The 223,336-nt window shown below is 38.9% G+C and overlaps 11 protein-coding genes and 1 long non-coding RNA gene across 29 annotated transcripts in view; 2 read left to right on the forward strand and 10 right to left on the reverse strand.

The window, feature by feature from the left end:
- Positions 1–23,685: 23,685 nt before the first annotated feature.
- ttc34 (tetratricopeptide repeat domain 34) lies at positions 23,686–32,059 on the reverse strand. The gene is made up of 8 exons (XM_026920375.3): positions 31,839–32,059; positions 28,094–29,891; positions 27,278–27,500; positions 26,997–27,189; positions 26,483–26,649; positions 25,928–26,201; positions 25,592–25,806; positions 23,686–25,267 (listed from the first exon to the last, which is right to left on the reverse strand). The coding sequence occupies exons 2-8, from the start codon at positions 29,842–29,844 to the stop codon at positions 24,731–24,733; spliced, it is 3,360 nt and encodes a 1,119-aa protein (XP_026776176.3). The 5' UTR covers positions 29,845–29,891; positions 31,839–32,059; the 3' UTR covers positions 23,686–24,730.
- A 1,211-nt stretch (positions 32,060–33,270) lies between these two features.
- Positions 33,271–41,346, reverse strand: si:ch211-112c15.8 (tumor necrosis factor receptor superfamily member 1A). Its single transcript, XM_026920288.3, has 10 exons — positions 41,133–41,346; positions 40,052–40,160; positions 38,329–38,454; positions 38,102–38,236; positions 37,363–37,450; positions 36,762–36,805; positions 36,394–36,594; positions 36,203–36,240; positions 35,984–36,101; positions 33,271–34,335 (listed from the first exon to the last, which is right to left on the reverse strand). Exons 1-10 carry the CDS (start codon positions 41,148–41,150, stop codon positions 34,031–34,033), a joined length of 1,182 nt encoding a protein of 393 aa, XP_026776089.1. The 5' UTR covers positions 41,151–41,346; the 3' UTR covers positions 33,271–34,030.
- A 1,529-nt stretch (positions 41,347–42,875) lies between these two features.
- znf362b (zinc finger protein 362b) lies at positions 42,876–58,170 on the forward strand. 4 transcript variants are annotated; one of them, XM_034311760.2, is made up of 9 exons: positions 42,876–43,713; positions 45,549–45,613; positions 46,302–46,452; positions 46,644–46,748; positions 50,013–50,331; positions 50,692–50,916; positions 51,427–51,505; positions 51,901–52,059; positions 54,564–58,170. In XM_034311760.2, the coding sequence occupies exons 2-9, from the start codon at positions 45,551–45,553 to the stop codon at positions 54,678–54,680; spliced, it is 1,218 nt and encodes a 405-aa protein (XP_034167651.1). In that variant the 5' UTR covers positions 42,876–43,713; positions 45,549–45,550; the 3' UTR covers positions 54,681–58,170. The 4 variants fall into 4 exon arrangements, with proteins under 4 accessions (XP_034167651.1, XP_026777065.1, XP_026777066.1 ...); XM_026921264.3 differs by having other exon boundaries at positions 42,877–43,713; positions 46,305–46,452; XM_026921265.3 differs by having other exon boundaries at positions 42,879–43,713; positions 46,179–46,452.
- Positions 58,171–58,301: 131 nt separating this feature from the next.
- On the reverse strand, positions 58,302–79,346 carry ccdc30 (coiled-coil domain containing 30). Of its 5 annotated transcripts, none has more exons than XM_026921322.3 (28): positions 78,652–79,346; positions 76,925–77,107; positions 74,874–74,994; positions 73,441–73,631; positions 73,183–73,272; positions 72,957–73,040; positions 71,883–72,036; positions 71,710–71,781; positions 71,514–71,629; positions 71,248–71,322; positions 71,026–71,099; positions 70,267–70,459; positions 70,067–70,159; positions 69,444–69,569; positions 68,370–68,507; positions 68,055–68,233; positions 67,541–67,751; positions 67,179–67,301; positions 66,853–67,023; positions 66,099–66,308; positions 64,570–64,727; positions 64,235–64,400; positions 63,895–64,016; positions 62,539–62,680; positions 62,313–62,449; positions 62,108–62,225; positions 61,925–61,983; positions 58,302–61,534 (listed from the first exon to the last, which is right to left on the reverse strand). In XM_026921322.3, the coding sequence occupies exons 1-28, from the start codon at positions 78,664–78,666 to the stop codon at positions 61,324–61,326; spliced, it is 3,732 nt and encodes a 1,243-aa protein (XP_026777123.3). In that variant the 5' UTR covers positions 78,667–79,346; the 3' UTR covers positions 58,302–61,323. The 5 variants fall into 5 exon arrangements, with proteins under 5 accessions (XP_026777123.3, XP_053096752.1, XP_026777122.3 ...); XM_053240777.1 differs by having other exon boundaries at positions 63,895–64,013; positions 70,267–70,462; XM_026921321.3 differs by having other exon boundaries at positions 70,267–70,462.
- A 1,701-nt stretch (positions 79,347–81,047) lies between these two features.
- On the reverse strand, positions 81,048–90,568 carry usp21 (ubiquitin specific peptidase 21). Of its 6 annotated transcripts, none has more exons than XM_026920979.3 (12): positions 89,906–90,568; positions 89,412–89,560; positions 87,683–87,736; positions 87,465–87,582; positions 86,566–86,680; positions 85,232–85,506; positions 84,285–84,388; positions 84,113–84,199; positions 83,946–84,024; positions 83,730–83,837; positions 82,311–82,425; positions 81,048–81,424 (listed from the first exon to the last, which is right to left on the reverse strand). In XM_026920979.3, the coding sequence occupies exons 2-12, from the start codon at positions 89,544–89,546 to the stop codon at positions 81,334–81,336; spliced, it is 1,281 nt and encodes a 426-aa protein (XP_026776780.3). In that variant the 5' UTR covers positions 89,547–89,560; positions 89,906–90,568; the 3' UTR covers positions 81,048–81,333. The 6 variants fall into 6 exon arrangements, 5 of the variants coding, with proteins under 5 accessions (XP_026776780.3, XP_053096671.1, XP_026776779.3 ...); XM_053240696.1 differs by having other exon boundaries at positions 84,285–84,376; positions 85,232–85,296; positions 85,384–85,506; positions 89,412–90,568; XM_026920978.3 differs by having other exon boundaries at positions 85,232–85,296; positions 85,384–85,506; positions 89,412–90,568.
- A 152-nt stretch (positions 90,569–90,720) lies between these two features.
- arhgef3l (Rho guanine nucleotide exchange factor (GEF) 3, like) lies at positions 90,721–100,601 on the reverse strand. The gene is made up of 13 exons (XM_026920976.3): positions 99,888–100,601; positions 99,485–99,542; positions 99,316–99,378; positions 98,429–98,470; positions 98,219–98,326; positions 97,669–97,833; positions 95,687–95,749; positions 95,501–95,597; positions 94,362–94,438; positions 93,958–94,215; positions 93,051–93,221; positions 92,676–92,868; positions 90,721–91,579 (listed from the first exon to the last, which is right to left on the reverse strand). The coding sequence occupies exons 1-13, from the start codon at positions 99,941–99,943 to the stop codon at positions 91,341–91,343; spliced, it is 1,590 nt and encodes a 529-aa protein (XP_026776777.2). The 5' UTR covers positions 99,944–100,601; the 3' UTR covers positions 90,721–91,340.
- Positions 100,602–100,739: 138 nt separating this feature from the next.
- Positions 100,740–116,415, reverse strand: uba1 (ubiquitin-like modifier activating enzyme 1). Of its 3 annotated transcripts, none has more exons than XM_026920773.3 (26): positions 116,179–116,415; positions 111,436–111,552; positions 110,467–110,525; positions 110,173–110,341; positions 109,808–109,942; positions 108,327–108,433; positions 107,733–107,823; positions 107,348–107,480; positions 107,130–107,227; positions 106,882–107,028; positions 105,947–106,123; positions 105,682–105,789; positions 105,469–105,549; positions 105,171–105,323; positions 104,510–104,675; positions 104,136–104,332; positions 103,968–104,032; positions 103,620–103,815; positions 103,374–103,448; positions 103,090–103,279; positions 102,865–102,953; positions 102,687–102,779; positions 102,406–102,597; positions 102,209–102,310; positions 102,014–102,114; positions 100,740–101,870 (listed from the first exon to the last, which is right to left on the reverse strand). In XM_026920773.3, the coding sequence occupies exons 2-26, from the start codon at positions 111,550–111,552 to the stop codon at positions 101,735–101,737; spliced, it is 3,177 nt and encodes a 1,058-aa protein (XP_026776574.3). In that variant the 5' UTR covers positions 116,179–116,415; the 3' UTR covers positions 100,740–101,734. The 3 variants fall into 3 exon arrangements, with proteins under 3 accessions (XP_026776574.3, XP_026776573.3, XP_034167744.2); XM_026920772.3 differs by lacking the exon at positions 116,179–116,415 and adding an exon at positions 113,605–113,881; XM_034311853.2 differs by lacking the exon at positions 116,179–116,415 and adding an exon at positions 113,722–113,879.
- Positions 116,416–118,032: 1,617 nt separating this feature from the next.
- camkvl (CaM kinase-like vesicle-associated, like) lies at positions 118,033–150,172 on the reverse strand. Its single transcript, XM_026920074.3, has 11 exons — positions 149,858–150,172; positions 128,683–128,789; positions 126,812–126,943; positions 126,321–126,395; positions 125,829–125,967; positions 124,934–125,054; positions 124,760–124,835; positions 124,437–124,573; positions 124,276–124,354; positions 124,091–124,178; positions 118,033–120,511 (listed from the first exon to the last, which is right to left on the reverse strand). Exons 2-11 carry the CDS (start codon positions 128,775–128,777, stop codon positions 119,168–119,170), a joined length of 2,286 nt encoding a protein of 761 aa, XP_026775875.1. The 5' UTR covers positions 128,778–128,789; positions 149,858–150,172; the 3' UTR covers positions 118,033–119,167.
- An 18,311-nt stretch (positions 150,173–168,483) lies between these two features.
- Positions 168,484–181,603, reverse strand: adnpb (activity-dependent neuroprotector homeobox b). Of its 2 annotated transcripts, none has more exons than XM_026920842.3 (4): positions 181,465–181,603; positions 177,594–177,710; positions 172,514–172,606; positions 168,484–172,398 (listed from the first exon to the last, which is right to left on the reverse strand). In XM_026920842.3, exons 1-4 carry the CDS (start codon positions 181,582–181,584, stop codon positions 169,546–169,548), a joined length of 3,183 nt encoding a protein of 1,060 aa, XP_026776643.2. In that variant the 5' UTR covers positions 181,585–181,603; the 3' UTR covers positions 168,484–169,545. The 2 variants fall into 2 exon arrangements, with proteins under 2 accessions (XP_026776643.2, XP_026776644.1); XM_026920843.3 differs by lacking the exon at positions 181,465–181,603 and adding an exon at positions 180,898–181,404.
- An 844-nt stretch (positions 181,604–182,447) lies between these two features.
- Positions 182,448–188,851, reverse strand: dpm1 (dolichyl-phosphate mannosyltransferase subunit 1, catalytic). The gene is made up of 9 exons (XM_026920247.3): positions 188,672–188,851; positions 188,181–188,280; positions 188,035–188,068; positions 185,676–185,752; positions 185,505–185,530; positions 185,286–185,381; positions 184,633–184,701; positions 184,366–184,480; positions 182,448–183,143 (listed from the first exon to the last, which is right to left on the reverse strand). The coding sequence occupies exons 1-9, from the start codon at positions 188,800–188,802 to the stop codon at positions 183,039–183,041; spliced, it is 753 nt and encodes a 250-aa protein (XP_026776048.1). The 5' UTR covers positions 188,803–188,851; the 3' UTR covers positions 182,448–183,038.
- Positions 188,852–190,194: 1,343 nt separating this feature from the next.
- The window catches only part of LOC113530527 (solute carrier family 35 member C2), a 50,652-nt gene continuing 17,510 nt past the window's right edge, over positions 190,195–223,336 (reverse strand). The window contains exons 10-50 of one of the 3 annotated variants that reach the window (XM_053240990.1): positions 222,930–223,040; positions 220,553–220,657; positions 218,429–218,572; positions 215,295–215,450; positions 214,134–214,301; positions 211,953–212,120; positions 211,343–211,462; positions 210,585–210,749; positions 210,254–210,409; positions 209,550–209,719; positions 207,924–208,053; positions 207,668–207,813; positions 206,128–206,257; positions 205,860–205,999; positions 204,237–204,363; positions 203,973–204,112; positions 203,676–203,808; positions 202,995–203,137; positions 202,601–202,730; positions 202,356–202,472; positions 201,710–201,856; positions 201,560–201,616; positions 201,342–201,380; positions 201,088–201,226; positions 200,850–200,992; positions 197,789–197,898; positions 197,487–197,645; positions 197,263–197,340; positions 196,719–196,805; positions 196,575–196,628; positions 196,361–196,456; positions 196,212–196,265; positions 196,067–196,120; positions 195,116–195,169; positions 194,929–195,000; positions 193,739–193,774; positions 193,563–193,629; positions 193,194–193,382; positions 193,001–193,078; positions 191,178–191,336; positions 190,195–191,071 (exon numbers count right to left, since the gene is read on the reverse strand). In XM_053240990.1, the coding sequence (XP_053096965.1) occupies positions 191,043–191,071; positions 191,178–191,336; positions 193,001–193,078; positions 193,194–193,382; positions 193,563–193,629; positions 193,739–193,774; positions 194,929–195,000; positions 195,116–195,169; positions 196,067–196,120; positions 196,212–196,265; positions 196,361–196,456; positions 196,575–196,628; positions 196,719–196,805; positions 197,263–197,340; positions 197,487–197,645; positions 197,789–197,898; positions 200,850–200,992; positions 201,088–201,226; positions 201,342–201,380; positions 201,560–201,616; positions 201,710–201,856; positions 202,356–202,472; positions 202,601–202,730; positions 202,995–203,137; positions 203,676–203,808; positions 203,973–204,112; positions 204,237–204,363; positions 205,860–205,999; positions 206,128–206,257; positions 207,668–207,813; positions 207,924–208,053; positions 209,550–209,719; positions 210,254–210,409; positions 210,585–210,749; positions 211,343–211,462; positions 211,953–212,120; positions 214,134–214,301; positions 215,295–215,450; positions 218,429–218,572; positions 220,553–220,657; positions 222,930–223,040 (4,700 nt within the window). In that variant the 3' untranslated portion in view covers positions 190,195–191,042. Of the gene's footprint in view, positions 191,072–191,177; positions 191,337–193,000; positions 193,079–193,193; positions 193,383–193,562; positions 193,630–193,738; positions 193,775–194,928; positions 195,001–195,115; positions 195,170–196,066; positions 196,121–196,211; positions 196,266–196,360; positions 196,457–196,574; positions 196,629–196,718; positions 196,806–197,262; positions 197,341–197,486; positions 197,646–197,788; positions 197,899–200,849; positions 200,993–201,087; positions 201,227–201,341; positions 201,381–201,559; positions 201,617–201,709; positions 201,857–202,355; positions 202,473–202,600; positions 202,731–202,994; positions 203,138–203,675; positions 203,809–203,972; positions 204,113–204,236; positions 204,364–205,859; positions 206,000–206,127; positions 206,258–207,667; positions 207,814–207,923; positions 208,054–209,549; positions 209,720–210,253; positions 210,410–210,584; positions 210,750–211,342; positions 211,463–211,952; positions 212,121–214,133; positions 214,302–215,294; positions 215,451–218,428; positions 218,573–220,552; positions 220,658–222,929; positions 223,050–223,336 lie in introns of all 3 variants that reach the window. The other 2 variants (XM_026920643.3, XM_034311721.2) reach the window with 2 other exon arrangements.
- On the forward strand, positions 202,377–203,146 carry LOC128320750 (uncharacterized). Its single transcript, XR_008304333.1, has 3 exons — positions 202,377–202,512; positions 202,652–202,796; positions 203,024–203,146. It is a non-coding gene; the product is annotated as an uncharacterized LOC128320750 (long non-coding RNA).

The raw sequence follows: 223,336 nt of genomic DNA on the forward strand, positions 1-223,336 counted from the left end.
ACAGAGGGAGTTCAAGTACATCTTGAACAAGTCCATGAGCCATTTCTGGAAAATCTGTAATGTCTGAAAAGAATGCAAAATGGAAAGTTGAAATTAATCCAATGGCAAAGACTTCAGGATGCTGTTTATTTGTATGATTTCAAGGCATTTGTGCTTAATCTACTAAAAACAATCAGCGCTACCACTTTGCAAAACCGTTCCTTAATTAATATTTAACTAAGGATTTACAAACTTAGCAGTAAATAATTATATTCAATTCAATTCATTTTTGTATAGCACTTTTAACAATGGACATTGTCACAAAGCAGCTTTACTGAAATATACAAATATAAAAAGAAATAACCATAGTAGTTCTTCAATAATTGCTAATCACGATAATAAACTATGTTGACTAAAGTGTAATGATTTTAGTAACTAATATGTAATTACTATGCAGACAAAACCATAATGACTTGTTACTAAATCATTACACTTTAGTTAACATAGTATGTACTTATTATTGGCTTGTTTATGTCCTTGCTGGTTTTACTTCATGCTTCCGAAAGCTTCTGCTCATACCCAGTTCAAGGTAATCACAATAGGCCATTACATTTAGCTAGTTTTAGCTCTGCAGAATGAATTGCAATAATGAAAAAACCCTTGCACAGTCAAATGGAGAGCACGTTAGTGTAATTCAAGGCGCAGACGTGGAGCGTAGCAGTCTATTGACGCAGGGACATTTAGAATGCTACACAATGTTAGCTAGCTCTATTAGCTAACGTTAGCTAGCTGTTTATCTTGAACAGTGGCTCTTATGCTGAAGAAAAAGCATCTACAGTTTGGCTAGATTCATTATGTAGGAGATTAGATGCCTTTATAAGTTTTTAGAAGTTTTTTCTACAATGACTGATTATGTCACTGACTTGGTCCAATGAAACCAATATATATTTGGGCATCGGGCAACAATCAGAGCTCTTATGTTAATATATAATCAGTGCATCCCAAAATTATAGTATCTAATACCCCAGTGTTCTCTTATCTCCTAAAGAAGTTAAGCAACACAGGATATAGTAAATGTTTTCACTGAAGAAATGCTGAATGCTTCATATTTGGTTTGCATCGCACTTCAACACACTTCGTGCAGTTATATGTGTTAAAAACATCTATCCTCAGAGTTGAAAACTTGTCTCAGAAGACACAAATGCTTAGTTTTGTTACACATGCTTCCCCTGTCTCACTAAAATATTTATGCTCTGGGATTCTGTTACGCCTCTCACATGATGTAAACATAGCAAGCACACCCATGGACGATGACACACGCAAGCAAGTTGTTGTTGTACTTGAGCGCGTTGCCACAGGCTGGAAAACAGACTGAGCACTTTCATCCTCTAGAGAAGAGTTACCAACATTTTGCTTCACTCTCTAACATTTTGCTCACTGTAGAATGGCCAAATGTATGGAAAATACTCCTAGCACCTCAGATTAACACGATACAATAGTGCTCTGTGGTCTCCTTTATAAACTGGAACACAGTAAGCACTAAATGAGATACAGCCGTAGTAAAGGATTCACACAGCATCTCAGCAGGTTTCACTACTGCCTCAGAACAGAATGTATCACATGTGCCAGCCAAAAGACCGAAATATATTCCAGTAGGGGAACCAGTCCACTTTTTCTGTGGTGTGTGTGTGCGTGCATGCGTGTGTGTGTTTAACACAAAAAGCAGTTCACATCTGAGAACAGTCTATGATCCTACAACTTAAAAAGAAAGTGATTACTGTATAACTAAGGTCTTTTGAGTAAATCTTTTGCAGCTTCTGATGCTCCATAAAATGCAGTACCGGTACTAAATTTGCGCTGCATCATGCTGGAACAGGATCTGGCACCTCTCAAATTTGAAGTGCCTGCATTCTGGGACATTTTGGGACCTCTTCAGATTTAATTTTTTTTATTTTTTATTTTTTTGCTTTTAATAAAAATAAAGTTAAATAAAGTAATAAAAATAAAATAAATTCAATGAACAGTCATTCATTGTATCACCTCGCTTTCAAAAATACATGCGGTTCACTACTATAACCAATTGGTGTACTTGCATTATCAGTCATATATGCTCACACAACATGGATATGGGAAAAAAAAAGCTGACTATATGTTGTTTCTTAAATAAGTAAGCAAAAGTTGATGGGCAAAACAAGATGCTAAAAAAGCAAGGACGGTGTCGTTTTTTTTCACAAAGTTCAATCCTGTGCTGTATGTAGATTTTTGGATTTCAATAGCTCATCAAAACTGCAATACAGTATTCGTGTTGCTATATTCATGTTATGTTGTTTAAAGGGCATCATAGTGTTCTGCACAAAATGATTGTTGTGACCTTGAGCTCATATTGCGAAGTTTAACACATAGGAAATGTGAAGTCGACTCCTCCATTCCTCCAATCCCTTGTTGTACCGCAGTCATCATACATCATACGTCATCATACATCATACGTATGATGGCATTCAACACAACTGTATTATGTGAAGTGTTTGGAGCACTGTTGCATCTATATGTTCATGGGAGCTTTTCCCTCCCTGGCTACTTGCTGGATCACCTCTCTCTGTGTTTTTGTGTACCTCAAGTACAGGGTGGGTTTTCTAACTGTATTAAATATTTTAAAAAATATGATACTGTCATTTGAGAATTCAGCCAAACAGTGTGTGAATTGCATTGGCCTAGAACACTGTGTGACAGAACTTGAAGAGCACATAAAAAAGCTGAAAGAGAAGCACAGGTCCGTGTACAACATATTGTTGATGGGAAGTTTAAACAATAATAGTAGCGAAAAGCATGGTTTGGAACCCATTTTCCACACACCTCCAAAAATTATGATAACTATGATCCTAAATCCCCCCTCCTAACCATTAGGAGCAGTGAAGATAACCTGGATACCTTCTCGTGTGCAAGGACTCGCTAGTGGTGCAACAGAAAAGTGTTTGCCTTATCATTGGGAGATTGCGAGTTTGAATCCCAACGATGGTACAGCCATCTGTGGCCAGGAGTCAATAGAGCAAAAATGGCTGTGTATTACTGCCTCTCCTCTGTCCATAAGAGTGACACAAACTGATTACAGCATCAGTGAGCTCATGTATGCAGAACACATAGCACTTGCCTCTGAATGTGTTAAGTTGCCCTGTGTTAAGTTTGCAGAGAATGTGTCTTAGAGTACACACGTGTCAGAGCATTTGATAAAAATCAGGTTGTAAAATAGCAATCATTTCCCTTTCTTCTTGCCTCGTACACATGTCAGTCCTCATGTGTCCCTTGGAGCTATCTGGTAAAAGCATGTGACTACATCTCCCTCTTGGTTAATGCTTCATTAAAGCCAGACCCCTATGTTTCCTCTATGTCTCTGCTCAATCTTCCCCACAACTTCTATGCAAACAAATCAAGATGACCATTGGTGTGGATATTTTCTCTTAACAATGTCTTATCCTTGAGTCTGCATTGTTCAACCTCTTAAATAATAAAAATGTTAAAAAAAATGTAATATAGGTTGATAAGAGCTTGCAGATGTGCAGGTCAGGTTCTATATAAAGGTCAGTGGGTCACTCAAAATGGCTCTGGCTACAAAATGGCACGAAGACTGCAAGTAGTTTTTTGTCCCACAATTATTATGTAAAACATTGGTCAGTTACACCAGGCCAGATTCCTAAAGTCTCTTGAGGCTCCTCATTCAGGGCAGGACATGAAAGTCAGCATTGCAGTCCACCCTGACATTTAATTACCATGCACACCTGCAGAAGAAACCTGTGTCATCAGCTTATATAAAGCAGTCAGATAGAGATGACATACTGACCTCTTGTAGAGTCCATCTTCAAATTACTTTTCCTGACACACGGTAAATAGTTTAAACACAGCAACACAGAAGTTCAGAAAGTCCTGGCATTTTTTTCTTATCGCAAAAAAATGCCATAAATATGCACAAGGCCCAGTGGGTATTTAGTTACCGTTATCTAGCTAGTCAGTAAACGTTACCACAATTACTTTTAATCAACTGTCTGTGCCATTCCCAGTTAGGGTGGAAGACCAAGAATTCATGAATCACTTCATATAATTTATTACAATAATACTTTAATTAACACAACAAAACATGAAATTTGAGGATAAAGACATGTATATTTTTCATTGTTACATTGTAAAAGCAGAAAGATAAGAACTACAACCTCTTCATGAGCTTAAGTGAAGTTATGTTAGTGATTACATGCTTTGACATGGAAACATCCATGAACACTCCTTTTTTAGATTCACAGTTGTTATCAACATTCACTGTCTTGGTTACTAATCCTCACATGCTATTTTTAATTTTTATTATCATAAATAATTTATTTTATTTATTGATTTTTTTTTATCCTCCTCTAATCTCTTACAGTTAGATCACAGAGAGATAGCCTCGTGTCTCAGACAGCAGGTGAAAAGCAGGGTGACTTGCCAGAGCTGCTGACTGGGTGAGTGATGGATATCTTAGGCAGAGAGAAGAACAGATATGTAGGTCCTTGCGTGCATGGGTGTCAGTACAGATGTGCTGCCTACAACTAAGGAAAATCTTATTTCTCATAAAACAGGGGAAGCATCATGAAAAGATTAGATACATTTTTGTTTAAAAAGTGTTGAAAATTGTGGAGTATATTTGGAATTACATCATATTGATTTGTGTGATATAACGATATTATATTATGTTGCCACGATATCCAGTGATGTTTATCACAGATTATATTATACTACCAACTGCTACACATTTTGCATAGGAGCTCCACGAAGTATGCTAGTGTTAGAGAGTAAAGTAATGTTTAGGTGCACTGCATTATGGTTATTTTAGTTTGGGCTGGGGGTTGAGGCAGTGAGCATGTGTGAGTCTCAGAGGAAGATTGTTGTCTCTGTTGTCACTGTTTTTTTAGTCTGCTAGCCAGCATATTTTTTATATTTATTTGTCCAAAAAAATGGAAATCACCCCAGAGTGGCAGAAAGTTTAGTGCACTCCAGCTTTGGAGCTCTCTGAAAATGGAGGCTCCCCTGTCAATGGTCTGGATGCAGAAATCTGATATCTGACATCTGAATCTGGAATGGTTTTTTTGAATTTTCCAGTATTAGCAGACACCTTCTGGAAGCCAACAGAGAAAATGATGGCCATGTGGACATTAGACAAACATTTTGGACTATATCATATTGTGCTTTTATGATTTTTTAACTGTTTACTGCGCTTCACTGCAGAATCACTTAAAAATCCACCATCCCACTGTTTTTAGCTCCTGTTCTTGCCAAAAGTATTTGGACGCCTGACCATCACACCCATATTTGGTTCTTTCCCGCAAAGTTGGAAGCACATAATTGCATAGGGTGTTTTTGTATGCTGTAGCATTACAACTTGCCTTCACTGCAACTAAGGAGCCCAAACCTGTTCCAGCATGGCACTCCTGTGCACAAAGCAAGGCCTATGAAGACATGGTTTGCCAAGGTTGGAGTGGAAGAACTCGAGTGGCTTGCACAAAGCCCTGATCTCAACCCCACTGAACCCCTTTCGGATAAATTGAAACTAAGACTACACCCCAGGCCTTTCTGCCCGACATCAGTGCCTGAGCTCACTAATACTCGTGTGACTGAATGGGCAAATCCCCACAGCAATGCTCAAAAATATTCCCAGAAGTGTAGAGGTTATTATAACAGCAAAAGGGGACTAAATCTGGAATGGGCTGTTCAAAAAGCACATATGAGTGTTAAGATCAGGTGTCCACAAACTTTTGGCCATATAGTGTATTTGTTTTTGTGAAGAATCAGTACATAATGAGAAGTTTAGTTCTTTAGCATTTTAGAACTTTACAGTAAACCCTCAAACCCATGAAATCAGAGATGGATTGCCTCACATGGCAACAAGGAGTAGTCTTAGCAGGTGAGATGTGACAAACAGCTTAATTATTTCCTAAATTGTCTTCCTCACTTTCTCACTGATTTCTCAAGAAGCATGTAGACAGCAAGAGAGCTTAGAAAAGACTAATACCTCAAAAGCAAACCACATCACACTGTTTTTAATCCAGCTGCTGACTTGGCCATAAATGGGAAAATATCTGATCAAAGGGTAACATTCAGACCTGTGAATTGGCATGAAAGTAGAACATGTTGGAGACAATAAAGAAGGAATAATCTTAGAAAAACACTAAAACTCTCTGTGAAATAAGATAGATCAGACTGAATTCAATAAATGACCAATGATGCTAACTCTCTGAAGCATATCTCTACATATTGATAATCTACTACAGATGTCCTCTTTAGTCCCATCACTGGAATTCTGCCTGGAGGATGATATGAGAGCTTCTGTCTTGCAGGATGAACTTTAAACCCAACAGCCTTGAATTCTCTTCATGCTCCCATGCTTTCCATGTTTTCTTTAAAGGAAACACTAACCTATTTCTTTTTGACAAGACCTTGCTGCCTGTTGCCACCAGCTGACGTAAACAAGGCAGAGACTAAAACTTTTTCACAAACCACTAAACTGGTCACACATGTACAGAGTCCTCCTTTAATCTAATGGTTGTGGGTTTGGAAGAAAAGAAGAAGACGAAGTTGGCATTCACAAACCTTTTCCTTTGCTTGGCTATATTCTAATAAGCATGTCATTACATATAGTTATGTCATCATATTTCCTCTTATTATCCCTCTGTCAGCACCTCGTCCTGCTCTTTAGTGGTGTAAATCTTTGAAGTGGGAGCTGCTGAGAGAGATAAATGGGTTAGATGGAAGTTGTTCAAGAAGCCTGGTCATCATGTTCAAGTGTGAAGGAAGTGTGGCTGCTGTAATGTGGTGAGTGTTAGCATTGCTCCTGACATCACACTCAATATTAATACAACACAAGCTTTCAGAGCCCCTACAGGGATATACAACATGAATCTATTTAACCTGTTTAACCTGTTACACGGCAGCCCCAGACTTCCTCTGGAAATTTAATCCCTTTCCAATTAGTTTCACTGTAGCTTCTTAATTAAAATGCTTTAAGATGAATTAAAAAAAACAGGCAAAGTGATTGAGGGGTTTTCAACACTTCCTTATTATTAGGTTAAAGGAAAAGAGTCTGTCTGCAGACCACAGGGTGGTTGATGTGTCTTTGAGTGGTACTGTTATCCATATATGACCTCGTAGACACATCCTTCAAAAGTTTCTTGATTGCACTCAAGGTTTTCTGAAATATCATATGAAGTTAGCAGTCACAACTACCCCATCTTTTGGGAACTCCAACTCCAAGAATCTTCAGCTCAGAGCCACGGCCACTTCCCCCAGTTTCATCCAGTCACCCCTGTTCAAGCTGTCATGCCAAGACATGGTTTGCCAAGGTTGGAGTGGAAGAACTCCAGTGGCTTGCACAAAGCCCTGACCTCAACCCCACTGAACCCCTTTCGGATAAATTGAAACAAAGACTACACCCCAGGCCTTTTTGCCTGACATCAGTGCCTGAGCTCACTAATACTCTTGTGACTGAATGGGCAAATCCCCACAGCAATGCTCCAAAATATTCCCAGAAGTGTAGAGGTTATTATAACAGCAAAAGGGGACTAAATCTGGAATGGGATGTTCAAAAAGCACATATGAGTGTTAAGATCAGGTGTCCACAAACTTTTGGCCATATAGTGTATTTGTTTTTGTGAAGAATCAGTACATAATGAGAAGTTTAGTTCTTTAGCATTTTAGAACTTTACAGTAAACCCTCAAACCCATGAAATCAGAGATAGATTGCCTCACATGGCAACAAGGAGTAGTCTTAGCAGGTGAGATGTGACAAACAGCTTAATTATTTCCTAAATTGTCTTTTCACTTTCTCATGTTCATCTAACCTATCTGTATTCCTCATTAGGTCCTGTACAAAATCATCATAATCTGTCAACATCTTTGACCATAAGTTTAATATTATGTTTTTGGATTACCCTACTCATTTTGGACTGTTTGCATTTCGGTGAATAAATGCACAGTAAATACTTGTTTATTTCAACTGTCTCAATTGTGCAATCATTTCTACTAAATGCCAAAGTTTTATCTTAACCATCTAACCAGATATATATAGAGTGAAATACATGCCCACAATCCCATCTATGGTCTTAAATGGATGCCCACTCAGAGCTGTTATCATTTTCATATATGTATTCTATGACTATGCCTTGTCTCAGACATCCTGTTAGGTTAGCTCATTTTAACCAGCTGACTAGTATTACACAAGAGAAAATTATAAAATTTATGAATATGACCTAAAATTGTCTGAGAAATTCCCTCCCCAGATAGCACACATACATCAGTTCGACATGCAATTTATGTCTAAATGACTTCGCATGCAGCTCATTTGCTAATTATGAAGAGAATGTCTTTTTTAAATCAGCATTTTAAGCCACCTTTGAGTATAGTGTGTAATTTAAACCTGGCATTGTCATTAGAAAAGACATCCTCTTGGTGATTATTTATTTAATATCAGCACAGGATAAGCTAAGCAGATTCTGATGCAGATTCAGAAGTTCCCTTCATGCAGTTTTTCTCCTGTTATTAATCAGCATAACTGAGGTGTTAGGGTGTCATTTAGCCAGGAACACACGCCTGCCTACATTCAGCAATTGAATATACTATTAATATATTAGTATGTTCCGACTTGTCTAAAGCTATAAAAAGTGGAAAATTAAGAGCATGCATTGACAGTGAACAAGACCTTGTGCCAACATCTATACTAGCTAGGATAACAAAATGTAAGAATAAGCATTCACGTGTGTGTGCCGATCTAGGAAAACACATCAAATATAACTGCACCTTATTTCTACCAAACAGCCAAAAATGACGAAAAATCTGCTTTAGACCAAAAATGGGTTTCTCTACCTATAAAATTCTTTCTAATATTCTACTTTTAAAAAACAGACATATTCACCAAAACAAAGTTTATATATGTTTTTTTTTTTTTAATTTACTTTGTAACCTTGCCTTGGTTTTCTGCAAAGATCATGTTAAATAAGGAGCCAGTTTAATAAGCATGGCTGTAAAAATGACCAGTTAATTGCTAGCTTTGTAGCTAAGTATGCTTTGTTGCATCAGACTGTTGGTTATGTGCCATAGCAAAACAGAGATAAGCTTAAAACATTCCCTCTGTAAACAGTCGAAATACAAATGCTTAAATTATCTGTGATGCAGCTGAAACTGTGGTTAGCTAAAAAAAAAAAACTCACAGAATTAATCATCCATATAGTCAGTGATTCTTTCAGGACTGATGCAAGAGTGGACATTTATCAGATGAGTCAAAAGTGACTATGAATGCCATCACTGATATTTAGCTCAGGTGGTACAGAGACTGATGTAGTTGATGCTTAAGAACATAGTGATTATTTGTCTTCCATTGTAAATTAAGATAAGGTTGCAAGTTCAGGTAGGTAGACAATGCTATTGCTTGCTAGAGTCTGTGGTCCCAGGATAATATTAAATCAGGTTAAAATGATTCCAACTGAGATAATATAGAAATCACAGAGTAATTGAGGACAGTTTGTCTAGTTTATAATGTAAATATACTTTATTTTAATAATCTATAAAGGTAATTTGCCCTTTTTTATAAAATAAAATGAAGGATATTATCATTAAACATGAAATCATTGCTCAACGGGCCTTCTGAATAGCCTTTTATTTTGTATAGGCTGGTATAAAGGTCATAAAGTATTCATTATCATACATTAAATTACATGAAACAATTAAAACAATTAATGGCAGTTTCCTTTTATTTAAGACAGTGTGTTGGTGTCTTTCAGTGAAGTCTGAATGCAATCTTTAAATGTTTGAAATGTAGGGGACCAGACTTTAAAATGCTTTGACTTTACTTGTGATTGAGATATGTGAAAAAGATAAAACATATTTCAGTTTAAAAATGAACATGTCTTCATAATGTCTTATAGTAAAAAGAAAATGATCCATGTTGAAAATACATATATGCATGCAATGACCTTTCTACATATATGGGCTCATATACATGCCTACAATCCCAATCCCATATGATGCTAAATGGACGTCCATTCAGAGGTGATTTTCTCATATGTACTCAGTGACTTGCCTTCTGGCTTACTTACTGACTTACTTAAATCACTGACAGATGTGTCCTCTGGGAAGAGTAAACACTGCTAATTAAAAAGATGATCTGCTGCTCCTCACTATTCAACTGCAGAACAGTTTATCAAACAGCCTGCGGCGAATACAATATTCTCAACCCACAACACAACCCTGTTAAGGAATGTGAGAATCAGGAATGCACATAAACCATCACATCATTCTCACAGCTCAGAATAACGTTTGATCTAACTAATTGTCTGTCGACAATAATATCCAGTATATAAATTACTTTCACTATTGTACACTTGCTAACAACATGAACCCTCCAAGCTGCTACATGCAGTATATCACTGGGCTACAGTGAAGCACACAGCCCAGACCACATTATACATGTTTGATACTAGTGTAATAAGTAATATTCATGAAAGTAAACTCTTTATGAAGAAGTGTATGTTTTTGACATCTGAACCTATGCTTGTCTCTACAGACCCAGAGGCAAAAGGAAAGGAATTTACAAATTACTGCTATGCTTTTTTTCCCCCACTCATCCTCATCAAAACAGTCATTTGTCTTTCGTTGTGTTTACATGGTGAAGGAACATCAGCCTAGAAAAGTCATGGAGTTGATGGTCTCTCATTAAGTTGTGCCATATTGTGTGCCAGTAAATATTGTGCATGATTTGTGTGCCATATTGTGTGCCATAAATATTGTGCATGTTTTTAAACAGTGCTTAACTGAACTCATTTTAGGTAGACTTACGTAAGTGACTAAAAATAAAATTTGGGCTCTTAAGCATTCAAATATTTTTTAAATATAATGAAAACATAAACATACAAATATATATGAATAATATTCAAACAGTGACATGAGGGCTCTGACAGCCATAATGGAAATACTTTAAACCTAATGTTTTTCATGATGGGTGGGAGAAAAAAAAAGTAGCATGGTAGCAGAGCTTATTGTGCTTCTTCGCTGAGTTGGTTTATTGATGGATTCTGGCTGATATTTAAGTGTGGATCTTCTGTATGGATATGAGCTCCTACACATTTCAACAATGGGGAATCAGTCAAGTGAGAAAAAAATGCTTCAACGGATCTGCTGCACAGAAATCACTTCATTTTACAGTGAAGTCAGTTTGTGTTTTTTGTAGTAAAAGCACACAAGCATGATCAGCTTTCATAAAAGTGTAGAAAATGCTGGTATGATTCCCAGGCTGGAACGTATGACCTTCTCTACAGCATATTAACAAGGAGCAGCATTCACTTCAGCTCAAATATGATATTAATAGCCTCCTTTTATTTTATACGTTTTTATTTTCATTTTCCAAATACTTCCTGACCCGACTGTATCTATATATATATATATATATATATATATATAGATACAGTCGGGTCAGGAAGTATTTGGAAAATGACAAATACACAATGGATTTGAAATAAAACAATCAAGATGTGATAGAAGTGTAGACTTTCAGCTTTATTTTAAGAGGTTCCACAAGCAAGAACCTCTTTATTTTAAGAGGTTCGCATTTACCATTTAGGAATTACAGCCATTTTCAACAAAGTACCTCCATTTTCAGGGGCTCATAGGTATTTGGACAAAGTGGCATAATTGTAAATATAACCATAATTTTAATACTTGGATGAAAATCCTTTGCAGTCAATGACTGCTTGAGGTCTGGAGCCCATGTTCTCAAAACTCAAATTCTGAGTTTCCTCCCTGGAGATGCTTTGCCAGGCCTTCACTGCAGCCATCTTCAGTTGCTGCTTGTTTGTGGGTCTTTCTGCCTTCAGTCTTGTCTTCAGTAAGTGAAAAGCATGCTCTATTGGGTTGAGATCAGGCGACTTCTGTCAGCAGTCACATCATCCTTTGCCTTCAAAAAGTCTTGAGTTGCTTTCACCATATGTTTAGGGTCATTATTCACCTGCACTGTGAAGCGGCATCCTCAGTTTTGTAGCATTTGGCTGAATGTGAGCAGAGAGTATAGCTCTATACACCTCAGAATTCATCTTGCTACTTCTGTCAGCTGGCACATCATCAATAAACACCAGTGAGCCCGTTCCATTGGCAGCCATACATGCCCATGCCATAACACTGCCTCCACCATGTTAGACACATGATGTGTTATACTTTGGATCATGAGCTGTACCTTTCTTTCACCATACTTTTCTCTTCCCATCATTCTGGTACAAGTTAATCTTGGTTTCATCAGTCCAAAGAATCTTATTCCAGAACACGGGTGGCTTTTTTTTTTTTTAGATGTTTTCTGGCAAAGTCTAATCTGGCTTTCCTGTTCTTGAATGTTACCAGTGGTTTGCACCTTGTTGTAAACCCTTTGTATTTACATTCATGAAGGCATCTCTTGACTGTAGATTTTGACAATGATACGCTTACCTTCTCCAGAGTATTCTTGACTGTTGATGTTGTGAAGGGGTTTTGCTTCACCAAGGAATGGATTCTGCGATCCACCACTTTAGTTGTCTTCCGTGGTCTTCAAGGCCTTTTGATGTTGTTGAGCTCACCAATGTTTTCTTTCTCTTTAAGAATGTACCCAACTGTTGATTTGGCCACACTTAAGGTTTTTGCTATCTCTCTTATAGATTTATGTTGTTTTTTTATCCTAATGATGGCCTCCTTCACTTGCATTGAGATCTCCTTGAACTTCATATTGGTTGCTCCAGTCAAACAGCTGCCAAATACCAACTCCAGACCTCCAGACCTGATATCAACTCCAGACCTTTTATCTGCTTCATTTGTCTTGAAGTAACGAGGGAATGGACCGCACCTGGTCAATTAACTTCTTGTCAGTCAATTGTCCAAATACCTTTGAGCCCCTGAAAATGGAAGTACTTTGCTTAAAATGGCTGTAATTCCTAAATGGTAAATGCCATATTTTTGTGGAACCTCTTAAAAATAAAGCTGAAAGTCTACACTTCGATCACATCTTGATTGTTTTATTTAAAATCCATTGTGGTGGTGTAAAAAGGCAAAATCACAAAAACTCCATCATTGTCCAAATACCTGACTGTATATATAAAGATTCAGTGCTTATTGGTAACAGTAAAGGGTAAAATATATTGGTAAATGATTAGCCTACAATTTCTAGATGCTTTAACATGTATATACATTTAAGTTTAACTTTAGAGGCTCTTATTCAAATACACTGCAGCAAAAGTGCTAAAAAAGTACACATAATTTGTGATTGAACACATAACCGAAAATAGCTTATCTTTGGCAGACTGAGTGCAAGTAAAAGTTGGGGTAAATAATTAGTGCATAAACAATCCAGTAGATATAAAGCTATTAGAAATAAATATTCATCTTAAGGCCGACATGAGAAACAAACATTTTTCCCATGTTGCTCATTTATTACACATTGCCTGCATTTGAGCAGCCAAAATCCCTGTAGCTGAACAACTGCTGCAGCTGTTGTGTCTGTTAGAGTCTGGTTTGGCTTTTTTTTTTTTTTTTTTTTTTTTTAGTGCACTTACATTTGTTGTAATTCATTCAAGAATTATTAAGCTTAGAGAAAATAAAGTTTAATGCACTGTAACTGTAAGCCCATCATCCAACCAAAAGAAATCAGCCATAAAACATAAGCATACCTAATCTGGGACAAAAGTAGCAACCAAATTTAGCAAGATATGGAAAAAGTAGTACCTCGATCTTTTCTTTTGTCATAACACACGCACACACTATGACAAATACACATTTACACATTTGCACACTCAGGCTCACAACCAGACATTTTTGTAGGGATTAGATAAGGGTAATGGGATTAAGGAAACAAAGTGTAACATTTTGTCTGTCTACAGGACCATAAATCATATTCAGCATGCCACAAGTAACTGAGCAGGGTCACTGACTGCATTTAATATCCTCCAGTTCATTCACCTACTGTTCAATCATGACTAACCTTCAGAGGAATCTCAACATACTCGCCACACTGTGACCTGCAATGCTTTGAGACTTTTTGGCTCATATCGTCAGTAAACATGAAAAAATGTGGTGCCAATTACCTTCAGAACAAGCCTTTCATGAGGGGAGATTACTAATAAATAACCTCTTTCAAATTCTAAAAATAAATATAAAATCTATTTTTAGATATACACTGGGGTCCAAAAGTCTGAGACCACTAGTGAAAATGCTTCTATTTTGCATTCTTTTCTAATTTAATACAACAATTTTCAACAAGTTATATTATTGACAACTTGAGTGAAAAGTAGAATCCTTAAAATATTTATATGAATTTCTTAGTATTTGATATGCTTTTTTGCTTTAATGACAGTGTGCACTCAAGCTGGCATGGACTCCTCAAGTTTGTGCAAAACCTTATGATACATTTTAGATCAAATCCATCAGAGTGTCATCTGAACACATGCTTCAGTAGAAGAGATTAGGCATGAGGAAAATCTGAACTTTTGTACAAAGCAGGTAACATGCTCAATATCACACATTTGCTTACATTTAAAATAGAGACCTACAAATAGTGCAGAATCTTGAATATTAAATATTCAAGATATTGAACATTTACTTTATTTGTTTTAAATATTTCAAAATTGTAAAAGCTTCTGTTTATTTTTAATTTTAAATAATTTTTTAAAAATCCCAGATTTTCAGCATGGTCTCAGCCCCACTGTACTTTTAGCCAGTGATGGCTGGTGATGATATTAGTTGGGAGGGTTAAAATTTAATATCTATCATAGCTTAATAACAAAATTATTAGGTTTGAGTAATGCATTATATCACATGGTCTCACCAATGGCATAATAAAAATGATGTGGAGCAAACTATTACATACACTCTTAAAGGCAGATAGGCAGCTGCATTCATACATTTTTAAAGCATTTCAAGTCCATAATGTCCTACTATGTACATTTCCTGTTTCCTGAATATCAAACATGATAAACACAGGTGCCCTAAGCAACATCTTACTCAGGAGCCCCCAGCCACATCAATCAAATTATTTTATATGCAAGAATGAACATAATTAACATTTCATTATTTTGGATGAGGGAAAACATTTTAGTATACAATAAAATAAAGCTGAACAAGACCTATATCAGCAAGGAATTAAATCTCTAAATAAAATAAATAAGTAAAACTTTAAATACAATATGTATTGAAAATTCAGGTAAATAAAAATAGCCCTCACAAATAAATTGTTAATCACCTAAAGTTAATCAACTTAATACATATAAATAATAAATAAAATTATATAGCTAATAAATACAATAATAAAAACTAGATTACAATGCTCTTTAAATTTCTGCTTCCTTGACTATTTTGAAGTCCACAAAAATAGTTACCTAATTTAGTAACATAAACTGCAGTTACTGTTCTTCACACCACAAGAGGGCCCTCTGTGACTGCCTAATACATAACCTTTCAGCCCAGGGGTGTCCAATCTTATCCACAAAGGGCTGGTGTGCGTGCAGGTTTTCATCCCAATCAAGCAGGAGCCACACCTGATTCCACCTGTTTAATCAGCTGATCTTGGCTTTCCATAGACTCAGGTGTGGCATCTGTTTGGTTAGAATGAAAATCACACACACCCACACCGACCCTTTCCAGATAAGATCTGACACCCCTGTTTCAGCCAAATGATAGTTTTTTGTATATCTATTTAAAACTCATGGAGCCCCCTAGTGGTCTGGGGCCCTAAGTGACTGAGTCTACCGCTTATAACAAGAAACTGCCCTGGTTAAATATAAAAGCTGTAAACCATTCATTCATACCCACAAACGCTAAACTCATGGATCTATCATCCTTTTGTGTAATTTGTAGTATCATTGAACATGTGCTTTGTCTAATTTTAGCTTCTCCTCCAAATGCATTTTGGGGAAAAAGCATATCCACTCTTTTCGTTTTCGCTACACATTACGACAATATTTCAGATTTCTCAATCACTGCTGATGACATGTGAAGGTTTTATCAGCCCAAATCGAAATCAAATCTAGGGGGTCTTTCACTCTGTGTATCTGTGACATGACTTTCTGTCTGGGCTAGAATGAATTCAGCCCCAGCCTCACTTCTTCCCAGCCCTAGCCAAGCTATATATTTTTTTTATTTGCCATGCAAGGCAAAGCAGTATCATGCAGTGGCACTGTCTATTGTACAGCAATACAATGTGGCATATATGACACTGAAAAGTTGTTAGAGGTGACAAGCAAGTGTTAAATTCTCTCTATTTCAGCTAACTTAGCCATGGATAAAACTTTACAGAGTGCTGCTTTTTTATTATCTCTACTGCTAGCCACTTCACAAGCAAATACATTTTAATAAGCATTGGCAAAAAGAAGAAAGAGCTTTGTGCAGTGATTCATCCTAGAATGTACTCTAATCATATTCATGAGAGGAAAGTAGACAGCTGAATAGAACCAGAGACACAACCACAACATCTGAGAGACTACAAGTGCTTATAATGCATGGTAACAAACATCATCTGCTGCCACACGTGCCAAACTAACAGATCTGCTAAAATGTTGATTATGTTTTGCTCATATTTATGTTCTACTGGCTGTATATTCAGTTGCGCATTCTCAATCTTTGAAGAATCTCCTTAATTTTTCATACTTTTGTAACAGCCATGGCAGGATGTGACTGCAGATATTTGGCTCTGAGGCCTGTCTGTTCTGCCAACGCTCTGTAATACAGACCTTTATTGTTGTCCAGCCTGAACTCACTGCTGTCTAGGTGGCTGATAATATTGTGTGTGTAAAGATTAAATCAAAGCATTCCTTATTGGCTAATGATGCACATCTAAGGAGTGTTCTGTCCCTTATTTTTGTTACGTAGAGATAGAACAAGATCATTTCATGCATGCATTGAGTAAAATATCAAGAAATATGCTTAATAATCTTTTTAACTTATCATAATAAGAAATAAGTGAAAGTGAAGTGAAGTGGCCAAGTATGGTGACCCATACTAGGAATTTGTGCTCTGCATTTAACCCATCCAAGTGCACACACACAGTAGTGAACACACACACACACACACACACACACCGTGAACACACACCCGGAGCAGTGGGCAGCCTTTTTTTGCTGCAGCACCCGGGGAGCAGTTGGGGGTTCGGTGCCTTGCTCAAGGGTCTCACCTCAGTCGTGGTATTGAGGGTGGGAGAGAGCGCTGGTCATTCACTCCCCCCACCCACAATCCCTGCTGGACCTGAGACTCAAACTCACAACCTTCAGGTTCGCCTTCGGGTTGCAAGTTCGACTCTCTATCCATTAGGCCACGACTGCTCCTGATAATAAATATTAGATAAATTCCCTAGGGGCATGGTGGCTTAGTGGTTAGCACTGTAGCACTGTTGCCTCACACCATGAAAAGTAGTTTCTATTCATGATAAATTTAAATTATATGTTTACGATATAAAAGATTAACATAAAAACATAACTGCTCTCTCTCTCTCTCTCTCTCTCTCTCTCTCTCTATATATATATATATATATATATATATATATATATATATATATATATATATATATATATATATTTCCACATTGGCAGGTAATTAAATTTCAAAATGTAATGATGAACAAAAAAAGACATATAATATACATTATAATATAATATATATAGTAGCTGTATAATAAAATGTCTTCCAACAGATTCATTCAATTGTTAATTGCATTTATTCATACAAATGCTATCATTGGTCTCTCTGATAATATAACCAAATATAAACACACATTCATCTAAATGCCAGTGGTATTATTTCAGCGTATATACACTATAAAAAGGCCAAGAGCCAAAGCACTTAAAGTAAATCCCAAACCAGCAATCTAAGTAAAATATAAAAACACACATTTCACATCAGAGCTGAACATAACTCATTTTTAACAGCTTCAAAAGCAGTGTTTTTGAGACCATATAGCTGTCCAGAAAGTCCTGACAAACCTTCAGAGATCTGAGATCAGAAGAGTATCACATCATAAAGCAGCCTGGCTCTGTACCAACAGCCCACTCCCACACTCACATAATGCTTTGACTCACAGGGCAATTTAGAATAGCTGATGACTACAACTGCATATTTTTGGAGAGTATGAGGAAACCAGAGAACCCAGAGGAAACCCACACAAACACAGGTAGAAAATGCAAAATCTGACACAGACAGTAACTAGAGTTCATCGGGACTCTGGAGCTGTGAGGTGGCAATTCTACCCACTGTATCCGTGGTGATAGTTCAACACTAAAAAATAAGAGACAAGTCATGCTCATTTATTTGTTAAATGCTAAACTGTAGTTTTAAGAAAAAGGGCCCTAACATTGTTCAAATAAATTAGAACATTTGGAGGCCAATCTTTAACCATGAAATCTAAGGTTTCACGAATGGAGGTGAATAGTGCAAAATAATGCATTACTTTTTTTGTAAATATTGTGCAGCTTTAAGTGTGCAGGACTTACATCTAACCTCAAAGCTCTTTTGTTGTCTGCCATCCCTTATTCCCCTGCAAAGAGACCAAAAGGAAGAGTTAAGCACATGTATGCACATCAAAGCCTTCTCAACACACTTAAAAATACATGCATTACTTTGTGTGAAGGACTTCATATAGCCATAAGAAAGCAACACTGATACTATTAGATTCTATTAATTCACTAACAGAGCATTCAGCACAAACTGGCACATTCTATTATTTAACTAACGATGATTATGACCTAGTGTTTGGATAGTGGAGACAGAAACGTTGCAATAAGTTAGGTTAATATGGTTCTTTGACGTAGTGAGGTCCACAGTATAAAGTGAACTGGAGAAATCTTAAAATCAATGGTAGTAATGAGATGGAAACCATCTGTAAGTGTCAAAAACTAAGCAAACTGGTCCATTAGCTCAGACAATTTTCTGTTCTATTAATGTAACCTTAATATGGTATATAGCTACGTCTAAAATTTAATAATAAGGCAATCTGGAAAAGACTAAATTGCTTTCAAAACAGTAGTGACTTATTTTTTTACCATTTTGTTCCATTCATACTTGATTGATGTAGTAGACGGATTTAAGATCATAAAACGGTTAATAAAATCTCATTACCAAGTGTTTACAGTTTAAACTATAGGTTCATATTCTAGTCTGAAGCATTCCAAGATCACAAGATACGTGACATGGGAGCAATCAAATAGCTTAGATGACTGATGCATTTGATCAAGGGTCCTGGCAGACTGGATTCTGGCACAGTTTGTCTTTTTCCTTCTTAAAAACACCCAATTCATCTCACCAGTTAATTGCCAGGTTTACTAGGTTTATGGGAGCAAGGAAATCACCAAACTGTGGTAAAGTCTTTGATATAGTTTATAGCTGTAGTTTAGATATGGGACTCCTGGAATAGTGAATGTGTACAGTACATTTAGCACAGCCTATTTAGTCACATATATCCTGAATTCTGATGCAGGAAATGTCATGTTAACCATCCACCTAACCATCACTCACAAACCAAATAAACAGATTTATGAATACTTTGCCCTTTCTCACAAACCTAAATTTGTAGACACAATTCTCCCCTTTAAAATTCTAAGCTTACATTTAATTTTGCATCTTCATCAAATTGCCTTCTTTAGGGCTTGTCATTAACAATCTAAGATTCCATTAGTCCCTCTCATTAACAGTCTTCATCAGTGACAGAGGAGCATTTCCCAAAAGCATACTTCCCCTTTCCAGTCTTAACATTAAAAATGTGCTTTCTCAAAATTTATTTTACAATGCATAGTTTTACTTTTGCAAAATTCACCAGGGGCCTACTATCATATGTCTTATGCAAGAAAGAAACACATTTGTTAACAAAAGTTCACCTCTTTGAGCTATAGCAGAGCTCAGAAAAAAAAAAAGCCTGAGTTTCTTCATGGAGAGCTGTCACTATGGTGATGAGCACAAACACCAAACTACAATTCAGCACACAAGGTGAAAGTGCACACCTTAAAGGAAATACTTGAATTTCTGTGTCCTGAAAACTGGGTCTAGGAAAGATTAACAGAACCCCCTCTACTCAAATCGCCATTACAACATACATCACTATGCTGCAGATGCAAGACACAAATAGTATGAGTGTGTTATATCAACCTTAATTATCGCCTCTCAGGTCAGTGGACTCTTATGGCTGATTTGACGGGGGCTCCTATATCTAAATGTGAGTTTGTCCTTCATATTGTTTATTTTATTTATTTTAAATACTACAGTTCAAAAAATAAATTGAGACTAAATACATATAAGATTTTCTCTAGTTGTCTATTATAGTACTTCATTCAATGCAAGTACAGTGACTTGCCTTTAGTAATTACCCCCTTTTCCACATTTTGTAGTGTGACAGCCTAGAACTGGAATGGATTTAATCTGGGTTATATATGTCATGAACCACAAAATAACCCATAACATTGAAGTAGGGGGGAAATGTAGGAGTGAAACAGTAAATGTGTACAGGTTACATACATTACGTACAGGTGATATTGCCACCTCACAGCTTCGGCATCCCAGGTTTGATCCTCAGCTCAGGTTACTGTCTGTGTGAAGTTTCGCATGTTCTCCCGGTGTCTGTGTCCAGGTTTCTGAGGGTTGATAGCATCACCCTGTTGCTGTGAAATCCCTAAATTATTTCTTGAGAAACCATCAGAAGTCACATAGTTAGTTGAATGGAGTTCACCTGCATTCAATTAAAGTCTCACCATATAAATTCACACATTCCTAGAAGGCCCCAGAGTTTGTTAGAGAACATACCTAAACAAACAGCATCCTAAAGACCAAAGCCCTATCAAAACAAGTCTGAGACAAAATTCTGGAAAATTCCAAGTAAAATCAGGGCTTAGTTATGGAAAAAAAAAAAAAAATCAAAAACTTTGAGCATTCTGTAGAGCGCAGTTGAATTCCAGGGACTGGGAAACTGGTCAGAGTTGGAGGGCACAATGGATAGAACCAAATACAGGGCAATCCTAGAAGAAAACCTGCTCCAGTCTGCAAGAGACCTGAGATTGCAGTGGAGGTTCACCTTCCAGCAGGACAATAACCCTAAGTATACTTCCAAAGCTACAATGAAGTAGTTGAAAACCAAGAATCTGAATGTGTTAGAATGGCCCTGACGGCAATCTTATTAGCATCTGTGGCAAGATCAGAAAATGGTCTTACCAGTGGTCTCTATCCAATCTGACTGAGCTTGAGCAATTTTGCCAATAAGAATAGGCAGAATATCAAGATCTAGATGTGCAAAGCTGATAGAGACATGTCAAGTAGTAGAGCCTTTCCATACTTTTGAAAGTTGGGCATATCTATACTACAATTACATGCTCATTATCACATGGTCTGTTAAATTTGTCACCAAATTATGTGAATTTGTTTTCCTAATTAATTACACAACAGCAACAACAAAAAAAACACACTGTTCTGACCCTCTAAACATGATGATTATAAATACTAATGGGGTCTGATTTAGATTTATCAAATGGTATTTTACTTCTGAGAAAAAGTTATGGGAATAACGGTATCATTAACTACAAGAAATATTGTTCTGCTATTGTACAAATATTGTAAACATGGCACATGAGAATACAGGGTGATTTTAAAAGATTGTCAAAGGGAAGGTTGAATCTGACATTAAGGCATGAGGCATAATACAGTAGTGTATTATTATAAATATTACTGTAAAAAAAATCATTGTGATTAAATTTTATGCAGGCCCACCTCTAGGTTATCAAACAGTCAATGGTTCTGAACAATTTAATGGCAAAGTAGGAATGTAGTATGATCCCAAAGGTGTATCATAAAGTGATGGTGCATCAAAAAATACCTAATTTTCCGAATGAAGCCTGCCAGTAAGACATGGTTAGCTTGAGGTTTCCTTGTAGGTTCTAATTTAGTACATAAAAGCTTAATACAGTTAATAAGGGAAGCCACTACCAGCAACTGTGCTATTGTGGAAACTGCATGTGTAAACTATCAAGATGACACGTGTCTCCAACCTACAGAGTTTTTTAGTAACTCCAAAATTGACTTGCTTGTGTATGACACACTTTTATCTATGAGGGTGAGTCAAAAGAAGATCTTTTTTTGCATTGTTTATTGCAAATAGACGTCATAAAAGTGTCGGTCTTTTTCTACATAATCTCACTCTTTTGTTAATGCGAGTGTTCCTGTGCTTCATGAGTGTCCAGATACCTCTAGGGAAAAAAATTCAATTCAGTTTAATATTTGATTTTCATTTGTCTCACCCTCATATTACAAATGACAAAAGCACAAAAAACAGCAGTAGCTGCCATTTTAAAGCCAAATTTTAGAAGCCAAATACATTATGGATGATTGACTACATTTAAGAGGAAACTGTGTGCTTTATATTTTTTCCTGAAAGGATGAACAGGAAGTTTGATGATGAGATTTTGTGTAATACACATAGAGGATGTGTTGGCTTAAATCCAGCTCATCTGTCTACACACACAGGTCAAGCAGCACCCTCTAGTGTGAGTGGGAGTTAAACATAGCCAAAATATCAACTTTTGATACAAGCTAAACAAGCTTTTAGACCACATTCCTATTAATATAAAATGTATATAATCAAAACTGGTGCATATATAACTGAATAAAGTAAGTATACTATTAAAAAATGCAAATATGTGAGGACATCATTGACAGGGTAACGTAGGCTCATCTGTGGGATCACAGTGATGGTCTAGCCTTCTTCAACCAGGATACAGGTAAAAGTTGATGTTTTGAAGAAGTCATGCAGCTGAAAGCAAAATGAATAAGAGCAAGCAACATATTCCACAGTGTAAACACATTTGTTAAACACAGGGTTACGTTCTTATTCCTATGGATAATATTTTTCTCAATTCAGTCTCACTGTGAATCGGTGTTCACTCTCGCTCTCAGATTAGAATCTGTGTGTTGTTTATAGTGAATCATCAAATGAATGCACTCTCACCAGCTGTACCACAAGAAGATACACACATTTCTGTACCTCTGACATCGTGTGAGCAGAAAAAGGGACTTTTGGTCTTTATAAGATGTACCTGGGTATTTTTGGAATGGTGTTTTGTGTGTGTGTGTGTGACTTAGCCAACTTGATTATGGGAGAAGGACTAAAGACATTAACAATGAGTTACATTATTCTGCATTTAAAGATTAAGACAGTCTGTACAGTTTTGACTGTTTTGTGTAAGTGTGTGAAATGTATCGTATGGTGTTGTATCCTGCTTTTGGTAGCAACACTGCTGAGGAATCAGCAAATTTACAGATGGAAAATATATTAAATGCCTGTTAGTACAAACTGAGAGAAACCACCTACTTGCTGTTAATGAGGTAGTGGAGCTTGCATTGAAACTACAATAAACTGCCATATTTTCCATGTGCTGAATGGCAGTCAGTGTGACAAAAGCCATTTGGATGGAACTCCTTACGCTCTTTGTAGGCTCTTTGCTCTTCTTTCACTACTCACCTGACCTTCTAAGATACAGAACAATGTTAATAGTGAGGCTGTATGTACAGGCTTAAATAAAACTCGAACATTACTAGTATTCATTACTAGTATTTACCTTAACAGTATTTAGTAGACAGCAGATGCCCTTATCCAGAAGGACCTAAAGAAATGCTTTGTAGTCTCTATTAACAAAAAGCACATCCACATGCTAATTTAGTTTATGGTTTAGGGTCTATAAATACCACCAAGCAAAAACTCTGCTAGGGGGAAGTAAGTACAGCAAGTAATGAAAACACAGTCAAGGGATTTTTTTATTATTAAATAAGAGTTAATTTAAGGGCTTGGTGAAGAGGCAGTAGGTCTTCAGTCTTCCTGACTCAGCCAGTGACTCATCTGTTCAGACAGAGAGGGAAAGTTCATTCCACCACCTGGGTGACAGGACCGAAAGTCTTGATGCATGTCTTCCGTTTACCCTGAGGGATAACAGGTCCAGTGGAGTCATGCTAGAGGTTTTAAGCTAGTGTGGTGCAGAACAGGGTGTGATAAGTACAAGATTTCTATCTACTGTCACAGTATAAACTGCACCAATCCAGTTTATCTAGATTAAACAGGCTTCCGCAACTTTGCGAGTGAAAAAATTTCAAGAAATATGTGAGCCCTGAACAATAAATGAAAGAGCACGCATAGAGAGAATGAGCATTAAACCTACAGCCACCAACATACCTAAACAATAATTGCTAATTAATTAATCCAGCTCTGTGCTCCATTGGAAACCAACTCCAACATATTTCCAGAAGCCATTTTTATTTTCATTCTGTTACATTCATATCCGTTGTTCAGGTGTCCCATAAAAATTTCTGTTTCCAATTTTTGAAACCCCACAAATAATTTTCAAGTCAAATCATTTAACCCAAAACTGACTGAACCTAAAGGATGATTTTATATATAGTGACATGAGCTAAAAGTAAAGAACAATATGAAACAGATTTTGGTTCAACATATTTCTGAATAGAAAGCTACAATTACATTAACACATTACACTGGAATCCCTTTTTCATGTAAACATTAATGGGCACAAGATAGATTAGAGCTCTGTTATTATGTGCTAACATTCATGTATGATTAACAATTTATTCACACAAAACAGCATAAAAACAAGTGATCAAAAGGAAAAAAGAATAGAAAAATGTTTGTGACTTAGAAACCCATATAACTTGTACCTGAACATTTCTGTTACCTAATCATAAACCCAATGTATTTAGATTTTTTTTAGTGTACGATACATGTTCCAGAGACTTCTCGTTTAATTCTGGCTTTGAGACGGCGCAGCTCAGCATGGCTGCTGTCTACCCTCAGGCCACTCTCTGTGAGGCGCCAGGCCTTGTCCAACTGCTGCTCTCCATAATTCTGCAGTGCAAAGCGTAGAAAGAGCTCAGCAAGGCGATGCCTTCCTGGTCCAGCCTCCACACACAGTAGTGCCTGCTCTGTGTGTAGCTCCAAAGCCTGACAAAAGTCATTTAGAGCCACCTCGTCCCGGGAGCATGACAGGAGACTCCGGCCCCGTCTGCACAGATCCTCCGCCTTAACTTTGGCCTCCTCACTGCTGTCCTGGCTGTGGGAAAGGATGACCCTATCCAGATCTGACACTGCCTTTTCATTGAGACCCAGCTGTGCTAGGCATGCTGCCCGCTGACGCAGGTGCTGGAGCTTTGTACCATCTAGCGCTTGCACAGCCACAGTCAGCAGAGCCACTGCACGCTCCCACTGGCCACTCTCTGAGACTCTGCTCGCCTCCTGCGACGCTGCCTGACAAGTGGAAACACAGGAGTATGCGTAACTTGACCATCATGATAACATGCCCTGTTCATGGAATAGATGTGAGCTTTTGATGTTATCGCTAAACAGGTTTATTATACAGTTTAATAAATGCGTTAGACCTGGGAAAACACCAGTCTTTACTGGACTTAGTTGGGCACCCCTGAAATAGGATATAAAGGCTTTAAACAGAGAATACACTAAAGATTTCTGATATACGTACGAAAGTGGCTGCATGCCTCATATAAAGCAAGATATTGTATAATTCTTATGTAGTGTTTGTTTGTTATATTAGATTATAGATTATTATATTACCTGTGACAGGCGTGTCTTTTGCTGGGGCTGAATGAGAGTCAGGAGGAAGTCTAGCACTGAGGGATCTTTCTCAGACACCACACTCAAACACTTCACTGCTGATCTGTAGTTCTTTTTCCAGCTCTCCACCACTCCCCACCTGGCCTGGGCTGCTGCGTCACGAGGCTCCTGACCAAAGACCTGCAGGAGGTGCGTACCTGCTGCCTTCAAGTCCCCTGAGACATTAGCAAATACACAGACAAAAGCTTTGAGCCAGCTTTGAACTTTGTCTGAACTCTGAACATACACAGATGTTGCTTTATGGAAAAGGTGTTATAAGTAAGCTGCAAACTTCACCTCGGGCAAGCAGGCTATCTATGTAGAGGAGGTGCCACCTTGGATCTCTGTAGTCAGTTTTCATCAGCACTCCACTAATCAGAAAGGCTTCTTTAAGACAATCCTGCTGGCAGGGTATTGAGTTTGTAGATAGAATGGTGGAAAGTCTGGCACGACAGTGCTGTTGTAGCCATTCGCAGATTAGCTTCCGTGCCTTGTCTTTTAAGGACTGAATACTCAGAGTTACCTCTTCTGCATCAACCTGAAGAGCTGCCAGGATATCTTGTGTGGCTTCCTTGGAAGAATTCAAAAGAGAGTGCCAATTTAAATTCATTACAACAGAATCTTTTATTAGTGTTGCTATATATAGTGACTATACAAAAAGAATCATGATCTACCAGTATATGTAGAATTAAACATGAAAGCATGTTAAAGCGATTCTTACAGACAAGTACAGGGGGCAGCATTACCAATGGCAAATAATCCTGCTGCAGGTTTTTTCTTCATGATAAGAGCCACAATCATAAAGCACAAAACATAAATCAAGACAAACAGGGCTCAGTAATAACACCACACCTTCTGCTGGTTCAACATTAGATAAGTGAACCCTCTCCCACACAGAGCTTGCACATGATTTCTGTGCTCCTTAAGGATAGCAGTGAAGTCAAAAATGGCAGTCTTCCTTTGGCCCAGTAAAATGTAACATCTAGCTCTCTCCAATAAGGAGTCCGTTGCTTCACCACCTAAAAGATCAGGGTAGTCAATATGAAACCATCTCTGGGTTTAAGCATTAAGTCTGCTAAAAGACTGACATGTTTACAATGGAAAATTCATGAACTAAAGTGGATTCAGTTGCCTGGGTTTCATTTCAGAAGAGTTTCTTTCTACTGAAGCAATGTTATAGGAACTGCTTTACGTCAGACAGATTTTCTATCAGTAGAGTCACTTCCTCTATATACCACAGAACAGTATTCCCCAGTAAGCAAATAACTTCTTCCACTGACATGGTCAAAACAGAAAAGTACTGTATATGCACTGCTGCTAGAAGCTTATTTTTACCTTGATTATTGTACACTCATTTCATACTTACCTGAAGCCATAATGGCAATAGAGAGATAGGCCACAGCCTCCCTGATGGCACTTTCCTCTTGCTGGCTATGCAGAATGCGTTTTGACGCATTGTGACAGTGTTTCTCTAGGAGTGCTCTGTCCTTTAGAGCTGCCACAGAGAGCAGAGAGCTTAAGCAGCTAGTGTCCCCACAATGGATAAGCTTCTTCAGTAACTGTAAGTCCACAGAGACAATCGTTACATGCTTTTCAAGGCAATTTTTTAAAGGCAATCAAACCTATCATAAAGGATCAAGGGGGCACCTGGTTGGCATCATACAGGAAGCCCCGGTGCAGCTGGAGCAGAGCGAGTCGGGCAAGGACAGGTGAGCGGGAAGATGTGCGCTCCATGCAGAGGAGAATACGATATGCCTCCTCAACACGGTTCAGCTGGTACAGGGCATCTGCCGCAAGGATCTGGGGCGAGTCTTCATCCTGCTGCAACTCCATCAAGAGAACGGCAAGCGCATGTACACCTACTGCCATTCTGAATGCAATAATATAAATATACAGATAAAATACCACTCAAAAGTAAACGTAATGATTATAACTGTAAATGGTACATACAAATTATGTCTACGTATATATTTTAAAAAAAATCTATATTTAGTAGCATATGACACATGTGGTGAAGTCATTAAGTTTACTGACAAGAAGTGTCATGGAGGCCACTAATATTCTAAAATATACCATAGTTTTGCCATGCATTTAACAATTTGTTCATGTATTTCATATTTTCTATGTATTTCATAGTTTTAAGATATTCACTACTATTTTAACATGCACAAGTTAATTAAAAAATAAGTGAATAAAAATAAGGAGTCTGTCACAATACTATTTTACACAATCACGTCATAATTCTGTGTGTACAATTGAACATTTTTAAGCAAACAATTTTTTTGTTTGATTACCCTTTCTATCTACGTATGTGCATGCGTTAAAAAATTTTTTAATTAAAATTAAATTAAAACTATCATGTTGGTTAATGACAATGATCTGATTTTATTAAGGTTTACTATATATACTGTGCATATACATATATTAGGAATCGGTTTCTCGGAATCGGTTGCGTAACTGTACCCTTCTTTGTTGATAGTGTAGCCCTCTGCTGTCATCATGGACTGATGGTCTTTCATCTGTTTGGCAGCTGGCAGCTGGTTGTTGATTTGATGCTCCTTGACTGCATTAGCACCTGAAATATTTCTCTGCCCTGCAAACTCTTCCAGCATTTCCCTTCCTTGCTCAAGCAACACAGTGCACAGCAGGCCACGGTAGTTCCACGGCACCAGGCACCTGATGGTCAGTGCCGTGTCCTGATGCTGGAGTCGACTCGCTGTTATGTAGTCCAGTGCAGTGAGGTAATGTGAGCCAGCCATCATGCGCAACAGGCCCCTCCCGCACAGAGCACGCACACAACTCGGAGGATGAGGAGCACTATGCTCAATCACAGCCTGGAAATCCTCCAGAGCTCCTTGGTGGTCCTCAGAGAGGAGCCGGGAAAAGCCACGCAGTACCTGTATTGTGTTCTGGTAGTTCAAAGGGGTGGCTGCGGCAAGCTGGCTGCTGATGGACAGTGCTTCTTTGAACTCTCCATGCAAGAGCAGACAGTCTGCAAGTCGGACCCGCAGCTCCCGAGCGCCTCCGTCAGGCTCCAGATGGCACAGAGCTCGAAGCTGGGCAATGACAGGGTCTAGTAGCTCCACCCCTGCGCAGGAACGCAGGTCAGATCTCTGGAGAACTGTCTCCTTAAAGTTAGACAGGCCTCTCTCAGCCTGATGCCGCAATTCAAAACGCACCACTGCTGCAATGCCATTTTCAGAGAACATCGTCTGGAACTGGTGTCTGGCCGTCGCAGGGTGGACAGCAAAACCTTCAGCAAGGTCTCGGCAAGCTTCACTCACTCGTCCACTTGCTGAAAAACAGGCAGCTGCTCTGGCCACGAGTAAACTAGCTCTCCTCTCTGGTGTCGCTCCCATTACAGCCAGATCCAGGTTTGATTTTGTATCTGTCTGGATTTCTGCCAGTTGCAGAGCCAGGGACAAAGCCTCAGCACTTTCATCAAATATGCCCAAGGAAAACAACACAGCTCCCTGAAGTTCTCTCACTAGTGTGTTCTCAGGTGAAATAGCAACTAAAAAGTCAACTGATTCAGAGAGGGGGAGATCTTCAGTCTTTTTTTCATAATTGAGACTGTCTTCCAATTTGCACTCAGCATGAAGAATGGGGAATTTTGGGGACATTTGCTCAAAGAAAGCTTTGACTATTCGAGGCAAATGCTCCGCATGCCGACCTTTGACCAGTCTCACTGTCTCTGATCTATTTGCAAGGAAAGCCTGCAGATACAGCAGAGGGCCTTTGGGGTTATGGGGATCTGAAATCAAGCAGGCAAGAGCTCTAGTTAACTCCACAATTACCCGTGTAGGACCCTCTGGACGAGGCGTCCTTTTTTCCTCCAGAAGAGATGAACATCGGGCGAAGATCTCATCAGAGCCATGGGCAGCCCCTAGCAGGACTGACTCCATTTTAAAAACTGAGGCAGAAACATTATTGGGACACAAGGTTGACAGGAATACTGCGCCCAGTCCTTTGCTAATTCCCTCCATAGGCTTCTGTGTCATTTCATGTCCATCAAGCCAAGCTTCCAGACTTGAAATAATCTGTTCTACACAGGCCCTGTCCAAGCTGCGCATATGGGCCATAGTGGATCCTGCATTGCACCCAAATGCTTGTGTATACAGAGCTGCAGCTCTCTTAACATCTCCAGCTGTGTAGATTTTGTCTGCCTGTCTGCACAGCTCCACTGCTCCCAAACCCAGATGGAGGGCATCCATCTTTCTTCTGTAATGCCCTCTGTTTTAATATTCACATGACATTTTCTCTGTCAAAAAAAAACTTTTAAATTATTCATGTTTGCTTTATTTGTGCACTTACACTCTGGAGGACCCCTTAAAGGTTCTGTGTCAAAACCTACAACAGTACTTCCCTATCAGGACAGGTTTCAAGTAGAACCCTTTTTGGAACCAGTTAACCTTTAAAGAACCCTTGAAGAATTATTTTTTCTAAGAACTCCGTATTATTTCATTTAAATAAAATTATTCTTTCTATTAATTAATGACATCATATACACTGAGTAGCCACTTTATAAGGTACACCTACCATTTAATGAATGTAGCCCAGTTGACAGTAATGTGGTAATGGAATGTTAGTAAGTGTAGTTATGAGTTTATCGGGTGGCGCAGTGTTGCTGAGGTTTTAACACATCTGTCACTGCTGGGTTGAGAATAGTCCACCAACCAAGAATATCAAGCCAACATGAGTGCCATAGTGCTGTGATCAGAGAGTGAGCACTGATAAAGACCTGGAGGATCACTGATTCATCTTCAGTAACTGGAAACCTATCCCAGGAACACTGGTGATGAGGCAGGAATAAACACTGGATGGTACACCAGTCCATCACCAGGGCCTTGAATTGTGAATAGAAACAGACTGGAGACAGTCAGTAAATACAGAGGACGAAAGTTCATCTATATAGTAGGTGTATCTAATAAAATAGCCAGTGAATGTAAAAGCTAAAACCTGATACTTCTTCCTCTTTGAGCTTCTGCACTGACTCACTCATGCATACCCTAAAGACTGCACTTCCCCAAATCTGTTTATGCCAAAGACTCACCCTTTGTTCAGTGGATAATTTCATCTGGATACTGTAGATTTGTACCTAAGAACTGCTGAATCATAAAGAATATGATGCTCATACTGAACATTCTTTCAACACACTTAGTACTGTTTGATTACATAGTATACTGTTGTAGAAGACTAACAATTTATAATCCTACTATCTGATGTCAGCCACAAGAGGATGGGTTCTCTTTTGAGTCTGGTCCCTTCTGAGGGCTCAAGGACTAGTGAAGTAGTCTTAAGATTGATTGTCTGTATTGACTTGGACTTGTTTCAGACTTATTGGCATTAGTACTTGGACATATCTTGGTCTTGGTCAATGGTCTTGATGAATACAGTCTTGGTCTCAACCAGGAGTGCACACAGTTTGACAAATAGTTGTTCTTTCTTCTCGGAAATAGCCTAACCATTGGCGCAATGCACAAACGAAGCCACTTAGTAGAAGTAAAAGCCTGGCTTTGAAAATAATGTACTGGTTTTTTGCTCTTCTCGCTCTTGACTTGCACTTGAACCCCTTACGACTTGGTCTTGACTCTGTCTCAGCTAGTCCTGGTCTTGGCAGTGGCAGGCTTGACTACAGCCCTACCTCTAAAGGTTTCTACCTCGTGTCGTCTCAGTGAGTTTTTCTTTGCCACTGTCTCCTCTGGCTTGTTCGTTAGGGATCTACATCAACATCCGGATCTCTGTAAAGCTGCTTTGTGACAATTTCTATTGTTAAAAGTTTTATACAAAATAAAATTGAACTGATGAAATTAAAATGATTGAAGGTGTAATTTTCTCTCCTTTATAAAAGTGTTATTCACAGAGAAAGATCACTGAAATAACTGGAATTACCAAACGGCTTTCTATTCCACATGTAGTGCATTAGTTACACAGAGTGTAGTCTCATCCTTGTTGTAGTGCACACACACAGGGCACAGAGGGCAATTTGGGATTCAGCCATTAATTTGGGATTCAGCTATTTGTTAGTCAGGCTGTTAAAAAAAAAAACACCTCTTTAACATACTCTGAAACACAATATGCGGTTCCCATGGTTGAAACCTGATAGGAATCCAAAACAAAGTTAAAACTTTGTGAGCCACCGCAAATACAACAGAGGCAAATGTGCTAGGTTTCTGACAGATGAATATCTCTCTAGTCTGATGCTCACCTGTCCACAGGAGCTTCCATTCAGTTAGAAAATGGGGCAACTTTACTCAGCTGCCCAGTCTGTCCTGGTGACTAGAACAAGCATAACACGGTCTTAAGATTGCTGGAAGCCACTTAATATACTTAAATGCTAGTTTGTGTTTACGCTTACTAAACTGCACGTTTTTATTTTAAGTCTAGTGACTTTAGCTCTGAATTTAGCTACTTACAAATATCCACACGCTCGTGCGTCTCCTAGTTGCTATGGAAACGACAAGCGACCTTAATGTAGTGTTGCCAGGGTTGCGGTTTTTACCCTACTTTCGGCAAACAACGCATATACTCATCTATCCATCTATCCCAGTCTAGATTCACTAGAGACCGATCTATTATAATAACATGGTGAATTTGTGGTTTAATACGGATCCCTTTGTGATTTGTGTCAGTCTACTCATTCACTCTGTATTAACGTTATTGTACGTGTAAATATATTTTATACCATTATAGAACGGGACATATGGGGAAAGAACTTTTATTTTAAATTATTTTAAAAATTAAGCTTGCAATACTTCTCTATTTCAAAATGTTACTTTGTAAATATCTAATAGTCATTAAAGAGGACGCTATTCATGCGGAGCTGGCAACCCGCAACAGCTGCCTTCCGCTTTCATTAAGTGAATTATAAATTGACTAGACGGGTGTTTTTATGTTTTGTTTTTTTGTTTTTTTTTGTTTTTTTATGGGGATATTAGTATATTAGTCTGCCATTAGGGAAAATCCTCAGTAAAATGTTACATTTCGAATAGGTGGAATCCATTCAAATATCTGATAAAAAAAAAATGGTGGCAAAATGCAGTGAAAATGGAAAAAAAAAATGAAAGAAAGAAAAAGAAAACGAAGAGTGGAAACGTTGTACTGAAATGCGTCACTGAGCCTGACAGCGTGACTCCTGGACGGACGTCAGATCAGAAGGCGAATGGAAAAGTGTTCCGCTTCGCGCATGCGCTTTAGCAGCGCTAATGAGAACTGTAGGCTGTGAAGGGAAGATGCCTACAAAGTGCACGTTAATGTACATGATAGTAATCTTCAGAAAAACAGAGGGGAATTCCTTTCATGCTGTGAGTAACCACATTGCCCAGTAGCCACTATAGTCCTGCGTGACTGGACTTTTGCAGCTGGGGAGTTCTTCTCGGTGGCATCTCACAAAGCCATGACTTATTTCACACAAGAAATAGTTTAGACAACATAGTCAACAAAGTCACTTATGTTGCTAGTAATAACTGTGCCACACTTGTTTAAATTAATCACATATCATATCCAATAGCTTTAATTTTTCTAAACAAATCTGAATTAGCTTTTTTCATGAGAACAGGTATTACTGGTAATATTTCCACAAACACTTGCCTGTTTATGGTGCCATCACACACACACACACACACACACAAACACATGCATTTAAGCTACATTATATTTATTCTACACAAATTAAAGAACACTTGCATGTAGAAGGTTAGACACAAAAATGCCAAAGGTAACATGACCCCAAATGAATACCATATTAAATGCACATAAAGTGCCAGCGTGACTTTGAGAAATGTCACATACTGTACCTCACCCTCAGCCCACCATTTGTGGCAGCGGATGTATAATACTTAAACTCTTAATGGTTTTTAAAACCTACGGTTCTGATTGAAGTGGGTTTTTTTTAAAAAATAAAAATACAGTACTGAAAAGAAAGAACACCAGATGGTATATGGCTAACAGTAACATTATATATCTTAAACCACTGACATTTAATCTCCTGTACTTAGGTGAACCTTTATGGCTTCACACAGACTAGCTTAAATTTGTCCTCATGGAGCGTTGCCCCAATACTTGTGGCAAGTATAATATACAATAAGTATTTACTGTTACAGTTTATCTGTTGTCTCTTTATATGCTTTTTATGTATGCTGATGTATCAAATAATAGAAATCAAGAATACATTATTTCGAAAGTCTAAGCAGCACAACGTTGCTTCTTATTCATTTCATTTCTATGATACATTATAAAAACCCATGTTTGAACAATGGTTCTTGTAGGTTATATAAGTGCAATGTACACAAATAAATTGTTCCAACTGTGTCACACATTCAGATTCGGAGTATTTGAGAACACTAAAGCATAGGGCCTGCTGAGAGGTAAAAGTATTCACAGACTCATCTAGACCAAGGACTAGGACTGCAACTGCTGCAGCTTCTCCTGCAGATCCTCTGCACACCCTGACAGGTCCATATATTGTAGTGTAGAGTAGATGTTCTCCAGGCAAGCGCCATTCATCTGGCTCCAGAGACGCAGCATCTGATACTGCAGCTCCAGATAGGAGCCTCTTGCCTCCAGCTCCACTCTCTCCATTTGATCGTCAGATAAGGAAAGCAACCTTAAGAACTCCTTCCAGCGCCGCACAGGAACCTGTCTGATGATGGTGTAGAGCACCGGGGCGGGCCACATCTCCTGCTCCGGCTCATGCCTGGTCAACTCTGGTGAAAGAGGATGAACAGTTGTTGAAGTATAGTGATGTATTGAATGCTTGTGCTCGTGACAGGCCAGAAAGACCTATAACATGATTATTTGTCAAGACGCCAACTGGTAGCTCTAATCTGTTACAGAAAAAAAAATCCATATTTACTGCAGTAAGATGACTAATTTTAATTTTTATTACCTCAGTGAAGCAACAGAATTTAAAGGAATGATTAATTATTATATATACCTTCTCAAAAAAGAAATGTAGAACTCATGTTGAAAAATTCAATAACAAATTAAACAAATTAAATGCAGGCACAGCTACATTTCAGCCAGAAATTCAACAAACCCTGATCATGTCAATCAGAAAATAGTTTGCAACTGGCTTTGTATTTTGGTATCTCAATACTGTGTCTAGAAGAATGTAACTATCATCAAGTCTTTTTAACCAAACAATTTCTTCTTCGAATAAAACATATTATACCTGTAAGATGTCATAACGCAATCCATAACAAGATGCAGTAAGATTACTAATTCTCTGGCAGGGTAAAAGTTCTGTTCTTACAAGTCTTTATCTGTGTATGAGAAAAGATCTCAAGAGTTTCTGCAGAAATTTAATTTAGTGCTGATAATTTGCCGGTGCAGGGAGGCCACAGGAAGCGTTTGAGACATAAAGCACACTTATGCTGCACTCTCCTATCTGATTGAGCAACTTCAGTGTAGTCCTCGTATCACTCAGTTTCATCACTGAGCCTTCAGCTTAGCTGACACGGTCACAAACACCCACTTGATTGGCAGAAGGATAAGGCTCATAGGAGTTAGGAAAGGCTGGGTTTCTCATACACTGTCTCGATTTGACATGGTTTGATAAAGAGCTTTCAGAATAATCAGTTTTGAGATTGAGAGTAAATAGTATTTCTGTTCACTACATAGTAAATAACAAGTATCAGTCAAGTCTAAATAAAGATGCTTTCAATTCAATTCAATATACCAAAACTGACCTAGAGCATCAGTGGGATACCAAAAAGCACTAAAACGAGCCTATCCTAAAGACGAGATATCTGTTATAGAAAATGTATGGTATATTATGGGAACATACAACACCTAGAGAATGCTAATTATATATACAGTGATACGCAAATGTCTTGTACTAACGTTTGTTCTAACAAGAGTCTAGCAAATGAACTACATGTAAAGAATTTCTGTAATGCTCTCAAATGCTTCCAAAAATAATGAATAATGAAAAGAAAGTCACTATAAAGAAAGATAGACAGTAAAAACTAAATCAAATCAATATTCGGTTTGACAACCATTTACTTAATTAGTTCACTTAATTACACTCCCACGTAGTTTTATAAGGAAATCAGCTGGAAGGTTGTTTCAAAAATCTTTGAATATTTGCCCCAGTTGTTCTGCAGACTTGTTATTATGCCAGCTTTTGTAAGGTCTTCATCTTAAAAAGTGGTCTATTACTCACAGTACAGAAAGTAAACTTATTTAGTAACTTCCCTTTTTTAAATCTGAAATGCCCTCTTTTTTACTGGCATGAATATATAAATATAAATAAGTAAATTCAGTGTCCTCTAAATTAGTAAATGAATATACTATTCATTTGTATTATTAAAGGATAAAATATACATAAAACATAAAATATAGTTACTATGCCTTTTAAATCCCCATTTATAATAAGGGGAGCTTTGATTTGTCCAGTCCAGTCCGAGTCCAGATGCCTTTGTTTGTCTCTGGTCCCTGGATCTTTCACTGCGCTTCCAGGGATCATGTTCTTTAAAAACAAAGAAATAATTTTTTTGTTTGTTTGTTTGTATTAATTTCAAGCACACTGAAACAGTCACTTGTACATCATTCATGGAAGGTAATACAAACCAATGGCAAATGAATATTCAGCTGGTCCTCAAGCTGATCTGTTGAAAAAATGGAAACATGAACACGTTTACTTGCTTTGTCAAAAAATTATAACAACATGTGTAAGACACTAGGCATGCACAAACATTATGCATGTGATCATGTGTTCCCAATGCTAATATCCAAAACATCAGAGAAAACAGATAATTTACCAGGTAAATTCGGCAAGTTTAGTAGAACTCCATTATCACCAGCGTTTCTTTCATTCACGTTCTTTATATGAGCCCAGCAGAAAAGTTGTCTACTCCTACAGGCTTCACAAATGAAGCGGAAAAGAACAAAAAGTCCGAGCAGTACCAGTATGGACAGGGTGATCACAAGTACCAAAATCCATGTTGTGGTAGGTGCTGGCACTAAAACAAGACAACACATTATCTATAACATAATACCTTGATGTGTGCAAATACATTAAATATTGTCGAACAGTAGAGTCAAAAGAGCACATGAATATATACAAGTATATGTGGAATTGGTGAAAAGTGTTTGTCAGACAGTGTACATGTGTGTTATTTTTAATTACCTCGGTTACAAAAGGATTTACAGGACTTATCCGAGCAATTGTGACTGTGATAATAATAAAAGGAAAAAAATAAGCATAAATAAACAACTTTTAACATGAGTATGCAGAAAGAGAAAGCCAGTTAACTGACTTCAAAAGTAGCACCAGAAATGTGTGAATTACAGTTAACTGTAAACAGTCCTGGCTCTCTAATAAGTACATCTGAAGAGTAGGTGTAATGACGTGGCAACTGAGCATATTTCAGATACACATACTGTTTGTGACATTTCTTCAGGAGATTAGCAGATCTCTGTAAAATGGCAGGAAATTCTGACAAAGATGTTCACTCCTGTATACAGGAAATCCACAACCCACTAACCTAAATTCTACCACATTTCACTTTGAAGAATCAAACAGAATCTGAAACTTTTTTCAATAGCTTTCTTGATTTTTTTCGTGTAGTGGTTGTTGGGTATCAGTCCTACGTAAGTATTAGTTGATTAGTAAAAATCACATTTAATCAGCAAAAGCTTAGACAATAGTCACCATGGTTCCTAAAATCATAAAGCTGCCAAAAACCAGACGCAAGAAAACCATTCTACAGGAAAGAGACATCTCTTACTTGGCACATGATTGGCATTTCCCTTTTTGATCCAAGAATTGGCCATGCCCACAAGTCCCCACTTCACAATTACCTTTACATTCAGGGCCTGAAGAACAGTGAGACATGAACAGCTTAAACTTCATTATCATATTATTTTAATATATCATAACATTATGATTACCTTACACTCGTAGTTACAGGATTCTGAAGCATTCTGTGTTTAAATGACCTCATTTCAAATGCTCTAAAACTTGAAATTTGAACCAAGGAGCAGGTATAAGTTTTAATAAATGTTTTTTTTAAATACATTGTTAGTAAATTGAGAAATGTCTTAGGCACACCACACGTGTATGTTTTACAGTTAATACTAGCACTGTTTATGCATGTTTTATCTATAGGCTCAACAGGTTTACACTCCAAATTCCCCTGCCTTTAGTAAAGCCTTTAGTAAATTTATCATGCCATTTGGATCTGACTATGACCACAAAGATGTAGGTTTCCTTATTTAATTACTGTTCTGTATTATTATGTTTGGTCTGTAGCAATGATAGTGATTAAACTGTAATAAATCATAAACTCCAGGTGCTGAAAAACATTTGACTAGCAGTATAAGGTACATATGTTGGACATATACAGCTTGCAAACACTCAGTTATGCTTAAAATCAGCAATTTTATATTTGATATTGATATTTAAAAAAAAAAAAATAGAGGTACATGCAATGACGCATGGTTGATTCGATGCTAGAATTTACTTACATGTGCTACAGTTTTTGCATCTCGTACAGTTTTCACATTTCGTGTGAGATGAAACCACATGAATCCGGTAAAGCCCATCTTTGCAGACGCACTCCCGGTTCTTTTGATTTGTACACTCACTCTTAGCAATCTCATCTGTAATCCAAGAGACCTCTTTCAAGCCTCACATTACACAACGATATTTGATTTTTGAGACTGAATTTAAAATGATAATCAGTTTTACTCACCAGTACGACAGACATTGCAAGGAAGGCAATCACGCAGAGTGTTGTTAAGTGCTGTGTATTTCTCTTTTCCACATTTCTCACAGAGAAACGTATTTGAAATTGGGCAGTTTCCTTTTTTGTAATAGCCTGAAAAGTCAGAATTGTATCAGAAGTGGAACATATCTACATGTACTCTACAATGCCTTTACCTAGTAATACTAGTACAAATGTCAAAAGGAGTTTGAAGTGCATTATTCTTACATATACCACAGAACTGTTGAATTCTCTATTCTGATTGGTCAGAAGGTGTTGGTTAATTTAGTACAGCTCTATAGTATAGACAGTATATAGACAGTAGTGCTGGCTGTAATTCAAGTCACATGTTTACATTAATTAATTTATTTAATACAATACTTACATTAATTTGACCCTTCTAGTATGTTATCATTTTTATAGTAACAACATATACAGGGACTTGTATGGCAGATGTTTCTCATAATCTAAGTACAATCTAAGCCTAATAATAAGCAGACGTTTAAAAATGTGCTGTTATTCAACAGTCAAAAGCACATAATTGCTGATATGATAAAGCCTTCCATAAGGAGATGTTTAATTAACATTGATGGAAGGAATTTCAGCACTTTGGAAGGTGTCAGCGCATTGAGCGCATTGCATTCTCCGGTTTCTTGGTAACATGAAAAGCTGCATTTTTTGTCTTATTAACTTCGAGAGAGAGAGAGAGAGAGAGAGAGCAAAAGAAACGCTGGTGAAGGGACAGCTATTTATGGGTGGAACAGTATCTGACTTCTTTCATGGATGTTCCACAACATTAAATGTACCTATAAATGGTTAAAAGTACAACATTTCATTCACTCATAGATTTGGTATGGATTGGTAACAGTAACTTGAGCCACATCACACCACTACATCATTAATTATTTTCCTATAACAAAGTGAGAAACTTTAAAATCAATGCTTACACTATATGGCCAAAAGTTTGTGGACATATGAACATCACACCCATACATGCTTTTTGAACATCCCACCTCCACTCTTCTGGGAAGGCCTTCCACTAGATTTTGGAGCATGGCTCTGGGGATTTACCCATTCAGCTCAAGAGAATTAGTGAGGTTGCACACTGATGTCGGGTGAGACGGTCAGGGGTGCATTCAGCGTCCCAAAGGTGTTCAGTGGGGTTGAGGTCATGGCTCTGTGCAGGCCACTTGACTTCTTCCACTACAACTTTGGCAAACCATGTCTTCAAGGACCTCGCTTTGTGCGCAGAGGCATTGTCATGCTGGAACAGGTTTGGGCCTCTTAGTTCCAGTGAAGGGAAATTGTAATGCTACAACATACAAAGACATCCTATAGAACTATCGGCTTCCAACAGTTTGGAGAAGACCACATATGGGTGTGATGGTCAGATATCCTGTGTGTTATGTCCTATTAGACATATAGTGTATGAATAGACACAATACAAATGCTAAACATGAAGAAACTGACTCAGCAAAGCAAGATAAAGCAAGCTGACACTTTGGTAAAGGCCTCCACCGCAGTTCCAGCTGAAACCTTTCATTAGCGTTATGAGACTGATATTAATGTCACTGATGACATTAATAAAACTAATGACATTTAAAACATTTGGCACAAAAAGTGCGCAACTTGGAAGCCAAAGAAAATGTTCAAAACAACACAATTTTGTTTACTTTTCTTTTTTCAAGTCAAAAGGAGAACCGTTGTTTACCTGCCAAACACTGAGTTGTGGTAAGCATCTGATTATCAGGCAAAGGCTCTGAACATTTATCTGAACAGTCTCCACTGTGGCACAGAGAGGCGGCAATCAGAGCAAATATCTGGAGTACAGAGAAATATCACATATAGCAATGATCCACTTAACGCTGATTACCATGACCAATATTTACTTCTTTACAGTTTTACCATTTGTTACAGTACAAATTAATGATCTGCATAATTTTGTATATCTTTAAGCTGTATCATGGCTTCACGATTAAAGGAAGTCATAAACAGATGAACAAATCACAACAACATGAAAATAGAATATTCATACTTGTAATTATACTTAATTATAAAATCACAGATGTGTAGAGCCTTCTTTTTGCCTGAGTAAAATTTACAAATAGTCTCCCAATATGATACGTATTCAAATTGTAAACAAATGCAACTGTAACGAATCATCTAGAATGCTTATATTATGTGGGATTTTAATATTTAAGGTGCATCACTGGATCACTGACAGTGTGTTTAGTTTATCTCAGCTTCTGAACACATTTACACTGCTATGACAGATGGATAGGTATCATTTTAGGTTTCTGCTGATAAATGTCTGGAGCCAATTTCTGAAGATGTAAAGCCCTAGAAATTATAGTTCTAGCCCTGATCTGGAACTAGAGTAAACTCAGAGAGATGATACAACTGGAATGGGGTTAGGTGTCCCTGCTTTAAGCATTAGACAAACCATTTTTGTTTTTCATTGACCAGTGTTGCTCAGTAAATTTCAGAGAAGAGACACTCCAGTGAAAACAAATGGTGGCCTGTGGTTTAGCTCTCTTATCATGTGCTTTCGTATGTAAAGTGCAACAGACCTATGGTTACTGTAGAATTAAGTATGTAATTGACGAATGCAATAACTATCAGCTTGCAGTTACGTTACATGATACAAAACTAATTCAAATACAAGTTTAATAGTAAACACTTTAATAGTATTTAATATGCTTTATGTCTTTTAAGAGTGTTTATCAATATGCAGGTAGTAGGCAACTGTAAGTAACTAATAAATTCAGTTTCAGAAGTATGTAGTTACTCACCATAAACACTGGCGACATGGTCACGGGCAAATGAGTTTTAAAATATCCATGAACAGAAACCTCAACTTCAGCATACACATTTGACCAAATAAAATGTACAGAAATAAATTAAATTACCAAAAGGTATGCAAATAATTGAATTCTGCAACATTGTAGCCTCAGACATACATTTCTACTGCTGATTTCACTAAACTCCTCTTCCATAAAAAGACTACTACTAACAGGAAGTTTAGTCTTGAGGACCTGAAACTTTATGTGGTGGTGAAGTAAAAAAAAATTCTCAGAAATATGACACAGGAAAATACGTCAAACCAACAACCCCTCCAGAGTGCTGAACAGGTGTCCTAGTATACTTTAGTAGGCAGGGATGGTAAATTTTTGTCACAGAGGAACATCCTCTTCTTTGTCATCTTTAGGTCAGTCTGCTATAGTTCTGTATGTAGTAAGTAAAAGTTATGGAGCTTCATTTATGCAGGTTGTTCTATAGGTGCTTTTGTGTAACATGACTAATAATGACACCTAGTGGAGACGAAAAGGCTCATGGCTTCCAAAAGAGGTTTTAGGCTCTTTATAATATAAAAAGTAATAATATACTGCCATGATGCTAGGGTTAAAGATGATAAGGAAATCTTAATTACATCACTATATATATATATATATATATATATATACATATAAGAGACCTGTGGGATCCTGGACCCCTCTTTGAGAACTAACCAATATGTATTTATATATATATATATATATATATATATATATATATATATACACACAACTAACCAATATATATATATATATATGTATATACATACATTTTTTTTTTCAGGTGGTACTCCCTAGAAATATGCCACAAGACTTTTAGAGACGACTTCTTCTGAAAGAGGTGCAAGTAAGAGAAAACCTCTGCATCCTTCTGAAACTGATGTCGGCTAAGAGAATTTAAAGTCAGTTTTTAAAAAAATGCTTCAGCAGGATTCCTGACCAAATAAATAAGTAACAATTTACATTATGGTTCCCTTAACTCTTTATAGTCTCAGATTTTTAGTTAGTCATTTGTGTATTCAGGTATATTATCCAGTAACTACAGTGAAATTGATAAGAAAGGTTAGGAGTGTGAGGAATGATAGCCTGGACCCAGTGATTAGTAAGCATTAAAACACCATTAGTAATGCAATTGAATATATTTATCTCTTTGTCTGTTTGGTTAGTTGTTTAGTTCAGTAGTTCTCAAAGAGGGGTCCAGGATCCCACAGGTCTCTTACGCATAGCCAGAAGGTCCATGATATTTTTGTTTTGTTTTGATTTGTTTTTACACTGATTATTATCAAAGTTGTTATATTTAGTAAGTTTTTATATTTTATAGTTATTCATCTATATCAATATTATATATATTTAATATCAATATTATATTATATTTAATAAAAACATCAACTCAAGTAATATCAAACTGGTTATCACCATTTAGTAACATGATATAATTCATGCTCATTCATGTGAACTTATTTTTTTAAGTATGGATAGAATTACATTTGTCAATGCAGGGAGAATTTAACATTTAATCATTAACTATACCTAATCTAATTGATCAGAATCTAATCTGATAGTTCAGGCTGTAATTCAAATGAAAGGTTTATAATAATGCCCTCGTTCTAATATATCACCATTTCTACAGGACCTGTAAGGCGGACACTCCACATAATAAATGTTGCTATTTTATCAAAGAAAAATGTGTAATCATTAATATTTTCCACCATGGAAGAATCTTCAGGACAGAGGACTCTGCACTTTTCTGGAGCAGAAAAGAAAGAGAAAAACTTCAAGAAAGAGAAAAACATTGGGGAGATACCTGTTTATGGCTGCTGTATCACAGAAGTGATAACAGGAACTAATGGAATAAAACACTTTGCCACATGCTGTTTCAGGAAAATAATCAATTTCAGAGTAGTAATATATCACACCACCCCAAATGTTTTCTGATAACAGCATGCCCTGTCATCGTTTATTCTTTACCTAATAACAAAGTAACATGTTATTTTGCTGAACAAAGTTAATGCTGAAGTGGATGGTTTGTCAAAGGCAACAAATGAAATAAATGTTAATTAGTTGCCTTCATCTTTGTAAAGCAATAGCAATAACTGTCCATGCTATCTGAAGTCTTTGCAGGCAGATATACTTAAATCTGTGATATTGGGTGTACAGTAATAACAGTACTGCTACTCTTCCCCCTTTGTAGCAGATCATCAGTAAACCCTCACATGCTTTAAGCTTCCCTGTGTTATATTCCATTTCTTATATTCCTCCATGCATAGTGATCTGATTAGTTTATTTATCATTGCAGAGGAATTGGAGCACTGGATTTGGAGCACTGATGTGAATCTCAGCAATGGCAGTGCTCAGAGTTAGCACGCGCTGTGCTGTGTGTTACACACTCTGGGAGTGTTAGCGGCTCTGTGGGAAGCACCAGAAGTGAACACTGGGCGACCCGGAAGCGCTGCAGCGTGGAGGCGCACAGAAAGAACACCGAGGTCTTTTAGCTTTTATTAAGCTTCTCCTGCGAGGGAAACCGCAGTCCGAGCACAAGGTTTGTGTGCAACATTTTTACTCCTCCTTTCCTATCCCTGATGGACAGTTTCATTGTCACGAAAGCCTTCCCAGCGGAGATGGATTGTCTTTTATCTGGGCATAGGCATGCTAAATTGGCCCCCAAATGTCATTATGCGAACGCGCTGCGTCTGCAGCTGGAGAAGGTTTGTGTGCACATTGCACTATGCAGCGGTATAAAGCAGTCGTTAAGGCGCGGGGTCAGATTGCAGCTGCGAGCACGGCGCAGTGTTTGTGAGCCATTTTCTGCACGGCATGATTGTTGTAGGAAGTGTCATTTTTTTTTTTTTTTTTCAAAGGGGCCGGGCAATTCAAAGGTGCAAATCTGTGTAAACAAATACACACATTAGCACTTGGTATGTTTTCCCCGTTAAACAGAGCCCCAGTGTAAAATGTGAAGGGTGTGTGAAATATGGCGTCGTTCCATATGAAAATAAGACAGGCTGCCATTTTTTTTTCTTTTGTCTGATTTTTTGGTAAAAGTGTGAGGAGGCAGCGAGGAGGCCGCCATCAGAGCCGACTTGGTCATTAATGTCTATTCCCAAACACTCCTGAACAAAGTTCTGCAACTTTTCTTTGACATTCACATCAAAATTTACAGCTCCTAAGATTTTATTATTAGTCTGTTCTGTGAGTGAGCATCTGTTAGTGAGAGTTCTTGGGAATTATACTTTTTTTTTTTCCCCAATAAATAGTCAATACTGAGTTGGGCTGCACAATATGTCATTTGTCAGTCATTTAATGTGGTTTTAGCCTTTGCAATTCTGCACAAGACTACAATATGAAGATGATTATATTTCAGTTTAATGTTTCTATGAGGTCTGTTTGCATTTATATATTTCCTCAACTCTACTGGTCAAACACCACAAAATCTTTATTCATGTCACATCAAATGCTGACCATTGTGTTTTGATTTATTACAAGCAATAGAAGCAATATCACAGGTGTATCATGGGATTTTGTCCATATTGTCCAGCACTAGTTTGGAATTAAATTAAACAAATAATTTGCTTATATTCTTCTTTATTTTCATGCACCACCTATACAACTGGGTTTAGCAAACCAACTATTAAAATCTTAACCTCTGATTTAAATCAGAACATCTGATTAAAACCTTAATGCATGATCAGAACTTTGACTTCTGAATAAAAACTTGACCTGGGATTAATTTCAGCGTCACTCTTGAGATGGATCATTACCAATCTTTTTTTCTTACCTTATAAGTAAAAACTAACTATGGTACAAAACATCTAAGAACTCAATTTCAACAGCTTTATCTAGTTTTTTTGAATCTGATGCAAGATTAAACTTAATTTCTAACTAATGTTTAAGCACTCATTTTCAACCAATTCAGCAAGTTTAGGTTGGAATCTGATGCAAGATTAAAATTAATTTCTGACTAATATTTAAGAACTCATTTTCAACAAGTTTTTCAAGTTTATTTTGGAATCTGATGCCAGATTAAAATTAATTTCTAACTAATATTTAAACCTGAGTTTGAAGTAATTGAGAAACAGAAATAAAGTTAATCTAGGTTTACTGATGAACTCAAACCAGGATTAAATGATGGCTTGAATGCAACCCTGATTACTTTTAAACAACATCTAAACTTTGCTGTAACATCATCATTAATAGAGAAACTTAGATGTTAAAGATTAAAGACGAATTTTTGTTGGTGCAAACAAATTTATTCATTTTTGTGGGGTAAAATCCTAGTTAGGACACATTTGTCTTCATGATTAGCTTTCTTTTGTCCTCATTGTGCACTATGATATTTAGCTTGTTTTAAAATGCTGTACTTTGCTTCCCTTAAAGGCATGGCAGAGCCTCGATTCAATAACCCTTATTTCTGGCCACCACCTCCCTCTATGCCTGCTCAGGTGAGACGATACCTTTGGAATGTATAATTTCAACTCACACTTGCAGTGTGCATATAAAGTCAAATTTTCACCATTCTTTTTGTCATTGGTCAATTTCTTCAAAGATCACAAAACAAATGCTAATAGAGATTTAATAATTTACTTGCATATGATGATAAATCAACTGTGTCTTTCATATTAGTCAGTTACAATCCTGTGAACTCACCTGTGTGTGACTAATACACTACCTATTATATATTAATTAATCTCTGGTGACAAAGTCAAGTTAGTGTAAGAAGAATTTCTGTAGTATAACAAATGTCTGATGGGTATATTATGTACTGTTTACTTGAGACTTTGTTTGGAGTCTTATGTGTTATAGTCTGCCATCTGCTTTTTTATCAGCTGTTACTATTTTGGATCGTCCTACAGTCAACCATAATATTACAAAACATGTGCCAGTTCTATTATAACTTGCATACATATGCAACGCTAATAAAGACCTTCTACTATATGACCATAGATCTCAGTAGTGTTTTTTTTTTTTTCTTTTTTTTTTTTTTTCCCTTTCAAATAATGTCCCCAGTTTGAGCATAACCAATGATTCTTACAGCTGGATAACCTGGTACTAATCGACAAGATCAAAGAGCAGCTGATGGCAGAAAAGATCAGACCTGCGCATTTGCCACCCACCACTGTTCCCTCTCAGCAGACGCTGCTGGTGGCCTCACCGCCCTCCGACGCCGCGCAGCACATGATGCCAATCCCCAAACTGCAGCAAGTGCCGAGCCTGCAGGTGCACAACTCCACCCAACCTGACATCGCCCTGCACGCCCGCCCAGCCTCCAGTACTGTTCCAGGTACTGAACATGACATATGACACTTTAAGGACATCAATGTAGAGTGGGTTTGCGGATTTAGGCGATGTTTTTTTTGTAGTTTGTGGGTGCTATGTAATACAGTTTGGTGCAGTATGTAATATTTTGCATGTATCTAAATGTGGATATGTTACCAGAAGTGATAATGGATGATTTTCTTTCTGGTGATCAAGAGGTTACCATGGATGACAAGTCAGCTCTGAAGGCTAAAGGATTATGGGAAGATTGGCACATGCGCCAAGCTGTGGATCAGGCTGTTAGAGCAAACCATCGTTCAGGTATAGACCATCCTTTTAATTTATAAAGATATATTTGTTTACTTCAGTTCTCTTTCATTATTTTCTCCACCTATGGGAGGCACATCTGTACCTGACCTCTATAGAAGCTTCCAATAGCATAGAGTCTGGCTTGCCTGACAGGAGTGCGTATCCAATGTTGAGGAAGGGCCTATCCTGATTGCAGACATGTAAAACCTGACCATGTTCACCCTTCTCAGTAAACATTTGTTTCTCACAACCTCATTACTCTCTTGCTGTTCTAACGCATTTCCAACATGGCTTTCACACTGTCCATAGGAGACCACACCAGCCTCCACTATGTGTGTCATCATAGAAATTAGAAATTCTAGCAGCTTTGCTTAGCCTGCTAGCCTCTTGCTCACTTGACTAGTAACTACAGTCTGTCTCTGCAGCATGGCACTGTCTAAGGTCTTTGCACCTGAGGTCATTGAGACTCAGCAATCTGGTGAGTCAGTTTGGCTTCTTGCAGTTCTCTTATCACAGAGAGGGATTTATGTCACTTTTGCTTCGCTTATATGGAGCTAAAACATGCTGAGGAAGCTACCACCCAACTGGAAGCCATTGCCAAATGCTCCCCAAAGTGACGGCAGTATGATGGCAAACTCCTGGGCCCTCGCCACAGGCTTAGGAAACAGCTCCCGCCTGTCATCCTTGCATGTGCCAAGCATATGAATCATCACTAGGGAGTCCTGAAGCACAGTCTTTCTGTTCTGGAGGTCAGAGACATGTCTACCCATGGCACGGGGAACCCCCGGGTAATGAAGCCTCCTTAACCCCTTGCAAGGAAGCCTGCTTGATTCACTAAAGCCTGCCCTGCCCAAGAAAATGGGAGAAAATTCTCTGCCTTAATCATCCAGCCCACACGCAGAGCTTTATCTCTTGCAGTGAGAGCTGTAAATTCAGCCTGCAAAGCTGACCTTACAGATGATATGGGAAGACAACTGGAAAGAGAAGGCCAGTCCGTGAGCAATCCATGGGTTCCGCTGTGCACGAACATACCCTCTGGGTCGATCTGTGGTCTGACAGTGAGAAAAAGCACAATACAGGTGCACCTGTGGATCCAGTCCAGGCTCTCACTGGCCCCACAGTAACCCTCATGCAGTAAAGATGTGAAGACAAGAAGAAGGAGAAGGCATTTACATTCTGCCTACCCAGGAAGGCACCATATGTGGTCCCTAGCCAAGTGTATCAAGTTTCTGGCAGGCCCAAACCCCTACCCAGCAGCCTGGCCACTTGGCCAACTACACCCCCTCTTACCCCAAGAGAAAGAGGCCTGCCTGCTGTTTATGTGGACTCAGGGGGAGTTAGTTCAGGTTCTCGAGTGGTCATCCCCTTAGATATGTTTGTTTTTTCCTTCTGGCCTGCCAAAAAAGAGGAAAGTCTCAGTCTGTGGGGAGAGGCCCTCCCCACCCACGGAAACCCATTAGTTGTTCACTGGGGTTACAGCAGCCTTCCCCATGCTGCCCAAAAAAAAAGTCTCTGTCCAGGTGCTGGGTACCCTCATGCTGAAGTGAGACATTTATGGCATTTGGCAGATGCCCATATCCAGAGTGGCTTACAATTATCTCATTTATACAACTGAGCAGTTGAAGGTTAAGGGCCTTACTCAAGGGCCCAGCAGTGGCAGCTTGGCAGTGCTGGGATTTGAACTCTCAACTTTCCAATCAGAAGTCCAACGTCTTAACCACTGAGCTACCACTTCCCTCGATGAGATGTACACAAGCAGTGTTTGCACACTTATTGGCACAACATCACTGTAATAAAGGCTATGGCCTAAAATTGTTTCAGTGTAATAAATCATCTCCTGCAGGCAAATCACCCATAGTATCACCATCCGCTTCACCGTTAGATGTCAGTCACTTGTTTTCTATGAGCTTGTCACTTGTTGTCTATTTCTATGACCACTACGCCTACATACATTACTCCCACCAACCTCCAGCTCTGGCTGGACAACTTTTAGACAACAATATGAGCTCCCAAATGGGTGATCAAAACAATAACCAGGGGCTGCAAAATTCAGTTTCCCATGAAATCTTCTTATTTCAAAGGAATCTGTAGAGGTCAGGCATTTGGGTTTCACCATGAAGATGCAAAGGCCCCATCCACTATATGGCTGGAAGTGGCAGGTGTTTGAAAGATAATGTCTCGCCAGATAAGACATGCCAGCTAGTGTCTTATCAGTACACGGTCTGACAGTATCTTTTCTACACGATCTTATGTTCAATAGTACATTCTTCTGCACCATTAAGGTCTACCTGCCAGCCACTTCTGCATGCCACTTCTATAATGCTGCATTGTGTCAGCTTCAGGGCGTATAAAGGGGGTCCACTGCTCTTTGCCAGTCATTTGGCAGCTTATTTTGGACCTGTCCTTGGTGCTGGAAGCATTTGAGCCTATAGAGGGTATTAATTTAAGGCTGTCTTAAAAGACAGCTGTCTTGTGGGGTAGCCCTGCTCCTGACATTGGCCTCAGCAAACTGCATCAGTGATATATACATGCCCACAGTTCATCCCTCCTGCACTAAATTCTCCCTTAACCTCATGTAATCCAGCTATAATCCTGAGACCTAAGATGAATTAAATGACCAGGAGTAAATGGGGTGTAAAAGTTTTGGAAGGCAAACACACATCAACTCCTCTCCTACTTTCGGTTCATAGTGAATTAGGTGCAGTGATACTGGCCTATACACAGTTGAGTATACTCTTTCCATCTGAGATTGATCTTTAAGGCTTTACATTTCTCTGAGAAAGAGGCAATACTTAATCCTCCTCCTGTCCATATAATGTTATGTTACTATTCTTGATCTTCTGTTTAAAGTTACTTAAATAATAAATTGTTTTACTTGTTGGTTCCCCAAAAAGTATCAGACAACATAAAGGCAAGAAATCCACATTCTGTGAATATGAACATGAAACGCCCCAACCCTACACACTTTAACATGTGACCATAAAGTTTGTATTTCCAAACCTTCTAACAGTGACATGTTTTTCAATAGTTACATACAGTATATACATAGATAGATAGGTAATTTAAAAACAGGTGAGTGGCTATACTGGCTTTAGGGAAACCGCTGATGCCTTCTGGAAAACCTAGCCAAGTTAAGAACCATCAAACCATATAAGAATTATGATTCTGAACATGGAAGTATTTCTGATACTGTTAGCTATTACTTCTATTAATAGCTAAAAGCAGACAGCCATGTTTAAATACCAAATCCCTAAATATGTTCCACTTCAAATACAGGTCTGGCACCTACTTCTCGTGCAGACAGTCACAGCACTTCACAGGCCATGACATCCACCACCACGTCCAGCAGTCAGAGCCGACTAGGAGCAGCATCCTCTCTGAATGTCATCTCAGGCCTGGCCAGTGCCCCTGGCATGGATCAGGTGAAGAACGTGGGCTTGGCGGGTATGCTGGGGCCTCAGCCCAAACCCCTACGTGGACGCAAGAAGATCAAAGCAGAGAACAACACAGGCCCCCTGCTGGTTGTGCCCTACCCCATTCTGGCATCGGGCCCTGACCAGTCAGTCACCATCGCCAAAGAGGGGAAAACTTACAGGTCTGAACATTAATGGGGTGTTTGATCTCTACTGGGTATCAGTACGTTTTAGTAATACATGTGACCAACTTGTGTTGCTTAGTGACAAAATGTCTAGTACTAATAGATATTTTAGATTACATGCTTTACTGAGAAACCAGATTGCCAATATAACATTTATTTACCTAGTCAATAGGTGTTATAATTTTTTTTAATATAATATAGTTTTTATATAATATAGTGGTTGTTTTCTTATTATAAACATGACAGTATAGTTTGTTTCCCACTACTGTGTGTAGCATGTAATGAATCACCATAATGACTGTGTTTCCCTGTAAATGTAGCACTTGCTTGACTTTTGTCTGTGTCTATTCTGTGCAGGTGTAAAGTATGTCCACTCACCTTCTTCAACAAGTCTGAGATGCAGATCCATTCCAAGTCCCACACGGAGGCCAAACCACATAAGTGTCCTCACTGTTCCAAGTCTTTTGCCAATGCTTCGTATCTAGCGCAGCACCTGCGGATTCATTTAGGGATCAAACCTTACCACTGTTCCTACTGCGAGAACTCTTTCCGCCAGCTCTCTCACCTGCAACAGCATACCAGGTCAGTAATTTTGATAAAACACCTCCACTGAGCCCCAAATAATGAGCAGTATATAAGGGTACTGCATCGTTAGTGTTTGGCCTGTCACAACATTAAGTACAGAATTCAAAGGAAAGGTTTTTTCTTCTGGGGTTGCACAAAAGTGTTGAAGTGAAATAGCGTCAAGGTACCAAAGTGCTTTAAAAACATTCTTAATACTAATTATACTGGTGATGAAGCTCCTATATGACTTCTCACATGGAGCACTATGGGCTTAATAAGCTCCCTGGACAAACAATAGTCACAATTTTTACCTGATACTTGGTTGTGCCTTTCCTCTGCTTAATAATAACACAAATTCTGTCGGGTAAGGATTCCACCCATGTCTTGAGATTTTTTATACTTCATAAAATCTGTATTCTTGTGCACATATTAAACTACATTTGTTCTTAAACAAATATAGAGATGCTGTGCATTTATTTCCAAATGGGTTGGTATCAAGATGACTAATTTTTTTTGGTTATTATATAGGATTCATACTGGGGACAGACCTTATAAATGTGGCCATCCCGGATGTGAAAAAGCGTTCACACAGCTGTCGAATTTACAGGTGAGTATAACAGAAAAAATATCTGAGTGTGACTCCAATTAGTTAAAGATTAGTAAGAAAGAGGGACTGACTGCAGACTAATTTCGACCTGGAATATTAAGCATGGGAATGAAATACGAGAAATTGACTTTTTGATAGATATAGAAGCTTTGATATGCCTAAAGGAAATGGAAAGGTCCAATGAGGATTTTTTTTTTTCTGAACCACACAGTAGTTGTCCCTTTATTATGGATATTATGGATACTTAATTAAAGAGACAGGTGCTTTTAACTTCTGAATATTTTCCCCAATATTCCCAATGCTGTAGAGCCAGAAGAACATGCTAGCATGAATTCTTGCTTTGCTGTTATATGTTTTCTTTTAAATGCCAGTCATATGTTCCTTTTATTGCTTAGTCCCATCAGAGGCAACACAACAAAGACAAGCCGTACAAGTGCCCGAACTGCTACCGTGCCTACACAGACTCAGCCTCTCTACAGATCCACCTGTCAGCCCATGCCGTGAAAAACGCTAAAGCCTACTGCTGCAGTATGTGTGGCCGTGCATACACATCAGTGAGTAACCATCTGCATACCTCTGCAAGCAGTCATATGGGGTAAAAACCTTACATGAAGTGTCAAAGCATTAGAATATCCTAAGCAGTGTTACTGTGCAGTGCAGTGTTACATGCACTATATTATACACCGCAGCACTGAGTTGTTTAGAATATTAAAGAAATAATTGTCTGATTGGAGTAAAGCATCCTAGAAGGCGAGTAAGATCTGTCTGTAGATTACAGACCACAGAAGGCATGTTTTTGATCTCGTATATAAAAATGCAGGTGTCATTATGTATTTATCTGAAAATAATAGAAGATTCTCTGATTGGTCATACCTATAAAACGGGCATGTTTTATTTGATTCCATATATGGAAGGCTTCAAAAATTATAAGGAAGTCATTGTCTTTCTTATATACACGTTATATTTTATTATCCAGGTAAGTGACATAAGCTAATTCTGAGTGAATGTTTTCAACATATTCATAAATGTACCTAATCTTTACTGTTAATTGTCTGAGAGGATTTTGATCATTTTCATAAATCTTCATATTCGTCCTTTATGATAGCCAGCTAGCTTACATAAGCTAAGATGACCTGGCGTCTGAGAGACCTTTAAGTTATAATCATCAAATCTTCACTACTAACAAGTCATCTAGCTAATGTGAGCTAACTTGACAGGACTTGAGAGAATTTCTGTCATGAACAGTTTAATTAGCTCTAAAGTGTTTTATTTGGACAATGTAAAACCAGAATGGTAGTGGGAAGACAAAACCCCTGGGAATATTTTTAACATTTTACTCAGATGTAAAAAACATAGTAAGTTAATAAGGTGAGAGGTGCGGCGACTGCTCAGCACTGCCTACACAAAGGTCTCCTCAAAGGTTGATGCACAGCCTGTGGTCAAACAGTCACATCAACATGAACTTTTCTTTACCTAAGTGCTCCTCCAGGTTGCAAGAATATGATGTCATCAGTGTAAACCACTACATACAAGTGGGTGGATCCTCATTTGTTTCTCAGAATGGTTTCAGAGCTGACTGCCTCCACCTCTGTTTAATGCAGCATTCTGTACAAAGCAGAACACTTGATTGACCAGCGAGTGGAAAACAGCTAGAATGTTGGCCAAGCCATGAGGCATCACAAGGTATTCTTAGTGCCCCAAGGCTGTGGAGAAGGCAGTCTTCCACAAGTTGAGTATTCAGAAAACTCTGGCTCCATGAAACTGTTCCAGTGCTGCTGTCAAAAAAGGGAAGGGATTATGAACCTTCTTGGTGACCTGGTTCAGTCCTCTGTAATCAATGCATGGCCAGAGTCCTCCATCCTTTGTCTCAATGAAAAAGAGTGAAAAAGAGTGAAAATGAATCCCTCCCCAAAGGTCTCTGGCAGCAGGTTCATAGCAAAACCCCAGGGAAAGTGTGGAGGGAGTTTGGTGGCACCTTGCTAAAAACCTCTGCCGGCTGGTATATAATGGATGGTATATTGTGGGCACACAGTCTATCCCCAGTGATGAACAAAGAGTGTCTGAATGATTTGTTCCTATCTGAACTTTCTGTGAGAGATTTTGCAGTAGAAACTCCATAACCTGAGGGTCAGCCAGCCAGTGCCCAGATTGGAGCAGGGTGGAGCATGAGTTCATGGATTTTATTTGCTCCAACCAAATGTTCAGCAATAAAACCGCCCATGGCCCCAGGGTTGCTCATGTCTGCAACATATACAGTAACTCACCCCAGCTCAGCCGAATGTCAGTATTACTGAGTGAATTATAATATGTGTGAAGATGTTACTCACCAATCAAAAGACAACCTGGTCTCATGAGAGTGCATGTGTTCAGCATGCCTGCAGTAGAGACATGCTCTTCAAGGAATATCCAGGAGCTGTGCACCTCCATAGCTTCCATAGTTCTGGGAGGTAGACCATGAAGAGGGGGCCAACCTCTTTCATTCCACCAACTTTCATATTGAGAATTTCCAACAGTAGTCAGGTTTCCATTGCCGTTTTGATAATGTAAGCAATGGCAACTGCATGTATTGGTGGTATTTTCCATATATCAACAAAACATTTTTCTGTTTACCTTTAGCAGATTTGTCTTTTTGTTAGCAGATTTGAAGTATTTGTCGAAGAAATGTTGTGAAATACTAGTAGAAATGTTCTTAACGGAGGATGGAGAAACTTTTACTGACAAAGTAGAACTTATGTAATGACAGGCTGCTGCAGGAAGTGATGTCCTTAGTAAGCCAAAAAAAGCAGCTATTAAATGGAAACTTTGTGAAACTCGGAAAATGTCAAGTGGGCCAATTATATAGAATCTTCTTGTACACAACTCAACAGACCCTGCTCTCAGAGGCAGGTAAACAAAATTCAAGGTTAATACAAATACAAATGATGTGCTTGTGTTTAAGAACAGCAGTGCATTACTATTCAGTTATGCTGTTAAAGCTCATTCAGCAGCTGTAGCATGTTTTGATCTAAACAGACAACTTACATTTTCCTGTTCTGTCTCTCTCTCTCTTTTTTTTTAGGAGACCTACCTTATGAAGCACATGTCCAAACACACAGTGGTGGAGCATCTGGTTAGCCACCACTCTCCACAGAGAACAGAATCTCCCAGTATCCCCATACGCGTCTCTCTCATCTGAGCTTTGCTTTGCTCTTCTCTTTACCTCCTCATCTTATTCTGTGTGCCAGACTGCTCTTCTGTTTAGAAAAAAAAAGAAGACAGAAAGGAATAGACAGTACTGCAGTCCTGAAAAGGACACTGTGTCTGCCATACTCTTTGCTTTATTTAGCTGTTTAGTGAAAATTAGTATAGCGGCTCGACTGGCTGCCATCTCAACACCAGGTGTCTGCTGCTGATTCGCCTCGGACACCAGTCTAACTGACATGCATTCCAAAAACAGAACAACAGAGCATTTTTCATTAGTTTGTTCTCATATTATGTTACTGAGGGTGTATTAGGAGGCATCCAAAGATAAGCTTTAAGCACTTTCCAGTCTTTGGGGTTCAGCTTAAATGTTTGAATTTTCAGACAGGACGTAAGGCCTTGTTTTGGGGCTAACAGTCTTTTAGTGTCATGGCTGTTTTGTTGGTCAGTTTCTGTCTCTTTTTGCATAAGGCACCATCAGGTTTTACAGGGTTGTGTGTTTAGTGTTAGTGTGGATATGATAATGCCTCCACTTTATACTCTTTTAACCATCGATAAACAGATATCAGATGTTGGGATAAAAACAAGAAGTAACATATTAATCATTTTTTTGATAAAATAGTGTGATGTGTGTGAACTTGGCAAGGATGATTTGACCTAGAAATGGGATTAATGTGTGAGAGCACGATGTCAGTGTGTTCAGAGAACACCAGTGCCGCACTTGGTGATCAGTTTTTAGCTTGCTTTATTACATACACACTTTACATAACCATTTTACCCACACTTCATAAACTAAATTGTAGTAGGTGTGCACCAAGGTTATGTGGTAAGAGTTCCTTTTATTTTTATACTCTCTTAAAGGCATTTTTCTATGGAGGCTCTATAGAAAATGTGCAAAGAGCATCAGTATGACCAGATGCTCTCTAAAATAATCTCTTATATGAATTACATCACAGATGTACCATGTATCCTTTTTTTTGTTGTGCAATGTCATGGAAATCAGTTAGATTTCCTGTCTTGTCCTTTAGGCCAATTCTAATGTTGTGAGGAAAATCTATCATTTTTAGCACTTCATCATACGACATTACACTGTCCATTAAATGGGTTGATGTACTGACATGGTGCGGTGCAAGTCAGGGGTGTATACTCATGACCTCTGCCAAGCCTTTTCTTCATCCCTGTAAAAATGAGTAATGTAGAAGCACCTTGACAAATGATTGAGAAGCTGCAACAAGTCATGGGTCTTTTAAATGATGGTCATCATTGGGGATTTCAGGACAACAAAGCAGCAGCCCAGCGCTGAACTTTCTAGTACTGATCACTAAACTTTATTAAAAAAATGCCAGTGATGCAAAGATCCAACTGTAAAAGCTTAATTTTGTCTAGTTTCAAAAGATCAGCTATTGTGGCTCATAGTGAGGGTGTATTGTAATGTGCTCAGAAAAAAAAATTAAGTAATTTAGCTGTCAATGTACTCTAAATCAGCAAGAGTAAAGAAAAAAATGCTTCTTTAAAAAGTAGCAACAGTATTAAAAGGGAGTCGCAGAAACAATATGAAGTATGCATAAGAATGTAGTTGTAAATTTAAAAAGTCTTTGCCAAACATTGCATTCCGTTAGATCATTTTGGTTGAGATATGCAAGTGTTTATTTATCCTGTACCAGCTAGTAAAAACTCTGGGCAAACATTACTGCCTACAATATAGACTATTAGGTGTATATGATTACAATTAAATCTGCTGTAAAAGAGATTACATTTACATACAACATATACCCACAATCCTAGTATGACCAGTGTATTTCTCAATTTTATTTATGAACATAGCACAGTTTCCCTGAATATTAAATAAATGAAATAGACATTTGCTTTACAGCTAGCTTTATAGAGGAGAGGTAAGTTAAAGCTCATCCTGGCTTTAATTAAGTATAAATACTGTCTGATTAGTTTAAAGTACAAATGTTTAGTATTCAGTATTACTTTTTCCAAGAAACTCCCCGGAACGTGGCCCAGACAGGTCAATTGCAAATGAAGGTGATTTTAAAAAATAATAATAATTGTGAAGTACATCAATTTGTTTGTATACATCCTAAATTAATGAGTCAGTTCAGTAAAATAAAATGACCAATACATTTTTAGTGTCACATTGTTAGTTCCGTAAAGTAAAGTTGTAATATTCGGACTTCTCAAAGTCTTCTCAAAGTGATTTGCCTTGTCAAACACTGCAGTGATTTCACTCACAGGCATTTTGTTTTTTTAATCATCAGTCATAATATACCAGTCATTTGTTAAGCTCATACTGTTTAATTCGAGAACATTAAAGCAACTGCCAGAAAGTTTTTATCAGTGTGTTAATGTTTAATGTTCTCATTTCGTTCTTTATTATTGGTGTTATTGTTTTTGTTACTGTTTCAAATGTGTATAGGTTTCACAAGTTGTTGCTTCCAATGTTCCAATAGGCCAAAATTACACTGGTCTAAATAAGAATTTGTTCAGTTTACTGATTCAGCAAATTGTCAATTAAAAAAAAAAACTTGTAAGTAGCCCAAATGTTGCTTTCTGATTTCTCTGAGGTTGCATTAAGTAAAGTTGAAAAACTCAGCAGAGGAGTAATGTTGTGTTATGTATGTTATCTCTGTAATTCTAATAGAGAGAGCAAAGGGTATACAACTTTTCCTCTTATGAAGAGGCTCAAGTGTTGGTTTGATCCCATGTCATTGTGTCTGTAGCCTAAAAAGAATGTTCTCATTGTGTGTAAAACCTCAATAGAAAGCTGTACAATGGAACTCAAGCATGTTTACATATCAAAGCCCCAGTCAGTATGTTCTGGCCATTTTGGTTTTCTCATTTCTCATAGCAGACTGGCAGAAACTGATTGCGATGTTAATTTTTTTTTGCACACTAGTCCTCTTTTATTTAGCTCTGAAACAATACATCCTAACTGGGGCTTTAACAGACTCCAGATTACTTTAGCCAGTTGTCCATTTGCCGGAATCTCTTTATATCAATGAGATGTGTACATTTATTATAAAGTATACCATGTATTCATCATTAATAGTGCAAATTACAAGCTTTAGCTAGTGTACTTTGTTTTTTTATCTGTATTTCCAGTTATTGATGATTATCTCTGTAAGTACTGATTGTTTTTAATATCCATTCTTTTTATCATTTATTTGTACCTTGAATATTCACCTTGATGGTTGTATTTCTTCCCCCCCCACCCCCCATGTTGACGTTTTCAGTATTCAGTCTGTTAAGCCTTTTTTATGTTTCCGCATGGACTTCTCTGACAGTAATTGTTATTAACTGTTAACAAATATATGACATTGTTATATATGTCTGGAAATTATTACATTTCATTTGTCTTGCATTGTGGTCTCCAAGATTTAATTCAATATGCACAGACAATACAGCGAGATTTAATTTAGGAAATATCAATGTCAAGAACACTTTGTATCTATCTTGTTTAATAAACTCAGACTGTTATATATGTGTTCACATAACTTCTTAAACTTTTGTTTAATTAGATTGGTCATTCAGGTAGCGAAAATGACCATAAGAAAGAAAATGAGGTTCATTGTTTTTGTTTTTATAAGTATAAAAGAAATAACGGTAATACTTGACATTCACTTAACTGACATTATTTAATGCATTAGATGACATGAACAAACCATGTACTTCAGCATTAATAAACCATATGCAACATTAACAAAGTAATGAACACATAAATTGCTTAGTAATAAATGAATGAAATAATGAATAATAAATATTCAGAACCTGCATAAACCATTTTTTAAAGCTCATCTTTTAGTAAAATTAAGGCCACGATCGGCAATGTAAACCAATCCCTTAATAAACTGACAGTATTCAGAACTGAATCTGAAATGCAAGTTCCACAATATACACCTGAAGACAGAGTTCATTATCAACATTTTTCAGAACATGCTGTAATAAAATGTTTGCCAATTTATGTGGAACTATTTTTAAACATGAACTGAATAAACACTCATTGTAGGAGTATCACCGTAACATTTAAACAAACGTCAATTAATACATTATCTTTATTACTTTCTTAACATTAATTTGATTTATCACTTTACATGTGGAAGTTCATGGTCTGTTACTGTTAACTAATGCAGTACACAATGCAAGTTAAGGAACCCTTAACATAAAGTGTTACAAAAATCATTAAATAATAATACAAAAAACCTTATCAAATAATAGCATGCAAAGTTATGATTATTCTTTGAAATTTGGTCAGAGCACTCATCTTTTAAAGTAACTTTTGGAATAGAGAAGACAGCAGCTACAGTAACAAATATTGTTTTATATCACTTATTCATTACTTTCAACAAATTACATCTTCAAATTTCAAGCATAATTCCTAAGTAATATAGCACAATCAATCAATCAAGTGGTGCTTGATAAAGAGTGAGTTGGGGAATATTTGCATGTGAAGCATAAGTATATGTATAAAGGTGACATTTGTACTAGTGTTCAACTGATGCAAACTCTCTATATGGTTGGAGCAAAATTAAAAAAACAAAAAAACAAATTTTGGTACTTGTTTATGGTCTGTTAACATCTACTTTGCTTGAATTGGTGGTTTATACTGTTTATTTATAGTTTATATATTTTAACTGAATATGCTGTTCTATCCTCTGAAAAACCAAAGAACTGTACAACAATGAAAATGTAATCACTGTTTAATAAGAAAATACACATTTGTGTGCTCAGTTGTTCAACAGTAGAATATAATAAATGCCATGAGGATTCATTATTGTCAAAACATGCAGGATAGTGATTTTTTTTTCAGCAGATGATTATAATGTAGTAAATAATAATACATCACACAATAAAATAAAAAATCAATACCCATGTACCTTATTCTGTACATATCAAACAACACTGTAAGGCTCTTCATATAAGACTGGAAATGATAACATAATAAGCAACGTACTTTAACTACTGTAGTGCAATATTTCAGCCATGAGCACAGGCTTTGAAGTAATTATTAAAGTACTGTATTGTCTAATACACTACTCAATTTAGCTTACAGTACCCTCAGTTCTAAAGTGTATTAAATAAAAGTGAGACCTGACTTTAAATACAATAAAATCTGATTAGTAGTAGAAGTCATTCTCCTTTTAGAGGCATGAAATTCCATGTGTCGTGGTCTGTATCATGAACCAGACCAAGGCTAGGGAGCGCACATGTACAATATTTTTGGTCTAAGAAATATGGGAATATGAGAGCAGGTTAAGTACAAGACCATCAACTGAATATCAGCCATGATCAGATGGCAGGTTAATGGAGAATAGGAGAATATTAATATAATTACATATAACCCTCTGGAGGAAATCATAAAGTATTAACTATGATTTATTTTATAGATATAGGTCCCAGTTATCCCATGTTCCTAAAATGTTGAGTGCTGACACATACACTGATCTAAACTTGCAAATGTGCTTTAGCCATCACTGCTGCTTTAGACCCTGCTGCCAATCATTTTGTACCAGATTTCACCTGGATCCCAAACACACAGAAGTGGAAAAAAGTGTTTTTCTAATTGTAAACATTCACAACGTACCACTTGACATTAAAAGTGCTTTAGCTAATCCTCTTCTTTTAAATCTCTATCGTATCATGTCTCCTTTATGGATTACCAAATTAAAAACATATATAAAACACAATGCATGTAACAGCTGCACCGCAAAAAAGGTTTCTTACCATTCTCCCCCCAGCTTTTATAAGGCTGTAATTTGTGCTTTGGCCTTAATATCAGATGAAGTATATTGCTTTTGAATGTTTCAAAAACACTGAACATTTTGTTACTCATTACACATTGATCCAGCTTGCCAAATCCTCTACCCTGCGTAGTCAATAAGCAGTTACCTGGGGTTACTGCAAATAACAAACCACTTGGGTTCTGGAGAATCACAATCTGTTTCCTTTGACATTTCCCAGCACTGACAATAGGAGGGTCAGGTGAGTGGCTGTTTAATTTTGATCACAAGGCTCAGCTTTATGGCTATCTGGAATACACAAGAGCCCTGAAGTACTGGATTGGGGACCTCTAAAGGATACGAGTGGCAAAGGCAATAAACTCAGCTGAGGGGTAATGACCCTGAGTAAAATTAAGGGAGAATGTTATACATTACAGTAATAATAAAAAAAAAAACTTTAAAAAATGATAATGATTGCTTCAGTCACAGTGACATAGTTTACTAAAACAAGTACCTTTTTTGGATAATCTGGCTACCAGTTAGCCATGATTTCATATATAAGCACTGTACAGAATCAGCCCTCCTATTTGGATGTAAGGAAGCATTTTTGAAGAAAAAGTGAATCACCTACAAAACTGATGTGAAAAGGCAGGACTTCCTCTTCCTGTCCTCACAGTCAGATTCACTCTCTTCGGTTCCACAGTGAAATCTTATCACATTACTAACAAAATCAAAACATATCAGAGCATGGCAGCCAACACTGAACTGATCTGTAATGAGCTTTGTCTTGTTACTTGTCTCAAGTTAATGTCTTGTCAATCTTTGATCAGGCAACTTCTGACCCAGTGACAATTACTACAGACTGGCTATAAATCTGGAGATAGTTGGCAATCTTGGTAATAAGGAGCGGTTTCCTCAGGCATCTTCGCTGGAGACGCTGTGGTTCTCCTCCTGATGCTGGGTGACATTGGGAGCCATGGAGGAGCTCACATTCAGGTAGCCAATCTCTGATGGTTGAGAGGTGGGCAAAGAGAGAGAAGACTCCAGGCTTTTGACGTGCTCGCCCACTTTAACCCGGCAGATGGCATCCAATAATCCCCACGAGTCACGGAGCCCCAGCTTCGGACTTCATCAAAAGTTTATCAACACAAGATGGTACAATTTGTAATAACAAAGACTGAGATTGAAGGTGGTTCCTACTTAAATATGAAAAGGTAGATGCTTCACTGGTTTTAACCAGACGATGATATCGGAGGGTGCACTTTCCTAGTGAAGTTAACTTATTTTGGAGTGTAGACCAAGATTTTTTTCAAAAATGGTAGCGTACTGTAGAGCATTTAGATGTAAAACTCAGACACCACAAGTAAATCCCATTAAAGATCTGCAATGCCTTACAATGAAATTTCAGCCCTCAAAATGGAGCATTCATTTCACACTATCTAGAAATAGCAGCTAATGCGGCATCTACCATTTTCCTATATCTGTAATTTTCTACAAGAAAAAAAAAAAAACATACCTCGATGTCTGCAAGAGGCCATCAGGAACAATACCAGAGGGAAAGAATTTCTTTACCTCCTATTATTGAAATATAAATATGAATATATTTTTATACATGCAAAAATATACTAATTTAACTTGAACAATGTTTTTCAACCATTTTAATGACATTTATAAACAGCCACCATTCATTTGTCATTACCTCAGCATTACACACTGATTGAAGATTTCTCAGTGCTCGTTCTAAAACTCCGATCTGGTTGGCCAGCTTCAGGGTTTTATCCTGAAGCTGCTTATTCTCCAACTCCAAGAATTTCAACCTATGAGAGAAAGATGAAGAGATCTTTAACATGGATCCTTAGAAGTTTACCTTAGTGTACTGTGCAGTATAAAAGACCCATTCATACCTCTGCTGCGTGTCCGTAGCTGTTCTAATTCCGTTGTTGCCCATCTCCTCAGCCTCAGTTATCCTCCTCAGCAAGTCTCGCCTCTCCAGCAGAAGCTGCTCATTCTCCTCAGTCACAGTCCTAATCCAGTCCTTTTCCTTTCCATAATGTTACAAAATCTGTCAGGATCCTGTGCTTGTATTTCGCTTATTGAGATTTCAGATTATGAGAATAAAATGCATCTCACTTTCTCAGACAGACTCATTGCAAGTGCGAGATCATTCTCTAGCTTCTGGATCTTCATGTCTCGCTGGGTGGTTGCCTTCATGAACAACTGCTTCGCTCTGCGTAGCTTGGTTTTATGTACAGAATGTTTTTCGTTGTATCGCCTAAAAAAGAGCAGATAATTCAAAACATTTAACATTGCAGCAATGTTAGGTACCCCTGAAATAAAAAACATTATCGCTAAATGAAAACAAAATAAAAATTCACAGTTATATTTAATCAGTGCTGAAAATTTCCTTAATGACAAAAAAAGACAAAAATGTCAGAAATGATTTATTCATAGGTAAAAAGGCTTATACTAACAAATTAATACAGAGATGTGCAGTTTACTGCTTGCTAGGGCACCACAGTGGATGTGCACAGTGCTAGATAAATTCTGGATCTGTGCACCTGACCTGATCTGTGTATGTATGCTTAATGGTTGCAAAAATATGCTGTCATACTCTTAATTTATTTAGTAACTTTAGCAACTACTACTACTTTTTCGACTACACTGACATTATTTGCTTACTGTAGTACAATAGCAGAGTGAAGTACAATTGATAGCAATAATAACTAGCTAGAACTGTAAATGTTGAACAAATCTATAACTATGGTATATCCTGACAGGTTAGCTACTGTTAAATAAAGTGCTGAGAATATAACAACGCAAAGTGAGACTCCGATACTCTTCCAAACTAGCTTACCAGCTAGTTACTTGTAATGGCAGGAGGATATGGGGTGGTTTTATCAAACGTACACTATTTGGCCAAAAGTTTGCTGACACTTGACCATCACGCTCATATGTGGTTCTTCCCCAAACTGTTGCCACAATGCTGGAAGCACATAATTGTACAGGATGTCTTTGCATGTTGTAGCATTACAATTTCCCTTCACTTGAACTAAGAGGCCCAAACCTCTTCCAGCATGAGAATGCTCCTGTGCACAAAGAGAGGTCCATGAAAACATGGTTTGCCAAGGTTGGAGTGGAAGGTTGGAGAGGAAGAACTTGAGTGGTCTGCACAGAGTCCTGACTTCAACCTCACTGAACCCCATTAGAATGAACTGGAACGGTGACTGCACCCCACACCTTCTCGCCTGACATCAGTGCCTGACCTCACTAATGCTCATGTGGCTGAAGTGGCAAATCCCCATAGCCATGCTCCAAAATCTAGTAGAAAGCCTTCCCAGAAGAATGGAGGTTGTTAAAACAGTAAAAGGGGACTAAATCTGGAATAGGATGTTCAAAAAGCAAATATGGATGTGAGGGTCATGTGTCCACAAACCTTTAGCCATACAGTGTATAGGTATACATGAAGCTTGTTTATGAAGTTCCTACCTGATGTTGGTATCAAGCTGCTGAAGGATATTCTGTAGCTCCTCCTGCAGTCTTTCAGACTCCTGCTGGGAGGACATGAGCTGCTCTTCCAGTTTATGGCAACTCTTCTGACTGAGGCTCTGCTGCAGGATATAACAGACAACAGCATGAACAAATGGAACTAAAATAACTCGCATCACAGATCACACCAGGCAGGGATTTACAGCAGCCAGCTTCAACAAGCTGTCAGCCTGTTAGGTCTGCCTTATTAATTCTCTTCTCTGCAACACCACAGTGGTGGCCCTGAGCCTCGAAAAGCCTAAAATAACAATCAAGCTTCTAAAGAAAAGAATAACCAAACCTGCTCCTTGGCAGAGCTCAGCTCACTCTCCAGCACCTCCAGCCTTGTCTCCATCTGCTGGGAGCGGTGGGAGAGCTCAGAGTTAGCGCGACTGAGGGTGGCCTCTTTCGTACGCAGAGAGCGCACCTGCTGTTGCAGCTCTTCTTCCCTCTGCTCCGCTAACTTCCTATCAACAAAACAACAGGGATAACTCATAAGCATGCTGCGAAGCACACCGACTCCAGTGTCTTGGCACTTATTCACATATCAAATTGGGTTTTTACACTCTAGCCCTTCATGCACGTGAAGGTGGCTTGTGGAGCTCTGTGTTATGTTGTGTCAGGTGATGAGCTCACCTCTGCAGCTTTTCTTCCTGCAATTTAGCTCGGAGGGAAGACAAGTTATCAGACATGTCTCTGGTATCTCTCTCCAACTTGCTGGTCTCTCCAGCTCTGGCCTCCTCCAGACGCAACTGATGCAGAGCGTTTTTCAGTTGCTGCTGAAGCTCCAACACCTTCAAACAAGCATAGCATGTAGTACATATTTATGCAGTAAGTAGCTTCTTAAGCTTCAATAACATTTTACCAAATATAAATGTACAGCACACCACCACTACAAAAACCCCCTTTTTAAAGTAAGACCTAAATTCTGGTAGACCTGTGGCTCAGTTACAATTATATTTTAAGCAGAATACAAATTATCACAAACACTCCACATATGCAAATTGAATGCTGAATAAAGTTTTTCAACTTTTGCAATCATTAGGGCTTAATTATCGAGCTGGATATGAACGGATTTATTCAAAAATCATTCGTATGAGGATTTACTCAAAAAATTTAGCATTCATGAAAATCCTGTAACGACAGAAAAAATGTTCGTTTCTTACTCATGCTCCTGAGTGTGTGTGCATTTACACATAAGAAGGCTAGATGTGCTTAGTGTCCATGATCACCAGGGTAACAGTAGCTATATAACCATTTTCTTTTCATCTCACTTAATTCACATCTAATTAATCTTTTCCGTACTTTGGCTCCAAATTTTGGCCTTTCTCAGCTGTGCCGTGCATGCGCCTGGTAATTGACAGGTGATTGTCATTCATCAGCATATGCACAGGAGTATAAAGAAAATCAGCATTTCCAAAACGTTTGCAAATCCAGCAGAAATTTTTAGTTTGGTTTGTTTTAGTTTAGGTTTAGTTTGCCTTATGCAAACATTTAAACACAACAAAATACTGATAAATGAGGCCCAATGTTTGAAATTAAAGCACCCATAACATGTATTTTATACCATTAAAAATATTCCATGCTGAATTATCACTTTATATTTTTCGTTAATTCGCAGAAATTACTAAATGATGCTTATGAATACACACATTTACTTGTCCACCCGCTACTCAAACAGCTGGCCAGATAGTAAGTCACCTAGTAACCTATTTGTTACAGGTGGACATGATAGGGATTTTGGTTGGTTTGAATTGTCTTGTTGTCATCCATTTATTTAATTTAAGCAAATGCCAAATATGATTTTTTTTTAAAAAATAATTTGCATATTGGATGTGATAACTTCTATTTTGGGATATCACAAATTTAGCTCAAATGTAACAGCTCCTGACTCAGATTCTTGCTTGCAGCAGTACTGAAACAGTACTGAAAAGAAGCACTAAAAAATCTCTGTTGAGAATGATCAGCCATTTAAGCAGTTAATCATTTAAATTCACTTTTTTTAGTTCAGGGATACTTTAGCTGCGAATGATTGTAGCCAACTATAGTGCAAATCTGCTAACGAGATGTTTGCAACATGACCTTGGATGGGAGATGTTTGCCTACCTTCCTGATTGTGCTCACTGGCTTTGTCTGGACCCCTATAATTAGGCCTCAGCACTAACCTTCTTGTCAGCAGCAATAACCCGCGCTCTCTCAGCATTGAGCTCCTCCCGGAGGCTACTGCTGCTCTGTCTGTTCTGGCTGTTCCTGGCGAGCTCCAGGTCCAGCTCCCTGGCTCTCTGCTGCAGCTGCTCCAGCTCTGCCGCCTGTGCTGCTGCACTGGCCTCCAGCTGTGCCAATTTGGCCTGAGCCTGCTTCAGCTCTGCACACAGCTAAACACCACAGACCTGTCAGCATTCAGCTTAGCACAACACCACAGCAGAAACGCAGAATTCTCTAACTGCCATGATAACTTATTCAAATCATGCGCAGGTTTAAGGTTTATATTGCATTGTATTTTGTCCACAAACATATGTCAAGGAAAATTTATGAGCACGCACATGCACACCCACAACTAGCCACAATAACCACACATCCCTTGCACCAGCATGGACCAGTCATCATGTTCATCTACTACACAGTGAAAACACAGATTAGCTTGCTCTAATCTATATGTGAAACAAATCAGAGATGGAAAGCTGTCTAAGAAATGTTGGTTTGGCCTGAATTTATAAGACATTTATTAGAATATTAACAACATTAGCTATTTTTCACAGCACTTCTTGATTGTTTAGTGTAAAGGGCCTTTTGTGCATTTGTTCACTGGTTCTGTTCTCTCATTGTGCCAAAATTCTGTAACTCTTTCAAGTAAATATTTCACACATATATTATTATATAAGCAATCCTATAAAGACAATCAATTTCTTTTGGAACTACCTTGATCTTCTCTTGGTCTAAAAGTGCATTATGTCTCTTAAGGTCAAGATTTTTCTCCCTCTCGTAACGCAGCTCTCGTTCAGCTGAAGTAAAGAGGTGCTGGGTCCGCTGCAGGTCGTGCTTTAGCTGCTTGTTCTCCTCACCCTTCTGCTGCAGGACAGAGTCCTGAGCCTAGGAACACACTCAGAACTAGAATCAAAACAGAACTAAAATACAAGTACAACACTGCCCTAAGTAGCACTCTAAGACAGTTTAGCGCAGTCCTATCCACAACACAGGAGGGTGTTTCTAGTGCCAGTGCAATGCGATTGTGGCTGTGTGTTGACCTTGACCCGGGCCTGGGCTTCACTGATCTGAGCCTGCAGCGCCAGCTGGTGCTGACTAGCCAGAAGTCTCTCCTGCTCCAGGGTGGTGTGCAGCTTACTCATCTCTGACTTCGCACATGCCACCTAAGGGAAGCAAAACATAAGCACTGGGATAAGGTTATCACAGTAACTGACCAACAGTCATCCTTTCTATGCAAGCTTCTCAAATAAACCACTAAATTCCATATATCCTTCCACAAATTAAGATAACCATTGTTATATATAATTAAATGTCATAAATCTACCAGTAATGCCTTCTGTAATGGTCATACTGTGTTAAAATAACTCCATCCTCAGCTCAGTGAGTGAATTAAGAGTCTTGCCTGGCTGAGCTCGTCATCCTTTCCTGTAGAAGATTTGGGATTAGGGTCACGTGCTCTCTCCTGCCTGACAGCATGGAGTTGTTCGTTCTTGAGCTGCAGTTCTAGACCGAGCCGCTCCGCCTGGCCCTCGGCTTGCAGCCTCTCCTGGGCTCTGGTACTCAGCTCGGCCTGCAGCTCCATCACCTGCTTGCGCTTCTCCACCATCTCATTCCTAACACACAACGCAATAGATGCACCTATGTAGTACTCTCTCTTTTATTGTACAGATTTTATGTAAAAAATATAGATCTCATATTTTAAACATGGTCGCTTCAATGGAAGTGAGCTGTGACTTGGACACTAAGTTTAGCTACATAATTCTAATTTATTCCACACACACACTAGACAAAATAGTTATAATAATATATAAATCAAGCACCAAATGCACATTTAAATCCTTAACTATAAATTGGTGTATATGATGCACTTTATGTTCCTTGTAAGTTAACAGTTTGTATCTTATAAAGCTCCTTACCTCAGTGTGCTGTGTTCTTTCTCCAGTTTACACAGTTCTGATCGCAGCTGTTCAACTAGAGCATTAAGCTGTGTCACCTGCTCCCTGCTCTCTCTCAGGTCCTCCTGCACTCTGCTGCCCTCTATGTGCTGTGCCAGGTCGTCCTGCAGCCGTGACCGAGCACGCTCCAACTGGGCCACCTAAAACATGATGTGCAATTAAAAAGCCACATGTCAGGTACAACTGATTTTGGACATTCCAGATTATCTGTATATGGTTTTCTGTAAACAGTTTGATATTTAATGGCTAGTCAGTTATAAGTCATACTGACATCACCTTTTCTTCCAAAATTCCCTTTTCTCCTTTTATCTGTGTGAGGCTCATGTTAAGGGATTTCCCTTGCTGACACTCAGCCTGTAAGCTCTGCACCTCTATGCGTAATTTCTTCAGTTCCTCGTGCTCTCTCTGCAGTGCCTGAGAACAAGCAGTCCATAATCTAAATATAAATCAGTGTCCACTTTAAAATAATACGCCAGCATTTTTTCTAAATTCTACTGTACCTGTAATGTATGTGTGAGTCTCTCAGACAAATTTGATATGCTCCATTGTAAAATAATGACAGAAGTTAATTGTTTATTCAAAACTTGAATAGGTCGGGCAGTCAATATGCAAAACATGCATAAGTCTTTTCTGAATAAGTTTTGAATTAACATTATATAATCATGCTGTAAGTGCTTATATCACACTATTCCTGAATGCTTGAATCTGAGTTGTGCAAAGGTGTCGATTTATCATTTTTGTATTTTCTTAGTATCATGACCAGCTGCATTTTGTCTTATCAACTTCAGGAGAGAGAAGAAAAAAGATTGGTAAGGAAACATTATATCTTTTATAACATAAGTGATTATTCTGGAATTTTTGCAGACATTCCACAACATTAAACATAACTATAAATGGATAAAATTTATGTTGTTGATGTTCTTTAATTAAGAAAAAACAAATCTTAATTATTGGTGAATTGCTGTGGTATAAGAGGAATAAAACAAATCAGCACCTACTTTTATTGGAAACTAATCAACCTCACCCCACCGTTGATTATTTTCCTACAACAGCACATACCGAAGTTTTTTTTATATTTACATATTGATGAAATTCAGCAAATGTCATTATAAGTGAGTTTTGAGTAATGGGGTTTTCCATTTCTTTTCTCAATACAGGGAAACGTGTTACAGTTATTGTCCTTGGTAACTGCACTTACTCTACAGATATACATTATGTCAAAAAAAAAGCTAGAGTATTATTTTACTTATATACTGTATAGGCACTTTAACAATGATGGCTGTATTTAAACAATTCCACTACAACGTAAATGTTCTTGGCTTATAATGAAGGCCTGTTTGAGTGCATTACCTGCTTCTCTTTTTTCAGAGACGACTGGGCCACTGCTAAGTCCACTTCTAACTGTTTCCTCCAGTCCTTCTCCTCAGCAAGCCGACTCTCAAGAAACGTCAGTCTCTCTTGAATACCACCTTGTAGCTTTGGAAAATTCAAACATATTACATAATAATTAAAACACATACAAGGTTTCAATTCATGCCAAGTGCACACTAGACATTTTAAGCCTCGATTATCCTGTCACTAAGAAAGGTTATGGATATCAGATATGCAAATGCAACTCTGAGTTTATTGTGGACCCAATAAATAAACTCACTAGGTACAACATACAAATATTAAAAGAGGGGTTGGGGGTGGGGCTTAGCTATGGAAAGAGTGTAAAAGTTTAGTGTGCAAATACAAAAACTCTCCATATTGTTTATTCTCCATATTTTTCATTCTCTTCTTTCTTGCTCTTGACCAAATAACATCAACCCCAATCACAAAGTCATGTGATAATCATGTTATAACCATTCATGCCTTCCTGACACTATTGAGTTTTGGTATTAATAGGTGTAGTGCAACCATAAATCAATTATGAAGTCATGTAATGTCCATTAGGTATAATAAGCACAAATACTAAAACTGAGTGCAGCTACCTCGGAGATAGTCTCTTTAGTCTGATCACTCTTCTCCACAGGTCTCTTCTCATGGGCATTCTTTGCATTTAACTCTGCCTCTATGTTTTTAATCTGCAACGACAAACTTCATTTTCACTTTCTCTGAAAATCAAACTAAAAATAAACTTGACTAAATTAGTTAAGGAGTAAGGTGTTCTCACAGCACTGTGATTGCTGACCTTTCTCTGCAAGCTGTCCACTTCACACTCGTGGCACTCTCGCTCCTCTTTCGCTTTGTTCTGTGCCTCCCCTAGCAGTGCCTCCAGCTCCTCGTTCCTCTCCACCAGCTCCTCATGCTCCTGCTGCTGCTTTAGCAGCCTCCTCTCCAGCTCCCGAAGACGGCAGTCCTTATCCTCAGATTCTCTTCGACACCTGCTTTCACATACAGACAAATACATGATCTAAGTCGTGTACAGTCAAAAATGATCATAAAATAAGAGTGTGCAAATTCCACAGACAATTTCCTTATTCATCAATTTTATCTTTGGCCTATCTGTAAAATCAAACTCATGTCTGGTTGGAGTGTGTAAATTTGGCTTAAGCAAATGTCTCATCAATCAATAGAAACTGTTAAAGGTTCCGTTTATGAAAGCTATAATAAGTATGCTATAATTAGTGTTTCCAGAGCTATAATAATCACATAAATTTTGACCCACATTACTGCCATGCAATGGATCATGATAGTTTTATAGTATTCTAGGCCCCTGCCTATATTTTCTAGCCTGGAAATTAGCTCTGCTCCTAGCCAGGACATAGCTCTGCACTTTTCCTTAAGAGGTAATGAAGTATACATACTTCGACAGACAGGGTCGGAGCAGTTTGTGAGGAAGCAAAAGGATTACTACTGTCTTCTACTGAATTGCAATTCACTACACAGGCAAATAGCTCAAATAATTACAAACTGCCCATTTAATTAATTAAAATATGATTATTATTACCTTTTATGAAGTTGATCCTTTTCATCATTTAATGATGTACCTGACCGTTCTGAATGATCCACATTTTCATCAACCTAGCACACACATTATGTGGTTAGTAGATTAGAGCAATATCACTAGCTTTGTTCAAATATTAAATAACCAAATTTGTCAAGCATTGCATTAGGTAAAAGTTAAAACTGTGGCTTTTGTTATTATTAGTAAAAACCCACTTCACTGTACCTGTACAGTTTGAGTAGATCCATGATCCATTGCAGGTTTGCCTCCATAATTAGGATGTATCTTAAAATTCTCAATCTGTGGAGACAAGACATTACAGTAGTAAGACCATTGCTCTGTGTTGTACTTAGGCAGAATTTACGAAACCCATTAGTGTAGCTCTACTGTCTATTGTATTCTAAACAAATGGTTACCGTTTGGACAGAAAGGTTTCTAAGCAACCTTTGAAAGGCAGCACTCACATTTCAACTAAGAAAAATATAACCCACCATTTTCAAAAGAGTCTTCCTCTCAGAGTCCAAGGAACGTACTCTGTCCCTCAGTGCCCGAATCTCTGTGTCAAGTCTCTCATTGTGCTCCTTTGCCTTGTGCAACTCCACCATATCTGCCAAAGATTCATTTTTTTAGAATCAACAATACTTGTTTAGAGCATCAAAAGTATCAGAACTTTTAGACAGTTCTTACCACACTGCTTTAATTGTTCTACTTCCTGTTTTAGCCGTGCCACTTCTTCTCCAGTTGTCTGCAGGTCAGGGCCTAACATGAATACATTGAATCATTTACAATGACTAATATTAATTAACCGTATGAACTAACAATAAGCACTGGTAAGTGAAACTTCTTTGTGATGCACTTACCACAAGCATCCTGGGCTTTCCGAGCCAGATCTAGCTCATCAGTTAGGTGGCGAATCTCCTGATGAGCCATAGTGAGTCTGCAGGACGCCTCTTCCAGATCCCTCTCTAGCTTCTTCCTTTCTGTGTGCTCCTGCTCCAGTTCTGCACTGTGGGCCTAAAGGAAAAAAAAAAAGACTTTTACAGCTCACTGGCTAAAGATCTTTCAGTCTTTAGGATGTGGTTGGTAGGAGTCAGGCAAGCTTCCATGCTTGTGCTCACCATGCATCTGCCACATTGAGGAGCTTGAGTGAAGCTGAATGGGGAACATGCTTTAGTGTGAGCAGAGCCGAAAACAGCCACTGCTGGCTCACCCACCAGCTATATCTGGTTACATGCAGCCTAATTTTATGTTAATAATCTACCTAATTGCTCAAATGGAACAAAAACCATCATGTGCACACCTCATTTGATGCCAATCTGACTAAAATTATTATCCAACAAAACAAGTGGAATCCATACAATAACCCATTAAATAGAGGAATAATCACCACGGTAATCTTTGAATCTGACAGCTTTTACAATCTGAATCATCTGTGTCTTGTGAGCATAAGCAAGATGAGTGAACAACTTGGCTAACATGCTCAGCTAATATTAGCTATTTGATATATTCTCACAGGATTCACAAGCTTTTATTTGACATGGTGATGTTGACTCTAATGCCGCATCTCGCATGCACGTAAATTTGGTTTTACATGTAACATGCATGTAAACTCAGATTTTCAACAAACTGCAGAGCTTAGGTACATGTAAGCACATTCTAAAGCTGTAATTGGGCTGGCCACAAGGATTTCAGCATATAAACTCAGCCAATGAAAACCATTAAAGAGACAACAAACTCTTTAAAACCAAGTTCTAGTGGTTAGACTTGGGAAGACATGCCAGAAGCTGCATACATTCAGTAATTCATTTTTTTTTTTTTTTGTGGTGGGGGGGTGGGTGTTAACTGTGCAAGATATGCATAGCTGAGAGAATACACATTCCTGCTCATAATGACAGCTCAAGGAAAGAGCAAATACGGCAGTCATGGGAACATACAAGAGGGAGGCTCTGTGCCATTTTTGTTGCCTTGTGCACACCAAAGAGCTTCCTCCATGGGCTTTGAGCTGTAGATTCTTTTCCCTTGGAAATAAAATTAAGGATGTACAGTCACAAGGTTCGCACATTTCTCATACCTACTGACAAAGAGCTTAATTTCTGTTCATGAATGAAAGTTTCAAACAGAAAATAGCCAAGCATGGAAAATGCACTTAGATGTCCTCACCTTGCTCATACTCTCTTTAGTGAGCCGCATCATTTCCTTTTGCTGCCTGAGCTCCTCCTCCAGTGTGTGCCGGATGTGGTCCAGTTCCTCCTAGTCCCCATACAAGACAGCGGCCAAATTATTAACTCAGCTAGAGTTCATTACAAACACACTAATGGTTGAATTCAAAACCCCTTCACCCTCCTCTGATGGGCGTTATCTATGATAAAACTTTAGGTCAAAGTGTGTGATGCTCTCTGTTTAGTCCTGGTCTGGTACCTGCAGGTGGACCTCTCTAAGGTTCCCTGTCAGGGTCTGAGTATCGAGCTTCCTCTCTGCAGCCTCCAACCTCTCCAGCAAGGTGACTCTTTCTACCAGCAGGTAAGCCACCTGCTCACTGGAACTGCTGTTACTGATTTCAGCGAGACCTTCCTGCTCCAGCATCTCCATCACCTCTTTATATTGGCACTCTAGAAAACATCCAGAAGGATTTATTCTCAGAAAGCTTGAGTGATCTAATAAAAGAAAGACTGAAACAGCCATGCCATGTTTACTTTTTCTAAGAAATATAGGGAGAGAACAACTTGGGAGTCTAGGAGACTATTCAACTCAATTCAATTTTATTTGTATGGAGCTTTTAACAATAGATATAGACACAAACAGCTTTACAAAAATATGAAGCTGTAGATCCCTGAAGAGAAAGCTAGAGACGACAGTGGTGTGGTGAAGAAAAACTCCCTTAGATGACATGACAAAGAAAATTTGAGAGGAACCAAAACAAAAAAAAGGAACCCATCCCCTTCTGGGTGACACCAGATAGTGGGATTCTAAATAATTATATAAAGGCAAACAGTACTAAGTGTGTTGAAAGGATGTTCAGTATGAGCATATTGTGAACAGAAGTCCTGCAATGAGTACATGACAGTCGTTATAATTACAACAGATACAAGTCTATAGACTTGGCTTGACTAATGTCCACAAAGCACTGGACGATTTAGCACCAAAAAATGGGAACTGTGCTTTTACCATTGGCCATCAGTCCAGTACCAGAGGTTTTCAGCTGTATGGCCTGGTGGTACCTGCTCAAAACTAGTACCAAACAGAAAATAATGCTATTCTCCTATTTTATTTCTCAACCTGCACAATCTTAGCTTTATCATAAATTTTTATTACTATTTCAAAACAATGCAAGCCCAAAAATGTTCTTTAAAGCAGCATGAATGAATAGAAATACTTTTTTTTTTTTCAAATGGAATACTCTGACATTTTAGTGCATGATTAAAATCTTTAAAATCATGTAAAATTTCTGTTTAGTCATATTTTAATTTTAGAACAGTGCAAATTTTCCTCTCATTATCACTCAGGAAATAATAGTTTAAAAAAAAAATTCATCAGCTTTTTTGACAGTACTTTTGTGGAGTTAGTACAAGCTGGTTAACCAAACAACCACTCAGACAAAGAAACAATGTTAAACCAAGAAAAACTGCTATGTTGGACTTAACGATGCCATTGCTGTGCGCTAAAATGAGGGCCACTCAAGCTGGTGTAAAATGAACTAGAACCCCAAATCTGTTGGGAATAATGGGAATTATTAAGTAACCAAGTTTATCAAGTAATCAAGTCCAACCAACTTTACTTACTACTAGCAGTCATTCATTTGGACTTACTTGGATAACTGTAAACCTTCATATACAGCATCTGAGAAGACTTGCCTTGCTGGTGCTTTATCTGCTCAAGCTCAGCGCGGAGCTGTTCATTGTCCCGCTCATATTCAGCTGTCAGACACTCACGCTCCTCTAACATGTTTCGAATATGCTCCACATAATTCTCCACCTGTATCACACAAACACCCAAGTTAACGTCTCTTAACCTTGTCGGTGGTCTCTTTATTCTCTGCACTGTACAAAGAAGAAAACTGTGAAAACAAAACTGTATTTCTTACAGACACCACTAGGGCAAATATTCGTATATATTTAACTCAAATAATTAAAACTTTCGGTATTAACGCTTCAGATCCCACTGTAGACCCACTTAACATTTTTTTTTTTTTTTTTTTACTTAAAGTGAAACCATACTAAAAACCTTATGCACTTGCCAGATAAACCATAAGGGAAGAGGCAAAATGGCTGACAGCAGCACTCATAAATTAGTAATGTGTTGCTTTTTCTTACTAATATTTACATCTCTAATTTAAGATGACAAAAAAGTCTTAAGGCAATCTGAATAAATTTCAGTACTTCTCTGTTACCTAGCATTGCTGAAAGGCTGAAACTGAATGTCAGTAATGTTTCAGGAATATGTTGTTCATGAAGAAGAAGCAGTCTTTTTTTGTCACATATACATTACAGTACAGTGAAATTCTTTTCTTTGCATAATCCAGTTTGGTAGGAGGCTGAGGTCAGAGCACAGCCATGATACAGTCATGGAGGAGAGGATTAAGGGCCTTGCTCAAGGGGCTTGAACCTCCAACCTTCTGATCAGTAACCCAGAGCCTTAGCCACTGAGTCGCCACTGCCCAAATGAGTCAGCTTTTAGATGAACATTGAAGGCCATTTTTTGGAACGTGGTAGACACTGCTGTTACTCTTGTTGTGTAATTTAATCAAAATGCTTCCATGGAAACCTCTTTTCCACATGTTGAGCTATGAATGGTGAGGACTCTCGGCTGTATGAAAGAAGCAGCATGACAGGGAAGGTCAAGCAGATGAAAATATACTATATGTAGTAAGTGTATTAATGCGGGATCGCTTAGCAGATAAATGGAAATTAATCTTCATAATGACACACAGACACAGCAGACACAATAGTGTTAATGCAGGGATGCGCATCTGTAGTGCTTTGCTGATTTTACAATCATTTATATAGACGTTATAAAATACAATCCAAATACAGCAGAAAGCCAAATAATGTGACTCACTGAGTAGAGACAGAATTCCCATCACTACTCTGGAGCAGTAGGAAGCCTGGCCCTGTTTACCAAGAGCCTTATTTAACATTTCTTTCCAATTTTTTTGTCGTTCATTTATTATTCATACCTCAAAACTACCAACATATTGCAAGGTGTAAGAGTAATAAGAGTTTAACTAACAAATATTCTTTGATAAGTCAATGAAAAAAATGTGAATTAAAAACTCAATTGGTCATTAGAATGTAATTTGATAATCATCTATAATTTAAGTAAGCATTTTGGTCTGTTTATCTTTCGGTTACTTTTACAGTCTGCTGAAAACAAGGTCATTGTTTGAACAAGATGACTAAGTAGACTATATGTTTTAAGCCCTTTATTTAGATGGAATGATGTGATGTCCCACAGAAGAGCATTTAATATGATTTGTATTTTACTGTTGTTACTGTTTTCTTTTATTAAATCTTTAAAATTAATTGTCTTGGGCTTACAGAACATTCGGCTATCATTTGTCAGAACATTAGAAACCCAAAATAACTGATAGTAGCACTAGACAGCATGTGAGAAAGACTGTAAAAGTAGCAGATCATGATCATCTCACTTTGTTGAGAGCCAAGTCCATATATTCAATTCAATTCAATTTTATTTGTATAGCGCTTTTAACAATGAACATTGTCTCAAAGCTTTACAGAACATAAGAAACAAAAAACATGCAAACAGAAATAAAAACATGCAAACAGTCCTAGATGTTAGACAAAATTATTATAGTCAGGATAAAATGTTGATGAAGGAGGGGATCATTAACTGATCATTAGCTATGCTTTACAGAGGCTCCTGAGCCTGCCATCTGGACACTCACCTCTTTCATCTCGCTGGCCTGCTGTTCGCGGAGAGCCTGTAGCTCCTGTGTGGCTGAGGCTAGGCTGCCCTCGCTGCTCTGGAGAAGACGCCACAAGTGGCGCTGACGCTCATCCGCCGAGGCCTGAGGTGGGACGCCATCCTTCTCCAAGCGCATGAAGAGCTCCTTCAGCTCGGTTTTATCCTTGATGAGAAATACAAAAATGTTTGTTCACACACCAACAAGCCACTATTCACAAGAAGTGCAGGAGTACATGAGACCTGGGTTATTTGACACACCAAGTTCAAAAAATCCACACGCTGTTTGGTGCGAAGCAACTAAGCCGTAATATGATGTGATACCTAAGTGCAGAGCTCGGAGATCTAATACATCCTCTTGGGAATAGTGCTGCAAGCTTCTGGTGTCAAGTTATACAAAACTTCAGGTGCAAGTTTAAGCAAGACGCATCAGTCAGCATATCATGCATTCATGGCATAATATTTTGTGTTCTGATCCAGTGTTGAAATCTGATTCAATATGGATCCAGTGTTTCAGGCCACTGTACACCAATATGCTGAGTTTAAATTCCCCATGAAACATGACAGCATGTTGAAGTGCATGGCTGTCAACAGCAATCAAGCCACGCCACACCCCCACCAAATCTAAACAAATCTGACAGCAGCTTAGCAAACAAGCTAAATACAGACAAAAGTGAAATGTTAGTGAGAGCCCTTTTCAACTGTGGAGGATTTTACTGTGGCGCAGATGGTGATGGAAGGCCAGAGTCATCACAGAGACATGTTCTCTATCAATCTGAGGTAGCAAGACATTCTGCCATTGAACACTATGCCGAAAAGTGCCTGTCACATAAACATGACCCTGTACAGCTTCCATCCACTTCAAAATGAATAAACACAAACCATTTTCCGTCAACCAAACGATGATGTTTTTGTGCCAAAAACAAACAGATGAACCATGTTTGCTGCTGTTGTATTGGCTATGCCCACTGCTTCTGGTTGATTTTCCCTCTTTTCTCAGCTTCAGAATGGCTTGTTTTTCTCCCATAGACAGCTCTCTGGTCTTCATGTTGGTTTATCCTTTTTTAACAATAAAGCAGTCTTCATAGGTGAAACTCAGAGCTCAAATCATTTCACATTCAGAGCTAATAACTGTTTAAATAATCAATCTAACAGGGCACACCTGAACAACAAAAAACACCTTAGTCACATGTTCCAATATCACTTGAAAAATGGCTGGGTTCAAACAAAAGGTGCCATGTTGTAAGTTGTTTAACACGTCTAGATATAAATATCAGGAAATGAAAGCTTTCAGCTGACAGCTTTATCGTCTTTTATTAAACATTTGATCCCAAACCCAAATGTCTTCAGTGTATAGCATAACCAAAACAATTGGTTTTGCTGTTCTAACTTTCGGAGAAGCCTGCATGTGCTAGAAAGCATTTAACTGGACAAACACAAGCCTAGTACAGGATGAGTCATCAAAAAATTTTAACTGTTCAACTATAAACTTAAGACTAGAATATCTCCTAAACTTTTTGGGGAGTTTTCCCCTAGATATACTTTTCCACTATACCATTTTTTTTGGTCCAGAATAAAGCTCTGAAACACCCACCCAATCATGAATTAACTGAAACATACATACATGAGGAAGTCATTTCCTTATAAGGTCATTACATGTTAAGTATCAAAGCTCTGCTGGAAGTGTAGAAATAAACCTGACGCACAAACCTGTTTCTGTTCCATGGCCAGCTGAAGTCCAACAGCAGTCCACTCATCACTTGTAAATCAGCTCACAGCACTCAGAGTACACTCCAGCATGTCGTTTCCAACATTTAATAACCAAACCAAACTGATCATATATTCTCCTAATCATCATTCCACAGACACAGTTATAGAAAGTGCTATTAATGCTGCACACACGCCACACAGTGACTGACCAGTGCACCGATAAACCTGTTGCTCATCTTACTCACAGGGTTTGTAGACATTAATAGAACAAACTCCGAGACGTCTAAACAAAGTTGCTAACCCTTAACGCCTAATTAGCCACAGACGCAGACAGAAACCACACACACGTCCCTACTCGTGCAAACACCGTTTCTGTTTGGCCTTTCTCTGGTCACTGCTAGCTGTATTTAGCTACATAGCTAGCTAACCAACTAGTTCCAGCTGACCACTTCTAACAACCGAGCGCAGCGCGTTAGCTAGCTCGGAAAAAGTTACCCTTGGCTTTTTAACTATTTAGCACAGCCTACAAACAGTAATAGTAAAATCCTGAAGAAAAAAAAAAAACTTCAACTTGGTAATATTCGGTTATCCGGCAAGCTATGATTGTCAACATTGCAGAAGGCTCGTGGTGGCCTGCTACATATCTTTGTGAGGAGCTTGGGCCAAGCACCTTGGTAACGGAACATACCATAATCTCGGATAGAATAGGGGAGGGGAGTGATGTAGTATGGCTTTTCAAAATAAAATAAAACAGTACTGTCCAGCAGATGGCGATATAGCCACTACCTTTCAATCCTCTGAACTGACAGTGCTGGCGAGACGAAGCTTGTGGAAGCGTTGATGCTTTACAGCCACCTACACTATAAGGCCAAAAGTTTGTGGACACCTGACCATCACACCCATATGTGCTTATTGAACATCCCATTCCAGATTCAGTTCCCCTTTGCTCTTATAATAACCTCCACTCTCCTGGGAAGGCTTTCCACTAGATTTTGCAGTGTGGCTGTGGGGATTTGCTCATTCAGCCACAAGAGCATTAGTGAGATCACTGTTGGATGAGGAGGTTCATCCTGAAGGGGTGCAGTGGGGTTGAGGTCAGGGGTCTTTGCAGGACACTCAAGTTCTTCCGCTCCAACCTCGGCAAAGTATGTCTTCATGGACCTCGCTTGCACAGTAGCATTGTCATACTGGACAGGGGTGGATTTAGTGATTTGGGGGGCCCTAGGCAAAATATAGGAATGGGGCCCTATTCTATTGCACACATTGTCCTCGATATTCCATTACAGCTGGAGGCAGGGTTGGGGGGAGGGGGCTTGCATTGACGCTGCTGAAATAACAGCGGTATGAAACATTTCAGTGTTTTAACATAAATATTTAAATTTTCAGCATATGCTACTTAGTATTAATAATCAAAAATATATATAATTTGCATTTCAGGGGGCCCTTGGGTTGCCTACCTTTGCCTAGTGCTAAGTCTGCCCCTGATGCTGGAAAAAGTTTCAGCCCCTTAGTTCCAGTGAAGGGAAATTGCATACAAAGACATCCTATACAACTGCTTTCTTCTAACTTTCGGCAACAGTTTGGGGAAAGCACAAATATGGGTGTGATGGTCAGGTGTCCACATACTTTTGACCAAATATTGCATGTTGACCATGTGACACTTTTTTAGAAGACAGCACTTACAGCTATAAAATTTAGAGCAGTGAAATAAAAGAGGAATAAATGGCATATAAATATCAGTTAAAGGAATTCTTGAAAGTGTAAATTTAAATAATATATGTGGGCAAAGATAACTTTCTGTATGTTGACAGAGATTGTAATGCTAGTTACAGGTAGTTGCACCTATGTTCTCTTGCTTATATAGATCATTAATGTAACCATGCTTGTAAGATTCGAATCTATAAAAGAGTAGTGTGCTTCACCTGCAGAGTGACAGTATTTCATTAAATTCTTGAAGTAATCCATAAAAGAGGATTCAAGTCCCCGTCAATGACAACAGCACAGGCATTGATACTCACTTGAAAGTACCCTACCTTCTAACACTCGATCAGGTACCCAGAATAACATCACTAGTTTTATCCATTCACACCTTGTGTCCATTATGGGCATCATACAGACAGTTGCTAGTTTATTAGGTCTCATTGTTCCATTGTCAGCAACTCTAAACTGTTCAAACTGTTCAAAAGGACCAACATAGGACAAACTATATTATCATATTATCATAACCTATACCCTATAACCTATATTATTATTATTGGTGTATTAGACATGGACATATTAGTGACACAGAAGTGTATGTGGTGCAGATAAAGGTAACACTGATTTTAAAAAAGTTATATATATATCTATTACTTTAACAAAATAGAGGTATACAGTTTTACGGATTCATTGTCTGTGCACATTTTCTGTGTTGCAGCAAATGTTTTTAATTTAAAAAAAACAACAATGCCTGTGGCCTAGCAGAAAATGTTTAAACAAACCTGTTTAAATCACCAAAAAATAATCCAAGTACTTTGAATATAACAAAGAGTTTTGCTGGCAGTTCAATGAGAGAGCAATGAGCAGGCTTCACTGAATCCACGTTTCCTCTAACATGTTTCTCCTGAATGGTCTGTGAACACTGCCACATAAACTTCTTTCCCTTGGGAGTGGAATTGCCTACTAATGTCCGGTAAAAGAGATTCATTTCCTGGAGGCCGTGCTGTTTTTAAGTTTGTAGAAGAGAAGATACGCCTGGCAGGATTGAAGCTGGTCCTCAGATATTTGGGTAACACTGTGAAAATAGACAGCATAAAATAGATTAACAAGACTTAAGACAAGAGTCCAAAGTCACAGATTTATATTAATATGATCTTTCTAACATGTTATAATTTCTACAGTAACAATTAATTCACAGCGAACTGTATGGTGATTGTTTCACAATAAACTAAGCTTAAGAAAAAAACAAATGAAAGTGTTAAAATGTCTAATTGTTGATATGATGATGTTGATATGATGATTTTTTTTTTTATAAGGAGACATTTATTTAACATTTATGGAAGAGTTTTCAGGACATAGTACTACATTGTACTTTCTGGTTTCTTGGTAACATGATATGCTGCAGGTTTTTTGTCTTATTAACTTTAAGAGAGAGAAAAGGGAGAGGCCGTGAAAGAACCACTGTTTATAGCTGCTGTATCGTAAGTGAACTAACTTGTTTCACAGGTGTTCTACAACATTAAATGTAACTGTAAATGGTTAAAATTATGACATGTCATTCGCTGATAAATTAAACATTGTAATTTTGGCTAATCTTGAGGAAAAAAACATTTTGGGATGCACAGTGTTATCATAAAACCAGAGCAAAATCTACACAATGCTGAAGTTAGTCACCTATAACTCCAGAAGTGTAAATACTGTATACAGTATATTTGTTTCTCTTTATTGCTATATGGTTGCACCAAACAGCTGGCTAATCAGTTTTTTTAGATATGAATTAATTACCTGATATTACGTTTTTAGATATGAATTAATTACCTGATATCAGCATTGTTGATCAGACACACGTAATATCACGGATCAAATGTTTCCTATGTGAGATGCAATATCACCACGAAAAATGTTGCGCAATGAAATGACATTATTAGTCTGACTGAGTGTTGTGGAAAAAGTGTTCTCACCACGAGTCATTATAGCAGCACCAGCCTCCTCCTTCCTGGCAGACAGCTGTGTAGTGACCCATGTTCACAGTGCCAGTGTGGTTGCATAGAGCATATAGGTCATACAGCACTGGGCCTGAATTCACATGAACATGAATCTGTTACACTGCCATTCAACAAAACATAAATGTAATTATGGTAAATAGCTGAGTAAAGCCTACTGTGTTGTGTGTTTCTGAAAACTAATTATTTAAAGTTATGTTTATTTGAGTAAATCTGGCCAGTCAAAAACAATTATATAGTAATGTCTCTTGTTCAGTAATCAGGCACGGGGGCCTGAGCTCAGGTTACTGTCTCTGTGGAGTTTCTGTGCACTTCGACCATCAGAATGGGGAAAAATGTGATCTCAGTGAGCTTGACTAGGGCATGGCTGTAGGTAACTGAAATAACCACAATTTACAACCATGAAGAGCAAAAAAGCATTTCAGGACACACAAAATGTCAAACCCTGAGGTAAATGGGGTCCAACAGCAGAAGACCAGGTTGGTTTCCACTCCAGTCAACCAAGAACAGGAATCTGAGGGCAGAGGTCATGTCACCTAGTCTGGCGAATCTTGATTTCTGCCGCAACATGCAGGTGGTAGGGTCAGAATTTGGCATCAACAATTCAGGCTACTGGTGGTGGTGTAACGGTGTGGGGAATGTTTCCTTGGCACATTAGGCCCCTTAATACCAATCAAGCACCATTTGAATACCACAGCTTCTCAGAGTACTGTTGTTGACCATGTGCATTCCTTTATAGCCACAATTTACCCATCTTATAATGACTCTTTCTAGTATGATAATGCACCATGTCACAAAGTGCGTGGTGCATTACATCATCTCAAACTGGTTTCATGAACATGACAATGAGTTCAGTGTACTTCAGTGGCGTCACCAGATCTGAATGTGGTAGATTTGCGGCATGAGCATCCAGCTGACAAATCCACTGCAGTTTTGCGATGCAAACGTGAAGAGAATCTCAAATGAATGTTTCTAATAAAATTGATTTTGGGGTGGGAGGTTGGATCTATAAAATATTAGTATGTAGTATGGTGTTCCCCAAAAAAAAAAAAAAAAAAGTGACCAGTGACTGTATGTATAGATGAGTGCAAAATTTGCATCCCCTTAGGGAGAATTTTAATTTATAACAGTAAGACTGTTAGTGCATGTAACAGAAAAGGTCAAAGGGTGCATGCATGTTAAGACAGTGAAAATCTAAAACATCAGCACAGACTTTTGCAACTCCCTTTCTTAATATGACAGAAATGTTCTCTAATAACTGATATGCCCATGCTTTGCCTCACACCTGTTTTGTGTCCTCTGAACAGCTTTTGGTTCCTATAAATGATTAATGATGAATTAATAGATTTAATGTTGCTCCTCTACATGCATTCTCACCACAGTCACTCGCTCCATATGGTCCCAAGTCAAGATCAGTAAGAGGGAACGACACTGGTACTGTGTTTTTCCGGGTTGAATACCTTGTTGCTGTAAAGCGCTTTAAGTCTAAGGCAGGCAGTTAAGTGAAATTCTATGGAGAACCTTTAGCCTTGCTATATTCATCGCTATCATTAATGCCATTATTATATCCAGGAAATAAAGTGAAAAGGATACGTATCACCAGGATTTTAGGGAATCTCTGGATGGTTAGAGTTTTTGTGGTCTCTGTGTGACGATTACACTTCTCACACATCTAAAGCACACAAAACAAATTAAAGTAAGTAAGCACACATGGAGTGTTATCCATGCAGACACACTTGAAGCTCATGCTTTGTACGTACAGGTGAATTTTCTTTGCTGAGTTTTTCCTCATGTGAGAACAGATCCAAACATTCCCGAAGGGTCACACCTGCTCTGGAGTCACATGTCTAAAACAGCACAGGGTGGAAAGAAAGGTGAAAATCAGGTCTACACATGTCCCAGACAAGGCCTAAAAGAGGGCGTGTGAGTTACCTTTGGGATAGGCAGCGACAAATCACAGAACACATCGAAGGTGTTGGAGTAGTGTGAGCAGACAGAGCAGTGCAGCGAGCTGCGCAGCTGTCCTGAGAACAAATCTGTGACAAGTGAGAAAACAGAGACGAAACAGTACAAGACTCATGATCAGTATAAATAAAGGTGCGAGCTGTAATTTTGAAAAGTGTTTCTAGACTGACAATAATCATATCTTTTTGAAAATACTTTAGAAAAAATGTGATTTGTTGCAGAATTGCCATGTAGCTGATCTTGCTATTTTCTTCATTTTATGCTTCGGTTCTGTTTTTCCAGCCCTTAAAATACAGCTCAAAGAGAGCTCACGCACTTTCCTTAAAAGCCACTATTTCTACTTTTTAATATTTTAGCAGAAGTATCTAAAAATTCCAAATTGTTCATATAAAGTTACTGTATTCCATGAAAACATTTTTAATTAAGTTCAGAAATCTTAATTCGCATTGATGTGCTTTATACAAAAGCTTTTTGTTAGGCCCTTCAAACACAGTCACATAGTTTGAATGGTTCCAAGTCCCTATCAGCAGAAGAGAAGCACTGCCTCAATATAGCAAACGGCTTTAAGTCTAATTCTGCTGATACCAGGTGTTTTTGGGATAACTGTGAACGAACATTCATTTGAAATCTGGTACCTGAATAACTTGATTCCTCTCCTAAGAAAACATGCATTGTTACACAAACAGAGTGTACTGATATTGCCGACCCCACCTTCTCTGTGGGGCAGAGCTCATTTCAGGGCTAGGAACATATAAACAGAAGCCTGGAAGCAAGAAACTAATTGCAAATCACAGTTCTTCTAAGGTATCTTTAATGTTATATGATTATTACAGGTCTAGAAATACTTTCACACATTGCAAAATGCACCTTTAAATAAAAAAAGGAAAATGCGTTATCCTGCCAGTCACGCTTACCTACAATTATACTGTCATCCTTGTCCACATGTCTCTTCCACATAGCAGCTGCTTCTTCTGAAATCCTAGTTTGAATAGTTAGTGTAGGAATTGAATGTCTATAAGGCTGAATAGCTGCTGCTTCTTTTAGCTCAGACCTCTTGTTTGTGTACCTGAATCGGGTGTAGCTGGGCTCAGGACTGGTAGAGGTGGCAGCGTGATGTGAGGATCGGCGGTTGATTTCTGTATGTAACCGGTCCAAAAGGAATCGCAAGAACTCCTGAGCATCCTGCTGACTGTCAGAGTGAGAACGTGAGGAGGCATTTTCATGATCTACATCCTGCAAAACGTATAACTGTACTATATAAAATACAGTACCATCTATTTGACTTTATACCGCAGCACTACAGAATGCTTGATTCTGATAGGTCAGAAGGTGTTGATTAATTTTCCATAACAGCATGGCTTGGACAGTAGTCCTAGCTGCAAGGGTTTTTTTTAATGCACTCATTCTAATTCAATTCAACTTTCTTTGTATAGTGCTTTTAACAATGGATATTGGCTCAAAGCAGCTTTACAGAAACATCTAAATTCAGGATACAAATTTTACATTTATGAATTTATCCCTAATGAGCAAGCTAGAGGTGACGGTGGCAAGAAAAAACTCCCTGAGATGATATGAGGAAGAAATCTTGAGAGGAACCAGACTCAAAAGGGAACCCATCCTCATCTGGGTGACACCAGATAGTACGATTATAAATAACTCCCTTCTAAACTGTGTTTATATGGTCAAAAGGTGCAAATGTGTAACCACTAAAGCTCATGATAGGTTATCATGTCTATAGTAACAATTTACACAGGGACTTGTATGGTGGACGCTCCACATGAATGGGTTTAAAATGTGTAGCTGTTGATATGGTGAAGTTTTTTTTTTTTGTGAGGAGACATTTATGTAGCATTGTTGGAATGCCTCTCCAGTGTTAGTGCTTTGTAATGGTTGGAAGTAAAGCTGGAAGTTTTCTGACGTGAGAAAGTCTTCAGGACGGAGAGTTTTGCGGTTTCTCAGTAACATGAAAGCTGTAACTTCAAGAGAGTGAGAAAAGAGAGGCTGGTGAAGGAATGACTATTTATTGCTCTTCTAATGTAAAACAGGAAGTAACTTGCTTTGTGATCGTTCCAACATTCAAACATTGTTATAAACGGATAAAAAGTATATAAAAAGTGCCAGGCTTTATTCCTTACTTACTACCACATTATAGATATTGTAGTAATGCTACTGCAACATTCGTAATCAATACTGTGAATGCAACCATTTGAAAACACCAAGTACTGCAATAAATTACTGTTGTGCCAACCTGTATCCAGTGAAGTAAGGCATAGCCTCTTTAAAAACACAGTAGAACCGCTCAGGATTTACTGGCCTTTTCCCTTCATCTGTGCACCACAGTCCTTCCAAAACTTTGGTGAATTCTGGAAAAGAATTGATGGATAGAAATATAATGCAAATGGCCATTACATGAAGAAGAGATGAGACAGCTTTATACCAGACACAGCATGCGTGATGGAACTTCATTACGTATGCAGTGGGATTTCAGAAAACTGAAATACTTTAACTTTAACATTACACTACTATATAGTATTTCACCTTTAATAATGTCTTGCAATATTTCAACAGGTATGCTCCTGGAAATAAAGTTACCTGGGAGCATACCTCTTGAAATATCCATCCATTTTCCATACTGCTTATCCTACACAGGGTTACAGGGAGCCTGGAGCCTATCCCAGGGAACGCAGGGCACAAGGCGGGGGACACCCTGGACAGGGTGTCAACCCATCGCAGCGCACAATCACACACACACACACACACTAGGGACAGTTTGGAAATGTCAACGCATGTCTTTGGACTGGAGGAGGAAACCGGAGTATCTGGAGGAAATCCCTAAAGCACGCTGACATCATGCAAACTCTGCATACACAGAGCAGAGGTGGGATTTGAACCTCCAACCCTGGAGGTGTGAGGCAAACATGCTAATCGCTAAGCCACCATGCCCACCACCTCTTAAAATATTGCAAAACATTTTACTGAAGACTACTGGTAATTTTCCTAACAAAACAAGCAATTTAATACTTGTACTACTTTTGCAATGTATGAATTTTTGTCACATTTTTGTCAAACTGTCACATACTAGTGTGTGAAGTACTTAAATTTGATCAAATTTAAACAGTGAATTAGCATAGGGAACAATGCTCCCACCATTCATCAGCTCTGGCTCTTGACTGGAGCACATGTCCTGGAGGTAGGTTTTAGTCAGACAGTAGTCTCTAAGACCCTGGGTGTGGGAGAGACACTGTACAATGGCATTCAGGAAACACTGTGAGAGAAAGAGAGCAGGAATGAAACTTCAGTACCATAATGAGGAAAAATACTACATTATGAAAGCACTAAGAAACATTTTGTGTACTATAACATACTGTGTTCCCAGCATTATGCAGTCCAACTCGTCCACTGCCCAGCGTTAGCTCTCTCTGTAGGAGGAAAATTGCAAATTAAAACATCTCAAATTATCCTTCGTGTAGGTATAGACTAACAAATCAAAATGGTACATAAGTAATTTCATTCTACCTCATTATAAACCCTCTCAAAATATCCTGCCAGGCTAAACCTCTCCAGAGAGTGTACTGTTTCCATTTCTACATCTCTAATCCTATTATCACGTACAGGGAGTACACACTCATGGAGGTTACAGAGGCTTACTACAAAGGCATCTATCTAGTTGAGGCAGTTAGGAGTATGCAGCACCTCTGTGTGTCTATATACATGTGCACGTGGCTTTTTTTGTCATAACACAATAATAATGAGTTTAATCTGAACATGCAGCAATGACAAGCTGAGACATTTGCAGCTTAAATGCTCCAATTAGACCTACACTATGGACCAGGGATACACTCAGGTCCTGGAGAGTCCAGAAAATTTTAACACACCAACTAAACCTGCGAGTTAAATAATAAATAAGTAAGGAATAAATAAATAAGTAAGGAATAAAACATGACCAGGTATTCTGTTACTCCCCAGAAGTTGATTATTTTCCAATAACAGGATGTCCTGAAATGTTTAACTAAAAAAAATAATAATAATTTGCTGAAGATTACAATTTTTAATTTATTAATGAATGACATCATACTTTTAACTGTTTATAATTACATATAATATTGCGGAACAACCACTGTTATCACTTACAGTGGGGTCCAAAAGTCTGAGACCACATTGAAAATCTGGGATTTTTTTTTATTTAAAACTAAAAATAAACAAAGTTTTAGAATTTTGAACATTCTAAAACAAAAAAAGGAAATGAGTCATGAGTCCCTTCTGTTGAAGCAGGTGTTCAGAAGACATGCCGAGGGATTTGATGGAACATGGATCATCAGGTTTTACACAAACTTGTGGAGTCTTTCAGCTCGAGTGCACGCTGTCATTAAAGCAAAAAGAGGATGTACCTAATACTAAGACAATTTCATGCAAATATTCTTAAGGTTCTACTTTTAAGGTGCTACTTTTGTTGCTGATATCATTTGTAATGAAAAGCTGTGTGTTAAATTGAAAAAGAATGCCAAAAAGAAGCACTTTCACTAGTGGTCTCACACTTTTGGACCCCACTGTAGTTTATAGCAGCTACACTCAGGCATTTCCTCACCAGCGTCATTTTTCTCTCTCTTGAAGTTAATAAGATGAAAAAGGGGCAGTTTGTTATATTAGTGAGAATCCAGAAAGCACAAAATCCTGTCCTGAAGACTCTGGTGTAAAACCTCCTGACAGTTACAAAGCCTTCTTCCATAAATGTTAAGTGTCACCATAGCAACGATTATATAATTTTCTTTCTTAAATAACAACACATTTTTTAAATCTGTTTAGTATTAGGCCTTTATTATGTGAATGATCTTCTGAATGATTACATGAAAAACTACTAAACACACTAAAACAGACGCATTAACATGAACTTGTGATTTGAGTTACAGCCTACTTGAATTACAATCACTGTTCGAGCTGCTGTTACAGAAAAGTCTCTGACCAATCACATTTAACACACCTTATACCACCTTATAGCACTGTGTTATAAGGTGTGTTACAGTAGGGAAATCACTAAATTACGGCCCTGTATAAGTCCAGAACAGACTATTCCCTTTAAAACACTAAACATCTCACCTCTTTGTCAGCCACCAGCAACAAGCCCATGAGGGAGGTGTAGAGCACCGACTGTGAGATGTCTAGATTTTCATTTTGGCTCACCAGTGAGCGACACAGGGCCTGGCATGAGGTGTCCATCCGAGTTCTAAGCATTGAGCCGTTACAGTCTACACTTACACCATGCAATGTGCAAAAGACAAATTTGAGAATGTGATCAGCAGTGGAGCAATAGCTGGTATCAATTAAAAAAAAAAAAAAATTTAAAAAAACACATTGCATAAAGACACCAGTGATAAATAAAATGAAGTAATTTGACAGGAACAAACTGCATTGCGACATCAAGGGGTGCATGTGATTTTTTTTTTTAATACATCACACGCCAATTAGTCTAGACTACTATTTAGTTCTTCCTAGTTTATGGAAAATTTCATTATATGAACTCAAATTAACTGCTTACATTCTAAGATACTTTAACTGGTCAACTGTTTTAAGGGTACAGAACATATACTTACACAGATAATACTTCTAACGGATGTTCTCCAGTCCTGGATGGAATAAAACTTTTCAAATGTATTCCAACTACATGGTGGTTGTCTTTACCTGGGTTTGTTAAGTCTATCAGCTATGTTCCACTCTCACTATAGCTGCTGATCACCAGCCACCATTCAGACCAGTGAACCTTTAATCACCGCTAATCTTCCATGTCTCTTTGTAGAAGCGTCTATATTTAGCCAATCTCCTTTTAGGAGCTGGGACACTTTAAACCCACAGTCGACACAGGTCTGTGCTAACAACTAAGTGCAAAAGTTTGCATCACCCGTGATTTCTGGTTTTACAATTTACACATAGAAAATGTGGCTGAAAATTTCCACCATGACCATCTTATCTCCAAATCTGATGTGAAGAAGTGTAGATCATCTGAGTCAGAACAAGAAGAGTAACAACCAAACAAATCAGAGGATATGATACTGATATGATACAGATTTCAAAAATACAAACGTGGAAAGAGGCAGTTATGAAGGTACGGTTTGGGCATACACATCGGAAACATAACCTTCTTCATTACTAATACTTTACCATACACTCTTTGGCCATTTTTGTTATTTGCAGTTATAAATGAACATTTTTGGAACCTAACACACTAAATGCTTTGCTGCTATAAATTACATTTCTTTGTCTTCTTCCTTTTGTCTTAATAGTATACTAACAGTATCTAAATTACAATGAAATTTACAATCAACAAAAGTTTAAAAAAAAAAAAAAAAAAGGTAAATGCAAAATGTATCAGGGTGTATGAGCTTGTTATTGCACTTCAAGCTAATACATGTCCATAGACAATCGAATAACATTTATTTATGGCACAGAAATCCAAAATTCATAAGTGAATAGCTCCATCTCTGCCACCCTGTCATAGTCAAACCCTGTCATACTTGATAATCAACTTCACATGAACACTGTCAGTTTAACAGAGGAAAAAAGTTTGTAATAAAAATGTCTTTTTTAAACATTTCTGCAATGGCATTCACATTCAACATCAGACACTATCACATTGCTGACAAGCAGTAACTAAATGCATAATGCACTGTATATCATTATCATACTATTCAAATTACTGTTTGTGAGCCTTAATTATAAATCTACAAGCTACATAGGAAACAGGAATGATCTCATGGACTCATTGCCTAATAGAAAATTACTTGCTCAATCAGAAAGCAGATGTGAGTGGACCACTTTACACATTCTTCAGTCTGTCTAACCATACAGGGTTAGGCTCAGAGGAACCGTAATACACAGCTTTGTGCCTTAAACATGGCAGCCATTCATATAAATACCTTTCACTCTGATAATAAGAAAGTTTGTAAACTTTATCAGTTCCTTGCATAGAAGGTGTGACGGTATGAACCGGGAACATTAACTTTGTCCTTGTAACGTGATGTCACCTCTGACCTATGTGTCCATCATCTCCACATCAGAATTGAGGCTCAGTTCAGCGATGTGGTCGAGCGGGGGCTCAGGGCTTAGGTGGGCCTTGGATTGGCTAGCCTGAGCATTTCTGTCTCGTGACTGGATGATGGCTTGGCGCAAGCAGGAAATCCACTGCTGCTTGTTGAAGGAGTCGTTGGCCTGCAGGCTGTGCGACTGAGCCTTCGTGCGCCCCCTGCTGCTCACACGGAAGCAGTTCTTCACTGCGGGTGACGGTGAGAGAGAAAGATATTATTAGTGAGGAAGAGTAGCAGCTGAACAAGTCCATTAAACTGATGATGCATAGTTAACAATAGCTGTTTATGTCCTACACTGATATGCAAATACAAGTTATATACCAGTCACACACAAAGTTCAACTTTATATAAATATGTTATTTACAATAACAGTGGATATGAAGTATATTTAACCATGTAAGGAATAAAACACAATAATCAACATAATGCGGTTACTACCCTTTATCAAAGTTGATTTTTTTTTTTTCCAATAACAGCACAAAATATGATATTTTTATTCATTTTACTTCATATCACAGCAATCTGGCAAGACTAACAGTTTTTTATATTTATTAAAAACGACCCATCATACTTTTTAGCCCTTTATAGTCACGTTTAACCATGTGACTTTCTGTTATCACTTTCGTCATAGCAGCTCTAAGCAGTCATTCCCACACCAGCCTCTTTTTTCTCTTGAAGTTAATGACAAGAAAGTGCAGTCTGTCGTGTCACTGAGAAACCACAAAACCCCCACTAGTGAAGGCGGAAAACTTCTGACTGTTACAAAGCACTGACACCGGTGAGTCTTTCATAAATAAAATGTGTAATAAACATCTCCTCACAAAAAAACTTCACAATATAAACAATGGCACACATTTTTTCAAATCTGCTTGTGTGCCACGTCCACCAAACACAAGTCCCATGTAACGATAACGTACTAGAACGAGCACATTATGTGATTTGCCTTGCAGTCAGCACTTCTATACGAGGCATGCTGTTATAGAAATTAATTAATACTCTCTGAATAATTAGATTTAAAAATTCAACAGTGCTGAGGTATAAAAGTTAATATATCATGATGTCCACCACCTTCTCAAAAAGAAACTGTGTAAATATCGTTATATGTTTAGAACCTCTGCATGTGAAAGCTAAATATAAGATCCTTCACCAGTAAAAGCGGACGTCACACTGTGTCACTTACACACCATTTCGGCATCATTACTGTCCTGGAGAGTCCCACTCCAACTATTTGCACAGCTGCTTTCTGAGATTCTTGCATTATGTGAAGAAATTTACATCTTACCTTTGTCATTGCCAGTGAAGGCACCACGGAAGGATCCAGAACTGCTGGCCTCTCCATCAGGCAGGTCCTCCAGCAGGATTTGGGCAGCAGGTAAGGGTTGACGGTAAACCTGGAACTGCACCATGCCGTCCTTGTCCTGCACGACTGGGCGAGTCAAAACCAGCACCAGCTCGAACAAGAACACATGCAGCTTCTGCAGAGGATGGTGATGATAGAAAGTAGAGATGGTGATGATACAAGGTAAAAAAAATAAAACAAAAAACAAAAAAAACAAGAAAACCAATATTAGTATTCATAGCAGGAATACCGTACGATAAAAGGAATGACTGAATGAATTGAAGTGGTGAATAGAAAGTATGAGAAGACTGTATTCACCTGTCCTTTGGTGCTCTTGAGTTCACCATGACAGTAGAGAAAGCGTGAGGCATGAATCTCTGGAACTCTTTGCCCCTCCTCTGGGTAGCACAGACCTCGTTTGTAAAACTGACACTCAGCCTCGCCTGTCTTACGGTTCACCTCAGTAATGATGCTCTGGATTAGCTCCATCTATACACATAGACAAATAGAGGACGTTTACATTTTGTGTGCAGAAACGGAGCTAATCTGGGCATTAAGAGACTTCAGTGACACCCTAAATATAAAACAAGAGCCATATCACTGTGTATTCATTAGGGGTGTAATATAATGTCACTATCTGTATTTATATTTATTTCATGCTCCAAATTTCCTGCATCTCTATTCATATTTAAAACCAATATGAGCATGGCCTAAAGCATGCCCATTTTTTAAAATAAATACATTTAAATACATTTAGATTAAATATGAACCATATGATTATGCCCTAGAAAGGAGGTATTTCTGGCTCTGACAGGTCCTCAACCTCAGCTACATCACTCGAGTTCATAATTGGTTTCAACTACAGATGTTTTTTCATCCCTCTCTCACCCATTTTTGTTTCATGTCTACTCACAATATTTTCAAATGAATTTAGTTGGTTCCCATTAATATAAACAAACTAGTAGCCAAATTCAAACCACCACAACTCAGACCAGGCAGATACTAAGGCTGAATGAATGAATGCTGTAAATGAATGTGTCCTGCGAGCTTCATATCTGACCGCTCGAAAGTTAAAACCCATTTTGCTGCATCCCGTAGTGCTTCTCCTATTTGTATCTGCATTTGTTCCTCTTTAACCCTCTTTGCAACACATTATCTATTAATTCCGAATCATTTATTTGTATTCCCTAGTAGTCACAGTAGGTTTGGTTTATGAGGAACTCACGGCCTGAGGCAGTGTGTCCTCATCAGGGTGATCATGCGGCGTACTCTTCTGGATCTCCTTCAGAAGTAGTGGGTACTTCACCAGACGACTGCGTGGCAGATCCAGGAAGTTCCACAAGTCCAGTTTCCTGCTGAAGGATGACTCTTGGCACAAGCGGAGGAACTCCTCAACACGCCGTACCTGCTTTTTCTGGTCTAGCAGGGCTTTGGCACCCACTTGGTTACAGCAGTATGTGATATAGGCATCCAGGCAAGGGAACTAAAAAGAGAGGAATATTGTAGTCAGAGCTGTCTGCAAACATCCACAAAAATGTCCTAGCAATCTGTAAAAGTATACATCACCTTCCTTTGCAAGGTCTGTTCCTTCATAAAAGTATGACTTTCCATTTCCTTGATAACACTTACCCAGTCCAGCAGTGTCGGCCCAACCTCCCCCACTGTCTTCTCCGACCCTCGCAGCCCTTCCAGACGAGCCAAAAAATCTGCATGAACAAAAACATCAATAAACTATGACAAAATAAAAAACACCAAGAAATACAATTTATAACTATAAGACATAGTTGTTAGATTTCACAGATATTCCTTCATCATCAGTACCGAAAAGTAGTCAATCAGGTGAATATTCAAATATTAATAGTGGGAAAAAAAATTACATTCTATAAAATGAAAGAGTTGGGTTTCTCTTTATTAATGAGATATGTAAGGAATAAAACATGATGGGGTGTGCTCTTATAGGAAAATCATCAGTGTGGGGTGATGCCACCCTGAAGTCAATTATTTTCCAAAAACAGCAAGCCCTGTCATGTTTTATTCCTCTCATACCACAGCAATCTGCCAACAACTGCAACTTTTTCTTAATGGAAAAAAAAGTTATCATTTTTATTTGTTTAAAGTTAGCAAATTAATAAGGCAAAAAAGCTTGTCATGTTATTGAGAAACCATAAAGGTCACAGGAAGAACAGCAGAGATAAATGCTAAATAAACTTCACATCACAGAAAACTTCACCATATAAATGAGCAGTTACATGTTTTTTAATCCATTTTATGTTGAGCATCAGCTATACAAGTCCATATGTAAGTTGGTACTATTAGAACAAGTGCGTTACTATTTTTAAAAAGTAATCAAACACCTTCTGACCAATCAGAATTAAGCATTCAACAGATGCTTGATATAAAATTATTAAAGTACAACTAATGCTTTGTATGCCAATCCATTGCCTTTATAACTGCCACCAGTCACTTCCGTATCCGCTAGACAGTACTCATATGTCAAGAATAAGGTCCACTCCCCTGGACATTACTCTCGACAGCTCTGTAACTTTATCAGATTGATAAAATGTTTCATTGACAATAGCTATTATAACTTTTCCAGATATTACACACTGCCTTCTTCAAATCAAGCCTGTAGACCGAGAACTTTTGTGTTGATTTTGCTTGTTGTAGATAATTTGCAAAATAAAGGTGCATTTCACTTTTTTCCATTCAAAACCTATGGGGGCTGCAAATTTTTTGCCATCATCCGTAACACCCGTGTACCAACACACCTTCATGGAGAGGAATCAGAGAGTCGAGAGTCCCAAATATCTGACCCAGTTCACTTTCTGTCATGATGTCCAGTTTCAGCATTGGCTCATAGTAAACCTAGAACCACAGAGGAGGACAAAACATTAACCACAGAGCACAAGCAGGACACTAACATATGCAACATATGGCTATGGTATTTAACAAACCTTTTTGACCAAATTGAGGTCTTCTATCAACTGCTTCTCTCCTTGGGTCATTTCATAAATCACCTGTGTGACACAAAATAAAACAAGTCATTAGCTAGCCCACGGGACAAGTCAAAGTGCTTGCACAAAAATGTCAAGTAATGTAATTTAACTAAAACGAATGACAAGCTAATTATGTACATACAGTAAAATAAGAGGGTTTAGTCACTGTTTCCTCATCATCATTTCATATTCCTAATTATGGACTGAATGTCTAGCATCCAAGCTAAACCTTAACATGCCTAGTAAAAATAGTTCATTTGTGTACATGTGTAGTGCAGCAGGTGGCAGAAAAAGAGAGTCAGAAAAAGAGTGATGTGCATGCAGCATTAAGGTGCTTTGTGCCACTGTGAAAGATATGAACCAGTTGGAGCACATTTTAGAGCAAGTTTTATTTTCAAAAGTCAACAGGGAGTAGAGTTTTTCTTCTCTGGTTGTTGGACAAGCAAAGTACAAAAAAAAAACAAAAAAAAAACAAAAAAAAACATACATATATATATATATATATATATATATATATATATATATATATACATACACACACACACACACACACACACTTCCACTTTAATAGGAACACCTGTACACCTGCACATTTATGCAGTTATCCAATCAGCCAATCATGTGGCAGCAGCAGCACAATGCATAAAATCATGCAGATACAGGTCAAGAGCTTCAGTTAATGTTCAGAATGGGGAAAAAGTGAGATCTCTGTGACTTTGATTGTGACATGGTTTTGGGTGCCAGATGGGCTGGTTTGAGTATTTCTGAAACTGAAACTGCTGATCTCCTTGGAATTTCACACATAACAGTCTCTAGAGTTTACACAGAATGGTGCAAAAAACAAAAAACATTTTGTGAGTGGAGGATCTGCAGGCTGAAACACCTTGTTGATGTGAGAGATCAGAGGAGAACGACCAGACTGGTTTGAGCTGACAGGAAGTTTGTAGTAACTCAAATAACACTCTTTGCAACTGTGGTGAGCAGAAAAGCATCTCAGAATGCACAACACATCAAACCTTGAGGTGGATGGGCTACAACAGCAGAAGACCACATCAGGTTCCATTCCTGTCAGCCAAGAACATGGCCATCATTGGCACATTTTTTTGCATTGTGCTGCCACATGATTGCCTGATTAGATAATTGTGTGTGTGTGTGTGTGTGTGTGCGTGCGTGTGCGTGTGTGTGGTCCACCACAGAGTTAGCGATCTGTCCACCACACTGATCAAAGAATCAGTTCCCGGAGAGTTGAACAGTTTTCAAGGACGTCAAATTCAACTCAATAGTTCATGTTCAGGTTTAGTAGGTGTTTTAGAGAAAGAAACCTTGTTACCATAATTTTAAATTAGACAATTGGTAATAATACTGTTATATAATAATAACAATAATACTTTGATACTGTTGCCTAACTCTTTAAAGCAACCAAATGCATAATCATTGCATAATACAGTTTTGTGCAGCAGCATTAAAGGCCATTTAAACAGTCTGACTGTTCACACAAACCAATGACAAGTGCTGTGTTCGCAGAGGTGGAGCTGCTGTCTGACAAAATCTGAAAAAGAGAACAAGGCCTCTGAGCCAGCTCAGTTACTTCCTGTTTCATAACACACATCCCTCAGTGCCACAGCCTTAATGTTGCCCTGGCAGTTCAGCAGCCCTTCAGAGATTTGGCAATATGTTGAAACTAGTGCTGAGTGTTGAGTAGGAAGAGTTGTACTTGTTTACAGAAAGGAAAAGGAACTTATCTGACCTCCGGATGGGAAATAAACACCCCTTATTTATTAGTTCTTTTCCTCTACAACAAACCAATAGTTAGAAGCAAACTAGTGGTATACTGTATACCACTAACTAGTATGAAGCATTGATTATTTGTGCAGTGCTGAACACACTACAGATATTGGCCCTGGTTATATTCTAATCCCCTGACAGCTGTCCTGCCATACCTCCTGTCTCTTAATCTCTTTGGCACTAAGATCCTGGCTCAGGCTGTCCACAGTGTCACTCCACAGCTGGCTGCTGCGTCGCCGTGGGAAAGAAGAAGCCTTCTGACGAGTCCGAATCGGCATCGGTGGCATCGGCCGCGCTTCTGTACGGAAGCTGATGGACCGCTGGTGGTACATACAGACAAGAATTTATTCAAAAAAGAATGTGTTCTAAATATTCTATAATATACGTTGCCTACCATTTGTCTTTGTAACTGCCTCTTTTCTTCGGAACACACTTTTGGACCCTCCCAATTGTATTTTATAATTATTTTAATTATAAATTCTCGTCTTCAAAACTGACTGATCATGTCAAAACTTCTTTTAAAAGTATTTTTCTGTTGATTTTGTATTCCTGCAGGATATACCCACAATTTACCCAAACACACTGCCATTTTTTTTATAAAGATTAAATGTAAAATAGAAATATATTTTGCTTTTTTTTACATTATAATTAAGTTCAATAAAATTTACAGTATTCTTATAAAGCAAAATTACATTTGTGGCTCACCTGGATGGACTGTCCCAACCGTTTCAGTGCAGGGGTCTTCATTGGCGTTATAATGCCTGTAACTCCACTACTTCTGTCCACTGGTTTGACCCTCTTGTTACACGGTCCCTACCATTCAAGCAAGATCAAAATTAGTACTTCACAGTTGAGGTTCTGTTCAATCCTTATACATATTTAACACATCATCTACCCTACATAGCATAACTGTACCTCGGAGTCGTGTGGGGGATCAGTGGGAAAGTCATCTTCATCCTGAAAGAATCAAAGAGTCAAAATTTGGTTCAAAATGGGCAAATCATAAGATGAGAATACGCAAGAGGTTAAGAATGATCAGAGTGAAATCTACCACTCTACAATGATTCTCAAAGATGATTGTAGTCGTCTTTACATACACAGTATCTACTTAAAATAAACACCCACCACTGCTCACTGTGAACAGTGCAGATGTTCTGGTAATTATGGAAAGAAAGAAGAAAACATGAGGTTGTGCGATGGGGTTTGTGTGGTGAAGAGATGGTGAGAGCATGTAAAGCTGCAAGAGATAAGAGAAACATAGCAGAGAGCTGAGCTGTGAACATGGAGAGGCCTCTTTTCCGGTGTGATACAGGAAACTGAATTGTAAAATGACATTTTCCTACTGACAAATGAGTGACAGCAGCTTAATTCATTGCCGCTATTACTCTCAAAAACGTTTCGTGTTTTAACGTGTATCTGATGATTTGAGGTTGGAGTAATTAGTATATTAGGAGGAGCAAAAAAAACCACTGTGCTGAGAATCACACAGTCACCTGGTCTCAGAAGCAAGGTCTGTGGCCTAAACTTCCGTTGCAAAGCAGAAAACGAGAGATAAAAATGAAGAGAATTTGTAACTGACGGAAACTGAGAGCGTCTATTATGTTCATCTGAGGAGGATTTGAAATTAAAATGAACTAAAAAGAAATATTCAGCGGAAATTGAGACCCATGTACTAAAAATGCAGATTTAAAACTGTAAGCTGCAATACATTTGCAATGTATTTCACAAGTTAGGAGTTAAAGCTGACCATGTCTCTTCATTTCAGCAGATATACTGAAACTCTAGGCTATAAAAAAACTCACATAGTCTTCTGAGGCTCGGGCTGAAAATTCAGCATCACTGCTTGGGTCCTGTTTCCTTTTTTTCTGCTCAGAAAGTAACAGACAACATATTGATTTGCCTCAAAGGCACACAGTTAGGCCTAACCTCCATAGTTTGCGGTAAGGTTGGTGTAGCAGAAAAGCAACTTACCCCTGCAAATTCAGAAAGGTTGGCACATGTCAGGAGTCTTTCTCTTGATACAGGAGACCTTAAAATATTGCCAAAGGATTTTTACACATGAGATAAACATGGCTAAACAAGTTAGTCCTTCCAAACATTAGATATCAACATGGCTAAACAAGTTAGTCCTTCCAAAATCATGTTAATATAAAACCTGACATAATGGCAAAAGACTGCTTATATATTAGAGAAGCGTGAGTTCCGGGAGTTACACTAAAAACAAAGACGTGAATTAGGAAGCTATAAACTAATAAGTTAAATCAATGGAAGTATACAGCCAATTAAAAAAAAACAAATTCAAGTAAAATGAATTTTAAAAAAATTTATATTAACAAGCCCACAAAAAATGACCCCAAAAATAATGAAGTTTTACCAGGAAGGTGACAAATTGGTCTCCGTCTCTTCAAGCTCCATCTTTGTATCTTTCATAACATCTTTAGATATTAGCACTCCAGCAAATCCAAACACGATCAAAATGCAATTTCTACAGTCCTCTGGGTCTGTCAAACACCTGTCCCACCTCTTCGGGGAAAGTAAGAGAGCAGAATTTTTTGTGTGCGCTACCAACTCTACACCTCCTCTCTTCCTCTTACATGTCTGAAACCCACATCCTGTACATAAAGAAGTTCGTGCTTCCTGTTAGCACACAACAGATTTAGACCTTGGCCAAATAACTGCCTTTCTAGCACATTAACAAATGATGAGTAGTAAACATATGCGGAAGTTAAATATAGTGATTCATTTTGTAGAAATGAGGTGACAGAATTACCACTGCAGATTTATTAGAGTTTTATGTACATGATGTTACATGAAAAAGACATCACTGAGTTTTAGATTTACTAAAGACATTTACTTTTTTTTGGTGGCATTGTGCTGCTTTCGTGGTACACTGATAAAAGTTTTTCCCCTAACCTTTGTCTTTTTTCCTGTTTAAAATTTTAAATGGGTTTCAGTAGAGTCTAAAACAGGAAGAGGTGTAGCTCATTTGTTGCATGTTGAATTTGCACACACTTGGCCAACATAACCAGATCCAGCCATTAAATAAATTTTCAAAAGTTATAACCCTTCTTTTCCCAAACGCTGTTGTATATTGACCAAACAGACTTGGACATTTCTAAAAACAATTGCATCTTAATTCTCTGGCATGTTAGATGTCATTATACACCCACTTTGATCTGCATTTCTCTTCACTGTACTGCAAGAATAAACGAGGCCAAGACAGAGAATCTTTTACAACTTTATTCACTATCAGAATTAGACTAAGTGCTCCCATTACAGAATAAAATCACATTTTACTGTAATGTTTCCTGGAGGTTAACAAAGTAGAAAGAATAGAGTTTGTCCTACAAGGTGTGCGCCATGACAACCCAAAAAAAGATCCTCAAGTTATGTGCAGGTTCTTATCCCTGACCCAAAGAGAAGCCAGAGAAGCAAATAAGACACACCGACTGGACCCATGGAGGAGAAAGGGGTTAGAGTGAGGGGACCAACATGCCTTGAGACATTAACCAGAATTAGCACCCGGTCAAGTAACACCACCCACACCTTCCCTTATCAGCTTGCGTTTAAGGTGCCATTATGTATTGTCCATGTCAAGGCTATGAAGTGTATCAAATGATGTCAGCAAGTGAGGAAAAAGATTAAAGCACTTACATTTAAATGTCATCACTTCCAGTTTGCATTTTCTTTTTGGCATCATTCAATTGTATACCATTTGCATGAAAGTGTTTAAAAACAAAGCCAGATGTTGCCCATCATGAATGAAAAGAGTGAGAAGAGCAGAGTGGGAAAAGGAACAAAACACCTGTTAAAACAGAGCCATCATTTTTTTTTTTTTTTTTTTTTTTTTTTAACACTGGGAGAGTGCTGATGAGCATATTTAATCTACTCGTATGCTGAAGCTTTACAACCAGTTTTAAATAACAGTTACAGTCAAAGCGCTCATTCGCAAAGGTGCACATTCACATCCATCTCCCCCAAATCCCACTCACCCATGCCAACAGGCCTAGGAAACATTTAAAAATGCAGGTGTATGACCCCAGGGGTCAAGCTTGGGTTTTAAAACACTGAGTTCTGAAGTCAATAACTAGTCCATATTTGTGATCATGTTTTAATTTTTTAATTTTGGGCCCCATTGTTTCAAGCACCATCTGATTTTTTAATCCACTTTCCAAATCCACTAGTACCCCCCCCCTCCCTCCCTCCACCTTGGACGTCCTCTCAGCGAATGGTGTATCTGACGTAGGGCACCTCCACATCCTCATCAGTCACATCATTGCAGCAGAGTTCAAACACTAGTGCTTTAACATGCTTCCCCAGCTTCTTCTTCGACACCTTCGTTACTATCTCGGTCATGCTAAAAAGTGAAGACAAGGACAAGTGAGATGACAATTCTTAACATTCAATTACAGATCACTAATTCAATTAAAAGAATCATTCTGTCTAGGCATTTTGATCTGAATAAGCTTTCGGTTGTGTGTGAGTGTGCAAAGTACTCACGGCAGCTCCAGTCTTTCTTTGAGCTTGGCAGCAGGCATGAAGAAAGAGTAGAGCATAGACACACCCTGAGAGAGCATTGTGATCTCCAGCTTGTGTTCATTCTGAGGAGAGCAGAAAAACAGAGGAAATGTTCCGAATTCAACAATTATGAGAAATTACTACAAACAGGACAAAAGGTTAAGGAGTCATTAATACCTTGAAGTAGTCTAGGAACTGTTTGAGTGTCATTTCCTCTCCGCTTGGCTGAATACCTTTCACTTCAAAGCGGTCCCATAGCGTCCAGTCAATATCATAGTACTGTAAATGAGATCATAAACAAGGACCATTTGAATGAGCAGCTGGATAGTGTGCAGCTCATTAACCCACTCATCAAGGTAATTCCAGGAACATACCTTGTGCTTGGGAGCAGCAATGGGTTCGGAGAAGGCAAAGAAAGGCAGGGCAAGGTTCATGAAGCCGTTCTTATATGACTCAAGCTTCTTGTGACCCTGAACGACCTTGAGCAGCTCCAGACACACCAAGCCGACTACTGCAGCTGTTGTCGTGGCGATGGCAGGAATGATCTTACCAGCAATGAGCTTGCTCTATGAGATACAGAGGGAAAAAAAAATAATCACACAAATATGCTATGGCCGTCACCATCTGTTTCCAGGCAAGGGCAGCTACTACTCACCTTGTGTCTGTCTGCTGGAGGAATGTCATAATTCTCTGCTCTCAGATTGGATGCTGCTACTATGAAGTCCATGTGGAAGTTTGTATCATCATCCTGTATGAATATATATAAAAAACCTACTTTAAAATCAAGCTCATACCCCAAAAACTTTTCCATATACAGGAAATGAGTGCTGTACCTTTTCAAAGTCTATGGAACAGAGTTTGAACTGGGATGCTGCCTCTGCAGAAGGCAGGAGGGTTTTCAGCTCCTCAAGCCTTGAGTCATCTATAAAAGTACACGGTTATGTTATCAGAACAAGGATTAAAGAGACACTAACTTTTGTTAAATTAATCTTGGTTTAGGCAAAAGGATATGTTCCAGCTTTCATAATTATTCGACTGAGTTATTTTGAAGTCCTTACCCACTGAGGCGTTGGCGCTCTGCAGCTCTTGATCAGATACATGGATTTTAACGCCGGATTTAGGGGTAAACTCTGGTACTTTGACATTCTGCAACAGCTTGGCCACAGCTTCGCGGTCAGTGGAGCCTTGCAGGCCATACGTCTGGGCAAACAAGTTGGCTGCGGCAATGACATAGTCCATGTGCAAATCCTAAAACAAATATAATAAACATGGTGGCATTTAGAGAACATACTACACATACACTGCTTGGGTTCTCTTAAGCTTGTCAGGGAGGACAACTCACATTACTGGTGCTAAATTCTAGAGGATGAGGACATCTTTTGGGTCCTGACCAGAAAGGTGCTCCAGAGCTTGTGAGCTGAGAAACAGAAAAAAAAAGTTACATTAAACGTGTACAAAAATGATAATAGGGCTGATTAGGGGTGATTTAATAGTAGTGCAACACTACATTGTTCAGAGAATGTCTGATATAAAACTTGGTTTAAATATTAATTAAAGAAACAAAAGAACACAACTGAACACTTCTCACCTGGTCAGGAGGGAAGTTGTGCAGTAACTGGCGGATGTTGTTACTGTATTGGCACTGCCAGTGGTTGCGTGCCCAAGCTACACAATCCTCCCAGCCCCGGGGACAGTCAGTCACCAGACTCTTATACACAGCCTCCAGGACTTCCACAGGCTGGGCACCAGGCAGCTTCAATGTGCGTTCCATAAACTTTGGGTCTCTGTGGATGGGTCAGATAATAAAACAAAACCGAGAACTCATCTTTTTAATACTTGGGGGAACTGATTCTAAAACTTCAGTACAGGGGTCAACTCAAACCACAGCAATGTTGAAAGATTAAAATGATACCAAAGACAATCATTAATGACTTACGTTAAATACTGCATGGCATTCTCAGAAGGCTGTTTGAAAAGACCCTCAAACTCATCACGAGCCCACTGAGAAAGGAAGACAGAGGAAGCATTAAACCAGACTGACCAAAGTGACCATACAAACTGAGTGCCAACATGCACAGGCATCTATTCAGCACAACGGTCTCACCTGGAGTGTGTGTTCAATAGCATTAGGGAAGTTCTTCAGCGTGCAGATGGGGATGGATTTCTCTGGGGGATCCTGACTAGAGCTGTAAGACTCTGTGAGGAAGGGGATCACTACCTGTACATTCCCTTTAGTGCCCAGAGTCCCAGACTCTAGCAAAGGTTTACGGTAGTACACACACCTGCGGTCCATATACATACCTGTAGAAGATGCACAAAAAGAGATTCACTAACTAATCAGTGAGTGGTGCTAGTCTCCGACTTCATACATTCAAGACTGAATAACAACCAATTAATTTAATCAATACCATCATCTTGGAAGTATTAATATTTGCTTAATTTATTCTATATCAGCAACGCCTTAGGATTTATACTCACGCGCATCCACGTTGTCTAAGGCATTGGCCACTCCATTCAGGCTCTCGAAGAAATCATCGTCATAGATTTTTTCTGTGTCGGGCCCAACGCGGTTCTGATGGCCTGTGATACGGATAGATGGATTCATCTGCTTCACGGCAGCAGCAGCAGTCTCACTCTTCATCTTCTGCTCGTCAGAAGAATATGACACATAATAGGCAATTATCACTTCCTGTCATCAGTATTGCTTCAGTTACTAAAACACACTGCAAATGTTCCAAGTCCTAGAACTACCCTCAGGTTTAATGTCAAACATGTTATTATATACACATGTTCCTGAAGACTGGAATGGAAACAATTGGACCCCCTCATTCTCTGTTCAGTGCCAGTTAGATTTTGTGTGTAGAAGGGGCAAGTTCAAACACAGAATATACTGCACAGGGCAGAGGGTTTTAACTACAATTCTGAAGTATTTTAGTGTGTGATAGACAAACACTAATGTGCCCTTTTTAAGACAACCAAATAAAACTGAATTAAGCATTACTTATATTGTTACAATAAGTTGTAATTTTACAATACATTGAGAAAGTAGACAGGAGCATAGTTTGCACTGCCATAACAATTATATTAAAAAAAAAAAAAAAAAAAAAAAAAACCACTGTGCGCTTATATTAGCTCTCACCGTGACATCCCACGGCCTGAAAAGGAACTGACGATTGAGGTTTGATTTCTCAATTGTGTCCATGTCAGTAACAATGACTTCACCCTCCCCACTGGCCAGACCCATCATAGCAAAGTTCTTTAGTAGTTCACAGCCAATTGCTCCTGCTCCCACCTGAAATAAAACAGCAAAATAAAGCTATTATTATTACCATCAGAAGGAAGAACAGGCTGCTTGTATTATGAAACAATGATTTTTCTAAAACAGCTATAGGGGAAAAAAAATGTCTGATTAAGAGTATGCTAAAAATAGAACTCACCAAAAAGTAGCGCTGTTTGGCTAACAGTTCTTGCAGCTTGGCCCCAAAAACAGCAATTTGTCCATCATATCGACAGCCTCTCTGAAGAAAATGACAAGCAGGTAGAAATTTTATAGCACACACTATCATGTAATATACATATAATATGTGTGCGACCTTTCAACACCAAGAGCAACACTTATTGCTATACTTATTGTTATTCTTCATACTCACAGGTGCACATTCCTCCTCTGTGAGAAGTTCCTCCTCAGCTTCAGATAAACATTCCAGTGCATCATAATACAGCCACTGCATGATGGGCATAAATTTGCCTGTGCATGCCTGAAGTATAGAGACTGAAGCTGTCATAATTTCCCAAAGAACTCACAATTCATATGTAAGATTTTTACATCATTAATAAGACAAAATTCCTGGGCAACAGTGACAGGTCTGCAATGGCACAGAAGCGGATGAAGAGAATAACGGGAAGCTTTAATACCTTCATAACCTCCTGGGCAGCAAGCCCACCGATAAAGGCATTGACTGGAGCCAAGTCTCCAGCTGCAACACAGGAGAGCTTTTTCAGCAGTGCCTGGTCCAGCTCCTCCTGCTTGGCAGAGCCAGACTGAGCTGCATTCACCTCCCCAGCAAGTGAAACCAGCTCATCTGCATCTGACTGCAGAGGACAGAAAACACATCTGCTGAGTCAGCGCACCTCAAACAGGAATCAGCAGGAATCACACCAGTATACTGCGATCATTATAACAGAGGATGTACAGGTCAAAAAAGCAAGCTGCAAGAAAAGCCTTTTGCAAATGAGTTTTAAATAGACCACAATTATACATTTCCATTCCAATAGGCACAAATTGACCAAACAGTGCAAAGGCTACAACAGTTTCATAAGGTTCCAAAACGCTGCTGATGTCAAACAAGGACATAAGATAGCATATAATTTCCATCACAAATTAAGCAACACACATCATTTAAATGATTACTATTTACAAAAGTGAATACTGCTCATTTATCTACTCATTTCTGGGAGAAAAAAAAAATGGAATGTCACAACCATACCACAGTGTTCCAATGAGACATCCATTTTTCTAGCAATTAAAAGGAAATAAATAGCTACATTCCTAAAGAAAACACACTGATAGCAGTTAATTTCTATGAATGTTTTTGTTCTGTGCATAAACGAAGGATGACTTTGGATTGCAAAAGACTCTTGTAAAACCCTTCAAATGTATAATTTTTATGCTATGCATGATAAACCTGACATGTAGTCATGTAATCACTTGGTTGTTAAGCTGGTAGAAACATTGGATGTTCTTAAAAACTACTGCTGTTGCTTCCTCCCTGAACATGCAACAACAATGCCAATGTCGGCAGAAAAAAAAACGTATGAAAGAAAGAAAGAAAGAAAGACAGCAGACGGACCTGGTTCCAGGGTTTGGGAGAACGGCCGTGTTTCTTCTCAAAGGCATGCAGAGCCTGGAAGCCCACATGCAGCTGACCGGGACGATCAAACTTAGCAAAGTCAGTGAGCAGAAACTCGGGCTCCGATATCGATGACGAAAATGGTTTCTGCAGTCAGACAGGTAACGTGAGAAATGTGACTCGGAATCCTTCACTAACATTTACAGCATTTGTGTTTTAGTTGGCTGAAAACACAGAATTAGACTTACAAAAGCCACTTTCTTGGGCATCTTGACCTGTGTCACAATACCTCCTCTCACATAGTCAGAGAAAGATGTGGTGTCACAAATACTGAAAGTGTAGGGGCCTGGGGAGAGACAATGCCATTTTTATATGCCGTGCATTTAAGTTGGATCACATTATTCAAACTACTCAACTTTGAGGAACTTTTAAAAATTAGATTTGCTTGCAGTGAATACACACTCACCAAGGACTTTAATTTCAACTGGCTGGCAACCATTAAGTTCTGTCATACCCTGCACCTCTGTGAAGGTGACGTAGTCACCACTCTCAAAACCATGTCTCGCTTCATCCAGACAGGTCACCACACCAGCACTGTCCTGTTAATACACAACCCACACTTATTTTTAATTCCACACCAGTAGACACATTGTCATCCAAAATAAATACATCAAGAACACAACATAGACTAGCAATACATAATATCTGGAAATAAACAGTTATAGCGGGCATGTTGTGACAATACACAATGTCATGGTCGCTGCTAATCAAGTATCAGCAAAACTTGAATTGATTTTGTATTGTTTGTATTCACAAAGTAGTGCAAGACAGAACAGGCTGACAGTGTTTACCTTTGTGATCATAGAGATCATGGCACTTAGAGGCTGCTCTCCATTGGTGTCATATACAGTCATTTCATCTCCAAAATCACAGAAAAGTTGCCTGTCCATAAACAAACATCATATCAATCTGAACATCATGTCAGACAAGAACTACAACTACTCATGAATGAAACACTATAGAGGTGTGCATATGCCTGCTGAATATATAGAATATATAATTATAAAATTATACAAAATAATAATAATTTTGGCCAGTGACAAAAGACCTGCCCTTCATTTCATAAATAATATGAAAAAAACTATGTAACATCAAATGCCAATAAAAAGACTAGGAACATATTAAGATGTGCATAAAGCACGGGGGGGGGCTTTCTTTATGATAGATCATCGCTTTTGGGATCATTCTTTAAAGTGCAGCAATGTATGTTCACAGTGATCTGGCTTTCACGATCATAAGCTGGACACTCTCCTAGAATTCTTTTTGCAAATGTGTTGAGCTCAAATATGAAGGGCTAATATGACAAATCCACCACGACAGATCAGTTTTATGCACGGGATTAGACGAATGTTTGCTAGTTTTCTTCCCCCAAAATATCTTCTTACCCAAACAGTCCACGTGTGTCAGCAATGATCAGTTTGATGCCTTTGCTGTGGCAGAAGTCACCAATGTGCTTTTGTTCATCAAGTGCAGAGTTGGTCAGCACCACCACCTGTATCAACAGACATGTGTGACTATCCAAAGGAAACAACTCTAATGTTCATGTGAATAAGGTGAGAAGACAAAGGGAAAGAAGGATGTTTGACATCTGTGCAAATACATTTATTGGATGATCACTGCATGTGCGTGCACAGACAACAAAGTATTCAGGTGACGCAAGTTTTTAGTCATGTCATCATTTTCTTAAAAAATTATTTACTTAAATTAAAAAAAACCCTACTGAACCAGTACTACTACTGAAGCCTCTGGGAAATGTGGAGGCACAGTTTCTGTTTTCCATGATATAGTGTGGCACTTTTCATTTGGTCCAATTATCATAAAGAAAAAAGTAATTTAAACATTTTTCCTTTTTTTAATGAAAACAAGAAACAAACCAACTGATTACACTTTCAACATACAGGTTGTTCACTTAGATCATAAGAAATCAGTAGAGGTCAGACCAAATGCAGGAAATTCATGTTCCATGGGGGGGAAAATAAATAAATAAATAAATAAAAATAAATAATAATAATTAAAAAAACAGTGATATAAAACAAGAGGGCGAGCCATGCTCTCTTCGATCTGGAATAAATAACTAAATACCTAACTGGCAGTCGCACTGTCTGTGTGCTTTTCCTCTTTGACCCATGATCTTCATTTCTGACCGCCACATGAGAATAAAACTATCCTGTGAGATCTCAGTCTCTGTGCATGTGTCTAGTACCATACAAGAAACAGCATAGTGCACAGATGGTAGCGAGAGAGCAGTCAGATGACAATGCATTTAACATGCATTAAGTGTTAAAAATGTGGGAGCGTCGTAAAAATGTTCAAGCGTGATGCAACGCAGAGTGCACAAAGTGAGACACCTTTCAAATGCATGGACATTTAACAGGAAAGCAACCAAAAAGCCCCTGCTTAGTAAGTGAAACAGACCTGTTTTACAGAAGCAGCTTGATATTTTCAATGGTATGCTCAAACTAGTCAAATAAATTACATGAAATAGCAACTTATTTACAGTTACTTACTTATTAACCAACAGTTTAATAACTGTTAAGTTTAAACTGTTTATTACTTGTTACGATTAATGGTTGGGCGATATCTATTTGAATCACTTAAAGAGATCAAAACAAATCTTCAGATCAAGTTTTGTATCATTATGTTCAAATCGTTATGTAAAATTGTCAAATTCTTTTAGATTTAAATAACAATTTAACTGAAAAATCATTACCATAGTTTAAAAAAAAAAGAAAAAAAAAAAGATTGTTTAAGTATAATAAATAGTAACCACTGGCTGCATTGCTATGCAGTATACACAGCGCAGGACCTGGCATGAAGCAAGCTACATCGTTACACATGACCCCCTTTGAGACTGTGTGTGCAATACCTGAAACTGTATCAGGTAGTCATTGGTGAGAGCTCCAGTGTAAGATGTCACAGGAACGTAGCTGTTGAGTTCTGCCAGCCTCCCTTGACTGACCTCAGCACGGTTCTTCCCCAGGTCTTCCTCACGCAGGTAAAACTAGAACACAACAATCACAGTTCAAGCTGCATACTACACTCTTTACGGCTAAGCTTAACGCAGTGAAATTCAAAGACTCAAAAATAAATAAATAAAGAAAAATCTAACCAAAAACCATTAACATATCAGCTAACTCAGTGGCTTATACCGTTAGGCCATTGTCATACTATACGACAGTCCATGCTAAATAATTCTGTGCTTGTTCCTGTTGGGAAAAGTGAAACACTGACCTGTGAGGAGAGGTCTCGCCATTCGGCCACTCCCTCGTCATGCAGAGTGACGCTCTTGACTCCACCGAGAATGACATTCTTGGCAATCTCCACACCTAGTCCACGCAGTCCCGAGATCAGCACGTTGGAGCTCTGCATGCGCTTCATCGCATCATGACCCAACACATACCTGACAAACATCAGCCACTGTCACTGACAGACTATAGATATCCCTACAGAACTAATTTCTCACACGGAAATGCATGCCAAGAAGTGACAATGTGCTATGGGTACAAAAATGAAGCCAGAACTCACAGCTGTCTGGAGTACAGGCCTTCATCAATCTCAGCATCATTTCCATTCTTAGCCATGCCCTGCAGAATGCAACACCGACATGAGTGCACCATTTACAACTTATACACTGAATACAAGAACAACAATAAGACACCATACTGGGCTGCACTTCACAGAATTAGCTTCTGGGAAGTCCTAACAGAACTGGGAAAATGAAAAAGAATCCCACTTTATAAAATCACATTCATGTACAACATTTAAATGATCACAAGATGAAACACACGTACAATACAATGTAAAGCCAGTAACCTTATTGAAGCTCAAGAGCTAGCAATATTACATTTTCTCTATTAATGATTATTACATGTTTCATTGTATATTTTTATTACATGTTATGTTACATGTTAGTGTTCTTAATGTATCTCTACATTATTTTATTCACTTTATTCATGCTGTAGCTGATACTTTGGTGCCACACCCAGTTAGAATGATAATACAATACACGCCGTTTCCAATTAAGCTGTGACACAAACACAGGTAAGAAAGTGAGAGAGAACAATGATTGTGTTGTAATTTGGTGCCTATTTAGATTTTCCAGACATGACTACTAGAAGACCTGTATGATTTCAGTTTGCACTCATATGTACCAGATCAACCTTAAAAACTACAGTGCAATGGATTGGAAATGTATTTGAAATAGCTCTTTGATTAAAGTATTACGGCTCAGTTGTACGTGAATTTTAATAGAGTCCTACTGGCAGGTGAGTTAGAAAGGGATGTGTGTAGATGGAGGTGGCCAGACCCCATTAGGGTTTAACTGATTCAGGTGATGAGACAATATGCCTGTATACAAAATCGCATTTGCCGTGTCTAATGTGTGTCACACCTAGTTGTTATATCCATCTTAGCCTGAAAGATCAGAGAATACTATGGGAGCATGCGGCAGGGTACAGCGCAGCATTATATGGTAGTGTGGAAAAGGGGACTTACGTTAGCTGGTGTGTGGGATAGTTCGGTTCTGACAGAGTTTGAGGAGGAGCAGTGGGATCCCGTCTTCGTCTCTGATCCTGACACGCGACGCTTCTTGGACAGCGGCGAGCTGGACATCTACAGACCAATCACACAAATTTAGAATAAGAGAGCAAGGAAACACACATTATGCATTTATACTGATCCACAGTTTAGCTTGTGTATTCAAACTAAACAAATAAGTTTGATTATCACATAGATACTGGAATTTTGCTTATCATTAGAAGAAAACATACAGGCACGAGACTAAACATGGCTATGTTAAATTAAAAACTAGATAATGCTCTGACTAATGAGTACAGCAGGAATATTATTACTGCTGAGTTACTACACATGCTTTAGAATGTAAATAAGTGAGATGCCTATCACAAGAGTCATTTTTTTTTAAATAATCAAATGGACCATGTAAAACATTCTGGATACGACTTGGAATGTCATTAATGATTTACCACTCAAACTGCCTGCCTCTGAAACATTCACACCCATCTTTCAGACTTTCAGTTTCCGCTGTTGTAACTGTAAGACAGAGTTAACTTTCTGTTTCTGTGGCGCTGGAAATTAAAGCATATACAACCCAACTACACTTCTACCTTTCTAGATCATCTGTGTGAAGGCCAACTGGAATGGTGGAATGAATTCTATCTTCAAACATCATCCTTTCCCTTTTCCCATCAAGCCTGAAATTAATTTCACCAATGGGTCAGCAGTTTGCACACTTCTCCAAATAGGTCAGTGGCCTTTCGCCCTGGTCTTAGCTGTGGTCTTTTATATAAATCAGAATGATCTGGGGTGTTTGGGTTCAGCACTGGACAGTTCCTGTAATGCATAGCCAACAGACCGTGGGCTGAAAAAGTCCAATTTACAATGCCGGTTAAAATGTGGCCCAGGAGTCTGTAGTGCTAGTCCTGTCCAAACAAACACCAATCGTACGAGCATGGGGAAAACACTGGCTAGCAAAGGAAACACCTGAATCAAATTTAAGTGCATTTTCTGGGTTTTATATTATTAAAGATAAAATGTAGAGTTGCGTGTTTCATGGTCTTCCGCATCCTCTACGAGCACAGCACAGTGAGAGCCAAGTCCTTGAGTGATGAGGCCAGGGCAGAGGCTGCACTGTGCCGCAGACTGTAGGTAACCAGCCTGCTATAAATAGCCTGTGGACAGAAACGCTTTTGTTTATGGGGAAAGGCTCGCCCATTATGCCAGCACAAAAACCCTGATTCATCAAAATCGCTCGTGTGCAATAACCTCCTTAGATCGACCAACTTTTATTTTGTGTCCTATTAATAAACCCTGACGTGATCCTGGGAGTATGTGTTTCCTGATTCTTTTCGAGCAGATTTGGAAAACAGCCGCTTTCGTCTCGGAACTGGATATGGACATAAAAAATGACAACGCCGGGAAAATGCGTGCCACAGCTCTGTTAATACAGAGGAAAATCCGCAGTACAGCAGAGCACGACAAAACGAGCTGTTTGCCTTTCTAAAAATCAATGTCGACATTTAGAGAAAAGCTGATTATACTCCACGGGATCAGAACATGGCTAAGTTGAATTAGCTGCCGACATTAAAACTGGCAATGCAGAGCACAACAGCACACTATTTGCTAAGCTGCAACCTTACACCTGCTCTGTGTGTGTATTTCTGCCAACTAGCTTTTCTCTCCATTTCAGCGATTTCTGCCCAGCACTTCCGCGTCGGGAACAGATGATCGGTCATCCGCGAGCTAGTCCCCATCTGATAACAAATCCAGGCGAACACAAATTCGCGTTAGCTAGGTGGGGTGTTGTTAATCAGGGTTAGTCATTGTGATTTGGCTAAATGACAAGCGATTTGGTTCGGCTAAAAGGCTAGCTACATACATTAGAGACAGATGCAGTTTTCTGACTCAGGTTTGAGGCCTAGCTAGCGCACTTACAGTAGCGAAGTTGGCCAGACACCTACTGACTGCTAGTCTCGGTAACGAAAAAGGAAACTTTGCAGTTTTTAAGAGATCCAGGTGGCCTAGGCAAAGCCTTCTGTACGTGAGCACTGTGCATCTCTGAACACCCACAGCACAGAAAGTGAGCAGCGAGTGAGAGAAATAAATGAACAGCACCAAGTCGCGGTGGTTGAATGGTTTCTCTCTTACCAATAACCCTTCTCTCTGTCCACTCTCAGTGTCGGCAAAACCGATCCGCGTGAGAAACGTCGACGATGCGAGCTGCTGGTGTTTAAAAAAAAGCAAAAAAACAACGAAGAGCAATACCACAATGTCGCCGTTTTTCTTTTTTTTCTGTCGCTGAGATAGTGCGAGAAAGTCCCGCCGTCGCTATCCTGCCGAGTCACCGTGCTCACTTCTCCCTGCGCCGTCTAACTAATCGCGTTTCAGCTTTCACTTCAGCACACGGAACAAAACCAAAATGGCAGCTACAGCGCAGGGGCGGAGCTACTCATACATTCAACAGGAAGAGGCGGGCTCTCGGGAACATGTCCTGACACGCGAGCCGCTCATTGGCCAGCCGCACTTGAACTTGCGGAAATAAGTCTGTCAGCGCATGCTACCGCGAATATATACCACATGTAACGGACTGCACTCACTCACACGCATGCCGATTTCATTACTCAAGTGCACAGAGAGAAATCACAACAGAAACTTACTGCTGTACAATAATGTAGTACAGGTAGCGCATGCGCAAAAAAGTGCAACATAAAAACCAGCAAAGCACTGATGCAGGAACAATGTTACTGCTGATGAGAAGTCACACTGTACAAAGTGGCATGCACACTGATCTCCAGATACTGCAACCTTTTACATCTGGCCTTCTTTTGACAGAGTAAAATGATCTGCAGAACTCAACCCCTCTTTGTCCCTCAACGATGCTTTACAATAATTATTAGATCTCTTTCCTTGTTTAATTATTAGAAGTGTGCAATTTCCTTGAATGCAGTGTGAAACCTGAGACACCAGCACTGTGTGTTGTAAGGTTTAAATCTGAGTCTGCCAACCCAGTCCTCGGAGACCAGCAGCCCGGTCACAGTTTTCGCTGTAAACTCAGATGTATTTATCATTGAGTAATCACTGACTGTTGAACACAGATTAGCTGTGCTCTGGATCACCAGTTCTCAACTCCAGTGGAACATGGAGACCTACAACCCAGAAAGTGTTCAAGCTTTTATCCACTTCTGATGTTCGTGATACAAGAGCTCAGCTAGTTATCAAGCCCTATGCTGGGTCAGATGTGCAAGACACCCATCATACTAGAACAAAAACAGAGTGTCTGCGATGGACCATCCCATCCAGCGTGTATTCCCACATTCTCACATCCAGTGGCCCCTGACTGAATAATGATGTTACTGAAGATAAATGAATGAATGAAACAAGTGGACTGTTACTTCATTAGTTGAAATAACAAACATATTGAATGTTATATAGCACACACCCGATGAGACAATGCAGTGACCAAATTCATACTGATTGTTTTTCTAACTTGAAAACTGTAATCAATAAAACACTGATGCAATAACCTATCAGCAATCTGCCTGCAATGCCCCCAAGGCATTTGTTCTATTTTAGTTGAGAGCATTACTGTCAACTAAACTATACAGCAAGTTATCTAATGTTGGGAGAACTTCTTTCCCTGCATGCATAACTATTTTATCAGCTTATGATAGCCATCAGGAGTTACAGAAAGCCTGAGCTGTGTACTCACTGAAAGAATGGCGAGATAAGAGAACAGATGATCTGGCCCTATGCATGGTGAGCATTTTTGTAGTAAAATGTTAAATAAAGCTGGTTGGGGGAGGGGGCCTTGTTTTCTGACAAAGGCCCAGGTGGACCATTTTGTCTTGTTTGTCTAGGCTAGGTTTATTTTCCTGAGGAAAGAGAAGTGAGCATCACTGCTCTGCTCAGCTTTTCCAGGACACCTGCACTCCAGGGGCATTGCTGAATGTGATCTGCTCTCTGAATTAAGATTAGGATTAGGAGTAGGGTTAAGATTAGGGTTGAGCTCACGACCTCAGTTAATGATGATGTGATACAGATGAAGAACAGACCGCTAGCTTCCAGCATCTGCGAGACCGTTAGCTTCCAATCCCCACGATTTAAAGCACTAGTGCTACCAGCAGCCATCCCATGCAGCTCAGTTACCAGCTTATCCCAGTAGTCCAACTAAGAGCAAGCTCAAACTCGCTCATTTCAGTGATGTTCCTCTCTTCGAGTCATTCCCAACTCCTGTAAATGTTATGGCATTTTAAATGATCCGGTGACTAGTCAGCTAATAACTGTTCTTTGGTTAGGTAGTCAAGAAAGCTAAACGATATGCGCCGAACAAGAAAAGCGGAGCATGCATTAGCTTGTTAGCTACCGAGCTGCGCTTTGGTGTAACTGGTTCCACATAAAGCCGAAAAAAGACGCTTGTTAGCGCGCTTAGCTAACGAGCCTCTCCAACTTGTGGGTTATTCCTAAAGAAATTCTCACTAAACCATATGCTATTACGTATGTCAGCTTTGAAATATGAACTTATAACCGCTCCATTCTGGTTCATTTAAGGACACATAAAATGCACGGGCTTACAACAACAAGCGGCTGGCTTTCAAAAGAGCCAACTAGCTGCTCAAGCGGCTGAGTGCAGCTAGCTAGCAAGCTGCAACAATCTATTCTTATAGAAGCGTTAGCTAGCTAGGTAGCTAGCATTAGCTAGGCACATAAGTATGCAGAACTCACCACATCCGATATTACCCAGGCCTTTCCACGCTACTGAATACACGGATATTTCTCAGGGAAAAAACAAAACAAAACAAAACGACTACTCAAACTGTTTATGTAACTGACTGTTTCTCGAAGTGGCGAGAGCTCCTTGATATTAAATCTGTGCAGAAGATGAACCGACGCCTGACCGGCTACCGACTGTACCGTTACCGCTCACTCTCAGCGCGAGCTCTGTTCGCCAGTTGTTCAGTAGCCGAGCAGCAACATGTGCAGAGTTTGAGTCGAGAACGGTCCACCGCTCAAGAATGGGATGGATCTGTGAAATATAAATTAATATTTCCTTAACATTAAAAGCCGAAATCGCTTACTCTGATGCATAAACACTGTTACAATCCTAATATTTACAAAAATTATGACTACTCGTATTATACTCTCTTAAAAACTTTATACTTCAGCTTGCATTCCTAGTAAGCACCCCCGTCAATCTGAAAGTGAACTCGCCCATAGTTTTTATCCGCTGTGCATGGCGGGAAACGCAGTACGCAAACACTTTTGAGGTGTTTCACTTGGAATTGAGTGCCAAATTCTTTTGAGCACCTTTAAAACAAAATGAAAAAGACAACGAAATGTAATTTAACATGCCATTTAGTGTAAGGTAAGTTTTCTGTAAAGTAATTTCTAATAATGTTGGTAGATAAATTGTGAAAGTGTACATTTTCCTTTTTTCACCTACAAAATATGACGCACTTTTGCACTTAGTTGTACTTCCGGTTTTATTATATACGTATATAATTATTGCATATTTGGTTATAGAAAAATGTAATTTAATTTAGCAAGTATGTCTTTACCACTTTTTAGCATGATTATGGATTAAGATAAGACTAGTTCTTGTTAAATTATATGTAATTTTTGCCTTTTTTTTTTTTTCTGTACTTTAGGCAAAGGTATTGTGTTGTACAATTAACCCTTACTATATGTTTACTTCATAACATATAGTGTTCAGTAGTTCATCTTAAGTAACCACTTTATCCTGGGTCATAGTAGATCCAAAGTCTATCCCTGGAGCACTGGGCACGAAGCAGTGACACACCCTGTGTGGGATGCCAGTCCATCACAGGGCACCATGCACACACATTCATACGCTCACATCTAGGGCAATTTTGCATAGCAGGTCCACCTACTGGCATGTTTTTGGAAGGTCAGAGGTCTGGAGAACCAAGAGGAAACCAACACAGACACAGGGAGAACATGCGAAACTCCATGCAGATTGTAGCCTGAGCTCAAGATCGAACCGGAGACCCTGGACCTGGAGGCAGCAATGCTAAACACTGCGTCACCATGCCGCCCGAAATACCTAGTATGTCCCATCATAGTTCAGATATGAGCAAAAAAAAAAAAAAAAAGTTTATGTGTGTGTGTATCTATCTATCTATCTATCTATCTATATATATATATATATATATATATATATATATATATATACACAAAACTAAATTTACATGCCTCTGAAAGCTCTGTCTCAAAAGAATGCATGCAGAGAAGATATAAATTATAAACAAATGTCACTGGGATTAAAACTCTGTTTTACTAATGACTGACATTCAAGTCAAAATAACCTGAACGTAAGCTCTGTAATATACACCTGATTTTTAAGAATAATATTCCTGTCTATTAAAGTACTTGAATCAAGCACAAAAAAATGTCAGATGGAAAATGATTCTTAGAAATGTTTCACTTTTAATACTAATAAAAATCATTGTTAAACTGAACAGTACTGAAGTGTTCAAATAATCTAGAAATTTTGAAACGTGAATCAAAACCTGCAGCTGCAAAATGTCAAGCCACAACAAACACACAAAGTACTCACAATGTGATACCATCTAGATTTTATTGAAATCTTTGCAGAGAGAGTGCAAAAGTACTTTGGAAGAATATTCACATCACTATGACAAAATATTTGAAAAGAGGAACCAGAGCACAGAAGTAAGGCTGTTACATTTGTAAATGTCAAAATTTTTTACATTTTGGGAAGGTGTTTTTAATAACTATACATTTGATAAAATTGGTAATATATATGTAATAACAAAAGAGAGAAAGAAATCATCGTCCACATGTAGGAGGAAGAAATATCACAATCAGTCAATCAGGAGAAGGGAAATGTCTGGTTAGCCTCCCTAAGTTACTATCAATTAGGACAAACATAAACTTAGATTAGAAAGACATGCAGAAACAGTATGTACAGGATGAACTGTACAGAATAAGAATAAATGAACGTAGCTTCTTCAGTTGATATTGCAAACATGTATTCCTGAAACTAGTTCTCGAAAATAGTATTCTTCCCAGGCTGTTGCCCCAATGTGCTGTATGTGTGCATGAATGGCAGCTGATAGCAGTGGTGCACTAACCCAACTATTATAGCTAAAGGAACTCATATAAACAATGACCATTAACATTATTAAGAATATATGCCCACGTTTTCTTTTAGGCTGAACTTTATTCTACACTGTACATGTCTAAAAGAGTGTTGTGCACAAGCTAAACACCCTTTCTTCTTTGCTTAGACAAAGACTACTGGATTATGGTTATGAAATTACTCATGGAAAATATGAGTGCTCTCTAAAATATTATAATGCCAAATAGACATATTTACAGGTATTTCAGGCAGGAGTCTCATCTCACATTCCATTGTTATGTGGTGTATATAAGCTATGTCTGAAAATGCACATACGGGGATATTACTCTATAATTTTGTGTTCATAACAGTCCCCAAAGCCTCGAGCATGTAATTGTGCTTTTCTGCTAGAAACCATCTTCTGGACAAATGCAGCTGGTCATGACTCTTCTTAACTACAAGCAAAGAGGAGCAAAGCTACTCTATAATTTACATTTTAAAAATCTTTGTACAGTCAAATCTGCTACTTTGACTTGCTCTCCATGTTCTCCATGACTTGTTCTTAGATTTGATCTTAGTTTCCCTTACAATTTACTTTTGCTCACATAAGCTTCATAAACCTCTGCCTGACAGCCCTCCTCTCGGTGACTGGCTCAGTCTTGCAGTACCCCTTTGTCCGTCTTGCTCATCCTGCTCAGTGGCCAGTTGGTTGTGACTTTGGGTTTGAATGGGTGGGTTTGGAGGTGGGTAGGCGGGCGGGGGAATGGTGAGGTGTGGTAGAGAGGGCACGGGTGGCCGTGGGGTGGTAGGAAGAGGTGGTGGAGTAGAACGATCTTGGTAGGAACGATGATGAAATGAAGGAGAAGAGTGAGCGCTTTTTGCTCTTGGCAAACTCTCAGGACAGTCCTTGATCTGCTCCAGTAAGGACGGCATATCGCCTTCAATCTTCTCAAGTACAGCCGCCATTTGCTTTTCTATCTGTTCAATCACGCTGTCCATTTGCCAGTCAGCATTGGCATCCCCTCCTTGTAAATCATCGTATGCTGCCCCACCGCTAAAAGAGTAAGGAGAACAATATGGATTCCTACAAGCAGCACCATGGCTTGTATCTCTCTGTTCTTGCACATACACAGTCTTCTTACGACCCAAACTTGAAGAATCTGTACCAGCATACAAACTGTGCGCATGCCTTCCTGACTTGTCTCTTCTGCCTTCTTCCCTCTCTCTGCCTCCGGGACTACTCTCTCCTATAGTCCCAGCACCTACCTGCCCCTCTGCTACCATCTCTGGAAGCTGAGTCTGACACCAGCTACCAGGGGAATTTTCCTGCTTACCTGCTGCCTCTACCTTCTCCTCATTTGCTACTGCCTGTTTCTTCTCAACAGCTGGACTGCTAGTCTTGGGCCCATGCCCTAACCCATGATCCAGAGACAAGTTAGCAGCCATTCTGCGGCGGTTTGGGGTATCAGGTGTTACTTTCTTGTCTGTGGCTTCTTTCTCTGGGGAAAATTTGTTTCTTTGGCAGTCAGAGGATTTCGTGTATATACTGGAGGTGGGTTCCTGGCATGCCTCTGTTTTTTCTTGCTCCAAAACAGCTGCCCTTTTCTGAGAGCCATCTACATTCGTCTTCTTCTCAACCACCTTGCCCTGCTCCTCCACTTGTGTCTGGGTTGAGGAGTCTGTTTGTGCCAGTGACTTTGACATGTCAGAGAGTGAATTTGTAACTAGTGTATCTTGCTCCTCTTGCACTTTTCTCACTTGATCCTCAACTGGTGTGTTTTCCACCATCATCTCATTGGACATGCTCACAGATGAACCTCCCCCTGAGTCAGTGGGGACTCCTTCACTTCCTCCTCCATCAGCCTGGACACCCCTCTGTCCCTCTGTTGCCACTTCTGTAGAGCCCATCTCTGAGGCCCGAAGACGCTGCATAAATGTAGTGACTCTAATCGCTTTCTGAAAAACAGGGCAAGAAAATAAGGAATAGGCAGCTTTTATTCAACAAAAAAAGTCAACCTGGAATACATTCTGGGTGTTTTCACACTTGAGATTTTTTCAATCAAACCGTGGATTTACAACTGACTGGAGGACCACCAGGGCAGTTTCCTTCAGAACTAGTGGAGTTTTTCTGATTGTTTGTTTCCTTGCCAAGAAGGTAATAGCAACATCATCACCTTAATATTGTATTTTATTGGTTGTGAGTATCACTCAAACTCACCACATAGCACACAGGTTGTGACAAATCAAAATTCACTATGTAATATCTGGTGAAGGTGGATGGTGAACTGTCCAAACATTACTATTACTGCCTCCCATGAGGTAGTCATAGCTCGGTTCAATTGGCATTTAATAGAAGAAGGCACCAGTTGACCTGCATTCAAGTATGCCTGTGCAATCACTTCCTTTACCCAATCGGCTAACCTGTCTTTACAAACCGCTGGTCAGTCACTTCCAGATAGTGCTTGAAAGCCCTCAGTGGACAGAGGGCTGGCCTGGGCACATTCTCATCTGCAAGAGCAGATAGGTTATTAGGTTTTTTGATACACTGTGGTGTCATTATCTTTGGCTGGGTTCAGCCACAGCATGACATATTTGTCACCAAACATTGCTCATTTAATTTACCAACTCATCTGACCATAATGATGACCAGCAAAAAACATCTGTATTAATCACATACGCCACTTGTGTTTGGTGATGGTGGTCAATATTGAGTTAAGCAAGTATGTATCTTAAGATACAATGCCTATATGTCTCAATGCTTTTGCAATGAATCATGCCCTGGATGTGTGGTTATACTCTGATATGACACAATTTTTTTTTAAATTGTTCTGGGTTTAGTAACTCCTTTCATCTGCTTTTGTGGTTTCTCCATGTGAATGATGTGATGGCTAGATCTGTTCTGTTTGCAAAAGACTTGCAAACATCATTTTAGCAAGTCACTAAGGTTAATCCATCAGTATTGGTCACTGCCATGCACCAAGTTCAATGAGTCCCCTTTGGTCTGAGCCAGATATTTCTAGCATCCTGGCATGCATGCAGTAGTAGTGTTGCAGATGCAGGCTGAACATTTGGGCAAACCATGCAACTGAACATATCATTTAACTGAATTCGCTGAACAGACATAAAATTTTCAACTTTAGAGGTGGCAGACATGGGTACCACATGGGTCTATAATAGAGATATTAATCTGATATTGCTTCTGCGTCTGCCATTGCAGCCAGTATGAGTATTATTTTTGTTAGGTTGCAGTTTCAATGTGCTTCTGAGTACACAAAGGGCCTCTTTGATACAGTTATATTGTGGGATAGTTCAGTCCTTCATTGGACGACTATACCACAAGCTATAACTATAACTATGAATGTTAAGCATTCAGTCAGATTTGAGTGGAAGATCTAACTTGAGTTTCACAAAAGCAGCCTTAATGTCAGCCTACAATGCATGTTTCTGTGCCAAAATTCTATATTCCACTCAGATCATAAGCCACTCCTGGGGCAGGCTATCAGCACTGAAGCTTAGAGAATGAGATGCAGCCACTGAAAGCACTTCAGGGTGTGTCTCTGTATGAGAGGCAGCTGTAGGCTACTAAGCTTCCCTGAGCTCTGCACTTCAGTGCGCTGTTACACTGCTGACAGCTAACAGCTCTTGTGCTTGGCCCAGGCTGACCCATGCTGACTACCTGCTCAACACTTTTATTCAGGCTCTGCTGCCATATTTACTACTCATTTCACTTTTGCGGTGGCTGCAGCTGCGTCTGGAGGAAGTTGTTGCATAGCCAGCGGTATTTCCTTAGTTGCAAGGTCTGTGCCATGCATCACTAAGGGCAATATCCTGTAGATAGGGCAAGGCTCTGTAAGTGCCTGTCCAAACATTTCAGGTCCCAAACAGATCATCTGGGCATGGCAGAACAAACAGCTTGGCGCACATCTTCTTCAGTGACAGTCAATCATGACTAAAAGAGTAATAAGTTAAATATTAGAATTACTGCCATCCACGTATTAATCAACCCACTTTATATGACGAGGCAGATTTAACAATAACAAGATCAGCAACAAAAGGATGATAGCACTGTACACAGTACTTTGAAGCTACTTTCTCAACTCATTGACAAGATGAGAATGGGAAAGAGCAGTAGCATGAAGTAGTGGGGACCTTTTATAAGCTACACATGTGAGGTGATGGTCAATAGGTGATGACTATGCTATTAGTACTTGGCCAACAACTGAGCAAATGGGAAAAATCCACTAGTTTGTCAGGAAATGCCCTGGCTGTCTGGAAAGAAAATAAGTAGAATTCATATATGAAGGCTATCCAGTGGGGCTTGATTGTTTCAACGTGTCATGTTATTTCCCTTTTGAAAATAGCAAGGAAAGGCTTTGTGTGGTCTGCAGAGGAAAGAGTACCTTCTTGTTATTTGGAATGAAGAAATTGTTCAAACACAAGCGACTACAGATCATAAAAATACTTTTCTTGGATAATGAATCTTTTTTGGATATTGTGCCAAAAGGCTTCACCCAAATCAGAATCATGACATTGAGGAAACATTAAATAAATAAACATAAAAGGCAAAAAAAAAAAACATACATTGTGAAAAAGAACAAAATGGATCCTTGGAAAAATGGAAAATGGATCCTATTCAAGTGTGAAAACACTCACTGAACTACTTAAAATAGTCATTGATGTCAGAGGTAAAGTACAAGATTTGCTTTTAACAGTCTTATTATTGTTGATGCTATTTTGTGAAAAGCGCAAAAAAATGTTTCATCTGATTAAAGTAAATATTGAAGTTTGGTAGTAGCACAAGGTGGACTAGAATAGACCAATGGATCAGGGACACAGTTAATCATGTAGTGATACAATGACTCTCTCCTCATTCCTCTGTCCCTCAACCTGCTGCAGTTTCTCTTATAGGACAGACACACAGACATATGATAGCGCCTCACACATACACGTGACACTTCAATGAAACTTTCGTTAGGTGTTTCGTCTGTGATAGTGGAGGGCTTAGGAGAACTCAGTGTGGGTATAGAGCTGGACTGCATATGATTGGAGGCATATGGGAGTAGCTGGGCAGTGACAGGCTTGCCATTTATTGGTGTCCAGACAGAGGGAGGCTTGAACAGATAAAGACTCTTTTCAGCAATCAGACTTGAACTGCATATTTCCTCACAATGACAGGTGTCAGAAAGCCGTTGTAATTGCAGTTATCGCTCTTTGTATAATGTGTTTTGCTAGAGGAGATATGAGTGCTCAAGTCTGATTGTCATGGCAGAGAAAAGAGTCGGTGCCTCCTTCCTGTTTGACAGAGAATAACAGTACCTTCAGCTCCTGGGTATCCCATGCGAGGGGAAAGGAAATGATTAACAGAGTAATCAGAACCCTTAGTCTCAAATGAATCACCAGTAATTCTGTCATGCACATCCTCATCAAAACTGTCCTTGTCATCTATATATATAAATATTTTTTACACTTCATTCACAAGGACAGTGTACAACATCAAATTCAGTAGAGGCAACAGAGGCTGATGTATGATCTTACCCTCCACTTGGCTTTTGCAAAGTTCTTCTCGAACTGTGCACACACTCCAGCCTTCAGGTTTTTTTCTGAGGCTCCATTTCCAGCAATCCTGTCAATTTCACATAATAATGTGATGCAAAGAGAGCTCTGTAAAAGTAAATGCGAATAAATTATCCATATGTTAGTTACTTTATATTGCAGCTTACCACTCATGCCACAAGGCATCTTGTGCTGTAATTCGTAGCATCTGGTCAACCTCCATCAGCCTACACACCAACTCTTTAGCTATAAAAGCAGGAAAAGTGAAATGATCTGAATTGTTTTCATACTGCAGTAGGTTATACAGAACAGTCTCTTTTTTGCGCACCTGCAGGTGATATGTCATCCCAGTAAGGCGAGTCAAACTCATAGTCTCCAGCAACAATCCGGCAGAAGATAATGCGATTGTGCATGTCTGTGTTCTCCTCTTCTGTCTCATCATAGAAGGGAGGATTTCCCGACAGCCTGATAATGAGTTTGTTGAATTATCATGTTACACGTGTAACAGTCTATCTTCAAATCTATATAATAATGTATCAAAAATAGTTTGGCAATTTCTTTGGCAAAATACTGGGGACTGTAATCAACTAATGGAAAAGCAAGGCTTATAATGACATTAAATTCGGTATACTGTGTATAATGCAAGCTTACAGCATGTACATGATGACCCCAATGGCCCAGCAATCCACGGGCCTTCCATACCGATGTCGAGCCACCACTTCCGGGGCTGGAAGGAAAGAAAAACACAGCCATGAAGATAAACAGAGAATATATTCAGGCATCCAGTATCACATCCAGCAATGATCTGCTGGTTTATGTAGATACCCAGATACTCCGGCGTTCCACAGGGTTCGGTGATGGAGCCGTTCTCAAACCGGGAGAGATAGAAATCACGAAGGACTACTTTATTGTGGTTATTCTCTGTGTAGTACATCAAATTCTCCAGCTGAAAAACACACAAAACATAAGGACACAAAGAAAATAGCTGATGATTCACTAAAGAAATTATAACATCCATTATCACAATAGAAGAAGGTGTGAAAGTCCCAAGCACTGAATTCTTTTCTTCTGCTTATAATTGGGGTCTGTTAGATGAAAGAAATGAAAAATTTCTAAACCATACTGCCCTATCTCCTATCTGGGAATCTTTAAATAGGCATTCAGTAAGTATGCACGCACATCCAAGGCAGATGTTACAGGAGCTGTGTTGGTGCACTAGAGGGCACTAGAAACACATGTTGAGCTCTTCAGCAGAGGAAGCTGGGACTGACTATTGAGGGATAAATGAGAGTCATTATGGACTATAATACTATTTATTTCACTCAGTTACATTTTGCACATTAACACTAACCATAAGGGGCCATCTGTTATATCATGGTTGTACAGTTTTAATGAGTCAAACAGGGCTATGAGCTTGGGTAATATCTCTGATTACTGTTTCTGATACCCTGCAGTGATTGGGTTAATCTCTCTCTCTCTCCCTTTCTCTGCCCTTACACACACACACACACACACACACACACACAAAGCACAGCACACAAAAGCTCCTCTACACGACTAATGTATCACATCCTCCCATAGCTGCAGGTTTACAACAGCATCATTTTAAACTAATGATAAAGTTATTGAGCACTCATTAAGGCCTTGCAAGATTATATAATATTGCAGATCTGGTAGTAAATGGTAGTAAGAATAGGTGATATGCAAACATATGTCCCACCTTTAAGTTCCTGTGAACTATGTTGAGGGAGTGAAGGTAAGCCACTGCCTCTAGGACCTGACGGATTACGTTGGCAGCATCTCTCTCTGTGTAGTTCCCTTGATCCAGGATCCAATCAAACACATCCCCACCTGTGGCCCTGAGACATACACACACTTAGTAAGACATAATATACTGTACTTTCATTCCATCAGTGGACGGACATTTGCTCTAGCAGAGATTAATGTTTATAGCCTTATATTAGGACCAGCTATATACATCTGTCTTATATTTTAGCTATACCTAACTAAACTGTTATTAATCCGACAATAAGACAGATAAGTTGCTTGAATCTGATTAATGACATCATTTGACTTAGCTGTTTAAAGTGTACAGTGTAATCCTTATGCAAGTGTTAGCATGAGACAAGTCTTTTTAATACTAGACTGATGAGAATTAATCCCAGATTCTGCATGATATATGGGATTGGTGCTACATAGATGTCAGACTCACAGTTCTTGGATGATGTAAAACTCTTTCCTGGTCTCAAACGCATCTATCAGCTTCAGAATGTTTGGGTGGTTGACCCTGAGAAGAAAAGGTCACAGTAAATAGTTGTTCTATTTTCTAACTAGTAAGAAGAGTTGCTTTAAATATAGCAACCTACTGGGCTTGGAACGGAGGAAGTGGCCTGTTTCTTTCTCTTGATTCCCACATCTTTCTCTCTTTCTCCCTCTTGCTCTGCCTTTTATTGTTTAGATGAGCTGATTCTTTCTATTTCTTTTTATGTATCTCTCCATATAAATTCTCAATCTTTCTCTTTTCTCACCATCTCTGTCTGTCTCACTCTCTACAAATTGGCCCCTTTGTTTTTCCTCCTCCATCTGTCAATCTATGTCTCACTCTCTTTCTGTCTCTGCCTCTCTCCCTCTCTATCTGTCTCTTCCTATTTCTCTCAGACCCAGACCCATCACCTGCTGCTGACGTTTTGAATTATCCCATACATTTTCAGGATCATGATCTCATTCTTGGCAGCCTTCCGCACTTTTTTGCCATCTTTCTTGAGGAATTTCTTGCACACATAGACCTTGTCTGTCTGACGTTCCTTTACCAGGCACAGCTCACAAAACTCCTTCCTGCAAAGAAAATAATAGCATGTGTACTTCGCTACAAATTCCATCTGTGGCAAGGTGCTCATATACATGATATAGAGAGGCAAGAAAATGAATACACCACCTTTTAAAATGTTTACATTGTTGTGTAAGGTTCTCTAAACTTACCACAGCATACCACATGAATGCAGTGTATTCAATGTAACTTGAAAAAAGAGAGCATTTAATTGAAATCTATCTGAAATTTCCTCATTTCCCCCTGAGGCAATACTTGGTAGAAGCACCTTTGGCAGCAACTACAGCTACCAGTCTTTTTAGGTAGCTCTCCACAAGGTTGGCACACTTGGATTTGGAGATCTTCCCCCACTCTTCACAGAACTGTTCAAGCTGGTAGAAGTTTTCACTGGAGAGTAACCTTCACATAATTCCATAGATTTTCAGTAGGATTTAGGTCAGGGCTTTGTTTAGGCCACTCTAGAACATCCACCTTTTTCCTAGCAAGCTTTGGCCATATGCTTGGGGTCATTGTCCTGTTGGAATATAACTTTCCGACCCATTTTCAGACATTTTGCAGATTAAATGAGGTTCTTCTTCATCTTTCCTCCCCTCAATCTTGAGAAGTTCCCCAGTCTTTGCAGAGCCCCACAACATTATGCTTCCAACATCATGCTTCAAATTCAGCATGGTGTTGTTTTGGTGAGGACCAGGGTTGAGTTTTCACCAAACATAAAATTAGGAATTCAATTCAGTTCAATTTTATTTATAAGAGCACTTTTAACAACAGACATTGTCACAAAGTAATTTTACAGAAATCCAGATGTGTTTAAAATTATCCCTAAATTCATGCCAAAATTTCTACTTTCCCTTCATATGACCACAAAACCTTCATCCTTCAGGTGTCTTTGTGCAAAATTCATACAGGAATCCAAATGGACCTTTCCAAGAAATGGCTTTCTTCTTGCCACCCTCCCATATAGGCCAGATAAATGCAGTATACATTGTTAATATTGTTGTGTGATACACGTCGTCTTCCATTGGCGATAAAACCCTGTAGGACTTTCATGGTTGCCATTGGGGTTCTGGTGGTCTCTCTGAGCAAGTGTCTTCTCTCCTGGTCATCTAGTTTTGATAGACTCCCAGATTATGGCAGACTGTGGGTGGTGCCATGTACTTTCCACTTCTTAGTTGTTTTGGGAGGTCTTTGGAGCCCATGGTGCATCCTTTGTGTGGATCTGCACTTGCAAATTGAGGGGCCTTAGTAAACAGTTGTTTTTATTCAAGCTATCAAGTTAATTGCTGTCATTCTACACAGGTGTTGGAAAATTAAGTGACTATATGACCTTGACATATGGACCAACCAGGATATTCCAGAGGTTGTATATGGGATGTTATAGTAAAGGGGGTATATACTTTTCAAACCAAGATATTGTAGTTGTTCATTTTTAAATAATGTTAGAATTTTTTATTGTTAGCTTTTCACTCTGACATTAAGTGTTGTGTGTAGATTAGAAAGTAAAAATAGATTTATTCTATTTTAATTCCAGCGTATAGGTCAACTAAATGTAAAAATAGTTAAAGGGGATGTATTCATTTTCTATCCACTGTACATGACATAGCATGACTTTATCTAAATCATTCATATCTACCAAAGAAGGTGTCAATGCCAATTAAGGGGTGGTAATAAAGATCCTTCACTGTCGTGAGGTCATTAGACTGTAAGGGTGAGGTTGCCATTCATAGGTATTTGAAGATTTGACACTCACGCCTTTAGGACCTGCCCGATCTCATATTTATCTGTGATGTCTGACAGGCTGTGGTACGTCCTCCCATCTCGTAGGGCAAGGCACCCAAATGGCATGACAGCATCTACCTATGCCATGCAGGAAGAGAAAACAAAATATGTCATTTCAATAAATCTTGTCATTCAACCAGGGGAGGTTGCTATAAATGTGCTAGTAAGGCTAAGCCCCCATGTCTTTCAAAGATAAAACGACATCAATTTAAGATTTCCACATCAGATTTGCTGGTAACAAAGGTCTTAAGGAGGATTATTTTGGACTTTTGTGGAACCATGCGCAACAGCACCACATCGTTCTTATTATGCCATTGATGAGTCGTTGTGATATAATTCATTACTCAGACCTAGTTTCATTGTGGAGCTGTTGATAGATATTAGATTGCACCATATCCTAATGTTTATTATCACCTCAGTGTACCAAAATTTGCCCAAAATATCACATGACTGCAACATCAGGAAGAAGATGCTTCCGTCACACAAATCCTGCAAAATCAGAGGTTGTCATGATGTGACCAAGAGCAGGGTCACTAATAAAATCTGCATCATCCTCTGAGAGGAGCAGACAGTTGTGAACTCTGGTAATCCAGCTCTAGCCCCTAATCCTTAATCCCACACACACACACACACACACACACACACACACACGCACACGCACACACACATACACACACATACACACATATCTTGAGTAGGTGGAGAGATGGGAACAATATGACATAGCCACGAGATGAATGAAACCAGCATTATTGCATAGAACGTAATCATATTTTATGACTTTGGGCATGGTGACCTGACAAAAGCCAGAAAAATGTTCTGGCAAAAAGAACACTGGGTATAATACCCTCTGTTTGCCCTGCTCTGTGGTGCAGACGTGGTAATCAATGGCCTATTTTCAGTCTGAGGGTGACGGAGTACATCTCACCCAAAGGGATGCTACACAGCTGTGTGTCCACGGAGAGATCCTTAAAGCCTGATGCCTGCATGATCTAGCTTGCCGATTTGGCAAAAGATGTTTCCTGAACAGCTGAACTGCCCTAAAGATAGAAACCGGCAGATTCTGTCTTTAGGACAGTTCAGCTGTTCAAAAAATATCTTTTGCCAAATCAGCAAGCTAAATTATGTGCACGTCGGAGCTGAAGGGTCTCTTCATGGATAGCAAGATGTACAGCTTCCCTCTGGTGTTTTCAAAAAGGAAAGGACTGTTTATCAACGATTAACATTTTATTGTGTTTGCATTGAATAAATGATCATGGTGATGATGATGATGATGATTATTATTATTATTAGTAGTAGTAGTAGCAGTAGTAGTAAAATTATCTACCATGATGCTAACATAGAGGGTCACAAATAAACAGTCCTTAATATACAATTAAGTTCTTTAATGTTGTTCCACTAACCAAAGTTTCAAAAGACATACCCTTGGGGGTTACCTTAGTGACAAGTAAAACCTCAGTTTATAACCTTTTCTTCCTCAGTGTGCCAGTAGGTCAAAGACAAGACGTGTCTTTTTTTTTTTCATACACAATTAAAAAAACACTTTTATACACAATTTAACAGAAAATTATTAATATTCAAAATATGGTATAATATTATTCCACGTTTTTTTGTTAGTTGTGGCATAAAGGTGTTCACAAGGTAAAAAAAAAAACATATCAATGGAGTTTATATGTACTACTACTAATAATAATAATTAACATAATGTAATTAATTATGCTAACACAGTGTGTAGTGTTGCCTCCTCACAGCTCCAGGGTACTGAGCTGGCTTACTGCACTGCAAAAAATGACAGCAAGTGAAGATACCTTGAATAAAGGAAAGGTTATCTAATATTTTTCATTATGAGATTATTATATAACAAATATAAGATCAGTAAGTCTATTTCTGGAAATATGTATTCATTTCAAACTTAAAATTGTCTTATTGTACAATTTCAAGATATGAAATGAGTAAAAATATCTAGAAATAGATTTCATAATCTTAATAATAAAACAATCTAATAAAGAGAAATATTAGGTGAATTTGCCTATATTCCAGATATTTTTACTTGCTGAAATATAATTTTTGCAGTGTATCTGTGTGTCCTTTCTGTGCATGTTGTGTATCTGTGAGTCCGTGTTGGTTTCCTCCAGGTTCTCCAGAGAGTAACAATCACAGTCCACATTACAATTCTAACATCACAGGTTTGAAACACAATTGAAGAACAATCAAAATCATCTCTCTTATTTTTTAGGAGTATTTCTTTTTTTTCTGCTGTTTTGAAAACCTTTTTAATCTTTGACCCAGTTCTTTCTGCATGCTGACATTCATCACTCTTCTCTCCTCTAAGTGTTGTCAGTGACGCATGTAGCACCACTACATTATATATGCTGGTTGATCATAACCAAGCCCATGTGAATGTTGCCACATAAAAAGAACTTCATTAATACGTCACAGGAACACAGCACATGACATGCACACATGATGTCTTAAATCTGTTCCATCATTAATGCATTTATTTTTGATTGGGCACACACATACTGATTGCAGCTGCTCTACTTTTCACATGATACATCATCTCTACCATATTTCTCTCTTTACAGTGCACACACACACACACACACACACACACACCAGAGATCTGCATGCACTCATGTATCACAGTAATATTAGCATGTCATGGTGGCAGCAACAGATGGCATGTCCACCAGAGACACACTTAAAAAAGAGACGGAGGCAAGGATGAGATTGGAACAAAGGGTCCGAGAAAGGACTATGTCCCCTTCCATCATTAAAGACAATCCTCTCCCTTTGCCCCTCTTCTTAGCTCTGTTACACACTGCTCTAGCTCCTCTCTTCCCTCTCTGAGACTGTTCTTATTAAAGCAATGAATCTTCATCTCCAGAGACACACACATTAAACACCACACTGAATCCCACAGGATAGTTTCAAGGAGCTACTCTGTTCTTGCAACACATTTGAACCCAAAGCACGTGCTAGACTCCACACACATGCACGCACACACACGCAGCGGGAAAACAATGAGTTCATGAGGAAGCATGCAACAGTACAGAGGTTACAAGTGGAGTAATGGTGCTGTCCCTCCTCCTGTTGTCTTCTTTCCTCTACTTAATCTGGTGCTAAATTACCATAGAACATCCCACAGAGTGATGTATCCTAATAATCATTACCGTGCTGAGCTCATTTGTGCATTTGGAGGTTTTAGGCACAGTTGGAAGAGATATATGCCAGCTGCCTGGCCTAGATGCACTGAAAACTGATGAAAAAGGAAAACAGACTCATCCTGATTATTTTTTCCCCTGACGGGGACTAAAAAAGGCCTGAGAAAAGCCATGGAGATTTGGTACGTACACTGTAATTTAACATAGTCTCTCTGAGACTAAGTACCAGTTGCAGTATTTAATTTTTTGCAGTCAGTTTATTTTATTGTATTTTTTGTTTGTTTGTTTGTTTGTTTTTTTAATAGTCAATTCAATTTCTATTTTATTGTTCATAAATGTGAAAAATTTATCTTTGGTCTTATCAGACACTAAAGATGGATCATTTGCCACACCACAAAAATGTAAAAGACACCATAAAATATGGAAAACATAAGTTACCATTGGGAAAAATAGTTCGTGTATTCCATTTTATTGAAGCTATTGAGCTGCTGCCTCTCATCCACTTAGCAGTCTTGTTTTAGATGTTTTAGGGTACGATGTTACCCTAAACACTACCCTAAAGCATTTCAGACAAGACTGGTAAGTGGACGAGTGGCAGCAGCTACAGTATTCTTTGCTAGCCTCACTACAGGTTTAGCAAACAGTTGATCATTCTGTGTCTGTTGCTTCTCAGTGGCTTTACCTGCCAGTCACATTGCTAATCTAAAGACCGTGTTCTTACTCTTCATGTCAGAGTGAGCACCATAATAAATATCATAAAGCTTATAGGTCATCTTTAAAACATTTTGACTGACTCCTAAGTGTCTGATTTAAGAGCACTCGCTGCTTAGCTTCTCAAGGAAATCAAATTTACAATCAATGTACATTCCTAAATATTTAAAACCATGCAGACTTCCAAACCTGTAGCTGACGCAGAAAGACAGCTTCCATAGCGGAAGGGTAGCAGGATAAAATCAATCCTATGCCCCTCAGTGGAGCTTTGCTAGTTGACAAATAAGACATGCATGCGTATTTTTCTCCTTTTCTGAAGGTCATACATGATGTTCATGACTGCTGTCAATGTGAGCTTTTATGCATGATGTCACATGCTGTAGGTGAATAGAGTGGTGGAAGGGGCTGGAAGGATGGATAAAGAGCAAGATGACAGCAGGATGATTTTGGGCTGATTTTAGCAACGTATGGGTGATGAATAAGAAATGTTGAAAATTCCAGTGTAAGATGAAAGAGGGTAGAGGAGAATAGCCAGACTGGTTCAGGCTTAAAGGAAGGCTACTGTATCTCTTTACAACCATGGTGAGCAGAAAAGCATCTCAGAACACAACGTGCACAACGTGTCAGACCTTCACGTGGATGGGCTACAACAGCAGAAGACCACAACAGGTTCCACTCCTGTCAGCCAAGAACAGGAATCAGAGGCTACAGTGGGCACAGGCTCAAAACGGGCAGTTGGAAAAACTGGAAAAAGACCAGGCGATATTTTTTTTCAACATTCAAAAAAATTAGCAATAACTGTACGTTTCATTGTTGCTGGGGTGGTACATCTGCTGTACCTTTATGTATCATTCACCTGGCAACATTCACCTCGCTCCTCACTCATCATATTATGTTAGCTTAATCATAATGCGTTGCTGTCTATGTAGTTACTGGATTATGCCTTAGAGTTTAGAAATCTAAAGAGTGTAAGTGGTTAAAAAAACAAAGACAACTAAATTTCAGTAATGTTGCTATCTAAAGCACACATAAGTGGTAAAAGTGATAAAAAAAAAAAAAAATACGTCAGTCCTGTAGTGCAAGCAAACACACACACACACACACACACACACAGATATTATATGAGTTATGTCTAACTGCTTTGCTTCCGTTTCCTTTTGCCTTTTTCTTCTCATCACATTTATGAATGATTCACCAAATTCTGACTACTGCATCTCTCGTCACTGCTCTGACTGCAGGCTATTCTGAGACCAGAAAACAATAGACACATCCTTTTTTAATAAGCCACTGTTGCTGAGTCCAGTGATGCAAATTCAGAAAGGCATGCATCCCAGTGTTATGGCTGAGAAATTAGGAGCATATTTAAAAATGCTGCAGAAAACGAAGTGCAAATGAAGTCTCACAGATGAATCACAGTACCACCGAACTTGTACTTTGCTCTTATAGCACACAAGAGCTGTGAATAACACCTCCTTTAGTGCAATAAGAAGTTCTTTATTATACATTCTACAGCGAGAGCTGAGTGTCACACAAATCCCGTGCCCTACTGCCTAGTTCAGTGTGCTCTAATGAGGCCTTTTCCCTTTACCCCTATTCAGGAGATATGTTGGCACGACAGAACCTGTCTCTGGTCCCTCAGCCTTGCTAATAACAGCTGTAAATGGCAGCTGAGGAGCACTGTAGCTTTTTATGAAACCATCCTGCAGCAGGCCTGCTGTTTTTCACCCGACCTCCCGTGTCCCGGCTGCCGTTTATCTCTGGGTCTAAATGAGGTCTCCGGGGTCTCATGGCTGCTGAGGCCATATAGGAAATCGACATCATTACCTTTTTCCTACTCGACAGGTAGAGATTTAGTTCCATCTCTCAGAGAGACAATGTGGTAAGGGAGCTTATGCATGTAGCTTTTAGTGTGTGAGTACTGGAGATAAAGCTGTTTACTACCTGAGGAGAACAGGGAGCAGAAATCAATCGGCAGTGAGAGGAACCACAGCTGTCCATACACACAGTACAGCGGGGTGGTTCTATAAATATGTTGCATCAACACACTCTGACATTCTGTCCTGTATGTTTTCTAAATAGCTATAAAGTCTGTATCTGCATGATGTTAGGCATTAAGATACTGCCAAATGATTGCCTGATTATGCTTTGAGTTTACATGTAAATGAAATAGGTTCAATCTCATTCTTAAATAAAGCATTTAAAGGTTATATCTAGAACACTACCACATTGCATTTCTCTACCAGTTAGAATTCTTTTAGGAAGCTCAGAACCCCTGAAGAACCTGTGAATAAGGCATCATATGAGCCAAGCCTTAAGGGAAAAACCACCCTCAAGACCACTTGTTTGACATTTTTTTGTTAGGATTAATGTGCGTTAACCGAATAGGTGTAAATATGATTTGGCATATAATAATCATAACGATGAGTTAATGTTTACGTTATAAGTAAAAGATAGTGGCAATAATGATGACCAATTGTATGATTATTATAAGAATATGATATACAGTTGCCACTGATTAGGGATATACCCAAAAACAAATATTATTTGGAATGAACAGTTAATGTATTTTAAACAGATACAAAAAGGAGATGCGCTATTCTTTTTTTTTTTTTTCTTTTAGAAAGCTTGTCAAAAGCTCACAGGGCATCTGGTTGAGATTAGATGTGTGCATCTGGACTGGGATCCCAGGGGACACAACTAAAAATTTATGAAAGTGGGAAATTTTTTATTTTTGTGTACTTTCATTAACATGAACATGTGTCACTGTAAGGTATTTGCAGCTTTCATTCTTTAATTCATCCTTAGTAACTGTCTGGCCATACTGATTTAAATTAGGCTACTAATTTGTTTATATTTTGGAAAATAGAACCAAGTAAATTTGTTAAAAAAATATTGGCGGTAGGTGCAAAAATACTAACTGTACAAGCAGGATTTTAAAAAAGACAGACAGACACATAGACAGATGGACAGACTGATACAGCATCACTGATGCATAAACAGTAGATGAATGAAAAATTAAAACACAACAGCTCCACAGGATTGGGTAACATAATGATTCTGCTGTTCAAGTGTACACAATCAGGATTAACAGATTTTTTTTTGGTTTAATAATGCAAATTTGGACTGAATGGTATTAATTATTTACTGAAATATGGTTAATGTGAACAATAAAATGCAACCATCCTTCAGTTAGAGCATTTACAGTGGATATAAAAAGTCTACACACCCTTGTTAAAATGGCAGGCTTTTGTAATGTCAAAAAACTGAAACCAAGATAAATCATGTCAGAACTTTTTCCACCCTTAATGTGAAATTACAACGTATAAAAATTAGGTGAAAAACAATCAGAAACATTTTAGGGAAAAATAGGAAAAAATAAAACACTTACAATAACCTGGTTGCGTAAGTGTGCACACCCCTAAACTAATACATTGTTGAAGCACCTTTTGATTTTATTACACCACTCAGTCTTTTTAGCTAAGAGTCTATCAGCGTGGCACATCTTGACTTGGCAATATTTTCTCATTGTTTATTTCAAAAACATTGCAGATTCATCAAATTGTCAGCCCACAGATTTTTAGTTGGATTCAGGTCTGGGCTCTGGATTGATCTTCTTTTGGTTAAGCCATTCCTTTGTTGATTTTGGATGTATGCTTTGGGTCATTGTCACGCTAAAAGGGGAAATTCCTTTTCATCTTCAGCTTACTAACACACACCTCGTAGGTTTTTCCGCTAAAATTGGCTGGTATTTGTAGCTATTCATGATTCCCTCCACCTTGATAAAAGCAGCCCTAAAGCATGATGCAGCCCACCACCATGCTTCACCATGGTATGGTGTTCTTTTTGTGCTTTTATTTGCACCAAACATATCTTTTGGAATTATGGAATTATTATACCTTTTGGAATTGGTCTCATCAGACCACAACACATTTTGCCACATAGTTTGGGTGTTTCAGTTGAGCTTGGATGTTTTTTTGTGAGAAAGGACTTCTGTCTAGTCACCCTACCCCATAGCCCAGACATGTGAAGAATATGAGAGATTGTTGTCACATGCAGAAAGTAATCAGTACTTGTCAAATATTCCTGCAGCTCCTTTAATGTTGCCGTAGGTCTCTTGGCAGCCTCCCTGGTAAGTTTTTGTCTTGTCCTTTTTTCTAAATTTTGGAGGGATGTCCTGTTCTTGATGATGTCACTTGGTGCTCCATTTTCTCTACTTGTTGATGATGGCCTTCACAGTGTTCCAAGGTACATCTAATATTTTGGAAAGTTTTCGTACCTCTCTCCTGATTGATACCTTTTGACAGTGAGACCTTTTGACAGTGAGACCCTGTACTTGCAGACCATGGCTTCTGCGTCAGATGAAACCAAGAAGATGTGAAGAAAATCTACAGAAACAGCTAGTCTTTATTTGGGTTTAATCAGAATAATTTCATTGATGACAGGTACATGATAATTACTTTTGAACATGAGATTGGATGTGATTGGTTCATTCTGAACATAGCCACATCCCCAATTATAAAAGGGTGTGTACACTTATGCAACCAGGTTGTTGTAAGTTTTTTATTTTTCCTGTTTTACCCTAAAATGTTTCTGATGGTTTTTCACTTAATTTTTATACGTTGTAATTTCACACTGATGGTGGAAAAAGTTGACATGATTATCTTGGTTTCGTTTTTTTACATCACAAAAGCCTGCCATTTTAACAGGGGTGTGTAGACTTTTTATATCCACTGTACATATAAAATTACACTTAAAAAGCTAACCTGAAAACATTAAATGAAAGACACTCTGTCCTTCTGCCCTGTCACTGATGATTTGAAAGTCTAATGTTTGGAGCATTGCGTGTCAGCATTTAGAGGGTGTATGTTGAAATTAAAACTGCCCCCACACATTATCTGTGTACAGATAAATGGATTAATAGTCGTGAGTAAATGAAGAAAGGTAGGTGTCATGCTTCATCCTTAGGTGACTTTTACTTCATTAACTCATCCTTCATCATTAATATTAAAGACCTTAAAGAAATTGCTTGGCCAAAAATGAAATCGTTTAGACGTCCATTAGCTAATTTCACCTTGTAGCTCCAGTGTGCAAAGAAAGATGCCAACTTTGGTCTTGACCAAGAGTGTCGAAAAGTAGGGGAAGGTGGGGATCATCTGAAGGACTTTAGGAGCACTGTGTTAACCTGTCTGTAGTGTAAAATTCTTACTGACACTCTTGTTCTTGATTAATCAATTATGTTTGAGGTAAGAGGAAAATTTATGTAAATGACCTAATTTCAAAATTCCTTTGACTGATAAATATAGTGTTGGGACAGACATCTTCACATCAGCCATTCTTATTTGTATTAATATATTCATAATGGTGGTAACATAGTTTATGACACTGAACAGGCTAACTAGCACTGATTATCCATTTGCATATCACCTTTGGGGAAGCTCTTTGTAATGTTACACTCCTGCAGTTACATCAAAAGAAGGCTGAAAAATCCGCCTGGCAAGCCGATAAATTAGGAGTGACAGACAAGCGAAAAAGCATGTTGTACTTGTCATGGGGAATAATTGAACAGATTTGTCGAAATATAATGGTTTAGGGTCACTTAGTTGAAAGGAAACAGGTACAAATTTAGATATAAATATATAGATACACACACACACACAGTATATCCTTGTGACAAATTCACAGGCTTCTCAAAATTCAAACAACCCCCCATTTCTTACTGAGCTGCTTTTCACTCTAAATTTATTCTTTTAGTTTAATATTTACATCAAGCATCATGGATCACTCACACAGAACAGAAATTTGCTTATTTTCACTTTTGCATAAGGCTGCTTTGATCTTTTGCACCATTGTTCATTTTTGCATCTCTCTTTTGTTACACGCTCTTTCCCTGTTTCTAATCCATCCATGTGAAGCATCACACATTAACCTGAGCAATCACAACATAATAGCAAAGGTCTCTATTTTTAGATGCAAATCTGAATAAACAAAGACCTTACATGGAAGCTTTAACTGCAATTAAATGGAAACAACCTGAAAAATGTGAAAAATATAGACGTCACCAAAAATATCCTAGTTCATTCAAGACCATATTTAATGCAAAAACCATGCGATCATGAATATGCTGGATGTCTAAGAGGCTATCCAGCATTCAGAATCCTTTATCACAGTGTGGTGAATTGTGGGTTTGTCGTCCAGTTGAGGCAAAGTACATGCAGTGCTAAACTGTACCTGTAGCCTTAGGTGCCATTAAATATACTGCCACTTCAGCACATGATCTCCACTGCACTACACAATTCAGTAAATCCTAACGCTGTTTTTCACTCGACTCCCTTGGGCCTACCCACTAATTTACAACCTAAATCACAAAAGGAGCCATCCAAGCTCTCCAAAGAGATAAGAGCATCAGTAAATATTAAAACAGTAGCATTCTTTGCTAACAAAGTGGTTTAAGGGCAATGTTGTGTAGCGAGGTGAAGCTTGGGAAGTGTACAGTGAGCATGTGGCACTCTGTAAGTACGTGCAAGCCTTCTGATGAGAATTAGGTCACTCAAGCTCCTGAGAGAGCGAGAGACAAGGAAAGAGAGAGAGAGAAAGAACAGAAAATGACAATGGGTTGAAGAGTAAATGGGTACAGAGAAAAGGACAGGATAAAAAATGAGGTGGAGAGAACAGCTTGATAAGAATAAAGCTGAGAGACTGTAACCTCACACTTGGAACAGGCCTCTATAGTCTATGCCAAGGGTTTGCAAACTTTTTACAGTCAGGAATGCTTTAACTATTTAAAAAAAAAAATCATTCATTCATTTTACAAATGAGCTATTCAAAAATTTAGGCACATTAGTTAAATGTGTACAATAATACTTTGGCTATTTTTATTAAAATGATCCCATTTTTATTAAAATGATGATGAGATTCCTTGTTACATTATTTATAGGTAACTTGACTATGATATTAGTGGAATGAGATTTCCACTGCTGTAACAAAATTACATTAGCATTATTAAGAAAATCGAGTAAACCCCTGGCTATGTGTCATAGGCCCCACTTTGAAAGTGTGAACTTAGCTCTATTCCTTCTGACCTCCCAGTTCCCAAGATTTCTATGATTACTGACTATAGCACTGATACTGTACATCTAAACTGCTATGATATGACAAGAAACATAAATGATGTAACATTGCTAAAATAATGGCAATGTTGCATCATTTTTACAGACGGTGATGTACCTCAGATCACAATGCCAAATTACACAGAGATTGCACTGTTTTCAGTATTATAACGCTCCAGTTTCACACATGTACGACTCTCAAACTACACTTTTTCACTCTCCCTCTCCTCTACTGCTCTGTACTGTAGGGCCTGCCTGACACTGTACTGGGTAATTAGTTGTGGCTGGAATAGAACGATGAAATATTTAGGGCCGTCCAATGGGACCAGGCTTCAAAAGGGGAATCTAGTTGGCCTTCTGGAATTATGCCAACAGTCATGTAAAATAAAAAAACCGCACTTAAACACACACACATATTACAGTAAATCCTCTGAGGCAATAAGAAGGAAGCATGCTGTCTCAGGGCTGCACTGTTCACTCATCAAATCATTGCAAATAATTTTGGTAGTATAATCTCCAACTTAAAAACTATTGCCTCTAAACATAACATCAACAAGCATACCCCTTTTTTTGTCATTTCCTACTATTGGTATCCTGTTTGTTATCTGACACATTTTATGGAGGACCATTAACAGAAAAAGACAGGCAGTTTCATTAGTCCAGAGTTAAGCTGCTTCATAGACATGGATGACTCCCTCTAGGGGAAGAAATGGTGGGAGAAGTGCTGCAAAGGCATTGACTTCAGACAGAGAATGGGTAGGACCATGAGCAAGATAGCCACAAGAGAAAGAGATAGAGGAAGAAAATAAAAGCAGAAGTACATGAAAGAAAAAATGTAATATATACAGTGGTGAAATCCTCTCCCACGAGGAGAGAAAGCTAATCATTGATGTGAAGATAACGGTGGCTGAGTCGCAAGAACTCTGAATATCACTTTATCCTCTTTTCGCCTACAAAAGTTCATTAACCTCAATCTAGTCTTTGTATAAAATCATATACATTATGAAGGTTCAGACAGAGTGTGAGCTTGGACTAAGCTCACTCACAGTCATAGCGCACGGAAAGATCACGTAAAATGGTAAGAACTGTAGGAGTCTGATAAACAATAAAGACGACACCACTATGGCTATTATCCCTATGACATTTTCAACCACAGAACCAACCACAGAAACTTTCCACCACAAAGCATGATGTCAGATACACAAGTATGTCTTATTCACCACTATCTGTTCCAGGCAAAACTCTGGAATAACTTTTAAAGGCAGAATGCATGACCTTTTTTCAATCCAGTTACTATAACTTGCTCCAAAAAGTTCAATTGCTTCCTTTACAGAAATCTGAGCAGGGAAGCGTGTATTTTGGTGGACAGCCAATCAGATTGCATTCTTCAAGATCCTGGCTCTTGTGGCCAGAAAAGTGTACAGAAGATAACAGACACTCTGTAGCCCATGGGCCAACTGAAGATGGTTTGGAATGGAACATTCATATTAATATGAGTTTTCTGGACACAGAATTCCTGCTCACCTGAAAAATGGCATTGTTTTTAGTTTTTTTTTTTGCAATTTGTCCTTGTAAACACTGCCTAAAGTTGCTCAGTGAAGACACGGGTGTAACGTAGTGATGTAACACTGCTGTATTACTAATTTGGTTGGACATAAGTCAGTACTTTTCACTGTGTTGCTATTTTTGTGGTCAGAAATAAGTGAACCTTTGAAACTTTATTTTCTTGACTTTTCTTACAACATACTTTTGTAGACATGCACCATTTATGTCACATTACCTAGAAATACACTTTATGGCCAAAGGTTTGTGGACATGTGACCAGTTATACCCACATCCCATTCCAGATTTAGTCCTGCCTTTGCTGTTATAATAGCACCCATTCTTCTGGGAAGTTTTCCCACTAGATTTTGGAGCATGGCTGTGGGACTTTGTGATCATTCAGCCACAACAGCATTAGTGAGGTCAGGCACTGATGTCAGGTGAGGAGGCCTGGGCACAGTCAGCTGGGGGTTGAGTTCAGGGCTCTGTGCAGAATATTTGAGTTCTTCCGCACCACCCTTGACAAGCTATGTCTTCATGGACCTCACTTTGTGCACAGAGCAGCCAAATACAGCTCTGCTGCCAACTGAGCCTCAGTCACATCCTCACACTGCAAACTGTATGTGATCTGGAGTTTACTCTGTCACGTTACAGCGCTATACTCAGAGGCACGAGAACAGATCTTGCCAGCTCATTCACAGATGGCAGCACGCTGCTTACAATGGCAGTTAATGAAGGGCTCAGAGGTGACGTTTTGGAGGTTTAAGGAGGTGGATTATGTACTAAAACCAGGTCAGGAAACGGCGCAACAGATTCTGCTTGTTTCCTCACATGCTATTCATTTGACGCTGAATTTGTTACATAACACCCCTGCAGTTCCTCTCCTGTTTATGCTGCTGCAAATCTATTGTCTCAGCTATCCAACAATCTGGAACATCAGCTTAGACAATGTCTGGTTAAAAGGTCATAGCGGGACAGCATTTAGAAGAATTGCCACATGGGTCTTGCTACTGTATAAGGATGCATTAGAATGTAACACAATTCCATGATCTGTATCTGTTTAGTGCTCCAAATACCTGTATCTGTATTCGGATATTTTGAAATTCTGTATTTGAACCCATAAGTTGGCATCACCTAAACCACAAGGGGTGTTTCTCTTTCTTTTTTTTTTTTTAATATGAACCCCACCACTATGTCTGCGGACCAGACACACTGGAAAAAAACTGTCAGCATGGTCTGTGTAATCTAGCACTGACAGTTCCTCAACCTCAGTTACACCTCAGTCTAGTTCATAATTGGTTTCAAATAGAGATGTGCATGGGACTTTTTTTTAATCCTGCTGGCACAGTTATTATTTTTGTTTATACCTATTCATAATATTTTCCAACAAATTAATCGGTTCTATTTCAGAAAATATAAATATATAAATGTAGTAGTGTGATGAATGAATGACTAAATGAATGAACATTGTAAATGCATTGCACGTTAATGAACGTGGTCTTTCTTTGTCCACAAGCTTCATATCTAACCACTCACTTGAAAGTAAAAACTTCCCACTCATGCGACTTTTTTGTTGCGTCCTGCAGGATCTCAGGTGCACACCTCTAGTCTCAGCCAGATGCCCTGTGAACTTTTCTGGCAAACTTTCTTAATAAATGAATAGTGCACTGCCTATTCATATATGTATTTATATCTGTTTAGAACACATTCTGTTCATTCCGGATAATGTATTCATATTCTGTTACGTCCCGAGTATGCATGCATGGCAGCGTGAGCAAGAATTCCTGTCACAAGAGTTGACACAAAGACTCTGCTGCTCTTGACAGGAAATTGTAGTGACTGGAAAGAACACAGAATACAGGTGAACCGGGGTTGAAATAAAGTTGTAAGAGGAAACAACAACATGTGTCAGGTACAGACGGGTTTCTTACAATAAGAGGCATGTTTGACCAGACACAGTTATATTAAAATCATCAATCATTTCCTTCTCCAGTCAGAACAACATTGATTTTTGCTGCTGAACAGTCATAAGCTTCGAGAAATTACATCAGGAATAAATTTAATGTATTCAAAGGGATCATTATGATGCTTCTGTTGCCCTCCTGGCTTTCAGATGAGAAGTTAAGCGTGTTGTACATGATTTGTTACAAAAGTGAGTTGTGGTCCAGCTGCTTTCAGTAAATATGGGAGGAGACGAACTGAGAAGAACAGAGTGAGGAGAACAGAATGAGAAAGAATGAGAGAGAGAGAGAGAGAGAGAGAGAGAGTTGCAGAATGTTGGCAAGGAGGATGTTGGTAAAACATACAGAAAGATCAAGGCTTCATCTTGTCATCTGGCTCTCCCTCATCCATTCTCTCTCTCTCTCCATCTCTCTCTCTCTCTCAACTTCTCTTTTAACATACAAAGGGAGGAAGGGAGGATGCGGGATGAAGTGCCCTCATAACTAATTCATGCACTCTCTTTTTTTGTCCATGTATTTACTACGCTTTGTGTCCAATAGGGAGCTCCTACCGATCACAAAACACACAAAAGAGTGCCAGTTTTCATTGTGATATGGAAAAGCCTCAGCTGCACCTCTCCCCTATAAATCACAATCACAGCTCTCTCTCTCTCTCTCGATATTTTGTTCTGTAAAAAAGGGAGACCAATCGATGTTTTCACATATGATTCAATCAAGTGATGCTGTTAAAAGGACCTAAGTTGCCACAGTGATTCAGAGTTCAGGTTTTTTAGATGTATTACTAGAGACTAGTTAATAAAAGTAATTGGGGAGAGCAAACGTGCGCGTGTGTGTGCGTGCACGCGTGTGTGGGTGTGTGTGTGTGTGGGTAAATGATAGCCTAAGACACCATGAGCTCTGTAATAGTTTGGCCATTCATGTGTTCACAATTGCCCAGTAATTGCTGCTCGGTTGCTGGTAAAGGGCATTTTAACTGAACCCACTGTAAAATATTCTGCTCTTACAGAGAATGTTTTTGCACAAATAGAGTTGACTCCAGCTTCGTCTTCAGTAAACTATACTGCATAAAATTAGTCTAAAATGAGGTATTAATGAGACATTGGTAGCGCAGGGGTTAAGCTAGTGAGTGAATGGTTGTGTGTTCAAATCCCAGCTTGGGGCCCAGCTCTGTCCTTGGATTGAATTCTGCCAAATGTAAATGCATTAATCTGCTCCTAGGTGTGAATGTGTGTGTGCATGGTGTCCCGTCCTAGGTGTATTTGCCCAGCGCCCGGTGTTCCTGAGACAGGCTCTGGATCCATGGCGACCCTGACAGGATAAAGTGGTTACTGAAGATGAATGAATGAATGAAATTTTAACCTCTAGGGGACTCACAAGGTGCTCAACCAGCAAATGGATAAAACTGGGTTTGGATTACAAACCATATTGTGCTGTAGTGCACTGTCTGCTGAAGAAAAGTTTTATGGATCCAATTTGGCACATACAGAGGAAACTGTAAAGAGGGTAGACTCCCAAGGGTCTCAGACTAACATAATCATCTGTAGTGAAATCGAGACAATCTGTAGCTTGTCTAATCGAGCTACTGATTTTCTTCCCTCTCAGCCACTCTGTCAGTCTCTCACACGCAGAGAAAAGGTGGCCCAAAGCTCAGCTTTACGTCTAGCACCCAGATGTTGTGTGCGTGTCTGTGACAGTGTGTGTACAGTAATCCAGTGCACTCGCTTCACTGCTTCCCTCAGTAAATCTCTACAGGACTCTCAGGCAGAGTGTAAAACTGTTTTTATGTTAATAGTCATTGGAAATGAACTTTACCACACATGGGAAAGATGCTTATCACAAGTCTTTTTATAATCCTCATTTCAATTGTCAGTAAGAGGAAAAATCTATTAAGGGGAAACAAGTTTTAGAGTGACGAGTTTCTTCATAGCAAGCTGATTCATGATTAATAACATCATTAAATCTTGGCTCTAAACAGTGCTTCTGAAGTTATGAGATAAATATTGGACCGGATTTTGTAGCTCAGAGTCTGTACCACACTTCCTTTTCCCACTCTAAGCACTGTACAGCATAATAACGTGATGTCTAGATTACAAATTAAATGTGGCCTATGCAAATTTGTCGACAACTTTGTAATTTTATAGAAGCAGATCCAAACACACATAAATCTTAGTAGTTATTTATGCCTCTATGAAGCTTGGATGCTGACAAAAGTATTTGAAATGGATTTTGTATATTTGAATTATATACATATCACAATAAATTATTTTTTTGACATGCATTGTACGCTGATTGACATTCCCAAATTGTCCGTAGTGTGTGAATGTGTGTGCGATAGTGCCTTGCGATGGGTTGGCACCCTGTCCAGGGTGTCCCCTGCCTTGTGCCCCGAGTCCCCTGGGATAGGCTCCAGGCTCCCCGGATTGGTCAGAAGGTGTGCATTATTTTTGTATAACAGCACAGCGTGGAAAGTAGTTCCTGCTGTAACATGATAGGTTAATATTAATGCACTCGTTTTAATAACTTATTGTTTCTATAGTAATAGCTCACACACTGGGACTTGTATGACAGACTCTATACATAGTCTAAGACTAATAATAAATAGATTTTTTTTTAAAAAAAAGCTTGTTTACCATCGTCTTGCAAATAAGTATCATCATGTTTCTAAATGTATCAGTGTACACAGCCAATAATGTTGCTCTTTAACTTATTGCTTACCAGGCTTTTTTTTTTTTTTTTTTTTTTTTAAATAAAATGTTTCCATACTCTAAAAATGGACCTGAAATGGACTTCAGGTTAAGGATAACATTTTAAACATAAGGGCTTAAGTGGAGTAAATGGAAGTAGTAGCATGTAGGGTGTGAGCTGTGAGCTGGCTTAGGGCATGTAAGGTCTGTTTATGTAATGGGATAGAATGTGCAAATTGTCAAATTACTTTAAGAATGGCAGGAGAAACTGGGTTCAGGGAATAAAATCTGACTTTTGGCATCATATATTCAGCATAATATTTACTGAACCAGTGGTTTCTCTAGGAAGGATGAATTCATCTTTTCTTTTCCTTTTTCTTTTTCATTTTTTTTCATCCATATTCCCAGCAGAACAACATCAATGACTACATTTAAACCCATGCAAGTCCTTCACCTATTTATCTGACCCTGATAGCAAAAGATGGCACATTAGGCAACATGTCAGGTCTTCAGTCATCCAAAACACACACATGTGATGCCCTTCTTCATCTCACCTCACTGATTCCCTTTAGAGCACACTCGAAAATTGATGTAGAAACACCTCACGGCTTAGGATTGCGTAAGTTATAATGTGTTCTTTTTAACCTTGCAGTCACCTTTGTGGTAACTCTGTATTCACTCATTTCAATCTGGTTATTAAAGTTCTTAAAAAAGAAGTTACATTTAGCACCCTTTGGTGTGTGCCGCTAGTGGAACCAAGGCAGAATCCTATCTAGAACCCTATAATAGAATAACACATAGAACCCCTTTGGAAAATCTTACACTTAGGACCTTATTGTTACAACAAAGTAACTTATAAAACACTTCACTAATCTGATTGGTCGAGCGGCATTCCAAGAGTGCCTATATGTCCTATAACCGCACTGGGACGTTCAGAGTGTGTATCACTCCACTCATCGGTGTTAGCCACGTAAAATTCCACTTCCTAGTTCGAAACCGTTACTACAGTAGTGTTAGTGACATCATCAGCAGACAGGACAAATGAATTTTCAGGAATATAACTTTTGAATTAAAATATGAAAGCTCGTCAGATGAAAAGGAAGAAGGGATGCCAATTTTACCAGAAGCACCTTTAACGGGAATGTACAAACCAATGTGCTAGCAAGTGTGGCTTCTTCGGGACCTATTTCCACCAGCGGAGCAAAAATAAACAGAACATTTGGCCATATTCTGTCCAATATGCCACTTACTTGATATTAATTTCTTGTTTATAGAACTGTTGTATAAAAGCAATATTGCATATTCTGTATATCCGCATGATTGTTAGTGCGATATTGCTTAATTAATCAAAGCTGTCTGGACACATATATACACACTTTTCAAAATCTTTCACAGTGTTCTTCATGTAGGAATAATTCTACATATATTGTATATACTCTTAGAAAAAAGGGTTCCTTGAATAAAGCCTCTTTGCTTCCTAAAGAGGGTTCTCCTTGTGACACTGTCTGATGTAATGGTTCTACATTGAAAGCTTAAGGCTAGAACCAGCCTTGACTGGAAGGTTTTAAATGGATTTATTTTCCCAGTGGTTTCTAGTAGGTGGTTACTGGTTCTAGCTTTGTAAAGAGATTCTACTTGGAACCTCTTCTAAAAAGAAACCAGTCTGTTGTAGAGGTCTCCATAGGAGCAGCTTCTGCCTTCCATACAAAGACAAATCGATGGGGGGAAAAAAAGAATTAAGGCTTTTTCTATAAGTATGTAGTGTATTTTTATGTTTCGAGATCTGTATTGTTTGTAGTTTGACTGCAGTGTGAGTGTTTGTAGAGTATCAGCTCTTATGCCAACATTTGTGCTTATTTATGTCTCTCTTCTCCTTCTATAGCCATCTTGCACTTGTTTCTGAAAAACTGTTGGAAATTGAGTTCTATAGCACTTTGTATCAACTCCTTTAACAGCCTGAAGCTTGGATCGTATTCCGCCTCACTTTGGATGAAAGCGTCTGCCAGATAAATAAATAAATAGAAATGTTGCAATGTTGCGACTGTGCAAACCCGAAATCTCACTTTTCGTTTGTTTGTTTTTATATTTCTGCAAATCTGCTGCGTCACATGTGATGCCTCACATGCAGTACTGGCTTTGGCACATTTCAGCAGCAACACCAAACGCAGCTGTTAACCTCTCACAGGGCGTCTGGATTTGTAGATGCAGCACGTCTAAATGAAAGAGTGCTGGGAAATCCTGCATCATATTGAGATGTGTTGAGGGGAAGTGTGAGAGTCGAGATCACAGCTCACCTGTTGGTGCATCTCTCACGCTCAGAAACACCTCTCAAGCTGTCAGGAGTGTGAACAGAGACATTTTCTTATCAAGGTGCACGGTCGCATTCAGTAGCATGTGTTATGCAGCTATGCCTCATAGATAACACGTCTAGAAGGTTCTCACAAATGCAGAAGGTTACCAGAACGATCCCACCTTATCAGCATAGAAACTGTGCTATTGTACTAGGGCACTGGTTTATTTCCAAACACATTGTTACAGGTTCATGTTTAATCAAAAAAGACTGCAAGTTGTAGCATCCCTGCTCCTGTATTCTGTCACTGCAACCCTGAGCATTATTTTCAGGTTATGAAACACGAGTTCCGGCTTTTGGATAAGGGATTCGAGTGCCATTCTGGGCTCGGCAAAGCCGCAGAACTCTGTGGTTCAGTGTGTAATGTGTAGGTTAGCAAAAATATTAATAAAGATGTAACGGTAAAAAGTCATATATACACCCCAATTATGTCTCTAGATCATTTAAAGATGCATGATCATCTATTTGTATGATATTTAATGCAAGGTTTAATCCAACTTAATCCAGACAATTAATTAATGAGAGATTTATGTCATTGTGTTTGTTAGGATCATATGGATGACACCAAACACAATGTTCCTCATTAGACAAAGTGGTTGCAAGCAATTAATGTACCATTAAGCGTGGCACTGCAGTGTAAGCACAACATAGATGGATTGTGAGTACATTACTCTGTTCTTTCAAAAATACACACAAGACTCCCATAATGCCATTCTTAAGAAAAGAAACTGACTAGGAAAATGCAAATTTAATGCTTTAACTAGTAAACATTGAATTTTCATCAGTAACACTGTTTAATCACTGATGGTGCATTATGGTACAACATTAGGTGTGCTGCTCTTTGAAAAAATGAATCAGAGATGGTTTGATTTTCAATGCATGATTGAAAAAAAACCCCAAGCATTCTTGCGTGTGTCCTACAAGGTCATGGTCGCGGCGGATCCAGAGCCCAACCCTGGGAACACTGGGTGTGAGGTGAGAATACATCCTGGATGGGACACCACAGGACACCGAGCACACACTTAGACATTTACACCTAGGCATGTTTTTGGGTGGGAATCAGAGAACCTGGAGAAAACTCACACGAAGAGAATATGTGAAACTACGCCCAGACAGTCACCTGAGCCAGAGGATCGAACCGAGGACCCTGAAGGCAGCAGCATTACCCGCTGCAGCACCATGCCTCCATCTACAGAGCCAAAATCTCAAAATAACCAAGTAACTATTCATCAAAAGAATCGTTCAGGAGGACATGTGTGCATGTACAGCACAAATAGAGTACTGCTAATTACAAATTTCCTGCATTCTGAGGCTGCATTGAAAACAATGGCTTTTTAAAAGAGTGTGGATATTTCATGCCTGCTCTTTTTTTCTGAATAATTATGACTATAATGGACAAGGCTGACATGAAAGTGCTGTCACAACAACGATTAAGTCGAGAATAATGAACATCCTGAACCTCCTAATTCCCTGAGAGCTTCTTAAACCCTGCAGCTTTTCAGGAAACCGCTGTTTGTGTTTACTTGTATCATTGCTGTTTACACACAAACTGCATTATCACGGAGAACAGTATCACCTGGTGAAGGATTCCAGCGCGCGCTCCGTTAAAGACCGGAAACTTGATTTACCTGCTCCGCTCGCTGATGCTGGATGAACACAGAGCGCCGTTCACTGCTTTCAGGAGCCAAAGCAAACTTTGACGACAGTCCTACAATCCCGTCTTGTTTCTCTCTCGTAGTTTTATAGCTTACCGAGAGCTGAAACGCTGAAGCTAGTGCGGGAAGATGCTCGCGATTTGACACGCCTATGAGCGCGCGACGCCTCTGAGCCTCCCGCCCGCGCTGAGAAATAAATAATCTCTGCTTTTATCTCTCTCTCTCTCTCTCTCTCTCTCTCTCTCACTGTGTGTTTATCTCTCTCTCTCTCTCTCTCTCTCTCTATCTCTCTCTCTCTCACTGTGTGTTTATCTCTCTCTCTATCTCTCTCTCTCTCACTGTGTGTTTATCTCTCTCACTCTGTTTTTCTGTTTCTCTCTCTGTGTTTCTCTCTCTTTCTCAATCTCTCTCTGTGTTTCTCTCTCTCTCTCTCTCACTGTGTGTTTATCTCTCTCTCTCTCTCTCTCTCACTGTTTTTCTGTTTCTCTCTCTGTTTCTCTCTCTGTGTTTCTCTCTCTTTCTCTCTCTCTCTCTTTCTCTGTGTGTGTTTCTCTCTCTCTCTGTTTTTCTGTTTCTCTCTGTTTCTCTCTCTCTCTCTCAATCTCTCTCTCTGTTTCTCTCTCTCTTTCTCTCTTTCTCTTTATCTGTTTCTCTCTCTCTCTCTGTTTTTCTGTTTCTCTCTGTGTTTCTCTCTCTCTCTTTATCTGTGTGTGTTTCTCTCTCTCTGTGTTTTTCTGTTTCTCTCTGTGTTTCTCTCTCTCTTTCTCTCTCTCTTTATCTGTGTTTCTCTCTCTCTGTTTTTCTGTTTCTCTCTGTGTTTCTCTCTCTCTCAATCTCTCTCTGTTTCTCTCTCTCTCTCTCTGTTTCTCTCTCTCTTTCTCTGTGTGTGTTTCTCACTCTCTCTCTTTCGCTTTCTCTTTCTCTCTCTTTCTGTGTGTATGTTTCTCGCTCTCTCTCTTTCTCTGTTTCTCTCTCTCTGTTTCTCTTTCTCTCTGTTTCTCTGTGTGTTTTTCTTTCTCTCTCTATTTCTCTGTTTCTCTCTCTGTCTCTCTCTCTCTCTTTCTGTGTGTGTGTGTGTTGGGGAGCATATATTTTGGTGGAGACATTTGGCTGGTCCCCACGAGAAAACCTGTTTTGTGTATTTATTTATTTATTTATTTATTTATTTATTTAAATACATAAACGCATCTTTTATTGTTAAAAACTAAAACAGCCAAAATGTTTCCCTTTGGTTACTGAGGTTAAGGTTAGGGTTAGGTTTAAGTGAACCATAGCATTGATTAGCTGCATTAATACTTATTTCAATGCATATAAAAGTAAGGATAGTGATACAAACGTGTGTGTGTGTGTGTGTGTGTGTGTGTTATTTATAATCATGTCCACATGTACCCATAAGGATAGAAATATCTTAAAAGTTTTGGCATTTTAGGGACATTTGGCTGGTCCCCATGAGCAAAACTGGGTTTGTTTGTCTGTTTGTTCGTTTTACATAAAACTTTTATTGAAAAAAAAAAAATAAAAGAGCCAAAAGGTTAATGTTAGGGTTAGATTTGGGTGTAGCATAGTATTAATTAACTCATTAATTAGCTGCACTAGGAATAATAATTTCAGTGAAAGGTCCTCGCAAGGATGGTAACACAAACGTGTGTGTCTGGATGTTAACACACACAGGTTTCAACCCCTCTGAGGACCAAATGTCCCCAAAATGATAGGAATACATGACAATTTTGAACCAGCGGAGGCATTCTGGGCCCCATAATGCATCATGCTTTTTCTGAATACAATTTTTTGGTGCAAGGTTAATCTTAGAGTTAATGTTGGTGTGTAGGCAGAGTATTATTTAGCTCCAGTGATAAACAAGTCACAGGACCGTGTGTGAGTGTGTAGTCAGTATATGAGTGTGTGTGTTCTCTTTTCACTTCAGGTGGATGAATGTCAACTCGTTGACACCAGGAATAAATTACAAGAAACACTGACCCGTCTAGTAATTGTTTTTCCTCTGGGGAAAGAGTCTATTTCTACGGATCGCTTGCCTGTAAAAGACTTCTTATATTCATTGGATATAAAACCTGAACAAAAAATATTGTTCTTAAGCGTACAGTAACAGAGAGCAAAATGCTCCAGTTTCCAAGCAGGTCTGCAGCAAATAGCACCGTCTGCAGATGAGGTTGAACAGGCTTGGTGTCTTTTATATATAAAATTATGGACATCACAATAATAACTGAAGTTGTTTCACTTCTAGTCATGTGATTATTGTGCTTTATTTTTCATTTTTTATATACACTTTGATATTATTCCATTCTGAGATATAACATAAATACCCACATGCTTACCAATAGGCTAATGTCAAATGCAGAACAATTGGTGGCCCCTCCCAGAGTCCTTTGTTTCAAACCTGTCTCTATTTCACTCCTCCTAACCTCCAGGGGTGGTCATAAAATATAGTTGTGAGATAATTGAAGTTTGGGAGAAAGACCACATCTGAAGCTCCACCTTCTTCCTAGTTAAGGCCTTACCCATCTCATTGTTTTTCAGTTTTCTCACCCACCACCTCCCTGTCTCTTTACTATTCAACACCTCCTACTGAACAGTCTTTAGTGGGGAGGCCTGGTTAGCTAACATAAAGCAGAAGCTGCCCAGAACTCCAGCCCAAGTTCTGCCCACAATCACTCTTCATGACATTTAGTTGAGGGCAAAGTGACTGTATGGAATGTATGGAAGTATTTACTGTAAGTATGTCATATAAATACTGATGTCGTATGGCCATCGTTTCCTTTCTTCTTCTCGTCATGTATACATGTCAGCCTCAAGTGCACAGCTGTGTAACAGCGTGTATCTGTGACTACGATCAGAGCTACAGGTAACATGTCCGCCAAAGCCAGCAATAGACCTCTATCTCCTTTTATCTCTTAATGGCTTCAGTGAATGTATTTTATACTTTTTGGAGCTATATTTGGAACTCCGTGGCTACCATCCTGACTTCTAGTTGAGTGGTTTCAGCAATTAACCGAGTCTGACAATGAACTGTGATGTTCAACTCTGGTTTCAGAAGCATCCGGAAAATAATCTGAATTAGCCTCCACCAGCTTGCATGAGTCACAAGGTTTTTTTTTCCACAAAACTGGTCTGCCTGGAAGCACTCAAATTCTTCTTACCAGTTCTGAGACAGCACCACATGCTGGTCCACTCTGACAATCACGTGGGAGACATGGCCCTCTCCGCCCTCTCTGCCTTGCATGAATGCTGGTCAGGTGGGCCCACCCATCTTTATCTTCACTGACAGCAACTCACTTGCCAGGACAGCACAGTGGTGCAGAGGACGAGCTGCTGAGACAGCGCGTACATCAGGGAAAATGGCATCTGCACCAGAAGTGGGAAAAGTTTGGCAGGGCACAGATGGACCTCTTTTTGCCAATGCCAAATCGAATCATTATCGACTGTAGTTCTCAATGGCAGTGCATTAACCCATCAAGTGGCTCAAAATTTGTATTCATGCCCCTGATGGCACAGTGCATTACGGATATTTTGTGCCAGCTAGAGAACTTAATTTGGACTCTGTTGCAGTGTGTTGTGGGATTTCATCAGTGGATATTCATCAGTGCGCTTTCAGATGTGACTACAGAATGGTGCCTGCTCATAATAGTGCCCTGTACAGTGAATAGGGTCTAGTTTCAGACATATGGCCCATTTTTCCCACCATATATTGCATTTTCCTTTAAGTAGTCTGAGCCTGTTGTTAATAGTCATTTACTCATTTAAACTTTTGATACCTGAGCTAGATTGTGTTCTCCTGTACAGTGCAGTAGTTTGCTGATATCAATAAAGGTTGTCTCATGAATGTATCCCATTTCTCATTACACAGAATTAGTGTCACCCATAATGAGGACATTCTCCTGATAAGACTAGCAGGCTTTCTGGGTAAGTGAGCAGTAAGACACTGGCTAAGCAGATAGGCCAGTGAACTACCCTGTGGCAAGGCAGCAATCTTTCACTACTCTGTGCCAATTGGCTACAGACAGATGGCTGTTTAATTATGCAGAAACGAACCTGTGTGAGTGTGTTTTTAAAGTCAGTTCCTAGTTTTTCAGCTATTAAAACCAGAGATTGCAGTACAGCTTATTATAAGGCAGATGTGATTTTATTCATGTTGACTTTATTGACATCTATACTTTAGTTGGATTGATCGAGTATATCTTTCCTCTGGACTATTGGATCATGAGCGATGAAAGAAAGCAAGACTGTAGTAAATCTTGCTTCATATTGCCTGTATAGAGCTGTGGTGTTTCTGAAGTTAACATGCCTTAATGTTTGATATGGGTTTGCCACAGTAGTGCACCTGGTAACATCGACACCTCATAGCTGCATGGTCTCCAGTTTGATCCTGAGCTTGGGTTGCCATTTTTTTGAGGACTATCACATGTTATCCCTGTGTCCACGTGGGCTTCTCTGGCTTCTCCAGCCTTCTCCCACCTACCAAAAACAGTAAGTGGATTAGCTATGCTATATTTCCACTAGGAGTGAATGAATGTGCATGATGGCCTGCAATGGAAGGCATATCCAGGGTGTATTCTCACTTCCCAAAATAGGCTCCAGATTCACCACGATCTTGACCAGGATAAAGCAGTTACTGAAGATGAACATATAAATGAATGTTGGATATGGACTTTTGGACTGTTCCTCAGAAACAAACCTTTATTATCATTAACAGAAATAAATTCCTAAACATTTATTATTTATTACATGGTAAATCACTGTGTCTGGTGGTTTGATACTTTCCTTTTAATAGTTTTAATAATTATCAATACACTCTTTTATCTAGAACTCTTTGGTTGCCCTTCTGGAGAAAAGGTTCTATTAGATCCCTACAGAGAGGTGTTTTCCTATCAGAAAGGTATTTTAGAAAAGTAAGTAATGGTATTTTAGAAAAGTAAGAACCTTAATATAGGTAAGAACCCTAAAAGTGCCCTTTCTTCTACAGGCACAGGTATGATATACTAACACAACATTATACAGCAGAGTGGCAACAGTGTACTACTTTAAAAAAATAAATAAATTTAACTGCTGAAAGTCTTTGGAATGAACCATGATATTCACTTATATATAGTTCTTTGCATCTGTAGTACAGCTTTGATATTATAACACATGGCTATTGTAAAAATGAATTAACAAAAAGTTATCATAGATAGTACATTTTTATTTCAAATTACATTTAAACTAATATCATTATTAATGCAGGCTTTTTAGGCAATATCATATAAACATATGAGCAGACTTGACACACCTGACATGCTGCAAACTGTCAGCCAAAGATTTCTGCCTTCAGCCTAGAACCCATAGAAATCCTAACGTTAAGTGGCTGACCTTGACAAATTGAAGGAACAGAAAATTGGCTGTCAGTACATGGTATTTTGTAAAAGAGAGACAAGCAAGTGTGGCTTTTTTGGTAGGAAATATATTTCATGTTCATACACTGTTCAATGAAGATTCATGAGCAGCAAATTTAGTCCTTGACCCGCAGTCCCAAAACGCCTCTGTGTAATTATTCAGATGTGGGGCGACAGGGTGGTGTGTTTTTCTTCCATTTTTTTTTGGTGGGGACAGCCCTTCTGCCAGGCCATTATGAGACAACCTATAATCGTCCCACATGCACTCCATTCACCATTCTCAAATACTCTCACATTACACATTATATTGCTGCATTGCAATGACTCAGATGAGGCTGTAAATATGTTCAGTGTGCATATGTTTTTGGATGATCATCAGTGCAGCCCAGAGAAATTAACTCTCAGTTTTACAGCACATGACCATCCACATTGCAAGAGCCTTAAGGACACTAATGCTCAGAATAATAAAACTCATTTCTACAATGCAATTTATTGATCATTTGACTTTAGGATGCAGACTTTCTTTTCACAGGCTGTTTATTATCATTACAGTGATTTCTGATCTATTTGATGCACGATGCATGCTCTACTGTTTTTTAGATTGCAAAAGCTGTCTGCAATTTAAGCCCACACACATTCATACAGTGGCCTTGAGTCTGTGAGATGTTCTTCTCTGTGTATAAAAAAAAGACATTTAAAAGGAGCTACAGAAAATGTGTATTTGTAGGTTTGTTCCTGGCTAGAGCATACATTTTAAAGATGAACTCAACGGTGAGGTTCAGCACAGGTTTAATTCTACCTTCCTTTGTAACATTTACAATTTAAAAGGGTGGGGAAAAACAAAAATTAAAGATCAGTCTCCACTATCTCAAATTGTAATCTTATTATTATTATTTTAGCAAGTAACATTCACCAGTATTATTCTGTCGTTTTTAAGTCAACAGAAATGTGTTTCATTACTGTACTTGGCTGTGCAGATGTTTGGTGGAAGTGCAGCATGTCTAAAATGAATCATTCCCCATGTTAATGCCACAATGACCACGTGAGCTGTGTGACCTTAATTGTAAAGCTATATTTGAATGGGGATGTAGGGCAGGGATTACTGATCTTAGTGGTAACAGACTCTAGGGATAAGGTGTAAAAGACATACTTGTTTTGATAATCTGGTACTTGTACATCAATTATGCTACATCAGTAATCTCCCTGACATAAATAAATGGAAATTTAAAGGTCAGAATTGGGTGGTCTGGGTGAGAAATTGTGAATGTTGTGGCTCACAGTGAACAAAGTCAGTGAGGACACATTCATTAGTCAAGCAGACAGCAGTGTGGGGAAGGTATAAGAAAGTAGGACACCATGATGGCTGGTATTTTGGAAAAGGTGAGCATTTTATTTAGAGCTCTCTGCATTAATTGAATATTGGTTTTATTATCACCCTCCAGAATATTTGTGCTATTTTCAACCCCTTATCTGCTCAGCTGTGCTCCCCTTAGACAGAGGTCTCCAATTAGCATGCTCTTTTGTCTTCTGGTTCTCAGAAAACTACAGAGGCACACACTTATGTCCACGGGCAACCATATTACTTGCTAAGCTGTCACTTGTGTGACTAAAATAACCTAGGAAGGACTCCCAGAAGCCCAGTTCCCAAAATCTGAGTTGATAGGGCAAGAATAATATTATTCTTTAAACTTGTGGCATGTTGGCATGTAGGTAATGGATGCTTAAAAAGTGAGGAATAGTTTACTGGTGACATTCTCAAACAGAGTGGAATGAATAATTCAAATGAAGGTAGCTTGTGTGGGTTTATTCATATTCATTACACATACATTCATTATAATACATCCATTATGCATCCATAGCTATTAACTAAAACTAACAATGTGGTTAGCTCTCTCTCTCTCTCTCTCTCTCTCTCTCTCTCTCTGCTGTGCAGTTTCAGTAAGTCTGTACCCATGATAGCCTCAGATTCCTGTTCTTGGCTGACAGGAGTGAAACCCAATGTGGTCTTCTGCTGTTGTAGCCCATCCACCGTAAGGTTTGATGTTTTGTACATGCCGAGGTGCGTCTCTGCTCACCATGGTTGTAAAGAGTGCTTATATGAGTTACTACATCCTTCCTGGCAGCTCAAACCAATCTGGCCATTTTCCTCTGACCTCTCTTATCAACAAGGTGTTACCACCCACACAACTGTCACTCACATTTTTTTCCCCCACAATATTCTGTGTAAACTCTAGAGAGTGTTGTGTGTGAAATTCACAGAAGTTTTTGAAATACTCCAATCAGCCCTTCTGGTAGCAACATCCATGCCACAAACAAGTTGACATAGATCATACTTTTTCTTCATTCTGATGTTTGATGTGAACATTACCTGAAACTCGTGACCTGCAACTGTATAATTTTTTATTTTTATTTTTATTTTTTGCATTGTGCTGATGCCACATGATTGGCTGATTAGGTAACTGCATGAATGTGCAGGTGTTCCTAATAAAGTGGAGTATGGTGAGTGTATACTGTATATGTTTTAAGCAATGTTTTGGTCAAGCTTCTCACATACATATACATAAATAGCATATTTTTACATGGAACCTTATAATTACAAGCTCTCAACCAGTGTTGTAGTCATATTATTTCCCCTCATGTTGAAACCAGCACTTCCTCTGCTCAAGCTGAATTTGAAGTAATTTCACATCCAAGTCTCTAAGCTGCTGTTCAAGTTGAGTCCAAGCGAAGTCCTGAATAGTTTTCCAGGGAGGTGGGTATGGCGTTAGAATCATGCTATTAGATATATGCATTTAAATGAAAAAAAAAATCGGAATTTGAATGCTACTATTTGTATTTGTAATTTGTATCATATTAACTAAAACTGAATTTTGAAAGGAAAATTGAATTTTGACACCTACATTTCATGAAGTATAATCAATGCATATAATCAATTTCTAAAAAGCATTCAGTCTCTCTATTAATTGACATTTTTAGAGTCACATTAAGTTACAGGCAAAAGCGTCAAACACAGAACTTCTCTCTCCTTCTCCAAACTTGTTTAAAAATCTTATAACATTTACTACACTATATTAAGTGAGGGGAGAAATATTTTTTCATACCGTCAATCTTGGCTGAGAAGATCACACATTCTCACTCGCATTTACTTCGAGCAGTACCACACTCATAAGCGTAAAATTCCGTTTCAGATTTTAGATTGAATTTTTGCAAATCACAAAATTCTATTTTAGTTAAAAATTCAATTTCAGAGGGCACATAATTGTAAATAATAACATTAAAATTCAGATTTTTGTATTTAATTTACACAAGTCAACTCCTAAACTCCTACACTCAAGTTATAAATATACAAGTCTAGGTCAGTTTAGATAATTCATGAAACTTGTGAATTATGTCAGACCAAATCTGAGTATTACATCACTATTGTATTTAATAACACTTTTAGATTTACTGTTTGTTCTTTAAGCCTAAAAATCATCTCGCTCTACAGCGAGAACGGTTTGGTTCAAGAAACAATAATATAAACTAAGCAAATGGAGATTCACAACAGGTTTTATTGTATTACCGATGATATTGGATGGATCTTGGCTCAAACGGAGCACCACCACCTTCAACCCCTACAGCATTAGAGCAAATCAAGTGAACGGGCAACCACTTTATTGTTTCTTTCATGTATGGAAAAAAAAAATAAAAGTGAGTCTCATCACTGCAAATACAATACATATGGTATATTTCTGTGGGTATGAAGACCAGTGGCCCAAAGCAGTCTTTCCCCCAGATTTTTAGAGGTTATTAATAAAATGACAAGCAGGGGAACAATAAACTGGGTCAGAGATGACATCCTTCTTCTATGCAGGTTTTTCTGAAAAGGGTATGCTGCTATTTTTATTTTTCACAACATCTAATAACGAACAAGATCATGAGCTTCGGGTATTACACGCGCCTCATATATGCATGAATCACAACATCTTCCTCTTAACTGAGAAGAGTAAATAATGACGAGATATATACCAGGAAAAATGAGTAAAAATTTTAGGCATCATGGATGCTTATCAGATGTTTGTTTATAATAGTAAGGCTGAATCGTATTAATGAGTAAACATCGTTAAACAGGGACAACACTCAAATCCATGGAACGAACACACACACACACACACACACACACAAAGCAGAAATGACAGTTGCACCTTCCTCACTGTGGACTCTGTCAAATGCTTTTGTGTGTCAGCTTTTGCCATCCAGTCCTCCAACCTTGAGCTCTTATTATGTGAAGAATATAGAGTCAGCATGGCTGGGAGTCATGTTGAGGGTCTGAGTGAGAGTGGAATAAAAGGAGTGAGAGAGGAATAGGAAGAAAGAGATAGAGAGGGAATTAATAAACTAATCTCTCATTTTAGGCTTTCAATCAGCTCACAGGTTAACTAATCCATTTACTGCACACTTATAAGAAGCTTTACCTGATGACCAGCTTCGTTCAAGTTGCTGATTTCAAAATGATTGTATCATATTTTTTTAAATATAAAATTTCTTCATATTGACAAGGTTAATACCTAAACATCCAACATTTCGAGAGATAGTTTCACTAATATTAGTCTGAGTAACTTCATGGTTTCCACTATGATAAAAAGTGTATTGACAGAGCACACAGTGATCCAAGAGATAGAAAAAGGCACAGATTGCTCTTATGGCCAGTGACCAGAGCAGGAAGTGAGGGGAGAAAGTTCCAACTGTTCAGTGGAGTACCCCACTGTGTCCCCTTGCATAATCTATAGCATCTTGAAATATGCAAAGCATTCATGTAGCTCTGGCACCATTGTATGTTCAATCTGACACAAGTGCCATTAGAGCTTTGTGCCAGTTACAGCAGAGGAGCAAACCATTATAAGCAGGTGTTGTAGAAGTATACCTATAATATAATCCAGCTCTATGGCTATAACAAATGACAGCATTATTCATCACTGCTGACTGCAGCATTGCTCTGCATATCTTGAACATTACTGGAAATGTTCATATGCGCAAAAAGAGTACAATTTATTCATTTCATGAAGATTCATCAGAAACAAAATTGCCGTAATGCATCAAAACATTTTAACATGACTCCAGGTTGCTACAGTTTATTAAATATTAAAGAAATGCTGCCTCTAAGGCAAATCACAATTACAGTGAAAACATTGCCAAGCCATCCTCCTTCCAACAAACATACAAACAAGTGACAAATTAAATGAAAAACCAATATCAGTGTCTTAGTATGGTTTTGGGCCACTACAAGCCTCCAGAATAGCTCCAATATGTCTTGATGTAGATTCTGCAAGTTTCTGGAACCGTACTGGAGGGATGAACACAATTCTTCCTAAATATATTTCCTTGGTTATTGGTTTGATGATTGTGGTGGTGAGCATTGTCTAAATTGTTGGTCCAAAATCCCCCGTAGGTGTTCAGTTGGGTTGAGATCTGGTGACTGCAACAGCCATAGTGTATGATTAATAGTAATTTTATCTATACACACACACACACCACTCAGTGAGCTATTGTTCTCATACCATGCCAGGAAATCCCCCCACAGCATAAAGGAGCCACAATGTTTTCTCTTTAACTTGTCATTCATCTGTATTTCTTGCCTTTTAAGGGAAAAGAAGGCAGAGCTTTGTTGTGGACAGGGCTGAGCCTGTTTCTGGACTGAAAAAAATGTGAACAAAAGCCTGAAACAAAGAAATTATCCATTCCATGATAACATAATTTTTTTTCTAAGATATTAAACTATCTCTTGAACTAAATGTTTCTATAACTTCCCAAATGGTGCCTTTAACACTAATAGCTCTACATATTCATGTAATGTTAATTTAAGGCTCTTTCCATTCACATCCAGTAGCTTGAAAACCTGTGGAATTTGTATCCATCTATTTCTATGCTTGACCAGTAATAAATGGTTTGTAACCTGTAGCATATTTGTTCAACTGCACTCAGTGGAAAATAAACAAGCACACTGTAAACCAGGCTGCATTGCGTAGGTTACCTGAGCACCAGAATGCAACACTCCTTTCCCTCTGACCTTTCATTTTGTTAAACTGACTATCACAACACACTCCTACTCCCACACACTGATACAAGCTGAACATAAACTGAGCTGAAAACAAAACTGACTCAAGGTATACTATTGCCATCTAATGGTCAGAAAAAAAGCCTTGTGAATTTCAGATCTCTTCATGAAAGACATTACATTACCACTGGTCCTACATGTTATTGTTCATACGCTTTATGACCATACGTTATTATCTTGAATGGGACTATAAACGTGACAGAAAAAGTCTTCTGGGAGGAGGTTATTGCTTAGACGCACATCAACACGGTTGAAGGATATAATGTAATAGCATCAGTAAGCATTATCGTCAGGTACACATCCCTGTTTCAAAATGTTTTTTTGGCTTTCAGACTGTTTTAAAGGCTCTGTGCAACCCAGTGATACATTTTCAAGGAAATGATCATTTTGCCAAAAGTGACCAGACTACTGCAACAAATAGTCCACAGAAACATCTCAGAATATTGGGTCCTGACAGATACTGCATATACTACCTGTTTTACAAAGTGTCATCAACCAACTCACAATGCAGTTCACATTATATTGTCCTTAATTGACAGCAATATATTAACTATAATATGTTAAATGACTCATGGCATTTAAGGATTTTGAAGGAGTAAACATTCCCTAGGAAAACCAAGGAAAGTGAAAACAAGAGTGTCTTTTGACTGCATGCCGTATATTTTCCAGACGAACAACAGTCAAAAGCAAAGACACATAGAAAATAATTCAGATTTATCAAACACTACTACAGAAATCTAATAAATAAATAAATAGAGAACCTAAATACACACTTACCAGCCACTTAAAAAGGAACCTGTACCCCTGCTCATTCATGCAATTATCCAATTAGCCAATGATGTGGCAGAAGTGCAATGCATAAAATCATGCAGATACAGGTCAAGAGCTTCAGGTAATGTTCACACCAAACATCAGAATGAGGAAAAAGTGGGATCTCAGTGACTTTGACCATGGCATGATTGTTGGCAGCAGATGGGCTGGTTTGAATATTTCAGAAACTGCTGATCTCCTGGGAATTTCACACACAAATGTCTCAAAATAAAAAAAAAACTAAACTAAACTTGGTAGTTCAAGACTTCAAGACTGGAAAAAGATATATATATACATATACATATACACACACACACACACACATACAGTTGAAGACTGGGAAAAGTCCAGGTGTTTTTTTATTTTTTTATTTTTTTATTTTTCTAATCTTTAAATCTCCAGCTGCCCAGTTTCAGTGAGTCTGTGCCCAATGTAGCCTCAGATTCCTGTTCTTGGCTGACAGGAGTGGAACCTGATGTGGTCTGCTGTTGTAGCCCATCCACCTCAAGGTTTGATGTGTTTATTGGAGTTACTGTACACTTCTTCTTAGCTCAGTCCAGACTGGCCATCCTCCTCTTGCCTCTAGCACCAGCAACCATGCCATGGTCAATGTTAATGAGATCACTTTTTCCCCCATTTTGATGTTTGATGTGAACATTAACTGAAGCTTCTTGACCTGTATCTGCGTAATACTATGCACTGTGCTCCTGTCACACGATTGGCTAACTGGATAATTGCATGAAATGAGCAGGGGTTTAGGTGTTCCTATTATGGTGGCCAGTAACAGTTCTTGACAGATATGACCAAGATTTGCTTATAATATAAAAATCTGCCAATATTGCATTCATGCCTGAAGTAGAACTGAACTTTTTATTGATTTATTTGCAGCAGCAGGATGAAGTGAACAGAGGGTTTTGGTAACCTTAACTGTTTTAGCTACCCGGGGCTGAGATTTTCTTTGCAAAAGAAAGATCATAGTTAAATGGTAGAGTGAGTGTCACACTGAACACTCTCTCTACCAGTTAAAATGACCATAGCGTTATGATGCTTTTGGTAAAGTGGGCAAATGTCCAACTAAATGCCTAACATCACTCTGCAGCACTTAACCTTGCAGCAATGCAAAAACTTTGAAACCTCCTGAAACCACTATTTTGCAGGGCAATGTTGACTGAGCGATCCCTTGACCTGAACCCCACTAACTGCAGATTGAAAGGTGGAGTCTGCTATTTTAAGTCAGTTTTTGTAATATTTCTCTTCACCTTCAAGCAGCTGTCAAAAAAACCCTCCTCACTGGAAAATCTCTGGTTTCCATGACACCCAGACTCTGTAAATGTGGACCACCAACATCCACACAATCAGCACAAGAAGGAGCCTTTACTTTCTGTATTCAATTGGATTCTGAGTTTCAAAACAGTTAGTGCCCCCTTATTACACTTTGAAGGCAAAAAAAAAAAAAAAAAATAGAAATTGAGATAGCCTGAAGTACAGGCCTGAAGGAACATCACTTCAACAAATACCCAGTCTCTGAGGGTGCCAGTGGGTCACCGACTTCAGGCAATAGCAAAGTATTTGCAACCACGTTGTATCTAAGATGATGAGGCATCGGTTACTTTTGCCCCACTGAAGTGGTTATATAAAAAAAGGGTTGTGATATCTGTGATTTACCGAAAATACCCTAAAATAAAGATGGCATTCTGCATTTTAGCCTTGCGCCCAGTGTTCCTGGGATAGGCTCCGGATCCACCGCTACCCTGATCAGCAGGAAGGCAGTTACTGAAGATAAATGAATAAACGATTCTGCATTTTAACCTTTTATTTTATGTCTCATTCTTTCATTATTTGCTGGAGTGCAGTGGTACATTTGTAGCTCAGTAGTTAAGAGTCTGTGACATTGATCAAATTTCAACACTGATGGAGAGTCACTGCTGGGCGCTTGATTAAGGACTCTTAATTGCTTAGCTCTGCACTTGGATTAGATACTGCCTTGCATAAGGGACTTATGTCTGTTAAGAGTTTCATTCTGTGTACATCACATATTAGCCCGTACTCTAACGTTTCTATTATTAATACAGATGAGCTTGTCAATCCCGTAACATTGTTATTGGATAGTGTGTGTGGTACTAACCAAAAGTATTGGCCTACTAGCAGTTTGGTGCATTCTGCTGTACTTGGAGAAAATTACCTGTGAATAAAAGTTACAATAAAACCAACAAGATGCGTCACAATATGAACACCAAATAACTACACAATATGGCCAAAAGTACCTGACCATCACACCTATATGTGGTTCTTCCCCAAACTGTTGTCACAGAGGCCCAAACCTGTTCCAGCATGACAATGTCCCTGTGCACAAAGTGAGGTCCATGAAGGCATGGTTTACCAAGGTTACTCTAACCCTAACCCTAGGTTTGAGTGGAAGAACTCAAGTGGACTGCACAATGCCCATGACCTCAACTCCACTGAACACCTCTGGGATGAACTGGAATGTTGACTGCACACCAGGCCTCCTTGCCCAACATCAGTGTCTAACTTTACTCTTTTGGCTGAATGAGCACAAATCCCCAAAGCTCCAAAATCTAGTGGAAAGCCTTCCCAGAAGAGAGGAGGTTATTACGACAGGAAAGGGGAGAATAGGGTGTTCAAGAAGCACAGATGGGTGAGATGTTCGTGTGTCTACAACTGGGTGGCACAGGGGGTAGTGTTGCTGCCACACAGCTCCAGGATCCATGGTTTGATCCTGTGTGGACTTTCGCATGTTCTCCCCTGTGTCAATGTGGGTTTCCTCCAGGTTCTCCAGTTCATTCCCATTGTCCAGAAAATGCCAGTAGAAGAGCTGGCTACTCTAAATTGTCCCTATGTGGGAAAGTGTGTGTAAATGTGTGTGTGCGCACACGCACACGCACAGTACCCTGCTATCCAGGGTATATTCCAGCCTTGTGTTCCTGGGATAAGCTGCAGATCCACCATGACCCTGAACAGAATAAAGTTGTTACTAAATATGAATGAATTATTGCTTTATTGTATCCTTCAGTCAGATTTTTGACTATTTTACACTGTCTTCCTAGTTTAGCCACTTATTGTATGCACTGAGCGAAATACAGGCTGATTTTGTTTCAAAGCATTATAAATCTATGCTTTCTTTGAAACATTAATACAGGTACAAGTAACTATAAAAATATTCAAAACACTGGGATGCAAATTAATAAAGTAGACAAATTATTTTTAAAAAAGCTGTATTTGGTAAACTCACCGCTTTTCATATGGCTAACATTATTTTACTCAAGAATTTTAATATTTCAACTTTTACATGTATATGGAGATAATCACACTGATGCCACTTTGTTTTCTTTCTTTTGGCTGCTCCCATTCAGGGTCACCACTGCGGATCACCTGTCCGCATATTGATTCTGGCACAGGTATTATGGCTCATACAACCCTCCAGTGGCTGGGGTTGGTTCCCGGACTGGGAATCAAACCCAGGCTGCAGCAATGAGAGTACCGCATGCTATCCACTAGTCGACCAGGGAACCGCACTGATGCCACTTAATAAAGAAAAAAAAAATGCTCAGTAATAAATTAACCATAATAACTTATTTAGTCAGTAACTAACCATAATCGCTTAATTATTTAGCACACACTAACATTCATTCCATGAGACTTCACAAAATTAGATTATGATAAAATGGTTAAGCATTTTCAAAAATTAAGATAGCTTATATTAATTGAGTAAGCACATCTGGAAAGCAAATCTTGGAAGTGGGCCAGTAGCTATTAGAAACTGGATCATGTTCAGCATTTCCCAGCACATGACACCAAACACAAATAGAGCAAACATGCCTAAATATCTACTGACACAGGAAGTCAAAATGTAAATACTCACTGTGAATTGGAAATCAACTGCTTCAGAGAATTACTTCCAAATTATAGGCTATTGTAGTATCAAATAAAAAGGCGAATATCCTCATAAGACTCTTCTGTCTAAAAGCAAATTCATAATTACAACACAAACTCAGGTTTTTAAGGTTGTACACAATTAATTATATAACAGGCAAAATGTTATGTACTGTGGTTACAAACATACTTAAGAAGAATGACTTTTAGAAATGTCATGGCACAAACAAGATTTTTCCCCCATGCTGTGCCTGGGGATCCCACAATTTCACACATTCCCATAAGAAAGACAGCTGCAATTTGACAACATAGCAGACAGCCAGACACCTGCATATACACTCAGGACAGTTGATATTTTCCATTTTTTTTGTGACCAGTAGTTTGCAAATGGGTCCAGGACTCAAAGCACCCTCAGAACTTCCCCAAATACAATGATTAGCCCTAAAAGCCCATACTCTTCTAACTCTCTCTCAACTTTTCACCCCCTGGCCAGTTCTTGTGCTTATTAGCATTTGTGCTTTGTAATTAGCCACTTCTGCATTTCACACAGCCTGTTCCCACTCCAGCTGATGCCCATGCTGTATGAGACACATTCATTAATCAGGGGCTGTGAATTAAATCAGCTCTAATTATATCAGAAGGGTGTGCTAGCACTCAAGTAAGCGCTACACAAACCTTTCATGTTTGCCTTTCAAGTTTTTAATTCAAGCCTTTTATTTCTTGATGTACTGGCTAGCTCTAGTTAGTGGCTGACCTCCTCTTCTTTTACCTCTCAACAGTTTCACATGATTGAACTTGGTAATAATTTGGAATGTTTACACTCGCCTTGGTTTTACTTATCCTGCATTAACTACTTTTGATTTTTTTCATAGCTCATGATACCATTTATAGAAGCTTGATTAGGCACCACTGACTAAGCTTAACTCAGGAGCGCTGCATGAACCTAATGGGTGTCTGATGTTAAAACTCAAACTGGTTATGAGATACTGACAGAAACTGTACTCACAGTATCCTCACCCACCACTGCAGGAAGTTTTCTTTTTCAACAACAGGCGGCAGTATAGAGTATTCACTGACGCCTGCTTCCTGCCTCCCCTCCCCCATGTCAGTGCTGCTCTGCAGACAAGACTGCAAGGGCCTCCATCAGCCAGCCGGGCCTCTGAGCCTCCTTTCCTTCCACATGCGCGCACACATGCGCGTGCACACACACTCCCTTTCCCTCTCAGACTACGACAGCAGATTACATTGAGTAGGGAGGGGGAGGGGATACATTCTCAGACTTTCCCTCCATTTTGAGGCCTTTCTCACTAAGAGAGAAGCCCTGAGTCCACAGTCCCAACTATCTATGACACACAGTGGCCACACACACGCCCCAAAGACAAGGGTAATGATTAAAAAACATGAAATATTCAGTTCACGCTACAAATTATTGATATGCATAGAATAATTACAAATACAGAAAGATCAATTTAAAACTAGGTTTTATTTCATAAGGCTTGGTAGCGCAGCAGGTAGTGTTGCAACCTCCCAGCACCATGGCTCCCACTTCAATCCTGAGCTCAGGTTACTGTCCGTGTGGAGTTTCACATGTTCTCCCCATGTCCGCATGGGCGTCCTCCCACCTCCCCAAACATGCCAGTAGGTGCTACTGGCTACGATTCATTGCCCTTATATGCGAATGTGCACCGAACGTATCCAGGATGTATTCCCACCTCATGCCCAGGGTTTCTGGGTAAAGCAGTTAACTCAAGATGAATGAATGAATTAATATTAATGTATTAAAATACGCATTTCCATTGACTGAGTGGTGTTTGATGATTTGACACCATTTCTTTTCTATGCATGACCATGTTAGTCATTAACCCTTTATTTTATTTTTATTTTATTTTTTTTTTTAAACCATTCCCGGGTATATGCCTTGATTAAATATTTTCCCAAAACTTCATTCGGTCTGACTGCTATACACTGTATAGTTTGCTATACACAACAGTTTGTGGTGGTGTACCTACATAAGAGGGGAATAAATCCTTGTTAAAGTGTAGATATCCAGGTTCAATAGCCATGCCCACACCCAGTTGAAAACAAACTACATGGAACCTGCTGTCAAATATCAAGGTACTAAACTGTTTCAGTATGAAAGTCCTGGCAGGAGTCAACTAAACAGGATGACAAACACCATACTTGCAAGCAGGGCATGATGGAAAATGTCCACAGAGATGGACTCAGTGTCCCTGAGGTTTTAAAACAGTTTTGACTGACTCATTGCAACTGTACCCTAGGGTGGACCAATAGAGTGTGGTGAGGTGTTGGCAGTAGATTTGACTGACACCCCATGCTGCTGGACATCACCATTATTTTTTGTTTTGGAAAGGCATGAGCTGATGTTAAATTGTGGAAAGAGGGCAGGGTTAGAGCCACTATGAGAAGCACAATACAGCACTTTATTATTCAGAAATGCTTTAAGTGAAATAAACAAACCAAAAACAAAAACATACAAACATAAATTGCAGGTCACAAACTAAAACATACAGACAACAAAGTCAGGTTGATGGTGAAGGCTCTTTGTGCACCACAGGCAGAATCCAGAGTCCATTCATGGAAGCAATCAAAAAAAAGTTTAACTACTGAAAATGATGTGAGAAAACAAGCACTGTTCTGCAGAGGCTGAAACTGGGCACAATTAAAACACAAAGCACAACGCAATGGAGGTCACTCAGACTGCTCTTTGCTCTGACCTCAGGACAGCAATTATATCAGGGCAAACTGCTCTTACAGTGGACTAAAGGGTATGTCATGGCAAAGACCAAAAAAAAGGAATACTTCAGTTATAAACAGAAAAGATAAAAAGCAAGAGGTTATTTTATTTGCTTTTGATATATAGATATATTACTTAGCAAACTGCTATAGTTTGTTTAAAAATAACCATGTTGAACAGCCACCAAAAGCCACATCCATTAAGTGAACCAATGTATAACATATGACCATCTAGAGTGAGCACAAAATGATTAGCAAATCTGAGCACACATACACCAACATCATCTTAGACATAACTAAAAGACTGTACAAATATACACTAGCTATATGATTACATGAAATTCAGGAATACCTGTAATTCTAATAAACACTCATTCGGCCACATAACAGTGGCTAGATGTACATTAAGTATTTTGTGAAACTTTCAAAGAAACAAACTAAAGGCAAATCATATTCTACTGATTTGGGGCATTTTAAGCGTTATCTTTTCCTAGCCTGAGGAAAAGCTCCTTCTTGCCTCCACTTCAGTAATCTAATTTAACACTCATCTCTACATTATCAAAAGTCTGAATTTTTGCCTTTAAAATGGCTTCAGAAAGTTTACGAAAGTATCCCATCTCACTGCCCATTAGCATGGTCCACACGTTCAAGTGAGGCAGCACTGTTGATGTCTGGGAAACTTAACATGTGAACTCTGCATTTGTATTTTTAATAACTGTATTTAAATATCAGACCTGTTGCTTGCCAAGGCAGGTACCTGATTGTCCAGACTGACCCTCTTCTTTGGGCCTTCCTCTATTTTGCAGCTGGTCAAATGACCCATAACCGTTTTCACCATTGAGAGAATCCTCTGGGTAAGAGTCACTTGTACTCTCTTCACTTTTTACCCCACTAACTATCTGGTTGTTCAATTTGGAGTCCTTTTGTTGTGCTTCCTTGAGATCTCTCTCGTCATCGCTGTCTGAGTCCACAGAGATGGGCTCTGAATTTATAAGTCCCCCAGGTTTTAAAAGTGTGTTGACTGACTCATTGCAACTGTACCCTCGGGTGACTTTTTGACCATTAGAGTGTGGTGAAGCATTGGCAGTAGATCTAGCTGGCACCCCATGCTGCTGGACATCACCGTTAATAATAGCTTGTTGCTTAAGTCGTCTAATTGCACTGGCAGATCTGCCTATGAAATCCCTAGATGTCCGACTTTTTTGCTCCTTTTCATTGGTTTCAAAGTAACACTCAGTGTCAAAGTCCATTACATGCTGTAACTGCATAACATGGTGCATTTTGAATCCAAGCAAAACGCTAACTTTTTGTTTTTCACAGTCACGGACACATTTCCTTCTTCGATTTGCAAAATGGCTTGAAACATCCGATTTCCACAGCCAGAGACTGGACGCTAGCTTGTCCACTTCTCGGCGAGTGGGGTAGGGCTGCCTGTTAAAATACTGGGTGAGAAAAGCCTTGCGAGCCTCATAGGACTCATTCTCGTGGCCCTTTGGGTTTAAGGCCAATACAACAGGCTCCTCTTTTTGCTCAACTAAGTCAAGCGGGCCTGACTGAGTGTAGTCTTCTGGCCCTACTCTGCGTTTCTTTGAGTCAGTTTCGCCATCATTTTGAAAGCCGGCCCGTTTTAAGGAAGCTCCCTGAGCCTTAACAAGCCGAGAAGTTGCAGAAGACCTGCTGTCCTGGCCGTTCTGAGTTTTCCCCACACCCCGACAGTGCACTAGGTGCAAAGTGATAGTAGAGGCCGTCATGTTACTGGTGTAGACACCAAGGCAATGTATGCACTTATAGGTTAGCTTTTTCTCCACTGGATGAACTGTCTGGATCACCTGATGTCTCTCCCTCAAGTGGTGTGCAAGAGAATCAGAGATAGGACCCTTCAGAATGGAGAAGCAGAGTGGACAAAGGGTCTTGCCCACATCTCTCTTATAGGGAACAGCTGTCTGTGGTCCACTCTTAACAACTGTTGCATCTGGGGTCTCAGCAGGTATCTTTGGGAAGCGTGGATTTGGAGGCTTATTTCCCTGTGAGGTGGGTGAGGATTTGTTTTGGGCATGGAATGCCACAGACTCTTCGGGAGCATCACGCATATTGTAAGTAGTGACAATCAGCTGGACATTCTTGGGGTTTCCCTGTTGAAGGGTGAGATCAAAGGTCAGTGGGGAATCAGTGCGTACCCCAACAGACTCATTGGGATGTGATCCTCGCATGTGTACCACCATCTTCTCCACATCATTGAAAGTAGCCCTGCAATGTGGACATGATAAACCATGGATTAGCATATGGTTGAGTAGCGTGTCGCTAGGTAGGTAGCGGTTGCAATATAAGCATTTACTGGTGAAGTTGTGGATCTTCATGATGTAGTTGGCCACTGCTGGCACTTTTTCAGCCTTGTGTTCTTTCTCAAAATGAGAACTATACACATTTTCTGGAAACAGCTCATTGCAGATTGTGCAGATCTTCCATTTCTGAGTGTAGGATGTGCCCAGGACAGAGATGCCTTTCCTGGGAGCAGCAGATGTTACGCTAGCAGCAGCTGCCTGGATTTGTGAGGTCAGTGGCGGAATCTTCAGAACTGAAGCAGATGTTGATGCAGAAATTGGGCTGCGTAGACTATTAGAAGAAAGTTGAGGTCTGGATGTTTGGGATTGCTGGGTCACTGAAAGTTGTGCACTGCCTGGCAAAGCAATGCGCACTTGCTGTCCCCCAATGGACACTGCCTGAGTAGTGCCAGATTTCAAGCCAAATGTACCCGACTTCAAATTAACACCTGATAAGAGCCGAGTGGAGTTCAAACTCCCTTTAGGTATTACAATACGACTCAACTGCTGTGTAGACAACGGCCGCAGTCCAGAAGCCACCAAAGTGCCCTTTGGTGTAGCACTAGGGACACCTTTGTCTACTTGGGTTTTAGGCGCCACCATTATAACAGGCTTGGCACGAGGTACTACAACATTTGTATGGCCAATCATGGCAGTAACTTGGTAACCAATGCGTTCATGGTCCTCAATGACATGCTGCACTAGTGCCTCATAAGTACGGGGCACAAAAAGGCAGCGCTTACAGTGAATGGCTGAGCTGTTACTAGCACCTGCAGGGCTATTAGAATCTGTAATGCTACCTTTGCCTGTGTCAGGACCAGCTGTTGATCCATTAGGAGTCGTTGTCTTTTCACCGGGTTTGGCCAAATACGGAGCAGCAACGTGTTGGAAGTGTTCCCGATAAATGTGCTTGCGCACCACATTGTATAGTGGGTCCCTATAAGTGCATTTCTTACAGTAGTACACTGCCTGCTCTACACTGTCTCGAGGCTTCTCCAGGCGATTACCATCCTTCAGGCCAGCTATTGCCCCTTGGAGGCCCCCAGTCCTCTGGCGCACTGCATTGTTGGGTATGTGAAAGAGTCTGATGTGCGTCTCCAGAGTCTTCTTGTTCCCATTGTAAGTGCAATACGGGCAGTTAAGAAGGATACGATTCTCAAAATCCTCACTGTGGACATTACGAAAGTGGCTCTTATAAGCAGAAAAGAACTTAGAAGAAAATGGGCAGTCTGAACAACAGAATGGCTTTGACCGGTAGTCCTAAAAGCAGAAAAATGAAAAAAGACTATTAATAAAAACAGACCAACTGACATAATGTAATGAAGTATTTGGCTGCTGCTGCTTCTCCAGTCTGCAGCACAAAGTATCTACTTACTTGTGTTTTTGTAAGAGAAGGATCCCACATACACACATCATCCCATGTGGTGTTCTTGACGTAGAACTCATTGGGCACAAAGTCTTTATAGTCCTGCAGTAGAAAATGGAAAAAATGTGGAAAATTAATAAAAATCTAAACATTTGGTGTTTCTATTTAGGTTTATTGGGTCAAAGAGTCTTTCTTATCATCAAAAATATGTACAAAATACAACATTTTCACTTAACAGTGTATGGAAACTGGCACTTTTATTATGAACGAACTCAAGAGTCCAGAGAGCGGTCAATTTAATTTATGCAGTTTCTTGCTCATTACTGGGCAAATATGAAAAGTATATAGATTACAGAGTATTAGATGCATTAAGCCAGGGGTTCTGAAACCTTTTGTAGCCAAGGACTTATTTATCTTTTAACTTTACCTGCCATGTACTCCTCAATATTGTTTAAATGTTCACAATAATTAAATTTTTTTTTTATTGCAACCAAAGAGCTTTATATTCATTCAATTTCCACTGACAGAACACATCAGGCCCAAGTTAACAATATTTGTAGGTAAATATATATATATTTTTTTTTTTTTTACGTTAGGGAGGTTTAGATTCAAGGGACCAGTCAAACAGGCTAATAGCTATACCAACTCGATAATTAATAATGGTGGGTTGTGATTTCCACCGCTGTAACTTAAAAAATAAATAAATAAATAAATAAAAAATCTCAGACCCCTGGCCATGCTTCATTGTCCCCTGGAGGTCCACAAACTGAGAACCACTGGATTAGGCAGCAGAGTATTTTTTAGTCTAACAGCAATATCCATAGCATCACTACTTACACAATGCTCTTATGCTATCTTCAAAGCAGTCACATCTTGCAATGTGGTCATGTTCTACTTTTGAATGAACATGTTTGAGGTTTCCAAACAAGAACTAACGTTCTAGCTGATTGACCTACGCATCATTAGAACGGACACAATTTCATTCAGGGAACGTATGGAAATCCTGTATGGAGTTTGCCAAAAGGCATGGACTGGGAAATTGCTCAGGGTTAAAGGTAAGATGGATGAATCCAAATGCAGGTCAAAACCTGTTCTAGTTTGCAAGACACCTAAGATTTTTTGAATTCTATGCAAATTAGGAATGATGACGTACAGCGACAAATACGACTGGCTCGAATAATTCCTCTGTATATGTACCTAGTAGTTACACTATGTGGCCAAAGGTTTGCGGACACCTGTTCATCACACCCATATGCAAGTCTTTCCCAAACTGTTCCCACAAAGCTGGAAGCACACAATTCTATTGGAGGTCATTGTATGCTGTACATATTACATGCATTACAATTTCCGTTCACTGAAACTGAGAAGCTCAAACCTGCTCCAGCATGACAGTGCCCCTGTGCACAAAGCAAGGTCCATAAGGACATGGTTTGCCAACATTGGAGTAGAAGAACTCAAGTGGCCTGCACAGAGCCCTAACCTCAAACCCATTGAACACTTCTGAGATAAATCGGAACACCAACTGCAGCCCAAGCTTCCTCACCCAACATCAGTGCCTGACCTCACTAATGCGCTTGTGGCTGAATGGGCAAATCCCCACAGCCATGCTCCAAAATCTAGTGGAAAGCCTTCCCAGAAGAGTGGAGGTTAAACTAAGTCTGTAATGGGATGTTCAACAAGCACATACGGATGTCATTATCAGGTATCCACAAACTTTTGGCCATATAGTGTAGCTTGCTTTGGTAATAAACCAACAAAGCTAGAATGAAGTACTAATATGTACTAATATGCATGTAATATGTAACTTGCACAACCAATTTTCAGTGCATTCTTTAACTTGTGTTTAGCTAGTTAGCTTTAGAAGCAATATACATCTACTGCAGTTTCTCATCAGAACTGAAAATAAAATGCTGGACAGTGCACACCCACAGGAGACAACAGCAGTGGTTGCTAGACGCTCACAAGACAAACTACATTTTTATTCATTTTTATTATGAAAGCTAAGACTTTATTTAATCAAGCCAACAAGGATGCTTACCAAGACAATTGTCATTAGACTACTAACTTCTACAAACTACATCAATACAGGAGCTGCAAGAGAAGGTGTCCTTATACCACTTTTGATGGACTACAATTCTGGAGTATGTAGCTTAGCTATCTTGCAGTACAGTTCAACAGGATTATGGTTATTACAGGGATCATTAATTTCAGAATGAATGTTTCTGCATAAGACTTGTCCAAGTCTGTCAGCTGCTCTGCTTAATACATATGAAAAGCACCTCTTGTGTGTTGTACTGTCCAATCACAATCACGGGCCAGTAGGTCTGATGTCCGAGTACAACTCAAACTAAAGGAAGTCCACCCCTCTTTTGCATCTTTTGAATCCTGACCCTTCAATACATCCTTCAATAATCTAGAAATATATCCGTCACTACATTCTTCAATAAATAAATAATCAAATAAATAAAAACAGACAAATGTTTAATAAATTATTAAATTCCCTGGCAACATGGTTTCAAATGTTTAAAAAAATCTTTGTGAAAGTGAAAGATGTCAATAAATACCAATTTAGCAATGGTAGAGTGAATAAATATATATCCTTTACAATAATTTCATTATAACTGAAAGCTAAACGTCTGATCAGAACAGTGTGGGCGTGTCAGATCACATCATTGTCTCCCTGGCAATGTAAATAACTCTTGTACAGTGCTGGTATTAAAGAAATGTGTAGGAACAACAGAGCAGAGCCTCCACAATACTTTTGTTTTTACACGTGAGTCATGAACGTTGCATGGTGAGTTGGTGTATTTCTAGCAGCACAGCACTCGCAGAAAGCAAAAATAAGGTCAGAAACTGTAGTGCTGGCTTTTCAATGAGCCCATGTGTAAGTAATGAGTATTAGAAAAATGAAGAAAAATTAATTGGACAAAAATACACCTCTTTTTACTTTAGTTAGCAGTTGGTGATAAATAACTGCAAATGCTAATTGAAATTATTTTTAATTATAGCTTCTTGTAAAAACTAATAACTAATAGTAAGACTAATTATAGAAATACATTGACAGGGGCTTTAAATAAAGCATTTATGCATTTATTGATTAATATATTGACGGGTGTAATTATTTATTTATTGAAGGATATATTGATGCATTTAACTGTAGATATATTGTTAATTTGGCACTCTCCATCCTCAATACACTTTGAGGCTCAAATGGAGTTCATGATTATGTGACTAGATTTGATTGCATGCTGGTGAACTATGATAAACTTGTCTTTTCAACGAGGGCAAGTTAGTGGTGCAGCATATATTTACATAATACATTTTCATCAGGCCTTTAGTCAACCCAAAGTCACAAAACTAACAGGAGAATGAATATTAAGCTCCATAAACAAAAGTAACAAAGCTTTGATGGTCATGACATGAATGTGATTAATGCAGTAACTCCTAAAGAACATGGCATATGATCTTTGCTTATCTAATAAAGCTTGCATTACATTCTCAGGCATTGGAAAAATAAATAACTGTACAAATAACAGACAGTACAACTAAAAAAAGAGAGAAAGCACGAATGTGGAAGAAATGGGCAGAGAGTTACAGAGAAAGAGAGAGAGCACGACATGAAGTGTAACATGCTCACAAATTTGTTGATTTAGAGTAAATAACAGAGGCGCACTGAGTAAACTCATTCCATCTCACAGAAATGAAAATACTGGAGCTCACATTTTTCAATGGGTTACAACTGAAACCTGAGCCATCCATTAACTGTGTACCACCTCAGAGATCTCACTTCTATTTTCTCTACCTAGAGACACTTTTTTTTTTTTTTTTAAAATTATTATTAAAATTATTACTTGTATTAGTAGAAAATATCTCTGAGAGGACAAGGTTGGCATGGATCGTCACATTTCCAAGCCTATGCCATCTCATGCCATTAATATGAAAGCACTTCATCTAGCAAACTTAAAAAGCTTACCACTTTCAATTACATAAGCTTTTAATGTACTTGAAAATGCTGCAGATCCGTTAATGTGTTTTCAGATAATTTTGCATGCTATAATAAGCTTTTTTTTTTTTAAACCAAAACTCCAAAAGGGCTATGAAGTAGTACCAAGAAAATAGAGGTCCATTCATTCAGTCTCAAGTTTGATTAAAAAAAAAAAAATTATATATAACAACCCTTTTAAACATTACAAAAGGGATACCATATTGTTATTAACTGCTCAACCTGAAAGCAGGATTCTTTCCATTTTCTCACAAAAATATAGATACAGGTGGGTTTGAGTTTTCCCAGATTTGCTGAATTTTCACACCTTCTCAGGTCTGGAATTTAGTGCTTTTAAATTACATGCTAAACTACATATTTTTTCTAGTTCTGATTACAAACTTTGGGAATATTTTTAAAATTTATTTTCCCCAGATTTTCTCCCTGATTTAGTCTTGGTCAATGCCCACCCGCCAGCCAGCTGTCATATGACAGCTACCAATCTGGGAGGTTGAAGGCTATCACATGCTTTCTCCAAGATATATGAACCCAGCCAACCACATCTTTTCTAGCTGCTGCTCATGCTGCATCCCAGGGCAACATAACACACTCACAGGAAAGCGCTATCCGCCCTCTTTTGCTTGCTTGAGCTCACACAAACCCATTATTTGCTAGTGTCGCTAGGACTGACAGAGGAGAGACTATAAGCATTGTCGGGATTTGAACTCGTGATCTCCAGATGATAGAGCGAACTGGTTTTAATCTGCCTGCATCACATGGTTTTATTTCAAGTAGCCATCGTGTGAATTATGCCAATTAAACGTTCTCATTGCCCTTAACTTAAATAAACACTTGTCTATAAAGTAATTATAAAAATGTCTACCTGATATACATCAATGTCTACACTGATGTAACAGTGTTGATAGAGCTAGCTAACTGTTACAGCATTGCTTTGCATGTGTTTTAAGCCGATATTAAATAAGTCATGCCCCAATGGTGCAAGCTACATGAGCAGAAGTTGATAGGTGCTATAGCATCATGTTAACAGAACATCATTAAATCCATTAGAAAGACCACAAACTGTTTGATCGTGACAACAATACTTACGTCAACGTGCTCCTTGCAAAACTCTAAGCCAATATCCCCTAGTACTTTCTTTACATTCTTCCTGGCTTTCCGCAAACTGCCAAGGTTGTTAACTGGGAGTTGGAACATGCTGCCCACCTACAGAATTAAAAACACAACAGAGTAAAACATTAAAATACATGTTTAAAACTCTGACATTCAGCAAGTTTAAACAATTAAAATATTGTGTCAGGACTGTACCAGCCCTATAGCATGACCCTCAGGTTTCTAAATGTTTTTATGTAACCATGAATGGCTAAATGTTTGGGTATGACTATGGAGCTCTGTGACTACAATCACCTTTCCTGTCAGTATCAAGCTTCAGTAATAGATCTTAGACTTTTAAATTATATTTCTTTAAACATTAAGTCACACACATACTCAAGTAAGAAAGTATAGTGCAGTACAGGTAAACCTTGTATTTATATATTAGAACATGGATTGCAATTTTTGAGACATGCAAAAACAGTGAGGAGTATTTGCAAATTAAACTTTCTCTCTTATAAATGCAACAACCTTTTTGTCAAAAGTTTCAGAAAACCCTTTTCCTTTGTCGATACCTCTAACCTTGTTTGGATATTCATATGAACCTCAGGCTCATAGTCAAATACATACACCACATTTTTAAAACTCAATAAATGAATAAATGAATGAATAAATAAATAAATAGTTGGATCTGTTGTAAATTATTCAGTTTGTTTTGATGACTAAGTAATCATCTCATTTTACTCTCACTGACAGATACTGAAGTTGTGCGCACAGGAACGCAGTAGGGAGTGTCACAGTATCAAATAAGCTGACAATTCAAATTACGTGAAGAAGCTGCATGTTCAAGTGTCAATGAGACGTCTAAACCTTTGCACCACTCGGTCTGATCTCCTGAAGATTCACTATGTCTGTATCTTATAAACTTTAAATCCTTTGAAGAAACATTTCTATTATGATGGGAGTGGTCTTGTCCATGATGACCCCACCCCCATCCACAGGAAACGAGGGCTCACTGAGTCGCTTAATGAGTAGGTAAATGATGTATATCATATGCTATGACCTTCACAGTCACCAGATCTCCACTGAACAAGTATGGCCGATTTTGGATCGACGTGTTAAGACAGCACTCCTCACCACAATTATCATCAAAACACCACCCAAGCGAATATGGGTCCAGTACAATCTATGCCAAGGTGCACTGAACCTGTTCTGGCAGCTCGTGTTGGTTTTTCCTTTAATTTGTCCCCCCGTCTGTATTACGGCTTGTTTGTTTATTGTTGCCATTTGCAATACTGCTATCAGAGAGCGATGTGTATTATAACAAAACATGATTTATTCTGACAGTTATCTGTAAGTGACTGGATACACAAAAATAATAGTAGATGTAGTAAAAGTTTAGCACAGCAGCGCAGCACAGAAAAAAACAGTATGTTTCTGAACAAAAGTCCTTCATAACCTGAGCAAGGTAAGTGCTTCAGAGGCTCTAAAACTAGTTTATAGTTGAAACAGTCTGGTGCTGATTTCACCTCCACCTCATAAACAACTTGGTCACTCAGCTGATGAAGGACAGTGGTTCCATATCCGGCTTCTCTGTTAACCGCGTGTACTGTACTTCATTTTCTTCCTACATCAGCCTGGTCTTTCACCAAAAACACAAAGCAGTCGTGGGGAAGCTTCTACAGTGAGAGTAAAGATATACACAGACCTATGTTCATGCACTGAACTGATCCTTTATCTGAAACCCAGTGACAGCACTGGATGCTCCACTGACCATCACCCATCACCTCAGTATCACAGCACTGACTTCAAGCTCAGCTCTGTATCTAGCAAAAAAAAAAAAAAAAAAGGCTTCCTCTTCACTCTAGCTTTTTCTTATCCAAAGTAGATGGCGCTAGAGAACAGCTCTGCCCTGCCTGTTATATAAGCCTCTCCCCACTCTGCCTGCCCCTTTTCTGCTCTCTTTTTGTGCTGCCTCCTGAACTGCAATCACAGAATGGCGCCTCCTATTGAGGCAGCGGCTGAGACACGGTGCAAATGTCTGCAGTGGATTTTGGGTGGGGGTTCTTTTCAGCTTGGCCATCTTAGTGCAGGTGATCTGAAATCATGCTATCCTACCAAACTAGGTAATCTGGATTAGGGAAGAAAAAAAAATTACATATATACAGACATAGACACCCAAAAACTCACTCCACTTTGGTCACTTCTGAATTAAAACACTTATACCTTTAATATACACCTTTCTCATATACAGTGCTGGAAAAACCTCCGGATTTTCTTCTAAAGCTGTGTTTCATGTGAATCAAAGTTACAAAAAAGCAAAATGGACTTGTAGTCACTTGTGCATCAGCTCAAACCAAAAGTAGATACCTGTATAAAATGTTTTTCTCTCTCTCTTTTTTTAAATTATGCTGAATGCTGAACTTTTGGTCAGAATAATACTACCTGATCAAACTTGGTAAATACACATATACCACATATCTATGTGGCATGCAGACTAATATATGGTCAAATGATCCAGATTCAAGATTTACAGATTGTTGACATTTATGATCAATCCCCAAAAGAGGAGAAATAAAAGATGTGACAAAAGTATCATTATTAAGCAAGCATTCATGCAAGTGGCTTGTACTGTGACAGTAAATGAGGCATGCAGCTATCACAGGACAGTATTTTAACAAGTTATTAAATAGTAGTAGATCTGAAGTGCAGTGGATGTGCAGAGGTGACAGCAGGTGACTAAATTATCACTTGTCTCTACCTAGTATTTATTGTAGACTAGACAGGTTATTCATTTTTTTATTATTATTATTATTTCTTTTGTTGATCCTAGTGACCAGCCAGTGACAGAAAACTGTCTATAAATCAACCTGCTAGCTCCGTTAGCTCATGATTCTCGAGCCTTCCTCCTTGTGCTTGTTACTTGGGTTTATATGGATGACCATCTCTCACCGGCTAGGACAGCCTTCTAGCCTTCTAGCTTGCCGGCTAGCTAATCGCCTAAAAATGAGTATAACCCTGCCCTGGCTATCTATTCCGCTGTGCGCAGTTACTCACTTCATTTCTCTCATTTAAAGCCGCGCTTTATGCATCCTAGCTCAAGAGCCTCACAGAATTCTTGTCGTTTGCTAGCTAGCTAGTAACTACTGTAATTTTAGCTAGCTAGCAACCTCGTCGCTTTGACGTTGGCCGGGTTTTTCTTGACTAAATTCGTTTTTATTGGTGAGCCGAGTAGCTGGCTAGACATACAAAGCAGTTAGGTAACTATCTAGCTCCCGACTTTGACAGCACACACTTTTACCTGGCTCGGACTCGGCTTCCCGCTGAGGTAGTCGCCTCACACAGCACAATTGCTGAGAGACAAAGCACGAGCGGCGCTGTGCCCGAGCTCTCCCTCCTCCTGCAGCCTGCAGCCGGCTCTCCGGACTAAGCGATGCCGAGGCGCACACACCACACCGAAAGAGGGAGCTCGACTCCTGCCACTATCCGACCCCGGAGCTGTCTGCCTCTGCTTGTTCGGCTGGCGGGGATTTACTGCAACTCATCTAGAAAGCCTGCTCAAGCGGCGACGGAAAACTTTGCCGATAAATAAAAGCACAGCTCTCACGATAGTCTACCTCATTCTAAATTACAGTAATAATTAACACAGTAACAATTAGCGCGGCTAATTCACGGCATTTCCTTTAACAATGCATCCCTATCCTTAACATGTTCCGTTCAAAATGGCGTGTGAAAGAGGGCGGAAGTGACATATGTGTTTGATTATGGTAGGAGGAAAAAAAATCACGATGGCGGCAGAGAGTCGAGAAGTGCGAGCAGTCATTTTAATTATCACTTCACCTGTTCACGAGTGCCCTCTTTAGCTTACCTGGAATTCACAGACTTCAAAAAGCCGGGTGTCTTCGCGCCGGGTATTTTTCCCAGTGATATCGCAGTAAACAACCCCCCCGTGTGCAATAGCACGCAAAATATCCATAGGGGGCGCCATTTGCTAAAACGTGATTGGACAAAGTGCGATGCGTCAATTCTGCACTGGGTATCTACCCCCGCGGAGAGTCGGATGTATACAGTGCCTCAGTACTCAGTTCAGGTGGTGGCGCTGTGCTGCTTTTGCGCGCTAGTTGCCGGGACTACTTTTAGACGTGAAGTGCTGGGGTATCAGACCTACAAATCCTGTAGGGATGCCCCAAGTTATCCTAGTGATGATGCATGCAGACAAACTTTGCCTTACATGGTTAATAAATGCACAGAGATACTGTCATCAGTGTAAGATCCTCTGTAAAACAGCCATTCAAAAAAATATATATATATCTTAACAAATTTATTCCTTATGGAAATGTTATGGGAGCTTATAGACTGTATAATGAAACTAACAGCCTGAATGTGCTAATCCTCACTCACAGCCTAATGAAGGTGTAAATGACATATTAGTACACTGGAATAAGATTAAATCCTGTAAGTACACTAAGTAATGCAAATTACCCTCCTGCTGTTTTAGAGCAATTTGATATTCACATGGGAATGTCTTGGGCTCTTGAACGCTGCACCTACACCTCATATATCTCAAATCATAAATAAAATCGAAAACATATACAACATATTTGTGTATGCCACATACGATCAATTTGGCGTATTTGTGTTTCCTTTTTATATTTGGTGAGTGTAACACTTTAAAGGGCTCAGATATTTTGGAAAATGTTTTAATTGTCTACCAAATGAAAAATCCATTGACACTGCAGGAATGAAATGAGTCGATCCAATTCCAAAACTGGGCTCAGGTGTGCAACCGTATGCTCACTGGAGCATGACGTTATACAACCACTTTCCATTAACAGAGAAACAGAAGATACCTTTGTGGAAAATTTTTTATTTATCAGCAACATCATGTATTTCAGCATTCTTCTCTTCTCACCTTTTCATACTGATGCTGCTCAAAATATAACATCTCTTGTAACATCTGACTCAGCATCTTACAACAAAACACACGTTAACCACAGGAAATTCAAAAAGATATATATTTTTTTAGTTTTTGAATCTCAATAATGATACAATTTCTTGCATAATTCATGCAAATTTGGTCCTGATACCAATTCTGAGACTGATGGGGTGCATGTGCTTTGAACAGCACTACACAGACTAAGTAAGTAAACGCAAGCATATCTACAAACTGTGGCAGGTTATGCGATCAGAAAAGAAGCCCTTTCCTAAAATGAACCATTAAAAACTGGTCAACGCAGAACATCAGACTCCACTTCAGATCATAATTTGTTGTGCTAGCTACAGTTTGTAAACATGGGATCTTTAATTACACTACAACCATTAGGCAGAGTGTAGCAGGTGAGTGCAGTGTGGCTGTGAAGGAGGTTTTTTTTTTTTTTTTTTTTTTTTTTTTTTTTTTAAACTTGCCACACCACACAGCGAACCATAGAGCCAGCGACTGAGTCATGTTGTGGCGAAAAGTGTAAGTAATCCTTTCAGGAAAGAGACGATTTCATTTCCTCCCAGTTTGGACTCTCCATAAACACGGTCCACAAATGAGATTGGAACCTGTAGAATAAAATAACATAACAGCATTTATGTTTACGAGAGCACTGTGTGCACAAACAGCCAGAATTCAGAAATTACAGTTTGCCGAGGGTGGTATGGAAGAACTCCCCACAACCACACTCAAAATCTAGTGGAAAGCCTTCCCAGAAGAATGGCGGTTATTACAGCTGCAAAGGGGTACCAAGTCTATATCAATGGCTTGCTTTTGGAATGGGATGTTCAAAATGCACCTATGAGTGCCATGGTCAGGTGTCCACATACTTCTGGTCATATAGTGTAAATGGATCTTTAAACAAAACAGTGTGTAACTGTTGATATGGCGAAGTTTTCTGACATTAATTAGCATTTTTGGAAGGAGACTCCAGTGCTAGCGAATTGGACCATTCAGATCTAAAGCTGTAACTTGAAGTTTTGATTTTTTTTAACATGGAAAAGTCTTCAAGATGGAGGACTTTGTAGCTTCTTGGTAACGTAACAAGCTGTATATTAACTTCAGGAGAAAAAAAGGCTGGCTAGTTAAGGAAAGAATGTTTATAGGTAATATAACGTAAGTGATAACAGGAACCAACTTGATTCTTGTTTCTTTAACGTTCCACAACACTGAACGTGACGTCATGGTTTAATAAACAAAAAAAATGTAATCGTTGGCAAATTGTTGTGGTATAAGAGTAATAAAACACTATGGGACATGCTGTTATTGGAAAATGCACAGTAACTCTGCTTCAGCTCAGATTGCATCACTCCACGCCGTGGTTGATTATTTTCCTGTAACACCATGTCCAGCATATACAAAACTTATCCTGTTATAAGTGTTTTATTCCTTATTTAGCTGATATAATAAAACTGCTCAACAAACATTATTCTCTCCTGTCAGTGAACAGTGATATTTTAAAGTAGAACTTATCCACTAAAATTTGTTGTCCTTTATTGTCCAGTAATCTATTTGTGCATTATAGTAATTTAAACACAAGTTAGTATTTTGCTTCCTTTTCATACCTTCCCCTTGCAGCTTATTCACAGTGTAAAAAAAACAAACAAATGGAATTCCCTTATATGTTATATTTTCAGTTTTGAACATGTCAATTTAACTGTTTACCAGCTGTGAATATGACATTTTAATCATCAGCCCAAATTTCATAATTTTCCCAAATGCCCTGTCTGGTTTGGCATTTTGTCAATAAGACGTCAAGTAATAACAAACATAAATAGCAGAATAGCTAACCTCTCCGATGGTGTAGCCTAGCTGTCTAGCACGAACAATCATCTCCATCTGGAAAACATAGCCTTTAGACACACAATGCTCTACCAGCTGCTCCAGCACCTCTTTCTTATACAGCCTGGGAAAGTAAAAGAAATATGATAAGCAACAGTGTCTCATCACTGTTCATGTAGCAATGAATTAGTCAAATGTAAACACACCACAACTATTCAAAACATGTTGGTTTGGGGTCATCAAGACAGAAAATAGTTCTGAAAAAATTCCTCCTACCTAAAGCTCCCGGTCAGATCTGATGCTCCGGGTCTCAGCAGCACTTGTGTGATGAAATTCGCCCCTCGGCTAAAGACAGACATAAGGAAGTACAAAGGAGTAGGGATGAGATAGAGTAATAAAAGCTCAGGTTGGATATGTAGCACTTGAGTTCTATAAAGAACAATCAATCGACCGATCAAAAAGTTTAATCAATAGCTGCAGAGTGTGATATTAAATTCACAGAAGGTCATATATATATATATATATATATATATATATATATATATATATATATATATTTTGTGTGTGTCTCGTTTGTAATAAATTTCTGAGCTCCGAGTATAAATGATGGAAAAAAGAAAATCATTTGAGTAATGTATAGGTGTATTGACTCTGAAGTAGAGTTCCAGTTAAAACTCAACTGTCACAGCTTTCACACATTTTCACAAAGTATCTAACCAATGAAAGACACTGTTCAGCTAATTGTTCCACTACTAGCTAAAAGAGTAGTTGAATAGAAAATTATTCCAAAACAGTACATGCACGCCCAGATACACCACAGCAGAACTAAAGGTAACATTCTGCACTGTGGTCTCATTCTGACGGTTTCATTTGAACTCTAAAGTGCTTAAGTACACATCTGGAGGTAGTCAGTGTAGGGAACAAGTCACCTAATGAGCTTTCGGCGCAGGTCCCATCCATACACACCTCCATCGCCTCTATACCTCGTTCCAGACACTAGGTCATATCCACCTTCTTTCTGTTTTCTACACGCCAAACACAAAACAGTGTGATATACAGACTATATCAGGTTAAAATCAACTGCCATGGGCATTCATTTAATTTAATAAAAAACATAGTCTTGTACAACAATGTAGCTTAGAACTTACTCAATAAATTCTGGAATAAATTTTGGCTGCAAAAAAGAAAAAAAAAATTGCATGAATAAAGTCAAACATCTGTGTTATAATACAGTGAACTCAAATAATTTTACAAGCAGTCTTAAAAAGGATCATAATTAAACCAGACAGAAAAAAGCAATCTATTTTTTTTGTCCTTACATGATGGGACAGATCAGCATCCATAATGATAATGAAGTTTCCAGTAGCATGCTTAATGCCGTGGATGTACGCAGTCCCTGAAATGCAATTAAAACCCCATTAGACAGTTTACACAGTTCTACGTAATGACTCTGCAATCCAGTGCTACTAATAGGATGAAACTAATGTGTGCTTGAGAAGTTAAAACTCAAAGCTCTGCCCTGAAACATAGTGAATATGTGTTTACTGAAATATGTGTAATGTGTTTAGCCATTACCTGGAGCTAATTTGTTCATTGGTGCTGTTTTTTTTTTTATTATTCCCACAAGAAGTCAGTGGTTGTTTGCAATGCTGATGTCACAGGGTGACACTGCTGGCGCAGTTACAATAGCGCTTACTTCACCGATCTCAAACAAAGGGATAACAATCACTAATGTTTAGTGTCATGCTAATGAGAAGTCCAACATAGACATATGAGAGATAACAAGAGCCAACTGGAACGCCAAATTGGACTCCAATTTCCAGAAGGCAGAGCAGCTTTACAGTGTAGTTGTGCTCAGTTATAGCAGAGGATGTTGAAAGTAGAAGCCTTGAACCTTATCTGTTTGAGATGAGGAGGTGAGAGAGCTGGACAGACTAAAGGACTAAAGAGCTGCTGCATCACTCTCTTTAGGTAGAGATGAACTAAATCCTGCCTTCATGGTACCTTGTAATTGGTAATCTGTAAGTCGCAATAACATCATTTCCCACCTCGGCCCATCTGACATACGAAGTGAAAAAAAAAAAACACGGAAGCCTCTGAAACTGGGTCTTTTGTTTGATCTGTCAGAGCCTAAAGCTCAGAAAAAGCTACTTTAACCGTATTTGTAGAGTTACAGGCCTGAGTAGTTCACACCTATAGTGAAGCTTAAACATTTCTGCAACATTTTGGACTGAAATTGCAGTACAGCAAAACAGTAGAGAACAGCAAGTAGCGTCTGCAACAAGCTAGCCAGCTACAGTTAGTGATAACTATCATGATCTCATGATTATCTTCTCAAAACTGCAATTATTATATTCAATGTTATAGATTCAACCAAGTACTGGTTCGGTATATTAACTGATCTAAAGTCAATACTGCTTTAAACTAATTTAAAAGTAGAGAATGGTGCCTTTACACTGTTCACACTGTGCTCTATGTAGATTTGACGTCACTCCGTAAACAGGGAAGGAACTGGTAGTTGAGAAGACTATCACAAGTTGATGAGTTGCAATTGCAAGTTGAGGGGGTGATTCTGGTGGCCTTTATCAGGGAAGTACATGTTGCAATTTTGCCTCCAGAGGTATGGAGATTGTAACTTGTAACCTCCAGCTAGGAAAATTCAAAGAAAAAGTCCCCCTCAACTCGGAATTCCTACTCTGGAACTTGGGATGGTCTCCTCAACTCCGAGTTCAGCAAGTGAAGTTTACACCCCACTGTACTACCATATCACATTCTTACACTGTATTCTTCATATATATATATATATATATATATATATATATATATATATATATATATATATATATATATATGTGTGTGTGTGTGTGTGTGTGTGTGTTTATTCTTATTTTGCTTCATTTATAATGTTAAATTACTTTTAAGAATACTTCTAACTCTCTGTGCTGCTGTAATAAGTAAATTTCCCTCTGGGATGAATAATGTGATCTATCCATCTATCTATCTATCTATCTATCTATCTGAAACCAAAAGACAAAGTAGCACTTCTTAACTTTAAATGAGCCCTGTATGTACAAGTAAAGTATTTGCTTTAGATCACACAGATACGTTCGCTTGCTAAATCTATCATATTGACTACAGTTGAGGAAAATTAAATTCAATTTTATTTGTATAGCGCTTTAAACAATGGACATTGTCACAAAGCAGCTTTACAGAAATAAATAGATTCAAATTAAGGTCAACCAAAATAAATTGTAAATATGTGAATTTATCCCTAATGAGCAAGCCAGTGGCGATGGTGGCAAGGAAAAGCTCCCTGAGATTTCATGAGGAAGAAACCTTGAGAGGAACCAGACTCAAAAGGGAACCCATCCTCACCTGGGTGCTAACGAAAATATACATCACTCATCACAGTTAGTTGGCTAGCTTGCTGCTAACAAAAGATGAACTTGGAAGTGTCCGTGTTTATTTCTTCCACTTTGTAACTTAAATGCATAGAGGTCGAAAATGACGTCATTCCGAGCTCTGACTTCCTATTTCCAATGCAGCACTCGTGCTACCATCAGCGGGTAGTCAAACGGCATTGTGGGTAATGTTGGAAAATGTTCACCAAAGTGAAAATAGACCAACAGGTCAATGGATTTTTCTTGAAAACCCCAGATGCACTTTGTGCTCACTCACCTAAACCTAATTTCTTTGCTCTTGGTCTCAGGACCTGGAAAAAAAAAACAAAAAAAAAACAAAGACAAAACAGAAAACAAACAGTTATTCTATCAGTATATATCAGCGTATAGCACAGCATCACAGCAATATTAACTGTCACTCACAATCTTATCCTCTCCGTAGATTTTCTGTAGCTGCTCCGCAATCTGCAGTGTCCCATCAGGGCTTCCGTCATCGATCACAATAATCTCGTAGTTGTAGCCGCTACATACAGCAATACATTCAGTTAGTTAGCATGCTAAAATGACTTGTAAAGCTAATGCACACTCTACGTTTGAAACCGCATACTATGACATTTATATCAAGGTTATCGCAATTTATTTATTTATGGCTTATCTTGGTTAAACCGACGCTTCTGTTTTCGAGTTCAGTGACAGCTCATCATTAACTAGCTGCCTAGTAGAAGCTATATGCCGAATACCAAATAGCTCCCTAGTGTCTACATATGCGCACTTCTTAGGGCTTGAAATAAATGATTATACACCCTATACAGTGCCCTAAATATTCACCTACGGACACATTTGGGATTCAACCAGAAACTAGCAGGCTACACTGAATAGCTCAGCAGCTTCGACGAACGCAATAATTAGTTCACCTTTCGCCAAAATATTTCACCAGCAGCCACACGATGAGGGGTAAATTCTCCCGTTCGTTGTATGTCGGCAACAGCACTGAATATTTGTCAGCCTCTTCCGGAGTTTTCTTCTTGCTCTTGCGACTCGCCATGTTGGATTCTATGTTGTACTACCGGGTGTTTCCGCCAGAGTTTTCCGGTGGAACCTACAGAGCTTATCATTGGTTCCGAGCAGGATAGAGTTTGGTGTACCGACTGTCTATCTTAAGGAAATACTGTAATTTCATAGTATTACATGCTAAATACGACAGAAGTTTAAGGATAATACAACAAGTGATAATGGAAATGCATATTATTTAACCTTACATACACTATATGGCAAAAAGTATGTGGACACTTTCACACCCATATGTGTTTGTTGAACATCCCATTCCAAAACCATGGGCATTAATTTGGCCCTTGGTAGCTATAACAGCCTCCACTCTTCAGGGAAGACTTTCCACTAGATTTTGGAGCATGGCTGTGGGGATTTGTTTGCATCCAGCCACAAGAGCATTAGTGAGGTTGGGCGCTGACGTCTGGCAAGCAGGCTTGGGGCTCAGTCGGCATTCCTGTTCATCCCAAAAGTCTTCATTGGGGTTGAGGTCAGAGCTTTGTGAGGCCGCTCGAGTTCTTCCACTGCAGCCTTGGAAAACCATGTCTCTATGGCTCTCGCTTTGTAACAGCCTGGAACAGTTTTGGGCTCCTTAGTTCCAGTGAAGTGAAATCTTAATTATACAAAAACTTTGTAGACAATTGTGTGCTTCCAAGTTTGTGGCAACACTTTGGGTGTGATGGGTGTGACGGGTGTGATGGCCAAGTATCAATCATGGTTCCGTCCATGATTTCTTTTGGTTTTTGGCCGGGCAGCTGTTAAAACATTTTGGATGTATGCACACTAACCTGTTTCTTTTATGATGGTCAGGTATCCACAAACGTTTGGCCAGATAGTGTATAAGCATTACTCACACACATTTCCTAATTGCCTATGGGTTTTCCCTCTCTATCAATCACTCATTTATAATCACCAGACCATTTTCCATTTCCTGTTTTTCCCCTCTGTATAGGCCTAATCACCTACTGGATAATCAGCATCTCTATAATCACTCAGTGCATAAGCACTATCTTTATAATCACCCACTCTTCCTCTGTGCTTTAGAAAGGTTAAACTACCTCTTTACCAAGCATTTAGCACTTTATTTAAGTAATTAATTAAAAATCATTGTCTTACATTTTTTCATACTGTACTAACCTTCACAACAGGGTTTTTAGATTAATGATACTCTTGGTCGCTTAACTAGTGAACTAGCATGAGGATGTATTTTTGATAGAGACTACAAAGTAATCGTGTAAGTCATTCTGGATAAGGGTGTCTGCTAAATGTAAATGTAGTTTAAATGTGATTAATAAGTTTTTCCCATTTACAGAATACAGACTGTATCAAGAAATATTTGTATTACTATGTAAGGAAGGTGCTGTTTACTGGTGAAAAAAATTCGGTGTCGTAGTAGAAATATTTTTATTATTTAAAATATAGTTTTGTTTCATAGACAGTGATTTACTTATGCTCATTTCTACACACAAATATACACACACACTGTAGGAGAGATTTTAGATAGAAATATTACTATTTAAACAGTAATATGGCATTAGAACGAATATACATAGTGTTAACTGTGCTAAAAGAATTTTAGACACTATCAAGTAAAATAGGCCTTATGCAGATCAGTAAGACATCACAAATTTATCACAGTCTTGTTTCATGATTATTTCATACAATTCCGTTTAGTTACAAAATTATTTTGAGGCAGTTAAAATCAGTACGCAAACAGGTGATAGTATTAATATGCCTTCAACAACATATCAGTAAAAAAACACACACAGTGTAGTGCATAAATACAACAAAATAAACCACAGTATTGGTAAAATACCAGCCAAAAACATTCTCAGTGCGAAATTGGCATTTTTGTAGTAAATTCCCCATATGACACAAATGGCATCTCCGCCTTGTAGCACATAATGAGTCCTGCTCAAGAATTTTTGTCTTGTGATCCATGGCAATGGTTATGTCCAGAAGATTAGAGAAAGAAGAGAAAATATTAAAATAAAACAGGCGTAAAATGCCTGTATATGGAACAAAGGACGATCAAAGATTATGAAGATCTCATTTAAAAAAAAGAAGAGCCAGTCTGAAGGCTCACGCATTGAGGAAGTTCCAGTCATGTTTATAAATATGATAAAACATGTCCTTTGCATGGAGATCCATCTGAATATGACATCCTGAAGTGCCTCTATAATATTTGGTGAAAGTTGCTCTCTGATGGTAACTGCTTAGATAGTCCTTATGTTTGGATCAAGGTTGGTATCCATAGTATGGATCCTCTGAAAATTAAAAAATAAAACCAGGTAATGAATAATAGTATTATTTACAAGAGGACATGAATAGATGATGCACAGTGTCCATAGCAGGAACAGAATCTATACGTACCTGCAGGTGAAGGGCCTCGATGGCAGCCGCTGCTGTCGCACACACCAGGGGGGCCAATCTCACCTGGCTGTCCTATAGCTCCGGGAATGCCAGGGATACCTGGTTTACCATCTTCACCTCGAGGGCCTTGTGTCCCCATCTTGCTTTCTCCTGGAGTTCCTGATGAAACCCAAACCAAGGCCAATACTGATAAGTATGGACTATCTCATATCACACACATACTCAAACACTCAGACAATTACAGATAGTCTATAAGGCCTTGAGGTGAATGGATTAAATCTAAAAAAATTTTTAAATATTAAAGGAGCAGTTTGTAAGTTTTAGAACCCTTTGCTGACTGTGAAGTGAACTACAAATCGCCCAATCAATCTCATCCCCTCTATTGAAAGTATGGATGCCTCTCAAAGAAAAAGAAGCAAAGGCTTCTGGCTGTGGATGAAGCAAATTTCAGGGCCAGAAATATGATGAATGAAGAAATTAGCCAGATCCATTACACTGTAAAATTGCAAGCCACAGTCTTTTAATATATCTTTGAATGTACATGAAATTTATTGGTATAGAAACATCTTAAGCATAACAAACTACATCTTTTGAGTAGACTTCGAGCTAAAATTATCTGAAGTTCAACATATTTTCAATATATGGTAAATATTTCAATTTTATCAATCAATCAACAAGCAAAGCAACATTTACATAAGCTAACACTAAGCTGATGTTGTATTCTGCCTATAGGTGAACATAGTAATTTGACTCATGAACCTTGTGACACTAATTTTTTTGTAGCCTAATTTTGAATGACTGTGATAAAATATCGGTGTTCCAAACAAAACACCTGCATGTTGTATATGGCTGTGATGAAATAAAGATCTACTTGACTTAACTTGAAAAATAGGTGTTAAACACACAAAACACTCTAAACCTATGAATGATACTGTTTGATAGTACATGGACACTACACACGGTGCGAGTGTCTCCCTCTCCCACACGTCAATGTTTGAAAGCGACATTATAACACTATGAACATGCAAAATTCGTCTCATAATGACTTATGAGGATGGTCATGAGTGCTGTCGCTGTCCTTTTTTACTTTGTAATGAAAAAAGATATCTAGTATGAATTAAAAAAAAATGGCTATTGCATCTTTAATGTTCAGACAACAGCAACTCCCAAGTTGCAATGGTTCAAAGTGATGCAGCTCAAACACATGGCTTCAGAATATATAAAATGAAACCATGTTTGAATTATTTAGTAACTTACAGTCAGGTCCATAATTATTTGGACTGTGACACAATTTTCATAATTTTGTACCACCACAATGGATTTGAAATGAAGCAATCAAAATATGATTGAAGTGTAGACTTTCAGCTTTAATTCAGAGGGTTTAATAAAATTATTGCATTAACCGTTTAGGAATTACAGCCATGTTCACGGTCCCTCCATTTTCGCAGACTCAAAAGTAATTGGGCAATTGACTGATAAACAGTTTCATGGCCAGGTGAGGCCTCTTTCCTCCTTATTTCATGACAAATTAAGGAGATAAAAGGTCCAGAATTGATTCCAGGTGTTGAATTTGCATTTGGTAGCTGTTCATGGGAACTCTCAATATGCAGGTGTATCTGTTTTATTTAACTTATATAGAGCTTTTTATTCATTCTAATTTAGAGCTTTTAAAAATTTGAATGCTCGATGAGTGCAGTCTTTGTGTTTTTTCCTCATTTTTATGTATTTATTTTTGGCCAAATTATGTAATTTTATATAATTTTTGGCCAAATTATATAATTTATTATGTATTTATTTTTGGCCGAGATGTCTGCTTTTGATACCTGAAAAACCCTTTATTCCTGGTGGTCCCTGGACATTAGAGCCTGGCTCTCCTTTCTCACCAGGCAAACCCCTGCGTCCTACAACAGAAACAGAGGTCAGTGTAGTAATTGGACTAATTAATTTACACGTCTGATAACTCGACTGTTAACAACTACCCAGAATGACCACCCTACGAGTCTACTGAAGTCTTACCCTGCTCACCAGGATACCCTGGTCTGCCTGGATCCCCTCTATTTCCTTGTCGCCCCGGAGGACCTCTGGGTCCTGGGGGTCCTTTACCACCTGGGATTCCAGGCTCGCCTGGAGGTCCAACAGGCTCCTCAACGGGCACAGGATTCCGACGAATCTCATTTAGAAAGGCATCTAACTTAAGCACTTCGTCTATGACACAATAACATAACAAGTGAATAAGTGAATGACAGAAACCCAAACTACATCCACAAAAACAACAACATAATGCTTATTTCTTAAATCATATTTTAAATAGAAAAGGGGCAAAGAATAACCTTGGAAAAAGAAAAGGACTGTGAAAAGGACTTTGGAAAGGACTTTGAAACATACCGTGCACTAGCTTTTCACAGGCCTGACTGACAAGGTCGTAGATGATGGCAAGAGACTGTGGCTCTCCCTATTAAACGAAGTACAGACTCACAGTACATCACAAAATACCATCAAAGCTTTCTTTCAAGAAGATGAATGGTGAGTATACAGGGAGAGATACTGTGCATTTAACTTACCTTCTCTCCTCTCTCACCTTTAATCCCAGGAAGTCCCTAATAATAAAAAAAGACCTCAACTTTAATTTAAATTATTCCAATCTAAAGGACCAAGGCAGCTTTTAATGAGAACAAAATAAAAAGGACTGGTAACATGCACATGCACACTACAACCACTGTTTTAATAATAATTTGATCAACTTGTTTACATGCACTTAAGCCAATAATGGGAACTCCAGGTCTACATTAGTCAGCCAATAATTATACTTCATTTAGGAGCACTGTAACAAGTAGCTCTTAAGCTGCTTTTATTCTGCGTGATTTCAGCAGTCTTTTAAGATTATTACTTGTCACACTGCACAAGAAGAAATCTTGGCTGAATTCTATAACAGATTATGTGATAAAATGTGTTCTACAGGTCACATTACATGATGAAGATCCTCTAACGATAGACCTGCGATGAAAGAAAATTACTATGTTGGGCTTACATCATCAATCAGCATGATTCAGGCTCAAAAAAAGGCTATAAACAGAATGAAACCCTCAGGATAACAGTGGCAATGTTATGAATAGAGAAAACATGCTTTAAAAGGCAAAGAAAAAAGTTTGGTGTCATTTGTGGCTGGGTAAAATAGGACGTTCAAAGAAACATTCTCTCTGCTGCTACAACTCAACAAACCTCTGTTCTTTTAAACTCCACATATTTTTACTTGTTACACCATTGCCACTACTGTATTTGCATCTGTCCCGTGAGTTTTGTGTAATCCTGTGCCCTCCTCCTATTGGTGGTTTTTATTCACTTCATTTTCTTAAACTACATTTTTACTAATTAAAGATTAGTAACCCATCATGTTACTGGTTACAAGCACACGGCAAAAAAACGACATTTTAGCAAGTGTATTTAATCAAATTGATCTAGTATTTCCTATTATAAGATTACAATAAACCAAATATAAGATTGTTAAACCTATTTCTAGATATTTTTACTAATTTCAAGCTGTAAATTGTCTTGTTTTATTGGCATATAATTTTGCATCTTTCTTGAAATAAATAGTTAAAATGAGCAAAATTATTGCCAAGAGAACAAAACTATTTCAAGCTTGAAATTAGTAAAAAAAAAAAAAAAGTCTAGAAATTAAATAAACAAAAATCTTATATTAAGTTTAGAATTTGACTGTATTAAAGATATTTTCACTTGCTAAGATACTCACTGAGGGCCCTACAGGTCCTAGCAGCCCCCTTTCTCCGACAGGTCCTGGATGGCCTGGTATACCCTGGAAGCCCTGCAAGAACAAGATAGAAAACTGATTCAATAAAGCTGTGATGAAATCTATGGAAAAGTATGAATTCACATATCAAGTCTGTGTGAACACAGACAGTGTGGTTTTGCTATCTTACCCTTGGCCCTGTAGTCCCTGGGGGTCCTATATTACCCTCTACACCTCTGGTTCCCTAGTGAGAAAAATGGACAGCAAGAATTAAATGTATGAAACAAAAAAAGATTATTTGTAGCAGGTGGGGTGTAGCTAGAAGTGGGTCTGCATTGTGCCGTAGCGGTTTGGTGGCTGAACCAGACACACCATAACTGGGCCATAACTGGCACACCTGAACATGCATCCTGCAGCTATTTACGCTCTCTCTTCTTCATGGATTAATCTCACAGCTGTGAGGCCATGCAGCTAGCCTGGCAACTCTAGGTACCCAGATAAAATATGGCTTTACAGTTTTGTTCTCTACACTGTATTTTACACAACTATAATGCCTGGTCATTTACAATTTTTTTTTTTAATCCGATCTGTGTTCTCTATATATTTTATTATCCTATCCTATCCCAACAGAGCATAAAAAGGGGAAGAGGGCTTGAATCACTCATACATGCTCAATATAAGTGAGGACTTAATTATATATTTAATAAGTGAGGACTTAATTATAGGACACAAATAAATTCCTTACCTGTTCAACAAGAAAAAAAAATAAAACTCCATCAGGCCTGAATCGTAATCTTACAGTATAGTACTGGACTTTTTGAATCTTGTTTTTTTACACTTCCTGCCTCCCTGATTGGCTGCCGGCTCCGTCCAGTCACCATGTAGTCTAACTTTTCGTGCCTAACCCTGGACCATGATGATGTGTGACGTTTGAACTGGCCTATGACGTATGTGTACAATTTTTCTAGCAATTTCGACCTGAGAACTCTGACACAGCACTGACTGTGACATACTATTATAAGATTTTAGGGTGATACACAGCAGCTCAGGAACATCATATTATAAACTAGTTTTTCTCCCATGATGCAATAGTCATCCTACACAATATAGCGCTAAGTGTTGTTGAAGGAGGTAGACTTGCCTTTGGTCCTGGATTTCCGACTTCTCCTTTTGGGCCAGGTGGTCCTGGCAAACCCTTAAAAAAGGATGATGACAAAGGTGAAATACAAAACATTGTGTATGAATAGTTTTTTTTCCCAATAAAACAAGGGAGGCTATAGGCTCACCTGGTTCCCAGGCCTACCCATTTCACCTTTCTCTCCCCGAATTCCTGGAGGCCCCTAGAGAAACAGGCATACCAAAGAAGGTTTAATGTAGCACTGTATTGCTTCTTCATGGCTAAAATGTCTTCTTAGTGGCTAATATATGACCATACTATTTTTCCCATCACTGTTATACCACGAGGGCCCAAGGACCCCTGAGGACCTAAGCCGCCCTCTGGTCCAGCTTTGCCAGGGGGCCCCATTTCACCCTAGGGTGGAGCAGAGAATAGACACGACTAGTTATTTCACCTTTTATAGTCACATCTGCACATCTGTAACTATAGATATGACAACTAAATCTATGCTGCAGATACACTTAATTCATACCTTTTGGCCTCCCTCTCCTTTTTCCCCCTTCTGCCCACGAGGACCAGGTTTCCCCTGAGACAAAAGCAGAATATACTCACACATGTATCATAAATCAGTAAAAAATTTAATATTTAATAAGATCTAAATGTGTTGTGGACTTACAGGCAATCCTGTATCCCCAGGGGCTCCTGGGATGTTGGAAGTGCAGGTGCATGTGTTTGGAAGAGCTGGGCAGCTCTCCTCATCTCTCTGCAGAAGCCAAAAAGATGGTAGAATGCACATTAACAACATTAAACTCGCTTGTTTAGGTTTAAATTTGTACTGAGAAACATGAGACAGGCAAACGGTCAGGGGATCAGCAAACAGGCATAAACCAGACAAGACTTAAAAATCTCAAGAATCAGTAAGCATGAGGCAGGCTATGGTCAAAACACTAATCCAAACAGGTGGATAACAACACTGACATACAGACAACATTGACAATATTGGAGAGAGACTCCATAGAGTAACACTGAGAGTCTGGGTTAATTAATAGGAGTGGTGTGAGAAACATGGGAGTTATTCAGGAGTTGCAAACATCCACAGATTTGCCTGCAGTATGTGAACTGAACATTTCTGAATTAAAATGAGTTTGAATTTTTTTACCAATCAACCAAGTTTATGTACAGTTTTGTGTGTGTGCATATATGTGTGTGTGGTTCCTCACGTGAGCAGGCAGATCACAGCATGTGTCCTCTAAGGCCCAGGTGATGTTACATATGATCTCAAATGACTGCAGCTGGAACTGAGGAACAGCACAAGAGGAAACACTTTATATACACCATGCATAAATAATTACAATATTAACTCTTTCTATAATGATTCCTTTCTGTCCACAGTATAACCTTTTGTGTACAGAAATTGCATTTTGTGTCAGTGCAGCTTACTCACAGCAGCAGAGCCACTGCGTGGCCCTCGAGTCCTCACTAGCTTGCCCAGCATCTCGAAGCCGTCAGTGGGTATGTTTCCTAGGGGACGGGCAGGTCTCTCACCAACCCTCTGGCAGTCCACTGACAGGGATACACTCACCTGACTAATGGACAGGTGAATCTGCCATTCACAATACACAAGAATGAAATACACAAGAACAGTGCTTAATAATCACCTTCATTTCCATTTACAATATAATGAACATCATCATAATCTCTTTTTTCCTGATCAGGAGATCCTCATCCTCTCATTCTCTCCCTCACCTTGTGAAAGCTGCCGTAAAAGAGAGTGTGGACTTGTGGCTGGTCAAAAGTAAGCTCCTGAACCTCTCCCCTGTAGTCCAGACTGAAGTAGAGCAACACTTTCCTTTCAGCTGGCAAAAAAAACCCAACACAATTGTCATCTAAAAAAATTTTTATTATTGCCCTTTTTCATTTTGAGTCCAAAATCTTTGCATTTCACAGAATAAACAAAGTAAATGACAATCTAAACAATCTAAAACAGAATCTTGTGGGATGCAAAAAATCATTAATGAAATAACTAAAACTCTATTTAAATGAATAGAAACTATGCAAAATATATTACAAGCAATAAAAGACCCAAGAACTATATATAAGCCAGGCTACAAAATCTGGATTTGTATTTCTAATATTTTCTGAAACACTGTTCCTAAATTCAGGGGCAATGTTTGCTACTGCTTCAAGAGATTGCACTGAAGTAAAATGTGCCAGAATCAAGCCAGTTGGGGTTTAAACTTCATTAGCAGGACTTTGTTGCCAATGCAGAAATATTACATATAAATTGAATAAAACTGGGTAGTGTGTTATGACTTTCCTCTTCTGCTGAGGATGCAGGTTGCTGAATCCTGAGCTATCCTCGGTTTACCTAAAGAGCTGGTGCTGCAAGCCTGCAATATGTTCAAATAGATTTTGTATTCTAGAGGGTACAAAAGCATGCACTAGTTCATCACTAGTTCAAGCATCATTTTAATGAGTTTATTTATTTGTGTAGAAGGGTTAATTAGTCTGTTTCTATGCATTGATATTTATTGCTCCAATTAACTATTTGCAGTCTACAGTTTAATCCTCTATCCAAACAAAATAGTAAATCATTATGTGAAGTAACTTCACACATTCACGGATCTAATAATAGGCTACATAATGATATAAAGAGTCTAGAGAATGATGCATTGTCTATTGCACAATGGAGTTTTTGGTGTTGTTAGAAGACCACGCCAACCGAACAATAAGGGGAGAACGTGTTTTTTTTTAGACACCACAAAGATTTTCTTGCCATGATGATTTGAATTTCCAAGTGCTGAGCTGGTCCCAGGTTTAGCGAGACCAACGTGCACCTCTCCACTTACAGGTCTTAACAACCCTTGGATGGGTCAGGGATATCCCAGCCATTCTTAAGCTCCATCATGTCAGCTGTATTAGTTGACATAATTAAACTGACAAGTCAGTACATCAGAGTTCCTTACACGGTGAGTGAAGAGGCCAACATCAAAGCGCAATCTGCAGCAATTTCCAGTTTCCCAAATGTATTCAGAGCAAATGACTGCACTCACGAAGCTATAGAGGTGCCTAGTCAGCAATTTAATTCTATAAATGAACAAGTCATTTTTATGCCCAAACCCACATAGAGCAGAGGAGAAATGCTACAATGATGCTCTCTCTCTTGCGCGTTCAGACCGCACCACTGGCCTAATTACAGAGTGATGGTGTTGTGTGGATGCGAAAGGTGGGAGACAGCTATACCAAACAGAAAAAGTCTTCCGGATTGTGAGGGCATGTGCTCCACAACATGGCACAGCAGAATGGGTTCTCCCTCCTCTTCTTCCCAAACCTACAACTCGATTAACCAATTCACACTTCTACCCAGCAGACAAGTATAATCTTCACGCTGTGAGACTGTGAGAGGACGTCATGCATCGATTGTGAATAGCTGAGACCAGTGGAAAGGTATATTTTTACCTTTTTATTGGTATTTCAGAACACAATCCCTTTTATTTCTTTTAGTTTATTTATCAAGTTTTAAATAGAGGTAATTCTATCCTTTTGTCTTGAGCTCTGACACAACTTCCTATCCACATTCCCCAACATTCCTCTTTTTTGCTTTTCTCTCCAACATTGTCAATGTTATCACACTCAAAAATCAATGGGACACCCCACATTTAAATATACATAAGGTCATTTACATTGGCTATTTACAGATATTTGTGGGCGGTAACTGGGCTGGAGAAGAGGCCAATTTCCTGGTTACACTTTCACCTTGGAGTCCATGCAAAGTTTTATAAATGAGGCCCCAGGTCCTGCAACTTTTGGTTTCACAGAATAGTCATCAAGGTCCAGGGTGAAATTAACAATTTTAATTGCAAGCAGAATTAGTACTCAATCTCAGAAATGAAGCTTGTCATGAGCAATAGGTACCACATCCAGTCTAATCTTATTTCTACCAGCCCTAGCAGTAAACAAACCTCTGTTCACATGACAGGTTACACAGGTTTTCCCTCCTGGCCAACACTGTCAGTTTGGTAGTTTTTTTTATACAACACTGAACAACACCAGAGCCTCTAAGATTAAACCATACCACATACCCCCTGTTGTAAAATATAGTCCACTGCGAAAATATATCTACATTGTCAAGAAAGGCTGTTTTATTAAAAGAAGCGCCATTCTTTAAGCCACGTATAACAAAGAAAAGAGTGTACTAAGCAATTCCACGCCTGCGGTGAGGCGGGGCAGTGGAACAGGCACTGTCAACATAGGACCTCTAACCAGAACAGTCTGCTTAGGTCTTAAATGTTCTTTCAACACTTCATATCTTCAAAATTACAGTGACAATTGTGCCTGTGTGAATATCAGAAAGAAACTGCTCTCTGTCGCTTGCATACCAGGAGAAATAAGAACTTCAATATCACTACCTTTTCGATTTTATTTAGAACTGCATCACTAATAATCAATGCTAAATTCTTGCTTATGCCAGGGTAAGTTTCTTCCTCTGGAACACTGTGCTCCAAATATGCCTATGACGAGCCACGTTTGTTATCATGTACAGCAAGCAAAAGCTAACTGTTTATGTCCCAAAAATTATCTAAAGATGGAGGGGTTGAGCATTTAATTAATCCTACTAGGACTTTGTGCCACTGAAGTATCCCTAGTTACCTCGTCTGGTTACTCTATACTGAAATCAACGTGGGGTTAAAAAATTTCTATTTCTAAGTCTGCGGCATGTTGCAGGATGATGAAACATAGCAAGTTTCAATGTTTTGGTCACTTCTGAAGCATGCACCCATATCGTTTCATGCAGCCCTGTACTCACGGTCCAGCACCACCCCCATTTTGGGCTGGAAATCGTTGTCAGTGAGCTGCCAGAGAGCAAAGGGCTCCTTGGGCGAGTCCTGCAGCAGACGGAAGGCCACGCTGATAGTGTGCTCTGGAGAAAAGCCTGCTGGATGGATAAAGCTGTAATACAAGCCAAAAAAAAGACAATGATTTGCACAATGCAGACATCCTTTGCATAGCTGATTGACACTTGGGAAATTTTTGTCAATCCTCACCCTGTGCTTTGGGTCAGCTGAACGTCTCTGTAGAGGGTGTAGCTGGGAATAGTGCTGAAGATAAAAGGCTCCACTGAAACACCCTCCACAGTGGAGTGGGCTCTCTGAGTCAGACCAAATGCCTCCATCATGTTAAAGCCTGCAACACATAAGCACACATAATTTTTCTGGGAACAATACCAGTGATTCAGGTTGAGTGTCATTCTTAATTACCAAGCCTATTTGAAAAGATGAGCAATAATTCAGGTGTATACCTTTAATCACACTATTCCTGATAGTCATCTCAGGACACACTGTAAAGGAAAACACAGCACAGGAGATTACAATTGTTCATTTGTTCGCTCATTTATTTATTCATCTTCAGTAACCGCTTTATCCTGGTCAGGGTCATGGTGGAGTCTTATCCTCTCCCAGGAGCACTAGGCATGAGGAGGGAATAGAACAGGGATTGGACGCCTGCTTTGATACTCACTTTCTTTTTGTATGGGATGTAGTCTTGGAGGAACTTGTGCTCTTAATGGTGCCGCAGCTGTAAAATAATTACATGTCAATATTCTGGAAAAGAATCAAGCATATATTTGGAAGTGTGAGAGTTATTTTTAGGGCCGAATGAGAATCTCACCTGTGGGATGGAGAATAGTGACAGCAGTGCTCTCTACTGTTTCCAGGCGGGAGTGCACGCTTATCCGATACACCGTCTCTGGCTGTAGCTCATAGAAACAGTGACTGCTGCTGGTAGATTCTACTGTTTCCTCCTTTTTCTGCTTATCTGTGCCAAAGCAAACCCAGACAAAGAAAGCACACAAATGTCACTTTTTCTATAGATAAAGAATAAGAATAAATGTCTAGGAGAGAGCGGGTCAGGGATCATCACCATGATTTAATTTTCATCAAATATATTGTATATACCTAGCTTAAAGTGGTCCATTTTGGTGGCTATAGCATAGTTGCAAGGGTGTACATTATAGTGACAATTAACAGGTAACAGGCAACAGGCAACGTGGGAGTATAATGTTTACTGACTGCTAACTGCATCAAATGAAATTACGCTGCCGAAATGAAACTGGTGCGTATACGTGGAAGTGCAGTGCTCAAACTGCAACCTTCAGGATTCTGAAGCTTTTGGCAGGAAAGTGTACAAAAGACGTCAGATGCTCTGTGGTTGGAGTGCCTGAGGCTATGATTAGCCTGTATATGGACACATTGATGACCCCTGGTGTGGGTAAGTGTATAAATAGTATATTACATAAACAGGTTGGTACTGGTACCTCTGAGAGCCTGGATGACTATGTGGTAAGCAGTGACTGCTGCTACTGGCCTCCAGGACACACAGATACTTGAGTGATCAGACCGAACCACGCTCACACTGCTCACACGTAGACTAGCTGGATATATGGGGAAAAAATACAAGATGTGTGTATATGGGTGAGTATGCAGTATGTGTATGCATGTACTGTATATGTGTACAAAGAGACAGAGAGAAAGAGCGAGAAAGAGAGAGAAAGAGACTGACTGGTTTTGCCCTGTGCTGAGGCACTGCCTCCCTCTCTGTTGCGGTATTCAGCAGTAACCAGCACGCTGTACCGAGTGTCAGGGAGAAGAGACTGCAGAAGCACTCGTCTTTCACTGCCTGGCAACAACACCTACAAGGAAAGTCCCCCCCCCAAGCCTACATTACCCATGATGCACCACAAACCACTAAGTAAGATGTATGTATATATTATTCAGTAGCGTGTCTGTGTGTGATGCAGTCAATATCCCTAGGTGGGCTTTTACACCAAATATGTTATACACCTTAGAGATACTGTGGTCATTTAAACATTTGTAAACGAATCTAAATTAAAAAAAGACCATGAACAACATCATTCCTATTGAATGAAAGGAACATGTTCTCAGGGAGCACTCACTTTGTTCTCCCGTGCGTCTCCGGTTAAAGGAGTGTAGGACACGTGGTACTGCAGCACATGAGCATTAGGAGGAACCCAGCTGACCAGCATACTGACTGCAGTCTCTTCAGAGATGGACACACTCGTGGGACCTCCCCCATACACTGAAGCAATACAAATACACCAAAAAAAAATAAAACCTCATTCTAATGTGTTATCTAGAAGCCAGTGTTATATGTTAGGGGTTTTCCATCCAGCAAATATGCAAAAAAATCATGAATAGAAAAGCCTAAGTAACACAAATATTGAGTAATGGAAACAGATTTCAATAAGAATGAATACAATAACATATGAGGCTAAAAGTCATCTTTCCACTCCATTTGAACATTTCTGAGCAGCAAAATGTTTAATGATGTCATTTTATTACATTAGATATTTCTTTAGATTAAAAGATTTAAAAGGTTATGAACAGAATTGAGTTTATTTTCCTTGACATTGCTACAGTCATCATGGTTAAGCGTTACACCTAGCGAAATTGCGGGATATGACACAGACAAACTGGAAGTAATGGTAAATCACTGAGCGGGTTTATGGTGCCATCCATCTGCAGGATGCTTTTCAAAATGCCACTGGGAGACAATCTTAATAATGCAGGATTCATACAGGATTCATACATGATTCATACATGTGGTATATACTCACAGGTACTGTATCTTATAGCCACAGCCTCACTTTGTGCTCCATCAGCGTAGAGGGCAGACAGTGAGATCTGATACTCTTTATCATCCTCAACACCCTCCAGTGTGGCTCCTTCACTCTCCCCATCCACTTTCAGCTTAAACAATGAAAAAAAAAATCATGCCACAATGCAAAACCTTTATATATTCTCCAAAACCCATCATATATTCACAGCACACGCAAATCCACCTGTAATTAATGATCATTAATTAGTACAGCTTCTCACTCTGTTACATATAAAGCTCATTTGATCAGACTGACCTGTCTCAGGTCTCCTCCACTCAGAGAGATCCATTTAATCAGGTAGGAGGTCACATCATCCGCAGCCGGCTCCCAGCGTACTGTTAGAGTGTTCTCAGAGTAGTTAGTGACCCGAAGCTCAGATGGAGCAGGCACCCTTACTGAGAATGTGACAGAGAAAAATACTTGTAGTCAAGACTGGATCAACAAAGATAGAGCTAAGAGGTGGACTGTATGATGCTTAAATCAAGTCTACAAAAATGACAAAACACGCATGTGACTTACATGTAGTGATGTTACCAGTGAGAGGACTAGACAGTCCTTTTACATAGAGGGACTGCACAGACACCAGATACTTGGACAGAGAGGAAAGATTCTGCAGTAGGACTGTGTTCACACCTGCCACCTCCACCTGAGAGAGAGTGAGAAAACATGATAGAGGGACAGGGAAATGTTACAGTCAGGAGTCGAAAAATAGACCTTTTGGCTTGGTGTCTATGAACCTCAAAATAGAAGTCTCAATATAGACTTTTTTGCTGTGGAGAAGTTACATTATGGAGTGTAGACAATTTCTGGACATCAGTTTGACCTGTCAGTTTGACTTATTTCATATGTTGTTTCCTTTTCATCGTTCAGTATGACGCGCTTCTTGATGAAATTTTAACAAGCTATCTTCTATCTACCTGGAACATTACACCTCCCCATCAGCAGAGGTCTCCATCCCCTGACTTCTGAACACTGACACTCCCTGATTACTGATTACTCCCTGTTCCTCAGTGTACCTGAGGCAGGGGTATCAAACATACAGCCTGCAGATTGGAACCTGACTGATAAAGGTTCTAATCTGGCCAAGCAAATGAATTTAGAATCAGTCTCTAAATTAAAATGATCTTGTATCTGAAGTGAAAGATTCGAAAAAAGAGCTAGTCTCTGTTATTTCACGAGAGGACAAAATAAAGCAATAAACTCAGGGCCATAAATTCAGCTAATGATAAAATGTGCAAGCTAACAATCTCTAATGTAATCCCCATTAAGTCCATTTCAGTTCCAGGTTGTAACACTACAAAATGTGGAAGTTCAAGATGGACGGCAAAAGCACTATGTGGTAAAACCATAAAGTCGTGGGGAGCCTGGAACCTATCTCAGGGGACTCGGGGCACAGGGCGGGGGACACCCTGGACAGGGTCCCAACCCATCGCAGGACACAATCGCACACACATTCAGACACTACAAACACAGGGTTGAGACAGGATTCAAACCCCCAGCCCCAGAGGTGTGAGGCAAATGTGATAACCACTATAAATCTATATCTTATTTATATAAATCTTATGTAAAAATGTAAATTTTAAATAAAAATATTATATGTTGAAATAAATCTTTCATTCATATGCTAATTAAGCCACCCTCTCAGATTATGCATTATGGGAAAACACCAGTTGCCAGGTTTACACAATACTGGGCTAGTTTTCAAACAAGGTTGTGGATGTGAAAAGCAAATAATTGGAACTAAATCAAATCAAATTTCTATAAATATATGCTATGGCAATGAGAAAATGAATATTTGGCCGTGAGTATTTGGCCTTGGAGCAACTAAGAGGTGACCTTCCTGTGTTTGTGATTTTGTTGCTGCTATCTTTGCCAGATAAGTTTAGAACATAACTGGACGTATGTAACACAGTCAACTGTGAAATCTTTATGATGGCAGCTAGTTTCTTTTACTGCTCTGCATTACACAAGTCTGCTTTATTCAATTCTGGATCAGTGGAGAAGTGGATTCTGTCACTTGTAATTTCAATGCAGCCACTCAGATTTAAGAAATAAATCAGATTTGCCCTGCTGTCTGAACATACTCTAAGCATCTCAGTCTCAAACCTAAAAGCTTTGATGTGAAAAGCTTTATTCCTCCACCTGTTTGACATCACTCCCATGATTTGTGCTGTAGGTGACACGATGGGCAGGAACATCAACTGCCCCAGGCACCCATGTGACCTTAAGAGTGCTGTGACTGACCATTGGGAACTGCAGACTAAGAGGAGATGGTAGTGGAACTGCAGAGAGAGAGAGAGAGAGAGAGAGAGAGAGAGAATAGCGAAACAGAGAAAAAGTAAATCTCTAAGCAAACACTGTGCATAGTGAATGGATTATGTTGATACATATAAAGTGCATAAACATTTACATGTGGTAGCGATAGCGGTGACGGGATCACTTGGCTCATCTTCGTACAAAGCGTACACAGTGACAGAGTAGTCTGTAGAAGGCATCAGATCTCGCAGCTCTACATCAGTCTCATCAGCTCTAAACTTCACCTGCCATATATGACACAGAGATACAGCTGCACTTCACATGCCTCAAAAATACACCCTTACACATTCACAATAGTGATGATGAGAAAAACAGCAGTGAAGCATCTGAGCTTAATTCATTCAAATGACTGTGTGCAAGGAAAATGTCTGCATACTGTATATGTGGCAGCCTGAGAAACCAGCTGCACTTCACATGCCTCAAAAATACACCCTTACACATTCACAATAGTGATGATAAGAAAAACAGCAGTGAAGCATCTGAGCTTAATTCATTCAAATGACTGTGTGCAAGGAAAATGTCTGCATACTGTATATGTGGCACAGTCAAATTTTGACATTTTCTTCAATATGCATTTTTGAAAACGACAAGATTTCCTCATTTGAAATGTTTCCCTTTTGCATGTACTGTATCCCAACCAAAAGTAAACTTACAGCATTTTAAAGTTTGGTTACTCCCAAAACCAAAAGAGAAAAGGCAGAAATTTGTATTTAAATATTTTATTCCAATTCCACTGAAATATGCCATACCTGTCTACACATTTGTGACCTAATTTACAAATCACTTTAACACAAGCATTTAAACACAAGCCTCATCACCATCTCTTCACTCAACTAATCTCTGTTCATTCTAGCATAACGTGCAGAGTGTGTGTGGTTTTAGACTGCTGGGTTTGTTAAACTGGCTCCTTATCCGACATGATCTTGGCAGGCAGACAGTCAAGGCAATGTTAGAAAGTAGCTTAGAGTAGAGTTAGAAATACACTATATGGCCAAAAGTATGTGGACACCTGACCACCTGATACCCATATGCTCCCATTCCAAAACCAAGGGCATTAACATGGATTCCCCCGCTGTTATAACAGCCTCCACTCTTCTGAGAAGACTTTCCACTAGATTTTGGAATGTGGCTGTAGGGATTTGTGCTCATTCAGGCGCAAGAGTATTAGTGAGGTCAGGCACTTATGTCAAGTGAGAAGACCTGGTGTGTAGTCGATGTTCCAGTTCATCCCAACAGTGTTCAGTGGGGTTGAACTTGAGTGCAAGTCACTCGAGTTCTTCCACAATAATCTTGGCAAACCATGTCTTTATAGACTTTGCTTTGTGCACAAGGGCATTGTCATGGATGTAACAGGTTTGGGCCCTTTAGTTCTGGTGAAGGGAAATCTTAATGCTACAGCATACAAAGATATTCTAGACACTTGTGTGTTCACAAGTTTGTGGCAATAGTTTTGGGAAGGACCACATATGTGTGTGATGGTCAGATGTCCACATACTTTTGGCCTTATAGTGTACAAACATTTCCATGTCATTTTGGGAAAAAAGGGTATATATGTTTTCTTAAAGTAGAGATTTCAAATGATAAATTATATAGTGTTACCGCAACCATTAGCATACATCTGAACCCAGACTCACCTCTCGAGCATCATCAGGCTCTCCATCATTGAGAGCTGAGTAGAGGGCCATGTACTGAGTAGCTCCATGAGCAGGCCTCCAGCGCACCCGGAGACTGCTGGGAGAGGACGCAGTGACCTCCAGAGACTCAGGCATGGCCAGCATTGCTGAGAAGGAATAGAGGAAAGAACAGGTGATGCAAGAGGTGGAAAGAGGAGATTTTGTTAACTATTCTCTGTTTGAGGTTAATAATGATTTTTTTTACATAGAAGCTCACATGTAGTGAAGATGCCTCTCAACGGAGAGCCCACATTGTCCTCATATACAGGAAAAACTGACACATGGTACTGTGTCTGTGAGGACAGTCCGGTCAGCATCACTGTGGAGTTTGACCCCTTCACCACCACCTGCAAAAACACAGCTCTGAGGAGCATGGAATACAGCCTAGGATCTCAACTGATTTGACGTATTACAATTTCTGCTTACAACTATACATATTCAAAAAGGATGACATTTAATGACATAACTATGCAGTGGCAGGGTGAGTTTAAATTAGTTGATTAGAGTAACTGCAAAAATGTTGTTTTAATAGCTTGTTAAGAGTTGTACTCTTAGCCTTCAGCAGTTTATCAAAATAATGTTTACATACGGTTTTGACTGTACTTAAAATGTAGGTTACACTGTTTTAGAGGGGAAAAAGAGTATGTTTCAAGTGTTTCATGTAGTCGCATCTGTACAAGTATACCATAATGTTTAAGCATTAGATATTTCAGATCACCTCAGCATATTGTCACACTTGAAGAGTGTAAAACTAGAGCAGGGGGGTGCTAACTGGATGACTGCGGTCCGGATGCAAACCCAGCAAGGCATTTTAGTGGACTGAACTTAAAAAATACTGTAGCAGAGTGTCCAATGTATGAAAACAAAACATAGTTCAGTGAAACTAGTTTTCTAAACATGTTCCAGCTCAACATTTTTAGCAAATCCTCTGTTATGGCTTAACCAATTTTGTATTTAAGTATATTAGCTGAAGGCATCTCATCAGACCAGAGACTAGCTACAGGGATTACAAAGGTCTGGATATGCAACTAACTTTACAAAGGTAACTGTAATGTAATGTACAGGGCTAAAGATATTATTTTAGAAAGGGAAGAGTTTTCAAAGACTTTCATAGGGTTAAACAACAAAAAATTTTCCCCCATTTTTCTATCGAGTTTGGTTGAGAGGGAGGGTGAAAGCTAACTTGCTTCCACAGAGACACATGAAACTAGCCAACCGCTGGAACTGCTGCTCATGCTGTGTCACAGGGCAGCATAACACACTTTGTAGTGCTATCTACAATCTTCTGCAGCTCACAGACTCCCACTATTGGCTAGTGTCACTCTGACTGATGTGGGAAGACAGTATTCCCCTGCCACCCAGAGAAGCTGTGGCCAGCTGCTCCCTTGGCAGCTGGCCACAGATGGTTGTGGCATTGTCGATATTCGATCTCATGATCTCCGGCCAATAGGGCACCACTGTTGCATTACTCAGAAACTTAAAAAACATCAGTTTTTAAAAACAGAACAGGATAGATCATCTGTTCAGAGTCCTTGGCATTAGTCAAAAGTGCTAACCTGACACTCCACTGTGAAACAAAACATAACCACTTTGACTTGATGTGTCTTATTTACAGCCATGAACTAATCACTAATGGTCAAGTATTAAAGGATAACTGCTGTTGCCATTCAGTCAGGTTAGTTGCTTATCCAGGTTAGTTGCTTATACCTTTGTAAACATGGCATTTAATTAAACTGGAAATGTACAAATTTTAGTTGAATATCCGTGTGCTAGAGCAAAACTGAGCTGTGATTCTCCTGAGTAGTGGATTCTGTCCTGGCTATAGGTGGAAAGTCAGACTCACCTCCTGTGGGCTCTGTCCCTCACTGCTGTGGAACACCACCCTGTACTGCTGCACCGCTCTGCCTGGATTCGTCCAGCTCAAACGCACCTCTTTGGGACCAAGCTCAGAGTATCTCAAGTCTGTGGGACTTGGGTAAGACAGCCCTGGGTCTTCAGTGGGATGCGCACGTCCTGCTCCAAACACACACGCATACACACACAAACTTGTGTATACCTGCAGTAGGGTAGTACTAGTTTTTGCTGACTACAAAGACAATTATCTCAGAAAAGTACTAAATATGCGTGTTAGTGTAATTATTTAATTAAGTACCAATTTAGCTGAGCATGGCCAATTTAGTTGCTGATCCACTAAGAATACGTATGCACACATAATTAACATATGGTCGTGCCATACAAGCCCCTGTCTTGCATGTGTATTTATTGCTAAGGAGTGATTGCTGTGCCATATTTTGGAAGATGTAGTCAGCGACTTTGGCAGAAATGACCTGAAGCCTGCTGTTTTGTAACTGAACAAATGCAAGAGCAAATTTTTAGAACTGACAGTTGTAGAGAGGCCACCTTGTGCTGATTGCTTGTTGCACCAGATGTGACCTTAAATTATTGTCAGTGATCTCAGAATTACTGTCAGTAAATCTTTAATTAGTTTTTAATAAAAAAATAACAAAGATACATCTCTAAATGTCATTGTGTCAGTAATAAACTCACTTGTTTTACTGCGCTCCTCCATTTTCCCACACAGGATGCGTACCAGTCGGCCAACCAGTTTAGTGAGTAGAGGGAAATCGTTCACATTGTACACATTCAGCTCCAGAGGCTCAGATGCTACCTGTTTCAGCTCGGCCTCATCTGCATTCTTTACGCCTGAGAGAGAGGAAGAGAGAGAGGGAGAGAGAGAAGGAAAGGATGCTGATTACTTACAAAGCTGCACTAAAACAAAACAAATCACCCAAGAACCATTATCATTCCATTAAATTATTTTGTGAAAGTGAAAGAAAAAAACAAAACAAAAAAAAACAGTAAACCACAGTAAACTCACCTACAGCGATGATCTCCACTCCTGCATTCTTCAGCCTACTGGCTGCAGCAACGGCATCATCCTGAGATTTACCATCAGTCAATAGCAGCAGAAATTGTGGGGTATCTGACCTGGCCCCGACCTCTTCCTTCAAATTCTCCTCTAGGACATGAATAAGAGCCTGACCTGGGGCACAAACACATAGCAAAGTCACCATGAGTGTAACTCTGAAAAACTTTGAAAAGCACTGGGGACAAGAACGAGAGAAATAAAAATCTTGGATGATTAATTAACACACTGAAAGCATTTCTAAAGCATTTTTAGAAGTAATGTGTCTCATGTAGAGGAATTTTAAATCCTACAACACTTAAGCAAAACCTACAATGACGACTGTTTTGTACATCTTTTAAAATTTAGTTGACATGGTTCTCATTACCTACATATTGTTTTCAATGAGGACGTTGGAATAAAAAAGATCCCGCAGGCTGTGATTACAAAGGCCATTATAATGAAAGCTACAGCTAGTATAGAATTCACTATATATTCATAAATATCATAATGTCATAGTTTTATACAGATACATTCGCCATGCTTGTCATGCAGTAAACACACAGAAAAAGTGGAAGTGACAAAACAGACATATCAAAAAAGTGTTAAAGTTACATCTGTGAACTTTGAAAACAACTGTAGCTAAGATGTAATAGTCTAGTTAGCAGAGCCTCTTCTAAAAGTGTCTCTTGTAACAAAGAGTTAATTCTGTTTAAAGATGCTGTTTTCACCTGTGAAGGTGTTCCCTCCCTTGTATCTGAAGTTTCGGACAGCGTCAAGGAGCTGCTCTTTGGATGTGAAGTTATTAAGCTGCCACTCAGTGCGAGGGTCTCCACTGTACTGGGACAGGGCTGAAACAGACAGTCAGACATACCTGTGTATTCATTCAGTCATTTTCAGTAACCGTCTTATCGTGGTCAGGGACACTAGTCCAACCCATAGGTGGTCCAGATTATTTGGGTTTTGCAGTGGCATGGTGAGTAGGATTGGGAATGTTAGATTAGGTTTGGTGTAGTTTTTGATAAATAATTAAATATAAACAGTTCTCGGTAGAAAAGCCAGACTTTTATACTCTGCTGTAGATCCTTAGCCTTAGAAAAAAAATCCCCTGTTGAATCTAATTCAAAATATAAGCATGAAGTTACAAATCTAGTGCCACCCACCACATGGCAATACTTTCTAAATTCAAAGTTTATTTTTAAAAACTATCATTATTACACATCTTATAAACACTTGAACATTAAAAAACACCATCTCCAAATAGGTATTGAGGAAACTGTGGTCCATGAATTTAAGATGGCCATCACAAACACTGAAGGAATGGGAAGAGGCCTGGTTTACCAATTTGCACTCCATATGGGCCGATGTGGAAGGGAGTGACCAGGCCCTCCAGGAACTCCCGCACCTTCTTGAAGTTAGTACGTCCAATACTCCAGGAGCCATCTACCAGCAGGACGAGATCAGCCTGCACCCCGGTCCTGCACTCGAATGGCTTGTGAGAGGATCCAGCTGGGCAAATATAGTATGAATGAGAGGTAAGGAAAAAACAAACATGCCTACAAATATTAAACATCCGTCAGCTGATTTTATATGTGTGATAATTCTTACTCAGGAATCACAGAAACCCGCGGAACAATTTTACCACAGAATTACCACTAAAATGCACAATAGCTACGTTTACTAGGCTCAGAGTTAGTCCTGGGTCAGGTGTGGAACTGAAAATGCACATTTCAGATTTTTAACTAGCTAATGGAAAGTACATTATGGATTAATCTATTAGCACAATAAATCCATATCAGGTTTGTGTGATTGTTCCCATGAGCTACATGGAATAGCCACATTTCATTTTCCAATCTTCTTAATGAGACGTAAATGTGCAGTGCTTCAAGAGCTTCTTTTAAAATGTAAACCTAGACACTTCTTTCAAGGATTTTAATTAGATCATATATGATTTTTACTAATGTTATGTCTGTAAAATTAGTTTACTCTGGATACTGTTTTCCCTTCCAACACCTCTTTGCCCTCCATGTATTTCTCATAGCTACAGGCTACTGGAACAATATAAAAAGTTGATTTTATGTCATGTCATGATTTGGGGCTTGGATTTGTGTTGACGTAGAGAGAGGCACATAAGGTTACGGGGCTTCCCCTTGCGGTAGGGTGGCTTCTGAAAAAAGAAAACCTTTAAGAAATCAGGTGACTACTTCCTACCACCTGTTGCTGTGAACAATTCTCACTCTAATACTTTCTAGAAAAGTATATTTTTGTCATCAAAAACCATTGGTGTGATTTTGTTTACTTCCCAGTGAGTGAATTATACAGTTATTGTGATATATCTGTGGAATTTCCCTTTAAACAAATACTGACTCTACTGTTTGTATATGCTTAGGACATATTGAAAAAAGTAATGCATTTAAAAGTCATTTAGGCCTTGATTTACTAAGATCCAAAATAACGAGTGCTATTTTTTGGTTGCAATCAGACAAACTGCACACCCAAACTGTAGGTGTGTTCCGGGTGATTTACAAAAAAATAGCTGTGCAAAGTATGAGAAGAAAATGATATTTAAATGAGGTTTGTTTTTTGTTTGCAAGTTTGGATTTCAAAGAATGAAATGAACTTGTGACTCAAGTACAACGCAGACTAAAGGTAGTAAGATTGGTTGAAATACTGTTCAAAATATGATATAAAGAGTAGACATGAGTGTTCATGACATTAAAAAGGAATATGTGTAAATCTGTTTAAACACTCTTGGTATCAGGTTGTGTGAATGCATGGTGAATAGCTAATATGATTACCACAGCAATATTAAGTCATAATTTCAAGAAACATTCTGATTATTTTTCTAATGCACAATTTAGATAAATATTCTCATTTTTAAGACTGATTAACTGGTATAATTTTGTCTTCAACTGGCAGAAATGGGCAAATTTAATACCTGCCTTCCAGATGTATTAATTCGTGGAATTTCAGGCTTAGGAAATCACACTACAAGTGCAAAATTAATCGACTTGCGTTGACATTGCCCTATATTTTGCGCCTTTAGACAGGAAAGGCCCAAAATGCATATAAATTAAAGCAAACATGCAAAATGAACAAAAAAGACATTATTCTGCTCATGTGAAAGATGCAATCTTCTCCCTATTAGTAAATCAGCTTGCATGTTTTTTTCCTTTTTTTTTCTTTTTCTTTTTTTTTTTTTTTGCAGCTGTTATGAAGTTTGCATGCTTTTACATGCATGCCTTTAGAAATCAGGGCCTTAGTGTTTTAGGTTTCACAAATATACCTCCATTATCACAAGTAAGAAAAAGGTCAAATATTGTATCTTAAGATATATCTTGTATCTTAAGATATTAATATTAATTATTCCTTTATAACTGTGCATTCTCTAAACAACTTTTGGCATCCCAGGGCAATGAAGGGGGATATGCAAAATTTTGCTCTCAACTATACATTGAAAGTACTGACTGCTGATTTTTTATGCTGTGTCAGTGTTGTGCTAATGTTATGCTTTTCTTTTACCTGTAACTGGGGTGGTTTTTCTCACTTTGTGCTCCTCCTCTGCAGGTTTACCTCTGCTTTCAACCTTCTCATCCTTTGTCTTTGTACGGTTTTTGTCTTTCTTCTTTTTTTTCTTATCTTTGCCCTTTTCGACCTCTTGTTCCTCTTGATCAGCAATAGTAGGAGGTTCTGAACATATAGAACCATAAGTTATATAAGTTACACAACATTAACCCATACAGTACCACAGTTCTTCATTGACTACCTGCATAAAAAGACATAAAAGTGTTCAATGTACAAAATCATATAAAAGCCATGGCAGGGTCTGCAGTGAGGAATCCTTCAGCTGCTGAAACGTCGACTGCATGGTCAGTGTCCAATAATAAAATAGAAGGCTGATTGTAAGTATATGATGCTACAGCAGAGCTTTTACTGTGTAGTTAGTGAGAGACCAGATACCATTCAAACCATCTGTAGCTCCTGTAGTAAACCATGGCTAATGACAGAGAAGCACCCAGGAAGGACTAAATGACGACACTTAACACACCGTAACTCATCCCAGGCGAGGCGTAGAGCTAACTATAATTTACTTCGGAAACTATTATACTACCCTTTCCCACACCTTCAATAATTTACTGCTTCAGAAAAATTCTGTTTGTCCTACGAAGCCTTGTTTTTGATTTTTTTTTTCTTTACTTTACCTACACTAAAAAAGTATATAAAAATGAATCTATAACAGAAAGTGAATCTAATCACAAATAAATTAATCTCACTGCTTCAAGATGATATAGAGTGAATTTAGTGAAATTTTATTGCAGAATTTTTTGTCCTTTCTTTTCTGATGTTGCTTTTTTTCTGAGAGTGCTTTTCTTTGTGTCATTTATTACAAAAGCTTAAGCAGGCTATTGGTACACTCTTAGAGAAAAAGCGTTCCTTCAGGGTCTTTTGAATATTGTTCTTAGCTTCCCTTTCAAAGGGCTGTTACTTTTCAAAGAGGGTTCTACTTGAAAACCTTCTCTGAAAAAGATACACTGTGGTGTAAGGTTTTATAAGCTATGGATTCATTTTTTTTTTTTTAAACACTGTTTTTCAAGGTTTCCCTAAGAGGAGGAAACCAAAGTACACTTTCAAGAATGGTTTTCATCTCTAGATTTAACCTTTTTTTAACCTTTTTTTTTTTACCTCTTGTAGTTGGCTCCTGGTAGAGAACAGTGGGCAGTGACTCCAGAACCTCAGTGGCATCGTCCATCTCGCCAGAGCCTGAGCCCACCGCCTGGACCTTCCTCTTGTGCTTTGGGTTTCCACTGCGGGCCTCCTCCTCCTCCCGCAGCACATCAACTGACACACACACACAGAGCCAGGAGGAAAGGTGTGGTAGGTAGAAACACAAAAGAAACATGAGGGACAAGAGAAACATTTCTAACATTTCTAATAAACACATTTAAAAAGCGTTTTTCCATTTTTTTTTTTTTTTTTTTTTTACTTAAGTACTATTTGGAAATATCTGTTAAGTAATGTTTACAGAAGGTATCTGTAGTGGAGACGGGAGTGTCTACACATTGTATGCACCCTAAAAAGTTGCATACATATAAATCGTGTTTAAAAATGTCCCAAAGGACATGACAAAATCTTTACTAAATGTAATTTTGCAAGAGATATACAGCCAAATTAAAGTAACAACCTGAACAAATGAGTGGAGAATTATAAAAAGAGCAGATGCTTCCAGACAGGTATACTGCAGGATACAATTAAGCAATTTAACATTCTATCATGCTCTATTGTATGTATAAAAATGTCGAGCATGCCTATCTGTCCTTGGGCTTGGATCAAGAATACAAAATGAAAAGATCTAAGTGACCCTGAAAGATGGTTCATTATTGGATCAGGAGCTTCAGTCACAAAGACTGATCAACTGGCTGTGTTTCAATAAGAACAGTGACCTGAACATTAACATTTGCAGAAAAAGCTATTCTTTTGTATAGTTTGCTGCACATGATGTGTTTACTTTGTTCCACTTCAAAAATCAACAAAATAAGTGATTTGGCCAGGGTGCCCAAACTTCTGCATACAACTGTATTATTGTTATAGTCATTTTATAGTAAGTAAACAAAATGGTGTAATCTATCCAGACATGTTAAAGCTAAAATCACATACATACTCCAGTAAGAATTACATCTACCCAATTCCCCATATAAAACTAATCTTGTCTGAACAGGGCTTTAGTTTAAATTTAGTTTAAAACACACTGTGCATGAGTAATCTTTAAAGGCAAAGACTAGTCTATCTACTCAGAATGCCCCATAGGCAATTCAGTCAGATGGAAAGACTCTAGAAAACTCTGGATGTTACAGCTGAACACGGAAGAACAATGGAATTCTGACCTAGCTAAGCTTGCCTCGAAACTATACTGCATGACCAGCGTGCCTGAACATGCACAACCCAACAAGGAAACTAAAAAGTACCACACACACCCAGGCTCTTTTCCTTGGGTACAGATTTGTCAGTGGGAGAAGCATGCCATAAAGTATACACATAGTGAAGAAAAATGTATGTCTCATCATGCGCTCATAATGAAATAATAACACAATGTATGCCGTTATGAACTACTTTTAGTATGGAGTGTTACAAAGTCCAACATGTTGGATCCTAAAAATAGCACCTACTTTTCTGTATGCTTTTTTTTCCCCCTGTGATTTCGTGCTTACTTAAGTAAAGGTTTTTAAAGATGTAAATTATAGTGTTATATAAACAGTCCACATGGCTCTGTTCTGCACCTATAAAAACACAAATGTCCTTCCATACTTTCCTTTCGGAGAGTGACAGAGCCTATAATTCTGCAGGATTCCAGCACCTCAACACAGTCATTTACAGACAGAGCCCATGAAAGGGAGCATACTGTTTACGTGCATGTGTGCATACCAGCATACATATGTAGCATATGTTGAGGATGATGTATGTTATGTGGTGGTGGAAAAGGGATGTTGAACTGACAGGCCCAAAGCCTACCAGGCATTCAGAAATTCCTCAGCATTTACAGTATATGTAATGGGGCCTGAAAAGTACTTATGGATAATCACTCTTGTGTCACACATCAGTATGCTAAAAGTAATTTACTACAACAAATATTAGCTCAAATAGCCTACTACCTGCCTTATGTCCTTAAGCAAATATGATATGTCCTTTATGGTATCGGTGGCACTTGTATATACTGTATTTAGACATGAATGTTGAATGAATCATTGGTTTGGTTGGATGTGGCTTTTTATAAGATTTCTGACTTCCTCAATGACTTGGTCACAAGACTACAAGACAACACTTGTTCTTTATATTAATATTAATATTTTTATCCACACTGCTAGTTACACGTTATTATCACTGAGCATGTTATTAACACTGAGGAACATGGACAATTGTAATGTTGCAGTAATTTTTACTCTAGTATGGAGACAAAATGAAAAATATTCTCACAGTGGGAATGTGAATGGGGATACGTTTTAAGGTATTTCCACAGGATTGTAAACAAAATAAAAACCTCTAAGGTAATGCTAATGAAAGGACTGTGGTTAAGCGGGATTTATGTAAGACTCATTGACTACTTCTATAAATGACTCGTGACCTTGCTTGAACAATGATGATGACGGCATCCCACTGCTCATTCGTCAGGAAAGAAACCAACTACAGTTTAAGTGGAGCAGTGTGAAGAGAGATGTCTGGAAAGATTAATCAGAGTTGACAGAGATAGTCTACTATTGTGGGGGTTTTCTTCAGCTAAGACTTTTTTTGTACGTAAGGATTTATTAATAAAATGCACAAGAACAAACACAGACATATAAAATTTGCGCCACATTGTGAAACATCCACTCAATCATTCATTAACCATAACTCAAAGCTCAGGATCAACCCGAGGAGCCTACAGCTATACACACTGGTACGTTTAAAAGAATTTTAAATTCCTTAATTAAGCAGAAGACAGAAATGTTTCTGCTATTTGATAGTGTGGGGATGGAGATGGGGTGTGGGGGATGGGGTAGGGATGGTGTTACTATGGTGTTATTCACTAGGACAGTTGGCAATAAGTAGAGAATTTCCCATGTAAGTGGACTACAACATTTTGGATACAATAATTAAATGGGTGCAAATGAACTGAAACATTACTAGTCCTGGTCTTTGTATCACCTGCTCTCCCTGTATCATTTTTCACCATTAATCATCTTACAGTGCCTTTGAACACTTCTACTCTATCCTGTCTATCCCTGCCCAGAACACTTGCTTCGACACTCCTGCTTATCCCATCCCTCTACCTGTATCTCTCTTACTTGTGAAGCGTCTTTTAGCAATGAGTTTCTCCACAGTTCCATTAAGCACCAGCACTTGTAGCAGGTACTCCTGTGTGGAGTCGAGGCCTGCCACAGTGGCCCGACCACGTGTTGTGGTCAACATCAGCTCCGGCTGAGGAACGTCTAGAGGACGTGAACAGAACAGAACTAGATATATTATTTCATGATAAACAACAGCTTATTATACACTATATGGCCAAAATTATGTAGACACCTGACCATAACACCTACATGTGAGCCTTCCCCTAACTGTCACCCCAAAGCTGTAAGAGCACAATTGTCTAGAATGTCTACGTATGCTGTGGCATTAAGATTTCTCTTCACTGGAACTAAGGAGCCCAAACCTGTTCCAGCAGGACAATGCACAAAGTGAGGTCCATAAAGACATGGTTTTCCAAGGCTGGTGTGGAAGAACTTGAGTGGCCTGCACAGAGCCCTGCCCTCAACCCCACTGAACACCTTTGGGATGAACTGGAATGCCGAGTGTGTGCCAGCCCTCCTTGGACAACAACACTAATGGACACAAATCCCTATAGCCACGCTCCAAAATGTAGTAGAAAACCTTTATAGCAGCAAATAGAGGATTAGCTCTACGTAAATGCCCATGGTTTTGGAATGGGATGTTCAACAAGGGTGCAGTGGTCAGGTGTCCACATACTTTTGTCCACATGGAGTATTTCTTCACTGTAAGTTAAAAACCAGGTCAGTTGAAGATTAAAAGTTGAAGATATATGTATGGGTTAATAAAAAGTGTTCCTGTGTTTGGTATGTCTTCCAACCATCTCCATATACCTGCAATTTTTGTAGTAAGTTTCTTAATACTGCATTAGTCCTGTCTGAATCAGAGTGCACACAGGAGGAATGGGAGAGACATAATATAGAGATAATAGAAGAGAAGGACAAAGAATGAGAGGCATTGAAGTGACTATATGCTCAGAGGTTATGGCCACAGGATACAGCTGGGTAGATGCCTATCTTCATTCCATCACTGTTAAAATGCATCACCCCCTCCCTCGCTCTTCTCAGTTCTACCGAGGTCTGACATGACTGAAACGGAAAAATCACCTCAAGCCGAAAGGCCAGATTAAAAAGGAATTGAAAGAAGAAAGAAATGATTTGTAAGCTGAATTATGTAATATTAACTGCCCTAATTCTTTGGTTAGAAAGTGAAGCAGCAGAACCCCAGATAATTTCTTTTAGACTATTCTCAATTCAATGGCGGATGAATAATATATTGTTGTACATATAGTATGTTTGCATCTGCCTTTCTGGGTGTAGCATTTATTTCAAGCAAGCTCTGTCTCTCGAATTAGTCACTGTATCAAAATCCAAATAGACTATGCTTTACAATAAAGTGATGGCTCGAATTCAAATAGATTTCTTTACAGCAGATGCTTCTAGGCGGTACTGTAGGTGTAAGGTTTAAGTTATAACTTAAGGCTGTATCTTAACATTAGCTGTTAATGCTTAGTTAACTAGTTTAGCTTATGTTCTACTAGTGCTACAAGCTGCAGGCCTATCAGAATAATCTCTGACTGACAGAGGAAATCAATACCACTGTGCTGTTTTAACAGACAAAACTAGTTACTTCCTGTTCTTATGCAGGTGTGTGTGCTTAAGAAATGCCTTACCTCTTATGCTGTCTAGATCACTTAAGTCAAACAGAAAGTAGGAGAACCCTACCCTGCAGCCAAAATATCTGTCTGAACTTTCTGACCTAAAACAGGCTTTAGAAATGTGTAGTATGAAGTGCAACACTTTAAATCATTAGGAAAAGTAATTTATAAATAGTAAAACATATACAGTACATGATCATTTAAAATTCTTGGTTGCCTTAGGGCCCTAAACTCAACATAATTTTGGACAGTGACTGAATATCCCCTGCAGTTAAGTCAAAAAGTTCTGACCCTTGCCTCAGCAATTTGTGGAATCTTAAATTTAGAGCCCTACCCCTTGCCTAGAAAGAGAGCCAACATATGTGTGGTGAATAATGAAACATGATAAAATATATATATATATATATAATATATAAATATACAAGTAGAGATTAGTGTGATTCCCACTTCAGAAAGAGGTTAGAACCTGCTAGAGGCTATTTCTCACCTGAGATCGGTCGAACTCTGACTTTGTAGCCTTGCACTGGCCCCTCAGCCTCCTTCCATTTCATCTGGAGCCGGTCCTCTGACAAAACCGTCAGCTTTAATCGGCCTGAGGATATAAAGATGTATTGGAAATGAGCTAGTAAGCAGTGTTATCACAAATAAACAATCACATACAGTAGTCAAATATAACAGTTCATGTAAAGGACAAAGTGTGTGTCTGCATACACAGACTGCTTGGGGACAAAAACCAGTCTGTAAATGTAAGACATGCATGAGAAAGAAGGTCATGGAGTGGGGTTTTGGGGGTGATGCTCAGTGGAAATGCCTCGAGATCAAAGACATTCACAGCATTCATCTCAATGCCTTCTGTTTGCCTCTCCACAGAGAGGCTGTAAAACACTGGGCGTCTCTAGCGTTTCTCTCTTCTCTCTTCCTCCCTCAGAAAATCCCTGCTCAACTCTGCCCTTGTCTTCAGCTGATCTGCATAATTTCCACATGCTGTCTTCTAACAATTCTCCCTTTTTATGCTCATGTATCCATGTTCCTTGCTCTGCTCCAGCTGTCCTGGCATGCTCAAAGCAGGCCCTTTACTGTCCTACAAGAGTACAGTGAAACAAGGGGCACAGGAAATCCGTTCTCGAGGGGTTGAAGGTTAGCACTGAGCACATGACCTGAATCCAAATACAGATTTGTGTTAAATTGGCACAGCGTTGACCTTCAGTAGCCTGAAGGCCTTTTTTTGTGTTACGGTGTTCTCTTGTTATCAGGGAGCAGTAATAGGAAGAGGGTGGAGGAAGTCTGGGTTTTAATAACAGCTGGCAAAGGATCAGACATCTTGTAAGATTTTCTTTGCCCAAGTAACACCACCACCAACCACTGAACCAACAAAGTAAGAGGCCAGCATCATGGAGGCACACACAGCATGGGAGCTGCATAACAGGATATATCCTGAAAAGAAGCATAAGTCTAAAAGCAGCCCTGGCTCCTTTAATTAAGAAAATCTAATGTTTATAGTTCTCCAGGCAATTTAAAAATCCAAAACAATCTCAAACACTCTAACCTTTCATAACCGACATCAACTCTCTCTCCTCTCTCTCCTCCCTATACACTCTCCATCCACTTTAACACAATGTAGCACAATGCAACACAATGCATAAAATCATGCAGATGCAGGTCAGGAGCTTCAGTTAATGTTCACATCAAACATCAGAAAGGAGAAAAGTGTGATCTCTGCGACCGTGGCATGGTTGTTGGTGTCAGATGGGCTGGTTTTAGTATTTCAGAAACTACTGACCTCCTGGGAATTCCACACACAACAGTCTCAGAGTTTACACAGAATGATGTGAAAAAAAAAAATCCTGTGTGCAGAGGAGAACGACCAGACTGGTTTGAGCTGACAGGAAGTTTATAGTAACTCAAATTTTACAACTGTGATGAGCAGAAAAGCATCTCAGAATGCACAACACACCAAACCTTGAGGTGGATGGCCTACAACAGCAGAGGACCACATCAGGTTCCACTCCTGTGAGCCAAGAACAAGAAGCTGAGGCTATCATGGGTACAGACTCACCAAAACTGGACAGTTAAAGACTGGGAAAAGATCAGGTGATTTTTTTTCTAATCGTCAACTGTCCAGTTCGGGTGAGTCTGTGCCCAGTGCCCAGAGCATATACCTATATTTACCCATCCAATCAACTGATCATTGTAGCATTTTGGCATTTTGGCAGCAGTGCAATGCATAAAATCATGCAGATACAGGTTAGAGCTTCAGTTAATGTTCACATCACACATCAGAGTCCCCATTTCAGAGGAAAACGTGATCAGGTTGCCAATGTTGGAACCTCTGTATATATATTCTCCAAAGGCTTTTTGTAATTCTGGCATGAAACACATTCCAAAAAGTCTCTTTTAACCCCTTTTCACCTCTTTTATGTGTAAAACTGTTGGTTCATTCAGCAATGTTGTGTACGATAGAGGAATGTGTACATGAGCATGTGCATGATAAACAACACATGCCCACTGTATGGCCCAGTTCATCCCTGAACTCTTGTCAACAAGTACGTTAGCCTGCATGTCAGACAAACCAGTTTAAAAATTATATGCAAAGCATAATACTGCATATGTCACAAAAAGGGGAAGAGTTATAATTATAATTCTAAAATGTAGTGATGTATTTTATGTGTAATGCAGGTAAAATAAATAATCAATGACATGATCAAATACATAGCCTGCAACAGATTATCCTCTTACTGATTTGTGTGTAACTGTAACTGCATCTGAATCAGACTTAAAACCGATTAACATGAGATTCTACCACTTGCTAAAGACTTCTTTTGGATAAACATTTTAGGTCAAAGATAGAAAGAGCCATATATTACCTTGAGTAGAAACCTCAGAGGCCAGTATTAGAAGAATTATCCCAACAAGGACCGACATTGGACATGGATAGACAGGAAGACGTGAGAGAAGACCAAAAGAACACCGGAGCACTGTGGGACCTGCAGCAGATCACAATGAGGAGATTAAAAAGCAGGTACTTTATTTGAATATAACTGTTATTACAGGCAGATGGCAACCAATTACAAGGACGGCCACAGAGACATATTAATACATTAAAGCATGATTACTATTTTGAAACCAGGAGGCAAAAGACAACAAGGATTATAAAGTCATTTACCAAACCAGTTTACTTTTGGGATTAAAAAAAAATAGCGTACTGACAACATTAAGTTTTAAGGTTATTTTACACTCCTACTATCTTGCACTTTATAGAGTCCTGTTTACA

The sequence above is a fragment of the Pangasianodon hypophthalmus genome, chromosome 16 (assembly GCF_027358585.1).
Source record: "Pangasianodon hypophthalmus isolate fPanHyp1 chromosome 16, fPanHyp1.pri, whole genome shotgun sequence".
NCBI lineage: Eukaryota > Metazoa > Chordata > Actinopteri > Siluriformes > Pangasiidae > Pangasianodon > Pangasianodon hypophthalmus.

Excerpts from the sequence above, each read along its gene's own strand:
- si:ch211-112c15.8 (XM_026920288.3), bottom strand. Across the intron at positions 36,595-36,761 it reads TAAATCCTTTTGTAACCGAG|TGCCAGCACCTACCACAACA; the intron begins GTAATTAAAAAT and ends GTCTTGTTTTAG. Across the intron at positions 34,336-35,983 it reads TATAAATGGGGATTTAAAAG|AGTTGACCAGGCATGAGCCG; the intron begins GCATAGTAACTA and ends CTCTTTCACCAG.
- dpm1 (XM_026920247.3), bottom strand. The coding sequence starts at position 188,802 with ATGGCGAGTCGCAAGAGCAAGAAGAAAACTCCGGAAGAGGCTGACAAA. Across the intron at positions 185,753-188,034 it reads AGCAAAGAAATTAGGTTTAG|GGACTGCGTACATCCACGGC; the intron begins GTGAGTGAGCAC and ends ATTGCATTTCAG. Across the intron at positions 183,144-184,365 it reads TAGGCTACACCATCGGAGAG|GTTCCAATCTCATTTGTGGA; the intron begins GTTAGCTATTCT and ends TTTATTCTACAG.
- ccdc30 (XM_026921321.3), bottom strand. Across the intron at positions 70,463-71,025 it reads AAGGATCAACTTCATAAAAG|CAGGTGTCGAAGAGAATCTG; the intron begins GTAATAATAATC and ends TGTATGTGAAAG. Across the intron at positions 68,234-68,369 it reads AGGGAATTTTGGAAGAAAAG|GTGGCCCAGTTGGAGCGTGC; the intron begins GTGATGTCAGTA and ends ATCATGTTTTAG.
- ttc34 (XM_026920375.3), bottom strand. The coding sequence starts at position 29,844 with ATGGATGCCCTCCATCTGGGTTTGGGAGCAGTGGAGCTGTGCAGACAG. Across the intron at positions 27,190-27,277 it reads TCCTGTATGATGCCAACCAG|TTACTGAAGAAGCTTATCCA; the intron begins GTGCCCCCTTGA and ends GTGGACTTACAG. Across the intron at positions 26,202-26,482 it reads TAATGTTGAACCAGCAGAAG|GAAGCCACACAAGATATCCT; the intron begins GTGTGGTGTTAT and ends AATTCTTCCAAG.
- uba1 (XM_026920773.3), bottom strand. The coding sequence starts at position 111,552 with ATGTCCAGCTCGCCGCTGTCCAAGAAGCGTCGCGTGTCAGGATCAGAG. Across the intron at positions 110,526-111,435 it reads TATCCCACACACCAGCTAAC|GGCATGGCTAAGAATGGAAA; the intron begins GTAAGTCCCCTT and ends TGCATTCTGCAG. Across the intron at positions 107,824-108,326 it reads GACACACGTGGACTGTTTGG|GCAACTTTTCTGTGATTTTG; the intron begins GTAAGAAGATAT and ends GTTTATGGACAG.
- usp21 (XM_026920977.3), bottom strand. The coding sequence starts at position 89,744 with ATGCACCCCTTGATGTCGCAATGCAGTTTGTTCCTGTCAAATTACTTC. Across the intron at positions 86,681-87,464 it reads AGAGCCAGAGCTGATGAATG|AATTCACCAAAGTTTTGGAA; the intron begins GTGGGAGCATTG and ends ATTCTTTTCCAG. Across the intron at positions 85,507-86,565 it reads CCTTACTTCACTGGATACAG|TCAGCAGGATGCTCAGGAGT; the intron begins GTTGGCACAACA and ends TCACTCTGACAG.
- arhgef3l (XM_026920976.3), bottom strand. The coding sequence starts at position 99,943 with ATGAAAGATACAAAGATGGAGCTTGAAGAGACGGAGACCAATTTGTCA. Across the intron at positions 99,543-99,887 it reads ACCAATTTGTCACCTTCCTG|GTCTCCTGTATCAAGAGAAA; the intron begins GTAAAACTTCAT and ends CAATATTTTAAG. Across the intron at positions 98,327-98,428 it reads ATCCCCCACACGACTCCGAG|GGACCGTGTAACAAGAGGGT; the intron begins GTACAGTTATGC and ends CTTGAATGGTAG.
- adnpb (XM_026920842.3), bottom strand. The coding sequence starts at position 181,584 with ATGGCGCCCCCTATGGATATTTTGCGTGCTATTGCACACGGGGGGGTT. Across the intron at positions 177,711-181,464 it reads TTGAAGTCTGTGAATTCCAG|GTGGGCAGCATGTTCCAACT; the intron begins GTAAGCTAAAGA and ends TTAATTCTGTAG. Across the intron at positions 172,399-172,513 it reads CTTCTCTTACAAAAACACAA|GACTACCGGTCAAAGCCATT; the intron begins GTAAGTAGATAC and ends TTCTGCTTTTAG.
- znf362b (XM_026921263.3), top strand. The coding sequence starts at position 45,551 with ATGGCAGAGCCTCGATTCAATAACCCTTATTTCTGGCCACCACCTCCC. Across the intron at positions 46,453-46,643 it reads AGCCTCCAGTACTGTTCCAG|AGGTTACCATGGATGACAAG; the intron begins GTACTGAACATG and ends CTGGTGATCAAG. Across the intron at positions 50,917-51,426 it reads CACCTGCAACAGCATACCAG|GATTCATACTGGGGACAGAC; the intron begins GTCAGTAATTTT and ends GTTATTATATAG.
- camkvl (XM_026920074.3), bottom strand. The coding sequence starts at position 128,777 with ATGCCATTTGGGTGCCTTGCCCTACGAGATGGGAGGACGTACCACAGC. Across the intron at positions 126,944-128,682 it reads ATCGGGCAGGTCCTAAAGGC|GAAGGAGTTTTGTGAGCTGT; the intron begins GTGAGTGTCAAA and ends TTTTCTTTGCAG. Across the intron at positions 125,055-125,828 it reads TAGTTCACAGGAACTTAAAG|CTGGAGAATTTGATGTACTA; the intron begins GTGGGACATATG and ends TGTGTTTTTCAG.